This window comes from Emydura macquarii, unplaced genomic scaffold, assembly GCF_026122565.2.
Source record: "Emydura macquarii macquarii isolate MOO-44397 ecotype Brisbane River unplaced genomic scaffold, CSIRO-AGI_Emac_v2 contig_1451, whole genome shotgun sequence".
NCBI lineage: Eukaryota > Metazoa > Chordata > Testudines > Chelidae > Emydura > Emydura macquarii.
The window spans coordinates 24585415-24821127 of record NW_027131588.1 but is presented as its reverse complement, the minus strand read 5'-3'; the positions used below and the strand labels follow the sequence as shown (position 1 = coordinate 24821127).

At 43.2% G+C, this 235713-nt stretch overlaps 6 protein-coding genes across 14 annotated transcripts; 2 read left to right on the top strand and 4 right to left on the bottom strand.

The window, feature by feature from the left end:
* Nucleotides 1-27953: 27953 nt before the first annotated feature.
* GAK (cyclin G associated kinase) lies at nt 27954-120713 on the bottom strand. Of its 2 annotated transcripts, none has more exons than XM_067553405.1 (28): nt 120354-120713; nt 101426-101487; nt 98108-98167; nt 96639-96747; nt 95554-95696; nt 92733-92858; nt 91503-91592; nt 87773-87908; nt 86990-87102; nt 84811-84922; nt 82012-82135; nt 74089-74138; nt 73851-73999; nt 71622-71744; nt 68451-68584; nt 67001-67195; nt 66554-66671; nt 62008-62087; nt 61408-61601; nt 58807-58965; nt 57207-57698; nt 54646-54816; nt 46973-47110; nt 46347-46466; nt 40403-40633; nt 38456-38604; nt 36147-36323; nt 27954-34310 (listed from the first exon to the last, which is right to left on the bottom strand). In XM_067553405.1, exons 1-28 carry the CDS (start codon nt 120493-120495, stop codon nt 34209-34211), a joined length of 3999 nt encoding a protein of 1332 aa, XP_067409506.1. In that variant the 5' UTR covers nt 120496-120713; the 3' UTR covers nt 27954-34208. The 2 variants fall into 2 exon arrangements, with proteins under 2 accessions (XP_067409506.1, XP_067409505.1); XM_067553404.1 differs by having other exon boundaries at nt 96639-96753; nt 120354-120712.
* Nucleotides 120714-125220: 4507 nt separating this feature from the next.
* Nucleotides 125221-151944, bottom strand: LOC137156505 (S-adenosylmethionine synthase-like). Of its 3 annotated transcripts, none has more exons than XM_067553401.1 (12): nt 151116-151348; nt 150951-150986; nt 147366-147458; nt 143200-143277; nt 141143-141265; nt 140087-140199; nt 139333-139476; nt 137537-137755; nt 136055-136237; nt 133222-133355; nt 128183-128322; nt 125221-125829 (listed from the first exon to the last, which is right to left on the bottom strand). In XM_067553401.1, the coding sequence occupies exons 1-11, from the start codon at nt 151267-151269 to the stop codon at nt 128220-128222; spliced, it is 1380 nt and encodes a 459-aa protein (XP_067409502.1). In that variant the 5' UTR covers nt 151270-151348; the 3' UTR covers nt 125221-125829; nt 128183-128219. The 3 variants fall into 3 exon arrangements, with proteins under 3 accessions (XP_067409502.1, XP_067409504.1, XP_067409503.1); XM_067553403.1 differs by lacking the exon at nt 125221-125829 and adding an exon at nt 151866-151944 and having other exon boundaries at nt 127724-128322; nt 151116-151262; XM_067553402.1 differs by lacking the exons at nt 125221-125829; nt 147366-147458; nt 150951-150986; nt 151116-151348 and adding an exon at nt 146668-146736 and having other exon boundaries at nt 127724-128322.
* Nucleotides 143601-176418, top strand: TMEM175 (transmembrane protein 175). 4 transcript variants are annotated; one of them, XM_067553398.1, is made up of 11 exons: nt 143601-143680; nt 144044-144121; nt 156108-156146; nt 161409-161506; nt 162826-162877; nt 164612-164647; nt 165626-165709; nt 168575-168739; nt 171196-171274; nt 172999-173134; nt 173980-176418. In XM_067553398.1, exons 4-11 carry the CDS (start codon nt 161463-161465, stop codon nt 174641-174643), a joined length of 1260 nt encoding a protein of 419 aa, XP_067409499.1. In that variant the 5' UTR covers nt 143601-143680; nt 144044-144121; nt 156108-156146; nt 161409-161462; the 3' UTR covers nt 174644-176418. The 4 variants fall into 4 exon arrangements, with proteins under 4 accessions (XP_067409499.1, XP_067409498.1, XP_067409500.1 ...); XM_067553397.1 differs by lacking the exons at nt 143601-143680; nt 144044-144121 and adding an exon at nt 151957-152304; XM_067553399.1 differs by lacking the exons at nt 143601-143680; nt 144044-144121 and adding an exon at nt 153710-153932.
* A 564-nt stretch (nt 176419-176982) lies between these two features.
* On the bottom strand, nt 176983-188374 carry MYL5 (myosin light chain 5). 3 transcript variants are annotated; one of them, XM_067553394.1, is made up of 8 exons: nt 188325-188374; nt 187286-187468; nt 184975-185082; nt 183811-183886; nt 182271-182375; nt 180878-180956; nt 179236-179284; nt 176983-178850 (listed from the first exon to the last, which is right to left on the bottom strand). In XM_067553394.1, the coding sequence occupies exons 2-8, from the start codon at nt 187289-187291 to the stop codon at nt 178749-178751; spliced, it is 525 nt and encodes a 174-aa protein (XP_067409495.1). In that variant the 5' UTR covers nt 187292-187468; nt 188325-188374; the 3' UTR covers nt 176983-178748. The 3 variants fall into 3 exon arrangements, with proteins under 3 accessions (XP_067409495.1, XP_067409494.1, XP_067409496.1); XM_067553393.1 differs by lacking the exon at nt 188325-188374 and adding an exon at nt 187834-187903; XM_067553395.1 differs by lacking the exons at nt 187286-187468; nt 188325-188374 and adding an exon at nt 185408-185418.
* A 511-nt stretch (nt 188375-188885) lies between these two features.
* Nucleotides 188886-195368, top strand: ATP5ME (ATP synthase membrane subunit e). Its single transcript, XM_067553396.1, has 5 exons — nt 188886-188971; nt 189348-189453; nt 189964-190018; nt 192045-192143; nt 193958-195368. The coding sequence occupies exons 1-5, from the start codon at nt 188901-188903 to the stop codon at nt 193981-193983; spliced, it is 357 nt and encodes a 118-aa protein (XP_067409497.1). The 5' UTR covers nt 188886-188900; the 3' UTR covers nt 193984-195368.
* Nucleotides 195369-202834: 7466 nt separating this feature from the next.
* Nucleotides 202835-235406, bottom strand: PDE6B (phosphodiesterase 6B). The gene is made up of 22 exons (XM_067553475.1): nt 234987-235406; nt 232032-232184; nt 231197-231286; nt 228504-228644; nt 225436-225510; nt 225289-225353; nt 223604-223670; nt 223375-223422; nt 223044-223193; nt 220023-220166; nt 218794-218859; nt 217985-218131; nt 214995-215102; nt 213669-213778; nt 212749-212836; nt 211439-211539; nt 209985-210092; nt 207116-207179; nt 205867-205941; nt 205181-205264; nt 204094-204250; nt 202835-202963 (listed from the first exon to the last, which is right to left on the bottom strand). Exons 1-22 carry the CDS (start codon nt 235404-235406, stop codon nt 202905-202907), a joined length of 2520 nt encoding a protein of 839 aa, XP_067409576.1. The 3' UTR covers nt 202835-202904.
* Between the last annotated feature and the right edge of the window lie 307 nt (nt 235407-235713).

The following is a 235713-nucleotide window of genomic DNA, read 5'->3' as shown; positions in this document are numbered from 1 at the left end:
TTTGTAGTGACTGATGTGAAAGACGAGGCATAAGGGCTGTCCTTTTAAACCCCACTACAAAGAGGACAATATTAATCCCACAGGAAGCAGAAGAATTATACAATAGCTTTACCCACAAAGGGTGCATTTCCCCTCTCACCACACTTTCAGTTTCAGCTAATAAGGCGATTGGCCCTACATAAACCTAACAGATTTTGAAATTGACTGCTACAGAGATGATCAAAGCATGGAACGTCTCTAACAACCATTTGCAGAAGTGAGAGCCATTTGGTTTGTTTCCTGCAGGTTAAAGACTAATGGATGAAAGACGTAGCTCCTGACCTTGCTGTTAAAAGAAAGGAAAGCAAACCTGCAGACAAAACAAGTTGAAGGAACTACAAAGTGCAACAGGTAAATTCATTGTATAGTTGCAGCAGGACTCAAAACAACAAGGGAAAGGTAGCTTGAGAGCATCATCTTTGTCCCAATTTAGAAACAGTATGTTGTACTGAGGTATGAATATCAGTCTGTGGTCAAGAGGGTCCCTGTGTCAGAACAGCAGTGGTACTGCAGGTCCAGATGGAGATGCTTTGGTGGAACTGAAAGAATGATAAGACATGCTTGCACCACACCTGAGCCTCGCAAGTGCTTTTCAGGTCAGATGAGGTCAATGTTAGTCTTTCCACTGACTGTAATGGACTTCAGATAAAGCCCTTAGGACAACAGGATAAAAAAAAGGTGCCTACGGCTAGTTTTCGAGTCCACATCGAGGCACTTACATAAGTGTCCTGATTTTGAAGAGTGCTGAGTACACAGCAGCTCCCATCAATGACTAAAATAATTCCAGCCATGTAACCGTTGGGAGCGAAGCTGCACGGAAGAGCCGCCAAGAGCTTTAAGAACCAGCTCAGTCTCTGCAGAAGCAGCATAAGAAAGAACGACAGTCACTGAATGTTTTCTACAGTGTTGACTGGTCTTGCTCTGCCTTTGGCTGACTGGCAGTTTGCCCCAAACCTCTCCAGCTCCTTCCACTGTCTCTTAGCTTCACCCTCAATCCACAGCTGTCCCTCACCTTCCACCCCTCTTCTTCCCCTTACCGGCTCTGTCCTCTTTACCCCTCCCCCTTCTTTAGTTTTCCTGTTTAGTTAATTGCCTCCTAACCAACCCCCACAATGCAATAAAATCATGGAACATATTTGCCACCATCACAATGATTGCTCTTCTTGTATGTTATATCCCTTTCCCCAACCCTTTTTCTGTCTTGCTTATTTAGATTGCAAGTTTTTCATGGCAGGGACCATCTAGCACTCTGTGTCTGTACAGCGCCTAGCACCACGAGGCCCTATGTAGCACTATAATAAACTTGATAAAGATGCTGAAGTTAGAAATTTAAATAAATTCATTACTGAAATATAAATTTATCAAAACAACAGTCCCAGGTAATCATTCATAGCCAAGCATTTTCCCCTTCACACCTGCACCTTTCGCTAACGTCAACTATTCATTTAAGACTTCTAGTTTCTTTTGAAATTCACAAGGAGATGCAAGAACAGGTACTCAATAACCCTGACCTTGACTGTTATATTAGCCATCTGCTAAAAACAATAGCTAACTTTAGCTTAAAAGTATTAACACATTAAGACAAACTTATCTTGTCTTAGGTGCTGTTGATTTCTGGGACACCATAATTATGTAGTATTACTAAGGTATGAATGCGGGAAATTGATTTGTTTTTAGCATACAGATTTTTCTCTCAGGTCCTTTTTTTCCACTGTGTATAAATACAATGCTATACAATTTCTAGCATACATTTACTAGTCATAATTCACAGTCTCTTATTAAATCTATTTTTAGGTATTCAGCTTGGCAAACGGAATGAGACTAGCACACATTAAATATGCAAGTCGTTTACAGGATTCTTAATGAAAGTATGCACTTTGGGACTCCTATTTTACAGATAATAACCGCATCACAGCGAGGGAAAAGATGTACGCACACGTTAGAATCTGTCCTACTCTTTGTCAGTGATTGGAGCAGTGAGTCAGTGGTTCCCAAACTGTAGGTCTGCCACTCGAGGTGCGACATCACACTGCGTGAAGGACACCGTTTTATAGAGCACGTATTTCTGTTGGGGCTCTGCAGAGGCAGCGCATAGAGTCGCGGGAATCAATGTGTTTCAAAACGGGGTCATGCAGGCAGAAAGTCTGGGAACTGCAGCCCTACTCATTGCTGCACCGCTTCAGCAAAGGAGAACTTACATGGGGCAGTTAAAACAAAAATGTTTTTTGCAACAAAAGACAGTAATTTACCTCTATTCCAGCTCCCCAAGATGCTGCAAGAGCCAAGTCTGGGGAAGCACAGCATTAATATACTGAGCAAGTAAGTAGTACCTGAACCACACCCATTATAAAAGGCTTCCAAGGTCGACCCCTTTCCCATAATGCTTTGTTTAAAGGAGATTGACAGGAAAGCTTCTTTTCACTGCTTTTTCTGTAGCACAAGTTAGGCATTCCACTAACACTCAGTTTGTTGTCCAAGTAAGTAGAAATATTCTTGGGCTTTTTTCATTAAAAAAGCTATATACATGTATAGAAGCGATAATTTGTTTTCATGAATCATGGGAGTGGCTCTAAACTGTGGTAGTTTTAAAAATCACTTTTGTCCACTTTTGGGTTTTTGAGCTTTTAGGTAGAAGCTGCTCGTTGTGAAATGAATGTACAGATACTGTGTAAGGAGTTGTGTGTACACTGAAAACCGCTTAATCATATCAGAGCCGACAAATGGGTTTTCTGTCAGACCAGAGACATTTATTCACTTGTCTTTCTGTTAAAATGTACAGTAAGGATTGTCTCATTCACAGTAGGTGTCCCATCACCTGTTTAAGCTGAACGCTGGTGAATGATTGTAAGAATTTCAGAAAGGAACTAACAGTCCAAGAAACACAGCAGGGAAGAGAACCTCCTCTGGAGATACACTTCAAAGGTTTGCTGGACTATATTTGGGGAACAAAGAGGACATCCCATCATCCTGCACCTAGGAAGTAAATTGGCCGTGCATTGACATTCATGAAAATGTGATTGCAACCAGCCTTGGTAGAGATACTGCACAGGACTTTTAGATGAATTTACTTAGACAAGAGTGTAACTTCTTAGTGAAGTTTAGTCTCTAGGAAGCCTATTATGATTTTGTTTTATATGTAATCTTTTATTTCCATTATCCTTACTCACGATCTCTTTAATCTTTGATAATAAACTTAGCCGTGTTTTCACTAGAAATAGATCTCCACGCTGTGATATTAAGCAAGGTGCTGATCCTGACTGGAATCAGACAGGCTGGCATGTACACAGTTCCCTTGGGCACAGCAGACATGGTATTTCTGTGAGGGCTGGACACTCAAAGAGACTGGGCTGCATCTATTGTTACTGCAAGGCAAAGTCAGGGCTGAGCACTGCGCCGAGGAGAGCGCGTGGGTGGCTAATAGGCTGGTGGTGTCGGGGAGCAGATGCCCGATGAAGCACAATCAAGTCTCCCTCACACTGGCAGCAGGGGTAACAAAGTGACTCGTAGTCCTGGGTCATTCGAGAACTATCACACACTGAGTGTGTTCATACTTCAGCAACTTCTCACTGTGTCTGATTAAACTGACTTTCTTGGGCACAGAGCATAAGCATGTTTAGTCTGTTCTGGGTTTTTAAAAATCAGTTAATTGATTTTACATTAATATCTCCTTTTCCTAAATTAGTGTTGATGTCAGGGCATAGGATGTGAACCAGGAACTTTATTACATGTGATTCCAACGTGCTTATTTAGCATATAATGTGAAAATGTATCTGGAGTTTTGATTAGGTTGGTGTAGCTGGCATGAGGACGGCGTGAAGATCTCTTTGAAAGAGACAGATGGGTTGTCTCCAAATTGGGGCAGCGCACAGGGATGAGCCAGAGCAGTTTCCGGAATATTTTCAAGCTGATGCTGATGTGGTCCCAGTTTTTGATACTGCAAGCAAAGCTCAAATAATCAGTTTGTTGCCTGAGGGACGAGGCTAAGAGAGAGAATCTGCACTCCCTAGCATCTTCTCAGGCATGCAAACTGCTTTGTGGCTCCATCCCCTAGTCCTTGTTGTGGAAACCCACTGCATTGGTTTCTGTAGGGTACAACAGTTGCAGAAATCTCCCCCTTACATAGTTTCCATTGCTTTGCCACTTTCCTCACTCCGTGCAAGCACATCTATAACTCTGAAGATGTTACTGGACCCTAATGCACAAATTACTAAGTTTGAATTTGAATAATAATTCAAATTCAAGCCTCATAGACTGAACCATAAGAAATAGTATTCACATCACATCAGACCACGTAGCTAGATTACTGATCCAAGTAAATGCCAGCCCTTCAGGACAACCAAAGACACTGTGGGAATTGAAAACGACACAAAAAGAACAGGGGTTCAATGTTCTGAACTCTAGGGAGGCAATTACTGGGCAGTGAAGGATGCCGTCTAAAGCTGCAGCAATTTAATAAATTGCGAAGATGTGCTGAGCCCTTCCACAGATGCATCATCTGGAGCTGAAAGAATGAAATACAGCTGGATGTGCTAGTTACATTAGACATACTGGAGGGGGAACTGGCAGTGACAATGCCTCACACTTTCCACTAGAAAGGACTCTTGTGATCTTTTCTTAACACTTCCATTATTCGCAGCAGGCCTTTGCTCTTTGGCAAAGGGAAATACCTTAGATTATAGAAGTGTCTTTTTTCCCCCTCCCATGCAATTCCTTTCAGATACAGCTGAGGACAGCTCTACACAGTTCAACAAGCACAATAAGCTATCTGAGTAAAAGCACTTTTTGCCAGTATAAGTGCATTTCCATGAGGACTTTTGCAGGCTTACAGGTGTAGGGGTTCTGTCCCCTGACCCCTCAACATATTACGTTGGCAAAAACCCTAATCGAGACTCAGTGATACCATGCCCCTACTTCGCACTGCTCCAACATTTCCTTGTGTCCCGTCCCCCCACTGCTAACCCCCATATTCCCTAGCACTGCACCAACAAGTTATAACAACCAGAAAGAGTTATGAGCTGCTCGTGACTGCGGGGGCTGAGTATCAGAAACCCCCTGATCAAATGACCCAGTGGCTTTCTTTCCTTTGATCACACTCAGTCCTATTGTTCAGGAAACAGATGAAGAGCAGGCATCAGGATTACGCTGTCCTGACTGTTTATTAGAGTCTTTCATCTTTCTTCCATTTAATTAATGCTAATTTTCTTGACAATGCATCTAAAGTAAAATCAGTCTGCATGTGGATTTCAGAGGGCTTTAAAATATCACTGAAACTAGAACCTGTGGTCTCAAGGCAAAGCATCCAAAAGGAGCCCCTGCAGAATGCAAACAGAGCAATTCATGAACACAACCAGAGCCAGCGCTAGGCATAAGCAGACAAAGCAGCTGCTTGGGGGCCAGAGCAGCTCAGGGGGCCCCCTAATAATTATTAGTATGTGTTGGGGGTGGGGGGTATTCCTGCTTCGGGCGCCCAAGTGTCTTAGCCCTGGCACTGTGCACAACATACATTCTCTGAAAGCCGCCAAGAGTAAGACTTGAATTCCCTGGGTGAACCTGGGTGAAGCCCAGGTTCAGTGGCCACAGCATGTCACTCTGAACTACCCAGTTACCGCGATAGGAGACTGCCTCCAAACTCCATGGCATTGACAGAGCCGTACACTTGCTGCACGTGAGCATTTCACCCTCTGGCATGTCAGTTTAGCTCAAACCAAGCTGGAGTTCTACATTTAACTGTCAGTAACTTCTAAAATGTCGCTCCCCCAAAAGGGCCGGAGGTGCCATGTTAGCTGAGATCAGTCCTGAGCAGGCAAGATCAGTTTGGGAAGGATCAGAGCCATACTTTGAGCCCCAGATAGTCACAAAAAAAAGCTAAGAAATGGGTGATTGTGTAAATACACATTTTGGAGGTCTGTATTTTGGGAACCCCTTGCTCAAATGACCCTAAATTTGTGGCACCAACGCTACCCTGCAGCCCCAAGAGGCACAACAATTTTCAAAGCAATCAGAGTCAGCATATGAATTTCAGAGCATTTATAATTGGTCTTCCTTTTAAACAGTAAGCAAGCCTCAACCTGGAGTGGCTGCACTGCTATTTGGAATTCGTGAGCCTGTTACTGGAATACTGTGTTCAGTTCTGGTAGTCATGCTTCAAAAAGGATACAAAATTGGCTGGGGTTCAGAAAGGATTTACAAGAACGATTCACGATCTGGAGAACATGCCACACAGTGAAAGACTAAAGCAGCTCAGTTTAAGAGAAGGTTGAGGTAATTTGATCAGTCTACAACTATGCACGTGGGATAGAGATTTCTGATATTAAAGGGCTCTTTAATCTAATAGAAACATCTACAGAATCGGTAAATCTCACATCCGTACTTAACGACTTTCTGAACACCAAAGACCAGATTCAGACTGGAGGTTAAACCCTGGGAGTTTGTGTCTTCCAGCTTCTTGGCATTTAAATTACATCAAATTAGGCTGCCTCACATATACTTAAAGCCACTTAGCAACATGTGACTTACACCATTTCACCCATCACCTCTGAATTTTTGCCAGATGTGAACAAGAGCTCTTAAAAATGTCTACCACCAGTCCAACAATTGCACCAGCTTTTCATCAGTGGCAGTGGCAGACGTACATCATCCCTGGGGGAGCTCAAGGAGGCAAAATTCTTGATCTTGCTGGTGAAGATGAGCACATCAGCTGCTGCCTCCCTTCAGAAGTCACAGCCTGCTCCTTCGCTCCATCAGTCCCACTCAAGATACCAGTGCTGTGTGGGAAGGGCATTGCTGTTGTCCCATCCCTTCTGGGGTGCTATATACACCGCCAGGGGCCTAGGAAAGGGGAGGTCTCTGTATTCCCCTGAGCACATGGACATCTCTTCTGTGGGCTACTCATGGTGAGAGGGCAAGATCAGGGAGGACTGCTTGTGGTCCCCTCCACACTGCAATACAATTTTAAGGGCCAGGCTCAATCTGCCCCTTAGCGATATGCTTACTGCCAATAAATGCCCTATGCAGCCAGGAGACATGGCACCTCATCCCCAGGCCTGTAATTTACCAAGGAGGGGTTGGGAGGCTGTAAGAAATTATGGGGAGGCTCAGAAAACAAAACAAAACAAAAAACCCCACTAAATCGGATGGCTCCAGGGTTCCTGCTCTAGAAAATCTGGAAATAGCAAGAGCCATGTCCTGCATTTGTAAGACTTGCAAATATTTCAACATAAAAGGGTTATGCCATCAAAGAATCTCTTAAATTCTGCACGCAGGAAACTTCACCGTGGGGTAAGCATGCCAATCAGAGCAACACAAGCTCGCTGAAAATAACAGCGCTCCAAGTACTCTCACTTCCCATCCGATGCAGGGAGAAAGGGGCCTGGAATCCCAATGACGCACAGGCACAGCCTCTTTCTGTACACAGAAATAGGTAGCTCTTGCAAGCCACTCAAACGCAGTACAAGAGAGGGACGTATATCCATGAAATGCCTAGACGTCAAGGCCAGGAGGGAGCAGTTTGATTGGCAGTAGGCTGACCGCCTGCGTAACAGGACCTAGAATTTCACTCAGTGATTCCTACACTACACATCTTAGCTCCTGGCTGAACTGGGACACCGTTTTAGAAAGATATCCAATCTCCAGTTAAAGACTAAGCGATGGAGAATCTATTACACGCCAGTCTGTTACCATAGTTAATTACCTTCACACATTTCCAGTTCAAACTTCCTCCTTTTAAACTTTGAGCTGTTGGAGTTTATGTCGTTGCTGGCCTGAAGCGCTGCGTGGTATCAGATTAGATCAATTTATATAGCAAGGTTACTAGCAACCAGTAGTGAGCTCGTCTAAACCCTTACGCAACGTTTCCTTTGTAGATCTCAATGTGCTCTGCAAAGCCTAGTTACCCCCATTTTACAGACAGGGAATGTGAAACAGACACCGAACCCAAGAGCACTGAAGCAAGCTACACGGAAAATGCAAACCTCGGCTGGTTTTAAACCTGCTTCCTTTGGCACTGAAAGCCACGATGCCATCCCTGCGCCACAACACATAACCTGCTCATGTGACGCATGGAAGATATATGCCAAAAAGCTCTATAGGAAATGCCCTGCATGAATTTCTGGTTCTTTAGCCACTAGCCAATTAGAAGTAAGCCACGCAAACACAACAAATCCTGCATCTTGGCAGAGGGTTAGGCTAGAAGACCTTGCGATCCCTTCTAACCCTATGAGTCTATGCACCTCTCTTAGTAACATACATTTTATTTAAGGAGAGCATGGGTCTGGGCTCTCAGTATAGCCAAATGACCCAGACTGCCGCTGTCAGTTTGCAGAGCCCAATCCCCCAAGCTATAGGGTGCACAGTTTTATAATATTAGGAACAGTGCAATGTTGTGATTCCTGGAACACTGAGAGTGAGGAGAATAATTGTCCTCCTGGGAGTGAACTGCTCCAATTACCTGGGAGCACTTCCTGGAGCACGGGCTCAGATGACATCTCTCTGCGATAATAATAAAGAGAATTCATTTTGTAAATCAAGTTATCTGAAACATTTACTAGCACTCTCTAGCACTTCCGTGACAAGTTAACAGCAGCTCGTGTCATTTCTTACAGCTTGGTTCCTGTTAGCAGAGTGCTGTAACAGTGGTAACCAAATGACATTTATTAAAGCAACTTTCCCTTTGCTATTTTTCAAGAAATCAAAACATTGATCTCTGCTTTCTCTGAACCCACTCAAGATAAGAATCCAGACACCAGAAAGGCTAAGACAGTGAGAAGGGTTGACTCTGTTGTGGTAGCGTGACTATTTTACCATGCTGCATTAGATGGAAAATGGAGAAACAATGTTGGACATTTCAGTCTTGCCAAATCTTGCAGGGGAGCTGGGTTTTAAATCTGCAAAAAGATAAACTGTGGTTTCGTTCACTGAAATGACTGATCCCTTTGGCCACACTCTAATTACACCTATCCCACACTATTTATTACTTAAGGGGCAATGAGCATTATTCTCAGGTTTGCAAGCTAAGAAAAATTAATGTTCAAGAGGTTGCTAAATGAACGGAGCGTCTAGCCTCTTTCATTGCCCTGGCAAGCCATCTTGAGCAGCGGATTAACCCGGGGGTACTGCTGAGAGGAAAAGGTTGTTTCATGACGACATACTATAATACTCCAAAGTGGCAGAGTGAAGGTTGCACAAGAAGCCTTAAATTCTCATTTCCTAACTTTGCAGTGCTTGATCTAGCGACTTCAACTTTCTTTTCATGTAGCTTCTTGTAATATATATCGAGAGAGAAAGAGACCAGGTCATTCTACATATGATGTCCAAGTAGAACAGTATCGAATCCTGAGAATAACAGGTTCTGACGCTTGAATCCTTTCAAGTTGCGGATATGCTGTGTCTAGGTATATTTGTAAGCTGTTCAACTTTGTAATACAGCTACTTGATTTCTATAAATGCTCCCAAGCATAATTTATGCAATAAGATTTCAATGGCTCCTTCAATATCTGATACTCTAAGCACACAAATATATTAGCTATCAACACAAACAGCTGAGACATTAGATTTTTAAATTGCCACACGTCCACCAAGAATTCTTTATATAGCACAATTCAATAGTTCCTTGTTGATCTCATCTCCTGGCAATTTTTAAATTAGGACTGAATTTCCAGGTATGCACTAGTTCAAACAGGAATTATGTGGGGGGCGTTCTATGGCCTGTGTTATACACGAGGTCAAACTAGATGATCACAATGGTCCCTCCTGGTTTTAGAATCTCTGAATCTCCTCTCCTCTGTCACAAACAACCACCACCACTGCCCTGAAGGGGAAGAAAAAGGACCTTAGTAACATGCCTGGAACATCAGCAGATCTGGGCTTGGGTGGATTAAGGTGTGGGGAGCGAATTCCAACGTCAAGGGCTTTCGTAAAGCATGACCTCGGGTTTATAATGGATCTCCGGGTTGAGGGCTACGACTGACTTGAAATGCTGCAATGTGGCACGGACAGAGAACTAACTTCAGAACCGTTAATGAGATCAGACTAGATAACTGTCTGACATCATTAAATCCGAATATAGACAAAGCCTCAGGTAACCCTCTGCCAAGCCATTTAGGGAATATTAAAGCATAATTTTTCTTTCATGTTCTCATACTGCCTAGAAATACATAGAGAACCTTTCCACCTAACAGCTCTTCTTTCGGCCCCCTTGATGTTAACTCAACAAACTGCCTGTCCAATTAATATAAATATGATTAGCTAAGCTGACGATGACAAGTAAAAGTCTTTTCTCACAGCAAGGAAAACTCATGGGAGTCTGGGTTTTTTGCAGCCCGTTCTTGCCTACTCATCCACTGTATCAAGAAAAAAATTCAGCCCTTTTATTCCCACTGGCAACTGACTCACTCTGGAAATTGCTAGGTGAAGAAAGGGGTTGTTTGACACTTTGGGGGGTATTCACTTGATAATTTTCTAATATTTTTTGGCATCTTCCCATTTGGAATAACTAAATATGCGCATTAGTTTTGCTCACTGGAAGCTTCAGCGATGCATCCAATTCAGGCCCCTTACCAGGTACCACCCTAAGCTAGAGACATTTCAAACAAGATCTGATATTTTCTGGTGTGCTGTATAGGAAATAAAATGCCGTCACTAGTCTGAAGGGCTGCTATGAAGCCCATAGAGCCTTGGAGACTATTTAAGGCCTCTTTGTAAAATCATACAAAGCATTGGCGTGTTAATTAATTCACTAGTTGAGTTTAAAGGGAAACTGTCAGGTTAAACATACTTCTAAAAACCTCTTTCTGTAGCTGTCACTTCAATAATTCAAATTTTAAAAAATCTAAAAATCTCTTCACCCTCTATTTAGAAACTTCACTTTCGTTTTATCCAGCTAATTTACTTGTACCTTGTGCAACTTGGACGCTGGTGACCGACTAGTCAGTTGCATTTTCTGGTCCTCTGGTCACAGAACAATACTGTAGTATTTTCAGGTGCAACCACTGCTCAGCAAAACCCTGACCGAACACACCTCCACGGACATTTAACAAAACCATGGAAATCTTTTTCTGAATAGATTTTGTAATTTGTTCAAACCTAAATTTTGGACTTGTATTACCTGCCACTGGGTCAGACATTCCCTCCACTTCATGTGAAGAGGAGCAAAAAGGAGTAGGTTCTTCTGGGATGGCATCTAGGCTTGGCACACTGACCCCTCCCTCCCCACAGAAGAACCTATACAGGAACTAGCCTCACAAGTGAGGAGGAACAGGACTGGGGGGCACAGCTGCTCTGCAACAGTAACCAGTGTAATGTTCATTACTGGTTCCTATCCCTTCACTCCACCCCAGTGAAGCTGGAGAGAAAGGGTCTAGCGAATTCCCCAGTTGAACATCCAGCAAGTACAGGGCTCCACAATTCAATTCCCAAAGCACAGAAAAGGGACGTAACATAAAATCACAGGACTGGAAGGGACCTCGAGAGGTCATCTAGTCCAGTCCCCTGCACTCACGGCAGGACTAAGTATTATCTAGACCGTCCGAGTTGAGTACAGGCTGGGGGAGGGACCAGGCTGGGCAGAGAACCAGAGTCTGCATGAGAGGAGCAGCAGCAAGCGGGAGGCAGCAGCAGGCTGGCAGCTGACACTAGGCGGCTGAGAGCTGTGTAGAGATGCACTTGTGAGTGGCAGGGGCCAGCACCAAGATACAACGCAGCAGTCAGGAGGCTAGCGTGGGGGCGGGAGGGCCCATGAAGACATAGTTCGTTAACCTTATACCCGTTTTCTGGAGCGCCCCTAGGAGTGAGTTAAGACCGGTGGGGCTCAGTCTGAGCCGAGGGAGAGCAGAGTGGAGTGGGGAAGTGCTGATGTCTGAATGAGCCTGGACTTGGGGAGGCAGTCAGGGGCGAGTCTGAGGCTGGCATGCAGAAGTCGCTATGCCAGGGGGAGTGCGGCAGTTTTGCTCACACCAGTTGCCCAAAATATCCATTGCCCCCCAAAATTAAGTCCAATTTAAATGAGATTGTTAAAAAAAAAAAAAAAAAAAAAATGGATTTGCCTTGTGGTGTTTGATCTCTGACATTTGAAAACATGAACCTGTTCGTCACAACCACAAGGTCTAGAGCGTGAGGCCTGGAAGGCAGAGCCTGCGTCGCCAGAGGCTGGTGGATTCAGGGAGCTGATCCACAGCAGGCGCAGACAAGACTTTCTCACGCTCAGGTCGGGGGGCTGAGTGGGGGCGAGGTTCCCCACAACCCTGGGAAGGGTCACAGTTGCCAGGCTAGGACTGTTGGTTGCTAAGTGACGTGAGGCCTACGGCTCAGCTCTCTGCCTGTAACAGGGTAACTGTGAAGACCGCAGCTGAGCAATTCCAGAGGGTCAGGGCAAGGTCTAGGTCTAGGCATCGGCATGGGCGGGAAGAAGGCTGTTGACTTTGGGGACAAGCAGAAAAGTCGGATTTCCACGCACTGTTTATTTGCTGCAGACACATGAGCGTTGTGACATCAGGGGTCACTCAGCCACTCGTCACTCACTCTCTCCAGTTCATCTGCATACTTTAATCCCATTGGTTGCAGTCAGTCAGCAAGTGAAAACGCAGGTGACTTTCACAGAGGCCAAGGGCTCCGGACTGGAGGACCCAGGGCTAGTTCCAGTCAGGGGCGGACCCGGCGCAGGAGGAACGAGGCTGGAGATTGGCAACCTGGCTCCTTCCCTCCACACTATGCCTGGCTCGGGCGAAGCTGTGCACCCCTGCCCTGTCACAACTGCCTAGTGCCCATTCGGTGCTGCAGGGAGAGCGATTCCTCTGCCGTCGGCACCAGGTGGACACTGGCAAGCGGAGAGGTGACCACAGCAGGTGGCAGTGTCAGGGTGCGCCGAATGGCTGAGCGGCTCTGGTGTCACAATACTGGTGGTCCTCTGCCAGCAGCACCCAGCGGGCCCTGTCCAGGGGAAGCTGTGGTTGAAATGAAATGACTGAACCGACGGCGAGGAGGAGGAGGAGACACATGAACAATCACATGGAGGGTTAGCGGCCGTACCCTGTGAAATTGCTATGGGCTCAGGGATAAAGGCGGAGTGCCTGCCCTTCACGGCACCTGCCAGCGCAGCCTGCGCCCACACTTTTCTGGGGAAAGCGGGCATTTGTCCCAATCGCTCTTGCCAGTCTGATCAGTTGGCAGAACAAACAGGACCAATGCCCACTTTTGGCAGAGAAGTGGGTGAAGGGGAGCGTGCAGGAGGGAAGCGGCGATGCCAGCCCTGCACAGGTGGGGAGGCAGGGCTTGGACAAGCAATGACACCAGCCCCACGTGGGGGGAGGAGGTAGCTTGGGCGAGTGGCTCGGGCCAGCCCCACGAAGGGGTGGGGCCAGCCCCACGTGGTGTCCCGTTTTCTCTTTGGGAAATACGGTCACCAAACCAGGGGAGATGGACAACCACCCATGCAGCTGAAAGAATCAGGTGACAATTCAGTTTCCAGTCTTGGATGAGAGCATTTTACACATGCAGGGACAATATGGCCTTCAACAGTGTTAGAAAGTAATTCAATCTGCTACTGCTAGAAAAGCCTCTGAGCCGGACTGTTTTTCCACAGACGTTACTGCACTTTAAGCGTCATCTGCGCATAGACGATCTGCCGTCAGTTTATAAACCCTGTGCAGGGAACTGGGGAGTTAAACATGTCAAATATTTTTAATGACTGAAACCAATTAATTGAAATAAAACTCCAACTAAGTACTGTAGGATTTTTTTTTAAAACCCTCACACTGATTAATCAAAATTGTGCCAAGAAAGCTAAACGTGAAAGGAAACGCTAGCAAAACTCCAACAAGACGCTAACACAGCAAGTGACCACAGTCAAACAGCTTCAAGTGACATCTACTTGAGAGAAGAGAACATTACAAAGGTTCTGCTTAGCTCAGACAGTGAATTGAAATGTTAGCAAAATAAGCACCTCTTTAAATCAACCTTCAGATATTCCTATTTCCATACTCAATTAGCGTCACAAGAGCACTAAGAGTTGTCTGAAGTCCCCTTAATGTAATCATCCCTGGAGGTAAATTTCCTTTTGCGTCTGTGTACAAATTGCACTTACTGAATAGGTGATCATCTCACTCTGGGAGATGGGAGAATGCCTGTGCCTATTTGGCTCCATTAACATGTCTTTTTTCAAAAACATAACCCATCATTTTCTGCTCATCTTGTTGTATTTCCATTCCTGTGTCTGAAATTAGGACACATTTGGAAACACTAATTACTTCATGATCAGTCTAACAGCTGATTTAATCTCGCTGTATTTCTTATTCAGAGCAACAAAGCCCTTTCCCCGCCTCCCCGCCCAGATGCTAACATAGAAGTGCTGCATTTATCACATTTCACAGCACTGGAAACCTTCCTAGCAATAAAACTAGCAATACCGCTGCAACATTGTCTGACCAGTCTGTTAGCGAATTATCCTCTCTACTGCCAGAGAGCAGAAGCTGGTTCTGGAATGGAATGGAAAGGAAAGGAAAGGAAGGGGTGGATGATAATCAGCATGTGTTAAGGACAGAGATGAGACTGCACCAGCTGGATTTTGCAGACTGGCAAGGTACATCTACCCCAGAGAATCACATCATTGGTATCTGAACAAGGATTGCACTGGCAAAGTGTCAGCTCTGGCCTAGGCCGTAGGCATTAGCTAAAAACCGAGACACTCTCAGCTGGAACCCAGACCCGCTCATGTTAGTTTTGTTCAAGAGAGATATTGGTCTGATAAGAATGTATGTGGTGCTTAGACTATGAAATACTTGTAGGTTGTGCATGCATTAATCTCATTTGCAATGTCTGTATTCCACTGGTTCTCAAACTGGGGGGTTGCGACGTGGTTATGTGGGGGTCGTGAGCGGTGAGCCCTGACCCCGGCCAGGCGTGGGGCTGTGAGCCTCCCTGCTTTCTCCTGGTGGAGGAACATGTGGGGGAAAGCGGGCGAGCGGTGAAGGATTTTGCTCACCCCCCAACGTTCGTCCGAGCCGCACGAGGGGGCTGTGAGGGGGGAGTGAGGAACCGTGTCAGGGCTCCCTGCATCCAGGTCCCTGTCCCCACCTGGGCTATGCTGTGAGGCGAGCGACATGAGCTGCTGCTCTCGGCCCGCCCTTTATGCAACCCAGGTGAGGAAAGGGACTTGGACACAGGGAGCCTGACATTATTCTTCGCTCCCCCTCATCACCTCCTAGGGGTGCGCAGAGGAGAGTTTGAGGGGGGAGCGAGCAGCAATACCAGGCGCTCTGTGCATGCAGGTCAGTTTCCCCAGAGGGGCGCAGGAGGGGGGTGCAGGGGGCACAGTGCAGGGGTTAGGGACAACGAGGGAGCGCAAGGGGGCCAGGGGCCATGGGGGCCAGGGGTCGCACTCAGAGGCTTGCTGTGTGAAAGGGATCACCAGGACCAGAAGTCTGAGAACCACTGTCCCATGCTCCGCTCTGTGGGAAGGCAAACCTTTCTGCAACATCGCGGCCAAGTCAAGACTCCGGCTGACGAACCGAGAGGCTTTTCTGTGGGCCTTCAAGCTAGAGGTGCTGACCAGATGACTTCTAAGACCACACAGTCTGTCCCTTCCTAGCAGCCCAGTAAGCTACCAGCACTTAGCATGAGCTTTCTCAAAAGCCTGGGCTTCAACAGCATCCCAACCAGCCATATTTTGAGACAGGGACCGAGGTTGTGCCGTGACTCTGAGCAGCAAGCTAGAAACTGAGACAGCGGCTTCAGTTTAATGCCTTGAGATGATCTCTGAAAACTTGAGGTGCAAAGCCAGTAAGCTCTCACAGGCCACTGCTTTAAAAACTACAGCAGCAAACTAGAGATGCAGAGTCAGACACCACCGAGAAAGCTGTGCCTGGGCATTGGCGGAGAAGGTGAAGCGACATGAGAGGCCCATGTCTGAAAATCAGACTAGCCAGCTTAGAACAGCTCAGTCTGCAAAGTCAGAAGCTTGGTATCTCCAGAAATCAAGAGATGCTAAGCCAAGAACCACAAAGGCCTTAACAGACTAGTACATTAGAGGTGCTGAGCCAGTAACCGTAAAGTCTTCATCTTCTCATTTCAATATTCAAGTTTGTCCTTCCATTCAAGCCATGACTGAATCAGTTCTACTGACAGCAACAATTTCTGCCAGCGGGAGCGGAGGGATTAAAATAGCTGGAGCCCAAGATTTACATATTCACAGGGGCCTAAAAACCGTGCCATGATCATGCAAAAGCCCTGTAATTTGATTGGGTAATAGTGACTGTCACCAAATCAGAGGGCAAGGATAGGATACAGAGTGACCTAGACAAATTATAGAGGATTGGGCCAAAAGAAATCTGATGAGGTTCAACAAGGACAAGTGCAGAGTCCTGCACTTAGGATGGAAGAATCCCATGCACTGCTACAGACTGGGGACCAACAGGCTAGGCAGCAGTTCTGCAGAAAAGGACCTGCGGGTAACAGTGGATAAGAAGCTGGATATGAGTCAGCAGTGTGCCCTGGTTGCCAAGAAGGCTAATAGCATATTGGGCTGTATTAGTAGGAGCACGGCCAGCAGATCGAGGGAAGTGATTATTCCTCCCTGTTCAGCACTGGTGAGGCCACATCTGGAGTATTGTGTTCAGTTTTGGGCCCCCCACTACAGAAGAGATGTAGACAAATTGGAAAAAGTCCAGTGGAGGATAACAAAAATGATGAGGGGGCTGGAGCACAAGACTTATGAGGAGAGGCTGAGGGAACTAGGCTTCTTTACTCTGCGGAAGAGAAGAATGAGGGGGGATTTGATAGCAGCCTTCAACTACCTGAAAGGGGGTTCCAGGGAGGATGGAGCTAGGCTGTTCTCGGTGGTGGCAGAAGACAGAACTAGGAGCAACGGTCTCAAGTTGCAGTTGGGGAGGTCTAGGTTGGACATTAGGAAAAAGTTTTTCACTAGGAGGGTGGTGAAGCACTGGAATGGGTTACCTAGGGAGGTGGTGGAATCTACATCTTTAGAGGTTTTTAAGCTGAGGCTTGAGAAAGCCCTGGCTGGGATGATATAGCTGAGGTTAGTCCTGCTTTGAGCAGGGGGTTGGACTAGATGACTTCTTGAGGTCCCTTCCAACCCTCATCTTCTATGATTCATTGTCAGTAAGTGTTTTCAGCACTGGGCTAAAATTGTATTTTTATTAATACTTTTCCTGGTTTCATAAAATCTTTTGTCACTTCAAAACAAAAAATGCTTTGGTGTCAACAATGTCTGACTACTTGACTTTTATGCCCAGGTTTTTAGAGGTATTTAAGTGTTGTTGTCCTCAGCTCATTGATCTGATGGGATTTATGCTCTGAAGTGCCTAAATCACTTTTGAACATGAGATTAGGCCTCTAAAGCAGTTAAGCATTGCAATGCTGACCACAGGAACGCCTGAATACCTTTACAAATCTGGGCTTTAATACATGAACAAAGTTAGTGTGCACAGACAAAAAAATTTCATTCTAGGAACCTAAAGTGGGACTCCTAAATCTATGTGTAGGCCAGCCAAGGGTGAGATTTTCCACAGCACCTCAGTGATTCAGAATGTGTCCAGTCAGGGGTGTAATTCCCAGCTAGATGTAGCATGCACCTGCTAACTCGGATTGAGGTAGCAAGCCTGCGAAGAACAGAATTGTAGCTGCAGCAGCATGCGTAGGGGGAGGCCAGAACTGGCTCTACAGATACTAATAAGGCAAAAATCTCCAGCACCATGCACACACCAACACGGAATCGACATGAGCAAGCACTCAAAGAAGAACAATCAAATCTGATCCAACCTTCATTTGACCAAATTAAGTAACAATCAGTAGCTGACCTTTCCAAAGCATGTGCTTCAGACTCACCACATGGCTCAGAAGTTGTTATCGCCGTAGACACTCCAGCCTTCCTGCTCTTGTCACTGGTTGTGCTGCTGTCGTGTCTGTACATGCTTGAGAACATAATAAATACGTGTATTCTGAGAAGGGCCGGGGGAGATGTATTTGTATCACAATCCTTCGCCACAAGTATAAAAATAGAATTAAAATCCATCATCGCTCATAGCGACTTGTCTTTCCGGCTGGTTAAATGTTGCACACCCTTGACAATCATCTTGTAACACTATTTGCATAGTGTTGAAATCAAAATAACCCACATTCATTATCTGCCTCAGCCACAGCAGTTACATCACACTTGACATCAACAGAATTAGAACCTAAGACTACCTCATTTACGATGACCACATTACCTGATCATATTAATGATGCGAGAGAACTTCCAGCCATCCCTCTGGACAAATCTCTACGGGTTTGATTTTTAAGGCATTATTAATGACTTACGGTGAGAACTGCTTACGGTAGGCCAGATTCTCATCTCAGTTATGCCAGTGTATATCCAGAGTAACCCCTTCAAAGTCAATGGTGTCATTGAATATACCAGTTTTAACAGACAGGGGATTTCACCAAGTATTTTATCATTATATGGTGTTACTCGTGCTTCTTTTTCTAAAATATTTAATACGATGGATGGGCAAATCTTGGGACATTCCTAGCGGGAGTACAAGAAAACAGTAGAAACTAAACCTCTTATTCTTTTTGCAACTTACTATTTCAATGTTACCACTTTTCTTTTTCGTATCCACTTCCAATGCATCCTTAGCCTATTTTTTCCTCATTTCCTGCACGGCTTAGCCACAAAAAGCTACAGCTGGCTGACCAAAGAGACTGGCGCCCTGACCCTCCGGTGTCCCTGAGCGCCATCCGTTCTGCATTGTCTCAGAGCCTGGTCAGGCGGAGGGCCAAGTCAATTTCCAGCAGAATTCAGGACCACCTCAAGACTATTCTAATTTACAGCTGCTTACAGGGGCCGGTTATGCTGATTAGCGGCACTCAGACGCGTCCCCTATCACAGGGATTGTATACCTCTCTACCAGCCCCGGCTGAATTGTGGGATGAGCGGTGTGACAGCCTAAATGAGGGCTATGGAATGATTTATACAAGACAGTTACAAAGCTGGAGGGTTTGCCCCGCAGTGGCTGTGCCTTTCAGTAAGCTCAGTTTCATAATGCTTTTTAAAGGTAAATAATTTATCAAACAGGAGGGCACCTCTTTTTAGACTGTAAGGAACGTTGGCAGTAAAGAATGATGTTCCCTGAAAGGAGGAATAATTGAGAAGTATAAGCAGGGGGGCATAGAAAGGGATGATATAGAGTGATTACATGTCTACCAGGGATTTCCCCCAGCTGCTCTGTGCCATGGACAGAACCATACTTCCATCACCAGAGCTGCGTAAAGGAGTCTTATCGCAGGCCATGCTCCCTGTATATTTTTAGACCTACAACTGATGGAAAGAGTGAGCAAGAGTGGACAGCCAACTTCCAAAGGACATTTCCTACTCCTACGTTTCCCACTCGGACAAAAGCAGTGCAGAAAGCTGTGAAACGCCTTGAAGACTAACAAATAAAGAGCTGACCAGTAAGTTATTGTATTGCACGAGTACAGTAAAAGTTGTATTTGAAAGCAACCTGTCGTTCTGAGCAGCTCTGCAGAACACCACGGGGATGTGAAGGGAGGAAACCTCTCCTAGATCTGACCAGTCCCTTCTGACAAGACTGTCATGCTTTCAAAAGAACTGTGTGCACTGCCAGAATGCACTGTCCCTTTACTTCATCCCATTACAACGCGCTATGCACCCTTGAACCACTCTAAATAATTGCTCTCCTTCTTTAGGGTTACGTTCGTCAAATACTTGCAGATCTTCAATCCTATTCCCCGTAATCATGGTACTCATCATTTAGTCCCACACGGCGCGTCTCTCTGAGCTCAGTCTCTACATCGCCCTGTACTGTTTCTGTTGCTCTGCCCTCCCTTTCACCTGTTGAGGTGTCTCTGGTAGAGAGCTGCCCAGCGTGCTTTGTCTTCTCCTCCCTTTTCCTTTCACGTAAATGAGCGGACACTGAGGCAGTGTTGTGTGCGAAGATGAGACACAGGCATGACCACCAAAATGGCTCTGGCAACTATAGGGAACTTATACCTGGACTATTGCATTCAATTCCAGATGCGTTTGCACCAGAGAAATATAGACACATGAACAAGAGTGCAGAGAAGGGCAACAGAAAGGATCAGGGGAATGCAGATGCAGTACAAAATGTGGATAGCTGGGCTAAGTGATGAACAAGGGGGATATGATAAACATCACAGAGGGAGAAAAAGAATGTAGTTGTTCAAGGGGGCGTGACAGAGTAATGGGATTACATTTTAAAAGGAAAAAGTAGGTTCCACAAAGATATCTTCCTGCTGAGCAAGCGGTTCAATTGTTTAGTAAACTTGTAAGGAAAGCTGGCAGAAACCTCAATGCTTGACACTGTTACAATTATATAGGGTGTTTGCCAGTGCCTTTTTTCCTACATGGAACAATCCTGCATGGGCAAGGAGCTAAAGCTGCTTTTACTGGAAACTCCACATTGGGTCATTCGGAGGATGAGACACAAGTTAGGACATCCCGCTAGTGATATACTTTTAGTATAACGTGGTAGCCATGTCAAGCTGAGTTCACGCATGTGTGGCAAGCAAACAGAAAAAATGTCAGTGAAAGCAAGCCGCCCGATTGGGCAAGGACTCCCCCCTGCGATAACGGATAGGAATTTGTCCCTTCGAGCCAGGAGGTGGCAGTCTTAGCTAAGACATTTGTACAGTCCTTTTTGGCTATTATACGCCTTTGTATTCATGTAGTTTTATTCAAGGAATTCTCCAATTCCATTCTCTCTCTGACTGCACCTGTCTTCCCTTTGTGTCAGTACATGTAGATTGGTGGTTGGGAGGGGGAGTCAGTAGAACTTGAACCTTTCTCCAGTAGATGTTGTCTTTCAGCGTGTGCTGCGTGACAGTCTTTGAATCCTTCTATGTGCTCCCCCTTTTTCTGCTGCCTCAGTTTGTCTGCTTTGCCTTGCCTTGAGCGCCAGGGGTGACGGCCTCTCTCCTCCTCTTTCCTGCCCTTCCCTCGCTTTGTGTACTCCTAACAAGGGTCTTTGCACCTTCTGTCCCTGTAGGCACAGTCTCTGCAGCCTGATCTGCAAGGCGATCGTCCTCGCCTCCTCAGACCTACTCCGTGAGGCCAATTAATAATTAATAGGCCAGGGGCAGTTGAATAGCTGAGGCCCATCAAACAAAGTATATTTGTACATACAAAAAACTGAACACACAACAGGGTGCTATTAATCTTTTAAAATAAGTAAATTTCTCCTAGGCGGTGGAAATAAAGAGAACCAGAGCGAGCTGTGTGTGGGCCAGGCACACTTGCATGGTGCTCTCTCAGTGTGTGTGCGCCCGTTTGAATGGCCGACTGATTTGGGGTCAGAATTTAGCCTCCGGTATTGGCCATTTCTTTCTGCTTGGCTGGAGTACAGTCACGAAGGACGTTTGCAGCTTTCCCCATGTCTGCATTGGGCCTATTATTTTGAAATTCCACTGACGGGGATAGTCCTGTGGCCCTACCTCCCGGGCATCGGCCTATGGAGTGGAACTAGTGTGCAGGGAAGGTGGGTGTTGCACACCAGAACGAGGAGGTAGAAAGCCTCCCCGTGCTTCCCTCAGAGCAGTTCAGCTCTGCATCACATGCAGCCATGGCCTATGCAATAAAGGCTCAATAGAATCCAGCCGTTGCTAGGTAACGGTATTTTGCTCTGGGGGGCCGGGTGGGGGGGAGGCACATTATGTTGGTTTACAGAATGTAATGCTTCCCGTTCAGTGTATGCGCTGGAGAATTGGTGGGGCGTTCTCTGTCTCCAACAGTACGTCTCTGCAGCTGACACCACTCCCACTATCATACTCATGTACCTGAATTAAGCTCTGTTACTGAAGCAGGCACCTCTCCTTCACCTCTTGACTCCACACAGAACACGCAGGAAACGATGAAGTTGCTTCAGATGCTACCAGCCACAAGTTGATGCTTGTTCTTGCGCCCATTTTGCTGATAGGACTTGTGTTTTGAAGCCGAGAATGGTAAAGTTATTGTCATGGAAATTCTCCAAAAGGTAAGTGGAAACCAAGGTGATGGAAATGAAAGCACCAATGACAGTAGAAACTCGGGGTCAAATACTCCATTAGCAATTGCCAGGGAGGCCGTCAACATCACTTAGTGTTTCAGAAATTCATAATGAAATTGACAAGATCCCACTAACGCAGATTAGAAATGTCTTGAGAATCTGTCAGGGACTGAGCGGAAGAAAAGGCAGATGGAACCACTGAACTCAAATGGCACTAACCTAACAGAAGAGGAGCACGTTGCAAGACATCCAAATGTTACATTAATGAGCATCAAATACAGTGTGTGTGGTTGGTGTCTTATTTCTTTAGAAAACGGTGCATTACTGAATACTCATTGCAGACTATATTTTATTCAACACTCCAAGAACACCATATTCCAACTCTACCGTGGATTAATTATATAATTAGCTTAAAATATTGAATATTTTCTTCAGCTTGTTCAGTAAAGTAAATATCAACAAGCATGTTACATTGCTGACACCTTAAACATTGTAGAGGTCACAGAGAAAATTACTATGCTGACTCCATCAAGTTTGCTGTCACTTCAGATTTTTTACTCAAACTCTAAAATCTACCTGCTAATAAATATGCTTGAGAATAAGGGCACCCTCAGTCTATAAAGAGCTCTCCATCATCCGAACTGTGACAAGCACTTCTGCTGCCATCTCTCTGCAGGACGTGTGTGTTTTCAGTGCACCAGATGCTGCTGCCCACGTGCAGAGTAAGACATTACTCCACAAACGGTGCCCTTGATGTACGTTGGACTGCTTGTGGAGTGAGGGTGGCAGAATCAGTCCTGTCTTAGCTGGGGGCCCAAACATTGGTCCATAGTCTAAGGCCAGAAGGGAACATGATGATATTCTACTGACCTCTCTGCAGAACACATGCTAAAGAACCTCACCCCGTAACTTCCACATCCAGCTCACAACGTCTGTTTGAGCTATTGCATCTCTCCTAAGACGACCTTCCGAGTCGATTTAAAAACTACCAGAAGAGAGGGAGACCACAGCACAGCCCTAGTTAAGCTGTGGAATGTTGCATATCGTGTAAGCAATGATGAGCGTCCAGGACAGGAATGTGGCAGGAGAACTAAAAAGTTTGAACATAGCTGAGGTCAGCAGTTTGTTCTTGATGGATAATGGAAGGACTGACTGGCAAGTCTATGGTGTAGAGAACAACTTGTGGAACACTGTAAACGCCTTCTGTGGTGGGAAGCAGTTTGAGATTAGATGGTCCTCGTTTAAATAGATGGGTGCCAACCGGCTTGGTTCAAAACTGGGGGGAGGGTTGTTAAATGGATGTAAGAGGAGGGTTTTATGTTAAAGAATCTGAAATGCTCATAGCTAGAACGATAGAAGGAAGATGTTCCGGAAAAGATGAACTGTAAGAATAAAAGGTAGTATCTACTTAAGTGACCACAGACCAAGGCAATCAGTGTGTGGAAAGAACTTAGAAGTCATGCTAAAGGATGCTCCATACAGGCAGAACTGAAAGTTGATGCGAGGAGCATCACAATGAGACTATCTATGTCGCTGGGAACAAGATAGACGAATGAAGGAGAGGTTCAAGGGTGCTGCTTTAGTTTCAAAAGTATTTAACAGACTGCCCCAGTGAGATATGATCTGATAACAAAGGGAGTTATGGGGAAGATATATCAGGTAAGGAAACAAAGTTACAAAATGACAAATCATGGCAGTAATCTTTTACAAACCTCTACTCTCCAACTTCAGCGCTAGAGAAATTGGGGGAGAGAGTCGTCCAGGGAAGGAAATAACTGAGGATCAAACAATGGAGGTTGCCTAGCTGCAGCAGGAAGTTCTTCAAGGTGTGTTGTCCCCGTGCGTATGCTATACACGGGTGTGCATGCACATCGTGTGACTGAGTCCAGTATTTCTTGCCAGCGGCATTCATTGCTGTGTACACACCGTAGCTCTCCTTGTACTCCCAACCGAGGGCGTGAAAAGCAGTGCGCCAATGCCTCCCCCTCCCCACTCTCACCTTAATGCAATGAATCCGCAGCAGCCAGGATGGAGAGCAGTAGCAGAATACAAGAGAGGGACCACATCTCAATGAACCTCCAGTGGTAAGTTACCTCCATTTCTTCTGCCAGGGATGATCCCGACATGTATTTGACACATGGGAGGTTAACTAGCAATGGTCAAACAGGCCATTGGTGTGAGAACTCAGATGTGAGAGCTGACTGTAGACTGCCGTCTCCACAGCTGCTTGAACGCTAACCTTATGATTAAAGCCAAACAACTTTCACCTGAGTGTTTCTTATAATCAGTTCTTCTAAGGGGACAAGTGTCTCCCTTAGACATCAGCTGGACACACCAAACCCTGTACTAGCTCAAGAAATATTAAGGTGGATTAAATTCAGTTCTGATCTGTTCAACTTTCAGCGCTGTTCTACCCTGGGGAAAGTGACCAACGGTCAGCGAGACTCCTGTCCTAAGGGAAATGCAGGTAGCCCGCATACCCAGGCGTCAGTAAGAGCGGCAGTGCTGTACCAAGGAAGCAGGTGGCTTTTTCCACAAGATACGCGTTTGTCTCATCTCCGAAGGAATGCCTGCTTTTGCTGTCTGTCTTTGGAGCTTCAGAAATCTGATTTAGGGTCGCTTCCCAGGCCATAGAAAAGTGCAGCCGAGGTGTGTTTATACCATCCAAGCAGGTGGCCAAGGAGGTATTCATACCACACTTGGGGAAGCCCGTTTGTTATCAGGCTGATGCGGCCAAACCTTGTGGTCAGTTGTGCCAAATGTAAAGGTCTTGCTGGCAGGCACGTGAAAGGGTTTGCAAACCTAACACCCTGTCTAGCGTAACGGAGCGCGTTTGCATTCTCCAGCTGGCTAACGCTCCTGGGACGTTTCCCGAGCTCGATTCCCACACGTGCCCAGAGGAGTGATGTTACCCCAGGAGTTGGGAGTAGGGGACAGCCCCCTGTAGCACGCGCGCGCACGCACGCACGCACACACCCCGCCACCCCGATGGCAGAACCTCAGTGTGCTTTCTCCCCACGCGCTCCAATCCCCAGCACTTACCTTGTCTTCCCTTCAGCGCTTCAAGTGCCTCCCAGCCGGTCTCAGCCGCCGATTGCTGGCCGCAGCTGGGCCACGTCCCCACAGAATCCATCCTGTCGCCTCCCGCTTCCTCCGCCTGAAACCCAGCAGGCTGCCCGGCTTTCCACAAACTCCCCCCTCACCCCAGCCCGCCAGTTCTCCTCACGGATTCTAACCCCCTCCCGCCACGTCCCTCTCCCCACCTCCCCACCCCCGCTTGCTTTCTGCACAGCCCACTCCTCCCGTGGGGCCGCTTCTCTGCCCCCCACACCACACCACTCTGCTCTGACCTCCATCCCGCCCTTCACCACAGACAGCCCCCCTCCCCCAGCTCCCCACTCCCCCAGGACGCCCCTACGGCCGCCTCCCCTGGAATCCAGAGCTTGTCCTCCCCCCACAGCTCACTGCCCTTCCCCCAAAGCAGCCCCAACTCTGCCCTCCCCCAGGGCTGCTTCTGCCCCTCGCCCCCTCCGTCACTCTCCTCCCTCTCCCCGTAGCCCTCAGCACGGGGTGTCCCTGTCCCCAGGGGCTCCCCCCTTCCCTTGGACTCTGCCTCAGGCGGGGCAAGGGGCTGCTGATTTCAGGCCGGGCCCTGCTCCACAGGCCCTTGGAGCCGGGGCTGGCCTGGCGGGGAGCTGAGCTGAGCTGAGCAGGCAGGGCCGGGCCGGGCCGGGCCGGGCCCCAAGCAAGGCCGGGGCTGGGTGCTGGGCTGGCTGCTGCAGGAGCCACAGCTGCAGGAGCCAGGCAGAGCAGCCCCTGGAGACAGGCGGTTCCAAGAGGGCTTCCCACCCTGAGTGGTAACAGCTGGGGGAGGGGAGCAGCTGCAGACTCCACTCTGAGCCCCTTCATAGCCAGCCAAAACCTGAGGGGAGACCCCCGTCCCTTCCAGCCCACGCCCTACCAAGACACCAGGTCTCTGCTCCCTGCCTCGCACACCGGAGGTCAGGAAGCTGCCTGGGCACTCCCATTCTGCCCCAATCTTCACCCGTCGACTCAGGGAACTCATTCAGCCTGAGTGAAAGCATAACCACCAGTCTGGGGCTTGAATAATTACAACCCACATGAATGGGTGGCCACTTGCCTGCCGAATAACACAGAAGCATTTAAAGAGTCTTTGGAAATCAGTTTTGTGGGTGAAAAGTTAAGCTCACCACTCTTCTTTTAAAGAAAGAAATAGGCAGAAATTGCGTTTGCTTTGTTTTAATTGATCGTTGATTGAATCGTGTCACATTTCAAAGCCAAAACTTGGGCCACGCATCACCAGCCCATTCATTTTTTGTTTACAAAGTTTAATCTTAGACCATCTCCTTTAAAGACATATACACGGGTTGATTTTCATTTCACTAATAGGAAAATAACTGGATACATTGCATTTCCTGACAGAGATGCCAAAAATAAGATTCAAACATCCCTTCTGTCCTTCCACTCACCAAAAACAAAAACTCCCACAAAAAGTACAGTAGCAACTACATGAAATTACACAACGTATCTCTGAAGTATTTAAATCTTCCCAATTTAGAGGCTGTTCATTTCTAGAAGCCTACATTGCAAATATACAGTACATTCAACTAAGGAGAGGTTTCTAGAAGTGTTGACAATGCCTCTCAGTCCTATTTTGTAACACTTCATCAAAAAACTTCAATCAGAAAACGCATCCTTCATAGAACAGTTGCATTCATATTTTTGGAGTGTCTATTTTAAATGTGAGGCAGCATAACCACCAGCTTGGCAAACATATCCAAAGCAGAGGGCAAGGAAATTATGCAAGAGTCAAAGAAATTGGGACCATAGTCCATTTGTTATTCTGCTCCTTTAGCACACTGATTTCAATATGCTATGACAATCGCTAACTATTCTGAAAATACCTCTCCGGTAGTGAAAAGAATTCTGCACTGGGAGCCGTCTAAAGCTGTGGAAAGGTGGCACATTCTTGTGAGTTATTCTGAAGGCTGATTACCTTCAACTTCAATAGAAAATTGTCAGCTGAGCCAGAAAGAAAAGTGCAAGACCAAAAGGTTCGGGTTTTATTTTAACCTCGTTCACAATACCAGAGTATTCATGACACAGAAATCCTTGAAAAACTAAGTATAGTGCTAACAACAGTGCAGCACGTTTAGTCAATTAACCCAACTCTTCAGACCCTGCAACTATTTTTCATAGGCAGCAAATGAAACTCTGAGCTGTGACAACTTAGGCCTACATTGCCAGTGGCTGGGAAATTAAGAGCCTGCGCCGGAGGTGCCGAACCGTCACATTACCCAGTGAGTTGAGGAGAGTGGAGTCCTCAGCACCTCACAGGACAGGCCCCTATCTGAGCAAAATCTTAATGTCCAGAACACAACTTTGAGAGAACAAACTCTACACTTGGAGAGGGACTCACCCGGCTCCTGGGACAAAGGCAGCTCTTCTAGGAGAAGGTAAAAACCCCGCCTCCAGCTAGCTAGGGAAGACCACTTGCTGGTTCTGCTGATGGACGAAGAAGGGTGGACAGCGTCCCTGCTATTGCTATTCATGCTTACACCCTTCCTGGCCAGCGTGGCTTACGCTGGCAATTTCAGGTCCTGCCTACCTTCTTTGCTGGAGGACAAAGCACAAGGGCTGTTTCATCAGACTCTCTTTTGGCAGCCTACTTCCCTCCCCCACTAACACGACGGAGAAACGACATCTCGGTTCGTGATTCTCTCTGGCTATCGAGGGGGGATACCAAAATGCTCAATTCTCAATCGCTTCTATTCAACGAGTCCTCCAGCAAAAACAGGGAAGGCCAGGCTCGACTTGCCTGGTGTTCCTACAGTTAAAGAAAAAGCAAGCAGATTTCACCCCCTTCCCCCCCCCCCCCCACGCTTTCAGAATGACATGCCTTCCTTTTTAGGTCACCTTGAAAGTACACGGAATCATTCTTAACCACACCTTCACTGTCAGTTCTCCCTGGGGCCAGGTCCATAGCCACAGCTCAGGTGCCGTCCTACAGAGCAGACCAATTCCTCTTGTACAGTTCGTGATCCCAGAAACATAATTACTACAACGGTCCCTCACTTTCACATTTTATGTTCCCTCCCCTCACTGCCCTCCCACCCCTAAATAACGTCCCCGCAGCCAGGCCTTGGCTCTGGTTGTGACGGATTGCAGGCAGGCAGTGCTGCTCCAGAATCAGCTGGAGAGCAGAGACCATGTAAGTCTTCGCCCGATTCTGCATTTGATGATGATGGTGCCAGGCACGAACAACTCCACTGCAGGCAATGGAGTAACAGGGACCTTTCGCGCTGGTGGAAGTGACTTTGGAATCAGGCTGGCTGCTGACCTCGGCTCCTCCACAAGGGTCTATGCTACCTGCTCTCAAGTTTGCTCCTGCACTACAGTGCTGACTCTGGTCAGCTGTGTCAAGGATTAACTCCTCTGTGGCTGCCGTCATGAACAGATAATGCCCAAAGAAGGAGCTTTTCATTCACAGTAGGCCTGCAGGGACTGCCAACCCTGAGAACAAGGTATTCCAGTTCAGCATACCACCTCTGGTCTGGGACAGGTTGCACTGCGTGTGCACAGAAATACGGTGGCTAAGCAGACAAATACCACCTCTGCAAACATAGCAAGTGCAAAGTTCAAGACTCAATCGTTACTACATCAACACCTCTGCAACCTGTCTGAACTCCACCCATCTGTGATGGGTATCGCATTCAACTTCTCAGGGGACAACGGTTGGTTTCAAACTCTTAATATTGCATATTGTTGCCTTCAGATTTGCTTTAGACTCTAAAATGCTCTAAGTATTTGTGTGCAGTGCAGTTGTAGCCCTGTCGGTCCCAGGACATTAGAGACAAGGTGGGTGACGGAATATCTTTTATTGAACCAACCTGAAGAAGAGCTCTGTGTGCCTCAAAAACGTTTCTCACCAACAGAGGTTGGTCCAATAAAAGATCTTACCTTGCCCCCCTTGTATCTCTAAATATTTCCGATGACAAGACACCCCAGGCTGAGCTTCCAACAGAGCATATAAACTCAAGATGGGATGGGTACTTGTTTTAAAGACTGAACATGCTTGGGAATGAGATGCTGAGGAGGAAAGAGAGAGAACAATGCATCCAACACGGAGAAGTCCAGTGAGCGGAGCTATAGTTTGCTTTTAAATAAGCAGTTAACAAGTGAGAAGATAATCAGGCATCATCTCAGTATGTGTGAAGGCCAGCATGCAGCTGCCAGCAGGATTAGCTGGTAAAGTTCCTGGACCTGCTCTGTGCTTATTTATTGCTCACGTATTCCATTTTCCATCCCATCCTCTCTCCATTAAACGACCTTACAAGCTTTCTGGGGAAGAGGGCTGTTTTTCCTCTTGCTTTTCTAGTGCCTAGCATGTACTTGCTGCTATGTAAATAGAAGTAGCCATTGATCAGGGCTTAGCCAGGGACAAAAAGGGAGCAGGGCGACCTGGTTCTCTGCAACTGGTAAGCACTATATCTGCTCCCTAGTGCTAAGCGCTTGTAAACCGCACCAGCACATGCTCCAGCTCCTCCTTCACACATGAGCACCCACAACTTCCTCTGAAGCCAATGGAAACCGGGAACACCAAGAACCTCTGAAAAGCAAGGGCCTAGTGAGCTTCTTCTGCACGTTGAGTTTTTAACCAAGGTTAAATAATAACACGAGTAACAGGCTTTCCTAAGGTTCTGTGTGTTTAAAAGGGCAGTTCTTGCTAATTTAATCACCATTACTCCTAACACAGCTGTTCAATACCTGACTGACTGATTCTGCTGACGCCATTCTAGGTAAAAAAAGAAAAACAGCACTAAACTCTGCAGTTCCTCTAGACCTGTACACACCAGCCACTTACACACTTCATCCACACCGCGGCTGGCCGTAGGAAGAGACTAACCAAAATGGCTGCATCGTTTTCAGTTCAGACGTATTTCAGATGGGTACCTTTTGGCCTGTGGGTGCATCACACACAATTGTTACATCTAAGATTAATATAATCACAACATTCAACCAATAGAAAGAGCGTGTCCCAGTGAGCGGGAAAGGGTGTCCCAGCTGACTTTTCTTTCCTGGGTAATCATCATGTGCATGCTGGTCATCTGCGGGTCGGCTAGTTACAGAGCAAGGCCTCCCACCCTCTAACTGGTTGTTCGAGCTAGAAGTCCGTCTCGTCCCAACGCTTCTCCACTGCAGCTCATTCTGGCAGCCTGCCCAGCTCACTCCAGTCTGGTGGCTAGGGAAAGGCATTCATCACTTGTCTAGCCTTTAACTATTCAGTTGGTGGTACTTCCTCCGCTGTCTACAGCCTCAGTTCAGAGCACTTCACCTTTCTATAATTTCATCTCAACTTCTCCACAGAAGCCAGCAGGAGTTGGGCATGTGTTTCGTAGACTGCTCTCAAATATTTAAGTCACCCTCCACCACTGGTTCTCAATCTGTGATGGTCAGCTCAGCTCTTCCTTTCCTGGAAGCCGAGCATGTAAGTTCCTTGCAGTTTACTGGATGGAGGCATTTCTGCTGTAACACTGACAAACAGAGGCTGGGGTTTTCAAACGGGGGTGTCTAACACTGGGCAGCTGTGAAAGGGCTGGAGTGCTCATCATCCACAGGCACTATCCTTTGAAGATTAGGCCCCTTATTATTAGGTGCCTAACTTTAAGTACCCGTGTTTACATACTTTTGGCCAATTGCCATGGCTGTGCCGTGCTGACATTAAAGAAGATCCCATGGTAGGTTTTGTAACATTAAGCACTGGGGGGCTTCCTGTCTCCAGTCACGGTGGAGATCCACAGCCCTCTATACCAGGGGCTGTGGCATTTCAGCAATGATTTCTGAACCACCATGGGAACCTTGTTAGTTTCCTTCCTTCCCACTAATAGAGGATTTCCCATTATCCTGTACTCATCTTCATCTTAGCTCATGCCCTGTTCCGCATGCCTGTCATCTTGTAGACATTGAGAAGGGGGTAATTTGGGTGTGATTACACTTCAAAGAGCAACACCTGCAGTCAACTGTGCAATTCTGAAAGTCACGCTCAGATTTCCACTGCCTTTTATTGCTGTCTTGATACAAACTCACATCGGATTTGCAGCATTATTCCTTTCCACACGACTCCTGCTCACTGACTACATTTTATTTGCTTTTAATCTCCCGTGTTGAGTCAGACTAATTTGGTAGTGTGGATGTCAGTTAAGCACTATCTTTTCCAGATTAGTCATTTTAAATGAAGCCTAATGTATAGGGCCCTACATTTTCCCAGACATCTTTGCATGGTTCTCTACACTGCCTTCTCTTTCAAAACAAAGTGCTTCAGTTCAGGTTTCAGTTCACCAGACAGGATTCAGAGCCTAGGTTCAGGGTTTCTTTCAAATGTGTTGAGGGAACAGAATGAAGTTCTTTACTGAAACCCAGTGTCTACTATATACATTCTTGTATCCAGTAATAACAAACAATTCAGTCAAAGGCAATCAAGTGTCTCTAGCAAGACTTACTAATTACACATCCATACAGCATTGTCCATTCCCAAACACTTCACCCATCAATTAAATGGCGACAGCTGGGGTCCAAGAGGCTAACTCATTCCCTGCAGCACTCCACAACTGGTGAAGGGGCGGAACCCTACACTGTTTATTAGTCCTAACTCCTCTTCATAATTCATTACTTTACTAAGACTTCACAGTAACTGGCAGAATTGCTCTTTTCTTAAAAATCCACCACCACACTCCCCAGCTCTCCAGGACTTGAAAGGACACTACACTGGAAAGCTAGACACACGTTTCAAACTGACTTGAGCATCTGGTCCTGTACTTGTCCTGCCCTCTCCTCACGAAAGTCCGCCCAAGGACCCCTCACAGCGATGATACAAGAGTGAAACTGACTGCACATGAAGTGCTGTCAATTACATAAACTGAAAAAAAAAAGTTCTCTAATCCTTCAGCTGCAGTAACCTTAGTTGCGATACTTATAGCAAAGAAAAAAAGGCATGATTTTAAAATTGACAGCATCCCTTTAAAAAGGATTGGTCCCTGAATGCACTAGCCTGCATATTTAATTTGTTCTGAGCCGGCCCTATTTTTTGTGAAAGAAGCTGCATTTAAAACTACACTATTTCCTAATGGTCCAAACCCTTTTTTTCTTATACAACTTATATTGCTTTATATTAACTTGCCTCAGATAAGATTATAGGGGCTTTAACAAATCTAATACTTCAGAACTTCCAAGGGGACCCTAAATTTCATAAAATGGCCTTGTATACAGGAACCATGAAGGGCCGTAAACATGTAAAATGTAATCTTAGCCTCCATCAGAGCATAGGAGAGGATGGATATTTCTTTTGCTGACTGAATAATCAAATGAGATGAAGGCATACGCCCATATTTCGCATTTCAGATAAGAGTTCAATAACCTTCCCCTGACTTCTCCTCCACTCTTTCAAAATTCACAGTGACTGAATATATGCACACACATTACACACCGAGGTAACAGTTCAGCTGTCTTGTATCGGAGCGTGGTGGGAGCCTGTAACGTGTACTCAGCATTCAAATAATCTCTTCTCCAACCCAGTCACTGTGATGTCACCTTGGCAGTGGAAAGCCTCATTTCGTTCAAGTTGTGGGATAATCCGAATAGAAAAATTAGAAGATGCTCATAGCAAGACAGTTATCTTTGACTTCGCTGCAGCGCCTTTCTCAGTTCAGAATCCAAGCTGGGTGCAAAGGCGAAGTGATTAATACATATCTTTTAAGCAACTTGGGTGGCAAAGCTGCAGTACAGGAGACTACCACCAGAACTTAAACATCGCACTTTAACAAACATTTGCAAACTAGCCCCAGGAAATGGGATTTATGCTTTCGAGTTACACAATACTGTATAATATCATTGCTCGTTAGTATTCAATGAGCCAGATATTTGTACATGTTAATTTAGTTTGAGGTTAGTGCCGCGAGTTGTGTTCTCAAACTGGATTTTCAACTAGTCTCGCACTAGCCAACGCACTCACAGTGTACATCAGGAATATGATGCTCTAACTATCCATCCTGCTTTGTTTTTTGCATACACAGTTGTGTGCACGCACGCTTCTAAAAATCAAGTTCTCAGACATGCAACAACAGTATTCTTCACAGAAAATGCTTACAAGTGCGTAGCTAACGAAGTAACATTTACTCAGTTAAAACAGACAAATCAAAGCAGAGTAAACGGTTTTGTGCTCACATTTCAAGTTTCAGAATAAATGACTATCAACATTTTTTCTACTATGGTATTTATAAAGCCAATGGAAGGCACATTCTACTGGGGGGGAAATATAAATCAAAGCTGAAATTCATAGGGTTAGGAAAACAAACACTAATCATAGTGTTGCCCTCCAAAAGTTCATAATAAATAACAAAAAGTTAGAAGATGCAGTCCATATATTAAAGTCAAGATTTGTTTCCAGGTTCATGATATGTAAAAAAAATTTAAAAAAAGAATCAAGAACAACCCTGACTGACTTTCCCATAACTGGGAGCTATTTGGCTAAGCAACTCTCAATTCATTGTAAGGAACACAGGTATTGTCAGAAAATATTTTAATTATTTACAGAATGATTACCAGAATGATTACACAAAATACAGATGAAAATGTACACCTCTAATAGATTCAACAAAAAGATATGCTGAGCAAATTCACTGCTGATAATATAACTAAAGCACTTGGAATAAGGCGACGGCACCAAACATTAAAATCAAATCACAAGGACAAGTTGAGGTTGTGTGTTTTGTTTTGTTTTTTAAAGAAAAACCAAAAAAAATTAGTGGATTTGGAATGGCTCGCGCTTTTGATACCGTGACACCAAAAATCAGTGGACATCATTAAAGTTATTTATAATTCACCATATTTAAACCTGACTGGAAAGTTCTGTTCTCCGGCTAGGAGTCTGAAGCACTGAGCAGTTGTTTTCTGAGGGCATCTGTGTACGTTTTTTGTTATATATCTTACAAATAGATCACACGCTTCTGAGTGTATGATTTCAAACTGTGCTGAGATCATGCAAAAATCTTTCCTAAATCCTAGGGATAATAAATTGAGACTAACAATACTCCACTCCATTTTGCTGCAAATACATTTTGAAAATCCCATACAGATGATGTTTTAGAAAAGGGATTTTGACCCATGGTTTTCAAACTCTGACCATGCATCACTCAACTCCATGAAGATCATTTTGGCATACTGTTCATAAGGCTGTCCTGTAGCCTGTAAACAAACAGAGCATGTATTAGAAGTTTAGGAATGTGAAGAATTACAGCAGGGCTTGAGAGAAAAATGGATTTTATTAACAGTGAAAAAAATCACTCTGCCTCTTGTCTAGCTCCTTTCTGTGTCCCTTTATTTGTTAGATAGCACTGTAAGTGTGCGTGGCTTTTTACATCCAAATAGGCAATTCCCTTTTCCTCAAATCAATCCCCATATATACCAAAGTCATATTTTAAACAGCACTGTGGGATTATAATTTGCCTGCATCACTTTACATTTTTAGTCTAATCTGCTCTATGTAACTGAAGTTTCTATCAAAAATTTCTACCTTGTATTAAAGGAGTTGATAGACATGGTCTTCATTTTCAGCAAGTGGCTCTTTAAAAACAAAATCAAAACTGCAGCTCTTACATTAGGACCCCACAATGCAACTGAAGAGCTGTGGCCAAATGCTGTTAAATTCTTTTATGCTGGAGTCAGACTTTCCTAGCTGAACATCTCTTGACTATGAACTCTTCTAGACTTTTTAGCCTCAAACAAATACACCAAGTTATGCAGGAATTTCTGCTGTCTCAGCATGTAGCTCAATCCAAATTGATCTGGAGAGCCAGTGCGTACACAGCAATACCGCAAGTACACCAGCTGCCCAGTTTTGGCTCAGACAGCCTAAACACAGGGCTCTGTATATTCTGCAACTGCTGCAGGATTATGCTCCAGAATTGGAGTTTCGTTTTTAAAACAATTCCTTAACTCTAGCTTGTTAGAAAAGCATGAAAATTTGAAGCAAGTGCCACAGATGCAATGTTATCTTCCTACATCTGTACACAGCCACAAACAGCAGCTCTGAGAAGAGCTTTTAAAGGGGTTATTGCTGACACTGCAGATAATGTAGATACAATCACCATTTACACAGGGGCCACTGTGCTGACTGGGTTATTCTTTTTTGTATACCTTTTTAAAAATTGGAAGTGGCCACAATTCCCACCAGGACCTTTCAGCAGATTTTATATCCAGTTTGCTATGGCTTACATGGGACCTGGCCTCCACTGAAATCTCTGGAGGCCTCGGAAGTGGAGGACCCATTTAAGAAGTAGAGATTAAGCACAGATTCCACTGATCTGCGTTTTGGTTGGCAGATATCCAGAACCTAACAGAACTTTACTCCAGAAACTGGGCTTTCCTCAGACTGCTCCATGCGGGACCTAGATGTGCAGGAGTTCAGGTGAGGGAAGGGCTCAGCCAGAGCTGCTCTGACATCTCATTACTGCATTACAGAGGACGAGAGAGAATTGCGATCCTGTACCGCATGGGCTCATTGTGTGCCAACTTCAGAAGACAACACAACAAACGGAAGGAAGCGCATGTGGCTGGTCAAGCATGTACATAGCCAGATTCAGTAGTGAATGACGACATGAGTGGTGGTAAAAGTGCTTCTCAACCCTTGTATCTGAAGGGAAGAGAAAGTACTCCACACCTCCTTGGGCGAACATGTTCTGATGGGTAGACCAGACGAACCACTACTTTCCAGACCAGCCACTGGAGACCCTCTTCTCTCCTTTCCCTGGAGATCCTTATCTCTACGGTCTGATGCACCCACCTTGGAGTGCCAGACAATAACTGCACAGTGAAAAAGTGGTCTCAAAAATCCCACAACAACTAGCCTATTGTCCCTACCAATATTAAAACCCTTCTCTACTGAGCCTCGCAGTGCTTGCGCAGATGTGTCTGTTCAACAACAGGAAATGTAGCCGATTTTTCCTTTTATGATTGCAGAATTAATATGGGTAATAACAGTTTTGACAAATAGCCTTTCACATACCCAAGAAAACTACTTACCTTATCTGGATGAACGATAAGTACTGCCTTCCTATAATACTTCTTTACTTGTTCAGGGGTAACTAGGTCTGCCATGCCAACTGGCTTCCACTTGTTCTCACCTTCCCAAAGCACAGTGTGAAGAGTGGATATTAATGCTCTTACATTTCTCTCCTTCCCTTCAATCCAATCTAGAATCTGAAACAAAATTAGAAACATTCAAATTGAACGCAGTTGTCTTAAAGAGCGCTTCCTATCCGCTTGAAGATACCTTCCTGAAAACAAGACAATTGGACTTTGGGGTTGAAAAATGGAGCACTTTGCAAATATGATCTTACTCAGGCATCCAAATTCCTCAGAGTGGACATTATCCTTGGCCTTGGAGCTCCACAGTGATGCATCAGTTCTGCTAATGGAGGACCAGTGTGCTTACACATGGTTATTAATTTGGCTATTACATAGATATCAATCATTCCGAGAGAAATGAGTTACTAACAAGTTACGCGTAAAAAACTGTGTAAGAGACGACAAGAAGTGATCTGAAGAAAGCCACTCTGGCAGAATATTTCACTGCAGTCACACTAAATAATCCGATGATAATACAGGCTGTCTATTCTAACGCGAGAAATCTTGCTTTACGTACACATTTCTGATCATAAAGCTCTTCAGCTGTTTGGAGACTTGTGCACTCATATGGTTTGCTTGAGTGAACTCAAGTTTTCTGTACTAGATTTCCCCTTCAACTCTAATTGGCTAATAATGCACTTTTAGTTGGTTTTATATAATGATATTCAAGTCAGTAAATATAGACTCCTCATGTCAGTAATATGGGTGTCTCCACATCATAATCCTCTGCTAACACTGGTGATGGCAAGTAACATCTCTTTTTATTTTTTTTTAAGTAGTATTTTACATTAAAAAGAGCACTCAGCCCAACCCACGGACACCCGTTAAAATGTTCCACCAATAAATAACCTGACTTCCCCAGTTGCTCCCTGAGATTATTTCTATTAACACTGGTCAGAACTATGCACATTATCGTCACAATGTTTTACAGAACTAAATAATAAACGTTACCATTTCATGTTATCTGCAAGTAACATACCAGGAACAAATACAAAATCTGATCAAAATACATACGGGGGTGATACCACCCTGAAAACTGGAAGAGTCATTTTAAGTGAGTTTAATAGTTCATCTTCAAGAAGGTGATGGTTCAGTCGATTTGACGGAGGGACAGCGAACCACCATGAGGAGAAAATTGCCTCCTTAGGGCAGTCTCTCACGTAGTTTTTGTTGTCCACAAGACAAAACTTTATATTATCAGTCACATCCATCCTAACACCATCGCCCTGAACACTTTCACTGAAAGGGCACTAGTAAAACTGCACTTTATTGGACAAGAAGGTAATAAAACAAGACTCTAGCTGCCAGAGAGTGGACCTGACAGCAATGAAAACCTTTTCTCCCAGTTTGGCACAGACCAGCAATGCACCCTCCCATCTTCTCCTTAGTCATCAGGTGATTTGTGCTTGTCTAGCCAAGTTTGTAGCCAGACATGCTCTTGAATGAAATGGAAAACAAGGCACTTGTACTACTCCCTCTGGGAGAAAACCCTGCATTAGATGTAAAACTTCATTTCAGACACATTAGATTTTACTTGTTCGCAGCCAAGTTTGTTTTCAGCTAGGAGTTGGTAATTACATTCTTCAGAATCTTCCAGCGCTCTCACACTCTTCTCCCACCATATTTAATTTATCTGTCCATGAGATTTTACCTGCTGAGTTTTATCTAGTCATTTTCAAAGTCCCCAAATCCTTTTACAACCATTTCTTGTGAGACAGACATTGGATCTGTTCTAGAATTACCTTGTCCACCTTCTCTTCTGGATTAGGTGGCCTGTAACAGACTGCACCCATTGCATAAGTTACCCTTTCTTTTTGCTCCTTTTTAATTTTATCACACACTTTACAGAGGAGTTTTACCACCATCTGCACTTCAAAGTATGCCAATATGGAATAAACCCTCCCTCCTGAACAAGTTATTCTCTTCTGTATTGATATCCCAGTTGCCCCCTCTATCTTGGTTACGCTAATCAATTAGGATATATAGATTCATGTATTGACAGGAGTAGGTACCTCTGAGTTATTCCAGGCACTGGTAGAATCACACGTAAAATTTTGTTATAAAAATCTGCCATCTTTGTACCCTGTCAGTTTCTCTTTTATCCTTCACTGTACTGTCCCCCATTCTACCATCAATAGTTCTAAGTAACAGAATTATGTTTATATTTGAATCCAAACCACTGGTTTTATCATTAAATATCAAACCTTTAATTTCAAGGGGTCCATATCTTTAGACATTTCTTGCTTTCTCATCTCAGCAATTGTCTTTGTTCCTTTTTTGTCAGATTTAGCTGAAAAGCCTTGATTAGATAATAGATCCTCAAAGTCATTTTCTGAAACTTTTGGCTTTTGTCCTGTTAAAACAAAAAGAAAAGAAAAGAAAAAATAGAAGAAAAATGCTTCCTGGAACATTATTGTGACAGAGATACCCAGAGTGTGGTACATGTGTTATGTCTACGCGGCACATTCACAGAACGTAAGGTGCATGTAGTTACATGCTGCGGCAAAGAGCAGGCTGTGTCCACATGAGGCACACTACACAAAGCAGTGAAAGGCTCAGGATGGGAGTGGGAAGGACAGGGGGAAAGGCTCCAGCAGTGGGGAGCTGCCAGAGCCTTTCCCCGCTGCCTCCCCCCTGCCGGAGCCTTTCTCCACTGCTAAAGTTGTTCCCTGCAACAGAACATCAGACCCACAAACAAGGAAGTGAAGAAAGTGCCCACAAGTCTACGCACAGGGAACAGGATCACTATTAAGAATGGGCAGTGTTTCTGAGCCGCAGGAGAGTTATCCTTCTATCCATCTATTAAGAGCTGCCTGGTAACGAGCCGTGATATCAGCTACATCTCTCTGATGAAGAACAAATCTACTATTTCATCTGGATAATGCAAAAGCACCAACCAGCTCTTTGTGATTTCATGATTTCAAGACCTGCGCAGGTTTGGGACCTGGTCTTTCAGTATCTAGGATGTCCCCCAACTTTGCAGAGCCAAGACAATGACTCTATCAAACCTTTTGCTAAGAGCCCACCGAAGATCTAAGCACATCCCACAATAAAAGATGTAAAATTGGAGACGTTTGATTCTGGCCTCCATAGACAAAGGAGGAAGTCTTTCCCACTAATTTATTTAATGGAATCTGACAGTTTTGGTTCCCATGTCATGCTAACAAGGTGGGGGCGGTAATATCTTTCATTGGACCAACTTCTGTTGGTGAGTGAGACAAGCATTTGAGCTTACACAGATTCTTCAGGTCTGGGAAAGGTACTCAGAGCATCACAGCTAAACACAAGGTGGTACAAATTGTTTAGCATAAGAAAGTTAACACGTATTTCAAGGGGCCATTGAAGATAAAGTGGGGTATAGATTTTTTTTCTTCTTTCCCCCCCTCTATGACTGGAGATATGTTAACAAGCCACTTTATCTCAAATGGTCCCTTGAAATGTGTTAACTACTTATGCTAAACAATATACCATCTTGTAGACAAGCCCAGAGCGTCACAGCTAAATACATTTAATGAAGACACTACCTACGCCAATGGGAGGGGTTCTTCCATTGGCGCAGGTACTCCACCTCCCTGAGAGGTACTAGCTAGACTGATGGGAGAATTCTTCTGTTGACCTAGCACTGTCTATACCAGGGGTTAGGACAGTTTAACTGCATCACTCAGGGATGTGGATTTTTCCACACCGCTGCCCTGAGTGACGACGTTATACTGACCTAACTTCCTAGTGTAGACCTGAGCTCTGTGTACATTTCCCAGATCTGACGAGCTCCGTCTAAGCTGAAAAGCTCGTCTCTCCCAACAGCAGAAGCTGGTCCAATAAAAGATATGACCTTACTCACCTTGTCTCTTTAATACCCTGCGTCCAGTACGACTACAGCGACACAGCATACGTCATGCTAATACCTATCAGGAACTGCTGGCAGACAATGAGAGAGATCTGAGAAGTGGACCCTTACCCGAACACAACTGCTTAAATGCCACCCATGTTATTGCTATTAAATATGAGGCCAGTAACATGGTTAAAAGAACTTCTTCAGAATCTTTCAAAGCTTCTGTTTTCACAAAGCCCCAGAAACAAGCTCATAGATAGGACAAGGATTTCACATGCAACAAGCCATTATAATGACAGTTCCAGGAAACAGGACTTACCAAAGCCTGGAGCTCGGATACCTCTCTCTTCTCGCCCGCCAATAACACTGAAGTTCACAGTATAGTTGGGTTTAGTCTGTGTGCTGGATTTAGCTTGCTGTGGCTGAGTGTGGGACTGCCACGAAGTACCAGGAGTTTGTGGTCTCTTTGTCTGCCACTGATTCCCCCCTTTCTGGGATGGAGCTGACTTCTGACCAAATCCACCAGCTGAGAATCCACCACCGGAAGGACCTAGGCAAGAACAGTTTTTTATTTAATTGTCATAGAGTTTAATACATTTCAACTTCTTAATAAAGTCTCACCCAACTTCTGGTCTGGACACCTACCCAAGTCACTTCGTAAAAGACCCTTCCATTTAAAGGAAATGTAATGTAGAAAACATGGGTGTTTGAAAGTGAAACTCAATGAGAACCGTTTCAGCAGAGCTGGAGACAATACGCACTCTCAGTTATTCAACCTCAAACCTCAACCACTTCACTGTCTTCATGTGACAACTGCTCACCCTTGTCTGCTCAGTCACCACACAATGCACTTTCGTGGATATATTCAACACAGTAAAATACATAAAGGTTTCACTGCCAACTACTTTACATGTAAGTATTTACTAATTATTATGAGAAGGATGCTGGGAAACTACCCTCATACTCAAGAAAAAATAGTGTGTCCTGAAGGCACTCACATTAAAATCTACGCTTTCAAGAAGTCTTCATCTGATGGGGGAAATGGCTCTAAAGACTTAAAAAAAAAAAATTAGTAATGGACTGTATACAAATATAGGAGAAAAAAATGGAACCAGGCTGACAGCAGAGAAATGGCTTTAAGAACAACATTGAATTACAATATATACACAGACCCGCCACACTAAACTTATCTTGAATGGTAAGCTAGCATTATCTTCCTAATTAAATCACAGTCTACGTTTCTCTAGTACCTTCCAGCTCTGCCTGGGGAGTAGAAAATACCAGCCCTCTGCAGCTTCACCAGCTACAACAGAAGGCCTGATATCCACTTTGTTACACCAGCAGATACGCAGTATAAAGGAATCTGGCCCTCAGGCTTTACTTTCAGCACGCAGTGCTTTGTTTCAGTCAGCATGACAAGCCAGCGAATGATACTCCTAGCCACGCCTCCACTCAGACAGCCTTTATTTGACTTCTCTTTCCTTCCGACACATTTCTAGAAAGCAAGTTTCCTGGCAACGGGCATGTGGCCAACATAACACTGCCTGGCACAGGCCCATTCAGCTGAAAAGCAGCTTGGTCGTTGCATTTACATGCAGTATCATCATCTAGATTCAGACTGATAAAGAGAAGAGTCATGTTCTTTGGCGGGAAATTCCTTTTAAGCTCAGTTACACCTCCGTGAAACAGGTCTAAACCACTTCACATTGGAATAGCTGTCAACCAAGCATGGATGGGCCTTAGACATCCAAAGACAGGAAGGAACACCTTTTACTCCACATTTACCCCACACACCGCCTTTACAGAAAGTCACAGTTGGGATGTTCTGAGAAAAAAAAAATCAGAACGGAAGATCTATTTATTGGTCTTTTTACAGCTTTCTACAGGACACTTGAAAAATAAACATTTACATGCACATTTCCCTAAAAATGTTACACCAACGACAGAGCTGAAGCGTGGCAGCCGCACTGGTTTTCAGGTTTAACAAAGTTCAAGCTGGCCAGGTTCTTGACACGCTTCAGACCAACAGGCACATTCTCGTTTCAGTGTCACTAGTATCGACTGTTGTATGGTAGGCTAGTGCTGCCCAGCCAGGTGCGAAGCTAAGCCGACTTCTCATTCTAACAGTCCCTCCAAACCTGACACTTATAACGATCTGTGGACATTCTTATTCCTATCAACAGAAGGAACCTACTAATTTGAGGTCTTGGAATAAGACTCAAAATCCTGCACTTACTTTACAATCAATTCCAAGCCTGAGGATGACAAGAAGTTTAACTGACACTTGATTCTCGTCTTAGTTTTATTTCAGATGAGATCGTGACAACGTGTATTCCATTAGGAAGTGGCCACATTTCCCACTGAACATTAGCCAAACAAAACGCTACAGTCTCAAGCCAAGCCCCACTGAAGTCAACTGGAGTCTTTCCACAGGTTTCAACAGGTGCTGACTCGGCCCTACGATAACCAACTGCTATGCACCCCTCACAAAACCTTACCTGCACAGCGTCTTTTTCCAGGAGAGTAAAATATCAGGTGTTTTTGCATCTGTACCATCATGACTAGGAGGTGGAGGGGGTGAAGGGAGGAAATACTTTGTTGGGCAGCCTTACAAAAATGCCACAAGCAATTTATTTGAACAATTTTGCCAGCTGAGCTTTGCATTTACGTAACTGAAAAGCTTGCAAATAACGTAAAACGTGAACAGGACCTTGAAGGCGAGGTATTTGTGTTTATCATTTTTGTTTAAATGTGGCTAATTGTGCTGCCAGGACATGCCATCATTGACAATATTCATAGTAAAGGCAATAGGAAAACACCTTGTTGAGAGAAGCCGAATATGGCATGTGAACATGCAGAAAGCTGCTGGTGACAGCCATGCAAATTGCATCTATGGAGTCATTTGACCCCTCTGCTCTGGCTGTCTCAACGAATTACGAGCTTTCATTTCAAGAGCGCTGGACCAAGTTCTTGCCGACCCTCTCTCCCCACTAGCCCCGCTGTGGTGGACAGCGGTGGCTGGCCAGCTCTTGAAGTCTGATCCTGAAAGCTGTACTCTCAGAGTGCAAAGGTTTTTTCTATATTTGCATCTTGCTTCTGCACCTCTTCAGGTGATTGCCAATGAGAGGAAGATGACAGAGGGGAAGGGGGGACTGGATTTTTGTGGCTATGCTGAATGGACATTAGTAATGCTTGCTTTAGTTTGTATAATGAGGGCTAAGTGCTAGCCCTGATGATGTTTCTTTGGGATGTTCAGTGGTACAACGGGGCCATAACACTGGCCTAACCAGCTAGGCTGTGATTCCCCCCGGCATGGACGGAAATCCTCCAGTGATAAAGAGGTGGGTTGGGCTAGCTCATGGCGCCCCCTCTTCAGGCTGTAGGATACGCGGTATGGCCAAAGCACTTCTACGCCCTGTTGTGACGCCCGCATTGGACTGTGTCCTGGGGTGCCACACATCATGGTCTCACATACACCAGCGAGAAACTGGAGTAACTGCACTGCTGAAGTTGACAATGACATTGGTGTAAAATGTATGAGGGAGGACACAACCACGGCAGACTGAAGAGACAGAGCTGTTAAGATCCAGGTGTATATGAAGTTAACCATGTCATATTAGTTCGGCACACAGGTAACCTAATGGGAATGGTATGAAATGGAAACCAAAGCATTAGTTACGTCAAAACTATTGAGACTATTTGGCAAAAATAAGGCCTCCGTTGGCATGAAGTGAAGCAAAACAGCAGTGTGCTGGCACTTCCGCAGCATCTCGTCTCCCCCCCGGAGCTTTCACGCCTGGCATATCAACAATATTGTCTCACCGCCCTAGTATGCAAGTGCTTCAATCTCTCTGCTCCTTTCTGTGTCTGGTTGCGTAGGGCAACGTCAATGAACTGCCAGGCATACCAGACTGGCACAACTGCTCATTTTCCCACTGAAGCAGCATGCCAGGAGAAGCACCTTGAAATTATATAGGTAAAGGCTGTGGATACATCAGCTGAATCAGAGACTTCATTCCAAGCTGCTCCTGTTGCATTGCTGCTCCACTGGGGACCTGCACTTACCGACACGCAGCGCAAGGAGCAGGCTCCGATGTTGTGGCCTCTGTGCATGGCCTCCCCCCTGCACAATCTTGCACTTGCTATGGAGCAGAATGAACTGAAATCTGCTCTCAATTGCTACACAGACTGCGATTCCATTCACCCTCATTACCACAGTGGAGTTATAACACAGCAGCAGTCCCTTACACACGATCTATCGAAAAGCCTTTCCAAAGGACTGTCCTGGATGGACTGCTGCCAGCTCGTTTTCCATCACCAAAACTTCCGAAACATTTGCCACTTCCTGTTTCAGCATCTTTATCTCCCGTCACTCAGGCTCACAAGCTCAAGGCCATCGCCCCTTCCTCCCCCCGTACATCCAAGACGTCCCTAAATATCACTACATCTTCCATTTATTCCAGCTCAAACATGTCAAAAAAAAAATCAAACCATTCCTTTGCTGTGCAGTCACTGCCTCCTCTCTGACCTCGCTGACACCCACATCTTTCCCCTTGAGTCTGGCTACAACGCAGCTGAGGCGAACGTCCTAGCCAGATGACTCCATGCAGTTCCCCACCCTGAACCCCGCCAATGGCCCCCTTTTGCCTAGTGTATCACATTTCAGCTGGTCCTTTCCTTCCAAGCCCTGGTAAGTCTCAGATTTTCTTACCCACATCCCCTTCTGACTGTGACAAACAGGCCTGCCACACCACCCAATTTGTGTTCTTCTATTCCAGAACGCTTGTGCTTCCCATGCTGCTCCGTCTGCAAGGAACGCTCTCTTGGTCACTGTGCTAGTTCCCGCCCTTTCCCAAAGGCTGCTGTTTTCATAAAGCCCACAGACTAACTCCTTCCCAAATGCTTTCTCCATCCCATTATTTAATGGGGAGTAGAAATCTGAATGAGTTTTTAAAATCATTCTGAGATCACACCTCCTGCAAATCTCTCAGTGGATCTTGTCTCTTACACTGGCTCTTAGATTATAAACTTTGGGGTAGGGCCTATCTTTTTACCCGAGTCTTGTACAGTTGTGAAGATATGGCCAGTACATAAATACAAATTCCTAACCAAGTAGCTGGTTATTCATTTTTTCTTGATTGAATTTGCTGCAATATTGGCATGTGGCTATTGACAAAAGGAAGGCTAATTTCAAACAGTACCTATCAAGTCTGTAAATTGATGTGTGAATTTTCAGTGCTACGTTACAGAGAATGACATACATTGGGTGCAACTCAGGAAGTCAGACACTGAGAAGGCATGTGTATAAATACTGAAAAATTCTCGCCACTAAATAATGATTCATAAAATGATCAACGCTGCAATGAAACTAAGCGTAAAACTGATCATGCCTGGGTACTGAGAGACAGTTTAACAAGGAAGTTCTTGAAGTTCCTGTCCAGAGTCCAACCATACACCAGTGGAGAGGTAATTACAGCTGGCCATGTATCCTATCTCCTTTTTAAAGTTACCAATATAAAATAAAAAGCAGTTTAACATATCTACTAATGGCAAAAGCAGTTTCAGAAGTTCTGCATTTCACAGTTGCCCTGGACTACAAAAAATGATTAAGAGTCCAAGAAAAATAGGAATTGCCACCCTGGTTCAGACCAATAATCCCATCCCTGAGAGCTGACAGGACAACGTGTCCCAGGAAGGTGCAAGAAACCTCACAGTGGGCAATTACGGAAGAACCATTTTTCTGACCTCTTCAGTTAGAGGTTGAAGCATTCAAAGGTTTATATTGCTTCCAAGCTGCTTTTTCAAAACAATTCCTATGTAGTAACAGGAGAAGTTCTCATCCAGATAAAACATGTCTAATCTCTGTTTGAACCCTGCTAAGCTCTTGGTCTCAATGATAGCCTGTGAAACTCAGTCACCAATTAACTGTGCTGTCTAAGAAGTGTTCCTTTTCAGCAACGTTAAATTTACTGGAACAAAAAGAAAATCAAAGCCACTAGATGCATTCAGAAAGTCACAGAGCTCTGGACTGGGGCTCAGCAGACCTAGGTTTTTTCCTGGCTCTGCCACAAGCTTACTGGCTAACTTAGACAGGTCACATCACCTCTCTGTGCCTCAGTTTCCCCATTTGACAGATGGGGATGATGAGACTGCTCTTGAGCTCCTGTGTGAAGTGCTGAGAGCCCTACAGATGAAAAGCCCTGTGTCAGAGGTAAGGATGGTTATTAGTTGCTTTTTTCTTTTAAGAAAACATACAAGATTACCTGGAAGACCAGATCGAAGGTTAGCAAGGTCAGCAAAGGGGTCAAAGTTCTGAGATTTTGCTTGGCTGAAAGACAGACCTGAAGGCACACTTGTCTGGCTTCCTGTAGTAAGAGCTTGGCCTGCATAATAAAAACAAATAGGAAGTTATGTACAGGCACAGATGAAAGGTGAAAAAGATGGACGAAAATATCCACTTTTTTAAAAAAGTTATTAAAAAAAACTCTCCCCGATTTACGGCAAATGGTTATCAATATATTCTATGTAGATTCTTGTCTGAGGCCTCTGCCTGTAGCTTCTCTAATTTTCACAACCTTCCACACCCACCCAAAAGCATCTCCTCCAAAATTCTTGTTCAATGTTTACACCGTTCGCGTTTACCACCTCGACAGCTGTCAGTGTTTTGTTGCTATTTATGTATCTTTGAATTTGGAATAAATAAATAGTAGTAGAACCTTAGAACACAGGTGCTAGACGCAGAGTATTGTAATGTCACTATAACCAATGAACCGAGTGAGAGCTGCAGCTCGTAATTCAGTTGTTTCAGGTGGCTGGGATGACTGATATTTGCAGTGCATGCATCTTCTTTAGTAACAGAAATACACCGTATATTTTTGTTGCATAATACCTTCAAGTGCAGACTTCTCAGGCTGTTGTGATGCTATGTTGCTACTAGCTGGGGAATCTGCCCAAGAATCCCATCCGCCTAGCAGATCTGGGTGGCTTGCAGAGGAAGTCATTTTAGGTAGATCTGGTGCCAAATTTCCTAGAAAAGTATTACAAAATTGTCAGTAACAAACCCACCGTGGTTTTGGCAAGCGTACGAACAGGACTGCTAGCCAGACTCCCAGCTGGGTCATTATATTGCCTGTTTACATTCCCTACACAATACCAATTATTAAATTGCTTAGTGCTGCTACGTGTTCTGACATAGCTGCGGTGTTCCTAGAAGGGGTCTGCCATTGGGACAGACAGACAGATGTTTGAGACGTAGCTTTGATTTCCAATTTCAAACTTTGCTGAGCAGGCCAAAATAAAGGTACCTTCATTCACAGCTGCTGCTGTTAAATTCACAGTTTAGCTCTTCAGACTAAGGGACCACACAAGGCTAACTGCTTCAGTACCCTCCTCTGGTTTCTCACAATACAACAGGCAGTTCCAAATCAGCAGCACTTGAGTGACATGGGGCGCCTGTCCTAAACAGCCCAGGAACTGCGAAGCTGGACGGAGGGACACGTGAGCTCCCAAGGTGGGTTTATGTGGACTACAGGTAGTGTCCATGGAGCTCCATGCGGGTGCAAAGGTGTCCACCAGCTCAATACCTTAATGAACACAGGCAGCTGAAGAGCAGGGCACAGTGAGATGTCTCCTGCTCCACCTTGGGAAAAAATTTTAAGGACAATCGAATTTTTTTGCTTCCTGGAGAAAAGGTAGGGCGTGAACCTTCAGGCTCATCCCTCCATGCATGCAGCAAAAGAAGCGTTTGTCCTGATTCAAAATGGACAATGAAATGAGAACAAAGTCGGAGGGGACCATTGCATTAACTGCCATTACTCATGTCCCATCTAAAGTATTAACTCAGAGCTGCTTCCTTTCTTCTCTACCTAAGGGATTTGTGCTTTTCACGGAGGACATAAGTGACTCAGATACTGTATGCAGCATTTGGGGCCCTTTCGGAGTCAGAAGAGCTAGATAGATTGGTATTGATGAGCTAAATATTATTTAGCTCATCCTGTTAGCTTTGAGCACTCCCTCTAACAGGTTGCTGAGATTCTAACATGCAGGAATAACACACAATTTTGCAACGCATTTGTGCTCTGTTTTCTTGACTGCTAGGGCAATGGGTGACCAGAGATACAGAATGCAACGGAATAGTTCTTTGGTGAAGCTGGCATGTAGTTTAGTATCAACCCAGGACATCAACAGAACCAGGATAGGCCAGTAGGCACAGTGACCCAGTCATCACCACCCCGGAAAACATTATGATTTTTCCTCTTTTCTCAGCCTTTCAATCCCAAAGAGCCTCTCTTTTTGGAGGCTGAGAAAAGACAGCACCATCACCCAGTGTGTGTGTGGAACACTCTGAAAATCCGGTTTAAGAGAATACAATCTGAAGCTTCATATTTGCTAAGCGTTCTTTTCCTAGCCCCTTAATCTTCAATTTAAGTAAAAAACTTTAGTCTGTAGCATTGATTATTGCAAAGAAATCCTTTAAAATATGAATTATATGTAACCGATTCAGACATAGCTACCTCAGTCTGCAAAGACCCTGAACAACGACTGAGAAGTTAGCTGCCTTGTTCATCTAAATAGAATGTGGACTCTAAATCCTAATGAGGATACTTTAAAATGTCAGCACCAAAGTATTATACCATATATTAATCTTAGCTAGCTCACCACTGATCATTTTAGCAGAATCATCAAGCCAACATACTTCTCTGTTGCTGCATGTAATGGAAGGTATCTGGATAGAGGACCGCTAGTTTTTGACAAAGTTGACTGGAATCAGGGGCACTAAGGCATAATATAGCTCCTAAGTCAATAGCCATCCTTCCTCTGACGACATTAAAACTACTTGTTCAAACCTTTCCCTCCAACAGATTATTCCAAGTTGCAAACAGCAGCAGGAGAAGCTCAAGCCTACATTTCTTTAACGTCTAATTATGATCAACTGTTACAGCTCTTCCTTGGAATCTAATGAGGTCTGGTGATTATTTACTGCCCACGTAACATTACTCATTCCTTCATTATTGAATTATATGCACTCCTCATTGCTCCAACACAGAGTTCACCCCATCTCATTACTGTGGATTATTGTAATAAGCACTGACAATACCACTAATTCACTTTTTAATGAGTTAAAATGACTTCTGGATTCAAATGACCCTAGCTGCGCTTGTGTCTTGCTCTACACATCACTGGTAGTGCTGTGGATGTGATTTCTCTGCGTCTCTCGCTAAAGAAATTGCTCTCCTTTCCACTTCCATTTCAGCTCAGCATACACCAGTCTGTGCTTCTTTTCACTCAGTGGGTTTCTCCTCTTACCTTACAACACACTTAAATTAGCAGCACTATAATTATCTTCATATTCGCTACATTTCTGATTGAAATAAATGCATAAATCTGATCACAAGGGGCATAAAAGCCTGGAGATCTACTTCAGACACCATACTGAAGAGTTTTCCTTCCAGAGGTATATCAGAGGGATCCCTAACAGCAAATCACCTCCCTACTTCTGCTGGGTGTTACGCAGCGTGTGTGACACCAGTTTGCTGCCAAAGGAAGTATGACGACAAATGCTGAACAACTCTCTCACTAGTGCATCTCTGAAGAGAGACAATGGGCTAGACTAGAGAGCCCCTGCTGAAATACTAACCTTGAGCTTGCAATGGAGACAAAATGAGCAAAATACATGGATGTTTTAGTAACTTACTGATCAAAGAGATGCAAATCAATCATAGCTGACAACACGCACCAGCAGGCAACAGGCAGCAGTGGTCAAAACGCAAAGCAACCTGAAAACCGCAGGGTACAAAGCCAGTTGTATTATTCCACCTGTTGATCACTGTTACAATCCTGTGTGCTCCTAAGTTGTAAATGCAACTATTGTTTACTACTGGACTTGGTTGATCCCAAATCAATTCTACCCAAAATTAAGAGAGGAGGGTTGGAATTGTTCTCTCTCTAAGTGATACACAAGCTTGCAATTGTACAGTTCTACCCAAGAGATCCAACTGCCGGTTTCTGGGGGGTGGGAGGGAGCACCTGAAACCAGAGGGTATTTCTGTTAGAGAAGGGGGGATTTTGGAGCATACCAGATGGCTTTGCAGACTGCCATGCATCATGTAGACAAGCACCTTCCTTGCTGCCAGTCAGCCTTTAAGAAGCGCTGCAGTGACTGAGGTTTGGGAAAACACTACCCAGTCCTGGGGGGCAGAGCAGAGCCTCATTCATCACAAGCATCTCTCATTTCACCAAGATGCACTTAACTGGGCTGTCCTGTAACCATTACAAGAATATCTGCTGTCCATAACAGCCACACAAGAAGAACACGGAGATCCACAGGTGACTGGCTCATGAGACTGCAAGTCAGCCATCCACGGGGTAAAATAAAGCTCACTACAGGTACTGTACACTCAGCTTGTCTGTGGAACACCACACCACAGAGCTAAGCAACGTCAGCTCGACGGCTGATTTTCTGAATCCATTAGTTATGACATTTCACGCAAAATGAGTCATCATTAAACACAAATCAGAGCAACGCAAGTGGGGAAATTGCAGCAACAAGTTCAATTCATGCTCAGCCCAAGAGCCAGGGCACGGCTTTGATGGGGCAGGAACAGTGGAGACGCTTTCTGGGGCGGGAAGAGAACTGAACTGGAAGAGCTAAGGCAGTTCTACATGCCCATTTCTTTCCTCCCCTCTCCCTTCCTGCCTTCACTGTGTGGAGTTTGTAGCTCTCTTCCCACCCCATGGTGCAGGGTCGAGGGGACAAAAGGGGGGAATCACATGCTGCATGTGGCCCTGTTGTTTCCCCCACCTGTTGCCAACCAACAATTGGGGTGGTGCTAGGACCAGGTGATTGGCTCCTGTCGGTCAGTGGTGGTGGTGGCGGGGGGGTGTTATACACTTTGTGGACTCCCACGTTCAGCCACGCCCTTCCCACACTTAATCTAGCTGCTGGATCTCTGGTGGTGCCAGGAGCTTGGCTCACCATCAGTTTGGGGGTCTGCAAGGGATTTTTCCCATATGACAAAATCAGCACATTGCTGTGTGGGCTCTCTCACCTTCCACCTGGCATCCAGGAGGGCTGATGTGGGGAACGTAGGCTACAATTGCTGCAAGGCGGCTCCTGTCAGGTTAGAGGGCAGAAGTCCAACTGATGTCCCCATAGCCTGAGACCTGCCTCAATACACACTATTCCCTCTTCATTCCCACCTCAGCTCTGCAGAAAGCTGTATCACTCACTCACTTTTCCTGCTCCCTTTCTGCAGCCTCTGATCTCCTCTGAGCAGTTCACCTTGCAGGGTTAAGTACATCTTTGGCCAGATTTTCAAAGGAGCTCAACTCCCATTTACACACCTAAATGAAGCAGCCCCATTTTCAAGAGTGCTTATTATGCAGCATCTCCCACTGAAGAGGAAATTAATTTTCATCAACACATCCCAAGAGGCCTTTGCTTGCCTAAATATCCACGAGGAGCACAAACCCAGGGAGAGGAGTAAGTTGGAAAGGGATTTAATGCCCTTGCACCAAAAAAATGCCATGTCCGCTGTATCACAGCACTGAGGTTGTGTAACAGAAGCGACAGCAGAAAAACAAAGAAGATGGCAATTAAGCAGGACGCATAATACAGATAGAAGCATTCCTACTGGCAAAACGAATTCGAGAAAGGGCTTAGCAGCGGGACAACAAACAAAAGAAGGCAGGCTATTTTACAGCACCTACCAATACGCAAACAATTAAGGCCCACCTTCCATCTGTATTAGTGAAACTGCCATTAAGAAGCTCAAGCTACCACAGTTGGGTCAGTCGCTTACACTGCACTGCACTAACTGGATTCAAAGTAGTCTAGTACTACTCCAGCAAGTGTAAGAGGTTGTCCCAAAAAACATTTTCATAAAGCAAGCTCCTGGGAAGAAAATATGGCCTGGACATCAACTGCAGAAGAAAAAACAGAGCGGAGGAAGAGGTATTGCTATCCCCCTTACTCCTATCCACACTTTCCAAGCTCACACAACCATTTTTCTGGTTCCACACAATTATCCTACCTGCCGTTGTACTTGAGTACATGGCAAAGCTGAAGAAGTTGCATGGCTGACCTGGCACCGACCCACAGCACTTCCTCCAACGTTAAAGGAAACGAAACCCCCCCAGAGGATATTGTCCAACAGGCCTCATGGAGGCTGGCCTCTGCTGGTGAGCAGAAACTGCCTCTCTTCCACAGGGAGTATCAAGGTTGTAGAAAAACTGTGTGCACCTCACCTGAGGGAAGGGCCAATGCTATGTGCCATTTCAAATCCTCTGCAGGAGCTGCTCTTAGACAGTGAGAACTATTCTACTGCAGAAAGTGGAGAACGGTGTCCCTGAACTAGCATGGCACGTCACCTGACTCTGAACGGGTCCCTTCCCACTGAGCGCCTGTTTTGACATGTTAAATTAGGAGTGGGTATCACCCTAGAAAGCTTTTGAATACATTCTAGTATATACATTACAGTAATCTTATAATCACCACCAGGGCCCTGCTCTGCTTAGCGCTGTACAAAAAGCTTCGTTAGACCTGGGCCTGCCTCAAACTGCTTACAAGCTGAAGAGAAAATGCAGTAAGTGACTAACAAGGGGACAGTAATATGTGGTTACAAAGACTAACCAGTTGCACAACCTGATGGGTCCAAATCATACTTTAAAAAAATATTTTAAAGTGCCCTGGCAAATTATAGCCATCTGTGCTCCCTTAACATTTGCTCTCACCCCAGAAGAGAGGCCCACTACCTATTGTTGTCTTCCTTCATTTATTTCCCTCTTCTTTGTAGGCCTCTCCCCAATCTCCATTTACCTAACGTTATTAGCCCTTTATTTTAAAAAATGCAGACTGTCCCCACAACTCTAAGAGGATGAGTCCCTTTAAGGGATTAGCATCTCTGAAATTTCCAGTAAGTGGAGTTTTAGAGAAGTGTCCTTATGTCAGGATCTCTCATCATCCCTTGGGCAATTCGTTATGGAGATGTGGCTTGGCGTTGGTTTGTTCTAGGTAGGAAATGGAGCTTGAGGTCACTTTGTTTTTGCTCATTATGATTAGAAGTATGTGCACAGGTATTGCTTGTATTTGGAAATCTTTGAGATCTATGTCCTTTACAAAGGTAGCTAAGTACCATCATCTTCATTTGGCAGCTATAGAAACTGAAAAAAAGATTGTGAAGTTGTTACAGTAAATGACCCAGAATAGAACTAAGGTTTTTTAAATGGCAGGCCAGTGCCCTATCCAGGGACTACCTTCACAGAAAGATGTTCATATATGGATACGGACTGTACTGTAGTTTGTATATGCTCCGTAATTCAGACACACGTTTCTAATACAGATTTCACAATTTACAAGCAAGTATAATTGTTGTGGCAAATTTACTGCATGACAGTTATACCTTTGAATCACATCTTATTGAATATTACAAAATTTAAATTGAAAATCCACAAATTCTTTTTAGCTTTATTCCAGAAATTGAGAATTTAAAGGGTGACACAGCTTCAGATTTTAATTAACAAGGATTCTTAATTCTTGCAGCTTCAGGTTTTAATTAACAAGGATACACATTTATAAAATTTTACAGTCCAAATCAAGTAGCTTATTTCTGTTCAGCAAAGAAATGGTGTAGTAGTCTGCAAGTCCGCTGGATAGTATCTGAATTAACTGACAAATCTAAATTGATGATTGAATCTTTAAATGCTGTTGAGATACTTTAGATACACGGTACTGGAAAACTCCAATCGCTTTTGATGAGCATGTTGGTGTACTGCCATTGAATAGTTTGTATTACTAGGACTATTTGCATTTATCGAAAATTAATCATCTTATGTATTTATGATTATATTATTATTGACTTGGACATAATGGTCATTAAAGCAACTCTAAGCTCTCCCATTTACACTCTTTGCTGGAATTTTTTATGTAAATCGTTTCTAAAAGATGCGCATAGAGAAAAGATTTTTAACCTATGGCACCTGGAAGAAACCACTGAAACAACTCAGATTAGCGCCAAACATCATATAATGTAGCCTATAAATATATGTTAACAACATTACTTCAGTACAAGAGGTTCCAACTGGCTTCAGTTCTGAAATGTTTAAGAAAACTATATTCTTCTAACAGAGCCTTTCCAGAATCACTTGTGTTCTTCTATTTTCCCTTTTCAAGATGTTAAGAACCTCATTCAAACCTAGGTATGTAAATCACATTTACATTTAGGAATCTAGGTTATTTAATGAGATTGAAAACACAACGCTCCATGTAACCTCAGTTCTATCATTGTCATCTCCCAGAAGAAAATTAAACACAGGATTAGCAAAAGGTTAGCAATCTTGGCAACACTATTGTACCAAGACTTATTACAGTAACACTACACAGGAAATACCACCAGCTGGACATATGCATCTGCGCACCGGGAACATGGAGCTTATTAAAATAGCAGTCACAACAAGTGGATCTGTTAGACACTAATCAACCTTGACTAAGAGGAGAGAGTAACGAACTAAATGCAGGGAAAGCCACACAGAGTTACCAAAAAATCATGCCAAAAGCACACTTACCTAAATTTAAGAAGTCTGAGCTTGAAGAAGGAGGTGGTGCACTTTGTGTGGAAGGAAATATACTTGATGTAGATGTTGCATTTGGATTAAGAAAGTCTCCAAAGAGACCAGGACCAGACAGAGTCGGATTCTCAGATCCTGATGACATTGTGAATGGCTCAAATGGATCAGCTAAAGAAAGAGGCAGAAAAGAAAATGATCTTGATGGCAGGCATTACTGCAAATACAAACCCAGCAAAAACTTACGCCCGCTTGTGCAGGGGCAATAAGGGGAGGTCATGGGTGTCAACTGACGAAGCCTTTTGAAGAGTTGCTTCTTTCTGGCAGAGTCAACCATCTGTCCCTGCCCCCAGACATTAACACTTACATGCTATTACACAAGCAGGGGATTACAGCCAATCAGAGCCAGGGAAAACAATTATCCCTTCAAACATAAATCCTTACTGACACTGTATAAAAAGTCAGCCACAATGCTAGTTTTCTCCACCCAAGCCATTCCCTCAATCTTGAGTCATTCATTTCACATCAGCCCATGTTTATCCAAAGAGTCACACTAGTAAGAAGATCTAAAAAGAAATCAGTGACAAGAAAGGAATCCCAGACCCCCAGATAACAATCAGAACAAAGTGGCTGTTAAATTAAGAAGAACAAAACCGAACAGGCACGGTACCTGTCTGATGGGAAGGCATAATTACGTAAAGGTGGTAGACACACAAACAGTACCGATGTAAGAGCTAGAGAATGCAGCAGCAGAGTCCAGCAGGGAGCTACTTCAGTGACCACTGTCAAGGACAGAGCTAATTGGAACAGTATTTATACCTAGCAAGGGATGGCATGTGATGGCCAGCAGGAGGCCTGGCTCAAGCTCTACCATGTCACTGTTGCCCTCAAGGGTTAAAAATCCTCAAGAACTAAGGGACTTCTGCCAGTCTGGCTCCAGAAAGCTAGAATCCAGGAGTGACAAATCCTGTGATAATCTGTACAGAACATGACTATATTACGTATGACGTTGTAAAGTGGGTTATCCTGAACGGTGAATCCTCATGCAACTACAGACTTAAGAAGGTAACATGCAAGTTGGAAAAGCCAGCAGAGGCATCAGACATACTCACTCCTGTAACTCAGCAAAACTATTATATGACTGTGGCTGTCTTTGTAACGATGAACTGAGGTGCCTTTCTCTGTGCTTTCCCACGGTTCAGTTCAATAAAGGAGGGCACAGTCAAACTACACTGACTATATCATTTTTGGACTCCTGCCAAGGAGAGAAAACGCTAAAACTAAATAATCTGATTTATTCAAACAACTCGGCAATAATGAAGCAGTACATAAACATTTCGGGATCACACAAATTATCTAGCATGCAGCAATGTCGCATGTATTTCTATAGCTCAGCATCACGATTCAGCCTTCTGTCCAAATCGGATGGCTTTAGTGCCTTTAAATCAGCCCCTTCAAGCAATTCCCAAGCAACATGAGGTCACTGCACCATGGGTATTCTAGAATGAAACTGGCCGTGCTGAAACTGAAAAAATAGATTGGGTTGAAGGTTAATATGACATCACGCTTGAAGGAATTCTGCACTCTAGAACTAAAACTAGCTCTCGATCAGGAATGAACTGATGGATCCTAGCCCTCTTAATAAAGGAAAGCAGGACTTCTATTACACACATCAATGTGTGTTCTGAAGACCAGGTAGCTGGCAATGTTTTGCTTAACTGCATGTTCTCTTTCCACTTTAGTCTTAGGTAGCTGCAGGTGCTGAATTACGTGAGGATAAAGACCTAGCACTGGCCTAGTCCCGTCCACACGTTGTCAAAGAATTGGAGACTAATAACATCCTGTAGTTCTTTAATGTTGTGTTAGTAACACTTCCTGGAGCTCATGTTTTGTCACAGGGATACAGGACTGTATGCAAATTAAAGACTCTCATAATAAAGATTGAGTGGTCTTTCACCCAAAGCTGCAATCAGTCTCTGGAAAGCATGAGGAAGAAATGGATAATCATCCTTCCCAGTCTTGGCAACATAAGTTCTATGTACCTGGATCCAGAAAGGAAAATTAAAAAAAAAAAAAAAAAAAAAAGAAAAAAAAGCTTTTGCATGCAGGACAGCACAGTTTTGCTTTTGCATTAATATTTTTTTAAACAAAGTGAGATGAATTTGTGTAAAAAATACAAACTGAAGCTGTACGGCAAAGTCATGAAAACAGGGAAAAATACAACATTGCCAATGTCATGTTTTTGAGTAAAGGTGGCTTTTTCAACGAAGGCAACAGTTCCCTTATTGTAAACTTGAACCATGTGAAAAGCTGCTAAGTGATATGAAACAATTATTCTTACGTAAGAACAAGACAACATAAGTAGTAAAAAGCTTAAGTATTATGTGCCCGTCTCACAGATTCTGATGACATCCTGCAATAATATATCTTAAATATAGCTCAAAACCTGGTACTAACATAGTGTACAAACAGAAAAATAGTGAAGCAGCTAATAATTCTTGCCTCGTTCAATTGTTCACGCTAGATCACAATTCCTAAGTAGAGAGAATGGAGTTACATACCAGCAGAAGACAATGTTGCTGTTGGAGATGTACGCTGGTTACTGGCTGAAGGCTGAGGTTGATTGCTGAAAAAGAAGTCTGCCCCTTCTCCTAGGAGGTCCCCAGTAGACTCTTCTGAAATCTGTGACGTGCCACCCACAAATAAATTGTTCAATAAATCTGCATTGCTAGATGAACTCTTCATCTCTGAGGCAGGTGGATTCTGTTCTGGTGGGACATCGGCATTTAATCCTAATAAATCTACATGGTCTTCCAAGCGAGATTCTTGTGGTCGGACAGATGGAGTTTCAAAATTGGCTTCAAAAAATAGATCGCCACCTTCTTCTGGAGCAGTGGGTTTTTCTTTTTCTTCAACGATTTCTGCTCTACCTTCACTAGGAAATGTAGCAAATTCTTCATCTGACAGCTCACTTTCCTCCCTGTCATCAATCAGTCCAGGATGATTATCTTTGGACAAGGGGTCCTCTGCTCCAGTCTCTGGATCTTTTCCTTCTGCCGAATGAATAAAAACAGTTTTACCATTTTGTAACACCTTTAGGTTAACAGCATTCTCCTGCTCAACCAAGTTCAAGGGCCAAAATCTGAACTTAAAATTCCTTGCACAGAAAAGCTGAGGGGGCAGAGACAGAAAAGGAGGAGAAAGAGAAAAAAAAGCTTGTTTTGCTCTAGGTTTATCCTCTGGCCATTAGAGGCCATGACTGCTGCCATGAGCACTAGCTACAAATGCTCCCCTGCAATCCGCAGAAGCACATGCCCCTCTCTCCATAGGGAAAGTCTAGGGAGCAGAATGGCTCTACCTGCCAGGAGCATGTGACCGGAAATGCGACTAAGAAGCATATTTCTCCGCCACTCAACAGGTACAACTATTATCGCTGCACATTTAAAGCAGACCCTTTACACTGGAGCAGGAGATATGGTCCGATTTGGGGACGGGAGTGAGACACTGGGGAAGAGCCCTCAGTCTGACACTCCCTTTCAGCACACGGAGTAAATTATGGTTTAAAAGGCCTTGTATGTTACTGCTGCTCTAAATTAGTAGGGGCACTATCACCAAAGGCAGAACCGCAATTCTACCGCTTCGTCCAGGCGCAGCGCAGAGACAGAGGGTTCTTTGCGCACACAGATCAGGCAGGCCACATTTTCAGTCCATTCCTACTGAGTTCAGTTCAGACAGGAATTTCTTGGTCGCTCTAGCTGCTCTTCAACTTGCCCCAAGGAGTGCTGTGGGGTAACGACAGACCCTTCGAAGGAGCTCTCTGCAACCAACGTCCACAAGGGGTGGGGGGGCTACGGCCCTGCCTCAGTCCGAGTTGTGAGCAGCAATGCACGACTATTACCTTTACTTTATGCTGATTTGCAGATCCCAAATGAAGCTGACCAGTACCGTTTACAGACCTAAACAGCTCACTCATTTTTAAGTGGCTTTTACTTACAATCTGATGAGGCAAACACACAAAACTGAAACAATCACGATCTATCCCTTTGCTTCCACTAAGTAACAAGTGTCCACGCTGTAGCAATCCTTGGAAAGTGGGGACACCAGGTGGAGTGCTGCACAAGAGTTTAGTCCTTTTGATACATAATTAGTAACTTCATCTACCTTGCCAATCCAGAGTGTGGAAGAAGTTATTTGCATCACTGCTGCTGCTGCATGGGGAGTCCGGCTCAGTAGGCGCGCTTTCAGGAGATTGTTCTGATTTGGATACTTCAGCGTCATACTGTGCTGTTGAACCCGGCTGTCTAGGCAGCTCAGGTTTACCTGTCAGACGGAATTTCAAGCCAAAAACTTTAGATTTACACTTCTGACATCACAAAGTTTCAGACTGAGTCAACCCTAACATGCAGCACTTGGTATCTCACTAAAAAACATATCAAGGTGGCAGTCACGAAGTAACTCTTGGTTGCCTCTCACGAGCAGGTTGCTATTCTCTCTGTAGGAAAAAGCCCATATGGCTGGGAATTTACAATGGAGTATTAACCCTGGTTTCAGCCACACACAGAACAGCAATGAAATTAATTAAGGTATCAGACTTACTAGTCCAGAAGAGATTTGTGTCTTAACTAAGCTGACTATTCAAGTCAGTTTCCTTCAGTTTCAATTTCTGGTCCTTTACTGCATACCAGTAACACACCGAAGATATTAAAAAACAGAACAAGGCGGACAGGGTGGCTGTGGACAGCACTCAGCTATTTCAAACACAGGACATAGAAAGATCCCTCACTGTCCCTTCCTCCACAACATAACATCCAGAAAAGAACAAAATCAATGAAACTCACAGAAAGGCCTTAAAGTGTAAAGCAACAAGAGAGTATCACTGATATCGGATACAAAGCTGTCAACCACAACATGGAAGCAGGGATTGGTCACTTTCCTTACTCCGATGTCAGGTGCTGGTCTGCAGGGATAGTGTATAAAGTTTGGGAAGGTTGCCTTCTCAATGGCTCTGTAGTCTCATATAAAAACAAGAGCTCCATGCCAAATGAAAGAGCGGACATGCAACTGGGGAGAGTTTTAGCATGGGAATTACTTCACTTTGGAAAGAATGGGGTGCATACATGGGAGTAATCTGCATCATCAAATAACTCGGTGAACACCCCACATCAGCTCTGTGCGTGGTTGTCTCTAAGGGTGCATCTGCACATGGTGGAGTTGTAGTTTTCAGCTCAGGAGGACGTACATGTGGTAGCTATAACTGAGCAAGCGCACTAAAAATAGAGCTGCAGCAGTGGGATGGGCTGGCCACCCCAGTACAATCCTGCCCAGGACCCTAAGAATATTCTCAGGGCGGCTAGTCTGCCCCACAGCCTGCACCAGCATGACTACATTCTTATTTTTAATGCGCTAGCTTGATCACAACTACTGTATCTAAGCCTACCCAACGTGGCAATTACACCTCCCACTCAAGTGTGAACTAACTCCAGCAGTGTAGTGTCCGACTTACAGGAGTACTGCAACACCCTCTTTGTTTACAAACCAAAGGATTCGCTCACAAAAACCACAGTATGTGAGATAGTAAACATTAAGAGGATGCTGTCAACTCAGTTTTGATCCCAAGTTGAAGTGTGGTGGAAACCAATTTATGAAGACGTAAAGAAAAAATGTGTAACATTTTTTATCTTAAGTTTCAATTAAAATAAAAATATTCTCCCCGGCAGTTTTTGAAACCCAAACATTTCAGGACTAAGAATCTAAGTTAAATCAACTTCCAGGATTCTCTTTTTCTCAAGATGAGGCAAATTCAGAAAGTAAAGGAGCACAGTAACTAAGTGATTTTTTAAAAAGCTCTCCTACTTTCAATACCAAGACCTTAGATTAATGTACAACAAACAATGTTGTTTGCAATCTGAGTGTCCTCACTAGAATACAGTATAAAAGGGAGATTGCATTCAGGACAGAATGACAAAGCTCAATGCACAGTACAAGCCTGGCAGAAACATACACTTCTATAAACGTTATGAAAAGGGGAAAAGTGACTATGTTGCATCGAGAGAAAAGTGAGGAAAAAAAGCAAATACATTTAATTCTAAAAGATGAAGCAGAAAAACAAGTAGTAAGGTCTTGCTTATTCACAAACCCAGCAATGTTAGAGGATGTTAAAGAAAGGATGAAGAATGAAAAACGCAAGCTAACGAGCCTGGCCCCCCCACCCCAAAGCAAACACTGAGTATGGCAGTACTGGCAAGAGCTGCTAAACATATATCCAGGAGAAGGAAGTTGGACAAACAAGAGAAGAGGCAATGTTAAAAAAGTGAGCTCCTTCAAGAACAATGGATGCTCACTGATGCAGGGAAAGCCATAACTCGACTGGAAACATCCCAACAAACGTATTTTCAACTGTGGGTATGAAAAGCCACTTCTGGAGAATACTAGAATGTTTTGAACTGCACTGGTGAAAGTGTAAGCTCAGCTAATCAGCACAGGATGAGGGAATTCTCCCCAGGCTTTGGGAAAAGGTGAAAGTAGTGCCAATATAGATAAAAAACCTGGGCTAATTACAATCTAGTATTAGGGAAAAGCTCATATTCCTTTATAAGAGGAAAAGGTGTTGCATAGCTATTCACAAAAAATTAAGTTTTCCCTTTTAAATGTCTGTTTAAAAATGTACGTCTGAAAACTAAACAAAATGAGTCCTGAACTGGAACGCTTTAAAAGGATAGAAAACAGGCTAAAGTTTCTAATGCCTCTGAAGTTCAGCTTTACCAAATTTTGATAAAATCTCTTGTTGTTCCTCACGACTGGAGAAAAGGATCTTGGGATTCAGTCCCTTAATGTTCAAGTTATCCCATGGCGCTCGTTCACTACTGGGTCTGTCTCTGGACTCCACCTCCACCTCCAGGTTCACTTGAAATAAGTCAGGATATTTCTCTTGAATGTCACAAGCATCCAGATCATACCTGGAATATGTTGATGTAAAAAAAAAAAAAATCACAAATCAAAAAATTTTCAAGGCAAAATATTCAATCAGCCCATTAAACCCACTATCTTGGAATGCAGCAAGTGACTAGTACTTCTATGGAATTGGCGTGCAAAGCATAAAACCAATTGGATGTTAATTTTTTCCCTGTGTTAATCTTAAAGGGATGATTTATTATGAAAATATTTCAAGAAAACTCCTCATCAAGAGACACTAAGTCAAAGGAAGAGTAGCCATTCCAAGGCCAGGACTCATTTAGTTAAAAATGAAAGCTATCAATTTCCCACGCTAATAAAACACATTCTCTCCCCTAGATCTATTGATCTGGCAAGTAAAATAATTTGACAAAGTTTCCACAAGTTGTGTTCAGCAAAATATTCACATACTTAGCAAATTTCACTGTGGTGGCATTCCGGGGCACAAAACCTGTGTGAAATTGAATCTGGAACATCTTCATTGAAGCCATCTATAGGGAGAAGGAAACATAGGATAACTGTATAATTCTGTCTGCTCTCTCTCTCCCCCCACACACATTTTGATGGAAAGAGTTTTTGATATTAATGAAAGTATCTTTCAGTTCAGCTTCTGTACACACACAGTAGCTCCTTATAACATTTTTCTTCCAGTGGCTGAATTTGGACTTGCTTATTTGATTTTCAAGTAAGTTTGTAGTATCTTGGAAGAAACACCATCAGAAATAAAAACAGAAAGGATCTGATTCTAATCTCACTTATAACTGTGTAAGTTGGGAAAAGCTTCATCAAAAGCTAGTACAGCTTTCTCAAACTCAAGACAAGACATAATTCTGAAGTGTAGAACTCGGGATCTTTCAATAGTTTTTTCAGAATAAAAAACACTTACAGGATGCCATCTATAGCTTTGAGAGAGAACAGCTTAAACAGAACCACATGTATTAATCAAGCAAAAGATTGTCAGCATCTCAGTACTTCTGTTTACACAGAGTATGTCATGTGTATGCATGGACTTGTGTCTGCTTCCTGTGCAATATCCTGACTGTCAATCTCACACTGGCCAGCATAATAGGTTTTTTTAAAAAACTGATTCATGATACCATCTAACTTTTCCAACTCTTCCTTCTGCTGACAGACAAGATGATTTTCCCTTCTGTGAACACCAACGTGAGTAGCTTGGTTTTATTTACACACATACATCAGTCCTGCAGAGGAAGGTGAAAAACCTCGAGACACTCTGCCAATCTGACCTGGGAAAAATTCCTTCCTGACCCCAAATATGGCACTCAGTTAGACCCCAAGCATTTGGGTGAGACCCACCAGCTACACACCTGGGAAAGAATTCTCTGTAATAACTTAGAACCCTTCCCATCTAGGGTCCCATCTTTAGCCATTGGAGATACTTGCTACTAGCAGTCACAGATGGGCCATATGCCACTGTAGGCAACCTTATCACACCATCCCCACCATAAACTTATCACGTTGAGTCTTGAAATAAGTTTGGTTTTTTGCCTCCACTAACTCCTTGGAAGGCTGTTCCCGAATGTCACCCCTTTGATTGTCAGACACCTTTATCTAATTTCAAGCCTAAACTTATTGATGGCCAATTTTATATCCATGTGTTGTTGTTCCAGGATTAGCCTTTAACTTAAATAACTTCTCTCCTTCCCTGGTGTTTATGATTCTAATTAATAAAGAGCAATCATATATCCTTCAGCCTTCATCTGATTAGTTAAACAAGCCAAGCTCCTTAAGTTTCCTCTCGTAAGATAGGTTCTCCATTCCTCTGATCGTCCTCCCTTCTCTGCACCTGTTCCAGTTTGAATTCATCTTTCTTGAACAAGGGAGACAAGAACAGCATGTGGTATTCCAGATGAGGTCTCATCAATGCCTTGCATAATGGCAATAGCCTTCCTTACCTCTACTGGAAATATCTTGCCAGATGCATCCTAGTACTGCATTAGTCTTTTTCATGGCCGCATCACATTGGCGACTCAGTCTCCTGTGATCATCCAATACACCCAGGTCTTTCTTGTCCACCTCTATTGTTTCCAACTGTTAAGTCCCCATCTCATAGCAAAAATTCTTGTTAGTCCTTAAATGAATGACCTTGCATTATAGCTTTTTGCACTATAAAATTCCATCCCATTTCTATTACGCTGGTTTTCAAGATCATCCAAATCTTCTTGTAGGATATTCTGGGTCCGCTTCATATTGGCGATACCTCCCAACTTTGTGTCATCTGCAAATTTTGTTAGCACACTCCCACTTTTTGTACCAAGGTCATTAATGAAAATGTTAAAGAAGATTGGTCCCATGACCGATTCATGAGGAACTCCACTAGTAACCTCCCTCCAGTCCAACAGTTAACCTTTCTGTATGACCCGTTAAACTAGTTCTTTACCCACCTTTCAATTCTTGTATTAATCTCCATCTTCTCCAATTTAACTAATAATTTCTCATATGGAACTGTACCAAAAGCCTGACTGAAATACAGGTAGATAAAATTTACTGCATTTCCTTTGTCTAGAAAATTGGTTCTCTCTCTTTTGTAAAACTATGTTGTATTTTATCCTAATTACCATTTACCTCTATTTCCTTAACTACTTTCTCTTTCAAAGACCTTCTAAGACCCTGCATATAATTAAGGTCAAACTAACGGGCCTTAGTTTCCTTGGTCACTTTCTTTTTATTTTTTAAACATAGTTACTATATTTGCACTTCGCCAATCAGAGTACGACTCCCGAATTCATTAAAACCCTTACTACTGGGCTTGCAATTTCATGTGCCAATTTCTTGCTGATTCATCCCTTCCTTTCACTCCTTGTGGGCACTCTCTTAATAACCTGTTTGAGATGCTTGCTCATCCAGTTTGGTCTACACAAAACTTTTCTACACCTTTTTTAGACAACTCTATGAAGCCACCCTTCAGCCGTTCTGATTAAATATGGTCAAGATCAGGTCCTTTAATCACTCTGTGTTTGACTGCAAACATCACTTTCTCTAATGTCATCAGCCTGCTTTCTGCTGGGTTCTATTCTATTCTGACCTTCCAGTGCATCCATTCTGCAGCATGCCTCTTTTTTCTCTCTCCAATAATTTGATGGTCTCCTCTGCAATTCAATGCTTCTTCTTCATTCTCCTTTGTCCCAGTTCTCCAGCAACCTCTGTGACAGACTCCTGTAATGAAGTCCACTCTTTCCCTAGGGTAGCTGGTCATCCAATATAGAATATTTGTTGGAAATCACTACTATATGACTACTAGTGATCACTTCACCATCCCAACTGGTTCCTTGTTCCAAGTGGTGGTCCCAATCTGGATAAAGCAGGAGGGCTGGGCAATGGCCTGGAAAACCATTCCCGTAAACTCTCTCTACCTTTAACAGCAGCAGAAGTTGAGCTATTTGATTTAATTCAGTTGTTGAATGGGATTCAGATCTGCTACAATTAATATAAAGGACTTCGGAGACTTGACATCCAAATTTGCTGTGGCTCAACTTTGATTAGTAAGCATCAGTCCAGCCAGGGACTACCTTCTATCTTCTGTAAACTTATCATGTGGAAGGCTGTCATTAAGTATACCAATTCCTGATGTTCACCCATTCCCCTGAAAAAGCTATCTCGCATGCCAGACAGAGAGGCAAATCACAGCTAAACTTGGCCTTTATGGTACTATGAGGTCTCCTTTAGTATTACCTAGAAAAGATTTCCATGGAAACCTAGGAAATCTGAAGGAGGAATTTTACAGATCAAGTGAAGAATGCAGTAGAGAAACACAATAGTGAAAATTTTTTGAAAAACTAACTTCTACCGGCACTGAAGTATTTGCATTTTGAGATGATGAAATGTTTTATCCTTTATATTTGCATGCTAAAATATTCTTTTCAGAACCTCTGTGTCAAGAATTCTTTGAATTCTGTTTGTAAGCAATCCTGAATCTTATATATATTTTTTAATCTTTCACATATTTATGTCCTGACTTCACTATGGCTACAGCAAAGCAGAGAAAGCTAGAGCTTTTAGTAACTTGGGATGAGAGAGACTTCATATGCAAGCTTTGCTTTGATAGCCTGAAAAATGTTAGCACTTGAGTTGAAAGAAAAGTCATCACACGAAAACATTCTGTTGTCTGTTGCAGAGTGAAGGACAGTAAGGAGACCCTGCACTGAGGCAAACCACAGATGGAGGCAGGGCACTGCAATAGACAACTCCTAGTCTGCCTGGGATGGCAATCCCTGGACTTCCACTCGGCTGGTGGCTCAAAGATCTAGTCCAGTTCTGGTTTCTGCATTCTGGATTTAAACAAAAAAACCCTCATTTCCTCATACAAGTTAGCAAAGAGGTGTATTGTGAGGATGCACCACCATGACAATGGCAATGTATGATACACCAGCTCTCTTGTGGCAGGGAGAGGAGAGACGGTCAACCTTGGAATGTGAAATGTGCTGGGATGCATGCAGTCTAGTTTATGCAGCTGGACATGCCATGAAGAGAGTGAGGTTAGGCACTAAAAAGGGGGGAATGTGCCTATTTTTAGAGATGCTAAATAAACATGAAGTTCTGATTTTTGCCACTTCTAAGGTAAGGAACTTTGGCAGAACTGCATGGTGAAGCAAGGGGCAACAGCTCCAGGCATCAGACGTTGGGGATAATGACCAGTTGTGGAAACGTTTGCTTACCAGAAAACGCTGCAAAAGGAACAACTAATTGTACACTTCTTGTCAGCATGCTGACTAGAGGCTGCATATCATGACAGGGAAGGATGAGCTCCTAGCTACATGAAAACCTCAAAGTCTTTTCTCAACGAAAGATGAACGCATAGAAGGAGAACAATTAAACCACTTAAGTCAAACAGCTAACCAGCATCATACTGCAGAACACAGCAGTGATGGAGACCCTGGGGATTGTTCTGTATTATGAAGAATAAACCGTGTAAAGGTGCCACTATGTTTATTGTTACCTTGGCTTGGAGTCTGCCTCCTAATGTCGACCTGGCATGATAGATCACAATGAGAACATCACCTTGGACAGTAATGCCCAATGGGATTTCAGCCTTGCCATCCTCAGTTTTGAAGTCCCTGAAGAAAAAGCACATCTCATGTTAAGTTTCAAGGGAAACAACTACTTTGAAATTAATGTGTTTTTACCTGTTCTTTGTCTGTTACTCCAGGCCCCTCTATGCAACCTAGAATTCCACAACTTTTTTGCTATGGACCTAAGATGCTTTCTGAAATATCTAACATCTTTTTAGACTAATAGTTTTGGAAACATAAATGGCCAGAATCTGTATGAGAGGTGTATTTGCTGCCCTGGCGCAATCCTTCTGGCAGCAATGTCTTAGTATTAGAACAGCTCCAGAACGAGTTCAAACTTACACTGTCGGAAACCAGTTACAACCTGCACTTACTTCATTTTGTCATATTCCTGTGAGGTAGTGGTCACTCTTTCATCCCCAACATAAACTTCACAAAAAGGCCTACAGCCATTTCGCAGCTTGCTGAACAGAGGAACGGGTGTCATGATAATGGATTTGACAAGGATTGGCTTGCTGTGAGGAATAATGGGTTCTTCTGCCATCATGTCACACATGTACTCTATATACCTGTCCAAAAGGGAGGTATTAGTTCAGAAACAAACACAGCCTAGAAATGCATGATTCCAAGTGACCGTGTCACTGTAAGTATCCCATTCAACCATGCTGCGTGACACGGTTACTTACAAGCACAAGGGAGTACATTTAACAGCATATTAGGAAACTTAAGTCTGATTTAATCTATTTAAAATTCAACCTGGCATGGAAAGAATGAAAGTCTAAAACCATCTCAATGTCTATGTCTAAACACATTTCACGCATGGCCAGAGGGGAGTTCCTGAAGCTGCATCCATGCACCAATTCCCATACTGGTCTAACTCAGGCATCTATATGGCCCCCCGTCATCAAGCGCCTCAATCTTTAAAGTACTTCTCCTCCCAACACCCCAGTGGGGTGGAGAAGTGCTAACAACCCCATTGTACAGATGGGGACCTGAAGCACAGAGACCTATAGACCTGTGGAAGATCACACAGGAAGTCTTTGGTGGAGCAGAGAATTTAGTCCATGTCTGTCAAGCCCCAGACAAGCATTCTAACCTCCAGACTGTCCTTGAATTCATCCTTCTCAGAATGCACTGAGTATTCCAGTAGTGGGGCTTTTTAAAACTGAGCACATTTTAACCAAGCCATATCTAATTCAAGTATTTCTAAACAGTAGTGCACAGTAGTCAGTTGATCCTCTGCCATTTGCTAATCCACGCCCCTCCTTTTTCAGAAATCTCTCTGTTCTGAAAGGCAAAGATTTATTGGCAGATGCTCTAGTGAGGTCACTTGTTACTTAGATTTCAATATTTTTACAAAATCTAAATACACTGTGTGAAAAATTCAAGTTCAACTACAGTTGCCAAAAGAGAATACAATGCCTCAAAAAAGATATGCCTTTGTTCTTTTTAAAGTAGTATGTATCCTCTTATTCACTAAAAACGCAATGAACTGACTTCAAGTAAATACTTGTTATGCTTTTGGATTCTCCAAGTCTGAAGAATGTTCAGACAGCTGGAACTTACACCCCTATTGAACAAGCTGTACTTTTGGTATCTTCCACAGCTGAGGAGAGAGTATTTAGGGTTACACTTTTCATTCTTTGCTCCAACACACATTCAGTAACTTATTTGATTTTGCAAATGTCTTATTGCCCTACCAGGTTAATTCCTAAATAATCTACCTCATCCTACAAAGCAGTGGGCTAACATTTTTATTTTTTAACAGTACATGTTCATATGTAGATTTGCTTCAACAATGCTTTGAAAAGATAGATACTGTACCTTTTATGAGAAGGCCAAATGCCAGGTGGACAGCGTTTCATACTGAACATATAAACCGCAGCTTCCGCAGTAGTGAAGAGACGACAAAAACATAAAAAAGAGCAAACTACAACAGCAGATGCTGCTCTTCCATCCTACAAAAAATTGTGACCTAATGTTATTCAACCTAGTTAAAAATGTTATGGAAGTTACTGAAGAACATGCCTGTCTACACAAGAAGCCAAGCTTAAAGTTCACATCCTTTGTTTCAAGTTATGAAATAGGCATAATTTAAGTTGACAAAGGCTGGTTTTTGAACCACAGTTTAAATAATAAATAAAGCCTTAATGTTGTGGTATCAGTAGCAAATTTCTCTAACAATTCCAATTAAATGTTTTTACAGATGAAACACACAAGGTAAGCAGGAATTAACTGTGCTCATTTGGGATGATAATAATTACTGAATTGTTACCCACTTTAGCTTTATATTATCTCAGAGTTCTTAGTGTTCATTCTCTTAGCATCAGAACCCTAAGTTTTAAGCACATTGCTGCTGAGTGGGAGATCCATTTTAGGCATTTCTTCTACTGACAAACTAAGGGGCTTCTGTTTCAGCGCCAGTAAATCTTGAGGTACACCGGAATAACTGGTGAAGCCATGCAGTCAACCTCAGCTGCAATTCCTGCCTGGCAATAAATCTTTGGGAATTACTCATATATTTAGAGGAACACAAAAGGAAGTTTGAAACTTTAAAGAAAAATTCATGAGCAAAAATTTCATTTAGATAGGGCAGAACTCTCAGGAAACCCAACACGATTAAGCCCACATAAGAGAAAGAAATAATTAAGTGGTAAACAAGTCTCTCATGACAGAGCTTTGCAGTTCATAAAGAAGCTTGATAATTTACAGATTGGAAGCAGGAGAAATGTCAATATAGGAGGATGTGGAAAAGAAAAGCATGGACTTCCATTAATTTCTCCTGTCTTTGGCTATAGTAACAGAGCTAACAGTGCTTGGACCAGAACAGTCATTAGGGGAGCAATCCAATGCAGGAAAGTCTGAGAATGCTGAACTCCCCCACAGCCTCAAAAGCGAGTTAACAGATGATGGATAAATTAGTTCACAGCAGGAGTGCAGCCTCCTTAAAATAAAAGTCAGACCTGAACAACCAGGTACACCAGCAAAATATGCATTTCAGCAGCATAGGTCAAGTATAGCCCTCTGGTGAACTATGAAAACTGGAAGGCTTATTTCAGTGAAAGCACTGTACTTTTAACATCAAGTGCTACACGTGATTATCCATTCAGGGCAACCACCACGTTGTCTGTGTAAATCCCAAGACATTAAGTTTTACTGCATGTGAAACGTGTATAATTGTGCAGTGCAGCCCCTTGCTGGCAGCTACTTCATCCTGGGGGCCAGAATGACAGCTTCCGTGCCAGTTGTGCAGGAATGGTAGGGCCATCAGATGTATTGTTAGAGATCCCACAAGCCCTCTCAGTCCAGAAAAACCTCTGTTAAACGCAGCTTCAGTGTGGCAGAAAGCTTTACTTGAGGCCTCCGCATTGAAGACTGATCACGTCTAAGGTAGCAGGGTTTATATTATGAAATACAACGTTGCTGCTTCACTCAGTGAAGGTCTTGCAGAAATACAAGTGGGAAAAGAAAATGATAAATCCTTTACATTGACCCTTCACACTGTTTTCCAGCTCCTTGCATGCTGTTCCACCCCATGGGGAAATATCACAGAACTACCACCAGCATTTAGACACCGTCTAATTCTCTGGAGTTGGTTTTGCTCCTGAGTCACGTCTTCAGCATGAAAGACATTTTAGGCGTATGTGGTTACTTAGAAAATTTACTGTATCTTTTCATTAAAGCCACCAATTCAGAGACTTCTTTTGTTTTCTTGGTTTCTAAACAGAGGAATTTCTAGTAAGACAAATCGGAGATCGGCATACGCAGGTGGTGCTCATGTCTATTACAGTAGAAGAATTTATGCCAGTGCTACCGGAATGCCTGGCCTGCAGTCACTCAAGCTTTCATCATGTCATGTCTCAAACCGGACTGAACCCAGTGCGTTCATTAATGGGGGACTCTGCAGACTGTTGCAAGAAGTGGTGTTAATTCAGGAGACAGCGTTTCTTGAACCAGTCCCCCAGCATGGTATTTGGAGACACTACACTGGTGGAGGTACATCAGAGGTGTCAGCTGGATTCCTCAACAGGTGTGATCATTAAAAATATCATAACTTTTCTTGTAAGAGCTGGGCATTAACTGAAGTTGTCCTGGGAAAGTCCCAGCTTAGGTAAATAGTATAAAAATTCTTTTTTTGGCTTCAGTTAGACACGGTGTGCCTATTCTAGTCTTGATAGGCTCTTAGATCATGATCTCAGCACCACTCAGAGGAGTATCTTCTAGCAGCATATTAAGCAACATGAGTAATATCTGTCATGTGTTTGTTCTCTTATCAAGGGAAGTGTATACAGTACAGTGGTTTGTCTAACACACACACTCCCACACTGCTCACTTCTTGCTTTCAATTCTTGCATAGCATTATTTCCAGGTTTTGTAGCAGGGTGGCTGCCCTATAATAGTTGAAAACTGGTTTAGGATATTTCAAGATGAATTCTACATTATAGAACATAAGGCCATATGCAAACTTGCAGCAATCCTGGGCAATTTCCAGGGAAGTCTCTGAGTCAAATTCTGCAATAATGCAAATGTAGTTTATACAGCAGGTAGAAACTGATCACAAATGGGTGCAAGAAGAAAAAAAAAAAAATCTTACAGCAACCTGGCATTCACTGGTATGCAAATCATGTCCCTTATATGCCAAAGAGAATTGCAGATGCAGCTAACAAACTTTCCAGGCGAGGATGAAAACAGTACTTCTTCCACACAAATGCTATATCACCTTTGTGTCTCCTGTAAATTGCTTTTCCTGCTACACTCCCTTTTTGCTTCCTGTGCAAGTATTTAACTTTTCTTCTTCTTCTTAACCTGCTGCACACCAAGTTGGTGCAAGTAACACTACTTTACCACGTAGGCGCCATTTCTTTAAAAGAAGGTAGACTACTACAGACCTTGCTTAAATCAGTGTTACTCATAAACAAGAACTGATTGCTACTGATACTCAGTGACACTCAAAGCTGGACTAGACAAAACATTTCAGATGTACCTACTACTTACCAGGCAGTGAACAATGCAAACTTTTTTGTGATCTTGCTTTAGCCATAAATGCATGTTCTTGCAAATGCTGTAAAGGTTTTGAAGATTTGGTGCACGTCTTGCTGGCCAGCCACATTCAGAAACCTGGGTTGGGGAATGGGGTAAGAGGTAAGAAGATAAGAGTGATTACTATGACATTAACATAAGCCGTAACACCACCACAGTGGTACTTCTGTATGTAAATATTAAATCCAAGAATAAATTAAACAAAAGCAGTGTCAAATAAGATCTCAATTTGGATAATAGGCTCTTCACAAGATTGAGCCCAAAGAATCCTCAATCTTGAGTGCGGTCTCTGGGTGCTACAACAATACAAAGCAATAGGAACAACATGCAGAACTACCTACATCTGTTGTCATTCAAACAGCTACTCTTAGACAATGATGCAAAACAGAATCCATTCTAACACCTATCCATAAGCTCACAACTTCCTTAAACATTCATCTTTTGAGCTGAAGTCTAACTATATTTTTAAACGGTGACCATAAACGGGGCCAAAATCTGCGGGGCTTTGTGATGACCCCTCCCCCCTTTAACAAGCAGATGGGAGCCTAAACAAGATCAGCCTGAGCAACAGCATTTGACAAGTTCAGTTCCATAGTTACCTTCTGACCACAATGGAACAGAGCAAGGACCAGGTGACTCAGAGGATAAATGAACAATAAGGCCTGAAAACCTTCAGGAAGTCATTGGAGGATTTGGATTTGCCAATTTCCCCAGTGCCTTCACCCACGCCAAGGAAGCATGGGAGGTCACTGCATGGGCAGCAGACACTTTAAATGTGTCTGCTAAGGAAATGTATATCTTATTGGCAAACAGATTTTTCAGTCCAGCGAATGAGATTTCCATAGACTGCACCTGTGATGTTAACAGACAGCGAGGTTTTCTTTAGGAAAAGTGGTGCATTTGCAAGACCTTCCTAAATTTTTTTAGTGTTGGAGGCATATTGCTGATTAAGCTCTGACTTTCAGGATTTTTATTCCAAATTCATTATGGGTCATAAGTGGATAACTTGGCATTAACACTGTACACTCCAGAAACAATTACTCTAAGACCTTAATGATCTCTTCATTTTCCAGACAGCTTTAGGCAAATAAGCTGATTCAAACATTTTACCCTCCCATCTGAACCCCAATTCTGAGACTCCCATTTGGAGAAAGAGGGCATTCGCTTTTAGGTCTGAGGTGCTACCTCTTCTCCTTCTACCTGCGAGGAGGGGACTTGTGGTAGGAAGGGGTTAATGATAGGCCAGGCCAAAGGAAAGTAGACCAGTGGAACACAAAGTGCTGGGTAGAGAGATGATTGGTAGGGGGGGGAAGGGAACAGGGGAATATTATTTAACTCTTATATGGATGAAGAAGGGATATTAATAGAGAAATCTCACCTTACAGGGTAAGGTCCAAGGGGGGACCTGCCAGATTATCCAAGGGGTACATGGACTCCTGGCTGTATAAAGGTCAAACTGAAGCCTAAAGTGGATGGTACAAGAAGATCTGGAGACATCACTGGGCATGGCTCTGTTAGAGCCTAGGGGTATGTCAGCCTGAGACTTCACAGTTGAGCCAGTCCTGGGCTGCTTAAGAGACAGGACTGAAAGGAGGAGCAAAGAAGTGTCCCGACACTCTAGGGCCTACCTAGCTATCAATCTTCTCTCCGGTTATGGAACAGGACATGTCCTCACCCACCCCCTTCTAGGTCCCGCAGAACTGGACAGGAAGGGTTTAACAGATGAGGGCAGGCTGGGCTATGCTGCATTAATCATTTCAGGAAGCAGCAAGAAATAGGCATGGCTAGATCACTCACTAGAGCGAGGGCAACATTCGTGGGCTGGGTCCAAATGGGAGTCAAGGAGGAGGAAGAGAAAGGTGAGAAAAGGGAGGGAAGCCTCTGCAAACAGGTGGAACTTCATTTACTACAAACACACAGGACTGTTCTGGATGACTTGAGCTTTCTTCACCTTCTAGTACATGGACAAATCTCTCCTATCGGCGAGTCTGAATGGTGGTAAAAGCATGACAGAGCTAAGGTTGCCATTGGAAGTTTCAATTTTGTAATTGCTCATTTGTGATAAACATTGAATGGCAGAAAACGGTAATGCACTAGAACAAGTAATGGTAGGTCTACTCGATTTATTATGTTGGAAGACCAACTACGGGGAACAATAAATATTAAAAAAAACCACATACACACCCTATTATGAAATCTTGAAGGCCTGTAAGTTCTTGGAGATAGATTGTAAACAGCATAGTGTCCAGGGTGTTTAGAGTCTAAAAATAATCGCACATCTTCTATGTTATTTTTGATGGCAGATTCTACACCTTCTGCTGGAAAGGACATCACTGAAAACAGAACATCACCAATGTTTGAGGTACTAACTTTTACAGAAACACAATTAAAACGATGATTAAGGAAGAGGAAGCTATCATACCAGCAATTCTGGAAGTGATATATGATATATCCAAATCGCCCTTTGCATAACTGCAATAAAAAGACATCTACGTCAATATATACAAAAATGAATGTATGCAAATGCAAACAGAAATTTCTGAAGCGGTGATATCTTCTGTTAGCGAGCTCGTACAGAGACAATTTAATAAATAACACAGTAAGTTCTGTTTAAAGCAGACCAGCAGTGCATTTTTCAGGTAATGCAAATGGTGCAAGAGCAAATACATTTAACTAACAAAGGGAGCTGGTGTGAAATTAGATTAGATTTCCAAATGGAGACTTTTTTGTAAGACAGACAGCTCTTGCACTTACACAGAAGGGGGCTAACGAATCTTAACCAGTGCAGGTATGACACACGATGCATGACTGGAACAACTCACCTGCTTATCAACTTCCAACTATTCATACTTTTTTATCAGTATCTTCATATGTTAGGTACGTCTATGGACCTCATTACTATAGCATCCTCAATATTTCCAGTTTAGAGATAAGGAATTGGAGCACAGAGATTAAGTGACTTACCTAAGGACACACAGGAAGCATGTGGCAGAGGAAAGAATTATACCTATTCTCTCCCAGGTCTCTGACTAGCACCCATCCTTTCCCTTACGTACAGAGGCTCTTACTTACTTCCTAAGCAGTAATTAAATGTTTCCCCTTTTATGATTTATATTTTAATTCTATTTTGGAGACTAGCTAGTAGGTAAATTGAATATTTAAGATGAACTTCATTCCATGAAAAGTAGCCAGCATAAATTAAACAGAAGATAGATCATTCCTAAAAATGAAAGGAAGAAGTTCTATGTAGATACAGCATTTGGGCTGAAAAGCAGTTTTTGAAAAAGGCTTCTCAGGACACTAGTGGGTAAAGTACTGTATTGCACATGGATGGGCACAGGTAGCAAGTTGTTCAGCAATAAAGAGTATGGATGCAAGAAAACACTTCTGAGGTACAGAAAACTAGTTCAAACTACAACAGTTAGTAATTGGACCCAGCCAGGAATAGAAACCTGATCTCCTGACTTCATTACTCAGGTATTTCACCCCCAAGAACACCCTTCCTCTCAAAATAGTTTGGATGGAACAAGGCACACTGACAGATAAAAATGGCAATCTAATTTTCTAGAGGTAAATAACACAACGAAGGTACAGATCTAAGTGTATGCTACAGGCCAGTTAAAACAAACTCCTCTAGGCAACACTTGATTTACCATTTTACTTAATGTCTGCTCTAGATGATCAGGCAGTGTTCATTTGACCTTCAACATGGATCAATTGACCCATTTGCTGAAAGGCGACGTGTTCTAGCCATACCAATATTTATTCCTTTTTCTGATAGAAGTAGCCCACTTGTCAGCCTCCAGGCAGAGTGGGAAACCTAACAGGGAATGAAGAGGTGTGAATTCTTCTTTACCAGTGTAAATGTATTTAAACAAAACCAGAAGCTTTATTTAGATGCTTACCCTAGTAAGTTTACCTATACAAATGAAGGCTGCTTTTATCAATGGGCCTTGACAAACAGTGGCTGGATTTATATTTTACTTCGTATTCAACTGACTCGAAAAACGCTCTCAATGGTCAAACATCTAAAATTAACAACTAAAATTCACAAAACAAGTTGGTTAACATACTTGGTACTCACATAACTATGCTTAATTACCTTGGGCTGCTAATGGACTTAGGTGTGAAATGATGAAATGTGAACTAAGGAAAAAATGGTCAAAGGAAATCAGCACAAGGTATCAAGAAATCATAGCAAATGATTTCAATTGATGATGACACTGTATTCTTTCAATTCATGTGCTAAAACTTGAAAGCAGGCTTCCTTTTCCTTCACTAGTTCTTAAAGCAATGAATGTTACCAAGAATGCAGTTTACGTGGCAATTTATTTTCTCTAAGTAGTCAGGAAGGAACGTAGTCCTCAAATTCACACCAGTCCTGTATGACTTAGACTTGTTCCGTAAGGCAAAGGTTCTGATTTGAGCCAAGAAACAAAATATGACACTAGTAAAGAAATTAACCAGCAATAAAAAGACACCTAATCGTTGCCTCAATTCTTAGACTGTGAACTCTTTGGAGCAGGAATGGTGCCTCCCTTTTTAGTATGCAACTACTAGAAAAACAGGACCCAGGTCCTGCCTGGGGACTCTTATAACTAACTAACTCACACACTAACACACTCACACACGGATATTAGCTAGTTACACAGTTTTCCTTCTGGCAAATATGTAACCCACACTTGCTAGAGACCATGCAACAATTATTATTCTCAAAATATTACAACACACTTAAGATGAACAAACATTTGATCTACCACGTTTGCATCAATATCTACTTTACAAGAGGAGACTGAAGACTGCCAAGCATTTTAGAGTTCAAGCCATTTAAGATGTAAGAGATGAGTTGTCTAAGCAAGGTTTGAAGCTTACATGCGTTTTATAAGCATTAAGGGTTGTGAAAACTGTAAAATGTACCTAACCATCTGAAGTACTACATATGCATTAGTTATGCTCAGATTAATGCAACATAAAATAGGATTTGTTTTAATTAATCCTATTTTAAAAGTGTTAGAATTAAAATACTGACATGCAATAATCTTAAATAAAGCATAAAGACTAGCAAGGCAAAGCTGCAGATTTGAGGGTCACCATGAGCATGGTTGAAGTCACTAAGAACAGAAGATCTGGTTATGGAAGCAGCACAGGATGGAATAAAATCTTGTTCACTGCCACCTTGGATACTGGCTGAATGTCATCTGGGTACAGCCAACGGTATTTCAATCCACTGGTCCTTACCAGGCCAAAACCAAAGCAGGTTCCATACAAGCTTGTGAAGAGGTCAGAAGCAACCTTCTGAGCAAGACCTGTGCACAAACAACAGCTGTGTAGTAGGCGCATCCCACCAAACTCCCAAATCCAGTATGGTTACAGTCAATCACAGAAAGTATAAAAAACACAATACAATGGTGGAATGGGCTGGACCAAGAAGCTGGTGGGGTCAAATGTTCTCTATTAATGAAAATAAAAGCAGCAAAGTTCACCTTGCCCAGCTCAAGTCCCATTCCAGCCAACCCGACCCAGTCCATCGGAGTGGGACAACCCTCTGACGCAGCTCACCAGCTATCATCTTCTCCCACTAGGGAAGGAAAATTGACAGTTGAGGTGAAACCATCTACCAACAACAACTCCGGACACGTTTACAGAGCTCTACATTTCACCGACTTGTTTCAGCCAGTAGCACTGCAAGACATGAGCTAGCTCGGGACCAAGGATCATGATAGGCTGGAGTTAACGCTGATGTCAGAATGGTCCCACTGAAGAATGACTGACCAATCATTGGCTATCGACCAATGCCAATGCCCTACCAGTTGCTTTAGGTGTGGCCTACACAAGAGATTTCAATGAGCTTTAGCTATTCGGGAAGTTTGAAGAGTTTGTTTATTCTGTTAAAACCCTTACTTAGACTGTAAGCTCTAAGGGCAAAGACAATCTTTTTGTTTGTAAAATGCCTACCACAGTGGGGCCCTGATTCATGACTGGGGCCCACGGGTACTACTGCAACACACAAAATCATCAGAATGGGTAAAAAGTCTGAAAGAAGTGCTAAATGTCTTAGAGAACCCGTGTAAAATTATCTTCCGCTCCAACGGATTTACTTATTTCTCATAACATTCATTCTGTACTCAGGAAGTGCTGTGTGTTTGGAGAGGAGATACCATTCTTCAGACAAAGAGGATGAACTCCAGTTTAGAACGTGAAGATCAACCTTACCTAGGGAGTCACAACCAACACATCTATAATACCGCACTAAAACTTTGCTGAGAACTTGATAGAAATAAACATGGGCCCTGCCTAAACCAGACAATCACAGAAAGTTGGTGGGGATAGGAACTGGGTAGTAACCCTTGAAATAGTTTGAGAGCCCTCTAGAGGTGCTCACTGTGTTCCATATTTAGAAAACTGGCAGGCAGCAGTGCACATATGTAGTTAGGCCCTGCATATTACGTAGTTAATCAGATGTTATCTGGACTCCACTGGGCCCATGTAGTTCCTACAGACTACATCTGTGGTGTGAAAAGCAAAAGGACAAAAAAAGGACATAAAACAAAGAAAGTAGTAGTGGGGGGATGAGCATTAAAACGATGAAGATAATAGGAGGTGTACTGTAGGGTGAATGAGTCCTCTCTATTCAGATATATTTAAACTGAGTATAACAGAGGCAGAGGAGAGAGACAGGAATGGAGTTCAGGTGGGAGTGCATTGTGAAGGGGAGACTATGCCTGGTACAAAGCCAGAGGCACTCCAGGGACAGGAACGGCATGTAAAGAGGCACAAGGGTGAAGAGGGCAGGGAATACAAAGAGCAACAGGGTGACAAGAGCGGGCAGAGCACATGAGGACGGTAAGAGCAACAGAAGGGGAGATGTAGGCAGTGTCTTAAATAGGAACCAGAGCTTGAACTTTCTGTGCAGGAGAGCGGGAGCCCGTGGAGGTGGAGAGGGCGGGAGCGCCTCACCTCACTGAAAAAGGAGACAATTTTAGCTGCTGCATGTTACATGGCCTGGAGCTAGGCAAGTCAGGAAGTAAATATGAGAACCATGGGGTAGCCATCATTTTGCAGATTGGGAAATATGATGAAGGGGCAAATTTTAAGAGCTAGGACGTAACAAGATTTGAGGAAAGCCTCGATGTGAGGAGAGAAGGCAAGGGAAAAGTCACAAGCAGCTCCAAGACTGTGACATGAATGATGGGGAAGGAAAGGGCAGCTGTTGACCGTAACGGCAAAGGAAGGCTGTTGAAGGAGTAAGACAAGTGGTTCCGTTTTCACTGTTTAAGAAAATGACGGAAGAGCCATCAGGAAAAGAACAGGGAAGGCTAGAACCTGAAGGAAAGCAGCAGAAGATCTGAGAGTCATGTGACACCCCGGAAGGGTGTAAAGTCAGCGACAGGGATAAGAGGTGATAATGGACAGACACTTGGCGAGCACCAGAAAGGATCCAATGACAGTATTCATGAAGGAGCAGTTAGCAAGGCAGGGAGAGAATCGGGATATGGGAGACATGGCAGCCCACGTGAGTATGTCTCTAAAAAGGTGGTCAAATTCATCTAAGGCAACACAAATACTGAAAAGAATAAATATGGGAAAGTCTTTTAGATTGGGGCTCATTGGTTACTTGCCAGGATAGTAGAAATCAAATCAAAAGCATCAAGACGTTGAATATGGAAGTCAGTGCAATGGGAACAGACAGCTCTCTCAAGGAGTCAGGAAAGATTGCCAGAACCCCTCTTTTCCAATTTGGGTTCCCAACTCTCCTTTTGTCGTCCACCCTCATGCTCACAGAGCCATCATGGCTCAAAAAGGCTGCTTCTCTCCTAGCTATGTATGCCATGATCAATCCGGTTGGGGCTTCAGAATGAGAGCCATTCAACCACTCCTTCCCTGGCAGCAGCCATGCAGATGTTAAGCAGGAAGAAGACATTTCCACTCACCATTGAACAGGTGACTGATATAAATCCCTTTCCTTTCCTTGTGTGTGTCAGCACGACTGCCCTTTACAAACTGGTGAAGACAAATGCTGCCCTCTGTAACCCACGCTTTGATACACCACATCTTGGAAAATTTGCTACTCAGTTGCAATATCTTCATCACTAACAGCTTCAATTCTCCTCCTTCCACACACTGCTTTCCCCCAACTCAACACAGATTCCTCAGTAAGGAAAAAAAACGGCAATTCTGGTGCTTCAATTTCAGGCCATTTGAATTATTAAAGGAAATATTCAGAGGGAAAAAAACACACCAACAAAAATCACATGAAAACGACAGCTGCACGGATTCTCTTTAAAAAGAAAGAGAGAACTGGCCTTGGAGCTGAAGCCAGGCCTGGGATGTTTCAACTTGAATGCAGAATTTGAGAAAGTTGGGAGCATGAAAACACAACAGCTTGGGAAGTGGGCATCACGGAGGGACAAGCAGCATGAGTGTTTGGAGGATGTAAATACTAGCTGGTAGAGGAGTGTTGTAGAGTTATGTAGGGGAGTATCTTAAGAAGGGTAAGGACCCTCGGACTTGAACCCAGGTCTGCAGAGCCTGGCACAGCTGATATTCCCACCATGCCACTGGCAGCCCATGCAGAGCACAGCCAGGAAGTACCGTGGAGAGGAGGTGCTGCAAGTCTCTGATCCCAGGCTGACTCCAACCCTGACTCTTGCTTACAGACTTGTGACTCCTCCCACTCCTGCCCGCTGTGACCACGAGGCCAGATTCACTACGCCCTGGTCCCTTACAATAGGATAAAAATGAGCAACGGAAATGTAGGTTGCATACCAGGCAAGATTTCCAAACCCTAAAATCAATTAGACCATGGCTTCATACTTGGGGTTACTGAAACTAACAAAAACATTTACGATCCTGAAATAAGATTTTGCTCAGCCCACTGCATTTGCCAATGATTCGAAAGGTCTTTTCACCTCCTAGAATTATATGGAGTGTTAAAGAATCACTTCCTTAGTCAATCTAATGAATAATCTTGCTTTATCAGTAAATGACCTACTAGGTCGTTTCTATGATTTTATGACATGTTGGTCCAATAAAAGATATTAGCTCCATTACCTCTATCCTGTCTCCATCACTTGTAAGAGAGCAATTGCTGTGTGCAATAGAATATTTATTCTACTTCTGGCCTGCAGTACACAGTACAATGCAGATATAAACGTCAAGCACCCATGAAGAATCTCTCTAAAGTGAAAACATGCTTGGTAATACTGACTTAATCAGAGCAGACAGAACTGCTGTTTAAAGAGGAGATCCTGAGAAAGATAATCCAGCATTTCATTTGAGTTTTGTTTTATTCCTTTATAAAAAGTGAATAAAAGTAATTATTTTCTTAATCACAACATCTTTAAAATGTTAGATAATTGTGGAAAAAGGGAACACAGATGCAAAATACCCAAAGAAAATTAAGTCTAATGAAATCTCAAAAATAATTCACATGGGCTTGGACAAACACTTTTAACTGGGCTGAAAACTTACTGAAAGACTATAAACAATAGATAATAATGGACACCAGTGTTCCATGCCAAGGTGGGAAAGTTATCTAGAATGATACCTGCAGTGATCTCTTTTAGGCCTGGCCTTATTCAATCTTCCAATTAACTGGGCCAGAATAAGAAGAGAAACTGCTGGGAAATACTTTAATTCTTATGCTCCCACTGTTTTCAGCAGATTTGAATAGAGGTCTCTAACACATTTTTTAATATTAAATTTTAAATTTCATTGTCAAGTCACACGCAAACTATTTTGGGGCAAAGGCCACCTAACCGTGTCCTCTGAAAGGACAATTATGCATTTTAGTGCTCCTTTGAAATGTATACTGAACATTAAACTTTTTAACAACATGTTCTGTTGCTTGTATCTTCTTCACTGTACTCTCTCTCGGAGTCTCCACCCCACATTCTTCCCTCCCTCATATTCTCTTCCCATGTGTGAAAGTGAGAGAGAAAAAGAAAGAAAGGGAAGGGGCAGAGTCCTGGAGGCTCTTGCTACACGGAGGCTGGCTGCATAGAAAGTGCTAGAGCACGCAGCTGTGATTATCGATGGTGGGCAAAGCCGGCAGAGTGTCAGTCCAGGTGCCCTAGCTGAGGTGAATACGTCTCTATGCTGCAGGAAGCTGTTTTACAGTGACTCAGATTTATTCAATTTAAAATGCTCTTTTCCAATTCTAACTCCTCGGATACAGTTACCAGAGTGACTCTGACATTGCTTCACAGTCACAAAATTTTAGGTGGAATGTTAAGTACTGGCATGTCTGATCTCATAATTGCACCAGCAGGACACTTGTTGCTTCAATGGGACATTTCTGACCTTTCCTTTTAGAACGACCAAAACAGATGTTCTTCCTACTCACTTGGCTACAGATTGGATGACTTTTGAAGATGTATCCTTGATGTTTGTGAAAAATCTTTCTGTTCCACCTTTGAGAATATCAAAGAACCCTCCGTAAGACTGGTCACATTCTGCAACTGTCAGACCTAGAATTAAAAAGCAAAACTCATGTTACAATTTAAAATAAAACACAGAATTGAATGTAACTGTGCTCCAATTTCTCTTCACATGTCAAAAAATCAAACTGGACAGCCAGCAACCTAAGATATACAAAAACAGGACCAAACTTGCTACCGTGTCCAGACCCAGAATGAAGCTTTCAATTTCTGAAGGATAAAGCTGCACAACAATATTTTCCTAAGCTCCAGAAGACTGTAGTGGTAAACCAGAAGGGTTTACAGGTATTCGATTGATAAAACCTAACACAAACCATTTTGCATCGCTTTATGAAGAGCAGACTTCATTAAGTGCCTGCATCTATGCTTTTCTGTCATCTCACTGTTTATGGCCTTTCTATTTAGTGTCACCAGCCGGATATGCAGCATGCCACTGACAATCTTACTTGACTGTATATCTAGTACATTTTACATCTTATCTCGGAACATTACATTTCTTACCAGGAATACTAACATCTCCTCTTATCATCATCGGCTGGACAGCATTCTGTTTATATTACTACAGGGCTGGCCAAACTGCAGCTCAGGGTCTGCATGTGGCACTTTTACAATGCAAGTGTGGCCCGTTGGGCCCCCTACATCCCTCCTCCCATTCTCCACCCACCAGGCTGGGCTGGGGAGTTCAGGGCTTCTGCTCTGTAGTGAGGCTAGAGGCTTCGGCCCAGCAGGGAAGGGAATCTCAGGGTTTCAACCCCAGTGGGCATGTGTGCCGGGGCTTCAGCCCCATGGTGGGGTGATGGGGCTATAGGCTTCTGCCCTGCTGAAAGTACCTGCCGGGGGCTCAGGGCTTCTTCCCATGGGGCGTACCTGCCTGGGCTTCATCCCTACAAAGGGAAAGGGTGGGGGGAGGAAGACATGTCACTTCTGAAGATTGTTGTATGCAGCTCGGAGGGTCAGTAAATTTGGCCACCTCCCAATACATAAAATAGTGATTGACACACCTCTTTGACCCTACATGAACCAGATGGCCAGACAAGCATTTGAAAACGGAATCCTTTTATGAAGCAAGGTTCAACCCACAGAGAATGAAGTATGGACAGTATTACTGCAGTATTTTATTGGTAGTATAAATTTGCCTCATTTTAAAGTTTCCCCTTCAGGTACATTAATATTTGAACATATATAGTTTTCCCTCATGAACTGCATAGAAGACATGTATAAAGTAACTAAAATAAGGAGAAAAATCTGTATGCAGTAAAATTAACAACATTTTGCCAGAGTCTTTCATTTTAGGTGAAATATATCAAGTTCTTTGAAGGGTTTAGGCTCATGCAGTTATCAATTTAATATTTAGCCGTGAAATGACAGAGGAAGAAACTGCGATTTCAGTTAGCAAGGTTATATGTATCTGACAAAAAAGGGTGTTGTAGCTCTGCTGGTCCCAGGATATCAGAGACAAGGCAGTGACGTAAGCTTGAAAGCTTATCTTTCTCACCAACAGAAGTTGGTCCCATAAAAGTTATTATCTCACCCACCTTGCCTCTCAAAAAAGGTGTTCATTTGCCTCTTTTTCTTTACCAAAATATATGTTCAAATATTTCCAACTGACTAAACACCACTCTGGAATATCAACATTTAAACCAAGTTCTATCGTAATTTGAGAGAGAAGTATTTCATTTTCAAGTCAACTTTTTGGTCTTACTGTGTTAATTTATCTATCACACATTACAATAAAGCACTATACTGATAAAGTCACATCCACCTTATTTCAAAATGGGATAAATAAAATTCAAGAAACAGAAAACATCTAAAAATAATGTAAGCAAAGTTTCAAAAAGCAAACCTGTTTCAGTACCACGTTACAAAAAAATTGACACAGAATAGCTGCAAACTTTTTAAAACACGAAACACTTAATGCAATGTGGCTCTACTCTGACAAGTGACGACAATGTCTCAACTCATCTGCTCTGGGGATGAATTCAACATAGCTACTGACTTGAGCAACTTCGTGTGTGTCACAAGATTGGTCTTCGAGAAACCCAGAACCATTAACAGATTACTGTGAAGAGGTGAAGTTGAATCAAGGTAGGCTATTATCTGTTCTTAGTAGAATATATTTCTAAAGTAGAGGTTTCTATTGGGGTGTAGAGGGGGGTTGGAAAAGTAACATTTCTGTTCCTTAACCAATCTATTTTTATGTTCTTGTAGCATGTTCCAAAGGGTATATGTATCTTGCAAGTGTTGCTTTTTCCTTATTCACTGTTATTTTTATAAACGGATATTCATTGTGCAAAGAAGTCATTTTCATTGAATTGTTTTCTTCCACAGGTCAACAGTGCCGTTTGGGATCATTTATTACAGCTAGCAAACTGGCTCTTCTCTCTCTTCTTGGGAGAAGAATGTAGGGAGTACATTTTTACATCTGCATGTATAAACATGACGTCTATTCTGAAGATGGAATGAATCTATAAACGTGAAGTTCCTCACAAGAGTTATATAAGCTTGCCTAAAAATAATCATTTACTTAACCTAAGTGGTTTTCATAGAGCAATATACTTAATAGCAATATCACTCAAAAGACATTAACATTTCTACTAAATAAGTTCATTTAAAACTTCAAGCCAACTCAGAAGTTTTCACATCCCATAAAGATAACTAGTTTATATTCAGATTGCATCTGCAGGGATGCCTGTATCTGCACATACCTGCATTATACATATTGTTGAGCTGTCCTGCAGGCTTGGAACTCTGTGGCACCAAATTTGTAGACGTTCTAGGCATAGCATTGTTTCCATAGCCTCCGTTTTGCTCCAGGAGCTGCAGAGAGTCATATCCATCATGAGTAATTTTTTTTTTTTAAGAGTTTGTACATAAAAACTGCACTTTCAAAGGAAAGTTACAAAACGAAGTTGCCTGGTCCTCACTGCTTAGCCCTGAATGGCTGTTTAAACTATGAAAAGACAAAAAAGTTTCACTAATTTTGTTTCAGTGCATTAGGCACCAGGGGAGCAGGTGCAATATTCTTGAGTTTGGCTCTAAGTCCCGGTTTTTCTGGGTGCACCTATCACTTTTCCTACTGCTCAGGTACATGGTTACTGTTCAAAGTCAGTAGTAAAAACTGAGGTTGAACAGGGAAAAGTATCAGGAACTTGGTAGCCAAAGGTCAGCAAGAACTTTGCAGGAAAATCTCACAGCTGAACTGCTGAAGTACTGATACCATGAACTCAACATGTTAGCAATAAGGTGGCTGCCTTGCAAAGTGTGAATAAACCTATGCTTAATTTTTCTAAACCAGAGCTAAGCTTACTCATAAGGACTCCACCTTCTTCTACAACGGATGAAAGAGGAAAGGCTAAGAAAGATGCCCGGCTTTAGAAGAGTGATATGAAACCTTCACTCCAGAGCAAAGGAGAGGCAACAAATGACAGCACCATGACTTGGATCACTGGAGCAGAACCTTACTCTCATTGCTAGACAGTCTTTACAAGTGCACAGAAGCGTCCAGAGCTTTCTTCTCCCCCACTTCCCCTACAGCCAGGAACACTCCCCAGGAAAAAAGTGAGACCATGAAGTAAGAGGCAAAAAAGCAGCAAGAGTTATCTAGCAAGACAAGCTTCTGTATTCCACATTATATGTTCCAGTTAGATCACTGCACCTCAGTGAGGAACATGGTCAGAAGTGTGCCCTAGATGACCACTATAATAGTGAGTTTCAGGACTGACATGAAGGATAGTTTGAACTCCAGGAAATACAGCACTAGATTATAATGTTTGCAGACATGTGCCTAACGTCCAGGTTATGCTTGGAGGAGCCACTCACCTAGGCAGAAATAGAGGGGGACCACATGAATGCAAATATGGCCACAGACACCAAAGGAGACCGCTTAAAAATTTGAAGATGGAAAACATAATGTTGAAAACACACCGTTACCAAGGACAGAAATCTGAACCCACATACAGCTGCTACACTACACTATTTTGGATCCAACCCATAACTTGCCAAGTGTAAACTTGCAAACAGGAATAATTGTAGCTGGTAAAAAGATTTTTCTTGGGGAAGCTAACCCTAAAGCGTGGGAGACAGAAGAGGGCTTGCCAACCAAGAGTTAAGGACTATCAGCAGCCCCTACTGCAGAATCCTAGTCATATAGGATGAGCAGTGGCTTAGTTCAACGAGTGCAGTAAAATCAGTGCAAATGTCTGTGTGGACTCTTATTTCGGTTCTGCAAGTTTGAAGGTTTTGTTGGTTTTACAGACAGCAGCAGAAAGCACAACAGTTCGAAGGGCTAGTCTGCTTGCACAGTTGCATCAGTTTAACTGAAGGTAGGATTTTAAATAGATTTACTTAAATCTGTGCAAAATAGAACACACTTACGTCAATTAGAAATAGGTTTAAGAAACTGAAATAAGCAACCCTTAAAGCAAAGTAAGAGTCACACAAGTACTTGCATTAGTTTAACTGCACTGGTTTAACTACGCTGTTGTGAATTGTGTAGCCCTAAATTCACGGTCACATATTAGACGCCCCCACCACCACCTCTCAGATCACTTCCAATCATCTCTGGCACGTCAAACTGAAGGCCTACCTCCAGAAGGAATGCTATTGAGATGAAGAAGCTTCCAAGAGTTTGCCAATAAGCAGAAAAAAACCCCACTGCTGGTTTCTTTTCAACATAGTCGGATGAGATAGAGCACTGAGGCTGGGATTTTCAAAACACTGTAAGTGAGTTATGCACCCAAATCCCACTGAACGTCTATTAAATTAGGTACCTAAATCCCTTAATCTCATCTGAAGGTTTCACCTCAACCATTTTGACAGCTGTTTCAAAGTCACTATTGATTGAACGTGGGGAAAAAATGATTACTCTTTGTAGTACTCCCATACCTCTGTGATAGGAGATTTAGGATTCACATTCCTGGCAGCCGCAATCTCCTGCAGCTGATTCACAAGTTCAGTGATTGACAACCTCTCCTCTGGGTTCACCTTCAAAGTGGAACCTAAAAAAAGTAATTTAGACATTACAACAGACCTTTTGTGATTGCACACGTGTGCTTTATTCAGTGGGTTCAAGTGCAGCAAGATTATCCATAATAAAGCATGCAGAAAAACTAGAGACACAGTAAAGTCTGTGCCCAGGTATCTATGTAGTAAAAATAAGGATTTTAGTGCTGAGACAAGATGACACTTTTAAAGAAAATACCACAAGAGCATCAGAAACTTGAAGAAATGTTTAAAGGCAATTTAGAACCCACCCATATCATCAGAATTGTAACCACCAACTGTAGAACTCAACTGTGTATTTTGAGCTTTAGTAAAACAAAAAGTTTCTCAAGCAAATTCAAGGAATCAGAACCAAAATGCAAAGTATTTCCAGCCAAATTATCAAAACCCTAAGCACGACTAAGCATTGAAAAGCAGTGAAAACTGAAAGGTTTACTCTCAAAAATCTAGTTCTTAATTGAATATAGAAAAGTTTGACATCAATATGAAGAACTTTCAAATAGCTAAAAATAAACCAGTCACTGTCGTATGGTTTACAAAGCCCACCTACAATGGAACTGGAAATTCTGACTGTTTAATCCCACTGTGTCTAACATTTTTAATGGTAAAAGTTACAATGTGCACAAAGACGTCAGAATAAACAAACCACCAAGGCTGTAAACTTACGAATGAGCTCATGGAACACAGTGTAGCGGGTGTCATTCTGAGGAATGGAGTATTTCCCATTGACTATGCGAAGCTTAGCTCCATCTTCAAAGGGATGTTGTCTAAAGCACAGTAAGTACAGGATACAGCCCAAAGCCTACACAGAAATAAAAGCAAACATTACAGAAACGTTGGCAATTCAGGCACTGAAAACAACTTACAGTTGAATTTTAGATATGAAACTGATTAGATACTGAAACCACTGGCAAAGCTCCATTCTAAAATAAGTTTACTAAATTAAATATTTCAATTGCAAATTGCTTCATCATGGATCCCTACACTATTCACAGTGCTCCAGAGATCAGTTGCATAGCTCCCTTCTTTCTAAAATAATTAAACCCTTGAAGTTTAATTCTTTAGGATCAAAGATTACCGAAAAGCCTAGCCTACGCAGACTACGAGTTCGTTTCTAGCAGCATGCAGACTGCGGCAGTTATGATTAAAGGTCTGCTAGTTTCTTCAATGTCCAAGATTTTAAAATTCTCTCCAGGTTGAAGGATTTATATTAGAAGAAAATATAGATATATAGTATCAACACCTTTATGATATATGTACCAAAGTGGAGCACATTGGTTTTTACAGGAGGTGCTCCAAAGTGAGAGAAGTTCTATTATAAGCTATGGGACAAATCCTACATTCATAGCTTCTGTACAAATCACTCCTACTGAAAAGGATTTGGTTCTCTTTTTGTCCCCCTAATTCAAATTCATCCTGTTACATAGTACGTAACTGGGTAGGCTGTCTAAGCGCAAATCACTTTACTCAAATAGAATTCCATGTAAAGACCCATTTAATTCTTTATAAAAAATTAAAATGACTCCAGAAAAGAGAACTGAAACCTCAATAAAAGCACCATATACTGAGGCATGAGCTTGGGGGACTTAGTTCCCATGTTTATCCATAACTAAAGCAGATACCACACAATTTGCCCTGGGAAATAGCACATGTGCTTGAAGTCAGGATTGAATTCTAGTCTTGCAAGAATCCAAGAATAATGGCATGAGTCAAGGAGATCATTTCACTTAGTGTTTTCAGGTAAATTGGGATACTTCAATTAACATTAGGTGCAAAAAAACCCTAATATAAGTGGTGTTCCTACACCAAACCCGTGGGCCATCTAATCTAGAAAGAGGTTAGAAAAAAGTGTGACCCATAACAAATGCTTCAGACGACCACAAGATTTCCAGACTGCTTCTGGAATATTGTGCAAATCCCTCTGGAATAAATTTCTTCTGAACCCTTGTAAGGTCTGAAGCCTTCTTCTTTGGCTAAGCAGCAGCAGCCACATTAGCTAAGCAGCAGCCATGAGCTAAGAAGCAGAGTTATAACCTCATCTCCCATCTAAATTACATCAAAGCAAAGTAATATCGGGCTGTTAAGAAAACGTCCAGTCCTAACGGTACCCAGGTGGAATGTGATCAGTTGCAGCATATGGAATTCTGAAGTTACATGCTGTGTCCTGCGGGATGCTGAAGAGGGTGAACAGTACCACCCACATCCTGGAAAGTAGCACATCAGGCGGGACAATTACAGTGCCGGCATGCCAAAAGCCACACTGGCTCCCACAATTTCTAGGTGGATTTCAATGTGCTTGTTTTAAGCAGACATCCCTAAATGGTTTGAGATCTGGTTACCTGGGAGACCCCCTTCCCCCATTCCATGAAGCCATAGCTGAGATCAGGGAGAAAAAAAAAAAAAAAAAAAAAGAATCAAGCTAAAGAATTCTCAGAACAGCTGCTGGCAGTGATGGTCTTCTCTCAGCTCTGCAATTCACTCCCTTCTTTCTTCCATATTTGTTAGCCATCCAAACATGCTCCAAAGCCCATTTTTCCCCTCACAGGAATGTAGGGAAATCGGGGTCCACAGGCAGAGGTGCTGGACACTAAAAAGGATTTAATGGAGAAGGGCCTTCGATATGGTTAGGTAAGGCATTCAGTTTGAGGAAGGCTTTTACATGGAAAGTATAAGCACTGTACTGAGGATTTTTTAATTGTGTGCTTTAAATTTTGGAAGGTGCCTAAACTTGGGAAAAGGAGCCAGAGAAAAATGAATAAAATAAAGTAGAAACCAGAAGAACACTGATCACATTTTAGAGCCTGGTAACTGCTCAGAGGAATAACAGGAGTAATATCTAATGTACTCTTGCCCCACAAAAGTTTTTTGAGAAGCTTTGTGGTTAATAGGAGTTTAATTCTTGATTCACACTGAAGTTTAGACATTTTTTACATCCTGAGCCGCAGTACTACAAATACATCTAGACAGGATGGTGACAAGCATGGAGCTTTGGAGGACACTGAACTTTCTGGGGGAAAGTAAAGTACAACTGTTCATCCTGATCACAAACTAAACTAAACTAGTTATGCCTCTTGCAGTTGTGCTGCAGTCCATGCGCAACTCTGATTTCCCTGACCCCAGACCACAGACAAGGCAGATGAGCAGAATGGCAGGGCTAAATGAGCCCCACTAATCAGAACCTTTTAAAAACAAAAGGCATGTGACAACTGTTCTCTTGTTAAGTTGGAGAAGTCCGCCACCACACCGAATATGTGAGTTAGCCTAACACAAAGATTTCAATTGTCCAAGTCCTTTGGATAAATGGAGCTCTACCTTTCCTATTTTAGGCAAGTGGATGCAATTTTGGTCCAACTTGTATGGATTTGATTTGATACATGATTAAGGTGTTTAAGAACTGTATTACCCTGGGTTTACTTCACACCCTCTATTCCAAAAGTTCAAGATTAAGACTGACGACCACAGAGGCAGAACTAGAAGAAGCTCAAATGAGTTTTTAAAAATGTATTGTTTAAAAGGTTTAGCTGGAAGTTGAGGTTCCAATAGCACTGAGCAGCCACCACAAATTCATTCTAATGTTCAAGTGTCCATTCTGCTTTTGATATTCAAATTCATTTCTTTACACATCAAACAACTGTTTACCAATACTGGCACAGGTTTTAAAAGTTAAGTATGTGCATTCACAAAAATAGCCAATACTCTGAAAAATATAACGTGTAACATCACTGAAAAGAACGCAAAAGGTCTCATCACGGACACTGTTAACTGAAGATGCACTGGGAATATAAACATCTTCAAAAGCAATTGCAATCCTTTCAGTAAAGGATTATTTGCCGCTGCCCTTTGCCATCCCATTTAGTTGCAACAGAAAAATGTAATTTCCACAAAACAGTAGTTTAGAAGTCCTGAAGCTTAGCTTGTTCCGGCATTTCATCCTCTGCACTACCTGAGATCCAGGACTATGAATGAGCAAAGTCAGAGTTTTGTGTCTTGGCAACCTCAATCTAACCATGTAGTAGTGACCATGGGCTCCAAGAGAACCCTGTCTAGGCCTCCAGAGAAGCAGCAAAAGTTGTTGCAACGCAGAAACGTCACTCAAGGCAGTGAAAGAGCTGGGACAAAGTTAGAGGTCTATGCCTCAGGTCAGCCCAAATTAAGATTTAAAATTCACACCAATTAAGCTTATTTTGCCTGAAATGTATCAGATACAGACGGCTGAGCTTTTGTTTTAGTATCAAACAATGCAATCAATTCAGACTGCATCTTATATTATTATATTCTGATACAGCAGTGAGTGTGCACATAGTTTAAATACCACAAGTATAATGAAATACAGAAACTATTTAACTAGGACATCTAACACACATCATTACATACAATGAGAAATAGAAGTTCCTACCCATATATCCTGTTTTTCACCAATTGGAAAGTTTGAGTACAAGTCTATCATTTCTGGAGTCCTATACATTGGTGTTGTGTTTCTTGTAATCTGCAGAAACAAAGTAAAAGTTCATGAAGCAGAGACCTGAACAATGCTTTATGTTCAACCTCAGGAAACAGCTTTCCAGAAAACGTTCTGCTAAAAAGAACACAAGTAAAAGAGGCATCTCCTGACTTCAAAACTAGCTTGGGACATATTAGTCAAGGTGGAAGTTTTTGGTTCAAAAACATCAAAATACAGTTATAAGGGAAGCAATTCTACATAAAGCCTACAGGAATCACATTTTAGCTGTAATTAAAAAGTCATCCCGTCACACCACACAGCAAGCAAAACCAGATTACCTGCTCCCCACACGGGACAGTTCTTGTGAACCAGTGACACTGAGAAACTAGGAACAGTGATATCATGCCCTTAGGATGCATCTGGAGGAAGGACCCTGCTTTGTGCCTCTTTTCCTCTGCCCTATGTGAAAAGCTGGCCAACTGCATAGCACCATCCTCCCTTCCCAGAGAGCCAGCAGTCCGCTCTCCCTGAGGTCAGGGTCCCAAAAAGGGGAGGGGAACAGAAGCAAGCAGTCATCATTCTTCTAGTACTCAGGATCAAAACAAAGGAAGTTGATGCTATGAGAGGCTGTACACTCATTAACCAGTTCATGGATAATGTTCGAGTCTCATTATCGGCCTTCTCCATATATTTAGAACCATTTGAAAAATCATTTAGTTTGAAGTGGGTTTCTGCACACAAAAAGCTTATGCCCAAATAAATGTGTTCGTCTTTAAGGTGCCACAGAACTCACTCAAATCCCTTACGCCTCTCCCTTTTTTATTAAAAAGATCATTAAAAGCTACACTACAAATGGAGTCCAATTCTGATTCATGTTCACATTTTATTTCTCCACAACAGAGAGAAGCAGGCACTCCGTGGGCATTGATCACATTACACAGAACAGACACTTAGGAATGTCATTTAAGAACACAAGCTGTTTTGTCGTCATGGCAGACAGCACTTGAACAATGTAGCAGCAGCTGACTAGAAAAATAAAGCCTGGTAATCCATTTCACAACTGAATGGACCTCAATGGTCTTAGAACTGTCATAAATTAGGTAAATGTGGGGGTTAAGGCTAACAGAGCAGCAGTAATAGAATGAACCTAATTTCTTATAATTAATTGCACGTCAAGTTTCTCACCTCCTCTTCAACTATTGCTCTCTTTTGTGCAGACCAGCTGTAATCAGGATAATGTGCTATAGTTGTAGCACTGCCAAAATCACACAGCTTAATTGTCCCTTGGTTACTAATCAGCATGTTCTCCACCTGCAAACGGAGGTAGGTTAACAAATGGAAGAAGTTACACACATTTACGAAGGCTGTAGCTCATGCACACTTTTAAATCATGCCCAGGAAGTATACAAATATTCATCAAATAAAACGAATCCATGATTGGTATTTTACAGCACATGGTATCCCACTTTAGAGGGGACACTTACGACGCAGTAAGAATAAGTGACAGGCTTAAGGTCCAAGCCGGAAGCAAAACAGGGAGTAAGCCAGCTCTTCCCCTTACTTTAGCCAGTAGACAGCTTGCCCGGAATGACTAACTATTTTGTACATCTTTATTTCTAACTCAAATTCCACATCCTTCCAAACGCTGGTTTTGCATGATATTTTCCAGTGTTTTAAGTTTTAAAAGATATGCAAGAGGCCTTTTACAAACCGCCTTGCAAAATTAACATGTAGTTTAAAATCTGATTAGGAGCACCAGCTAACAGCTGAGGGCGGGAGGAGAGGAGGAGGGAATTCTCTCCAGGAAAATTCTGTGCTGAATGTGAGGCCTGCAAATAAAACAACACAAATTAATGTAAAATAAACAGCTCGCACTAAGTCTCCCACTGTGTCACATCTTCTCTGTTAGCCTTGGATTCTAACAGCCTTAGAGCACTGAATAGCTTTATCATTGTATCTTGCCCAGTGCTCAACACTGTTGGAAAATAGTAATGACATGACATTCCAGTCCCTTGATCCACCATCATAACTCACTTTTCTCTTTAGTAGCTCCTGTTCTGTTAGTACACTCTTTAGTGCTCTCCTGTATGCTCCAGGTCTGGCACAGTCGGCAGACCAACAATCAAACACAATCAGCATGCTCTAATATCATAAGCATCCCTTGGGAGGACCGTGCTTGCAACATGTGCATGCTTTCTTGTGCGCAGCTCTTAGCAAGAGTGGTCACTACCTTCCTTAGAATTTCAGTAGGTTGTTCAGATTCTAAGGGGCTCTCTACCCTGTGTCTTCCAAAACCAGCCTACAGGAAGCTAATTCTAAAGAAAAATGCCTCCCTATGCTACAAAATGACTTGTTTTGTTTCATATGGCAACTACGCAAGGGGACAAACTAATTCAGACCGTTTCAAGTATCAGAGCCACAGGACTATTTTCAAGACTCCCCATAATTAATTTGGAATTTAAACACAAACAAGTGGCATCAGTTCTCACAATGCTACATGCATGTAAATCACATTAACATTAGCCATTGTCAAAAGGATTCGGGGGAAAGGAAACGAAGGAGAACACACCAAACTAACAATAAAAAATATGAACTAACTGAAAGTCTGAAGTGGAGGTCACAAAGCTCAAAGCCCATTTTAAGTGGCATTATATCAAAGAATTTCGGAGACCCTAATACCTTTAAGCAAAAGAATTTCAAAAATTACGAATGTCTTGGGTGATACTGTGCCCAATCACCCATTTTCCCCCACACAAACAATACCAGAATCATTCACTTTAAGGCCAAATAAGGATGAGATATTTATATTTGTAAATGGTTATTAAAGGAAAAAGCACATTGTAGCTTAAACAATTGACAGAGACTGTTTTACGTCAGTTAAATTCACTCTTCTGAGAAAGGCAGCGCAAACACACCTTCCCGCATCATTTCAGTGCGGCTAGTGTCTATTGCAGCACAAAGATCAGGATCTTGTCCTGTATTTGCCTGTAAAAGCCCTCTCCCTCTGCAGCTACTGCAGTCTGAAACCAACTCGCTGCCTCTCTCCTGGTCACTTAGTCTCTGCCAGGGACATGTTTTCTTAACAGGCACTAGAATAGTAACAGAAGAAATCCATTATGTATTTTTGATTTAACTCAGTATAGCGGTCTATTCTAATAGCACCCTAAGCAGAATGGGGGGCCTGCTGTTCGAGGTGCTGAGCAGAGTAGAACATCAGTCACTGCCCTTGAACTAGTCTCAGAAAAAATTTCAAATTAAAAAAAAAGCTCATCCTTGACAACAGCACAGTTCCTTCCAACAGGATGGCACAGCTATCAGAACTCAAGACCTTCCATACCATTTGTAAAGGACTGACATAGGATGAAAGGTTCTAAAATAATCGATCAGGAAATAAATGGCCCACTTGATTAATATTAGTTCAGAAGTCAACGTGTTCAAAAACTAAGCACTATAACAAAATGTAAATTTTCGTGTGTCTTGAAACTACAGCCATTCCAACACTACACATTCACTGCAGCTGCTCGCTAGTGAAATACTGCTTCTCTTCTGAGCCTAACACACTAACATTATGCGCTGTTTCCTTCCACAGCTTTGTTAAAAAAAAATCTGCTTTGTTAAAAAAAAACAAAATGTTTGAGACTTCAAGTCAGTAGCATACTTACCCACAAATAGGAACTATTCTTCAGATTAAATGAAGAGTTGAACACACACTACATGGTTTCAGTCCGAGCTCTGAACGCTAGCTAACAGGATGTTCAACAAGTATTTCAACACTAAAAATATAGGTAAAGGATGCTGTTCTCAACAGTAAGCCAGGTAGTGATGCCCTTCATTCTCAGCCAGCATTCCCAACAAGAGGACTATGTACACATCGCCTCATTTGAAATGCTGCATATTCAAGTTTCTCAGTTTCATTAGTTCTACAGCATCAGCTTTGTAGTCCTGCCTCGAAGTCGCCTTTCACACTTCATTCACATGTTGCATTCACTTACATTCTATACTGTACCTTTAAATCTCTGTGAATAATAGGAGGTTTCTGTTTATGCATATGTTGCACTGCTCTGCAGGTCTGATAAAATATCTTCAAAACTGTATCACATGAGAGGGGCCCTTTGGATTCAACTTTCTTTAAGAATTCCACCAGTTGTCCTACAGGAGATAGGACCAATTCATATTAGCATTTGAAAACCTGCCATTAAGTATATCAGATAAGTCTAAATGTGACACAGATCTCTCCTTATGAAGAAGTATTTAATCCCCTGAATGTGACAAGAGATTTTATCAAAAACTATTTTGACAATAAAGAAAATCCAGGAAGATCTGAGACAAAGGACTAAGCACTAATAAGATGATGATATCATACTAAAAAAGACAGCTTGAAATACTCTTACTTTATATATTATCTTTAAAGCATTCACAGCTTCCATCCCATTAGGTCAAAGATGCTTGAAAGTACTGCCCCTCCATTTCATCAGACTACGCCAACAATAACCGCTGGACATTTTATTGCCCAATATTAGCGACCAGAGAACAGGAATCAATGGCTAAACTAGCCATAAATCATTTCAAAAGGGGCCTTTCACTATAGCTGCTGACTCTCCCTTCATCACAGATGCAGTATGTTCTTTTCTCTCTTCTCTACTCCTACCAGTCATGAATCAGAAACCACCCTTCCAGCTGAGAAAAACTGGACAACACCCTTAGCCTGGAAGCACTGCACCTAAACAAGCAACTAATGGAAGTCTGAATGCTGCCAGAAATTACCTTTAAACACCTTGGGTTAGGCTGTGTGGGATTTACAGACAATTACAAATTGCAGAAAGGAGGCTTGTTTAACATCGAAAGGAGAAGAGTTAGAGGGAATTCATGAGAAGATTATGAAGGGGACAGTAAAAACGGATCACCTCGCTCCTTCTCAGAATGGCCCATAAATATGGAAACACGTCAGTTAATAGCAGGTAAATTGTTAGCTGTTCTCCCTGTAGTAAAACCGCGCACATTTTCAGCTCAAGATCTGTGTTTGCATCTGGAAGAATATACTCTGTTCCTAAAACGAGGCACACCACTCATGAACAAAAACCTAAGTTTTACCTTTACAAAGCTCGGTGAGCAGCAGAAACTCGCCCTGCCCGGTATCAGACTCTTCTTTTCCAATTGACGCAGCAGAGCAGAACTGGACAATGTTAGGATGACCAGAAAGCTTTTTCTGGGGATTTGTTCAAGGAAAAACTTCAAGTATGTCAGAGGTTTTCTTCATCCTATCAGGCACAGCTAGCTCATTTACAAATCTAATTTGATGTGTTTAATATGCACAACAGAATTCTCATTTGCACAGAATTAGAACTAAAGACAAAGTCACCAAGAGTAAAAAAAACTAAATACGTGTTAATGCGGCTTTTGGAAAATGCAGACTCTGATCTAGGTACAGCTTGTTCTCTCTTGACAATGAGTGCAATGCAACCATACAGGCTCAGTAAAGACAGACAGACAATCTCCAGCAACTCGACTTGGTATCTATTGATATTCTGGCTGCGTGATCAAGGCTGGGCCACTGTGCCCTCCACACAGATCTTTACACTGGTGCTGATTGCCCTTCTCTGTTATGGTTTTCCTTTAACTAGGTAGAAGAAAGTCTCACACAAATAAAAGCCAAGAAGCTTAATTATAAGCAAGGTTATAAAAAAAGGAAAACCAAAATTTTATAGTATATAAAGCTTTACAAAACTTCCTCTTTTTAATTGAAAAGAGGTTCATGGCTCCCAGTTCAGAAGGAGAGAGAGAAGTAAGCCTAAGTGATCATAAGCCTGGTCTACATTGCAATGGAAGTCGACATAACGCCACCTACATCGACCCCCCAAAACATGCGTCTCCACTGGCACATAAGTTCTGTCGATTTAAAGCACGGTAAAAGTCGACCTAATAAAACCACCTCTGCAAATGGCATAGTGCTGAATTCGAATTCCATGGGTCGAATTTGTATCAGTATAGGCAAAGCGCAACGTAAATTGACACATTGGCCTCTGGATGTTTAAAATGCTCTGTTTAAAAATAACCCCAAACCTCTCTCTCTCTGTATGCTGTTGGACAGATACATGCTCAGCAATGGTAACATCATTCGAGACTGTCCAAAAGGGGGTAAACCAACTGTACAGTGTGCTCACTACTTTCCTCGTCAAAACGGGATTTAAGCATCACTCAGATACAGTCAATGCGAATTGACAAACACAGGCCCTCTGGAAGGTCACAGAATACACAGAAGCAGCACAATTCTGAGTCTAGGATTCAGACCTTCACTTTTGGGCATGAAAAATCCACATCACCAATACCAGACGTAATTTTGTAAGCTAATCAGGGACTCAAAGACTACAATAAATTCATTTCCTCAGAACTAAACAAAATAGCAGGAAACTTCTAACAATAAGTCAGGGGTTCAAATACTTTCAGTGTAAACATGGAACGTGAAGAAGAGAGGCTTTAGTGTAGACATTTACATCCTTCAGGATGTTTAACATCAATCATTTCTTTATTCTAAATATTGAAATTTGACCCAAAAAGGATACCATAAAACAAACTTCTTGAATGATGGCTCTGTTCTTCTCCTCTTCATTAGACAATAACCTCTGTATCAGAAAAAAGAATATTGAAAAAAGGTACAAGATTTAAGTATCATAAACTTATAAAAACACATACACAGGAAAAACTAGAGCAAACAAATGGTCAAGGCTCAAGATCACAGAGCAAGAGTTAAAGCTGGCTTGATCCCCAGATTGGACATCTTGCCACCACAACCCTCCTTCCCCCAGGTTTCTAGTCACCTGTCCTTCTGTTCATCTACACGCTCTCTCTCCAGGAGCAGAGCCTCTAGAATCATGCTTGTGCTACCACCACATGTAGCCATTCCTCATGCTCAAAGCCCGCTGTATTATGGAGCACACTGCAAGTTAGTACTGCAGCAGTCTTCTTTTTGTGGTTTTGCTATAGCCTATGAAGTTGTGCAGCTGATTGAAGGGAGTTTTTAATGGAATTAATACAACCATCACTATCAATATTCTTTCTTTTATGGATGTGGATATCAAATACTATATTGTCCCCCCACACTTCCAATTTGCTACTGATTCATGCATCAAAAAATGCAACTCCATTCTGGTGGCACAGGCAGGGGAGAAAGACTGGATATTTGAGTAGTTGTAGCTTTTGAGTGGCTGGAGTTTTCTGACAAAAGTGCCTGTCTCTCTGGTCTTTTAGGTATGTCTATATTGATGGTGGCACCATCAGCGCCGCTGGATTGATTCTGCCGCAGTGGAGACCTGCTCAATCGATCTGGAAGGCGACGCCGTTAATCCACCCACACAAAAAGAGTAACACTGCGTTGACGGGAGGGCATTTCCCATTGGCTCAACATTGTGGGGATGCCGCACTAGGCAGAAGTTAGGATGTCGACAGGAGATATGCAAGCTCCATAGATACACAAGCCACATTTCGCCAGCAGTGTAAACCAGGCCTAAGTCTGACACAAACAGGGGCAAAGCTGTTTAAAAGGGATGGGTAGATATCTTTTGCCCATGTTAACAAAATACATAGCTGAAATTTTGTCCATCCAGGCAGTGTAAGGTGCGAGGCATGTTCAGGGACTGTTAGCAGATTCAGTCAAAGGGCACTTGTATCTAACAAGGCAGATACCAGCTTTGGGTTTATTCAACCACTCAAGTCCAAATCTCTACTGCAGGACTCTCCTCCCAAGTAAGGAATGGCTTCTAAGGGGAAAACGGATTCCTGCTATCCCCGGTCTGATTTCAACGTTGAGGAGTACTTCATTCTCTAGAATCATGCGGCAATACTGAAGAGTGGTTTTAGGGTCGGGAAGAAATACCAGTGGATTAGCTGCCTCAGTGGACAGGGGTTTAAAAACCACTAGCCCAACACCTTGATCAATTATCTAGACTGCTCTTAAAGGTGAGAATTCAGACTAGCAGCTTCCTTTGTCACAGACCAACCAAAAAAACAGAGGAAGGGTGAAGTATAGCAGCACTAGTCACCCAGGGGTCCCACGACAGCTCACCAGCATGGCTCACAGAGAGTAAACGAAGACCACCAGGTATTTTAATATTTTCCTTACGTCTACAGTAACTGCTTCCCCCTCTTTTTCTAGCTGTTAGATCGCAGGCCCTATGCGTAATACCTCACATGCACACACAATGGTGCTCCCCATGCACAGCGCACAAGCACTGCAGCTGCTGTTAGGATTATACTTGTTTGGAGCAAGTCAAGTTACAAAGTGGTACTCAGCCCATCTCAGTTTGAGAACTGGGCAACCCTCACACAATCTGATATACCTGATACTGGTGGGGGGGTAGAGAGAGAGGAGGGGCTGGAAGCTATTTTTATTTGGAGACCATTGAACGTACAGGAGCCATGTCTGAAAAGATGTTAATTACAGTAAGGTCTTGGGAGGTTGTTAGAAGTGTGTGTCTTTGAAGAAAATTAAATAGGGCTCCCTACGTCATGTGGCCATAAGTCTTCCAAACCAAGTTTAACCGATGAGATGGTCACTGCTGACCAGCCAAAGGGTTAAAAAACACTCCGGATATACATCCACATGGGATGTGTATTTAACATCTGGTCTACAAGAGCCTTACAGCCCATTTCATCTACTGCTCTAATGAATTGACTACATCAAGGCTCAAAAATTCAAGATCCATACTCAACCCTTAAGAGCAGCCCTTTCTGGAGAGGGGATCCGTTTTCCAAGTGTTCATAGAGAAAGTCCATAATGGTTAAACACTCAGTATTACATTTTTTGGCAAACCAAACCATCTTTTTTTTTTTAAGTCCTATAAAAAGGTACCGAGGCACATGGGTCCTGCCATAATCAGGACAAGGGTCAGAGGTCAGAACTGGCTATGATCTTGGAGGCTCTACAGGTCTGTATAAAATATCATCCGTTAAGTATGCTGATAGAAATAATAAATAATAATATTCAAGAAGAAGGAGAACACAAGCAAAAAAGGGTACTAGTCTCTGTCAATCTTTGCCAAGTGTGAGGCCTAGGGTGATGGGCCTGAGGTGAAATCCCTGCAAGCTGCATGACAACTTTTTAAAGACACCACCACAGAGGCTCAATTTAAATGTATACCCCAAATTAAAAAACACAGTAAGAGGACCAAAAAAATGAAACCATGGCTAACCAAAGTAAAAGAAGCAGTTAGAGTCAAAAAGGCATCCTTTAAAAAGTGGAAGTTAAATCCTATTGAGGAAAATAGAAAGGAGCATAAACTCTGGCAAGTGAAGGGTAAACATATAATTAGGATGGCCAAAAAGAGAATGTGAACAACAGCTAGCCAAATATTCAAAATGTAACAACAAAACGTTTTTAAAAAATTGAAAAATCCTTACTTTGTTTTCCTGAGATAGCCTTGACTTTCACAACCTAACCTGAGTTCTTGTGGAGCAATAGTGACGGTGAAGGGAAGAAACCTCATTTAGAAGGTTTACTGGGTCTTAGCACCAATCTGTGCTACCACAGACTTCCTGTTGTGCACAAGTTTATAACACCATCAAATTCCAAGAATTCCGTTTAATAGCACGGGACTGGAAGAAAGTGCTCCGTAATCACACGGCAATTAAATACCATGAACACTTAAGCACTGGAATAGTATCACGATAAAGGCAGGTATTTTCTGTGTCCATTTGCACAGTAAAGGAAAGTGCGTATTTGAATCAGCCGGACGGGTACAGTGAGCAATGGAGAGAACCCTTCAGCTCTGGCATACAACAGCTCTGACTTGTTGGTGTGGATGCACACAGTCACAGTAGTATTGTGCTAATGCATTGAGTGAAGAGACACGTCAATCATTTAAAGTGATTTAAGCCCACGTTACCTTTAGAGCGTAATCTTTGCCACTTCCAAGATCTTGAGCTTCGTATACAAAAGCAAACCCACCTGGGAGATAAAGAAAGATAAAATGATAGATTTTATTAATGTCTCTACCAGGTAAACTGATTACTTAGCTTTGTTTTAACAACCATAAAAAGAAAAATTTCAATTAATATTAGAAGCTTCTCTAAATACAGTGAGTGTATTTGATTTTTCAATTCCAAATTAGCAATATTAATGGTATTCTTAATGTACTGGGAACTTTGAATGGACTTCTGCTAGGATTCAGAGGGATGAATTAGGGCTGATTGATTAGCATCTACAATTGCCCCTTGTGTTAGTGGGTCCCTCCTATATGGCAAAAATATGAGCGGGCCTGCAGTCATACTAAAGAGATCACAGAAACAGCATCCTTGACATGCTGTCCACTTTGGTAATTTTTTCTGGTGGTCCATTTCTGGCCTGGACAGAAAACGAACGTCTGCCAAAAGCCAAAGTCAAAGGTGGTGCAGTATGTGGGATGGAGCTCCCCCAAAAAAGTACCCAAAAAGTGAAGTGGCTAATGACGTTCATTGAAGTGAACCTTAAAAATGTTTTCCGCACATACCAACGTGTATCTTCTCTTGAGAAGAATTTTGCTCTTTACTACTGTAATTCATGGCCTAACAACGGCTCTCTGCCTTTCAGGGTTCTAAGCAATCCCTAATCCTCACTCCTTTTTGAGGGATCTAGGCCTGGACATTTAAGTTGCCTTGCCCACACTCTGGAGTAGTTCCCACCTCACATGCTTTTAATCCATTGTTTTTCTCATTTTCCTTCATCTCTTACTTGCAGGTTCCACTTTCTTCACCCGTTTCTCTTCACGGCTATGCTCCCCGACTTTGTGACTCATACAAGTTCACAGCTACTCTCACTGCTGACTTCCCCACTTCTCTTTTTCAAAGCATGTGGGAGTAACAGCAGGTCCCCCACTGCTCTCTGGCCTCTGCTAGCCTCTTTTGGTACTGTGCCCACCCCACTCACCATCTGAAAGAGCTAATACAGATATGGGGAGAGAAACAGCAGCTGTTGGAGTTCAGAGCCTCTCTATTTCACCATTGCTTCAGGCAGCACTGCAGTTATATACTGCAGACACCGCCATGCCCCAGTGGGAACTCTCACTTCACTATGGTAGGGCATGCCTCACAATCGCTGAACCATCAGCTAACCACTGCCATTTTAAGTTTGATCAAGCTTGTTCCAACTGTTCTGTATTCAGCACGCTCTTCACCTAGCAAATCATTTATGGATCACGTCTGCCTCCGGCAGGGAGGAAGGACGCAATACCTGGTTATTTACATACCTTCGGCTAAGCCTCTTTCCACTTGCAGAAGGGCTATCACAGTAGCCCGCTTAGGAGACAGAAGTGAAGGGAATGCGTTTGGACTCCATATCCAAAGGGAGACGAGACAGGAGTGAACCCCAAACTGGGGAGTTTCTCTGTTTACTTTGTTACACCCACCACATTTGACAGAACGTCTTGACAGGGAAGATTCAGTCAGTTTACAGATTTGTTACTTTTCACACATCTTATTTGATTTAGTTTAGGTCTTGAAATCTAGGTTTCAAACACCGACAAGGCTAAATGTAACACATTTTCAAGGTTATTCTGACTAATTCACCTCATAACCCCATGCTTATTTTACACGGTTTCAATCTCGCTTCAAAGGGAATCTCAGTGATATTTTAAGTACATAGAATAGATGATGAATTGTGTATTTGGGTTTTCTTTAGTTACATTTTGTTAACATATATACACAAACTCCAAACATCAGAAAGTGTAGTCATTTGAAAACACATATGACCTTCTAGCATCAGTTTCCATGCTAAAAATCATTATGTTTTTTGAAGTAACAAAACATTTATGCATTTTCATGAACTAAGTGGGGCAAGTTTGTTACTAATTGTTATTAAAGATAAACAGTTTGCACCCCCAACTTCCTACTTGGTAACAAGTCATAAAATTGGGTTAGAGCTCGAGACACAAACAAAGCCTCCTAATTAACGGGAAGTAATACAGGAGTGAGTCATGGGTCAGCCCACTGTCCTTATTTATTAGCTACTACTTATAACTTAATCGGATATTCAGCTGTCTAAATGTATACACCAATAGCAAGCTATTTGTATGATTCTGATCCATTTTGAAAGAAATTTCAATTTCTTTCTTCTGTGGATATGCATGACAGTCAAAACTACAGATGATGGATTTATTTGGCTGCAGTTTTTCTTTTACTTTTGAAGTATCTGCCTTGTAAGATTACAGTAAACCTAGGAAGAAGGGATAACCAAATGAGAAGATGGTGGGAAGCAAATACGCCTCTAACAGGTTCTCACCATATCTGTTGCTGTGTGGGAGATAGCGATCATGCACTAAACAATGATATTCTCAGAGATTTATAGCTGAGAGAAGCGAAGGAAAGAAGAGATCTCACATGTCATAAGACTAACATTTCATAAGTTGGTGACCAGAAAGGGAGGATGGAGCAGGTCAAAGGAAGAGAGCAATGCAGGAGAGAAAAGGAACTGACCTACTACCATGTTTGCCTAAGGAAACAAGATGCCAATATCTACAGCCCAGCTCCACATGCTGGAGCAACTGCTCGGGGTATGAGGAACACCGCCCAAGCAAAGCAAGTGGATGAATGCACACATTTGTTTCATGAGCAATCTAATCAGCTACATAGCAGAGAGCTACTTCTCAGAATCCTCTTCTAGGATAGTGCGTGCTCACTACCTCCCACACAGCAACAGAAAAGCAGCAAGAGACTCCCACAGAGAATCCACTCATCTTGTTTTCCCAACAGTGCCAACAACAGGAAGAGTGAAATTACAAGAACTCCTTCACTCTCCCTCTGCTGTTGGCATTCTTAGGGAACCACTATAGACAGGGAAAGCACAGGCAAAATCCTGGGGGCACAGGGTGGAAGGAAAGGAATGAAAAGATGAGCAGAGGGATTAGGGAACAAGTCAGAGAGCACGCAAGAGAGAAACACTGGAGAGCACAAACTAACTAGTAGGGCACAGAAGATCTCTCAGCTGAGAGAATATAAAAACAAAAGGTGACAGACAATGTTATCAATAAAGGAGCTTATTCACACCCCACTATGTGCACTTGAACTGGCTCTTTCACCAGGTATAGATTCCAAGTTAGAAAGCGAATTGCAAGCTTTCAGCACTAACACATCAGACTCAAGTGTATCAGACAGACTCCACTTCCTCTAAATACCAAAAGGGAAAAGGGTGACAGCAGAACCCCAAGGAAGTGACCAGTTTGTTCTCTGCCAGTTTTCCTGTTTTCCCATGTACGATGCCTTGCTTTCTAAAGCCAGGTTCTGTATCCTCTGTGTCTGCAGAGTGTTCCATGAGTAGAGCTCAGAGGCACGGATAATAAATAGCAAAAACCACCACCAGTAACTTAAATCCTTAATAAGGAAGAAGAATTCAATTCAAACTTCAATTGCAGAACTACTAACTGTGGTATGTAACCTATCATTTAAATCAGCTTCTCTAACAGATGACCGGAGGATAGCTAATGTGACACCAAGTTTTAAAAAAGGTTTGAGAGGCAATCCCAGCAATCACAGGCCGGTAAGCCTAACTTCAGTACCAGGCAAATTGGTTGACACTATAGTAAAGAAAAGAATTATCAGACCAACAGATGAATACGCTTTGTTTGGGAAGAAGCAACAGGGTTTTTGTAAAGAGAAATGAGCAATCTACTAGAATTCTTTGAGGGGCTCAACAAGCATGTGGACAAGGGTGATCAAGTGCATCTACTGTACTTAGATTTTCAGAAAGTCTTTGACAAGGTCCCTTAAGCAAAGTAGTGAACAGTCATGGGATAAGAGGGAAGGTCCTCTCGTGGATCAGTAACTGGTTAAAAGATAGGAAACAAAGGGTAGGAATAAATGGTCAGTTTTCAGAATGGAGAGAGGTATATAGTGGTGTCCCCCAACGGTCTGTACGGGGACCAGTGCTGTTCAACATATCCATAAATTATTTGGAAAAAGGGGTAAACAGGGAGGTGGCAAAATTTGATGAGTGGGCAGGAAGAAAGAGCCCTGTTCCCACCATCATCTTCAGAGGATATGAAGTATTAACTGGGACCATTTACTCTCTTCCTGCATGGGTAATGGAACAAGACATGAGAAATTACAGCAAGCCCGATGGTTTTGCTGACCTGTTGGTGAGACACAGTTGGTGCCAGCTGGCAAAGGGCTCACAGTTCTGTAAAAGCTACTCTGAACAGGCCTGACAAGCTCACTACATCTAGTGTAGTTTCATACTATTTATCCATAAAGAGTATCATGTGAGGTCTCTAATAAAAGCTTATTTGTGCTGATCCTCACAATCATTGTGTGATGCATGTACGAATGAGATTTAAGGAGTTGTGTATACGTATTGAAAGAGGTTTAAAATGTGTCCAAGGCAGAGTTGACCAGAAAGCCTTCACCAGACAAAGGACGTTGATTCACCGGTCTCTCTTGGCTGTGTAGATTAAGCAGTGTAAGTCAACGCAACGGGACCCACAATGATATATGGAGTCAACAGGAACGGAGCACACAGGAAGAAACAAGCCATGAAGGGTTAACCTGGCTGTGTGCAAAGGCAAGGAACTTGAGGGCAGCAGGACAAGAGGGGACAGAGGAGGTATAAACAGAAGGCAATACAGCGCTTTTTGCATTCACGAGAGAGGGACCCTAGCCAAGCTGGTTGGAAATACCAGGCGATTGCTTTAGGTGAGAAGCTACTTCAGACAAGGGAAGTTTAGACTCTAGGAAGAACATTGGTTATGTATAACACACACAGTACATTCTTGTTTCCATTAGCCTTACTCATTAACTCTTAAATCTTATGTGGCAGGGTACCTCATTCACCTTGTCGGCTTCAGCATTTCTCTCTTGGACCATGGGGGACTTGCAGTAAGTCAGTCTGCTGCCGGAGCACTTCTTTCCTTCTCTGATTGTATTTTTCCTTATTTACATGGTGAGCCTCAGACTAGGCCTAAGAAGTTCTCTTGAGCAAAACAAAAGAACTCCAAACTCACAATGCAAACAGAAATAGCTTCTTGACCTCAAGAGGTCATCTAGTTCAGTCCCCTGCACTTATGGCAGGCCTAAGTATTATCTAGACCATCCCTGACAGGTGTTTGTCTAACCTGCTCTCAAAAATCTCCAATGATGGAGATTCCACAACCTCCCTAGGCAATTTATTCCAGTGCCTAACTACACTGACAGTAAGGAAGGTTTTCATAATGTCCAACCTAAGTTACTCTTGCTGCAATGTAAGCCCATTGCTTTCTGTCCTATCCTCAGAAGTTAAGGAGAACAATCTTTCCTCCCTCCTTCTTGTAACAACCTTTTATATACTTGAAAACTGTTATCATGCCCCCCTCAGTCTTCTCTTCTCCAGACTAAACAAACCCAATTTTTTTTAGTCTTCCCTCATAGGTCATGTTTTCTAGACCTTTCATCATTTTTGTTGCTCTTCTCTGGGCTTTCTCCAATTTGTCCACATCTTTCCAGAAATGTAGCACCCAGAACAAGACACAATTCTCCAGTTGAAGTCTTATCAGTGCAGAGGAGAGTAGAAGAATTACTTCTCGTGTCTTGCTTAAGACACTCGTGCTAATACATCCCAGAGTGATGTTTGGTTTTTTTGCAATAGTATTACACTGTTGACTCATATTTAGTTTGTGATCCATTATGACCCCTAGATCCCTTTTTGCAGTACTCCTTCCTAGGCAGTCATTTCTCATTTTCTGTGTGTGCAACTGATTGTTCCTTTTTAAGTGGAGTACTTTGCATTTGTCCTATTGAATTTCATCCTATTTACTTGAGACCATTTCTCCAGTTTGTCCAGATCATTTTAAATTTTAACCCTATCTCCCAAAGCACTTGCAGCCTTTCCCAGCTTGGTACCATCCACAAACTTTATAAGTGTACTCGCTATGCCATTATCTAAATCACTGATGAGGATATTGAACCGAACAGGACCCAGAACTGATCCCTGTAGGACCCCACTCGATATGCTCTTTCAACTTGACTATGAATCACTGATAACTACTCTCTGGGAATGGTTTTCCAACCAGTTATGCATCTACCTTATTGTAGCTCCATCTAAATTGTATTTCCCTAGTTTGTTTATGAGATGGTCATGCGAGACAGTAACAAAAGCCTTGCTAAAGTCAAGATATACCACATCTACCGCTTCCCCCATCCATAAGGATAGTCACACTGTCAAAGAACGCTCTTAGGCTGGTTTGACATGATTCGTTCATGCAGTAGCCATATAGGAGAATACGTTAATTCTGTCCTTGAAGCAAAGTTCATTACTGCTTGCAAACAAATCTACATTTCTGGTCCAGCTCAGTTATGTGAAATACTATTTTTGGTAATCTTTATGTTTTAATACTGCTCAAAATTGTTATACTCCCTGGAAACCTGCCCTGTTTGGAGAAGTGGGAACACAATCTACACTAGCTGAGTGAACTCTTATTGGAACAATTAGAACTATGTTTTTGCACTCTTTTGCCTTTTAAGACACCTAGAGACATTCAGCATGAAGAGTTACGTTCTTCAGTCAGCACATGACCAGACTCCCAGCACGTAAAAAAAAAAAAAAAAAAGCTACTGAAAACTTGGTTTTCTGAAAGGCACTACAAGTGCACGTGGTAGGCCAGCTGTATAGCTTTTCTTAAAGAGCAGCCGAGCTGTGTGCATTTGAAGGTATACGACACATGGGGTGTAATCTGGCATTGGAATGGTCTGTGATATCATAAAATGCTAAATCGAAGAGGGAATGACTAAGAGTACAGATTGCAGAAACCACCACTGAGAAAGTTAATCCTGCCAAGACTGAAGTAGAAAGGGGTTGGAGGAATAAGCTTGACAATTTCATTTGATCATGATTACCAAAAAATGTGTGACGGCAGAGATAAGACCCCACAAATTGAGCTGTTACATAGGACAGAACACAGATTTCAAGTGTTCTATGCACATCAACGAGCAGTTTTTAAATCCTTGGTCATATCCCAGTGGCAGAGAAGGAAGTTTACCTTCCAGTTTGCAAATAATCCTGTAAAACTTGCTCAAAATTAATTCAGACATCAAATTAACAGCTATTGCATTCTAAAAAAAGCACTGCGTTGTTAGAGAAAAAAAAGAGCCTCCCTCTCCAGGGAAAGCTTAATATCAGCTAGCACTCACAATATCACTGCAAGGTCATCAGTACTGCCAATCTCTTAGAAGCATGCATCTGAAACTACAGCTGAGAAAGCAACAAGCAGCTTCAAGGAACTGGAAGGGGTTATAACCAAACACATTTTATGAGCCCATCCTCACTTAACGGCTGTGACTCTGCTGCTATTAAACCAGAAGTCTAACACTGTAGTATACTCGTCACAGGTATGTCTGCTTTGTGTTCAGTTTTCAAATAAAATAAAGCCAGATCACTCTAAACACAATCACATGAATTAATAGTGAATACATTAGCTGGGAGTCAGAGGTGACCAGAGTACACAACTAGTCACCTTGACACTGCCAGAAAGACTCAGAATGTTGTAGTTTCACCATGACGACTGGGGGACCACCACTTGTCATGGCTGGAGGATGTCTCAGGTATGACCCCTCTGTGGTCTGTGAGTACATCCTCTCAGGTCTTAGGCTCTATGCCTCCCTTGAGATAAGTGAAGAACCCCACCATTCTCTCATTCTTGAGCCGAGCCGAGCCAAGCCCAGCTGAGTTCAGTGTTTCCCTTTGGGAGTCATCAGTGGAGAATACAGGTGATCTTGGCTTGAAATCAGGTGATCTTGGCTTGAAAAAACTGTCAGTGTTGTTTAATCTTAACATCAGAAACGAACTTGACACATTCAAACTGGGTTTAAACAGAGACTTGGAGTGGCTCTCTCACTACCGAAGGTAAATTACTTTGCTCACCCATTCTCACCTCCTACTCAATGGTTGTCATTAGGTCTTAAGTACCGGACTCCACCTCCCTCATTGTTCTCAATGCACCTAGATATCTGTAAGATGCCTCTGTGTTACCTATTTTCTGTATTACTGCATCTGAAGAAGAGAGCTGAAGTCTCTCGAAAGCTTATGCCTGCAAATATTAAATTTGTTAGTCTTTAAAGTGCCATAGAACTCTCGTGGTTTTTATCAGAAACAAAGCTTAACATAAGGGAAAAAGTATATTTATATAGACAATAAATGGTCTGTAGACCACCAGTCATGACCATCTTACCTAAGTCCTCGGTAGGCCTATTTTACCCGACACTCCCAACCAATGGAATATGGGTGTCACTCTGTTCCCCAAGAGTCTCTGCCTCAGTCTCCCTGTTGGTCAGGGACTCCCTTTTTAAAACTAGCCAAAGGTTTTAGTTGTCTCCTGTACCTGCTGAACCTGGTTACACCAAGTCCAGTGGCTCAGCTCCGTACCCAAATGTACTCTGCATGCCTCTTATCCTTTTAAGTGTTTGCCAGGAGACGTGAATAGCAGGATCCCACACCCCCACTGAGCGTATCTTATGACAAACCCGCTAGTGAATTAACAATGTAGTCATATAGTAACCACCACAATACCTGATCAAGATACAGCATTCATGAGTTACAGGTCACCCCATGTCCCTCACACCACTGCAAAGAAATTTATTTTGCAACTTGTTCAATATTTGCTAACAACCCTAAAGCAAGAATAAAGCATCAGAGGAGGACAATTCAGACTAGGTATATGAGCATTAGTTTTGAATAAGTTGGAACTCGCTTGAAAATGGTGATTTGTAAATATGCATAAAACTTGAACCTTAAAAGTTAAGTTCCATTTACTTGATCAAGGCATACATATTTTAATTTTTTTAATGGAAATTAAAGTGATATCTGTAGAGGTATGGCAAGAATTATTTTTAAACCCAAAGTCTTGGTTTGAATGACAAGCTTTAAATTAAATACATTTTTGGAAGTTTCCCCTGAAAAGCAATGGTTTAGAACAAGAGCAGAACGGTTTTGCAAGAACCAAAATTTCAAGTTGTCTAAATGTTTCGCGACACCGAGCATTATATTTTGCCATCCCTGACTTTATTTTAATTTAGCTTTTCATACGGAACTAGTACACGTTCTGTTCATCACAAAAAAATGGTAATCTACTGCAGTGAGATTTCACATTACTACTATCGATTGATGGAGAAGCGTAGACACCATTGGGAGTTTGAGTGTATTTTGAAGTGCTGGGGGGCACTGGAGCTGTGCATTAGCAAGGTTCTTAAGCACTGGCTCTTAAATTTTTGTACTGTAGCCCACTTGAGAGCTGCTCCAATAGAGCAACTCCTCTCTCTACATCCCAATCCTAATATCCCACTTCACTGAAGCAAATATAGTGAAGGCCCCTTCTCTGAAGCAGCCCATTAGACCTAAATTATGCATTAAGGGTTCACAATTTATGCAGCAGTTTTACAATATTATTCTCAGGGGCAAAATAATTATTAAAACAATGTTGAGAATACATGAGTAAATTAAGAGCCGAAGTCTTTACAAGAACATTGTCGTTATAAAAAACCTCAAGCATTAGAAACCGAAAATTCAGACTTGGGAACTGAACTTCCAAGAAACCCAAACTTTGTAGAAAAGCCACATCAGGGCTGGTGACATTGTAAATTTGGAAGCATCACTACTAGTAGTCTGGTACCATGACAGTCCCACTGAATCATTGCGTTTTATCTTTCATGAAGTTTCATGAGTTTTTAAAAGGCTACTTCAGTGGTGGGCTAAGCTTAAATTTAGAAACTACGTACTTGTACAGACATGTACAGTACCGATTGTAAGTAGATTTTCCCACCACAGTAAGCTTTGCTCTTTTCAATTCAGGAGTATGATTTAATTATCTGGGGCTAAAAGGTCTATTTATACCTGTTCTCTGTTCATCAATGTTGTGTAACTGGTACCACATGAAGTCCCATGAAAGAATGGAGAAGGATGCCATTTAACTCATCGGGAATTTCAAACTGTAGGTCTCTCTATAGACAGTGTGGGACTGTAAAGGCCACTCAAGTTCTATATCTGATTAGAAGGGAGGAAGCATTTTGCGGAGGGTATCACGGACTAAATGAAACTTAAGGATGGAACGATTGTGAGACAATGTATTTTACTTCTTGCCTGCAAATGTACTGGTAAAGAACTCTGCCATTTAGCAGCTGGAAGAAAGGAGACAAGGACATACGAGTACCTGGAGAACCACTAGGTTATGGGATATGGGTTGAGTTTAGTTGGAAGGAGGAAATCGGAGCTCTGAGATGACAGGCTTACATTTTGCGGACAGCTTTCTCCCCACTGAATAAATGATGAATGAGGATTAACTAAGAGGGAGTGGTCAATCCCTGGGGGAGTAAGGTTCATGGATAGGCTTTCGTTTTACAACCTAACTGCCCACAGAAAGATGCGTACTGCAGGGCACGTTAACTCAAGCCCCCAGTACTACATTAGTAATATAGTAATTGTATTAAGTTACTATCTCAGCACCTGTTCGCGCCATACACCAGACACACCAATATAATCAGAACTGGGGGCCTAAAGTTAGGCTCTTAAGTCTGTAATTGCGCAACTGCCAGATTTTCAAGAGTGATGAATACCGAACACCTCCCACAGACCTCAATGGGACTCCAGAGAATCACAATCTGAAGGTCAATGCGACAGTGACCACACCAAATCTCAACTTTCTTGACCTCCCTTTTTGCTGAAAAGCACGACATTTGTTAGCATGCATTTCTTTTTACGTTAGAAGAATGCTCTAAGTACAGAAATGTTAGGTCTCATGACAAATCGCCCCCAGCCCGCCCCCCCTGAGGCACTGGATAAACACATTTTTTAAACAAAGTTGGCAATTGAAGAATCCTGTTTATAAACTGTTCTCTAGAATAGTACTAATCCTTTCAGATTTTATGAAGGCAGGGCATGAGATTCCACTACTATAAAAATGCCTTTATTCTTTGTTACCCTCCCACTCTTTCAGTATGGGATTGTTACTAAGAAAAGAACCACAGGACCCACAGATTTCCTGTTTCCCCTCACGCTGATGAGCTCTGTCCAGATATATTTATATTTCCCTGTCTTGGTTTCTGCTCCATGCCTCTACATTCTCCACCTAACAGTATTTCAAAGACCAGGGCTCTCACATATTTCCTTTGGCTACCCACATACTGGAGCCAGAAAAGCAAAGCAAGTAATGGAGTTTCACGGGATTAAGCCTCTAGACCAGAGCAGTCAGGTACCCAAAGATCATATGTGATTGTTACAAAAAAAGCTGTCAACATGCCCTTTACTATTAGCATGGTCATCACAAAGCTCAATCTCAATAAAACTGTCCCCAAAACAAAACCATGTTAAAGGAAAAATCTAGATCGTAAACTATCTGGCAAAAGACCATAGTCCCAGGCTGACCATTTATGATGAGCATTTGTTCGGTATGTTTGTGGATCTGGAGGGGACTTAGACCTTCTGGATAACATTACTCCTTTCACCAGTTACAAACACATGAGCAGTACAGAGCAGTGTTTCTCAACCTTTTAAGTAGCAAGTACCCCCTATATTCTGAAAATTGTAATAAGTACCCAACACTCAATTTTCCACTCTGAGAAATACAATCTTTTTCCCTTTACCGCTGGATGACTGTATTTCTCGTAAAGCAGGAGAGTTCTGAGTTCTGCAGTGCTGTGTGGCTGTGGCAGATCACAAAACCCCTGCTGTTTCTCCCCTCCTTCCTCCTCCCCTTCTTCCATACAGGAGCAAAGGCCAACGCCAGCCAATCACCATGGCCTGATGGCAGGGTCACCTGGTGTTCACACACAGGAGGGAACTTGTGAGGTCTGAGCAGACACTAGCGGCCCACCAGAGTGGAGAGCAGTGCTTCCCACGGCTGTCCGAGGGGGGTGCGGGCCTGGGGCAAATCACACTGTGTGGGCCCCTCTTAAGATTTTTATACTGGTAAAATCTGGGGCTGTCATAGTTGCTCAGCTAGAGCAGTGAAATTGACAAGTAAACCTGCGGAAGAGCCGGCTCCAGGACTGGGCAAGCCGCTGGGCTCTCCGCCTGGCTTTCTGGGCATCAGGCTTTGAGCCGGGGAGGGAAGCTGCCACCTGGGCAAGTTGTAGGCGGCTGCCCCCTGGCTGCCAGCCCGAGAGGTGGGCGACAGCCATCTGCTGTGAGCTGGGGCAGAGGAGGCTTCCGTGCAGGCTGGGACCCGTGGATGTGGACAGACCACAGGCAGCTGCTGCCCATCTTCAAGCCAGGGTGCAGGAGGCTGTCTCTCGGCTCACAGCCGGGGCACGGGTGGCAGCCACCCAGCTGCGAGCACAAGGCACAGGAGGTTGCTACTGGGCTACCACCTGGGAGCTGGGAGCAGATGGGACATGGGCAGCTGCTGCCTGGTGTTCCAAAAAGCCAGCGGCTGCCGCTCAGCATCTTAGGACTGGGACGGCTGCCGTCTACCTCCCAGTTGGGAGCTGGGACCAGGCGGGAAGTGGGTGGCTGCCGCCAGCCTTCCCCATAAGTCAGCAGCTACCGCCCGCCTTCCCTTCACTGGGTTTTTTGCCATGTACCCCCTGCCTCTGTCTCGTGTACCCCTGGGGGTATGCGTACCACAGGCTGAGAAACTATGGTATAGACTAAGAGCAGGCAATGAAAAGAGGTATGCAAGATGTTAACAGATGGCGTAAGACTATTCAACACAAAGTACCCAGCATCTTTGCAGCCATAAAAGCATTTTCCCTCTGAGACGAACATCCACAGAATTCATGGAAGGTCAGATAGCAAGCTGAGTCTGCACTGAAAATGCTGTTGTTCCATTTTATACAGAAGCTTTAAATATTTAAGTCTGTACATCCAAGATTTTTTTTTTTTTTTTAAATTCAACAGTGGAACCAATTTTAACCTGAACATTCCAAACGCATTAATGGAAGAAATGCTCAATCAGCCATTTGCCTATGGTGGAAAACAGTTTTAATAAAACAGTAATTCAAAAAATCATTTAAAATATTATTTGTATTATTGTAGCACCTTGAAGGTCAAGTCATAGACCAGGACCCAATTGTGCTAGGTGCTGTACAAACATATCTGACTCAAAAGGGGTTTATATGTAGCCTTTTCACTTAAAGCAGGGCTCGACAAATTTGTTTGGGAGCTAGGAGCCAGCCCAAAAATTAAGGAGCCAGACAATGTGGGCCCAGCAGCGGGGCGCCCTGGCCGGAGCGCAGCAGCCGCTCTTCCCTCCCCTCCCGGCCCCGCCCCTTCCCCCCGCCCCTCTCCCACAATGTGGGCTCAGTGGCGGGGCACCCTGGCTGGAGCGCGGCAAGCGCTGCGCTCCCCCCTTCCAGCCCTGCCACACGGGCGCAGTGGCGCCCTGGCCAGAACGCAGCAGCCGCTCCCCCGGAAGAAATACTAGGCGCCAGACTTAAATGTCTAGGTGCCATGGCGATCTGGCGCCCAGGGTTTGTCGAGCCCTGACTTAAAGCAGTTCATTACATATTCCACTGGTTCAAGGCAAGGTTAATACCCAGGAATAGTTTTCAAGTAACTTATTCAAAATCTTACCTACCAGCAACAAAACATTTTCAAGCAGACCACCCCAGCAGCTTCAGACTGCATTTAAACACATAATAAACCCACCAACTGTTATTTTTCTCGATATAAAAGAATACTTGTTACGGGTATTTTACTTAGCAATCGAACAAAGTAAGAATCGGCAAAAACCTCAACAGAAGAGCATTTATCCAGTTCTTTCAACTCTAAAGAACAGCCTGAAAACTGAGTTTTTAGCTCACATTGAAGGCTCATCTTACTTACTCTGTTGCTAGTGTGTTCTGGTATATTTCCAATTTTTATTTTGTCAACACAAGACGTGAAATCATTTATGAACAGTTTTAATTTTTGTGCTGTTTTACTGACAGAGAGGCAAGTCAAAAAAAAAAAAAAAAGAGTAATAATAATGAGACCACTTCCAGAGGGGGAGCTGTGTTAGTCTGTATGCAGCAAAAAAACGAGAGTTCTGTAGCACCTTAAAGACTAACAAATTTCTGCAGGCATAAGCTTTAATGGTCCTGAAACGTGTCTAGCTCAGTAGAATCCATGTCACTGAAGTGGTCAGCTTCAGGATCTGATCCATCAGCTAAGGAATGGCTACAGAAGCCATATACTCAGATCTCATATTTATGCTCAAAATCATCATTTGAAGTCAACCATCCAACTGACAAAGTGGAAAAGATTGGGCCCAATCCTTCAAGGATTCCCAGCCCTTTCTACAAGATACTGAGTTGCTCTCAATTCCTATTTAATGCAACAGAAGGAACCATAAACTCTAACAAAAAGGTACCTAATCTTATTGCCATTGAATAAAATTAACCTGGTGATGGGGGACTTAAAAATCAAATGCAGGCAGGGTGCACTTACAGTTTAGGAGTCTCTATGGGAATAGTACAAGACAAGATGACACTTTCTTTTAACCAAGTCAGGAACATTATTTGTGAAGTATTGACGAGATGACTAATGAACCACAGTGATGTTAGTTCTTACCAGGAGGCCTCTTGAACACAATCTCAGAGCTGAGATCAATCCTGCTCTAGGCAATGGAACAGAAGATAACATTCAAAGGACAGAAAATAATCCCTGATTTAAGTATGGTAACAGCAGGAGGAGGAAAATGCTTACAAACATCAAAGCATTGACAAGAGAGTATATTCCAGCAACAATACTTTACGCAGCAGAAATCTGTGCATTCTGCAAAGAAAGGGCTAATGTCTTACAGGATGTTTTGGCAGCTAGTTGGCTCCTGGACAACTTTTAGAAAAGACCAAATAAGAGTTTCCTAAAATAATTTTGGAATTAAGAGTGACTCAGAGGCAGACCTTTTTCTGAAGCCCACTTAAGGCAGGTCTAGACTTAAAACACTTATTCAACTGTGCCACTGCAACACTTCAGTGAAAACACTACCATGCTGACGGGGGAGCTTCCCCGCATTAGGGTCAGCTTAGTTAATAGTTAATCCACCTTCGCAAGAGGCGGTAGCTATGTTGACAGGAGAAACCCTTCCATTGACAGAGCACCATCTACACTGGGGGTTGAGTTGGTGTAACACCTTGGGGTGTCGATTTTTCACACCTTTGATGGGCGTAGTAATACTACTGTAAAGTTTATAGTATAGTATAGTATAGCTGGGTTTTCAGCCACTAGTGCAGCTCCACCAATGCAAGTACCGGGGGCGTGCAGTGCTTCAGCTACATTGGTAGAAAATTTCCAGCCAGCATAGACATGGTCTTAGAGCCAAGTTTAACTAAGATGCAATAACGTACAGCAAAATTAAAGCAAGAGCAAATTACTGACATTCAAATACATTCACTCTTTGAAACGGTCATGATAAAAAGCTTGTGGCCTTGTTTACACTATACAGATAAATTGATCCACGTTACAGCCACCTCATTAATTACTGCAGTGGCTGATGTCCACACTCCCCTCCAGTGATGTGTGTCCTCACCAGGGAGCGCTTCCACCAGCGTAAGAGGGGCAGTGTGGGGAACTGAGAGCTGAGTCTCTCAGCTCCACTGGCAGCCCATCTGCCCTCCCCGACTCCCAGCGGGCTGCCCCCCCACTGCCAGCCAGAAGCTGGCCGGGGCTTCTCAGCCGGATCCTGTCGCTCAGCTCTCTGGGACAGAGAGGGGCAGCTGGGCTCCAGTGGAGCCATGACATTGACAAGAATGACAGCCAACAGCCGACTTAAGGAACACAGTGTCTACACTGACTCTGAGTCTCCCTAACTACACCGACATAAGCCCTACACCTCTCGTTGAGGTAGTTTTATTATGTTGGCACAGCCGGGGAGTTACATCGGCGGGAGGAGCATTTCAGTCTGCACACCTCCACTGTTTTGCTGACAAAAGCTGATTTTTGACGACAACACACCATACTGTAGTCCAGCCCTTATACATCTAAGCAAAGGTAAAACAAAGCAGCAGGTCTTCTAAATGATCTAACTGGCATTATGTCCCTGACACATATCACATCCTTGGCAAAGTGTGAGCTCCCGTAAGCTTTGTTTATTAAACATGAAGTCACTCTTGCTGAACTGAGAAAGCGCTCAACAGTAGAGATTTCTCATGCAAGTGTCTTTCTTCCTTTAATTCTCCTGTATTGTTCTCTGCAAACTGATGAGTTTCTCCCCAATTTAAATTGTACACATCAGCCAACACAACTTGGCAGTTTGACGTTCAGTAAGCCCTCACAGATCATCATATTTATGTGCTCATTGACAAATAATAATGACAACACTGCTTAAAAAGAAGTGGCAAAGATGTATTTGATGGTGAGTTGGAGCTTACATTTTAGCCCTGTTTTCAGATGCTCATCATTACCTGAAAAACTGTTCTTTTCCATTATATTTTCCATGTTTGGGCTAAGGCCAAAAGTGATTTAAAAATCAAAATTTCAGTAATAAGGAGGGGGAGAAGGACAACTTCCAGCTATAGGAAATTACACTACATACAGTTGCACACACAACCAAAACAGTCAACTTGGAAAACCGAAACTTTCTACTATAAAGATCCATGACAAGTATAATAGTGCAAACCTCTAACTATGAAAAAGGTCACAGCCTCAAATGGGGCTACCGGGCACTACTGCCAATACATACTAGCAGCAGCAGCAACCTGCATAAACTGACCAAGCAGATTTAAAAACACATGATGGAGTCACAAAACAGGGAAGCATTTTACTCTTTTCTTCAAACAGAAAACATGGAAGTTTATATAATGTTAACTTTACAATTTGTATTCTTCAGAACTTTCATGAGAAATCTTAACTCCTCTGCACTACACATACAAAACGTTATAGTGTTAAATGTAATATTTTATATAAAAAAGGTACATTGCAGTCAGATATGCACAAAAAATTGACTTCAATGAAAACTGCACAAATATATGCAAGAGCAATGATGGGTCTTTGTAGACAAGTTAATTCCTAGAATCAAATCACATCTCCTGCCTTGAATGTTGAAAATCAACTACATTAGTCTACTTTTTTGCATTGAACAGCTTAACAAGCAATAAGATATAGAACAGTCTAGCTACAGCCGTTACTACATGCTGCAATTTTTGTCACATGTGTAAGTAGTATGAATATTTCTTTTCATTCCTGATTAGTCCACTCGAGTTAATACATATTTTAGAATACTTCTACTGTGTAAAAAAGAAGTTAAGATACAGATGAGATACAGGGTAGCTAGAACAGGGTGCACCAAAAGCAACACACTCATTTTTCAAGGTCAGGGGCTCAAATGTTTTCATACTGTGAACTACTACTTTACATATATTCCTCCTATTAGATCCTTTTCTCTCAAGATCTTGCAGATCACCTCTCATCCCATTTCAAATTACATAATATCCCTGCCACCACAACAAATACTTTTATAGAAATGAAATGTAAGAGAAGCACTTAACATATTTTAGCAATCATATGGAAGTAAACGGAGCCAGCATCTTATGACCAGATAATTCTTCAGACCACTAGCAATCAGTTAACGGCCCATACCAGGGCTTCAGATCAGAAAACAAGATACCTCCACACTTATACCCTCAGATTTGTGGGACTGGGGTAATCCCCACCCCTGCTGATGTGGGGCTAGGGAAGAGAAAGTATTCATGGCAATTTGCCAAAGGCAAAACTTGGAAACTGAGCTAGCCTTTATGCTGGGTTAGGCAGGAACTAGAGGCAGGAGACAGCAGAGCAGGAGGGGGTGAAAGATATGTTATTGGTGAGGGCGAGTCATGGCTCCATCACCTTCCATGTACTTGTTAATGGTTTCAGCCAGGTCTCCAGTCAGGCGGCATACAGAGAATCACTTGGGCCTGGTCTACACTAGAGAGCTTTGTCGACAAAAGCGGAGTGCTGGTGTACCAACTACAGTCACCTCCCCGCAGGACAATCTGCCCTGTTTTCTGGACAAAATAAAACCACCTGGACGAGAGGCGTCGGGCTTTTCTCGAGAGAACTAGGGTGATGCGGTGTCCGTGTAGACACTCAGCTGGCCTGGAGCAGTGGAGGGACTGTCATAGTTGTCAATGTCACTGACCCCCAGAGCAGTGAAATTGATAAGTAAGGGGCTTGCCTGGTCCCACAATCTGCCAGGGCCCCAGACAAGGACGGCTATCACTGGGCTCCCAGCTGCGAGCCCAGGCGTGGGAGCTGCTGCCCGGCTCGTGGGGCATGGGAGGCTCCCACAGGCCCCAAACCATGGGCCCGGGAGGGTGCCGCCGCTGCCACGAGCCCTGCATGGGGGCTCCGAGCTGGGGTGCTGGCAGCTGCCGCCCGGCTGGCACCCCAGGACGACGCCGTGGGCGGCTGCCGCCCGGCTCCGTGCCACCCGGCTGCTACCGGGACCAGGCAGGAGGCGGGGGCTGCAGCCGGCTCGGGCTGTGACGGGGAGGGGCGATGTCCCCGCACGACTGTCCGGCCGGGACCTGGAGGTGAGGCGGGCACAGCCCCCAGGACACAGGCCGCTCGCCGAAGCAGAGCAGTGTGGACAGCAGCCACCGCTACACACAGGGCGACTGAACGCCGGGCTGGGGGGAGGGGGAGATGTGCAGCGCCTGGCACTTGGGGCCGCGCCGGCCGGGGGTGCGGCGCCCGGCCCCGATCCCCGCCCACTGCCGTCGTGCAGAGCTGGAGCGGGGCGGGCAGGCTCGCAGCCCGTGGCCCGGACCCGTTGGCGGCAGGCGGCGGCTGGGAACCCCCGCACCGAGCGCCCCTCCCCCAACCGCGCCGGGCCCCCTCAGCCGGGAGCCGCCCGCTCCTCCCCGCGACCCCCGGCCGGGCCGGGTGGGGAGAGGAGGGGAGAGGAGGGGAGGGAAGGCCCCGCTCACCTTCGGCGATGACCCGCTTGACGCGCAGCTTCAGGTCGCCCAGCTCCACCGTCTGCCCCACGAAGTCCTGCTGGTCGCGGCTGGCGGCCCCCAGCGAGCCGGGCCCCGCCAGGAAGTCCCAGGCCGACTGCAGCAGCGACATGGCGCCGCCCGCCTCACGGGGCACCCGGCCGGCTCCGGCTCCGGCTCCGGCTCCCGCCCGCTCCGCCGCACGACAGCACCCGGCCCCGCTCCGCTCCCCCGACCGCCGGCCGGCCACCGTACCCCGCCCGTCCGCCTGCCGGCCCGGGCCGCTTCCGCGAATGCTGCGTCACGGATGACCTCACCGCACCGCTTCCATTGTGGCGGCCGGGCCGCGGCCGCCCTAGCCACGCCCCTTAGCCGGAGCCCCACCCACTACCGGCCAGGCTCCGCCCCCCGGCCGGGCCCGAAGGTGTCTCGCGGCAGGTGGCGGGGGCCGGGGTTTGGGTTTGTCCTGCCGGCCCCTGTTCCCGGTCATGTGATCCCGTCACCTGGCGACGCGCCCATCGGGGGGGGGTGGAGGGACGTGTACCCCAGGGAGTGGGGGCGGGGCGGTGTGTTTATGGACCCACGCTCGGAGAGGGGGGAACGCGCATGGGGGGGCCCAAGCCAGCTGGGACCCATGGGAGGGGGGGGCACACACTGGGGGGGTGGGGCGGGACCCCACGCTGGGGGGGGGAACCCGGGTCCGGGAGGGGTGTGCGCGCACCGGGTGTGTTAGTGGGGGACCCAGGTTGGGGAAGGTGCGCGCACTGGGAGTGTGTTTGTGGGGGAGCCACACCAGCGAGGGGTGTGTGAACACTGGGTGAATGTGCGGGGGACCCCCTCATCTGCGGGGGACCCATTCACAGGGGAAACCCCCCCACACACCTGAAGGGGAGGGGGAATAAGCTCCCCTGGCAGGGCACACTCACATGGAGTTGTGTGTGGCAGAACCCCCTCACTGGGGGGCACTCACCTGGAGGTATGTGTGGGGGGGACCTGTCACCTGGGGGGCACTCACCTGGAGGTGTGGGGGAGGGGAACCTGTCACCTGGGGGGCACTCACCTGGAGGTGTGGGGGAGGGGAACCTGTCACCTGGAGGGCACTCACCTGGAGGTGTGGGGGAGGGGAACCTGTCACCTGGGGGGCACTCACCTGGAGGTGGGGGAGGGGAACCTGTCACCTGGGGTGCATTCACCTGGAGGTGTGTGGGGGAGGGGAACCTGTCACCTGGGGGGCACTCACCTGGAGGGAGCGTGGACTTGCGGGTGGGGATTCACACTGGATGTGTGGGTGGGACTCTGTCACCTCAGGGCGGGAGGGGAGAGAACACATTGGGAGCTGTAGGAGAACCAGAATTTCTATCTGTGACGCTGGCAGACCAGATGCCAGCTCGTGCCCAGGCCTTACTGAACAATGATAGATGCATAGCTGGAAACCAGTCTGGCTTAGCTGTATGTTAGTATAGTTACAGTAGATATTAGAGTGTTTAGAACGTGTTTCGACTGTATAGAATGCTTGTAGGATGCTGAATGTATTAATCCTCCTTATATCTGTCTCCCATGGTATACGGTAATGTTTAAATGTTTGCTGTCTAACTATAAAAACATTTGCTAAGACTAAATCCTGCACAGTCAGGGGAGAAGTATGACCAAGTGTGAAATGCTAGTTTACCACAAGAGGTGTTACCATCTCCCCAACAAATGAACGTCTACAAACACCAGACAAGCCCTTGTGGACAAAAGCCTTAGATCGCTTCGCCTGCGCCCCTGCAGAGGGTAGGTGCTGAAGCCCTCATCCCATCACAGCTTAAACACTTGGGGAAGGGAATAAAAATGCCTGTTAAAAAGAACACAAGCAAGAGTGTGGTTGACTTGGGTTAGCCCGTAAGAACATAAAAACTTGCTGCTTATAAGCTTCTGTTACCTTTTGAACTAAAGATTGTACCTCACCTGTGTGTGTGTATGGTTACCTGCTTTAACCTTGTGAATAACTCACTTTTTCCTAGTTAGTAATCCTTTGGTTAGTTTGTGACAGGATTCTCTTTGGTTTGAGATCAAAGAACAGTTGACTGGGGGTAAGTGACTTGTCCTTTGGGACTGGGACTAATGTGAACAGTGATGTGATTTGTGGTGTAAGCAACCATCTATCACAGACTGGAATGCCCAAGCGGACTGTCAGACTGCATGGTAAGACTGTTACAGTGCTTTAGGAGTTCACACTTGTTCCTGGGTTGGTGAAATCTAAGTTTAGAACACAACAGTTGGAGGTTTTTGCCCTGTTTGGGGACAGTCTGCCCTGAGGCTGGCACTCATGGTCATGAGCCACTCTAGACAGTGTGACACCATCCCACAGAAAAGTTTGCATTTCCAAACAAAAACAAAAAAGTGTTGGTCCCAATTGGAATGCAAAGTCAGGTTTGTGAAATCTTCCACAGGAGGAACATTTTTAAAAATTCCAATGCAGGCAGGGAGCCACGTCGGGCAGCAAACAAGGCAGACTGACCAGCTGGTTTTCCATCAAATGTTTTGATGGAAGTGATGTGTTGCCCAGCACTTCTCAAGTGTATCAAATCAGTATTTTCTGACAGAAAACACTCCCAGCGGGATATTTTCAAGTAACTCTAGCGCCAGTCACCTTGTGAAGCAGGCAGTAAAGAGAGGGTTTGGGTGAGGCGCTCAAAGGGCCACAGTCCCCCAGAAACCTAAATCATGTAGCCCGTGACTTAGCAGTACTGTGAAGTGCTGCCCCTCAGGAGAATGCATTGCCGGATGGAGTAGAGAGAATGGTGCAGGAGACGGGTGTAGAATCAGGCTGCAGTATCTGCCAGTGGATGGGTAGGAGGAAAAGGCCTGGTGACAGAGATGGCGTGGGAGGAAGTTGTATGCAAAATAGCAGCAGGAAGCAGGCATGCTTCACATTGCTCAGCTGTGACATAACTCAGCAACAATTACCTTGTTTACTCCTTATCTCTGGCTATGTATTAGCTCTGTTCAAACCTACTGCGTGCTGCAGCACTACGGTAGGAATACCTGGGTCCCTCTTCATGTCAATGCACACAAGATTGCCGTATTTTCTCCAACCCTGTGCATTGAGTCCCACATCTCATGCCTCCCAGCAGGAGGGAGAATGGCCTCACCACCTCTCCATGCCCTCTGCTTGCCCAGGGCAGAAAGTCAGAACTTGGCAGTGTCTGCTTGGTACCCTCAAGTGCCCTTGCATCACATCAATCTGGTAAATATTATGATGATCATATTAGTTATTACTATAATCAGTTTAGAAGATTGACCTGACTTAGGCAGAAAAGCCAACTCCTGGGCATCTATACAACTGCAAATAGCAAGCCCTATTTGCTAAATGTGACAGCTGAGATACAGTATCACCATTCATTGACAACTCTCCACAAAAATGAGCTGACTTGCAATCTACCATTCTGGAGCGACAATTAGCCAGAATTTCCTTTAGAGAGCCCTGAGCAACTCATACAACAGCCCTGTCCATGTCAATGCCAACAGCCACACCCTGTGAAGGGAAATGTGAGGGATTCCCAGAGCAGTCCAAATTACTGCAGAAGATTTCCCCTTTAAAGGTTGAGGTAGTGGTGAAATGTTATCCAAGGGATTATTAGCAAGCAAGTGCAAGCTTAACTTTATATATACTTAAGATATGTAGTTTAGACTTCCCACATAATTGATTTCAAAAGGATACCATATTGATTTGTTTAACAATGCAAATGTGAAAATAGTAAGAGGTAGTTCTCAGCATGAACTAGCTGTGAAATATTCACTTTTACCTCATTTCTCAGCGTAGAATTAAAGTTACTGCTACAACAGTGGCATGCATGTCGGCAGCACAGGTTGTGAACCCAGCTGAAAACACATTTCAAAAGTACAGTTCAGAAGGAAGACAAACCTGTCCCTGGGGGTTGGATTTCTTTTGTTGTTCTTCTGACTCAGGTTAGAAGCATGAGTCACCAGAGCAAACAGAACAGGTTCTGTTTTTAGTCTTTTTAATCTTAGTATCCTGGTTCTACACATAGAAAGCCTCTCTCCCTTTGGAGGCCAGACAGGTCCTTTATTCCCAGAACAGATTTGACAACAAGAACTTACTCTGCTTGGTTGACGCTTTCGCTTCAGTCATTTTCTCCCTCACCCAGCCAAACCAAATTAGAAAAGAAATTGTGCCCTTCTGCTTCCAGGGCCTCCCACTACCCAGCAAGAAGCATGAGGTTTTGAAAGCACCAACCTCAATCCCCTGGCTGGAATACCTGATTTTTAGCTTTACTGCTTATTCCTGTATGTATCCCACTATTTCACATATAGCGAGATGTTTTTATTGTAAAGAGATGGGTTTTTAACCATAGAATTTTCTCCTAGTACTTGCCAGAGAACACCTTCCCACAGGGTGAAGTCCCCCCAAAAACGCCCAGGCTATAATTTGCTCCTAGTATAATTTGTGATGACAGTTTAGTATTTTTTATACATAAGGAGTTAAAAGCAGTTATGTTTATTGTATGTGGTTTTATATAAAAAGTATTTCTTTTCAGAAAATGCCTGTTTTGATAGAGGCCCAAGTATATAACATGGTAGCTGCTCAGTTTTGCTACAGTAAGTCAGCACCCTGTTAAACCTTTTTCCCACTGGTCCCTGTGTAGATAATTGGAATATTATAGGTAGTGTTCTGTGTTTTCAGTTTTTATTTGTGAATTAAAAAAAATCTGGGAATTCTTCAGTGTTTATTTTCCAAACTTTAAAACTGGAATGAAATCTGGTTAAAAAAAAATTAAAATTGGGAAAAATCAGGGGCAGAAAAAGAAAAACAAAAAAAACCCTTTTGTAATATACATATTTTAATACAGTATAATTGAAACTTTTTTTATAATGTACAAAGTTATAGTTTTTCTCTCTCACGGCTAGTAGTTTTTCCAGAAATTCTACTTTGCATATGCTTGCATAATTTTTTTCAAAGTATCCTCACTCATGTCAAGCCTCTTGCTGTCTTGGAGATAGTCCAACTTTGAAAATATGCGCTCTGCATCAACAGACCTGAGGGTTCACTCAGAACTTGCTGTGCCACTTGGCTGAAGTTAGGAAGTGTTAGAAGAGTTAGCTTGCCCAATAGGGAGTGAGATGCCCTCCCCTGGGAGCCCTGGATGTGGGGAGAAGTCATTTTTGGGTAGTTGGGAGCCAGCCACAGAAAGGGCAGGACTGGCTGTGTAGGAAGCAAGAAGAACCCAGCCCATCCATCCAAACCCACAAGGAGATTGGCACTAAAAGGAGGTAATCGGTGGATAGGGTGCATTACGTATCTTTTTATGTGGAGGGTTGACTGTTTAAATTCAGTGCCACGCTAAACAGATGCAAAGAAATAGACGGAGCCAATCATTGCATGATATTAACGTTGTTTGATTTTCCGACCTCCCCTGTCTGTGTGCCCTGTGCTTTATACTGTGGAACGGCTTCAGTCTCAGAGCTGCAAGACACAATTGCATAAAGCTTTAGTGTTTAACCAAAGTAAGTACCTGAGTGGATTGATAAATGGGTGTAAATAAGAAAAAACTGAACTCCTTTAATAAAAAAAACCCTGGTAATTTATCAGTGAAAATCTGTAAAAACTGAAACCCTGGAACACTAATTATAGGCAGTGCCAATAGCACCTCCTATAGCTAAAGCTGCTCAAAACTTTCCAGTATAAGGTCCTGTTTCAGTTGCTTGTAATGTAGCCAAAACTTTAGCCAGGTATGCTGAAGATTTATACACCAGGTGTCTTCTTCAGGCCAAAGATTTGGGGGGTCAAGTTTCCACTACACTGGTTGAGCCATTTTCACAAAGCAAGGTCAGGAAAATTATGCCATTTTGCCTGTGTTAAGAAGATTCTTAAAATGGTTTTGCAGAGAAGCTCTAACACCTATAGACTTTGCAACAGAGGCTTGAAATTTGACAAGCAGAGGCTGTGACAGAATGCTGGGAATTAGTACCTACTGAAATCCTGGGAGCAGGCGGGCGCAAGCCCACCTGCATCAGAAGGCCCCTCCTCCAACCTAAGGGGAGAAGTCACTAAACCCAGGGTTCAAATAAAATCAGGGGATAAATGACAAAGCAGGATCAGGAGTGAGGATTACAGGGTCAAAAGCAGGGAGGCAGAAGGAGACACCAAGCAGAGAACCCTGGACAGCACCCATTGCTCCTCGAAAGCATCCTGGGAGCCAATGGATGTGGCCCAGAAGAACTCTGCCCAGATAAGTGGTCCGGGGAGGAGCATAAATAGGTCCCAGAGTTGCAGAGCAGCTCCCCATCCAGCATACTCCTCATATGGTGGATGGCCACCTTGGCCAATGCCAGGAAGAGGCTGATGAGGCGGTTTTGTGACTTTGTTGGGCCACAGATAAGGTTACATAAATCAGAAGGTGTGGGGGAAAGTGCAGCTAGAACCTAAGGAGAAGGATCTGCAACCTGGTGAAGTGGCTCCTTGTGTGTATTAGAAGGCAGACCCAAGAAGAGCACGTTGCACTTGGAGTGGAAGGTGGTGAGGTTTGCAGTGGTTGCTTGTTACTAGGGGAGTTCACTCCACAGTCTCAGATCAGCCCTGCCATGTCTTCCTCCTTCTTTTGAGTTGCAATATTGCTTAATTCTTGGCTAAATTTCCCTCCATTAATCAAAATGGCTACAAAACTACCATGGACAATAGTCTTTATTAGTTTAGAACAGGGAGATCATTTGCTCCTCTGAGAGAGGAAGAATGTTCCTTCACATGTACTAGCCTCTTGTTCCCATAGTAATCCTTGAAGAAAAATTAAACAATGTTCCATCTTATATTAATTTGGATTTATGTTTTCAGCCACTTGAGTCTACAAAACATTTCTACAACAGGAAAATGTTTACACTTCCGAACTGTAAAGCGATTCAGTTGGAAGTTTACACGCAGCCAAGTGAAAATGTAGACCAGGCATGGAAAGTTTCAGGGAAATGAAGATGGGGGGCACTGTCCACACAGCTAGTTAGTGTGCAGCATCTGGGGTGTGAATGGACAGCACACTAGCCTGTCATGCACTAACTGGCCATGCGGACCTTGCTATCGCCCACTAAAAGTTCCAGTGGGAGTACAGCAAACTGCACCACAGGAACTGTTAGTGTGTGGTAGCTGGGTCCACGTGGCCAGTGGGAGTGCAGCAGGTTAGTGTGCTGTCCACTCAGGGGATGTCTACACTTATGGGGCTGCACGGATCAATGCAGCGGGATCGACTGAGTGGGCTGTGGAGGCCTGCTCTATTGATCCCAGAAGTGCTCTCCAGTCAACACTGTAAATCCACCCCCTCCACCTCCCTCCCTCCCTCCCGGAAAAAAAAAAAAAGAGTAAGGATGTGTTGACCAGAGGGCGTCTCCTGTCAACCACCAGCGTCAGAGTACACCAGGCTTCACATTCCAACTTGCCATGCACTAACTAGCAGTGACAGCAAACCCTGGGTGTTTACATTGAAACGCACACCATGTGTCACAAACGTGTACATATAAAGCTTTGACTCTCATTAAAGAAAACAAGTAAATGAAGACATATACAGGTTATTATATGCATCATCCCATAGGAGATGAGTATTGTCACTAACTCATTTGGATCACTCCAACAGCGACTAAAGGTTTGAAGTCACCTGAGTCCTTGCTGAAGAAATAAATGAAGAGACACTAGGTTTCACATACATCTATTTGAATTGTAAAGTCAGCATAAAAGATACATTGCTTATAACTGGCAGTACCTAGTTCAGTTATAGAATGTCATTGATTGGGTTTTTAAAATATTCTTTTCCCCTCAGACGGTTTAGAGGCCATACCTGCTCATTAAAAAGATTCTCCATTACTTGGAAAAGTTTAATACACAAGCTTCTTTGGTATTTCCCATGTAAATTCTTCTCTTCCAAAGTGCCCATAGCATGCAGTCTGTTGATATATTGGTCTCTTCAAATCTAATTCCCTGCATAAAAAGAAACAGAAGTATTTTTTGAAGTCTACTACCACAAGAGACGATGCAAGTATATTATTGCATCAAATTCTCTGATGCCCTCTTTATACAAACATGGGAAATGATTTTATCTGACAGTACAAACTATAACCTCCCCTCTCTGAAATCATCCAAATTTACCAAGGGAACAGCAGCCACAGAACAGATTCAAGGTCTATTTACAGCACCTGGAAACCAAGGGCAGAGTGTCTGAAAAATCTAACTATCAGAGGCAGGATCAGTATGCAGCTAGTAGAAGAAACATACATAAATACCGAACAAGTGTAGAAACATTCACTACTTGGTGTCAGCTAAGAGCATAAAGTATGTATCAGCTACCAGGAGGTTATAATTTGTATCACCTAGCTCAGCCATAATGTACACAAAATGCACCTATGGACTTGAAATGTTTTCTGCTATATCTGTGCAAGCCTGTGAAAGGGTGCTTTGTTCATTTTAAATGTAATATAGGGTATGTTCAAATGTAGCCATAACAGAAAAATAGATCATAGCCTCACGTAGGAAACATCCAGAAAAAGACCGATGAAGGACAGTACTTCCATACTAAGGCTAAACACCAAATACCAATTTTCACAAAGAATATGGATTCTATCAGATGAATATTTTCCAAGACAGCTAGTCTTTGTCCACATTAGGGACTAGACCCGATAACAGCCATCAGTGGATAGATGCCTGCATAGCTGCACTGGTGCAAGATGTTACTGTAGGGCAGATCTACTCTACCACTTAAGTCAATCTACCTTACGTCGCTCACGGGTGTGAAAAAGACAACCCCCCGGAACGATGAAAGTTACAGCGACCTAAGCGCTGTCCACACCGGCGCTGTGTCGGCAGGAGACATTCTCCTACCAACATAGCTTCCTCCTCTCACAGAGGAGGAGTAATTACACCAAGGGGAGAGCACTCTCCTGTCCGCATACAGCATCTTTACCAGATGCGCTACAGTGGCACGGCTGCGCTATGTAGCGCTTCTAGTGTAGACCTGCCCGTACATGGGCAAAGCAGCTTTTTGCATTGGTGGAGCTTAACCTGCTTGCAACCAGGTTAAATTGCACTAATACAAGTCCAGGGTAATGAAGGGTTTACCCTGCCTACACTTGGGGTTCGCAGCTACTGTAGTGGTTAGCCTCTGATATCTGATGTCACAAGTCCCTACTTGTGTCTCAACATCAGCCAATGTCTGAATCAATATGGGCCCTTACTGCATTTCATTCTAATGGAAGTTTCATTGAAGGCGGCTCACTGGACTTGTTGTACTCCATTTGAAACGGTTTATGTTTAACATAAGAGATTGTTTACTCTACTGTTCTTAAGCTAATTTTATCTCAAGCACCTTATTGGCCTGGCTGTTGCCTAACTCTTTCATAACTAAGGTAAAATGGAACAAGTCCCTCCAGGATATCTGTAGATCTTCAAGCTGGAAAGAGGTTATGTGGTCCAGAGCTTGCAGGACTCAATATCAGGATCACATAACATACCAGTACTTGTATCTGGACAAGACTATTTTAAAACACGATGTAAGGGCCTAATCCAAAGCCTGCTGAAATCAGTGGAAAAAATTCCTATTGACATCAATGACCTTTGCATCAGGCCCTAATTTAGAAGATGCTTAAAATTTGACAGGCCAAGTAAATGAGGCTGCAAGACTGTCACAAGGTGGGGTTCCTTCAGCATGGATTCTTCACTGCAAACACTCCTGGATAGGTTCAATACCACGTGCGTTATTTACGATGTGCTATACAAGTGCTTGTCCCACACAACATAAGGCTTTTACCTTCTCCCCAGACACAGGGTGAGAGAGAGAGAGAGAGATCATCTCATTAGTACGGTTCTCACAACAACATTTTTGGTGGTCTCAGAGTGACCACCAACTCTTGCTGGTGGCCGCTCTGACAATTTTTCCTAAAATACTTCATGCTTAACTTTAGGAAAAATAAATATGCATGTCCAAGCACCAACCCGTCTCTCTGTCCCTGCCTCCCATGGCCCTTCAGCGAGAGGCCGCCCCGGGGAAGGTGGATCAGGAACTCACCGGCCGGCTGCAGAATCCCTGGCTTCCTGTGCCGGGCAGGACCGGGGGAGATGCTCAGGAGAGTGCCCTGGTGACCAAATGGTGCAGCCACCTCCACTAAAAAGAGCCGCCTCCGGCCCCGTGCACACGGGCCCCACCTGTCTCCACAGGCGCTGCCCAGAGCCCCCAAGCAGGCTGTGCAGAGCAGGGCGCTGATCCCTGTTGGTGGTGCCAGCGCATACACTAAGGAGATGCATCTCGCTGCCTTAGGTCACAGCTATTCAGGAGCAACATCTGGGCGCTGCAGGGAGGGGTGCTGCTTTCCAGAAGAGCAGACTGAGAGGAGGTGGGGGGCTTGCTCGGAGAAGGGGGCCATTATTCAAGCTGTTTGGGGGGTGGCTGAACTTTTAAATTGTGTCCCCCACTATCAAATATATACAATTTGGAGGGGGAACCCCCCCCATGCCTCTCCAATCTCCGCCCATGCTTTTGAGGCTGTCACGGCCACACAAAAATCCACTGGTGGCCACGGTGGCTGCATTTGAAAAATGCTTCCAGCCTTCCCCTCCTCCCCAGTCTCTTTTAACTATCCCCAGCTGATGAGTTGAATCACTTTACATAGACTCCAAAGTTTTGGCTCCTAGTCGACTGGGACAGATTGCCTGTGGTGCTCAAACGAGTGAAAATGGTTTGTGAGAAAGTGATATGTATTGAACCATGTTGTGTTGTCACCTTTGTCCCTCCTCTCTCTCTCCCCTTTTGTTTAAGACCATTACTTGTCTCTTGCTTTGCATGGCAAGGGCAGTATGTTGGGTGCTTGAAAAATAGAGAATTCATTCTGCATACTGATCTGCATCTGGGTGTTAGTGAAGAAACCAAAAAAAAAAATAAATAAATAAAAATAAAAATCACTGAAACCGAGAGAGTCGGGGTGTTATAATAAAATAATAATAATAACAATGCAAAAAGAAATCATTGAAGTCATCAGCTTATCAACAGCCAGAGTGAAAATGGCAAATATGAATTTAAATTGGACTAGCAGAGTGAGTCCTGTCTATGAAGACTGGTCACTACACAGGAAGGATGTTACTTTCCAGAGTGTGCAATAAAGTTGTCAGCCTAGGTCTAGTGTCTATTTTCAGAAAAAACTATCAAATGCTGTCCTCTGAAAAGTACTCTGGAAGTGATGATCTTTCGCAACAGATATGCTCCCTCTGTGCATGCAGAGTTAACAGCGGATTGAAAAGCAGTGCAAAATTTAAAATACTGGCAGAAAGGTTCTCCACATTTTGACTTTATAACTTGGAAAGAGCACGTCAGAAAAATGTCACCTGCTTATTTACGGTACAGAAATAACTCACTATTTCTGTCATGTGTCAAGGTTTTCCTATGAAAACTCCACAATACTATTTATATTCCCCTTCAGACTAGCACCACATTACGGATGCTGGATTGAAGCTGGACATGAGCAATTACAGCAATGGTTTCAAAATTCTGAAAGGGATTCTTAAGTTTATCTTAGCACTTTACACAGAGAAGGAGTTCAAAACTGAACACTAGGAGTAGAGAGGCCACTCCTCATAACAATTCATGCAAGGAGTCAGATGAATCAGCGACCCAAGATTGCACCCTGCTCTGTGCAAGGTGGCAAGGGCTGGTCAGGGTGCACCTCCCCCTTCCTTTTCTACTCCTCCCCACAGGTGAGGGTCCAAGCACAAGCAGTCCTTATGCACCCCTGAGTGCAAGCCTGCATTGGGCTAGTGTCACTACCACGCCTTGGTGGGAACAGTGTAAAAACATGAACAGAACAGCAGTGATGGCCACACGGCTTTTTCCCCCACTACTGCTGTTGATTGGGTGACACTTTCAATAGTTTTTATAGTTTCAGCCACACATGGATTTTGGCTTAGGGCTTCAAGGTACTTCTACACAATGTTGTGGTTGTTTCCCTGTGTTTCTTAGGAGAGCATATAACAAACATGGGTAGGGGTCTAACCAAACTGCGGCCGTGAAAATTGCTTCACGGCCTGTGAAATCTGGTCTCCAGCTGCCCACCTCTGAAGGCAGAGCGGAGCGCGGCAGCTGCTGGCCGGGTGCGCAGCTCTGAAAGCAGCGCTGCGGAGAGCAGCAGAGCACACGTAAGGGTGGCAATACCATACCATGCCACCCGAACTTCTGTGCTGCTGCAGGCAACGGCGCTGCCTTCAGAGCTGGGTGCCCAGCCAGCAGCCGCCACCCAGCTCCAGGCAGTGCCGCTATCAGCAGCAGAACAGAAGTAAAAGTGGCAATACTGCGACCCCCCTACAATAGGCTTGAGACTCCTTTTGAGGTTGGGGCCCCCATTTGAGAAAGGCTGCGGAGAAAGCGCACATTTTTCGTGGGTTGGTCATGGCATAAATAGCAGAGTTATCCGTGGAATTTGCTATTTATGCCGTGACCAACCCATGAAAAAGGTGTGATTTCTCCACGATTTAAGCAGAACCCTAGCTATAAGCATGTGTAAGTTAAGATGTGTGGCCACATCCAGAACCAAACTGCATTATCATCTTGTTACAAGCTTGGTAAACATGTAGTATAGACAAGTTCTACAGGTAGGATGTTTTAAGCCATTCTACAGGGATGATCCAACTCAAGGACTGGTTTTAAGCCTCTGAGTGGAGCAGTTTGGGTGGGGGAGGACAGAACACAAAGATGGCACTAATGGGTATTTTATTGATAATAGACTGTTTCAGAGTCAAGAGGGATTACAGGAACCAAACACTTCAATTTTAAATTGCTCAACTGTTTATTATACACATCGATTGTTCCCTCTAGTATAAGTTCTCCAATGGGAGACAAACCTTATAATGGCTCCAAGGCGTAGATCAAAGTTTTTCTGCACAACTTCAAGCAGCTCTTCTTCAGATCTACCTGAAGTGCCATAGTGGAACACTGAAATGGCAAGCGGATGGCTCAGACCAATAGCATATGAGAGCTGTAAGATACACATATAAAACCAGGTTAGAAGGCTTGAATCCCGGCGACCGGGGCATGGCCTGGCCTCTGGAAGTCCCCACAAGGACTTGCCTTATCTCTAACTACTCTTAACAATACTTAACAACTACTTAACTAACTAAAACTAACTTAGAATATCAAACAAGTTCAAACAAGGGGAATAGTACTTGCTGAGAGCAAGGCTAGTTCCAGCAACCGTCACAGGTGGAAAGAAAGAACTGAGGGGCGTAGCGCTGGTGGCACCTCATATACCGCGGCATGTGCGCGGGCCTCCAGGGGGCGCCAGAGCTGGCCCTACGGGATCTGCTAAGAGGAAAAAAGTTCCGGGAACCGTGCACAGAGGCGTGCACTCACCTACAGTGGAATGGACATGAGCAAGCACTCGAAGAAGAACCTGGAATTTCTGCTAGCATGAGCCTTCTGTCATGCCAGGTGTCTGTAATGCACCTGCTGCTGCTACTGTGCCTAGAATGATGGGATTGTTGTCACAGGGAGAGCAGTAGTTGGGAGTACTTTGTCTCTGTACATTGCTATGGTTTTCCACAAAAGTCGGTTAGAATGGAAATAATTTCCAGAGTAGAGCCAGTTCAGCAGGCAGAGACTCCTCAGCAGAGGATGGCAGCATCTTACTACAACACTCAACTGCTCCATGACATTGGTGACACCCATTTCAGTGTTTCTTGATTGTTTTCCTCCTCGGATTGACTGTTTGCACCAACTACCCACTATTTCACAAGAGCTTAGCTGCTAGCTGCACTTCTGTGGTCTTCTCCATCCTTCTCTCCCTGTCCCCATCCCTTACCTCGTCTCTTATAACTGCTGTCTCCCTAGTTTTCTATTTACTAACCCTCTTGCCTCTCCTTCTGCCTCACTGAGGGTGGTATTTTCCAACGCATGTAGCATTGGCCTCCTACACTCGCACGGAAGGCAAGAGCGGTAGGCTAATACTGCCTGCTTTTGAAAATCGCACTCAGAACGTGTATCGTTAAAATAATTACAGACACTTCAACAAATCATGGAACAAGATGTTAGCCAACCATCACTTTGTGGCATTCTTTTCCCTCTCTCCCCTCTTTACCCGTCTTGTCTATTTAGATTTTAAGCTCTGCAGGGCAGGGACCATCACGTTTGCATAATATCTAGCACAATAGGGCCCTATTCCTAACTGGGACCTCTAGGTGCTGTGTCATTAGTCATCATCACCAGACTATTCCAGGAACCAAAGGTGCTAGGAAACCTGAGCTCAAGTGTTTAACTGTGGAGCAGCTCTGCCCTCCAGTGTATATAAGGATTTACTGCGCTGAATGAAAGCCGATACACAGCAGCCACCCAGAACAACTGTGGATATTTGCTGGTATTGCATGCTGCCTAGACAATCATCATGTTTTGTGTTTGTTTTGGGCCCAGGCATGGCCTTATATAGTAATATCTGTATACGGTTCAGGCAACTCAACAGAGCACCACCCAAAAGTTACAGGCCTCCAGCATTCATGCATAAGAAAGGGAAATGGAATTTAATGTGGCTGTACAGGAATGAAGCAAGGCATGCAATACGAGAAGGTGCAGGGAACAAGACCGAGCTCTGGCCTCTAAGTGCATACATTTTTCTCTGCACTCATTCAACTCATTGTGATGGTTTTGTGCCCTTAATATAGTAATGCTGTGCTACTGCAGCAACAGCATTCGATTGGATAAAGAACACTTTAGAAGTGAGGATTGCAAAGTGAAGCCTTTACAAGTTAGGAAATGCCAGGATGAGCATGTGTGGTGGGGGGGGAGCTGTGTTCTCTAGTAGTCAGACCCTTTGTCCCTGTGCCCCCCACATGCTGACTGTCCCCCTTTTCTTCAGCTCCTGTTCCAGACCTATTTTTCTACTATGTCGACCCCCATCCCACAGCTTCTGTTGCTTTCAACCTTCCTGTTCTCCCTCTGCTTCTCCTCCTTTTGCACTGTAATCAGGCTGCCTCCTCCAAGCTTCCTCGATGGCAGCAGGGGGCATTAAAAACACGGAAAGAGGGGTCTCCATGCTCAATTCCAGTGCTTGCTGCCACAGTGGTCTCCAGCAGCCAAGAAAAGCCACTGCAAGCTAAATCCTGCTGAGCTTCTATGGCCCTGGAATGGAGCATGCTCAGGCACTGGGGATGGCACATGACAGTCCAGTCAGCATGCGGGAGCAATGTGGGGATAGAGCGTGCTCAGTGCAAATGGAATTCTCACAAAGTTTTGCTGCCAGCCTCTAACATCCCCCCTGAGGATGTGCACAACTGTGATTTTTCAGAGGCTTTGTAACTTGTCCACATTTCACAGGGGCCACAAGAGGAACACGGACACCAGGGTGTCCACCACCAAATTTCAAGTCCTTGCTCCAAATCGTTGAGGTGCTAGCGTTTCTCAGTAAAGCCAAGCATTTAAAACAGGCGAAACAATATTCTTCTTCACCCTCATTCTTGGCAAAAACTGAACCATTATTTGCCAAAACTTGCCAAAAAAATTTCTGTCTGAAATCTACACCCAGCATGAAAATCTTCAACCCACGTGGTTTAACTCTGGCAAACGTATACTTAGCTGAACATATGGTGTCATAATTCAAAGTGTTAGGCAACCGTAAGTATAGAGATTGCTAAGAGAACCACCTGTCGTGTTTAGTAGGGTATGATGCCCTTGCTTTTGTCCTCTTACCTGGATCAGTACTCTTTTACAGAGACCAGCTTTCACTAGGGATTTTGCAACCCAGCGAGCTGCATATGCTGCTGAGCGGTCAGCTTTGGAAGGATCTTTCCCAGAGAAAGCACCTCCTCCATGGGCTCCCCAGCCTCCGTAAGTATCAACAATGATCTTTCTGCCAGTCAGCCCCGCATCACTCTGTAGGGCAAACAATTACATATTGACTTGACAAACCAAAGCTCTATGTTTCAATTAGTTCCAACACTACTATGGATTAATTGCTTGCATTTGTGTCAGAAGCAAAATAAGCCCAATCAATGGGTTGCGATGCATCTCTTTACAGGCAGTTATTTGATGTAGCCTACATGGGTAAGGTGGGATTTTATGTGAGATGTACCACAGTTTGTACTGTAATAACTTTAAAAGACTGATATGAACACGGCCCATTTTTGAAAGATACAATAAAACTTATTCCCCCTTTGTCATTTGCACCATCCAGCACGGATCATCATTTTCGAACTGCTGGCCACCACGCACGTCTAGTGCCACCTTTTGAGATTATTCACCCTTTCAAGGGGAAAGAGGAGATAAAATTCAACTTCACTAAATAATGCAACAAGCTAGTCGGGATCAGCCTTTAGTTATCTCGGGCACTATGTGCAGAATTGACTAGATTGTACCTGTCGGCACTGCACCACTCCACACAGGTCCTCTGACTGCCAGGTGCAATGCCATCCACTTTAACTCCCCTTTAAGAGGTGCACATAGCTCTCAGCTCTGTAGCAAGATGCCTGGAGAAAAGGGGGATGGAACAATGGCATTATTTACTTCCCAACCCCTGGGGAAATGTTATCACTACGGGGAGGATCTCTGTGGCAGCCCTGTACTCTCTTGATTCTGGCCATTTGTTACACCACTTGTATAAGGTAGGGAGGAGGTTTTTTATTTCCTTCTTCCTACTGTGCTCCCATGTAAGGGCCAACCACGAGTAACAGAAACACTGAACAAACTCCAGGTTCTGATGTACAGTGGGGATTTACACTGTGTCTCAGTCTTAAATTGCATAGCCACCTGTATAGCACTAACCAGGCAAGTTACTCTAAAAGTGCTAAGCATTACAGGTATTATGAAATCAACACAACTGCTTCAAGTCAAGAATTTTAGCAAGCAATTTAAGAGCAAGTTTGTTTAATATACTGTTCATCTTTCTGTAATTATTGAAGTATATTTTGTCAGTGATAAAGATTCAAGAATCTCTACATATCCATTCTTGATTGACCAAACAATTCTGGGATCACCTTGGATGCTAGCTTCCTCACATCCTCCTGATGACTAAGTATAAGCAGAAGTGACCAAGTTTTCTTTAAGAATGTCGATGAGACTGGTATTGTTTCACTAAAACAGTATATCGAAAGGTTTTGAGGGGGAACATTCAGGAAGAACATTGCAGAATGTAGTTTTAGTCTATTTATATTATAAATTCTTCAAAGTATTTACCTTAGGGCCACCTTGTATAAACACTTCACTGGGAAGGAGATGATAGATTGTGTTCTCATCTAGATATTTGGCTGGAATAACTTCTTTGACAACTTTTTCCATTAGTTCTTTCCGCATTTGTTGCAGAGGCATATCAGGGGCATGATGTACAGAGATCACCAATGTATGTACACGGATGGGCTCCACTGCTCCATTGTTTTCCTTGTATTCCATTGTGACCTGAAAATCAGCCATGGAAATTCAAATCCAATATCCCCTGGGCCAGGAGGGGCACCAAATCCAAATGTGCAATAAAAACAATTTCATATTTCCCTCCAATAGCAGAAGGAATAGATTTTGGTGAAATCTGATTAGAAAAAGGACTGGATGCTAGGTTATTATTGCTGATGCTGAGAAATGATTGATAGAAATACAGACCTCAAAGAGGCCAAAAATAACCACTATCTAATTAAAATAAAGAAGGACCACTACAGACGCTGATACTCATCTCTAGTTGGCTGCACAGAAGCAAAGTAATTATAATGAAATAGCAAGAGCCTGAGATCCTGGCCAACAAGCACTAAGATCATTCATAGCTGGACCACGTTATAGTGTGAAGGGAAATGCATTTAAAATACTGATGCTCCAGTTATGGTTAAGCGACTCATTGAAAGAAGTTTATTCTGAACATCAAACTGCAGTAGGTTCTGTACACCAGCATTTCACATGGAAGTCAAAAAGAGTTGGAGGTACTTAGTACCTATTGGAATTTGGCCTACATCTCTCTCCACTTGGCCTTATTTCCACTGTTTCTCCCTACTTACAGCTTGCAGCTTCTAATCTTGGTGATACATGGCAGTGATCAGTGGACCCGAATCAAATTTAGGGGTGGATGCTAGAGTTTGTGGCTATTTACTCCTGCCTTGTGACAGTAGAATAAGGCATTAGTGAAACCCTGACCTAAATCATGTGACTGGCTCAGGAAATAATGATGAGACTCTTATCAGCATTCCTTTGTCATCTATTACCCAGATCCTTCCCTTCCCTTCTACTTTCATGTATATGAGTGCCTATAGGCCGACACTTTCTCATAAAGTGAAAGAAACCTCCCCAAACAAACAGTTTCTGGATTGATTCAAGTGCTAAAAAGGTCATGTATCCGTATGACAACAATTCGTCCCCAGTAATACCCCAAAGTGCAGCAGTACAATGCAACTTAACTCACCCCACGGAACCAGTGAAATTAAGCCTAAACTGCCCTCTTCTCCAACAATTCCCTACACTTCCAATCCCCGCCCCCCATTCAGTTCTCCTCCACCTCGTGAGAGCAAATGGACATTAACTGCCTTACTTGGAAGAAAGTGTCACTCCAACCACTCAGTTAGGAAACCCACTCATGACCATACTAGAAGGGTAAGGGGATGGCTAACCAGATATGCAGCCTGTTACTCCTAGATCACTGCTTCACCTATAGCCTGGGGCAGCACTGACTAAAAGATCTGAGGGCCTGTGAGAAGTGAGTGGGTTGTCCCAGTCCAGTTGCCTCAGAAAATCATGTTAGAGTTCAGGGAGACAAAGATGTTCCTCTCACTCCTTGGCAGGACAGTGTGGGCCAGGCCATATGTGCAGTGGCTCTGAAAATGTCATTTCCTGGCCTGTCAAGTCCACTCCATTCAAGCAGACAGAATTCATGCCACCGTCATACCAGCAGTTACTTCATTTCCTGAAGAACCTGAATTCGGGTCTGAAATCAATTGTGCAAATTAAAGGGCACAGCTCTTTTAAAATCTGATTTATAATCCATGCTATTTACTAACCTGTGTTTTCCCATCAGGTCTCACCCAGGGTAATGTTCCGTTCCTCTCCATGGCTTTTATCTTTGCATTAAGTTTGTGTGCAAGTAGGATTGTTAGGGGCATGCATTCCTCAGTTTCATCAGTGGCATAACCAAACATCAAGCCCTGCATTGAGGCAATAGAAAAATCAAACAATATTACAAGGCCCTTATTTCCATTTTTTGTTCCTGGGCAGAGGCATCAGTGACATGGAGTCTGGGTGTCCTGTAGCACTTGCTTACAGCATTGCCTGGTTCGCAAGAACCAACTCCATCTCAAGAATCCACTCTAATCAGAGAGCAAGACAAAGAGCTAACTCCTCTTGTTTGCACAGCTCCCTCTCCCAAAACTACCTCTGCACAACCATCCATAACCCAGAACATGACAGCAGGTCTTTTTAAGAGTCAAAATTTGCTCACAAGAAGAACTTGAAAAACTAACACAGCGCCATTTGGGGACACCTACCATAACAAAAAGTTTAATTGGAGCTTTAGCCTTTAGAGACATTCGATATATGCAGGGAGCACATGTTGAAACCAAAGCCTGTCACATTTTCTTAGCTTCGTTATTAATCATGTATAGAATGTTTAGTTCAAACCCAAATGCTTTAGTGGTCTACCACATATCCTGTATAGTCTTTTTTTTTTTAAACAAAGGGTAAGATCCAGTGCAAATTAACTGGCTTTGCAATGTATATTGGACTGGACTCTAAATGCTTAAAAAAAAGGCACATTACCTGGTCCCCAGCTCCAATGTCATCTTCACTCTTACCATGGGAGACAGCATGTTTGATTTCTTTGCACTGTTGTTCTAGAGCTACCAGCACTGTACAAGTCTTATAGTCTAATCCTGGGGAAGAGACGTAGAAGAGAATGATGCCACAATATTCTTCCTCTATTTGTCTGCAGAAATAAGTTAGCTATAAAAGCTTCACTTCATGGATAGTTCAAGAGAAGGTTGGCTGACGAGTTGAGGTATTTGGGTTACAAATACGAAGTGTGGGAATTAACCTATGCCAACAGCATGGCTGTGTCTCCCTCCAGTGCTAGGCCATGTATAAATATTTACACACTGCAGTCCCCAAGCTATTCTGGTCATTTAAGCCAACTAGCAGAAGCTCAGGCTTTTCATGAGGTGTCAGATTCAACCCCACAGGTCACACAACCAGGGATATTGTCCTTATTCTGTTATGGGTGGACAAATGCCAATGCCTAAAATCTTTTAAGTAGGAAAGTTTGAAGAGTGTGTGAAAGGGACCTGGACTTTTCTTCACGCTCTCCTGTAACACAAACACTAAAGGGCACTTGATGAAACTAGACAGAAGTATATTTGTGACAAATAAAGGGAAATGCTGATGTAGAAGAGTCACATATGGGATTCAGGCTGTAGCAACGACATTAGTAGGAATATTGAAGAATTCCCTTGTGCATGAACGTCAAGTCTCAAACTTTCCTCAAACCCAAATACAAGGAAGATCAGTTCTCATCTTTTTATAATAAGCCATTTGCCTGCAGGCAAGTCAGATTCCATGCCTAGCCATGCTGACATTTGTGCAGGCTCCAATTCCACTACTTCAGTGGGCACAGAGAGTGTTCAGCAATTCTAACAACCGATTCCTTAGTGACAGATCAACTCAAGGCCCTACCATTACACATCCATATTTATATTATCTTTTTTCCTCCTGCAGGATCAGATTCATCCGTGATACTATTTCACTGAAGACAGTCACGAAGGAATTTGACTGCATGTAATCAGAATTGACGATGAATCAAGAAGCAAGCACATAACTCACCTTTTGAAGAGTCATCATAGCCTATCCTCTTAAGGGTCTCTCGCACAATGTGCTGGTAATCCACTACAGCTTTGGAAGTGATCTCTCCACACAGCAAGATCATCCCAGTTTTGGCCACACATTCTGTAAAAGTTTAAGTAACATTACAGTAAAATTAAAGTTCTGGCTATGTATATACATTTTTTGAAAGAGTATTTGGTCCTAGAAGCAACCGGGGGGTACAGTTTGACTGGACAGAACACGTTATGGAATTGCTTCAGTAAAAAAGTCTTAAGCTTGGCCTAATTTTTAAACCTGTCTTGATACAAAGTAGTTGTCAAAGGGGAATCAAGCAAAGGGGGGTGTTTCTGGTGGGGTTCTGCATGCATCTCTTCTAGCTTGTGGCTATTCAACTGTTGAATCAATGATCTGGAAGTACATATACGACCGCTGCTGATAAAATGTGCAGCTGACACAAAGATTGACCAAGTGGTAAATAATGAGGCCAGGGCAATCATACAGAGTGATCAGGATTGCTTGGTAAGCCGGGCCCATTCAAACATAATTTGTTTTAATACAGACAAATGCAAGGGTGTATCTCTAGGAAGGAGGAAGGCAGGCCACACCTATAGAAGGGGGGCTGTATCTCGGACAGCCGTGACTTTGAAAAGAAACCAGGAACAAGCAGCTCAGCGGGAAGCTATGACAAAAGGAGCTAGTGCAATGGCATAAACAGGGGAGTGCTCTGCTGGGAGGTGATTCTACCTCTGCATACAGCATTGTGAGACCAACCTGAGAATACTCCATCCATTCCTGGTGGATATTGCAAAACTGGAGAGGGGCAGAGAAGCCACAAATTGAACTGAGGGCTGGAGAAAATTCTTCTCATCAGAAATAAGATTGAGATGGGACCTGATTATAGTATATAAGTACCTTCATGGGGAGAAGATAACAGGCACTAAAGGGTTCTTTAATCTAGCAAAGAGATGTGTAACAAGAACCAGTAACTGAAATCTGAAGCCAGACAAATTCAAATTAGAAACAAGGCACAGTGTTTAACAGAGAGTGTGATTAACCATAGGAACAAACTGCCAACGGAAGTGGTGGATTCTCCATCGTGTGATGTCTTCAAAACAAGACTGGTATGTTTCTGGAAGATGTGCTTTAGTCAGGCATAAGTCTTTGTAAGGATAATTGGGTGAAATATAATGGCTCATGATATTCAGGTCAGACTAGATGATCTAATGGTCCTTCTGGCCTTAAATTCTATGACTATGTGAAGGATCTCAAAGCAATATATGTACACAAGTTAATCTTAATATCCCTGATTCTTGTATCAGCTTTTCCATTATTTTCCCCAGGATTGATGTCAGGGTAATCAGCCTGTGATTACTTGGGACATTCCTTTTGCCCTTTTCGAATACTGGCACATTTGCACTCTTCTAGTCTTCTAGAATTTCCTTGGTATTCCAAGATTTATTAAAAATGTATGCCATCAGGCTAGAGATCGCCTCAGCCAACTCTTTTAGGACTTGTAGGTGCAAGTTATTTGAGCCTGCTGATTTTAAAATATTTATCACCAGCAGATGTTGGCTAATGTCATTGTTGGTTACTAATAGACTGGAAAGTACTTCATCATCCTCATGTGATGCAATTATAACATCGTGCTTCTTTCCAAATATAAAACAGAAATATTTATTGAACACTTTTGCCCCATATACTTAAACACTTTATTGTCCTTAGTGCTGCCAGCCCTGGATTTTTTTCTGGTGTCTTTAGCTTCCCTTATCGAATTTCTACACTTCATAACTTCTCTTTTATAACCACTGTTATTTCAACTTTCTCCATTTGTTATATTTTCCTTTTTTTTTTTTTTTTTTATTATAACTACTGCTTTCACTTAGCACTGAAGCAGGTTGGGCTTTCAGCCAAAGTTGTCCTCTTTCTTGATTGTGGACTTGTGGCTTTTTGGCCTCTAACAAACAAAACCTTGAATAAAAAGCTATACAGATGCAGAGTATTATTTATTTTACTTTTTTTTTTAATTTATTTTTTCTTAATCAGCAAACAGTACTTACCACAAGCAACCTTAGCATCTGGATCAACTCTGATATGGGCATCAAGAACGGCATCGCTGATCTGATCACACATTTTATCTAGACAAAAAGTAATATATTATTTAGTTGGTTCCTGTAACAAACATTTCTAAAAATGTAACACACACATGATCTCCAGAAGTATGCCAAGTACTAAGGTAGACACCATAAGGAAGGAGATGCACAAACAGAATTTCCTTCCCAAAGGAAATGAGCGTTCTATTTTTTTAAGTACCTGCCTAGATGCAAGTTTGGCAACTAAAAATACAGAAATGGATCTATGCCTTTAATTTGTCCTCCCCTGCAAGTCCACAAGAGCAGACACATCCCTGCCATTTCTCAGTATCCTAAGCTCCCAAATTATGAGTCACCATGAGGTGGGGAAAAGCCCTTCTGTTAAAATGGTCTGAAGACTTAGTTTCAGGGAAAGACAAGTTGCAAAACTCCACAACCACTGCAAAAGGTATTGAATCAAATGGTAGCTAAGCTCTGGGGCAAGGACTGTTTTTTACTTTGTACAGCGTCTAGTACCCTGGGATATCCAATACTGGTTGAAGATTCTAGGCATTATCACTCTACAAACAACCTGGACAAAAGGGTGAGCTGTAACTAGGTCAGAACTAGAGAAAAACATTAAGGAAAAACGCCACACTAGGTAATCTATAAAAATGTAATTTAACAGAGCAGCATACTGAGCATATGGAAAGACAGATTAGATCCAAAATCTGTACTGTGTGTCAGCTAAAAGACCTGATCCAATTAAGTTTGTTGGAAATTTTATTTTCAAACTTCCATTTAATGTGAAAAACAATTCCTCTCTTTTCAGATCTCCTCTAAGGCAAGCAAACATGGAAACTGAAGAGAAGATCAACAGGCTGTAATGTGATTAGAAGCAGGTGTGGAGGTAAGCAGGACTTAAAATTATTTTCTTCCTGTTTCCATCTGCAAACAGGGCACAAATTTAAGGAAATTAATTTCAACCAGAGGGCTTACATGTCACTAATATTTGGAGGAAAGCTAACAACTATGCACAGCAACAGTGTTTACTTCCTGTGACAGTAAAGCAGTGACTTAAGATTCAAAGGAGGAGCTCAACCTGTACAGAGACTTAAAGCCAGAAGGCATATGGAAAGAATACTGTGCAAACAATCAAGTATGTATTTATGCTGCAAAAATCTCAGTTTGACCTTTTACTGTTAACCTCTGGATTTATCTGAATTGCTAGAAACATAAAGCAATATTTTAAAAGTATTTAGATGCCTAAACATGCAGATGGATGTGTAGTGGGGTTTCTCCAAAGCAGCTAGGCACCAATCTTTATTGATTTCAAGGGAAATTAGGCACCTAAATGCATCTGAAAAATCCCATTAGGCACCTACCTGCATCTTTAGGCATCTAAATGCCTTTCAAAATCTGGGCCTTTGTACTTATCACCATTACTCCCACATTCAAATTCAAATTCAGTTCAGACCCAAACCAAAAGGAAAAGCACCAAGAATTTGTATGCCACATAAATAGAGTGAAGTTTGGTGTATAATTTTTATGTCAGCGCTCACAAGCTTGTCATGCTGGGGCACATGAGAAACAAGCACATTTCAGTTCAGTCCAGTGAACAATAACTCTGTGGTTCAGGGTTCACATGCTGTAGCTGCAACAGCAAAGTGAATTTCAGTGCTACTGTATTTTGATCTTTTGATGTTTGCTTTCCATGAATTATCTTGTGCTAAAGCTTTAACAATGCAAATATTCATGAAAATCAAGTAAGTGTGATTGATTATTGATCAAAAGCTAATTATTTTCCTTTGATAGTTAGTTGTAAATCTTGCAATTTGTTATTTCCTGCAAGGAAATGCATTAGCATGGATGTCTGCACCTGATCAGAGTCCTGCTGAGACTCCACGCTAGTGTACGTACTTTCAGGACCAGAACCTTTGTCAGTTACATAAGTCAACCAGTCAGGGTGAGCTGGAGCTAATCACTAAGAAATTAAGGAATACTTGACCTAGTTTGAAAATTTTGTAATCTGACATCAATGTGAAAGTGAAATTCACTCAGTGAATTATTTGCCTCTAATCTGAAAAAATGAAAGAATGCTTTCTAGCTAGCAGCAGACTTTGTTCTTTCAGTATATTAGATATCCTAAGATGCATTCTACATTGCAATGGAATGAAACAAGACAGATAGCTAGGCCACCTACTCTTGGTGCCTCATGTTCCCCTCTCTTTATGCTGGTGGAGGAGCCAAGAGAAGAAGCAGAACACAACTTTCTCCCCCCTAGAGGTCCTCCTAAGCCATGCTGTGCAGTTGTCTTCCTGGCTGGCATGTATTACACACTAAAAGCATCTGCCACATAAAGGTACCGTCCTCCCGTGGTTTCCAGGGCTCCCTTCTCCAGGCGACAACCCTGCGCATGTCTGTTTTTTGATTCCCTCCCCCATCCCACCCCACAATATCCACTCCCACTCGCTCCCGCATTGTTTCTTGCATTTTCATCCCACTGCCACCCCTAAAAACCTTAGATCTTGCAAATCCCACAAGAGAGGCAGATTCTCCCATGCTATTAAAAAAAAAAAAAGATTGGTTAATATATTATATATATGAAAGGAATTCAGACACAATTTTTACCCCTAAAAATGCTTAAGCCATATTAAAAATACTTATATGTTTATATATATGTTTATAATGTATACAAATGTTTATAATAGACATCAAATCTCTTTCTGTCCCTTGCTTAAATTTAAGTATTAAAACCTTTCTTTTAAAAAATAGATTTAGTGTTTTCCTGCAGATTTACTGGGTTTTTTTGCCCATCCAATCCCAGCTCCCACTAGTATGGCAGCAAGTCCCCAATCCCACTGCAAGGCTCTGCTCCAGGCTGCCATCCAAGGAAAGGGGCAAGGGACTGCCAGGCCTCCTTCCTTCTTGTGCACAGCAAGTGAGGGAAAGGAAGAGTGAAGGAGCGAGCAATGGTGGAGAAGAGGTGATAATGAAAGGAGGTCTGCAGTGAGTGAGCAACGAAAGCAAGTCAGAAAGGCAATGAGTGACCAAAGAAGTCCATAATATGAGGGAGAAGAGAGGCGGCTGCACTAGCGAGTTCTACACTTGAAGTCTGGCAGACATTTGCTCAGCACAGCCCCCAATGAACACAGCTGTCTTAAAGGCATGCTGTGTGCAGAGCCTGAGTAAACAGAGCCCTGCAAGATTGGGAGTGACACTGGGCAGGGGGCAGACCTCAGATCTACCTATCTAATATCGAGTTAACTCTGAATGTTACTTTACCCTGAGGTTTATGTAGTGAAATAAAAGCCTGACATTCTGCTAGAAAAGGAAGTGGACACTGTTCATGGTGTTATTGCAGCCTTCGCTTTGAGTTTTCTCATGTGAGCGTTCAAAAACAGAACGCTGCTTTACTGCCAATCTAACGGACCAAGTCTCTTGTTAAAGACTCACTTCCTCTGAAAGCACTAGGAGCCAGCCTCTGTCCCATTAATGAGCTGAGCTCACTTAACAAGGCTTCAAATGAATCTGTAGAAAAAAAAAGCTGTGTGAAAAGCAGTTGAACTTCAGGAACAAGTACTGTGTCAACTCGTTGCCCTTCTATTCGAGCCCAGCGAGGAGGTTATGTTTAGCCTATATGGCTCAAGGCAAGTACAAACTTGTCTTAAGGAGATCAACATGAGGCATACTGTCAGAGTGTCTGAAATACAGACCCAATGGGCATCCTGGCTCATCACCAGTGCACTGAATAATTCAGAAGTCCAGGTGCACTGGGCACACACTGAAGTTATCGCTATCCTGCGTAATGCTGTGACAATGAAAATACACAGGACGAAACCTACACCCAGTACATTCAGTAACTTCTAGTCTTTTAAGAATGCCACATATAAAATGCTTTTTCCCTTGTAAATCTTGAAATTTAGATTCAATTCAATTTTGATCAAGCCTATATTAATTATACTGAACGCTAAAGAGAAAAAAGCTAAACTTTTCTCAACTGAGAAAATAAGTTGTTTTGAGTGACTATACTCTGTAGCTGGTTCTTGTTTTTCTCCACTTGGTCAGAAGACAAAACCAGAGCAAGTTGCAGAACATGTTTTTCCAAGCATCTAGCTGATAAAAGGAAAGACTAGATAGACATTTTTACTTACCAGAATGTCCTTCTGCAACAGACTCTGAGGTAAAGAGAAATCTCTTCTCTTTTTTGAAGTGTTGCTCGACATGCTTCAGTATCTTTAGAGAATCTGCAGGCAAGGGAAAACCGCAAGAAACTTGATTTCAGAGGAAGTACAGAGAGAAGGCTGTGGGGAAAAGGTTAACTTCTCTATGCAAACTGCTGACGTAAGGGTTTCTGGGTGTTCATGACTCAGAAGTTCAGTAGATTTAGGTTGCTCCTAGTGGAAGTCACAGAACACTGCTTCTGACAATATGGGTGGGATTTTCAAAAGCCTTTTGTATTTGGTGCAGTCTTCTCCCCCAACCTTCAGTGGGAACTTTAGCAATAATTTCAATGGGAACAGAGTGAGGCCAATGCTGGGTGCTTTTCCACATCCCTTCCTCAACTTTAGATCCTATTCTTTCCTCTAACATGGGCACAAGTGATATTAAGTGAAACATTTGGAGATTGTAAGGAAGCAGCATGGAGATATTTTTGTCATGTAAGCAGAAGGGAAACTAAGACTTTTCCCCTTACGCAGAACAGGATCTAAATGCTGTATTTTGCTCCAGTGATGAATTTTATAGAACAATATTCTGTATCTGTGGGAGGAAAAAATACCTTTTAAAATTATAAACACAGTTTTATTCTTTTTCTAATAATCTGCAGGTGGTAAGTGATGCCCCTCTACTCAGCATTGTATTTGAGTCACTGGCTGAGTGAGAAATGGGATAATTAAAAGGGGACAATACACTAAGCTATTTCGGGGTCCCTGGGAAAGACAACCGGCAACCCCTCAACAATGAGACTAAAAGCTATGCTCTACCTCAGAAGTTCTTAAACCTGTTGATGTTTAGGCCACATCTGAAGATGTGTCTCATGCATCACCCCTCCCATTCTGATCATGCAGACCATTCCTTCCTCCTTGCAATCCTACAATACCTCTACAGCAATATCAGCAATTGTTTATATGGAAAAATACTATCTGGCAAGCATAGCATTAAAGATAATTAAAGTAACTGAATAAGCTCAGGCCTTTTTGAAATTGTTACTGTACTTTGGCTAATTTCACTGTGTATATTGCAGTAACATCCTCAGGCCCCAAGCAGGGATGAAGGCCCCATTGTGCTAGGTGTGGTGCACATGGAATAAGAGTGAGTCCCTGCCCTGAAGATGGGATATAAGATTTTCAAGAATTACGAGTGACTTTTGGTGCCCCCATTTTTGGATGCTCTACCTGAGACACTTCAAAGGGGCCTGTTTCAGACAGCAGGTGCTCACTGTCAAACACAAGCCTCTAAGGTGTCCTAAGTAGAGCACCCAAAAACGGGGGTACCAAAAATTACTGGTCACTTCTGAAAACCTTCATCTACATTGTTGGAGATATCGGGTGGGTTCAAACAAACAAGGAGAAATACTGAAATGATTGCTGCTTATAATACTAAAATATCACAGCACACCAGTTGCCTAGTCATTGTTAAATGTTTCATACACATCACTGCAGAGCTGACTTGAGGAATTTCAGCTTCCCTCTCCCATTAGTTCTGTCTCAGGCTAGGTCTTCATTGCAGTTAACTCTGGTTAGCTACACTTCAGCTACTACACTATCTGCTTCTAATATCGCAAGTAAGAGCAGAACACCACGTGAGCTGCACACAGTGATAGGATTAGCAGATCGCTAGTTCTGCTAACTCAACCTGTAGCCTACATCTCCTGATGGACCAGCCAATCCAAGTGAAAAGTACCATCACACTTGAGTTGGGAGAGCAGCCCTTAAATTGTAACTCAGGTTAACTCTGAAGTGAAAACAACCTTTCTGCCGGAAGCCACATCCCTTTGAGCAGTAGTACACCAGCAAGCGGTTCACAGGCCACCAGCATCAGTTTGGCAGTTTCCATCTGCCCTATCTAAGTTGCTGAAGAGAAAAATCTTTCAGTGCCCTGTGCTGAAGGAGTCCAGTGCTCAGCCCTGTGAGAAACATCTGTAGAGCAGTGATTGCTCACAGGGGTATGTGAGCTAGAGCAATGAAAGGACTTTAAACCAACATAAATGAATTTTATAGAGCCTTTCTGAAAATTATTAACTCAGTTAATTTATTGCCTTACTGTATTTTTTAAAGGTTCATTATTGCAAAGTATAAATAAGAGGGGGAAGGCAATGATGCAAACTAAAACTATCCAGGCACTATTTTGTGAAAAGTTCGTTCTTTTGTGGTTCACTTTTCTCTCTCACTAAGTGTGGGCTGACACTTACTCTTCCTCCACACAGAACTCAGTGACATCCCTGAAGTTTTGAGCAAGGAAGGAATAGAGGATCGGTATTCTGAGAAGTTGAAAAATTCGAGAGAGTATAGAAAACCCACAAAAATGATTTCAGGCCTGGAGAAAATGCCTGATAGAGAGAGACAGAGGGTATGCCTACCTCCACTTAGACACCCACGGCTGGCCCGTGCCAGCTGGCTGGGGCTAAGGAGCTGTTTAGTTGTGGAGCAGACATTTGAGCTTGGACTACAGCCCGAGTTCTAGGACCCTCCCCCCTCGCAGGGTCCTACAGCCTGGACTCCAGCCCACGACCAAATGTCTACACTGCAATTAAACAGCCCCTTAGCCTGAGCTCGAGTCAGCTGGCACAGGCCAGCCACGGGTTTTCAATTGCAGTGTAGACATACCTACCCTTCAGGAGCTCAATTTGTTTAGCTTATCATAAAGACTGAGTTGATTTAATTACAGTATGTAAGTGTCTTCACAGGGAGAACATTCCAGGTGCTAAAAGGCTCTGATCTAGTGGAAAAAGGTATAACAAGAACCAGTGGCTGAAAGCTGGAGCCAAACAAATTCAGATCAGAAATTAGACACAAATTTTTAACAGTGAGGGTAATTAACCATTGGAACAACCAGTCAACAGAAGTGGTGGAGTCTTCATTTCTGAAGGTCTTCAAATCAAGACTGGATGCCTTTCTGGAAGATAACGGTCTAGTCACACACAAGTTATTTATCAATACAGGTGTAAATGGCTGAAAATCCATGGCCCGTGATATATAGGAGTTTTTATAGCATTTTGGGGGAAGAGGAGGCCTCAGAAAGAAAATGGTAGAGAACCCCTGCCTTAGAGAACTGAATAAACTCCCAGCCACATCCCTCTGGGTTCTGTTCTAGGCAACAGGCAGTGCTTATAACCTGTCCCCTTTCCAACAGGCATTGTGTGCTCTGTCACATGACCTCTAGAACTAGAACTAGAGCTCTCAGTGCACATGGCCCTAAAGGACTGAACTCGGAGCAGGGTTATGCTGGCCTAGGATTGCCCTAAAAGGGTCTGTGTACCTAGGACTATTAATAGTTCCAGAGGGGTAGCTGACTTGATCATGGTGCATCTATTCAGTATTTTGTATTCTTGAATTTTAGAGACTTCTGACATGCTTCATATGCTCCGAGACTAGGCCTTCCAAAATCTCCTACAAGTTCAGGAATATCTATAGTACGCATCCAACGACAGAATTCCTTTTGACTTCTCTACTTCGGTTAACTGGGGTGATGTGGAAAACTGATAGTTGCTCACTAATCAGAAGTGATGGGTAATTTACCTGAAAAGTGTCTTCCTGGACTGCAAGAAAAGGCATCTACAAGAAAAAGTAATCCCAAAGTTTGACATTTGTTTTCATTCTAAAGCCACGTTTAATTACGTTAAATTGTAACAGTGGCTACCAGAAGTGTGTGTTGCCCCACTCCTTGCTGTTCCTCCTCCTCACCTTGAGATGAGCGATGTGCTAGCCTGCAGCTTTCTGTACCCTTTGTCCTCCGGCTAACAATGCCATCTTCTCTCCTTACAGATTTGTGCTTGTCCTTCCTCCATCTCTTCCCACAGGAGCACTGTGCTCTTTTATACCTGTGACAAGCTGACATTGTGACCAAGGGGAAATTTTCATGGTTGATGAGGGAGATTGTGTTCCATGCCCCGGAGTGAGGTTTTTTCCAACCTTTCCCCGGTGACGACTATAACAACCCCTGGTGTCTCCCCCACTTAAATCACAAAGGAAGTCGAGTAACTTATAACACATGACTTATGAGGAGAGGCTGAGGGAACTAGGCTGGTTTAGTGTGCAGAAGAGAAGAGTGAGGGGGGATTTGATAGCAGCCTTTAACTACCTGAAAGGGGGTTCCAGGGAGGATGGAGCTAGGCTGTTCTCAGTGGTGGCAGATGACAGAACAAGGAGCAACGGTCTCAAGTTGCAGTGGGGGAGGTCTAGGTTGGATATTAGGAAACACTTTGTCCCTAGGCGGGTGTGAAGCACTGGAATGGGTTACCTAGGGAGGTGGGGGAATCTCCATCCTCAGAGGTTTTTAAGGCCCGGCTTGACACAGCCCTGGCTGGGATGGTTTGGGTGGGGCTGGTCCTGGTCCTGGTCCTGCTTTGGGCGGGGGTGGGACTCGACACCTGCTGAGGGCCCTTCCCGCCCTCATCTGCGGCTGAAGGGCCGCTACACGACAGCGGAGTTTACCGCCGCCAGTGCCGGCCGGGCTGCTTGTTCTCTCCGCGCCGGATCCAGTCACCGCCCCGGGAACTGCCGGTGGCGCCCAGCGCCGGGTCCCGCAGCCGGAGTGACTCCGGAGCGGAAGGTTTCGCAGCAGCGGCTGGGCGGGGTCGGGACGGAGGCGGCGGCCTGGGCTGGAGGCCCGGCCCTGTCAGGACGGCGCGGCCACTCCCGTGAGAGGCAGGGCCGGGCCGTGCCGTGCCGTGCCGCGCCGCCCCCGGGCAGGGGCCGGGCTCGTGTCGCTCCCCTCGCTCCGCCCGGTGCCCGCATGTCCGCGCCGCTGCGGCCCCCGGCCGAGGGGGAGGCGGCCGCGGGCCCCCCGCGCCCCGCGCAGCACAGCAGCCAGGCCTCGCACCGGCTGCTGGCCTACAGCGACGCGCTGCTCTCCATCATCGCCACCGTCATGGTGAGTGAGGGAGTGAGTGGGGGAGTGGGGGCGGGTCCCGCGCCTCCCCCCCCCGAGTGTCTCCCCCGGGCCCTTCACACCCCCCCCGAGTGACACCCCCGCCCCGCCCCCTCTGCCCTCTCTCCGGGGGTGTCTCTGCCCCGCCCCCATCTGCCCCCCAGCACCTGCTCCCCTTTGCCCCCACCCCTGCAGAGCCCCCCCGTCCCCACCCCCTGGCTCCCCTTTGGGCCCTGTCTCCTGGCACCCTCCCGCTGATCTGCCCTCACCCCTGGGACCTGCTCCCCGTGTCACTGCCCCCCTCCTGCTCTTAGCGGGCCCCCCTCCCCTCCACCTCCAGCCCCCCATCCCTGCTCTCCTGCACCTCCCACAGGCGCCCCATGCTTCTGTGGGGAGCAGCGGTTTTGGAGCACACCTGTTTTGGAGGGTGTCCTGGTTTAAGCCACTGCCCGGGCGTGGGTTTAGAGTAGAAAGATGCCCAAAGCCCTTCAGGGTGCACTATTTTCATTGCGTTAGCCTCTGGGGGGATTGGAGCCCCATTGTGCGGAGTGCCGTACAGCTAGACAGGTAGCCATGGTCTCTGCCCCGAAGTGATTACATTCTACGGCAGCCGGAGTGAGGGAGAGACACCAGCATGTCAGCAAGCTACAGATTCATGTACAATACAATTATCTTCAGCAGCCCCAAGTTTACTCATCGTTGGGTGGTCCATGCTCCCTTGGTTAGTTCAGCTTCTTTTAAAAAATCCCCGCAGGGACTGCTTGGGAAGGTACCACAGTGCTAAGGGAGGCTGGACACACTGGATTATGTCTGTACTGAACTTGGAAGATAAAAGTTCCATGTATGTGCAAAGTGTTATTTATCCTGGTATAGTGCATAGAGATCCAGTGCTGGGGGGGCGGAAGCAGGGAAAGTTACATTAGAATTAATTCTGCATATACAATTGTATGCTGTAAAGGCATGGAGGTCTTAGAGAAAAGGAAGTTATTGATCAGAAACTTATGCAGGTTACATGTATATACAGAGGAGTACATTCGCATCTGGATTTACTTCTGACTCCTAGTAAGGTTACTGGGGCAGTCTAGAGGAAAGACCAAATAGTCAATTTCACTTAGCTTAAAAACTATTGCTCCCATTTTTTAACATGCTGGTTAATTATCATTAGTAGCCTTACATTTTTCCTTCCAATCCATTCTCGGTGCCTGCTGGTCTGGCTTCTGTCCCGCAAAGTTCTTGCAAAAGTTGAACAATCTCTTAGCCAAGTCTCAGGTTCTTCACTTCCTCTCTGAGCACTGCACTGTGTTTGACAGACACATTTAATCACATCCTCTCCCTTGACACCTTTTCTTTCCAGAACTTTGGCAATGTGGTCCTCTTATGGGGTTCCTATCCTATTTTCACCAGCACCACATTTCTAAAGTTTCAATGTTCTTCTTGTCAGAAGCCTTAACTTCCCATGATTCACATTCATAAATCAATATGGAAAAGAAAGGCTTTTCATCAGTCACACCTTCGTGCATTCCAAGATGCCACAGCTTTTCCACATTTTCTTAAGGGAGGCCATAAACTAGTGAGCCATCCCTAGTCTGATTTTTCTAGAACAGCCTCCTTGGTTATATATGTGATCCCAGGTAATTAAATTAATCTACTGCCTCTACAGCTTGCCCATTAATTGTGATGTTCAGTTGCATCCTATTTTTGGTAATCATGTCAACCTACATGAATTTTGTTTTCATTGCATTCAAGAATAGTTCATATTCCTCACTAACTGTTTTTATAGACTCCAAAATTTGTTGTATTGCATCAGTGGTTGTAGCAGAGAGTGTTGTCACCTTCATATTTGAGGTTGGTTAAGAGGTGTCTGCCAAGGCAAATCCCAGCTCCTTCCACTTTGTCAAATACAAAGTTTCTCATGTAATAAATTCTACATGTTAAAGAGGCTTGGAGACAAAAATACATGCTTGTCTCAATGGAAAACCACTTTTTCTGGTTTACTGCACTGTGGTCTGTTAGTGGTGGTAGAAACTGTAGATCCCCATGTTTGCAAGTGTCTTCCAAAGACTGTCATGTTCGACAGTATCGAATGCTTTTATGTTGTCCTGCATTCTTTATAGTGGCTCTGGTGAGGCACTGAGTTTGGCATAGTAGTTTTTCCACCTGTATTTAATATCATCACCCTGAGTGAGGACTCTACTATCATGATCTTTTACTATGTTTGACTGCAGGGAAAATCTTTTGGTAAGACATCTGACCACTGTAAACATATCTTTTGTATTATTACTCTTTTTATAATTCTCATGTTCCATACATTTTGCCCTTATATATTCCTTCTTGTCTCGTCTAGTTTGCCTTTGAATCTGTCTGCTCAGTTCCTTGTATTTTCTCCTATGTTCTTTAATTTCCAAACTCTTCTCTTTTACTCTGTGTTGTTTTTTCCCCAGCTCAAACACCACCTTTGTTAACAATGTCGTTCAATGTTGACTTTTCGGAATGTGTGCTTTGGTGGTTTTGAGCATAATAGTTTTCGTTTTATTCCGGAGTTCGTTGGAGTTGTTCTCCTCTTCCATTTGTGCCAATGCCTCAAAACCATTCTGGACAGATGTTGGATAATTTTTCTTGATTCTAGTCAAGTCCAAATGCAGTGGATCCGTTGAACATCATATCTTTTTTAGTTTTAATTTTATATTTGAGCTAACAATTGACGGTCTGACCTGCAGACTGGAAAGTCTGTCCATTGGAGACTCGATCTCTGGCATCCCTTTATCATTACAGAGTCAATTGGGTTCTTTGTCACACCATAAAGTGACCTCCATGTAGATAAACATCTAGGACATAGAGCAAAGATGGTGTTTGTAATGACCAGGTGATTAGAGCAACAGAATTCAACTAAACACCTTCTTTTCTCATTTTGTGAACCCAGACTGTTGTTTTCCATTACTTCTTTATGAGAATGCTAGTTAGGCACCATTATAATACAAATAACTTTCAACTTTATGTATTATTGACTTTCTGTTAGAGATGGAAAGCGACACATCAGGTCAGTTCATGGTGTTGCAGTATAAATACCAGCGTTGGAATTATTAAGTACCAGTAGTGACAAGCATTTGGATTTGAAGTGCTGTGGTGTTCATTTTTAATGATTTAAAAATATGTTTGTATTAATGCAAAATGTTTACATTTCATTGGAAGTAGATTGGTTAAAATAATGACAATATCTAGGCACCACCCAGAATATTTTATAGCCCCTAAATGTGTTAGACATCCTATCCATTTCAAGCCTTACCGCTTTTAGTGACATATATAATTAGAGCCCTGCAGATCACTGATGGATGCAGATCCATATTTTATATCTAGAGCCCTGTAAATCTGCAGTTATCTGCTTTATATCCATGGATATCTGCATTCGCAGATGTGGGTACCCGCAGACCATATTTGCGGATCGTGGATCGGATGCAGATACAAAGTTTGTGTCTGTGCAGGGCTCTCTATATAATACTTCATTGAAACCTGAAGTACTGGAATTAAATCCAGCAACTTAAAAAGTTATACAAATGTTTTTCATACCAACAAATTGAAGTAATAGTTGCTTTATGAAGATGAGTGAGCTTTATCTCTTCTTTACGGGAAAGAAATATGTATTCCATTAGCAGTTAACAATTGGCTCATCTTGCAAGTCATTATATCATTTCATATACACATCCTCCATCCATCATTTTAAATATTTTTGGTATGATGAAGCTCACTTTCTAGTAGAGTAGAGTGAGAAGCTATGTACTCCATCCAATAATGGGATTTTTTTATTTCAGATTTTGCCTGTGGCCCACACCAAGATACATGCAGATCAGGTACTGTATATAGAGTATTTTGTTACATGTTTGTTCTATCTGTCTGCATGTTAGGATGACATTGCAATTTTACTTCCAGTTTCAGCTATGGTTCCATTTAAGAAATTACAAAACCTTAAATAAAAATGAAACCAACCATTCATTCTCTAAAGGGTGAACTAACTATTGAACTGGAGCTGAAGGGACTGAAGTACTAAAGACTTGGTTCATTAGAAAAAACATGATTGCTCTATAGATTAGTATATTTCAAGGCCAAAAGGAAACATTAGATTATCTAGTCTCACCTCCTGTATAACACAGGCCATAGAATTTCACTTTGTTACCCCTGTATTGAGCCCAGTAACTTGTCAGACTAAAATATCTGCCAGAAAGGCTTCCAGTCTTGGTTTGAAGACATCAAGAGATGGAGAATCCGCCTGTATAACAGAAATTGGAAGATATTTTAGAAGATACTTATTTTCTCCAAAAATATTAATCAGTTTAATGGTTAATGTAATCAAAATAATTTCAAAAGAAATAAGAGGAGCTAAAGAAAATACAATACTAAGGTGATGAATTCAGTTAAATATATACCAAAGACACGTGGTTTAAAAAAAAAAAAAGGAATCAAAGACATTCAGTATTAGACTATTTAGGTAGCACGCGTGAAGGTTCATAGAAATGTCTTTATTTCTATGCTCTTTAGTTGAGGATAGAAACATCCACCTAAGCCACTTTGGGTAGCATATCCTCTTATTTTATGAGTGAAGCTGTAGCTCTTTCATACAAGTATTTATTTCCAGGCACACTACTCGGTGCCAGGAGTAGTCTTGCTGAAGTCAATGGGGCTTCTCACAGCACTAAGCCTTAAAATCCAGTAGTAAGTGCTTGGGGGACTGAACCTTGGTGTAGTTCAAAATAGGGTACCAAATTAGCGTTTTGCATTGTTTTTCCTATACAGAGTAGGTAGGGGAGTATTGCCCATGATTCAAATGTAAAAGCTTTCCCTAGTAAAATTACTTCACAGGTACCCTCCATTGGGCTAGACTAGGAGGGTTTGTGTTTCCAAAGGAAAAACAACTTGAGTTCTGTAGCACTTTAAAGACTAACAATTTTAATTTTAGTAGGCATAAGCTTTCGTGAGCCTCAGCTCACTTCCTCAGATGCAGTCGGTAGAAATGATACAGCAAAATAGGAAACATAGAAAATATATAGAAGGCAACATTTACATATCCAAGGGCATAGATAACAATGGGGAAGCCGGGTACTTGAGGCTTGATGACAACCATTGAGTAGGAGGTGAGAATGAGTCATCAGAGCAAATTACTTCTTGTAATGAGATAGCCATTCCAAATCCCTGTTTAAAGCCAGTTTGAATGTGTCAAGTTTGCAGATAATTTGTAATTTAGCAGTTTCTCTTTCAAGTCTGTTTTTGAAGTTTTTTTGGAGAAGTACAGCAACTTTCAGGTCAGCGACAGAGTGCCCTGGGAGATTGAAATGTTCTCTGACTGGTTTATGGATGTTGTTATTTTTTATGTCTGATTTGTGTCCATTAATCCTTTTGCGTCACGATAGTCCAGTTTGGCCAATGTACATGGCAGAGGGGCATTGCTGGCACATGATGGCATGTATAACATTAGTTAGTGGATGTGCAGGTGAATGAGCCCCTTATGGTGTGATTGATGTGGTTAGGACCAGTGATGCTGTCACTAGAGTCAATGTGTGGGCAAAGTTGGCAACGGGGTTTGTTGCAGGGAAAGGTTCCTGGATTGGATTTTTTGTAGGGTGTATGGTTGCTGGTGAGTATTTGCTTCAAGTTGGGGGGCTGTCTGTAAGCCAGGATGTATACAGTCTGTATACAGACTAACACGGCTACCACTCTGGAATGTTTCCAAAGGAGTGCTCCTCTGTGTTTTGCTAACAGAGACATCTGTAAAAACAACGCCCCCTCCTTGGATTATTCCTATTAATATCAGTGTGACCAGCTGCATGAGCAGAGTTACGTATTTGCATGAATGTTGGTAGGATAAGGTGCATTTAATTGCAGAATATCTAAGGACTACAGTAGACAAATAGTCTAGGCACACATCTTTTTGTAATACTTATATGATGGAATAATTCCTATCCAATAGGCTTATACTTTTCATCATACTATATCTATTTATGTAATATCTCCAATATTGGTTGTACAGAATTGGCAGTTAAGGTTCCCCTTCATACAAATCTGCTTTGGGGATGAAACAAGTTATGATAGCAAAACAAGTTGTGTTTTACATTTATTAAGTGATATCTTGAGTTAGACTTTTCCTTAGCCTGCGATTAGTTCAGTGCAAGCAGACCTTGTGTCTGCATGGAGCTTTCAGACAAGAAACAAGTTCTCTGAGGTAAAATAATGCAAGTAGATTGATACCGAACCATTGAATGCCTAGTAAGAAAAAAACTTAATTAAATTTACATTTAAATAATTCTTGATGTAAAGATGATTTTTCAGATAAGAGATTCATTCTACAGTCATACATTCATTAAGAAGATCTGCAAAACGTATTTGCTGTAAAGAAAAGGTTAACTATGTTCTTTCCATATTAGCTAAGATAATTTAATAGAAGGGATTCTGACACTGACGTCACAGGTGAAGCGCAGTGGCTGTCACTGAGTTTGGTTCTGTATCAGTTCAACTCAGTGGTAGGGTTGCCCTTGAAGTCCATATGTTCAGGAACAGGCCCATAACTTACAAACAGGACAAGGCCATTGACGGGAAAGCACATCACACGGCAACTAACATGTCAAAGAGTATTTTGTTTGCTTGAGGGGCTGGGGATGAATTAGTAAGGTTAAGTATAGAATTCGCTGCTTAGAAGAAAGGGAGAGATTACAGGTGTATGTTCATCCAAAGGAATGGTTAAAGACGTTACGTTATTTAAGATAATGGTAATGCAGAGTAATTGAATAGGGTAGCTACTAATGCAGAAAAAATTGACTCAAGCTTAATTGATAGAGACAGTTGTCAAAGTGTCTGGAAAAGGAAACACGGCAGTTGTACAGCCTTAAAATTCCCAAGGGAAAAAGTCTCCTCCCCTCCCCCTAGGAGGGTACTATCCTTCAGGACAGGAAGAATTTTAAGGTGCCAGGTTTGCGGAAGAATCAGCTGTAGCTCAAAGGGGTCAAATTCCTCCCTTTCACTGTTATAAATATCAAGAAACTATTAAGTCAGTGGAGCTCTGCCAGATACACAGAATTGTAACTAAGAGCAGTATTTGGCTGCAAGTGTAAATAGAAGGAAACCAAGTTTTTGGTTTTTGGGGAAGTAGATATATAACTATTAAATCAGTTCTTGGACTTTGAATACTAAGGTTGAAGTTGTTCATTAACATTTCCTTGGTTTAGAAAATGATTTGTCCTTATACCAGCTGGTCTGGTCTTCCGTCTCCTGTATGGAACAGTGAGCAAATGAGGCATATCCATCCAGGTTACAACGACATACTTAGCATTTTATTGTATTTAGATTAGAGAGCTCAAAACTGAACCCTAATGAAAACAGACCTTCTGTGTAGATCGGTGAAGTGCCCGCATCCTCAAACTTTTATGGCAAAGAACCACATTTTAATAACGGTTATTTTATGACACTTCCTCTCCCACTCAGACACACTGCATTCCTCAGGCAACTGCAGCAAATTACTTCTGTTGAAGATACATTGCATAATTTCCTAGTATTGATTTCCTGCTGCTAACATACATGAAACCAGTTAAAATAAGGGAGAGGAGCTATCTGTAGGCCCAAAGCGTGATTCTGTTATATTGATACGTGACCAGCAAGTGCAGGGGTCCACATTTGACAGTTTGGGGCCCTCTGACCTCTTGCATCCCTACCTCATCTTCCTTCACATGCTGGAATCAAGTAATTGAAAGCAAATACGTCTGAGGCTTCTGAGTAATACCTGCCCCAAATTGCAGCTTTGGGACCCCTCAGAAATGCAGTGTCATGTCGCAGTGACCAGAGGCATCATGGTCTAGTGAATCAGATGTTAGGCTGGAAGTCAAGAGACTTGGAACCTATTCTCAGTTCTCTTACTGCCCTTGGGCAAGTTACTACACCTCTGCGCCTGTTTCCTTTCCTACACTTCGTCTTGTCTACTTAGACTGTGACTCTGCTACGGACTGTCTGACTACGTTTCCATACGGTGCCTAGCATACGGGCGCCGTAAGGATTTCTGAAATATTTATGGCACTATGTCAGGTTGAAGGCCTGCATTAATCCTGCACCAAGTTAAGAATTTGGAGAATGTAAGGATCAACCCATTTCTTTTCACAGTGTCAAAGACATCATGATGATAGACGAACAAAGTGAGTGACAAGTCGTTGCTGTGCAGAGCTTGTGTTCCAAGTTAGACATAAAGGAAAGGGGGGCAGTAAAAATGCAGAGGGAGAGGGTATAGCAAACAAAGGTTATAACAGCAGAGAGATGCTTATCATTATGTATCCATCCTATTTGTTATTTTTCAGGGTTTTAAAAAAAGTTAATACTATAAATTAAGATATGGTAGCAATATGCAGAACGCAGCTAGGGTAGATGTCAGTAAAACAAACCACTCCTACAGCTCTTAACAGTTTCACAGCACTCGGAAACTGTAATCTAAGTAATCTCAATACCCTAATGATATCTCCAATTCAACTAACAAATATCTATTTAATCAAATCAGTGCAGGCTCATCCCAGCACAGATAATAATACCAAGCTCATGTACATCACTTTTCGTTTGTAGAACTCAAAGTGCTTTATGAGGATAAATATCATCGTCCCCCTTTCATTGATGTGGAAATGGGGGCACAGAGAGGTGTAGTAACTTATCAAGGATACACAGAAGGCCAGCTTGTTTAATAGTTATGCTTCTTTTAACTGTGAACACAAGTGATTGTCTTGCCCCTTAAAAGTGAGCAGTACAAAAAATCTACACATTTGTTTAGCAATGGTTCCTATTTTTATTTGGTATACCACGGTCTGGCACTTTTTATGCAGTCATCTAGGTAATTGGAGGAGATATTCCAAAATGCTTACAAGTGTCTGGTAAGCTAATTACTCTGTTTTTTGGTACTGTAAATTAGAAAATGGGAGTTCTTGGAAGAAATCTATACTTCAGCACGCAAGACCGCCTAAAAAATGTATTCTGCTTTGTGAAGCTACCCCTTGTTTACAGATATTGCTAGCAATTTCAGAGTGTAACATTCCTCATGTCTATATTTTGCAATGATGTGCTTTTTCTATTAATAATACTGTATTTTTTTTCAGAAACTAGGTGAAAGTATTCAACAACTTCTACTAACGAAAATTGCAGTCTACCTGATGACTTTTTTAATAGTAACAGTGGCTTGGGCAGCACATGTAAGGTATGAAAAGGGGAACTTCTTTTTCTGGTACAAAAGTAGCTAATTTCTTCTAGGTAGTTAAAGCAAGATTAATTTGGTGGAAGTGACCAGAGACACTATGTACCCACTATGTACCCATGTAATATTTCACACCAGGACTTGCAATGTTCTTGTCCATCTGGGCAAATAAAAGCTCATACAGATTCTTTAATTAAATTGCATTCTGTGGCGTTAATGGGTCTAGGTAACACCTCTCTTCCAGCAGACTTCATTAAGACACGTAGATGGACATGGCTTGTTGAGGAAGAGTTAACATGGCTTTTGTAAAGGGACATCATGCCTCACCAGTCTATTCGAATTCTTTCGGGGGGCCAACAAAGGTGGACAGTGGTGATCCAGTGGATATACTGTACTTAGACTTTCAGAAAGCCTTTGACAAGGTCCCTCACTTTTAAGCAAAGTAAGCAGTCCTGGGGTAAGAGGGAAGGTTCTCTCATGGATCAGGAACTGGGTAAAAGACAGAAAACGAAGGGTAGGAATAAATGGTCAGTTTTCAGAATGGAGAGAGGTAAATAGTGCTGTCCCCCAGGGGTTTGTACTGAGACCAGTGTTGTTCAACATATTCAGAAATGATCTAGAAAAAGGAGTAAATTGTGAGGTGGCAAAATCTGCAGATAATACAAAATTACTCAAAATAGCTAAGTCCAAAGCAGACTGTGAAGAGTTAAAAAGGGATCTGACAAAACTGCATGACTGGGCAACAAAATGGCAGATGAAATTTAATGTTGATAAATGAGAAGTAATGCACATGGGAAAACATAATCCCAATTATACATACAAAACGATGGGTCTAAGTTAGCTGTTACCACTCAAGAAAGGGATCTTGGCGTCATTGTGGATAGTTCTCTGTAGCCATCTACTCAATGTGCAGCAGTAGTCTATAAAGCTACAAGAATGTTAGGAACCATTAGGAAAGGGATAGATAATAAGATGGAAAATATTATAATGCCTCTACATAAATTCATGGTACACCCACACTTTGAATATTGCATGCAGTTCTGGTCATCCCATCTCCAAAAAGATGTATTAGAACTGGAAAAGGTACAGAAAAGGGCAACAAAAAGGATTAGGGGCACAAGAAGAGATTTAAAAGACTGGGACTTCTCATCTTGCAAAGGAGATGACTTGTTTTTCAGTCCGACACACATTAATTGCTAGCTGCCCGGGCTGCTTATCATGTACATTGATGAACAGTGGAAAAGTGTTTACAATATAATGTCATCAATGCATAGTTTTACTAGGTTTGTTGGTTCATGGCTTTTTTTGCTTTGTTTTTGCAGGCTGTTTCAGGTGATAGAACTTATAGATGATGTCCTTGCCCTTCTAAATTTGGTAAGTGTCTATCAATCATAGTTGGTATTGAACCTGCAAATGCAAGATTGAGATACGTAAAAGTCACTGATATAACAAAAAGTGTAGCTCTGTTTGTGTCCAGATACTGTCAACAAAGGAGCTGCCTTTTTAATCTGAGTAGTCTAAATTAGCCAAGCAGTGAAGACAGACAGACAATTGTGCAGCTTAATTTTCCTTTTCAGTAAGGGAAACTGAATTGTTGTCCCAGAGGAAGAAAAGTTCAGTAGCAAATCAGGCTGGAGTGCAGCAGAGGTAATGAACGAGGGGGATCCTGAAGGAAGGTCTGTATGCTAGGTGAACTCCGCTCTCTGGATAGAAGAAATGAGCCCAAGTGCAGAAGTCAGGATTTCACCTTGTCCAATGACTTGGTGAGAGTGGGTTTGGATCACAGATTATGGCTTGGAGCCTATTTCTGTTTAGTTTTTTCCAAAACTCATATTTAAAATCGGAATATTTGAAGTACAGAGTTAGTGGTGTGGTTTTTTTAAAGCTGTCTACTGAGTAACCAGTTGGGTCCTTGAACCACATTAATCAGCTTTACATTATCCTAAACCTTACTTTTAGTTTAAAAAAATTACTTTAAAAGTTATTGGTTTACTTGTTAACATGTTTGGAGAGCTTTCTTTAATGAATAACACTGTAATAGCTGTATTGTTGTTATTGTGGGGATGCTGCTCTCTACTGGAGTAGTGGTGAATTTATCCTGGGTGTCTCAATCACTTTATTCTGTTGTTTTAAGCCCCTTCAGTTGACACTCTGCACTGTCACAAAATTTAACGAAATAGAAATTTTGAAATGATTCTGCTTTCAACAAACTGAATTTAAGTACCATAAGATAATGGTACAGTCAGTGAAATGTTGGGGAATTGGTTAAGTCTTTAAGACATTTAATCCTCTTCTAACATAGCTTTTAAGACAATACATCTTCATGTGGTTGAGGTTCTCTTTTTTAGCTCTATTTTTTTTGTACGTGAAATGTTGGGGATCAGATAGATGTATATTTTCAACCAGCTCAAATTAGAGATGTTTGATACACTTGGGGGAAATACCAGATTTTTACCATTACTACTTTAAAGGGGCCTAAGACATGAAATAAGACACACAAACTAAATATGGATCTGCTCTAAAACAAAATATACCTCTGCGTAAAACTAGAGTAGTGATAACAGACCTTCTGATACTGCTAACATAAGCCTGGCGTTGAAGTGTCAGGCCAAAAGTTCAGCTCTGTTTGAGCCCTCTGAGTGAGGGCAGGTCTGCACTTTACGTGCTGCAGTGGCACTGCTGTAGAACGTCGGTGAAAACGCTATGATGCCAGTGGGAGCGCTTTTCCTGTCAGCGTAGATAATTCACCTCCACAAGAGGCAGTAGCTATGTCGCTGGGAAAGGCCCTCCCATCAACATAGCGCTGTCTACACTGAAGTTAGGTCAGTGTCACTGCGTTGATTAGGGGGTGCGGATTTTTCATACCCCTGAGCAACATAGTTATACTAATGTAAGTTTTTAGTGTAGACCTGGCCTGAGAAAACACTTAAATCTGCTGCATAGTTATCCATTCCCTGCAAGGTTCAGGTAGCAATTTCAAGAACAAACTCCTTTTCTTGACGCAGTGCCTGCATTAGACTATTAGAATTACTTTAATCCCTAGCAGTGATGGACTCCCTGGATTTAGTCAAGCTTGAGTTTCAAACATCCTTTTTTTCCTCCTCCTAGGCATGTATGATGCTCATCACTTTCTTGCCATACTCCGTAAGTAAGCTGTCCACTTTCATTCATGTTTAACATGGCTGCTTTAATTTTAAGAAATACCTTACCAAAGCATTCACAAACCCATTATGATGCCTGAACTCCACTGCAACGTATAAATATTAGTTTTCTGATAACCCTAAAAACTGAATGCATTAAACCACATTTAGGGCTTCTGTTTTTCGGAGTTTATTAAATTCCATTTTGGGGGTTTAATTTTAATAATTTTTTATTTTAATGTAGATGTCCAAAATCGGAGTGTACTGTAGTGTGTGTGTGTGTGTGTGTGTGTATTCTATACACTACTCATTACTATAGTATATACTATACTGAATAATCTCTTTGTAGCATTCCACAGTGAACTGTAACGTAGTACTGTTTCAAACAAAAAGTATTGGATCATGTAATTAAAGACTATGTTATAATGGATACGCACAAGGGGACTAAATTAAGGTTGCACAGGCAAGCTTATTTCTGGCATTTCCCAGCATTGGAGAGCTGGACTCTGCAATCTCTCCATCCTTCTAATGTATTGTTTGTAACACCATCTATATACCGCAGGCTCTGCCTGAAGCAGCTGACATGGTGGTCATGGTGAGGACCATAGCCACTGAGTCCCTAGTTCTGCAGTGAGTATGGTGCAGGGATCTGCTCAGACAGAGTTTATTGCAGGAGCCCAAAGCTGGTCTGAAGGAGTTCAGGGTTATTTAGTTACTTTGGGGCCATCTCTAGCATTTAAAAATTCCTGCAGCATCAAATTTATGAACACCATAGTCATTGTGGAAGCCACGTATTGCATGAGTTGGGCATATTTGTAGCTGAAAGGTAAAGTCAGTGGAGTTATGCCAAGGAGGAATTTGTCTTGTTTGGATTGTTCAAGTTTTAAGGTTAAATGAAAGTAGAACTCGTACATTCCTAGCTTTGTTGCTCTCTTATTACATCTTGAAGAACTTATTTAACCTATTTACATTTTCCTTGTAGTTTTCCTTAATGGCCTCCTTCCCAGGTGTACCTGTTGGTATTTTCATGTTTAGCACCTGTGCTGTTGTCATCGGCCTTATCCAGGTATGGGTATCACTCATTTACTTTTTCCATTCAGTATTAGAGACTAGATTGTATTAGATTGAAGTATAATTAGATTTATTAGTAGTAGATCCAAAACATTAGGTAAGCTTAATATAAAATGTTGTGATATTGCTATTATTAATGTATTGTTTTTGTGATCGTGCAAGAACGGTAATTCAGACAACCGCCACATCACATGGTGACTGTTTTCATTATCCCGAGTCAAGCTGGTTATCTTGTAGTATGAAAAAATTAATGCACTTGAAGTACCAGTGAAGACACCGATGCAACCAAATCAGAAAGTTCAAAACCCATTGAATCATGATATATTTTTTCTAAAAAAAGAACTCAAAAAGTAAGAAAAGTAGCAATTGATGGACTATTATGATGTTGATTTTTTTTTTCCGTGCTGGAGTTCTGTATGGCTGCTCAATATTTAGTTCAGTGAGCTTTTTAATACAGGTACACTGTCTCTACCTTATTTTTAACTATTAAGTATAAGGGAACGGCAAATCTTAATGAAATAGTTTCCTTTATCTATGGGATTGAAAATTACACTGATCATAGGACCACGACTTCATATATTAAGTCCAGGATTAGACAGGACTGTATTGAGGCAGTGCTTGCAAGAGACAAGTGACAGATTTAAGTCACAATATTTTATGAACCATCAGGGCTAGAAATAAGCTCTCTGTGCACTTGGAAGTATGGGAACTCCAGTAAAATATTTACATTCTAGCCCTGGCAGGTTTCAAGAGTGGACTTTGAAATTGTAACAAGCACTGTGCTATATCTTTCCATTTGAACCCCAATATAATTTTACTTGCCTTCTGTTGAACTGGGAGAGCTTGAACTAAGTGCTTTATGTTGGCTGAAAGTTTTAAACTCCAGATTTTAAATGATGTAGAAAACATTATCCGCCTTGTAAAAACTCCTGGGGTGTTTGAGCCGAGGATTTGCTTTCTGAAGGGAAAATGGAACCACAAAGTTATTGAAATCTTTGCAGACTTTTTGTAATGTTTACTCTGTAAAGCCTTTCCATAGTCACACAAATCTTAGTGTGCTAAATTCAAACCAGAGTTTACATCTGCTTCTACTTCTCATGACTCTGGTGAGTCAAGTCCAGTGGGTGAGACTGCAATGATGCAAGGCAACCATTACCTCCTATTCACTGGTAGTGTCGAGATGGAGCCAGCACGCCTGAAAAGTGAGCAGTCCTTGCCAGAGAGTGGGTGTGGCTAGAAAATGCACTGATTAGTGTCTTCCCTCTACTTCTGGGGCTCCTAGTGACGTACTGCTGGAAATCAAATCAGTCCTCACCAGGCAAAAACACCAAGGGTGAAAAGCTGGCAGTACCACCCTCCCTCAGAATGAGTTTCCCCTGGAGAGTTAGGCAACTTACGAGCACAGGGAGATGTAATTTACACATCCTATCATCTACCTGGATGAATGTAGTCCAGCATGTCGTACATCTGCAATGGCTCCCTCTCAGCAAGGCCTGAGAGTCAGTTCTGTGCTGCTAGATTGGCAGGCATTTCTGACATCTGTCCCAGCCTCTGAATTTATATTGCACCAAGGAGCCTCGCTCATGGAACAGGACCCCATTGTGCTAGGCGCAGTACAAATACCGAACAAAAAATGTCATCGGGCGGGTGGTGGTGGTGGAGAATACAAAATCTCTGCTTACCTAAGTATTTTTGCTCCTTGATTGTGGAAAGAGAAATTGCTTCTGACAACAGCAGGGTAGGGGTAAGCCTCTCAGATCCTGCTAAGAGAAGAAACTACAGTTGAGGTTAATTTTTTTCTTTAACTATTGGGGTTCTATAGAGTTCATGTTCAGTAACAAAAATGGTAGGCGCCAGAATAATGTGCTGTATATAGAGCTGCTCATCCAAGGATCATAAGGAACTTGACCGACCTCATTGGCGTTTTGCAAGGCTAAGCCAGTGAACATATGTAATCCTCACTTTACAGTTAGGGAAGCTGAAACAGAGGTTCAGTGACTTGCCTGATGTCACACAACAAGTCTGTGGCAGAGGCTGGAAAAAAACCAATTTTCTGCCTCTCAGTCCCTCTCAAACCACTAGCCCTCTCCCTGTTTTAGTAAGTGCAATAGCTCACAGCCTGCCCTGGCTAGGAGCCGGGTAAAATGTTTTCTGGTCCTGAAAGCATTTCTAAGCACGTGCTCTTGCAGTAATGATCAGAAGAAAAAACTTGGATTCCTGACTTCACCCAACATTTCCGGGCTCCGTCGGCAGGAAGGGCATGAGAAGCAGTTGGCACAGCTGGGCCAGCCTGTTCATTTTCACGGTTGGTTTGTTTGCAAAACCAGATGTTTTCTTCAGGAATTGCAAATCCATTGCTGGGTGCTGTCTTGCCATTTGCACAAGCCAACAGCTTTACATTAATAAAAACCATTAAATTCTTCCCTGTGGATAAAATTGTAAATTTTTATTTATCCACATGGGGCAGAAACACCATTGGAAGAACGGTGCCGCTTTCTTACTGAGGAGGGCTGGCCTTGTTTTTTTGCTGGGGGAGTGGCCAGTGAGATGTTCACACGTGTGTGCATCCATGCTCTAGTGCACTGGCTTCAGCAGAGCTGGAGCACGTCTGTCTACCCGGGCGGGGAGCCCTCTCTCAGCTGCAGTGCAGAGGTCTCCTGAGTGTTACGCAGTGTCAGAGCCGGTGAGACTCCCCTCTTCATTCTTGTCAGACAAGCCCTTTCCAGGAGAGCGGAGAGCAGTGTTTAGCCCGCTCTAGGACTTGCTGCATTAGGGGTTTTCTTTTGCTTGGGTCCCAATTTAGAATTACAGCTTTGACTTGTCTAAATATCCAGTGCCAACAATGTGCTCCTCTCTGCAGGCAGTGATAGTAGTCTATGGCTTCTATCATCCCTACTTGCTGAATCACCAGATCCAGGCGGCTGAACACCAGGCCGTCTACAAATATCGTATCTTACAGATCATTCTGAGAGGACCAGTCTTCTGCCTTTTAGCAGCCGTCTTCTCCTTTTTCTTTATCCCAGTGGTAAGTTCTTTAAACGACCGTCATTCTAAAAAGGTGAAGTAGCTGAAAGTGTGACCTGACAGTCTTCGTTACTCACAGTCAGTTTTATAGCTGATAAAGTGTCCTACTGATCAGAACGCACAGCTTACAACCACATTGTGTAATTCAGCACCTTAAGCCCCATCACTGAGCAGATTTAAAACACGTTTGCACAAAGCTCTAGATAGTGTAACATGGGGGGACACTGTCACGCGCTGACGAGTGACTAGGGCCGTGGCTCTCATCCCTTCCCGTAACATTACAGCTGAAAAACGTTGCCTCACGACTCCCATGTAGGTCACAATCCCCTCGGTCTGACTGAAACCCCCAGGTTGAGAACCCACAAACGAGGTGATCTCGTCTTTCCCGTATCTAATTTCTGTCATTCTGTGCCACACAATTTCCAGAACACTAATTTGTTTCTCAGTTACCTGCCATCACGTGGCTTAGTCAGAACCACTGTTGTGCAATGAAGGCTTTTAGATCACAGGAGCAGTATGATACTGGGGCATGGGCATCACCCATCTGCACTGGCAGGTTGGGAAAAATGCTGTGCTGCTACCCATGTCTAGTTGTTTTAGCGTCTCACGTCTGGACACTCTCTTGTAATGTCCCTTCAGAGGAGATCTTTCAGGCTAACAGTAACTCTAAAGCAGCAGCTTGCTGATCATAAACAGATGGAACAAGATTCATGGAGGTAAAATCAACATCAAATTACATAAGAAACAGGCTGAAAAGCCTGATAAATGTAGTGCCAGTCATTAACTGCAGTGCAGGCACAAGAACAGGAAGAATAAGTAGATCAGTCAGCATCTAATTATCAGACTTGCCATCCCAAAACAAATTCCTCTGGCAGAATCCTAGGCACTTAAAGCCAGCTCCTATTCCATCTTCACTAAATGGAAACCAGTGACTTGCACCAGCTCTCAGCTTTCACACACACAGTCACTTTATAGAGCTGCTCTTGAGATTCCTGCTTCTGCCTGTGCCAGTGGCTAGCACACGTCCTGTGCTCTTTTAGGCACTCTTTGGAGGACTGAAATAATACATGGATACATTTACCCTAAGGACTGGAAATGTTAGGGCTCAGAAGCAGTTAATTTTTTTAAAACAAAATTGTGCAGACAAGTATTCTGTGTTAGGAAAGTGTCCTCTTTGGTTAAACTTGTGCAGAGGTATTCCATTCTAAATTTAAATCAAAATTCAAGTGTGATGAATTTTTTCCTCAGCAAAACTTTACAAGACTTTTTAACACATCTGCTTTGATGCAGTTGATTGACTACTCTAAAGCAGAGGCTCTCAAACTGGGAGGGCTCCTGGGGGGTGCAGAATGTATTCTGGGGGGAAGAGGGCATGAGAAGTTTTAGGGAGGGAAAAACATACTGCACACATTTTACTCACAGCAAAGAATAACTAGCAAAGCTGATTTCATCAGACATATCACGTCCGCAGATGGTGCTGTGCATTTGACTCTGTATGACTCAGATGGTGCTGTGGATTTTGACGGATTTCTGTTAAGCTTGCGTAGCATTATACAAAGTCGTTGCCATCTGTACGTTAATCCATTTGCTACAACATGGTGTGCACGTTGAATTGTAAGCATCAACCGCAATCACAGTTGGGCTTTTCCAGTTATTGCAATGAATCATTGGCTCTGTCTGACTCAGTGCCTGACTGTTTTTAATATTTAGTGAGAGTCACGTGGATTTTTTAAATCCGTATCTGTACTTGTATGGCAACTACTACAGACACAAAGAAGGGGGGCGTGATGAAATGCATTTGAGAACCACGGCTCTAAAGGAGCCAATAGAATTTCATGTAACTGACCTATTAGAACTATAATGGACAAAGTCAGCATAATGCAAAGCATTATCTCCGTTGATGTGGTACCTGAGCTATTGCAGACTCTGAATAGCAAATGACAAGTAGCAGAGGGACCCAGGGGCTCCCAACTTTACTAAATTCCATGCAAATGATGACAACATTTTTGTGTCCTAGGCTTAGCAAAATATTTATTTTCCTTTCAGTCTCAGTACCTCCCAGTTACAGATATTGAACTTGCTAGGGGAAGTGGGGGAGGCAAATATCACGGTGTGCTCATAATATTCAAGTTGAAGATCAGTCTTGAGAAACTCCATGTGAGCTACTGAGGTAGTGTTAATGTATTTGTTGGATAAATGTTAGTGTAGTGATTGTGCAGCTGGTGTGAGGTCAGTCGCTGTCCTAAAATCCTGCCACAGTCAGGGTATTTCAATGTTGCAATATCCTGCAACATAAAGTTGTGTGTTAAAGCAACGTGCTCATGGAGGATAAAAAGAATAGTGAGTGTTTAACTTAGAACAAGATTCACACACACACTTAAACATATAATATTTATGTATATGTGTATTTATCTTATAATAACTGAAAATTAAAACTCTTTTCATTCCTTTCTATAGTCTTATGTTCTGCTTGGCTTTGTTATCTTTTTTCCGCACATCACTCAGTTAATTATTTGGTGTAAAAACAAGACTATTGGTAAGTAACAATATCCATAAGAACTGCATTTAATTTTAGATACTTGACAATATAGCAAAGTTGATATATTAAAATACGATGCGTTTCACAATACCTTTTGTGTCAGAAATTTGAAAGATCTACGGTGCAGGAGAATCCACAGCAATTTTGTTTGTATTTCTAGTTCCATTGTTACTAATTGGGACGCACCAATAAACTTTTAGTCCTCTCCTTCCATTCTACCTCTTTGTGGGAACCTTTTTCCAGGCTTTACCTAATTGAATGCTGTAGCTATAGAACACACATACGTCAAGATTCTCCTCTGACCCCTTTGGAAAGAAGCATAGTAATTGAACAGTCTCAGCAGTGAGATCTCTGTCTGATCACTGGCTCTGGCCCCAGTAGTAGTATCTTCACCCTCCCCAAATTCATATTTAAAACATATCACAGTATCTGTTGTATGTAGAACAGCCGCAAGCAAAGTATTCCAGGGGGCAGTGTTAGCTACTTGGAGAGGAGATAGACAAGTACTGTATCATTATTATCCAGGTTTAGTATGGTAGTGCCTGAGGACCATCCCAGAATGGGGCCCTATTGCGCTAGGCACTGAACAAACATAGGGTGCCTATGGTCCCTTCCCCAAAGAGTCTACAGTGGAGAGAGACCAGACAGACGCCTGTGGGGAAGGGGTATAACACACAAGCGAAGGCAGCTAGTGGCTGAGGGAAAGAGACAGCGAGGGAAGGGAAGGCGAGCGGATTGGAACACAGGATTGCCATACAGGCTGAGATAGTTGTTTCATAAAGGCTGGTGTTTTGCCTCTGCCAGTTGCCAGCACCTAACGCTGCAGAGGAAGCTAATAGTTTTCCAAATAGTGCACTGTGAGTGGGGTGAGGGCAGAGATTTTTTTTTTTTGCCTTCAGCAATACTTTAATGCCCTGAAGAATGAGATTTGTGTACCCTGATTCTAAACATGCCCCTCTGTCGTCCTCTCAGCTTCCCCCACCCCTTCCTTTCTCTGTTCCCCTCTCAGAGCTGGCCCTGAACAACTCCCTCTTGAGCAAAATGAGACATAATTCTGCAGTAGAAGCAGATTCTTGGTCTTGAAAGGGACAGTAAAGGGATGAGATGTTGATGTTTGACTTGTGTATTTTTCAAATATGTGTTTTCCTTTCATTCCTGGAAATGCCTGATTACTTCTATAAATCTGGAAGAATTTTTGGATCTAGATAGCTCTTCTCTATTTAGTGCACCTGGGACTAAATACTTAACTGACCATTTAATTTGGAGTAGCACTAGAGCTCTATCTTCCAAAGACAGAGAAAGAGCTAATAAAAATGACTAACGGAAGTCCTCCACTCAGACCAGAGCCCCAAGATCCGTTAGAGATTCTTGACCTGTAACAGGGTTTCTGTCTTGTGACTTATCAAAATACTAAGCTAAAACACTAACACCGAGTCATTGTTCACCTCGTACCAACAGCGGGTGAGGTGCTTCAAAGACGAGTCCCTGACCTGAAGGCCTTCTGATTTAAAGAGGCAACATACATCTCAGGAAAGGGATGGCTGCAGTGCGATTGAACTGTCAGGTTGAGCAATGCCTTGTTACTTCCACACGTTTGACATTTGAAGAGTTTGGGGGATCAGAGGCCTCAGACGAGACTGCTGAAAATCTGGTTTAATGCTGCTTGTTTCATGTTTTGATTTGATTGGAACACAAACTAACTCATGAATTACGGTTGGCAGGTTCAAGAGCGGAGGAGCCTCACAGCTTAGAGTCCTTCACCTTCTACCTCAATGAACCTTTGAGCAAGGAACGCGTGGAGGCATTCAGTGACGGCGTGTATGCTATTGTAGCAACCCTGCTCATTTTGGATATATGGTAAGGCTTTGTACTGACCGAGACGCCCTGAATTGTTGGGTATACATTTAATAGCAATAATTAACATGGCGCTTTCATCAGGAGATCTCAAAAACTTCACAGGCTTGAATGTATTTATCCTCTCGGTCCCCCTGTGAAGCAGCGCAGGGCTATTAACCCCATTGTATGGATGGGAATGAAGCACAGAGAAGCTCATGACTTGCCCAGAGTCACACAAGGCGTCTGTGGTGAAGCAGAGAATTGAACCTGGGTCTTCCAAGTCCTCATGTGGCTGTGTGTGGGCATACGGTTTTAGGTATTGAACGAGAAGGGAATTACTTTATTTTGACTGATGAAAACAACCGCGTCAATCCTCTTATCCCAGGTACCCTCATGTAAATAAATCATACAAAGAACTCTCCTCGCCTCGCCATGTCAGGATCAGTAAACCCCACCCCTCTTTAGTGCAGTTATACCAGCCTTCACGGTACTCCAGTCTCAGAAGTTTGCAAAAACTGATCTTGCCACATATTCAGAAAGTCAGACGCTGGCTCCGTCAGGCGAAGCGCTAGGAAGCTGGATTCTGTTCTGGTTATCATATCACCAACAGAAATGATAATTAAGTTCAGCTGGAGACCTTTGTTATTGATTATACTTGAACTAGGAAGCATTCAGATCCTAGGATGAATCTGCAGACAAGTCCCTGGTAAGAATTGCTTTTTGACTTGTAAACTGAGGGAATGAACCTGGAAGCCTATGATGCTATTCAGAGTTGCTCTTCAGAGTTAACTACCTGATTCCTGTTCTCCGGTTGTATCCTTACACCCGTAATGTGCACACTGAAATAGTAACTTTTTTCTCAACAGTGAGGACAATGTCCCTGACTCCAAAGAAGTTAAAGACAAATTCCACGACAGCGTTATGGAAGCTTTAAGTCAATATGGACGAAACTTCCTTGCCTACTTTGCCTCCTTCGTAACAACTGGTCTTCTCTGGTTTGTCCACCACTCACTATTCCTTCACATAACAAAAGCAACTCGATTTATGGGACTGCTCAACACATTTTCATTGGCTTTCATTGGCGGGCTTCCTCTCGCTTATCAGCTGACCAGTGAATTTGAAAAGAAGTCTCACAATGAAATAGAAGCCATTCAGGTCAGCTGTGTTATCGCTTTCTTTGCCAGCATCTTTCAGTTTGCTATATGGATCACAGCTCTGTTCCATGAAAGGGAAACCTTGCATCCTTTGGCTAGGTATGGTGGCAAGGAACATGCCTTTATGTTTGCTAAGCTTGCTCTCTACCCTTGTGTCAGCCTTGGGGCCTTCTTTCTAACGTGCTTGTTAAGTGAATTCAGCACGGCGATTTTTCACATCATGCAGATTGTAGTCCCATTTGCTTTCCTTGCCCTGCGCATCCTTGTCAGGATGTCTTTGGCAATTATAAAGTCAATATTGTCCGTCTCCAGACGGAAGAATGTACTGTTAGATGAAGAGGAAACATGTTTGTCTCCTGCTGAGACACTCTCGTAGATTTCCATGCAGCACATGTGACATTGTAACACTATTTCTCATTCTAACTTGTGTTCTAACGTATTAGATGACTTTGGTCTATACTAAAGTCTATGTTGGCCGTAACTGGAGCATCTTTAATTTTTAGCTAAAGAAACTCATGTCCCTTTCTTTAGAAATATAAGTATTTCTTTCCTTGGGTGAATGGAGGAGCCAAAGAACAGCTTGAGCTCCCTCCCTAACAGCTACCCATGAGGAAAAAATGCTGTTTGAAGCGTTACTTCAGTGATAATACACTAGAAAAGCATCAGAAGCAGCATTAATCTGTTGCTTCGATGTATGTTGTGAAAGTCCGTAGCATGGCAACCACCAGCAGAATGGTTGGGGTTTGGTTGTGCTGCTTTTGAAGGTGGAGGGCAGGGGTGGAAGTTGTGAAGGAGACTCCCTCGCAGCATCCAGGTGGGGGAATCCACAAGAAAACCTGTGCTCTACCCATATGGATCGCAAGCCTTCCTTTGTTTTCATAGTGACATTCTTGGCCTTCCACAAAGTTACCAATCCTGTGGCTGCACTTTTGCAGAAGTTTTTTGGATTGCTCTGCTGAGCATGTGTTCAGGCTGGAGGGGCATGTGTGTCACATATGCAATATTTCCAGACTACCCTAACACAAACACATTACGTCAGTAATGTTGTTGTTTTAAAAAAAAATGTCTTAACACGACAGGATTCGTGTAAATAGTTATCATTGCTGAGTGTGACCCCGCCATATTCACTTCCTTCCCGGAAGAAATGCTAACATTTCTCTTTAGCTTTGTCTTCAGGTCTGAAACAAAGCTGCCAGCCAAAGATGAAAGGAATCGTTTCTGCACTTCTCTCCATTAGCCCCCATGGGAAACTCCTTGACAACAATCTGCAGCTGGAAACATGATTTAGGGGACACTGGGGGCATGAGGCTGTTCTTCTTAACCCAATTCCTAGGTATGTGAGAGTTGGCCCTTTCCCTATCGAGAGGCTGCCCAGGGAGTTAATATGGTTACTCCCATAGTCTGCACAGCCCTAGGAGAGAGAGAAGGGAACTGACCCAGCAGGCAGAGTTGCAGTGCCTAGGTGGAAGGAAACTCCTTTCTGTTACTTCCCCATTATCTTCTGTATGTGGAGCTGTTGCTTTTGGGCCATGTGCAGCAGGTATACCTTTCCCCTGAAGAGGTCTGCACTGCTGGGATACACAGTCATCCAGGTCTTGGTTACCCACAACAGGCTATATATTTCTCTTGGATAGAGTCATTCGCTTGCATTGTGAAATGTCTGTGCCTGATACTTCTGCCCTATTTAAAACTGAGGGATCATGTTTCCTCTTTAAAAAACACTATAGCAAATAATAAGTAGAATAAATCTTATTGAAAACCTCTTTAAAGTTAGTCCAGTTTAAATAGCCCTGCTTTTAGTGCAGTGCATTTTAGTACCAAAATGTAGCAGTTGGTATTATGCACCTTATACTGAAGGGTTATGTGTGTCTTGGGGAATATCAGGTTGTTGGGGATTTTTACTTGGGTTTTTTTGTACCTGGTTTATGGTGAATGGCTTACAGTGGGGTTGTGTATTATGTTGCATATTGCTGGTCAGTCTGAGATCTGAAAAAAGCATTTTTAGTTCTGTTTGGTCTCCTTGGTTTTAATGCTGCTATGCAATTGACATGTTTGTATTTATAATAATTTCAGATCAGTTAAAAATCAAAGCATCTAACGTATTTCTGTTGTTCAGATTAAATCAAAACCTGATGTTTACAATTAAAACGACATATTGGGAATCTGTCTTTTTATTTTCTTGAAAAATATTATTGTTCGATCTTTAACATCTTTGGACTGGAGTCTTAATTCATTTCTTGGGATAAATCTACTTAGAACACTAACCTGTTTTGGCCAGAGACTGAGTTTGTAGGGTGCTTTTTATTTTCCTTTAACCATTCTTTTCTCCCTTCAGCCAAGTATCTCTAATCGCCAGTGATGTTAAATAAATTGGAGCCATGTACTCCAAGATGTTTGTGAGCTCATGGATTTAAGAAGTCTACTTATGCATCAGAGGGAGAGTTTAGTCTAAGAGGATGAGGAAGTAGGGCATACAAACCTGCTCTAATGTAGAAAATATTTGTGTTCAGTAAAGCTTTTATGCCAACACTATAAAGGAGGTCATAAAATACTTTGAATTATCACTAAATTTGAAGAAATCCTGACTCTCTTGTGAGGCTAGATTTATTAGTCTAAAGACAAAATGGTTTAGACTCAGATTTATAAACTTAAAAGCCAGAAGGGACCATCTTGATCATCTAGTCTGATCTCCTGCACATTGCAGGCCCACTCCTGTTACAGACCCATAATCTCTGGCTGAGTTACTGAAGATTAGTATGAAAAATAAGCAATTGCGCTCCCATGCAGCATGTCATACAAACAGTTTTTGTTCCTGTTCTGGGAGAGCAGTGAATTACAGTAACTTAGATAAACTCAATATTGTACATAATCATGTTAATTAAATCACACCTTTCTTTTGAACCTCAACTATATTGAAAAAGTGCTGGCTAGCAAGAGTACATTCATAGAGAACATTTTTCGATTTATAACCTAACCCAGTTTACAATACTGAATTCAAATTAGCCATTCAAGTATGGCTCAACTTAATTTTCCAAAACCCTACATTTTGAGTACAAACTTGACCTGACAGTTCCTTTAAGAGGGAAGACAGTTGGCTTTAGATTAGTCTGACACATCTTTTTGTAAGTTCTGGTGAAACAAGCTGCATTTTAGAATGAACAGCAACATGATTCCTAAGCAGATGGGATAGTTTAAATTTCATCTCTTTACAGCAGGTTTCTACCCAAAATCAGTAAGGACTAGAGCTCTTTCCTTTTGAAACTCTTAACTCTTTTTTTATAAATTGTTGCTTTTGCTCTACTGAAAATTGACAACTCAGAATTAAAGTAGTACCAAAGAATGTTGTCCATTTCTCATCCATATAAAAAGAAGTAGTTATTTCTTGGAAGTGAAAATGTTTACAAGCAGGATTTCGTCTTCATTTCCAGTGCAATTAAAATCTGTGGCTTTGGCAGTACTGACTGCTCCAAAGAACATCGTTTGCCCCTGCAGTAGAATGGTCAGCCTGCAGCAAGCAATGGTAATGTGTGACTGACCACTGCAAATGTTCTCTCGCTCCTGGGTAGTGCAGACATCCCACAATGAGGGCCAGTTTTATAATTACTTACCACAGTGTTCAAAGAGGCAGATGCCATTAATAGCTACAGGTTCATAGATTCTTGGAAAATGCAAATAATATGTCTACAATATCTTTCTCTCTTTTATTTTGCCTGACATAACTTTGAAATGAAATGAAATGCCTCTGCAGTGGGCTAAGGAGAATGGAGTTAGCTCAAAAACAAAACTCTTAGGAAAAAACATGGTAAAAGATGTTGTTTTCATTAGGGATGCTTCAAGGTAATGGAATTGGGACATAGCTATTTTTAATTGCATGAGCAATGGGTAACTGAGTCATCACTACAGCTGGGTAAAGAGAACTAGTATATAAATTTCAATTTCCAACAGTATTGCAAGTTGTCTAAGTATCTTAAGATTTTTTCCCATTTTACTTGAAAGTTCTTGCCAAATAATTTCTGCAGCTAATTCTTAGTTTGTAATGTGTCCAGGAGCAGTTGGTTGTGAATATTCAAAACTCAGATGTAAGTTTTGAATAGCCATACCGGTTCAAGTGGGCATTGTTTAGTTACCTGATTAGATGGAATCAGATTTCCAGTGAAAATACTCATGTCTATGAATTCAGAATTTACATTTCACAGATTTGCTTAATGTGCAAACTCACTGATTGGAGTAAACTCATTTAATAGAATGTTTGCAAAAAGCAGTCAAGTTTAGTTTAAAACAAGTTTTGCAGCAGTCACCCACTCCTAGTAAACATAAACTTTAATCAACAGATGAGATTGTGTCTTCTAAATTCACTACTGTCCCAATATGAGAAACTTTTTAACCCTTGGGGTGGGGAAACTGAATGTGCAGATTCCATAGTTCGGTTTTATTTATTAACTCATTGTGAGAAGTTAGTGCAACTAACAAGTGTGTCCTCTTTATTCTTCCTTTTCTTCTCCATGTGTGATAGTGTAGCAAAAAGACTTGTAATCCAAGTTTCCTGCTGCATCAATAGGGGAACTCTGGAACATCTGTTCTATCTGCATAACATTAAAAGAAAAGAAGAATGTTGTTTTTTTCCAAAACTGTGTTTTAGAAATTTCCAACTTAAAACTCCAGCATGGACACAAGTATCTGCAGCCACCTACTCATCCTTATTTCTGACTTATTTTGAAAAACTAATAGAGAGCATTTAACATCTTGAAACAGATGATGCTCTGTTAGCTAGTAATTCAGTTGGCCTCTGCAATGTGAATGTTATAAAGCTGGATTAATGGTAATTCTTAAAGCCTCAGACTAAAAGGATTTCAAAACACTCATTCCCTTATCCAAAAGAGGTTATTTTAAACCTATCTAACAGAATAGCATTGCTGCCTTTCTAGGAAGCAATTGTCATTACATACCAACATACAGTAGCATACAAACCTCTTCAGCAGTGAATTTGTCAGCCTGTGTCATCATCATGCGTTTTAAGCTAGTTAAAACAGACACAGAGAGAAGATTAGTTAGATGACTCTAAGTTTACCTAGTTTCAGAGTAAGGATAGCACAATCAAAGTTGCGGACAATGAAATAATTCTATAATACTTGATTTTCCAACCTTGTTTTTGGAATATTTTGTTACAGAAAAAAACTCTGCTACCATTCTAATTACTGCATAGTTAAATTGTTTACCCTTAGACAGCTGGCTAGTTCCCAACTTGATAACACCTGCAAATTGTTCAGTTGTGGTTTAGCTCAGTAAGTGCCGCGGGGAAGGGCAGTCGAGTCCTTTGAGCAGAAAGCTGAGTAAGACTTTTGCCTAGAAGAAGTCCTAACATTCCACATCTGCTGTTCTCTATTCATTTCTTAGGTTTGGAGAGAGGTCCCAATCTACATAAAAAGCTGTAGTGCTTTAACTAAAGGTGCCAGTGAATACCAAGTTAATTAAAACAGTGCAACTTTGTGTGGTTTAAACCTGGCTAATATTGGTTTAGCTTGTGCCTGATATAAACACTTAAGCATGTAGCTATAGCAATATGTATTGGGCTCGCACCAATTTAACTAGGTATACAGATCTAGTTAAACTGGTGCAAAACAGTGTGCAGCCAAGCCCTAGCAGGGGTAAGGCAGGACCACCTGTATGCTGGAGCAAGAAGAAAACTTGTCTGGCAGGAAACCAGATGGAGGAAAGTAGCCCTAGAAGAGTCAAGTTACTGCTCTTTACAGAATTGAGAAAGACGTAAAGGCAGATACGGATCCGGTGTTGGGAAGGTCTTATAAGGTGTGCTAGAGGGAGGGGAGACTGAGGAGTTCACAAGTCTCAAGTTAATACACCACAAAGCCCCACTCTCAATTAAAAAAAAGAGTTACAGGGAAGAATAATGAGCAGGTAAAAGTATATATACAAATCATATGCAGGGCTTAGGCACCCACTGGGTTTTACTTCCAAATTATGTTTTCATATTGAGCCTCTGTGCTAATAAAGGGAATGTATATAGCCTCTCATTGGAACTACAGCATTAGTGAAAAACACTAATCTGCAAATGTTCCAGATGCTTCTTATGCAAACAACTTAGATATGCAGGCTAATATTTAAAAAACAAAAAACCTCTCAGGCATGCTCCCTAGAGAGAAGGGAAAGTACACTTGCCATGCTTTATCTCTGCAGGAAAACTATTCTAATAGTTTTATTAGCACTGAATATGCAACAGTTTAATTCAGTGTGATCCACACGTGCAAATGTATGGAACACAGAGAATTTTCTGACAAATCTCTCAAAATATAAGGTTTTTCAATAGTATCTGGCTTGATTAGTGGGGAAGAGCACCAATAATTATCTTCTTGGGCATTATTACAAAGTCACTAATTTGCCCTGGTCTTGCCTTCTGTTCCTGTACTTCATTAATTTAATATGTAGTAATTTGAAAATTATAAACCTAGTGAGCTGAATAAATGAAGGAATAAATCTGCTAATTTATCAGCTAATATTGAAGATAATCCAAAATACTTAAATCTCAACTGCCTAGCATAATGTGACAGTCATGATTCTTGATAGGCTTGATAATTAAACATAGAAGTAAACTTACTAGTCTTTGTGAATGTGTCCTTTACCATCTGGATCAAACATTTTGAATGCATTTAATATAACCTCTTCGCCATCAGTACCTGCAGAAAATAACAGATGCCAGTGTGCTCAGCTGGTAACACACTTCCCACTGTTTGGAATCTTTCCCAAGAACAGTTCTCAGGCCCAGTAGTAGAATGGCTCTGTGCTACTAGAGGTGCTGTCTGTACACGTACGAGTATTTGAAAGCTACAGAGAAGTGTGCTTGAGAAGAAAAGAATGAGAACACATTTGGATTCTGTTGGAATAAATGGGGCTGACTGAGCAATTTTAAGGAGTGAAAATGTTAGACTGTTTTTTTTTAAATGAGAAGGGGAGACTGTCTCTCCTGAATAGCAGGTGTGTATACATCCTTTTTATGAGCCATCAAATGGAGGTCTCCTTTTATTTGTGATGGCTGCTCAGATGTGAATTTTAATCTGTGATCCTTCAAGAAATGACATGTTTACCGGTCAATATGACTTCACTGAATTAGCAAGCTCTGTAATATCAAGCTGTAATGTAATTGCTACTGCATTTGCATATAGTCAGGGCACAATATATTAAATTATTATTTTATAAGACAGTCTGATATCCTAAGAAATATTAGCAAATTTTATTGTGTAAATTAATAATAAAAAGAATAAAAATTAGAGTTGCATAGCCAAGATTTAAAAAAAAAAGATTAGGTAGCTAAAAATAGCCTCAAGTCCATCATTAGTTGTCTAAATAATTGGTCAGATATTTCAAAAGTGCTGAGAACCCAGCTGCTGTTACGTTTATGTACAGGTGTTGTATTTGTGTAAATTGGTGTGTGTGTGTGTGGCCTGACAGGCTTTATGAAATCCCCATAGTACAGAGGTGGATGGCTATAGTAGCAGAGTGACAGCCAAGCCAACAATGGGGATAGATGGGTCTGCTCTGGAGAGAGTGCTGCATGGCAGAACAGGCTAGGGAGGAGTTAGATCCATCCCTACAGGCATTACAAATTTCATAGAGATTTGTCTGCAAGCAGCTATTAAATCTTAAACCCTTAAAGAATGACTAGGCCAAAGCTGGAGCTCATGTTAGAACACTGTCTCTAGTAGACATCGGCTGGACCATGCCAATGTTAATTACTCATTTCATTTTCAAATACATGTCATAATTTTCATGGAGTAAGTACTTACTCTTGCTATGTGCCCAGTCATTTTAACACCTACTGACTTCTCTGATGCATATGAGCTTTGACTATCGTTCAGAATTACCAGCCTTAACAATGTTCTACCAGATGTGAAGTAGAAGTAAATGATTAAAGCCTTTTCAAAAAAGAATTGGACAAGGTTCAGACTAAGGAACTTCTGAATAATAACCTATATAGACAGGGTTAAACTTACCAAGTAACTTTGCTCCAAACAGGTTCAAAAACATTGTGAAATTAATGGGTCCAGAGGCTTCCTTGAGCATGGATTCTAGCTCATCATCTTTTACATTTGTTTTGCCTAAATTAAAGGAAAAGGTCTTTCAGTGTACAAATATCCATACTAATTAGAGTTATAATAGACAAAGCACCTATCTTTGGTTGTAGGCACCTTTACCAACATGTAATGGCTGTATAATTGCCCTCTAAAATACTTCAGCTATTTCAAGATAGCTTTCCACTTATTTTCCCTATCTTGCTTTGTAACTGTCTACAATTCTTTAAATAGAAGCCCCTCTTTAAATGATTTGTTGTATCATAGCACTTCTACTGCTCTACAAAGTCAGTCTTGGCCAAATGTAGGAATTTCTTTGTAGTGGGTGGGAGATGGAGTTCAATGGCTGAAATTGGCTTCAGAAAAAAAGTTCTGCAAAAATCTGTCAAAAATAGATGATAAAGCTGTATGGCTGTACAAATCACTCCTTCCAATTATAGGATAATTATGGGAAAATGTATACTTGGAAGTATCACTGAGGGAGATATGACCACCCACCAGGCCTGTAGGTGTAGGAAAACCAGCAGGGGCTCAAAGGGAGAGTATGCAGAATGGATTGGTTTTAGGTGATGCATGCTTTCAAGTTTCACAAGACTTTCCTCTTTACAGCAGATGGCTCTTTAATCTAGCAGAGAAAGGCAAACAACCAATGGACGGAAGCTAGACAGATTTAGAAGATGCATTTTTTTTTGTCAGTGGAAGTAATTAACCATTGGAACAACGTAGGTAGTGATACAGTGGATTCTCCATCACTTGCAGTCTTCCAATCAAAACTGGTTAGCTTTCTAGAAGAGATGCTATAGCTCAACCAGAAGTGATGGGCTTTAATGCAGAAATCACTGCGTGAGGTTCTGTAGCCTGTGTTCTGCAAAACCATATGATCATAGCTGTCCCTCCTGGCTGTAAAATATATTCATTTACTCTTTTCTAAAAGGGGTTTTCTAACGCTGGGTGAGTGGAGCTCAAATATTGTGGAAAATGTGAGGGTTAAAATATTTTAACACTTTAAAAAGAAACCTTCAATTTTCTGCACTAATGGTGTGACACTATCATAATTGTGATATAGTGTTTGGAGAAATTACTGTAGAATACTGTACTGTAAAAAAACGATGCATCATTTGCATCACATTGCTGCCCTACTATTTACTGTCAACAAGATCTCATATTTCGATAGATATTAGGTCTGGATCTGGACTTTAAAGCCCCTAAAATTCAGGACTGTTTGAGTTCGGGGGGCTGATTTGGCCTAAAACAGAAAGAAATAAACTGAGACATTGAAATTCAGTTTCCAATCCCACCTGCTTCCAAAGTTAAAAGATGTTGGATCTCTGGTTATGTTCTGTCTGTAATATTAGGTCTACATTTACAGTGTTAAAAAATCCACCACTTGGCACTCACAACTACCATTTTAAAGTGAGTAAGTTTACATTAGAAAAGTATAATCTCTGTTCTATGTACTTACCCAAAGAGGCATAGATGTCTTTCAAGTCTTCTTTATCTATGAATCCATCTCTGTTCTGATCAATTAAGGTGAAAGCCTAGATGACAGAATGAATATACAGAAGATATAGTCATGTTTTTATCAGTTGTAGCTTTAGAAAAGCTTCATGTATATCTGTGCTCAATAAGAGTTTAAACTGAGAGAGGACTGCATTTCCATATTATTTTTTACAATAAATACACATTCTTTAGTAAAAAGTCATATGAAAAATGTGTATGCCCAGCCTGGTAAGCTTTTACTTGTCATATTTCAGTTTTTCATTTCATTACTTACTAAAAAGTGTTGGATTGTTTTTGTCTCTTAATCATACTTTAAACTGCAAACCCCTCTCTTCCAATAAGTGTAAAGGGGGTATGAATTATTTTTCATTACAACTCTTCTACGAGGGTGATGAATGTTTTCCAGAACATTATTACTCAACTTTGAATTGCTGGAGAGCCACTTTGTCATTGAACCAGAAGACAGTCACACTGATGTTCAGACATTGTGTTGTGATTGTTGTTGCATCTCAGCATCGTTGTATAGAAATACAACAATGTGACACCAACATGATACATTCTGAGTGTGTTCATGGTTATATTGTGGCTATGACTATTTAACACTCTTTCTCTTCCTTAACTTTCCCTTGTTGCTGGCAGTGAGGAGGTGCGTGCTACACCTGTTTCTTGGCTCTGCTGCCTTTCCCCCACTCCATATTCGCTTGCTGAACATTACGTGAGCATCAGACATCAAGGAAAGTCCTCTGTGGCTGAGCTGTGCTCTAGCTGTTCCAGTGGAGATAATAAGACAGAAAGCAAAACTACTCCCAACCAAGAGCTAAGTGCAGTGTAGAAGCCATAGGTTAAGTATCACTGTACACCATATGAACGGTTGCTTTGGCAGACAAAGACAGAGCATATCCTCATATTAGGTGGAGAGGAGTTTGTACCAAAGGCACAGATCAGAATCCATAACACCCTGTTTAAGACTCCAGCGCAGTTCATGAACGAGCTGGCTATAACCCCATTTCTGAACATGTACAACCTTTGAGAAGTTCAGGTCCCAACTCTGTACCTGTGACCTGTCCCTAATTAAATGTAACCAACTATAATATATATATATATATGGCCTCCTATATTGTCTTACTTCCTTAAATTCTTGGATCTGTGTCTGCTCAAAGTTGGAGAAGACATTAGAGGACGCTCTCTGAGCACGTTTGGCACCACCTTCCTTCTTTTTGGTTTTTCTGCTAGCCTGAAAAGAGATGAAAGAATAACTTTGACCTAAAGTGGGAAAGAATAAACATTATTTTCTCCATTGTTCCTCTGAAATACACACTCCAATTCATACATGAAGATCAGCAAAATGTAAGTTAAAATGCTTTTTTTCTTTGCTTTCTTGTCTCAACCTCTGGGTGATGAAGATGTGACTCTTAAATATTCATACTTTAGATTTATTTCAGAATTACAGCAAACACAATGCATTCCCTTAAACCATAGTCCTTTTCCTAGGAGTGTCATGCAAATAAATGCCCTGGTCTCTCACCAGAACCATCGTTTCCCACAAGGGTTGAACTTACCATCTTTACTGGAGACAGCTGCTGTGCCTGGCTGTCTTTGGGAATCTTACTTTATAAAGTGCCTCTCCTAGGGAGGGGCGGGGCTCATGTTTGTAGCTAGCACGTCCCAAAGGAGATGTCAAACTTCTTAAAAACTTCTGGCTCACAAGACCTGCTCCATACATGGACAGACTTCCAACATATCCCCTGCTCTCTAGTGGCTAAACAACTGTTGCTTATACTTGAAACCTCCTGAAGTAATCTGCTGTCTAGATTACTGGTGATGAGCTAAAATACTGAGGTAGCACATTGTGATATTACTATAAATAACACTACATAGCAGCTGTACACAGTAATAGTAAAATTTCTCTGGATTCTCCTAAATGTATGTCTCTTAACTGCAGAGATGTGAAGTTTAAAAGACTTTCAAAATAATTATTTTGGAAAAATTTTACCTTTTTCCTCCTCCTGATCTATTGCCTTTCTTATCTTTTGAATGGTTTCTTTACAGACACAGCAAGTTGTTGTGGGTGCTATCAGAAACAAATAATCATGTCATACCATACACCTTCAATGATGGCTTTTATTTCTGAAGGTGAACTTTATTGGGGTTTGAGTTCTGACTTTTTGATGGGGAAGTTTCCTGCAAACTAAGCCTTCCCTCCTCCGAAAATACATACAGACTTCTCAACACAGCAGCACACAGTGCTCACATATGCCTGCAAGAGCTTGTTCCACTTACTCCAACCATATTTTTGAAGGGGCAGCTCCCACTTCTCTCATTATATAACTAACATATTGGTACATAAAAATACATACAAACTGTACATATACAACACACAAATATACAAGACACTCAAAATTATTACTAAATGTAAACTATAAACTCATTTCTAGAACTAGGTGCTCAAAATATAGAATAAAAAATGCTCTGACAATTTCAGTCACACCTACGTGAGAGGTTAGTGCTGTTTTGTGAAACAACTTTAAAGTGCGAAATAAAAGAATCATGACTGCAACGGAACTGAGCCTTTCATAAAAGATAAATGCAATTCACATTTCCAAGTTCTTTGAGTGAACTCAGCCTAGTGTGAAATTACCTGTAAAATATCAATTAAATGAATGAATTTTCATTTTATATTATCATTAGTGAGCATTCACAATATGCTCTGGAAATCAAAATAACATGTCAACTCTATGCATGGGGGAAATAATTAAATTACTGGTTAGAGAGTTATCAATGTCTTCTCACTACAATGGGAGTTTTGGAGTGCATTTTTATATATAACTTGACGTTTGCCTAATTTTGCCAGTAACTTTATTTTTACTGGAAAATATTGATATTTACTGGGGAATGGGGGTGGGAAAGAATAGTGCTCTGTTCTCAAGAAATCAGTACTAGCTACATAGATCTGACTATTAAACATTTTGTCAGTAGGCTTTAAAAGCAGTTCTGTGAAACTCAGTATTTCTAATGTTCTGAGAGGAGTGAATCAAGCCCCTGGCTCTGTGGCAGTGCAGTTCCACTGTTCCAGAGAGGGGGATGGATTCTAAGGGGGATGGATCTTGTGTGTGGAATTGAGTCACCTAGAGGGTTCATGAGCATGATCACTCAGGGTGGGAGGTGAGTGGGTAGTGGGGCAACAGGATTGGTTTGTGTGTATACTCCACTCCTTTTGACTAGAGTGGGGCTGAAGAAGCCTCCCTTGAGCAGGTCTGCAGATTTGTAACAGGGACAAGCTCCTCTTTTCCCCACATGACTTACATTACCCCCTACACACACACAAATAGGTTGCAGATTTCAATTATGCAAAACTGTGATTTGAAGCCTCCATTTTAAACTCATATTAGTTTAAATAAACATAAGTAAAAAGTTTAGAGAAAACAACCTGAACTTACAGCCATGATGTGGAAAACACGAGCTCACAAAGGGAAAGTTAGGTGTGATATGGTTAACTTGTGCTGTATTGAAGATGGGAACTCTAATAGGCAGGACTCCAATAAAGCCTCACAACAAAGGATTAATTCATTCTTATTCACAATCCATTGCACAGAAGATATTAAAATGATTCTAGCAGTAGCCTGAAAAAGGCAAACAAAAAGGCATAAAGAGGATTTTAAAACACAATTCCAGCATGGATTAGAACCTCTTGAAACAGTATGGAATGAAGTTGTAGAAATACATTTATAATTGTAGGTTTTTGTATAATTTTTATATAGCTATCTGAACATTTTCTTAGAAATCACAGGGTAAAGCTTTTTTAAATGCAAATATAAACTGTTCAAAGTAACTTATTGAGACATTTTGCTTGTATCTGTTCTTAAATAACATAATTGGTATGAAATTGTGCAAAGAACTATGTAATTAGTCTATCTTTCTCTCAAGCTATTCTAAGAATGCAGTGAGATGATTTTAAAGAGGCCTATATTTAAAAATAGTTTCTTACATTGGATCAGCAGGAAGCATGGAATGGCAAAATCTAAAGATAACACAGTAGTCCTTAAACTAGGGCCCACAGAGAATATCAGAATACAGCATAATTAGCAAACGTTGTGCTTGCAGCTGTGTCTGCTACTAAGCGATGAGAAGAGGGCGACTGTGTCTTTCACAGATAATGTGGAGCGGTAGACCAAGACACGCACAAAAGTTTCTAATATAGTATGCTTTCTTAAAATATACACCAGCCGTCCACCAAGTTAGACTTCAATCCTGCAATGGTATTTGTATTCTTGAGGAATCCCATTAACATGATATCCCATACAGGCAGACGGGTCAGTATTAGCAGATCACAGTGCAGAACTCGGCACCAAAGGGAAACACTTGTAAACAGGCTGTTTGTCACTGAAATAAAAATGGCTGTAGATGGATTTCACACAGTACTTCTTTAAGTGGGAGACAATACATCACAAAAAGGGATTATGGGTTATTAGGAAATACCTTTGCACTAGGAGGGTGGTGAAGCACTGGAATGGGTTACCTGGGGAGGTGGGGGAATCTCCATCCTGAGAGGTTTTTAAGGGCTGGATTGACCAAGCCCTGGCTGGGATGGTTTAGTCGGGGTTGGTCCTGCTCTGAGCAGGGGGTGGGACTAGACACCTCCTGAGGTCCCTTCCAGCCCTCATCCTCTAGGAGTGTGTTTCAGTTTCATTCTTTTCTGATTTTCTCTCCTCTACAGCTCCAGATTGCCTGGCATTGGGAATGGAGCTTAACTGCCTCAGCCTGTCGTCACCCCTCTGGCAGCTCGCACGAGGAGAGCTGCTGCAGGAAAAGGTTTGAATATTAAATAAAAGAGGTCACCCAGAATGTCTTCCTTCCCCGCGGAGTAACAGCAGTGTGGAGTGTGGCGGTTAATACAAGCAAAGGAATAAAAACCACCAGCTGCTGCTGCTGCTCCTATGAGACCGCCCCACCCCCGCGCAGCAGTGTGAGTTCTCCGCTGTGTTGGGGTGCACGTCTGGCGAGCTGGTGACTGTACGTGACACCACACCACACCACACCTCGTGTGTGTCTGTGATGAACGCCGGCAGGGAGCGGGGCTGTGACGGGGCAGGCTGCGCCTCAGGCCGCTGTCAGGGCTGTGTCAGGTGTGCAGGGGCAGGGGCTGGGGTGCGTGTGGCAGGCGCGCCTGGGTGGGGGGGTGTCAGTCAATCAGTCTGTCGGTCGGTCGGGGAGCCCTGGCGGCGGGCGGCACCTGTACGGCAGGGGCAGCCTCGTGCCGCCAACGTCCGTGTGTGCCCGCCACACGCGCGGGCTAGTAACGGCTCCGCCGGCCCGCGCGCCGCTCGCAGCCCCGCCTCACGGCACGGGGAGCGACACGTGACGCGACGCCTCGGCCACGGCCGGGCCCAGCGCGAGGGGGCGGATCCCGGTTCCCGCCCCGCCCCGCCGTGAGGCGCTGGGGGCGGGGCTCTCCCCGCGCACGCACGCGCACGCCCTCCTCCCCTTCCCATCATGCTACAGGGGGCGGCGGTCTGTTTCCTGTTGCGTCATTTCCGGCTGGCTCCGCTGCGGGCTCGTCGCCGAGATGGTTGGACTACCCCCGGTGCCGGTGTCGCCGCTCATCAAGGTACCGGGCGGGGACGGGACGCTGGGAGGCGAGCCCGGCCCGGCCCCGGGAGCACGCTGCGGCGGAGGCGGGCGGGCCGGTGGCCGGCCGGGCGGGAAGGTGACCCCGCGGGAGGTCAGAGCGGGGCCCGGCGGGGGAAGGTCCCGGCCGCAGCGGGGGGTGCCGGCCCCGCGGCCGCGGCTTGCGCGTGTCTCTGAGCCTCCTCCCCGCTGCGGAGGCCGCGGGCTCGGCGGCGCTAGGACCGTTTAAACGGGGGGAACGGGCCTCGACCTGGGCGCCGCCTCCGCGCTGCCGGTGTGGCGCGTCAGGGGCAGGCCGGGCGCTGCCGGGGCGGGGCTGGGCCGGGTCCGAACCGGGCTGGGCCGGCCGGAGAAACCCCCCTGGGCCGGTGCCTGGCTCCCCGAGCCGCCGGCTGGCGTGTAGCTGGGGAGCCCCTGGCGCGTTTGTGCGGGTGCCCGGAAACAAGCCTCCCTCCCCCTGCGCAAAGTAAAGCGTCTGCTTCCCTCGCAGTTCACCAGGTACTCGGCGCTGCTGGTGGGGATGATCTACGGGAAGAAGCGATACGGTAAGTGCCGGCACGGCATTCACAGCTGCTCAGCTCAGCTCCCTGCCCGCTGCTGCCTGAGACCCTGCGGGCTGTGCTGGGCTGTGCTGTGCTGTGCGCGGAGGGAGGGCTGGCTAGGTGATGGGGTGACTCTCTTTTGACCGACACGTCGGTTCCTAGTGTCATGAGCAGAATCAGACGTGAGTCTGTGTTTTGTTTCTGCGCAGTGGTGTGATAACTGTGTTGGTCCCAGGGCAGACAAGGTGGGCGAGGTGATATCTTTTACTGGACCAACTTCTGTTGGGGAAAGAGACACGCTTCTGAGCTAGGCAGAGCTCTTCTTCAGTGACCTGAAGTTGGTCCAGTAAAAGAGATCTTCATCCACCTTTTCTTGTTAGCATGAGTATAAAAACACCACTATGTAAGCAGTGCATTACCGTTATTTTTATTACTATATAAACCCTGAAATTACATGTGTTGTCAGTAGGAAGCTTCTTAGTTTTCACTGATGCTTGTGTATTTGGTTTATATTTGCTGAATCCAGTCAGAGGTTTAGGCATATTTAAATGTTTGTTGGTAATTTGTCTACTTGCTTTACTATTCAAGACATCAAGCTGAGCATACATGAGGATATAGAAAAAATTAAGCTTTTAATTATATATTTTTCATGGCACCATGAAATTGGTGAGCCAGTTGCCTGGCAGGAACATAAAATTCCTGGTAGTGTTAAATCTAGGGTCAGAGGCTTGCATTAGCTGAACACAGACACCTAGGTTTATGCACTGTTACGGTACTCTATGTTGATTTGAGTTAGTGATGTACACTGTTGAAGAGTGAACAAACTGTCTGAAGGTCAGACAGTAGTTTGAGTTTTTGAAAGTCATATCAATCTGCTTTAACAAAAAGCAATAAGGTTTTGTCTACATGCTGATTTAACTAAATGGGTTTTTAAAAAATGGATGTTAAAGCTGTTCAGCTTCCTGGGAAGGGCACAATTACACAGGCATGAAAGTAGGTGTATGGATATAGCTTGTTTTGGTAAAAACATTTTTGTAGTACTGTAGCTCCTAGTAACAAGCTCCAATGACTGGAAGTTGAAGCTAGGCAAACACAGAACAGAAGATGGTCCCTAACCCAAGGAGCTTTCAATTTAAGTATAAAACAAGCATCAGCAGATGAATCTACATACAGGCAGGGGAGTAACACAGCAGCAGTCTGACTGTTGTCAAGATTCTTGTAGATATGGCAAAGGAGAGGCTTGAGGAGGAATATGAGGTAGCTTTACAGATTTTTTTTCAGGAAGCTTCTCCCAAGCATGAATGGCAACATAAGAGAATAGCACAAAGGTACTTGTTTGAAAACTTAACAAATGGGCAAGGAAGGCTGTCATTGCTGGCTGATCAGAGATAGGCATTTCAATTACCTATGAAAAATTGTCTGGAATAGGGGATCGAACCACTTTAACCAAATCAGTTTTTTAATCTTAGTTAAGTCACTGTTTAACAAAACAAACTGTAGAGAGGAGCCATAAGTCCTCAACAGCACTGGTTTCTAAGCCTTTGTGTGCTTTAAGTGTTGAGGTTTTATAGCTGCCACAGAATAAACTCCTAGTGAATATATGCTGCAATGATTTAAAGAGTTAATGCCATTTTACACCTGCGTAGTATGTCTACACAAGATTTTGCACTGCTGCATTTACACTAGTGCAAAAAAGTTCACAAGGTCAAAGTCCTTCAGTCTTAGGATGAGGATTCTGCATTAAATGCCAAGGGTAGAACTGAAATATTGCTTCTGAGCTCTTGTTAATTAGCTTGCAGAAAGAGTTTGCATTTGTAGAAGAAATATATTTCTTCACTGAATTGAAGATGCACAACTCTAAAATGTTTATCAATAATTAACTTAAAACTGGATCTAATTATATGCAAGTCTTCCAAGTCCTGCTGGCAGAGATTTTCCTTTCTTCCCACTGAGCAGGTAGTTTCTAAAAGTCTTGTGTAGGTGGTTTAGAGAAAAGGTTCTTGATACATAACATTTTATTCAATGACAGACTACCTAAAGCCTGTTGCTGAAGAGGAAAGGAGAATAGAAACCGAAGAGAGAAAGAAGCGTGAAGAATTGGAACGAATTGCAAAAGAACTGGCAGAAGGTATTTTAAAAAATTATTAGCAGACCCATAGAAGTATGGGCACATAGAAGAACACTCTTTCAAGTGTGTGCTTTTTAAAAAAAAAATTAAATGGACACTGTCAAGTGGTTTAGATGAACATGGATGAAAATATTTTCAAGTATGGCTTTTCATTGAAATGTCTTTATTTAAACTACTACCAGCATGGATGAAAATAGGCATTGTTGTGTTAGTGCATGATTACTAGAAAATAAAACTACAGTAGAACCTCAAAGATACGAACACCAGCGTTATGTACTGACTGGTCAACTAAGCACCCTGTGAAACCGGACGTACTATAAGCAGTCAGGCAGCAGCGGAAGGTGGGGGGAAAATAAAAAGCAAGCAAATACTGTGCAGAGCAGAAACAGTCCAGGGTCTGTGCTGTTCCTGTAAGCCAAGGGTGCTGTTTCACCCCCCTCCCACTCCACCCCAGTTGGAGGGGGAAGCTGTTTTTTTACACACACACCCCACCCCTGGGAAAGAAAGCTGTCACAGCCTGAGCAGCTCAGGCTTGCAAGAAACTGAAGGTTGCAGCCAAAGCCTGGCCAGGAGCTGAAGTGGGAGTTAGCTGCGCTCTGGAGGAGTTTTAAAGGCCCACCATCTGTGCATCGATGCAGCCCAAGCTTTGCCTGTGGCTACACTCCTGGATCCTGCCAGCACCTCTGGGAGGGCAAGGGAGGGAGGGGCGCTGGCAGCCGGCTGGCACCAGTCCCCTGCCACGTGCTGCCTCTGGAGCGTGGCAAGCAGTGCACTGAGCACAGTGAGCCCTGGGGAGAGGCGGCTGAGGCTTGTAGTGCCAATACAGCTACACAAATGTATAATTACCTTGCTCCCTACTAAATGGCAAAACTTTCTCATAGGCCTCAGTAAAAGTAGAGTTGAGCCCCATGACTTGTAAAAACGAAATGTAGTTGAACCCGATATATAACCATAAACATGCAAGCTTGTATCTCTAGTTCTATCAGTTACTAGAGGAGGACACCTTTTTATCTTCATTCTTTGTTTTCCTTAAATGTGATTCTTCCCTTATTTGTCTTTATCCCTCTTGTGCAAGACTTCAACGATGCAGATGGAGTTGATTTTAATGGGCTTGTATGGAATTTTAGGTACACAAAGCCTAAACTTGGTTTAAGTGTGTTCCTAGGAGCACTAAAAGCTTCAGGGAGACTGAAGATAAATCTTGAAAGCTCCAATATATTAATAGTACAGAGGTTACCACACTTTTTTCTTAGGGTAGGATCCTTCATTTTCATAAAATATATAATGGATTACATAATTGAGAATGGGAAGATAGGTAAACTACTTGGCTTCCCATTAACAATTGCATAACATTCCTGTGGTAAGTAGAGCAATTACTTGAATTTAATACTTAATATTACTTTTCCATATATTATTAGCTTCACAGAATGCAGGTTAGCTAGTAGAAGTGAAGAGAGTCAGCAGTATGTGGCCCAGTTAGCTATGTACAGAGCACGGTTTGGGAATGTTTGTATTTGGTATATGTCCCAGTTTATATTTTGAAGTGGGGACCCAACTTATGCCATTAGATGGGATCTAAGAATCAACTTTGGAAACATTGCATCACTGAAACCTTAAAACGAAAGAGCTGTGGAATGAGTACAGGGAAAATGTCAAATCATTTGCTAGATGCTGGTCAGGGAGAACAGGCAATTTTCAAAGATGAATTTTTTTAAAGAGGTCATCTTTTTCTTCATTGAGGCTTTGATGTATTTAAGATCTGTTTGCATTGTAGAGCAGTGAGCTAACCTGACTCTTTTCTTCTTCCCTTTCAGCCAGTGAAGAGTCTATACTGAAATGAAAAAATTGCATTGGACCTCATTTTCATCTTCAGCAAAATTTGAAGTCTTGATTTAGCTATGTTAAATTCATTTAAGCACTATATATACTGTCCATCAATAAATACTTGTGAACGGTATTTATTAATTCATTGATTTTTGCATATACTATGCAAAGTACAACTAAGAGGTATTCATATAATGTAGGAGGAAGCAGATGTTCCCTTATGTATCTGGTAACGAATCAGTGACATCCCTTATGCTAAAATGACCCCAATGTGTAAAAAAGGAAAGTTGCTAATTGTGGCTCTAACCTGATGGGTGAAAGCCAGTCTAATGGTGGTTAACATAATTGCTGGAGCATAAACCTACAAATCCTGTATTTAGCAATTTATTCAAATTCAGAACTGCATTTCCTGTGTCAAACATCAAATTGGAATGCCTGTTGGGAATAATAGCTCTCATTTATATTACTGAGTGATGGGTGTTTATAAAACAGTTCTGAAAATGAATTTTTCTAATCGAAGTAAATCAAAAGCTACGATATTGTAATAGGCATACCTTAAGTCTAACTCAGGCAATGTTGGATCTGTATCTTGTTATGGACTGAACAGTATCAACTTGAGGTCTTGTATTCAGTTTCTTGTTACTCCTAATTTTTTCTAATGGTGGACTGAACTTAACACCTGTAAACGCCCAATGGATTAAACATTTAGCCGAGTGTATAAAGTGTTCAATATTTATGAGATCACTACATTTTTTAGTACAACCATATCAGGATTTGAACCGACTTAGGCTATCAATTTATTTACCTCTCTTAAAGCAAACATCTGATGTTAAACACTTCTCATGTCAAAAGTTCACCCATAGAGAGATGGGGAGGCTGGAGGAGGGAGGGGGAAACAGCTTAAAAGCACTTGCCATTCATACCTTCAAATCAATTGACATTTAATGCTAATTTACTTTATCCTTTCCGAAAATGATATACTTCCAGTGCAGCTGTGAACTCTGGAGTGGGATCACCTTAATTACTTCAATTTAAAGTCTCTGTTTTGGATAGCCTACGCTCCATTGTTTCTGTAAGAACAACCATATAAGGAAATTCAAACACAGCTCTGGGAAATGTCAAAGTGAATGTTCTGTTTGGCGCTTCAGCTGTCTGCAGATATGTTAACGAGTCTGCTAATCACCCACTTATTCTTGCAAATCCCCGCTTTCTTCGCTGCAAATTGTGGCTAATGTGCTGAGAATAAGGCAACTGAGTAAAATTTAACTAAACTTTTGCTGTTAGCTCCCCACCTTTTTTGCTGTACTGTTGGTCTTCTGCAGAGAGGCATCATGTTGTTTAGATAACCACTGTAAATGTAGATGAATTCCCTTGTTTTTCAATAAATATACATTGAATATATTTAGGCCCCAGTGTGGTTTGAACAATCCTGTGCTTGTTGAACACAATTTAATAGCAAACTGAAGCAGAAATAATAGTATGAGCTCCAGTGAAACCCAATGCATTTAAGTCAGAGCTGTGCTCAGACCACCTTATCTCAAGACCTAGCTCTGTGCCTTTCCCTATGGGGACAGGATGTGTTTAAGTTTCCTCTCTTACATCAAGTTAGGGGGAAGAGGGATTTCTGTACCCCATTCCCATTCTGTGGCAGAAGGCAATACCACTGTGTGTGCATTGAGATGGGGCAGAAAGTTAGTGACAGAGTAGGGGAGGATTTATGGGGGAAACCAAGGTGAGGGGAGAGATTGGAAGCATATGAATTCTAAGGGGTGGAAAAGGGTTACCACAAAATAAAAATGGGTAGGTGAAAATAAAGGAAAAAATATACAGGGCCTGTAAGTTTTAAATAATGGTGCTTAATGTATACCAATTTATATGTATTGTGAGTGTGTATGTGCTAGCCAGCATGTGGTAGTCAACACGAAGGCTGTTCTGTAAATACTAAAATAATGGTTGAAGTGCTCTTTTTTGGTCTCATGCTGACTTTTAATTCTTCCATCATAAAACCAGATGATATTAGGCATGAAATAAGTGTTCTGATTGGAGTTAAGTGGGTGAATAGATTGAAATGAAAGAGAATTGAAATGTAATTACCTCGTGGGTCAGCAACATTACAGTGGATCACAATAAGGATGACGACGTCTTTCCCTTGCTGTTATATCTGTGGTGCTGGGGGTGGGCAGAGGTGGTGTAGTGAAAGAGAGGCTGGAAGGGATTTGCCTAGAATGAGCAGTGTATAAAGCATGTTCATTTGTGTGTATATATAGTTTAGTTTTATTATCTGTTCATACTGTTAATGAAATAGAACATAATGTACCATTTCCTGAAACGTCAGACACACGGCAGCGTCTGCTCATGAATACTAACATGCATGTGGATAAACGTGTTTTAAACTCTGCATGGTTGGGGCCAAGAGCCTTTAATTTTACTTTGGGCTCTTTAACCTCTTCCGGCCCTCTCCCCTCCCGCCCCATCCTCTTGTCAGGCTCTTCTCATCTTTCCTTAGAAACGCTGGTCAGTTGGACGCTAATGTTCCAGGCCCAATCTGCCACAGAGCGTATTTCAAGGCGCAGATTTTTGTAAATTGTTTTTTGTAACTAGAAATTTTAAAATCGAGCACACTGTAACTAAGATTTCAGAACATGGGCTTCAGAACTCAATCATCAAGAACTGAACTTTGTATTTTGGAGCTCCGAATTTAGAACTAAAAGTCCTGAAACTTTAAATTCCAAAATCTGACTTTGACACTTGTTTCAAATATTGAGTTTTGAAATGTGTTTGAACACATGGCTGATGATGTGCTCTGTAACTAATCTCTGATTCTGTAACTCAGTTTCCAGATGTGAACAGGTGGCGCTCAGATTTTTAAACTAGGCTTCCAAAATCCAACTTTGGAACTTGAATTTCAGGGCTCCAATATGTACAAATGTTCTGAAACTCTGCTTCTACAAGTCAGATTTTGAGATCTGGCTTTCAGAAATCTGACTTGGAAGCTAAATTCTGAATTAGATTTTGAGGGCTTGGATTCTGCGACCAAGGTTTTGAAGTCTTTACACCTCAAGTTTTTGAACTCTAATATTGGAACTCTGATTTTGGAGGTAGTTTTGGAACTCGAATACTGGAAAATGATTTTGGAACTTGGGTTCTGAGTACTAAAACCTCAGTTCTGAAATTTGAAACTTAGTTTTGAAAATTCAAAACCAATTCTGGAGACTCTTCAGAAGGGAGGCGCAATGTTGAAACTGTCTTCAGATCCTGAGTTTGCAACTTGCATTTCAGAATGTGGATTTCCAGCTCAGCTTTCAGAATTCATATTTCAGGAGTAGAGTTTTGACACTCAGGTTCTGGAATCTATACTTCGGTATTTTGTTTCCGGGGTTGCTTCTGGCACTTATGCAGATTTCAGAAAGCAGTGTTTGGAGTGCATTTTTTTCTGGAATGATTTCAGAACAACTAATTTCTGAGCTCAAGATTCAGAATTTCAGTTTTGGGATGTAGATTTTTTTTATCTGATCTTAAAGCTCAGATTTCAGAACTGTTTTGGAACTTTTAGTTAGGAAATAGTATTCAGGTCTCTTTCAGAGCACACAACTCTTGCAGCTAGGTTTTCACTACATTTATTTTTTTGTCTTCAGCAGGTGGAACAGCCTCATTGAGAGAGACTGTTAATGTCTTAAAATCATTGTAAAGAAAGGTCTGAAAGCAAGGAAAGGGAAAATGGCTGAATACATTCTTATTGTACATGAAGCAGAAAAACAAGAAACATTGCCGCACCACATTTGGGAGTGCAATATAATTCAGTAGCATGAACAAGTTTTACTATCCAGATTGTTGTACTATGATCCTGCAGTAAAATCATTTGAGCTAAAGAAAGGAGGTGATATCAGTATTATGAAGTCTGAATTTATACCATAGGTATAATTATTTCTAAACCTTCCCTAGTAGATTAGCCCCCAACACTTGTCTAGTGATGATTATGCTATCTTCATTGGCTGTTGGTTCCATAACACAATCACTTAGATCAAATTTCTCATCCTATATTTAACCTATTGTGACAGGGTCAGACTAGATGGCTATGGGAGAGGGCTAGAAGGCCAATATATCAGCCCCAGGCTTTTCCCCTGGTAGCTGAGCATGGATTACTCCAGGTTAATTAACACACCTGGAGCCAATCAAGGCCCTGCTCAGGACATGTTAAAAGCCTCCCTTCCAGAGAAAGGGTGTGGCCGGAGTTGTGGGAGTGAGTTGAGTTGAGTTACATTGTGTGTGTGTGTGTGTGTGTGTGTGTGTGTGAGAGAGAGAGAGAGAGAGAGAGAGAGAGAGAGAGCGTGAGCAGGTAAAGGCACTGTCAGAAACCAGGAGGGTTGAGGAGAAGGAGCAGAACGCTGGCAGCAGAGAACCCTGCAGGTACAAAGCCTGGGGGAGGGAAAACCCTGCCCGAAGAGGGCAGAGAACCTCTGCAGGCCTGAGGGAAAAGACCCTGCCCGAAGAGGGCAGAGAACCTGTCCAGGCCTGAGGGAAAAGACCCTGCCAGAAGGGGAACTGGACATTTGGTTTGGCACTCCCACACCCAGTGGGGTTGTCAGGGGGTCAAGAGCCTCCCCTGGCAAGGAGGCCAGGCAGGGCCCCTGTCTGAGCCGTGTCCAGACATTAAGCCACTGCACGAGGCTGCTACTTGTAGGGTCCCTGGGTTGGGGCCTGGAGTCGAGGGGGGGACTGGGCCCCCTCCCCCACCCCATACCGGCCATTAACTGGAGGGGCAAGGGCCTCTGAAAACCAGAGACAGGATCGGGACCAGCAGGGAGCAGCCATCTTAGAGAGGCTGTGTTACCCTCTGGGGGGGGAGAGCACGAAGGGGTGAAGCCGTTCCCTGACCTGCCGCTTGCTGGAAGCACTGGACCCACAGAGGTAGAGCAGAGCTTTGTCACGCTGTGTACACGTCCAGGTGTTAATCTAGTGCTCTGCCGTTCACTGGGTGTAGCTGATCCCTTTTAAACTATGCTTTTTGTGTATTTGTATCTGTTGCTACACCTGACTGTGTTCTTTATCTGTGATTGGTCTTGGCCTAAGTCATAAACTGGATAGGAAAGGAGTTCAGGGTCTCAGCAGGACCATATGGACTCTGGAACAGATCTTTTCGGTAGTGAGTCCTGTCAATGACCTATTAAAACCAGAGCCAGATTTAAGCGCTATTGTAAAATTATTTGAGCAATCCAAGGAAGTGGAGAGAGACTGAAGGATTTCCTTTAACATTTTAGTATTTCCAATACTTAACATAAGTAAGTACTACACTACATCACAGGTCAATAAAGCTGTTACCATTTCTACATATTAGAAACAATGTTAGCTACAAAGTCTTTTCAAACTCTCACATTCAATTAAAAAAAAACTCTTTAATTATTCCCAAGACACCAAAATGAGTCTGAAACTGTTCAAAGGTAAGCTTTATTCTAGGAGGAGTATTACATGTGAAGTTGACCTATTCATAACTACAGTTTATTTACTCATTGCTTTTCAGGATGTGTCCTAATGCAAGTTTTTAAGACAGCTACCTTTGAAGTAAAAATTGCTATTGTGTACCTATGAAATGCTGCTTAGTAATTTTTGCTTAACCAAATAGTACGCATGTTTGGCATTTTTATCCAAGAAAATATTGATTAATGATTGTTCAAAGCCCTAATCGCCTCAGTTCTTCATATAATACACAGTGGTTTAGATGACACTTAGAGGTGTTTGATACTGTGTTTTTTAAATGTCACCACAAAGTTCCAGGCAAAGGAAACGCAGCACTTCTTGATGGTCTAGAATTGCAGCAGCACCTGTCCAGCTGAGTCACTCGCTGCTTTCCCTTCGAAGTGTAGTTTTATCATGCACTCAAGACTTAACTCAAAGCATATTAAAGACAATAGAAAGATTTGAATTGGACTTCAGGGGGTTTTGGAGCAGACATCTTAAATTATTCCTAAGGAGTATTTCTAATTAACTGAAGTCGGTTTATTTCTTCTTAGTAATTTTACACAGCATGTGCTCTGTGCTTGTATTGCAGTAAATAAGAGGGTGAGTTTGACAGAATTTCAGTTTTGACTATCTGGCCTTCCCTTTGCAGGTTTAAATTAGATATACATTACATTTTGTGCATGGAACATTGTTCACACACTTCCCTGATGTATCTGCCTCTTGCCCCTTGTGATCACAAGTATGTGTTTTGTATGTCACAGTTGAAAATGAATCTGCTGGGTTTGTATTGCAGAACCAGCCAACAGCCCCAGGCCTGGAGCAGGGCTAAAGCTTGTTGAAAATGTTCTATCGGAACAGCTTTCCCATCAGAAAATGCTGATTTGATAGAATCAAAACATTCTGCTGCCTGGATCCCTGGTGGCCTACCATCCAGGCAGTTTATGGGGCTGTCCAACGCCCCTGGAGCATCAGAGCCTGGGAAGCCCCTGAAATAGTGTTCTCCCAAAATGGGCTTGAGAATTTTCTCCTGTGAAGAATTTTGAATAGTTGACTCATCCCAATTCAGGATGAATTTTTTTTAAAATTTGAAACTTTTCATGGGAGAAATTCTGTTTTCTGGCCAGTTCTAGCCAAGATCCCATTCTGTGAGGCACTGTAAAAACGAAAGACAGCCTCTGCCCCAACAAGCTTACAATCAAATTAGTTTGTTGAAGTTGTCAGTGTAATTGCTGTTCCTTTAATAGCTTCCACCAAATGCATGCCAAAATCAGTAGTGCCATTATGTTTCAAAAAAGTTGAGGCTAAACTATTTTGTATTCAGAAAGAAGGTAGTAAATGAAGTGTAATAGCGCTGCTTGTAAGGGGCTTCTCCATTACAAAGCTTCCAGGAACCCACTTATCTACAATTTTGAAACTTAGTAAGTTCATGGGCTCTTACTTATTGGAAAAATCCCCAGATCAAATTACTTTTCTCCTTCAGAGGCTACCAAAACTGTCACTCAAAAGGCTCTGAGCCCAGTAACTAGTTTTTGAAGCTGTAGCATTTGAATCTGATACTCATTCATTGTGAGGCCTCCCACTTTGAAGTGATTATGGTAATTGGTTCGCTTGATCATAGCCAAGAAAACTGTCAAGGCAAGTGAGTGTGTCCAAGTATTGATAGCGATAGCCGTGTTTCTTCTGAACGGTCGTCTGCTCCCAGCAAGTACTTAAGGGTCTGACTGCAGCCAGTCTCCTCCTCCACTGGTATAAAGCAGGCATAACAGATGTTCAGTGAGAATCAGATATTATGGATCCACTGCTCCTTTCACTTCAGTTAGGAGTAACTCTAGAAGTAAGTGAGTCACACAAGTGTGGAAGCACAGGAGGTGACGGGTATCAAGGTGCTATGTTTATTTTTTTTACAAAAGCAAACCGAACATGACTTAACTCTAGTAAACCTCTCAGAAAACAGTGACTTGTATGAACAAAGGTGTGTGTGAGGGGGGGGGGGAGGGGGTGACCTTGAATAAGAGGAGAGGAGAGAAAGAGATGATCTCCCTACATCCTTCCCCCCCATCATTTCCTTGGCCCGGGGCTGTGTTCTTGTAACTGTGGTATCACAGACCAATCTGAAGCCACATTTTAACTGAATTAGAGAAACAAAATCTGTCAGCACTTCAGAGGCGTTGGGGAATGCAGGGATATCCCAAAGGAACAAAGTGGCTAAGGTAATATCTGGTATTAACCAACTTCTAGATAGTCTCTCGCCCACCTTGTGTGTCTAATATCCTGGAACGGACCCTGCAAGCAGCAATGGGGGTAGGCCAGCACCAGAAAGAGGTCTGGTTGTAGCACATACCCCAAGCTTCATCATGTTCTTGTTTTCTATCATTTTGATCAAAATTGGCGGATCTTTTGGTCCTGCAAGTTACATTAAGAGTATTTTAACGTAGTTTGTATGTAATGTTGCTTTGGCACCCTTGTGCCTCGCTAGTGACGTACACTTCAATTATACGCCCACAGGCCGTTTCCCCAGGATCCCTGCCTCATTCAGTGCACAAAACTGATCATGCTCAGGGAATGAGCAGCTTTTCAATATTTTGTTTTATCATCATCATGCAAAGTGTGGTCTAGCATTCACTGCACGCTATTCAAACCCTGCTACAGAATTCTTCTCTTCCTCATGGCGCCGGTCGAGTTGCAGTTATTTAGACCAGATCTGAATTTGGCCCAGTTTCTTAGAAAGAAAGTTTACTGATACCTGAGAATGAAAGGTGATTTAACAGATCTATTGTTCACATTGTTTCTTCTGCTTTAATTCATCAACACTGTTCTAGACAAAAGCCCATGTTCTGAACTCAGCTTGCGGGGCATCAGTCTGACTTCTGGGGAATAACCCCACAACTGGACCAGCATCACTGAGATCAGAATCTCAGCACAAGTATTTGGATAAAGGTGATCTTTCTCACTATGAGATGAATGGATCTGACTGTCAGGCTTTAGGCTTTCCTTTTACATATTGCTGGCTTGTCCACATGGTCCTGTAAGATACATTTAAGCAGTTAGTTCTGCCTCAGTTTACCCACTATGCAACTTCTGGTTTCACACTGGGTAAAATCACAGTTGAATTGGGCACAATGTCTGTTCAGCATCTGGCCCTCTAAACATATGCAGGGGATTTTAGGACAGGGGAGTTCAAACCTCAGCACAACTGCTACAGCCATTAGTCATGGAAGTAGATTCACAGGGCCAAATTTTGGGCTCAGGGACTTCAGTGGCATTGTATGGAGTGAGAGAGGGCAGAATTTGGCTCACTGTCTTTACAAAGAGCGCTTATGTAGGTCAGGTAAACAAAACTTGGCCCCCCCATGGCTAGGTGACAAGCCCACTTTAGGTAATAAAAGGACTAAATCCAGAATTTATATTTGTACACCGTCACTTTTTTCTTTTACAAGATCTTTCCCAGGGTTGGTAGTTCATACGCCAGCAGAAATAGGTTTAAATAATACAGCAGGTTCGAGATGTGGTAGTTGTTCCTCCATTGCAAGTTGTCACAGCTGCTGTATGAGAGGAAACAAGTAATTAGAGATACATTCGCAGCTGCTACAAACCCTCTGTAATTTGAAATCCTCTCGTCTTTAACTGAGTCATTGTACTTTTTAACCTTTCTAAGGGCTCTCGGTGATGAGTCTGGTATAATTCCTAGATTTTATGATGTGCTCAGAGCAGTTTACTACACAAAATGATGTGTACCCAAAATGCTTCAGGATAAGGATTTCCCTGACTGCCTTTCTCAAGAGGTCAGTGCATTGTCTGAGGTGGAGACAATCTCAGACTTGCATGGTTTTATCAACCACAAAAAATTATTAAGAATAAAGGACTCTGTCCAGTTGCCATTGACTTCAATGGGAATTGACCTGGGCTAGGGAAAAAACAGATTAAAACAAAATAATCTGCATGCATAGACTCATAGAAATGTAGGGCTGGAAGGGACCTGAAGAAGTCATTAAATCCAGCCTCCTGTGCTGTGTTAGGACCCAGTAAACCTAGACCATCCCTGGCAGGTGTTTGTCCAACTCGCTTTTGAAAGCTTCCCAGGATGGGGACTCCACAGCCTTCCTTGGAAGCCATAATAACTAGTCTTTGGCTAGAAAGGTACACTGGGGAGTAACTGCAGTACTTCATCTTATTCCTAGTGAGTGCATGGTCTTTGCCTTGTCCGGTTAGGCAGCATGTTAGACGCAGCCTCTGTATTCTCAAGCATGTGTCTTTCATCCCTCACAGACCAGTTACCCCACAGAGCTGAGGCACTGCTGATAACAGGTGTAGCTGAGCTGCCTGGGTAGACGAGGATCAGCAGCATTCAGCACCGTTTCCCCCATTGTGTGTTTAGGCACATAGCCTTTCTGGAGGCAGGTGTCAATTGTATGTTCTGAAGCCATTCACTGTTATGACATTGGCCCTTGACAGTCTGAGTCGGGCCCCAGACACTTTGAGTCATGGACCCAACTCCGACTGAGGATTCCCCCTACAGCCAGCCCTTTGCTTTCACTACTGGACCAAATTTACAAATGTGGGAAGCATTGGGAGTCTGCAGAAGTTGATTTACACGGGGGTAAATCTTGCTGGGTAGGGGAGAGATCCAGAGGAGTAGGTCCTGAGGTATAAATATTGAAGTATTTCTGACCTTGCTTTGCCGCCATTTTCTCCTCCTCTTTTTTCTTCTCTTCTTCCAGTGCTTTCATTTTTGCATCATACTCATCAGCAAGAGCCTTCCATTCCTTTCTGTTGTTCAGCAATCTCTCGTACATCGGCTGAATTTCCTCGTGGAAACGTGAAAACTCCTGCATCATGGGCACCCGTGAAACAATACAACAGTGACTTAGCCAAGTGCCGCCCACCCAAAAGATCTGTGCCACAGGGCGCATGCCCCGCTACCAGCTCAGGCAGGGAAAGGGTTAATTCCTGAGCAGGGTGCCAGCTGCAGGTCTTGCCATTTATTCCTAACCTTTGTCTCCTGTCTCTTTATGGATCTGTGACAGGACCTTCTCTCTTATCTCATGAGGGACCTTGCCAAAGGCTTTCTGAAAGTCCTTGTACACTAGATCCACTGGATCACCACATGCTCGTCAACACCCTCAGAGAATTCTGACAGGCGGGTGAGGCGTAACTTCCCTTTTACGAAAGCTGGGTTGACTCTAACGACATCTTGGCTTTAATCTCCTGGGCCCAGTGCAGCCTGTGACCAGAGATGCAAAGATGGCTTTATACAATTGACCAGTCCCGGGTTGTCCAGTGCCGTGAGGCTGCTCTGCGTTACCTCAGCTGCCCACGGATCACAGATTATGGCAGCCCTACAGCACCGGCTGCCCTTTGAGCTGGGGTCAAGGCCTGCTTTGCACTGCGGAGTGGTGTAAAACTGCTTTGCAGGGCAGAGGATGTGATCCCATGTATCAGAACATAAGCTGTATTAAATAAACAGATAACTAGTGGTGTATGTACAGTTACATCCATTGCGTGGTGGTACTGTAAGGGTGGGAGGGTTCCTGTTACAGCATAGACTTGCCTCAGTTTCCCAGTTTATTGCATGCAATGTTTGAGGTCAGGGGAAAGATGAGCCTGGGTCTAGTTGGTGAATGTTCTAGAAGTTGGTCAAGGCTCCTTCAGAGAGAAGTTTGCTTATACACTTTTTACTAGACTAAGTAGTTTGCAGAAACGTCATTGTTACTGCATGAGGAAGAGTCAGTTCATTCTTCACGGCGCAGCTCACGTACCTTGTAGACGAATGTGCACACAAAGTCAATGAAACCGACTTGAAGCTTCGGAAGCTCAGCAGCCTTTTTCCTGTCCATCATAGGCTGGAAGAGAAGATGATTCCTTTAGAGAACACTCAAAGGCCACATCTGGTTCCCCTTTAGAACCATTCCATCTTGAGCAGTGTCACAAATCAGCCTACGATTTCTGCGTATCCTCCTCAAAAGCTTTTCTTTTCAAACCTCTCCCTTCTCCCACACAAACAATGCGATTGTGGGGTAGGGACTGTCATCATTAGCAAGTTTCAGTCTCTCTTCTCCACTTCTGTCCCTAGACCCTGAGTTTTCTATTATGCCCCTCACCATAATGGCAGATACAAGGGTCTTTGTATTCTTGATAAATGCTAAAGGGATCCTAAAGGTTCTTCAGTTAACTAAACAGAAACATTTTATTTTTTAAGAAAGCACGTTCATTAGCAAAGCTAGTTTTTGGAACCCATGAATTGTATTTGGAGCTTATCCTAAATTATGGGTGCCCTGCATGTCACAGATCTCAGCTGTCATGTCTACTACAGGGCTTGTTTTCTGGCTCAGGGCCTCCCGTCTTGCCGAAGCATCCAGCCCTGTTTGTGTATTGCTGTCATTGAAAAGGTTTGTTAGAAGGGAAAGAACAAAACCGAGCTGTCCGCGGCTCGCTTGCTACTTACAATAGGCTGTTGCTGAAGTACACTTATTTCCAAGTCTCCCTGTTCCCAGAATTCAGCTGCTACTAGAAGAGCTACCTACACTGGAAAAAGAGCTGCTGTCAGTGTTGGCATTTCAATCTGAAACAGTTCGTGTCTCCATCAACTAGCGAGGTCCAGTCCCTGCTCCGTTACTCTGCAGGCTTGTTGGTCGAATCACAGACTACGGCCAAGTGATCCTCCTAGCATCCGGCATTCGATTCTCTACTCCGTGTGTCCACATGACGAGTTGCTGCCACACAGTAACGTCGCATGTGGACACTGCAATGGCGCTGTAGCCGTGTCTACACAGCACGCTATCGCGGGGCATGTGGTAGCACTGTGGATGCAACCTTGGCTTGCCGCTCAGTGGTTTGCACTGCAGACAAGCCCTCAGTGACCGAATTCACAGCAGGGTCACACCATTGACATCAGAGGAATTACCACAGTGTTACGAAGTGGAGAATCCAACTCCGTGACTGGCAGCAGACCCATCAACCCATTGCTCCTTCAGCTCGATGTCCAGCTCACCCCATGCCCCGCAGCAGGACTCATGAATCCCCCCCCCACACACACACACCCAGAAAGTTGTAGAATACGAATGTTGGGGTTTGTTGTAAGGTTTTGTGCAGTTGGGGTTTATTTTTTTTAAACTTTCTGCAACTATGCGGACTTGACGCTTTTTAAAGTGAAAGTTTCTTGAGATTCTCAGCCACATGATCCCAGGAGCTGGGGTTTTAAGGGAAACAGCAAATATTATGAGCCTTGCAATAAAGTCAGAGTAGGCAACGCAGTTTTCCCTACTGCCCCTCTGTGTGGTATTAACCAGGTTCTAGTGATCGATGGCACTGGGTGCAGTCTCTAGATATATTTGCTTTTACACGTATTTACCTGTGTCAGCACAGCGACTGTTACGGTGACAGTCCAATATTAAGCCCAGATAATTGTCCAGCTGTATATAAGTGTCTTAAACTTAAACTCCATAAAAACCCTCTAAGGAAACACTGGGAGAGAAGTGGTGGTGCTGGCAAATCCTAATGCCTCATCTCTTACGTCATTGTTAATAAAAGAACTTGAAGCTTAAAGTTCTTGGCTTGTCAATCTAAAAATATCCTTTCTCCCAGCATTACTGGCAACTTGGCCAGGATGAATAAGGAGAAGCGCCGTAATGCAGGTGTCAGACAACAGACTGTGTTTCAAAACATTGGAGTACACTGTGCATTGGGCGTCTGACCTTACTCTGCACTTCCCAGGGTTTGGCGATCGCAGATAAGTCACAAGCAGTCATCATCATGGCCCTGGAGAACAGAACCAGAGGAGGAGTTAGTTTCTACTCTAAAGCCCTTATTCACGCTCCCACTTGATCCAGGGTCTATACTGTAATTCAGCAGTGCTACACTCCGCCACTTCTCCCTCCCTCTCCCCACTCAAGCATTAAAGCTGAAGGAGAACCAGAGTAAGACATTTTGTAAACCCAGGATGGACAGTATGCAGTGGTATCTTGAGTTAAAACTAGTGCATCTGGGTGTCTTGCCTGTCACCAGCACAGGTTTGTGATTACTGTACCTTCCTTTGATCAGATTGGTTTGCTTTTCAGGTGTTATTGCTATATTAATTCCCACAAATCTCATGCAATTTCTTAGCAAAGATTTAATAGCAGAGAGCGCTGTGAGGTTTTGTATGTATAGTTGGGATTATGTTTTCCAATGTATGTTACTTTGCATTTATCAACACTAAATTCATCTGCCAATTTTTTGTCCAGTCACCCAGTGTTGTGAGATCCCTTTCTAACTCCTCACAGTCATCTTTGAATTTAACTATCTTTGCCACCTCACTGTTTACCCCTTTTTTTCCAGATCATTTATGAATATGTTGAACAGCCCTGGTCCCAGTACAGATCCATAGGGGACCAATGCTATTTACTTCCCTCCATTGTGAAAACTGAGCATTTATTCCCACCCTTAGCTTCCTGCTTTTTTAACCAGTTACTGAGTACACTAGATTTGACCCGTTCACATATCCATTGCAGATTACCAAATTACAAGTATCCCAGTGGTTGGTGCATATTAAGGTTCTACCACAATAATAAGAAAATAGAAAATAATGTTGTGCAAATAATTGTGGTAATAACTTTCTCATCTAGTCCTGCTGTCTTACCGCCAAATGAGCCCCCAATGGCTACCTTAGCCTGCACTCTAGGAGGTGCATAGGGATCGTATCAGAATACAGCTCTGATTGTTTCTATGGCTCACCGCTCCAAAGCGATATGCCCCGCGGCATTAGTTGTAGTCAGTCATGGTTCAGTTACGTGCCTGCTCCCAGAGAATACAGTCACCTGCCTTAAGAATGGGGCCCAGATTTTAAAAGGTGTTTCGGTGTTGCTGTGCTCAATATTGCAACACGTAACTGATTTAGGCATCTAAATATCCCCTTTTCAAAAGGGATTTAGGTATTTTGGTTCCTGAGTCCCTTAGACTGTCAATTGGATCTTTGCCCCAAAGTGGCTAAATCCATTAGACGTTCACACTAGAAATCAAAATAAAAACTTACACCTTTAAAAACCTGGGACTGGGGCTTCAAGAAAAACACCAACATTGCAAGACTTGTGCTAAAAATATGAAGGCTGGCAACACTGATTTAGGATGACTTCGTGTTTCCTTTTTCTTTTCTTTTTTTTTTTTGTTGCAACCAGTAAATGTATTGGTTATTTATTTATTTAAGCCTTATTTAATAAAGGCTTAGATTTGTTCGACATTGCTGTGGCCAGTCAGACGAGTTGATACACAGAGAGCCGTCTCAATCGGACCCAAAATGCTATTCAGACAACAACCCACTCAATTGTGGTTTGTTTCCAGCTATTGAGATGGTAGCTCCTAAGTCTTAACTCCAGATTCTGACGGCTCCCTCGGCACCAGCCTCAGAGAAAGTCTTGGCATCTAAATGATCTGTACAAATGAAGCGTGAAGGAAAGAGGAAGCCAGAGAGCTGTCTGCTGAAAGCATGTTCTGAACATGACCTGTTACAGAACAGAGAGTGTTCTGAGTCTTATGCTGCGGCTTTGATGGTGCAGAGGGAAGTTTCCTTCTCCACAGCATGCATGCAATGCCGATGAGTGGGGTTGTTCCAGGTAGCAAGCAGCCTGATGAATCTGAGCTGTCTTCACTGTGAAGCATTCAGAGAAGCTTTCTGGCGACTTTGCAAGAGTAGGTTACTCTGGATATGCCTACACTGCAAGTGCTACAGTGGCACAGCTGCTGTGATGTAGACGCTTACTGCAGTAATGGAAGGGGTTTTTCCATCGCTGTAGGAATTCCACCGCCTTCAGAGGTGGTAGCTAGGTTGATGGAAGAAGTGGCGTCTACCACAGGGCTTAGGTCAGCTTCATTACGTCTCTGAGGTGTGGAGTTTTCATATTTCTGAGTGGTGTCGCTATGTTGACCTAAGTTTTAGGTGCAGACCAGGCTTCAGATTCAGACTGGACAGCTCTCTGTTTTCAAACGCTTTCTTATCCTTGATCTCATCGATAGGGAGACTTTGGCCTCCCTCCCCGTCTACGCCAAAGGAGACTTCCTGGAGCTCTTCATGAGCAGGCGTTCTGGTTCTGTCTGGGGTTTGCATTCACTTCGGTTTCTGTCACTTGATGTCTGCTCCTTAAAACCCAGAGGGTTCTGTTAATCTGGAAAGTTGCCATAAATACATCACAGCACAACAAGCAATTTAAATTAGAAATGTGGATACTTGCAATTAGAATTTGAATGTAAAGTTTTCTTGACACTTACCTAGATGTAACTTCACCCTATTCACACGCTTAAAAATATTCTGCTATATTTCCATGTAATTCTTTGCTACAGAGGATGTTAAAAAGATATTTGGCTTTTGTTTTAATATCTGTTTATATGACTACCCTTCAAGAATAACCCAGAATACAAAGCCACTGTACTTTGGCTCCGAGATTCATTAATAACTAAAATGTTAGCTTAATGTCCCTCATAGGAAAACACCGCATGCTAGGCTAAGCTATCCAATTTGTTCTTAACAGACACTTAAATGGTGGCATATTGTCTTTTTATCATCTGCCTATCGAGAGGTTTTTATTTACTCACATGACAATCTCTTTTCTTGTGGTCTCCAGAGACAAATATTCAGTCCATGCATTTTGACTGTCATATGTCTCAGACTCATCAACAATCTTCTGAAACATCGTCCTCTTTCTTAAAACAAAACAAAACAAAATAAAACAAAGATATAGGGAACTAAATGCATTCAATGTGGAGTTAACAGATCTCATTTTGATTTCCCATGGAAACATTGCACATGAACAATCTCTCATTCCAACAATTGCTGCCTGGGCTTGAAGCCAGCCAAGTACCCACCACAACGATATATCGTTATTTGAATCTTGTAAATAGGCAGAACATTTTAAATAATTTAGAAGTACTTAAATGTTTTAAAAACTGGTTTTGGTCAGGTTGAGGCTGTGTAAATACAATTTGAAAAGTTGTGCTATTGCAACTTTAGATTAGAATTGTATACTGAACTAAATAATAAACACTGTTTATTGTACAGATGCCATCCTGCCAGAACTGCCATAGACAAAAGCCAGAGTAGTGATCTCATCCCACAGCTGCTCCAGCAGTTACATAATTTCACTGAGACTATTTATGTGCCTAAAGTTCATCATTTACAGGTGTGTTTGCAGCAGCAGCTGAAGTTTTATCTATTTATTTATTTGAACTGTTTATTTAGGAGGTTTTAACAAGTTTACCAGTCCTTGCCATGTAAATATCAGAAACAAAACCATCATTACAACAGTATTTTCTCTGTGGTATAAAATCTTCACTTTTAAACATAATTGCTTTAGTGCACATTGTGACGTTGCACTTTCAGTACTCTGCAGTTATTGTCAACATTCTTCTACATTTTCAAAACAGGAGCCTACAGATACACCCATATTTAGGCAATTAAGGATAGTATTTTTCAGAACACTTGCATGACTTAGGAGTCCATGTCTCTGATTTCAAACCGCAAACCCTGATGGACGAGGCTAGCCCAGTCATGACATGCAGAAATTAATTATAGTGGAAGGTTAGTTGAAAATCCAGCACTTTTTGCTTATCAGTTTGTTGTATGAGGCCATTTGCTTATCAATGTGCTGTTCGAGGCTATGCTATTCTCAAATGGATGTTAACAAGATCCAGGACTGTTCTCTGGGATTGATCAGTACTTTTAGTGTAAAATGTCTTAGTATCAAATCTAAAGTGTCATCGTATTAATAAGGAAACTAACTAAAGAAATAAGGAAAAACAAAATCACCATGGTAGCAATTTGAAACTAACAAATCACTTAGTAAACAATATGTATTTAATCAAAATCTGTGTTTTAAAATAATTTAAAATTAAGTAATATTTGACAGCATGCAGATGGTCTCCTGAAGACACAGCCTCTGTTACTAGGAGTTCTGCCCACAGAGAGCCTGGAGAATCAGTTGTGGTATTTTAGACCGATATGAAGTACCAGCTATTTTCAATATTCTTGCTGAAATACACGACTCACTTACTTGAAGTAAAGTGCCAAGTCAGTTGCTATGATAGCAATTTCCATCAAATGATTCACATGTTCAAACTGTCTCCTGTTGAGATTCTGATAAATATTCAGGGACTAAAGGAAAACAAAGTTTTATTCAGATTTTTGTGAACTTTAGTACACACTTCTGGACACCACATGGATTGCTTCTCTCAGAATCTGGGCATTGAGTTGTTGTGTAATATCCTCAGCTACACTCCAAGGCTCAATCCAAGACCCGCTGAAGTCTGCGGAAAGACTCCCATTGACTTAACTGGGCATTGGATGGAGCCCAATACCTTGAAATAGTTATTCAGCATATAATTGGACTCCCATTGGCTTTAGTCAATGGGTGTTGTGGGTTCTGAGTCCTCTTACTTTAGAAACTTGTAAGCTTTGGTCCCAGTTCTCTCCATCTGAGGTTCTCCCAGCACTTTACAAAAATATGTGTAGTTTGCCTCACAACTGTCTAGTCAGGTAGGCCAGTGTTGTTTCAGTTCTACAGATGAAGGGGCAACAGAAGTGCAGAAGTTAAGTGACTTGCCAAAGATTTAACAGGGCATCTGTGACAGAGCCAGGGAGAGATCCATTGACTATTCATCTGTAACTGAGTATGCTCATTCTATATATAAAAATACTTTTCGCTCAAATGATGATAGTAGAATGAGCATACACAATTACAGACGAATAGGCAGACCAGAGATGTGCCTTTGACTGTCACTAGCTAGAGGATTGAAAGTATGCATTACAGAGGGAAGTATTTAGAGGCTTCTGATACTTGGAAATGTCAGATAAAACAGGGGTGTTGTAGATTCTACTTTACAGGATTAGAGCTGCGTGAACCACAAGTCATCCGGTTTCAGTTTCATCACTGACATGGACTACATTCAGGGAAGAGGCTCAGAGATCTCGAGAGCAATCTTGGGCTGATTTGTTTAGCTTTTTGTAGGTGCATCTCAAGCCCCATTGAGGCAGGCACTGTACGAACACGCAAAACAGTTCTTGCACCAGAGTTTTGCAGGGAAAGCAGGTGAACTTTTTAGTTCTGTATGATTTCACCACTGAGCCAAGAGAAACTCTGCCATTTTAACCAAACCAAACCTTTAACTTTGGAGTTGGTTCATGTCTCAAGTGAACCGGTGGAATGAATGCAAGTCCTGAGAGATCTGAACCAAAGCAAAATGCTGGAACAAACCCCTACAAAGTGAAACTGCAGAGTTTTTTTTTAACTATTCTAGTGGACAGGACCTAAAGCAAATCAAAGCAAATCACCAAACTCCTCCATTAATGATGTGCATTACAAACCTCTTCTGAAAGCAAGAACTTTCCAAATTCCAAGTGGTGTCTCTCTAAAATTGATGAACCATGAAGTTTTGCTAAAGCGTGTTGAGATCTAATTGTGTAAATTAAAAATTCAACAGTTAGTACAACCCAAGGGAGTTTTACAAAGTGTCTTATTTAATATGTAGGTTTATCACACTTTATAGCTGGGTTTAACTTAGTGGATAAAGGGTTAATAGACAACATTTTAAATAAACAACTTATCAGCTGAATTCAACAGATCAAAAGATTCTTATGATGGCTTTTAACACCTTTGACTGCAGTACTTATAACCAGCTAACACCAACTCATGTCTAGCATGCTTATATCTTTGAAGCATTTATTAACCCTTCATTGTAATATGCAACCAGGCTTATTCTGCTGTAGGGACTTAACATACCTTATGGATTTAAAATAACAGGGAAAGCAGTAACCCTTGCCCACTTCCCTAGGTTTTTATAGAACATCTGTGAAATCCTATTGCAAATCCTACCCACGGCTAAGAAACCCACCCTGTGCCAGCAGGGGTAAGTGTGACCAGGTCACGCTTGGCTTCTCCTATGGAGCTCACGCTTTGGTGCTCATGCATACCATTTGCCTCATCCCCCCCCTCCACCCCGGTATCTCTCTGGCATAATGTCCCATCTTACAAAATTAACTGCTACTTCGGCCAAACCCCCATTTGCTACAGTAGCCTGCCCCGCAGCAGACTGGCAGCGCCAGTCTAAGGTGCTACAGAGACCTAAAAGGAAAACTAATTGCAGGAGTGGCTTGCAGAAGAGCGGGGCATTGTTCCTAGCTTTAGACAATGGGAACAGGGTTTGGTATGAATTCAGTTAGGTGCCCCTCTACCTCTATACGCACACAACGAACGGAATCATTTAAAGCAAAAGAAGGGTGCCTACTTCATCTGATAGAGGTTGTTGGTTCCCCTGTGATCAATATCATGACACAAAGCTGCAGTTACCATAGCAAGGGCTTCAAGGTCTGTGTAGTAACGCTTCAATTTGCCAGTCTAGGGGGAGAGAATCCCATGCTTTTGTTAGTATTTCCAATAGAACAGAAATCAGAGTGCGTCTGCTAGATCAGTGTTTCTCAACGACCAGTCCATGGACTAGCACGGATCCCTGAGATCTCTCTGACACAGTAGAGGAAGCTGGTCCCTGGTATCAAAAAGGTTGAGAAACACTGTGCTAGGTGAGTAGGAATCTATTACACTAAACACAATTCAGAACTAAGCGTGGAATTTGAGACACTACAGACAAGACACACTCTAGAATTAGCAGAAAAGAAGGGGGGAAAACATTTCAAGATCAGGGAATGTGTGTATCTCTGTTACACATATGAGATACCCTTATGTGCAGGCTGTCCTGGGTTACTGATCACCGTAGCATCAGAATGCCTTCCTGACCTTAATTAACATATCCTCACACATGGAGTCAGGGACAACTAGCCCCCAAAGGGGATCTGAGACTGGTTGGGCACAGGTCTGTTTTGAGCCGGGCATGGAGCCCAGTTGCCCCAGGGGGAGTTCAGGGAGGCATTTTGCAGAATTCCTCTTGCAGCTTCCCGGTACTCCCGAAAGAGAGCTGGCTCTGCTACATCATAGGAGCAGCACGCACCATGCCTGGGCGGGGTGGGTGCGGTGCACAGAGGGCTTGGGGCCTTGGTCTCTCTTCCTCCCTAGTCTCTTTGGGGTGGCTATTCCTCTAGGAGCCACCCACTGGGAGTGGTCTCTATGCTCAGGTAACACAGCGACTGGAGTTGTGGCAGTCCCCTGTGTGGAGGAGGAGGAGAAGTGGAAGGCAGCTTGTTTTCTCCTCCACTTAGGGCAGCTCCAGTTGGGCTGTTCTTGGTCGTAAAATGATGTGAACTCCTTGAAGGGAAGGGTTCTGCTCTACACAGCTGTTCTTGGGGCTGACCTGGGGGTCTGCAGTCCTAGCTGAAATCTCGGCTGTTAGAGCTAAAGGACGGAGTTCATCAGCTAGAAGGAATACCAGGGTCATCCATTTACATGGACCAGTCACTGGAGTGGGACTGACTCACTTCCCTTGTGTGAATTACTCTGGTTGAACTTTTGTATTATTAACCAGACTTTTTTTCCAAAAAGGACTTGGCAGGTACTTGTAAGAAAACGCCTGAGATTGCCACTCACTACGTAAGAGTCCCTGTAAATAAAACTATGCTTTGGCGTTAAGAGGGAAAACGCAGTTGTCATACGTAAGATATACCATTAAAAGCGTGAACATGGTCTGCGCCACGTTGAAGCCATGCCGCCAGTTGTGGTAAGTAATCTTCCTGTAACCCTTGCTGACCGAATACATGAATCTTACCAGCACCTGTACAAGTTGGAGAACAGTGAGCAGAATGTTAACAGATTTGCAATGCAAGCTACGTGATCAAATGTCCCGATTTTATAGGGACAGTCCAGATAATCAGGGCTTTGTTTTATATAGGCACCTGTTACCCCTAATCCCCGTCTCGATATTTCACATTTGCTATCTGGTCATCCTAATGGAAGCAGACTGGTTTATGGTGTTTGGGAGTGTATGAGAACGCAGAATTGGTGAAAATAGCTCTTGAAGACAAAGTAATCGGCTATAAATCAATATTACTGAGTTACTTTTATTCTCTTGTAGCCTGTAACAGAATAAGTTGTCATTGAGAATTAGGGAAGAGCCTCAAGGTTTTTTTATTATTATTATTATTTAAAAAGACACTTCAACAAACTGTGCTTATTTTCCTTGAGACCCCTGGAGGAAAAAAAAAGGAATCCAGGGTTTCCAGAGTAGTACAAAACTAGGATAATATAGCTTCACATAAGAATTACGGGGAAAGGTGGTGGGGAAATGTATCAGTTACTTCGAAGCTAAAAACAAACGGTAGCCTTTCTTGTGAAACGTTAAGGAGGGGGAGGTTCCCTCTCAATCTTCTAGCAAAGCATGTTGGAAGGGGAGGAGTCTGGGGCCCTTTACAATGTAAGTGCTCTGCTTTATTAATTAGGGCTAGGGAGAAAGCTGCTTGAACGATGTATGGAAAGAACGAGGGGAAATAAGTCTCTGAGGAAGACATCAGATTAGGTTTGGCGGTGCTTTGCTATTTGAGAGAATCTAATTGTATAATAGAAAAGGTTTGGGTGCTCTATTACTTCAGTACTTTGGCGTTGGTTTCTATGTGTAGTCTAGTGTTTAATGATGATGATTATTGTTTCTTGATTCCACCCCTTAGCTCCATTTCTGTTCTCATTTATCCTACCATTTCAGTGTTGTGATGAACAACCCAGCTGCTTATTTCGAAAGATGCGTCTGGTTCCATAGCAAGGGGGGAATTAAGACTGACAAAAGCAACTGTCTAACCTAGTGATTGTGATCTAATGCACTGAGAAATAAACTATTTTATTTATTTATTTTCTCTCTCTAGACCCCATATTTTATAGCCATAGCATCTCGTTTATAAAGTGAAAGAACCATGTATAATTGTTATTAACTCTCTTTCCTTGTGAGGTGTGATTGAACAGTAATGTCAAGAGTTAAGATGGTCAAACAATGCAGTAGATGCTTTAGAGAGCTCATCTGTGTCTTGTAGTGCAAAGTAATATGTTAAGGACTGGCATAACTTCTGTTCAGAACTAGTCTTTTTCTATTTTCCAGGCCCCATCTCAAAGGCATGGGAGGTGAATTGTGCATGTGGGTAATAAAAAGGCACTCAATGATTCTTGTAGTAGCTCAGAGCAAATTACCTCTGAAAACTTGGCCAGTATAGCTGCTGGTTTTTGCCCAAGCAAGAAACCTCCTTTTTAGTAGCAAGTTGTAATGTAAATAACCAAGATCAGATGAGTGGTCCTTCCTGTCTGGTTTCCCGTTTGTGACAGTGACTGGAAGTATTTGATCTGGTGAAAGTCCAAGAAACCTGAAGTGGGTATTCCAAGACCAAAGGGCTCACAAGGAGAGTTTCTTCCCACTCCCCTCAGTCAGAGGTTAGCTAATACCCAGGACAAAGATTTACATCTCTTCTACACTTCAGGGATGCTATTAGTAAAGCTTTGCTTTGTAACTGGATGTTCTTGTTACCAAAGCAACCTTGCAAGTTTGTCTGAGCCTCGTTAAGCACGGATTTCTGTGGGGTGATGAGCACCGCCTGTGTGATAGTAAGCATCCTCATTGAAGTCAATGGGTGGGGGTGAGATGGGGAAGTGCTCTCAGACTTGAGTTCAGAGACCGTGTAAACCTTGGTGCCTGCCAGGCAGTCACTGCCCTGTTCTGTTTTTCAGGAAGTGCTGAATCTAAAATCTCTGGCATTAAGCTATCAGCCAGAACGTTAACGGTGAGAACACCCATTGTCTCACTTAGCGCTATGTGGTGCTCAGGGGCTGATTCCCCCTGGCCTGGCACATTCTGTGGTCACTTGCCCTGGGTAAAATTGTACCAAATCATTCATGTCAATTAGTGGTTGCCATTTGCACAGGTGTAAATGACTGCCCAAGGTGCTGCAGGGCAGAGGAGAATCTCTGGCCTTTCCTTTGCATTTGCTTGAATTTGCAGTACAGGTTGCAGCCGGTTTCTACTAGATGGCAATACACGTCCCTGGCCATGCTACCATACCATTTTGTTAGCACTGCAGCTTCTGGCATTGACCTCCCCTTGGCAAAGCCAGGTAATTCTAGAGATGTACTCTGTAGTGCCTGCAAAGTACTCTTGTGAGGCAGTGCCTTTCAGCCCCTTCCTTAAACTTAGCACAGTGAGAGGGAAAAGCAGGGTGATTCCATCTTTACAATACCTGCCCCAGGGGCTGTGTAGCAGAACCCTCACTGGAAATCGACCAGCAGGGTTCTCTCCCATGGAGCAGGGGTGCCCAACCTTATCACACAGGAGGGCCACATAAACCTCAGCACAACCTTGTGTGGGCCAAACAGATTCAACCTATTTTAATATGGTTTAAAGTCCCCTGTACTGATTTATGTTTTAAGTTCAGCTTGTTGAGTATGTATTTAGATGGAAACAACCTATGGAGAGTGTTGTCTATTTACACACTTGTGTAAACTAAAATGATGTCAACACAATGACAACATGCTAATGAATCAGCTGTTGGTATATTGTGCTGAAGCAGGCCGCGGGCCTTAGGAAATGCTCTGATTTGGCCGTAGGATGGCCACCCCGGGTCTAGAGGGACCTGATAGGCCTGGATTTCCCCAGACAACCTCTCCCCAAAACCTGACACCTACCTCGGATGGGATCTGGAATTTTTTTACCACCCCAAGTTCGTAGTACATCTGAATGCCACACTTCACAAGCTCAAGTTCGGTGCACTTGAAATCGGAGAAGTGGAACTCGTAGATCTCAGACTGAACGGGATCTGGCAGTTCCTCTCGCTGAAAAAGAAACAGACTGGCTTGTTTCTGCACCGTGTGCACCGTCCCAAAGAAAGTCACCAACGGGTCTTTACAAACTCACTGCCAGGTTATGGCCGCTGCAGACATTCCTTCTTAAATGGATGCTCTTGGAGTGAGCTGAAACGTGCTTTTCAGGTGACAACACCTGTAAAAAGGCTGGGGTGGGAAGTGCTGCTTCAAACGACAGTCCGTTTGGGTCACTCTGTTGGGATCTAGCAGAAAAGATCTGCCTCTCCACGTGGGTTTCATATGCCAGTCGCGGAGTCAAAACTGGCTCCAGTGGACTTGGACTGGTGAAAGAGGCCAGGGTGGCCCTCGGTCTGCATGGGCTCTGCGTAGCGACGTGAGTGGAGGATCCAGGCAGCTGAGCTGGTTCTCAGAACGGTGTGTGCTGCAGGGGCTCAGCTGTGCTGGCTAGGAAATGCCTTGTGCATCCTGTCCCCAGCAGCTCTGGAAGGCCTGTCACCTACTGATACTATCCTAGATTACGCCACAGGCCTGCATGGCCGGGAGGGAGTCTGTGGTGCTCAGATACTACGCTGAGGGGTGTCAGTCTAAGAACTTGAATAGCTCCCTCCCACTTCTGCCAAGCACATTCTGATTTGCCTGTACGGTCAGGTCCACAGTGCAGGGGCACTTACCAGTAGTTTTGTCAATTCCTCTTCTTCGCATTCCACTGGCTCTTTCCCCAGCCTCTCTCGCGTTGGCTACAGAGATCACGTACATGTTAATTTTAGTAGCGACTCCACAATCAGCTCTGACGCTGCAGACGTTTGAGGGAGCATCCTGTGAGCCCAGAGTACTAATCTAGCTTCCAAACGTGCCTTCTCTTCCGGACCTTGCTTGCATTTCTGATCTGCCGGGGCAGTTCTAACTTAGAAAGTGACCCTACCATGCCAGGGGCAGGTTCCCTTATGCAGCGCATCTCTCTGATCTCAATATATAACGTGCTCCATTGTCAAGTGGAAAACCGGTTTGTCCTCCAAGCTCACTCTGGGGACTGACACTCAAGCTGGGTGCTCTGTCTCCAGCATCATCACTAAGAGAAGAGGGTCCTGAAGGCTAAACTAAACCCTCCGCGATGCCTGTCCACCACTCCTGCCATCAGACTGTGCTCTTGGTGAAATCTGTGGATTTCAGCTATGGCTCACGGAGCTGCACAGAGAATCGTGAGGACTTGAGTTGTCCCACAGAGCTGCTCACACCTGATAATCCCCAAGCAGGAAAGAACCCACCCTCACTCTTGGAGCCCAGCATGAGTTTGCAGGGCGAGCAGTTAGCCTGGCACTGAAATAAGTTTTTAATACTAAGCACTGACCATTTGCTTTTCCTTGGCTAACGTCTCGCCACCCTGCCCGACCATAGTGCTGCATGCCGATTGTCCATCTGGCAGCTGCCCTCCCACCCCAGAGGTGACTGCACCTCAAGGGGGAAGTGTACTTGTATGTATGAAGCTTGTTTAAAAGTAATTGCAGAAGTTCTTCAGCAATGCAATTCTTTCTGGTCAGCTCTGGCTCAGCTGAAGCGTTACCACCCTCAAGGCACATATCAAGACCTATCTCTGTGGGCAGACCTTAGGTAAGTGGAGCTCTGGAAGCTCCCATGAAGTAGCTATGTGGATCTGTCCCTATTGAAGGTACCACTGCTCTGACAAGGGTCGGGCAGGAGGGAATATGGCCCCTTTGCTAGGAAGCTGATGGGCCATTGTGTAATGGAATCTCACTCTGTGGTGATGGGTGCCTTAGAAATGCATGTAGTAAAATAAAACACCTTGGAACAAAACATGCTACATAAATGCAAGTGCTTCCAGATGCAGTTACTATTTAAGTCTGCGAGAGTCAGACTCTGATTATAAACTGAAAAGCAGTACCAGGATTTCCTGAATTGCATCCTTATCACACTTCACGTGGTACAGCACCATGTCCTGAGCGATGTCCTTGCGATTCTCCAGCTTATTTATCTTATCATAAGTATCAGTGTTGAGGACAGACCAGCCCAGGAACTGGGTCAAGGACTTGGGGGGGAAAAACAAAAAAAACAGTGAAATATCTGAACCCTCCTTCCCTAAGCACATAAAAATATCTCATTGATTGCTGCTGGTTTATTTCTAGGGAAAACATACTCAGTCTAACAATCTTACGTGTGTATTGCCAAAAGTTTTATAGATGGATGTGAACAAAATATCCAACCTCCAAGAGCTTATAGCTTACTCTAAACAAACTTGCAAAACACGTCACTCTGGCTTAGAGTATGTGGCCCAAAACCTTGAAATAGCTAGTGTGTCAGGTGGTTTTAGTCCAGGATTGGAAACTGAGAGTTGAAATACTGCAGTTAAATGCATTGGCATTTCAAGTTGCTCTCTGACAAATGAGTATCTTTCCACTTGTTGAAGTAGTAACAAAGGGTCTATTCTTGCAAACTCGGACTAAAACTGCTTGCATGAGTGAATAGTACCCTGGTCGCCTTTGTGTGTAGTCATGTGAGTAATGATTACTTGTGAGTAAGGGTTACAGGATCAAGCTTAAAACTTTAATAGCAACATTCATGTTGTCTCCTTAACGCTCCAAGATTAATCATTCAGCAGAGGTGCTGGGACACAGACTTGAAGACCGAACAGGTTGTTTAACAGTCATGTCTAGACTTTACTGGAGAAGAGGGGAATACTGAGCATATTATAAACACAAACTATTCTTTAACCCCTCTCCGGCCACCCTAAGTCCAGGATAAACACCATTAGCGTCAAACACTGAAAATCTTTAGCCAGGGTCTTTGAATACTAACCTGATCCTGAATAAGAAATAAGTAACGTGCTATTTAGTATATTCAGATTTTATTGTAACATCGCCTTAATAAAAAAAGAATTGAAAAGGTTCTTTAATGCCCTCCAAGAGTCAAACCTTGTGACACGTTACACAGCAGGAAGAGCTGCATTTGCACCTGATTGCAATGTAACTGGTTGTGCACTTAGATTCAACAAGCACAGCTGTCCCAAGGCAGCGGTGGGTGTGGTTAGAGTCTCTGTCTGGCTGGGATGATTTAGTTGGGATTGGTTCTACTCTGAGCAGGGGGTTGGACTAGATACCTCCTGAGGTGCCATCTAACCCTTGTCTTCTGTGGTTCTATAGTCAGGTAGTTGATTTCTTACTTGTCATGTTGGCTGAGCAGGGAGCGTCCCAGAGCCCGGGCTCCAGCCCGAGCCCCAACGTCTACACTGCAGTTTTATAGCTCTGCAGGGCAAACCCACGTCACCCAACACAGGCCAGCTGCCCTCGTTTTATTACTGGGTAGACGTACCCCAAGTGACCCAAAGACTTTTGCCTGCAGCTGTTCAATGGCTCATGTGAAATGAATTGGTTCTGTCTACTCCTTAGTCAACCTAACACTTAAGTCTTTCAAGAATAAATCTCCCTGTCATTAAACAGCCAGGAGTTGGCTATACATCAAAGAATAAAGCTAGCAGCATGATCCACCCCCCCCAGGAACAGTGAAGTTATAACTTCTGTAGGTCGATGCAGTTACTGACCTCAGGGGCGTTATGGCTGCTCATGCTAGCTGTGAATTTGGCCTATTTTATGAAGTCACGTTAGAGGTGCCCCCGAGCCCCCTTCGACACAAGTACCACATTTTAGCTTTAAATATCAAGTGTGATGCAAGTCTTTGTCAGGCTTCTCTTTCGTTTCAGCCATTGTAAGAGCGCCTGAGCCAGACTTGGGTGTGAAGCATATGTTCCTACAATAGTGTCGGTGTCAGTGTTCTCTGTTTCAGGGCCTCTTCTGCAGGTCGTGTAAATGATCAGGATGGCCTAGATGGTGCTAATGCAGGGATCTCACTAGTTCTGTTTGATTGTACAGGAGCTAGATCTTGAAAATGCTTGTCAGATCCTAGAATCCTAGAAGATGAGGGTTGGAAGGGACCTCAGGAGATCATGTAGTCCAACCTCCTCCTCAAAGCAGGACCAACCCCAACCAAACCATCCCAGCCAGGGCTTTGTCAAGCCGCACCTTATAAACCTCTAAGGATGGAGATTCCCCCACCTCCCTAGGTAACCCATTCCAGTGCTTCACCATCCTCCTAGTGAAAAATGTTTCCTAATATCCAACCTAGACCTCCCCCACTGCAACTTGAGACCATTGCTCCTAGTTCTGTCTTCTACCACCACTGAGAACAGCCTAGCTCCATCCTCCCTGGAACCCCCTTTCAGGTAGTTAAAGGCTGCTATCAAATCCCCCCCCACACACACACACACTCTTCTCTTCTGCAGACTAAACAAGCCTAGTTCCCTCAGCCTCTCCTCATAAGTCTTGTGCTCCAGCCCCCTCATCATTTTTGTTGTCCTCTGCTGGACTCTCTCCAATTTGTCCACATCCTTCCTGTAGTGGGGGGCCCAAAACTGGACACAATACTCCAAAGTGTCCTCACCAATGCCAAATAGAGGGGAATAATCACTTCCCTCGATCTGCTGGCAATGCTCCTACTAATGCAGCCCAATATGCTATTAGCCTTCTTGGCAACCAGGGCACACTGCTGACTCACATCCAGCTTCTTGTCCACTGTAAAACCCAGGTCCTTTCCTGCAGAACTGCTGCCTAGCCCGTCGGTCCCCAGTCTGTAGCAGTGCATGGGATTCTTCTGTACAATTATTTGTACACTTCTCTTCAGGAGCTGGGCCTGTCACCACTAAATCACAAATTGCCTCGATCTCTCTAAGAATTAATTTCTTAAACCTAGAGCTACTAGGTTACACCTACACAACCAAAGAAAATATTTGTGGCTGCAAAACACTGGAGACCACATGTCCTGCTGTACACGCTTTCAGCAGAGTATTATTGGGTCTTAGGCAAAGTTCCCATTTAATACCTAAGCTACTTTCAGAGATGGTAAGCACTTGTACCTCCATGAGAGTCTCATCCTGTTCATCAAATGGCTTCCCATCTTTTCTGTTGTAAAATGTGGCAACACCAACAATTTCTTCTCTTTTGTTTACTATTGGCATAGATAATACATTTTTGATAGTCCATCCCGAGTCATCTACAGGACCTTCCTTGAAGCAACAGCAAGCAAAGAGATGTTGAATATATAAAATGTATTTGCTAAATGCATCAGTGCTTGCCTAAAGTGAACTCAGTACTGCAACAAGTTACAGGAATTTGTACATATAACATTTAATCTACATTACAAAAAAAAGGCAAAGTCGTTAACAGCTATGACAGCTTTTACAGTACCTGAAATTTAAACATCTCATCTGCTACAGCATTCATAATGTTGCAGATCTAGAAAATGATAAAAATATTTCATCTTACAATTGGGTTGCATAAAGGGAAATAGCTTCCTTTGAAAATACTCAGTTTTAGGTCTAGTTAAAGCAGCTAAATTGATCAGTCTTCAATAGTTGAAAGTAAACATTAATTTGACTTTCTGAAACTCTTAACAAAGCTCGAGTCAAATACTTACAAAGCCACTTTCAGCTACATACGTTGGGAGTCCAGTAGCCAGTGCCCAATGATCTGCTGTGGGGTTTCTGAATGAAACAAGAGTGTGTGTATAATATATATTTCCCATCTTTTTAAATTTGTATATTTACCTGGAGATTTTTGTAGAGCTGGAACATATCTGGTTAATCCTGCAGCATTTAGTTACACGGCTAATCCTTAGTCAAGCAGGTAATCCTGTTGATGTCAAAGGATCTACTTGCATGAGCAAAGATTACTCACATGAATAAAAATTCATAGGATCAGGCTCTCATTATCAACAGATGGGGCAATAGATGGGTTAGAGTATTCAAAGGGTTTAATATTGCATGGACTATTCCAGTCAGTTCCCAGTTTTTCATCCTGAGTGTAATAAAGTGTAACTAGATATGAAATGGGACTGGGAGTGTATTCAATGGTTCTAAATTTCAATATGCAAAAAAAAAAAAAAAAAGCTGAAGGAAAATGTGACAGGCCTAATCTTGCAGATCTTCGTGGAAGACCTACATCATGTCCCGAGGAGTTTACCATTAAAATGAAACCAATACAAAGTAATGGATGACCAAAAGGTAGTCAAAACTGACAGCACTCGATTTTTTAAAAGTAGGCTAGGTGACATACTCCCTGCTGTACCCAGGCGCACAAGCGCTGTCTGCTCTGAATAAGGTGGGATGTGAGGGCGGCTAGCTTGAAGAACTGAGAGGGCATGGGCATGCCGTGTGTAGAGGACAGCATGGAGGAGGGAAGAGACCAAAGTGGAAGAAGGAGCCCCAGGGCTGATAAGTTACAAGTGCAGGCATCGCAAAGGGTGGAGTGCAGTCGATGGGGGCAGACCTAAGGGGGAAATGGGAACGGTGAAAGGGAAAACAAACGTTGGGTTTGAGGTGGCTGGCGATGGGTTCAGAGAAGGGACTGACATGGGCAGACTGGGAGGAGAGGCACTTCTTGGCAGTAATAATTTGGAGGGTGAGGAAAGCTGGAACAGGGCAATCTAGAGAAAGAGGCTGTTACGGCGTCAAGTTAAGAGATGACAAAGAGCAGCATGAAAGATCTCATGGCACGAGCAGGGAATGGCTTCTAGAAAGGAAAAAGCAAGAGAAATGACTGAGCCTGGATGTAGAGCACAGGGAAGAAGAGGAGTCGAAGTTGGCTTTGAGACTGAGCCAGTGTGGCGGGGTAGACCGAGGACCTGGAAGTGAATGAGAAAAGCAGGAGAGAGGACGTTTGAGTGGGAAGATTAGCAGAGTAGCTAGTTACCTTGTTACCCAGGGCAGCTTGAAATGTCAGGCCATCCAGACAGAGCCGTCGGAGGGACAGCTGGTGACGCAGGAGTGAGCAGAAAGGGACAGGAATGGAAAGGCAGACTGGTGTACCTACAGAAGTGGTGACTTTACCTGTGAGCAGGTGCTGGCACAGTGGGAAAGGGGACTGACTTATTGGCTTGTTACATTCTAATCGGAATTCCTGATCAATAGAAACAACCACCAAACACTGTCTAACCCTACAATCCCATGCTCCATTGTTCCTTGAAAAGTGACCCTGTGCAGTTCATTAGCCCACAGAGCAGCCAGCCTTCACTTTCAGCTACAGATCCTGTCAGCCTGTGCTATACCAAGGCACCAGAAGTGAAATAGCTCTAAACATGGTGCTAAAGCTTAGCTTACTCACGGGATAACTTTAATATCTTCCTTTCCGTGTAGGATATAATCAACGACTTTGTAAAAGACTATTTCCTACGAAGAAAAAAATCCATGGTTCAAGTTCTTGGTGAGAGTAAACAATCAGAGAGGGAGAGGGGTCTGGTCATCCACTTACTCTGCCATCCGGAGTCCGAGGCCCTGAATAAGGGGGAACTTCCCCCATTAGAACTGGCCACAAGTCGAAAAATTCCTGTTTAAAAAAAACCAAACCACTTTTAATTTTAATATGTATAAATAAGTGTATCGATGGTCGGACACAAAAACAGGCGGGGTTCTACTTCTGCTGTTCTCATTTGCCATGCACCTCCAAAGTGCCCTCTGAATTAAACCAAAACCTATGTTAAACTCATTCATGTTGCTAAGTCAAGCACCCCAATGTGAGGAAATGCCAGAATTAAGGGAACCTGTACATACGCATCACAGTCCAAGATGTGATTAGAGGCGGGCTTGTTTCCCTCTCTGTCAGTGCATGGGAAGCTGGTGCTCACCTAATGAACAATTATTCCACATTGTGTGTTCTCGTCATTGTTCAGTGTGTGGCCCCAGGCCTCACCTACTGAATCCTACACAGACCCTGTTCTGAAAACAGAATTATTAATTTCCTCACAGGCTTTTCTATGGTTCTCCTCACAATAGGATCTGAGTGCTTCACAGACAGTCATGCATTTATTTTCACAACACTCCTGTGTGCTGAGGGGGAATATTATCCCCACATTAGAGATGGGGGAACTGAGGCACAGAGGAAAGCCGGAAGTGCCCACTAATTTGGATGCCCAGCTGGAGATGCTAGTATCTGATTTTTTCCAGAGTCCTTAGTACTATGTAGCGTGTCATATGTTCATAGCACAGCTCCCCGTGACTGCAGTTGCAGCTGAGAGTGCTCAGCCCTTCTGCAAATCTGATACGAGGGCCCCAAGTCATGCACCCCGAAAATGAGCAACACACACTGAGTGACCACCTGTGAAAAACCTGATGTCAGGCAGCTGCCGCCCATCGTGCAGGAATTCCATAGCAGAGGCAGGAACAGAATCCAATTTCCCAGAGAAGTGTTCTGCTGAAGTAACCATCCTTTGTCTTCCTGCCATCCCCTGCCTCATTCACTACACACCTTCCGAATTCTGCAACAAGCGAGGCAGGGTCCTACAGACAGCAGCCTCGTTCAACTCACAGCCTGGATTCACCCCCAAAGCAGAGCCATCCTGTGCACTGGACGAGGAAGGAGTCACTTGGAAATAAGTTTGTGATCACGTAATTAAAGAGTGTATCATCGTGCACATTCACAAGGGGAGTGAATTCAAGTGGCACAGGCCACCTTCATTCTGGCACTTTCAATCTTTGGAATGCTTGGCTTTGTAACCTTACTGTTATTTTAATGTCATTTGTGTACTTGCCTCAGTTTTTAAACCGCAAACTGAACAAACAAACTTCATTCTGGGGCATCATGTTGCTATTGAACCACTTCAGAGTCAAGGTTGGACTCTTTAAATCCACTGCACAGACCCCTGGCACTTCAGCAAATGGAGTAAGTGAGAGGGGATGACAACATACTAGTGCTGTGTGAACCAGCACTAGAGGGGGATGAGACCCTTTGTCTCAGGGTTTCAGAGAGATTTGCTGACAGCAGAGGAATAGTGAGACTGAGGGATCTTGGGTTCCATTTCAGGCTCTGTAGAGAGTGTTGCCTAGTGGTTGGACCCTTCTGCCCCATGCCCTTCAACCTCTTTGTCCTGTCTCCTTGTCCTAGTCGCCGCTCCCCCTGATTTATAGTCCCTTCCCCAATGCCCAGTGACAGTTTCTGACCCCCCCCACATTAGGTTCTTAGGGGGCTAGATGGGCAGTTTTTGCATTATACTTTCCATTTAGCTAATCATGATCCAGAACTGATGTGTATTTTCAGTGTGTGATGTAATGCACTCCTGTATTCACACCCAACACACGCGTGTAATCATTTTTGTACAAAATATACCTCGTAAGGTATCATTTGAAAACTAATAACTTGCTGGTCAGTAATATTATGGTAGAATGCGTGCAGCAACATGATCTGTAAAGTTACGGATCCCCCCGAATTATGATGGTGGCACATGTTCAAACCCATGTAGGCCTGTTTAGGCAGAACTGGTTGAGCAGGTCTTACACAAAGCACAAGTTGATGCCTCTAGCCAGGTGTCATCACAGTGGATGGGCCATCACCTGTCAAGTGGCCATTCTTAGGCAAGGGAGGGGGCAGGAACAAACAGATCTGCATCCTGGCAAAAAGCATAAAACCTCTTCCCCACTAGACTCCATATCTCCTTGCTCTCAGCTGGAAAGAACTTTATCTAGGGAGCAGTCTCAGGAAAATGCATTTCAAAGGGTGACTGGACTATAAAAGTGATGGGCAAAAACACTCCAAGTTCTCTCTCCCTCCCCATCTCTCCTTTGCCTAAGGCGACAAGAGAAACAGTTGTTGGGCGTTAGGAGTAGACCCTGGTCTGCGAGTTTGGTCAGCAATATTACTGGAAACGTGTGATAAGGGACTTCACTTTGAAGCAAGCTTAGAAAGCGTTTTATCTGTATGTTTCCTGTAACATTTCTGATGTAAATGCCGCATGACTTCTACTCACTTAAAATCTCTCTCTGTGTAGTTAAAGACACTTGCTTTTTTCTGTCACTGAAACTAATCCAATGTAGTGAAACGTTTTGTGTAACTCCATTTAAAGGGGCAAACTGTTGTATCTTGATCCCCTGGGAGGGGCAACAGACCTAATCTAGCTGGACTGTCCAGGAGAGGCTGGACTGTGCTAAACACACGTTTCGGGGGGGAAATCCAGGATTGGGAGCGTGTTGGGTCATGTGCAAGTGACGACCAGGACGGCTGGAAGCCAGAGTGAGTGGTGTGTGTTGACAGGCTGCTGGGGTCAGAGCAGCCGGACCACGGCTGTCACTATACACAGACACTCGGGGGGTGTCGCGCATGCCAGCAGGCTGTTTGTGAGCAACCCGAGTTGGGAGCTACAGCAGCAAACATTGAGAGACTCCCCAGGTTGCAGGGCAGGGTGACACTGCCCCCCACTGGTCTGGATTTCACCCCGGAATGTCAGACACTGTTAAGACAAAACTTAATCCCAGACATTGCCCAGTTCACGTTTAGCAGCCACCTACAGACCCTGGCTGCGTTACCACGCCATAGACAGGAATGCTCACCTTCTGTTTGGTCCTATCCAGCAGGCCCACTGAATATCTCTCGCAGTTCAAATACGCTCTCACTGTGTAAAAAGCTTTGTGGAACTGCCTCTCAATGTCCGTCAGCTCCTCAAATACCTTATTAGCTGACCACAACAGCACCTGAAGAATAAAACCGAGCCTGTAGACAGCTCCTTCTGGAACGCTAACTAGACTCGGGACAATATGTAAATAATATTTAGATCCCACAGATTCCTAGACATGCAGGGGTCCAGTATTCTAGAGTCCGCTAACTCTGCTTCTTGCAGCTCCATTATCAGGGTGTGAGTTTTTTTCTCTGACTTGACTGGGAGCAGAGTTAGGCCAACATTAAGCCCTTTGCCCAGAGTATCACACCCACGTTAGAACTGTGTCATGTAACATTGAATAGTCCTAAATAAAGAAATTACCCACTCTTTTAAAATTCACTTAGGAGTGGTAAATGTCTGTTCTGTAAGCAACTTGAAATAAAATATTACATTCCAAAAACGATATATTAAACTAACATTAAGGTTGCAACGTCTTCCGTTAAAAGCTGGGAGTGCTAGAGTTGATATTGCCGGCACGTCCTTCATTTGGCCCCTTTGTGCACATGCATTATGATGCAGTCATAGTAGTGTGGTGAACTTTTCCCCACAAGACTGCTGCCTCTGTCAGTGCGCAGGATGGGACAGAATGGCTCTGGGCACAAACCAGGCCTGTGTAATGAGGATGACTGTGGTCTGTAGGACCGCTGACTCATTTGCAGGGGTGCTGGAACTATGGGTGCTGCCACACCCCCTGGCTTGAAGTAGTAATAACAAACACCAAACACACGGTTTCCATCATCAGCACCCCCACTGTAAAAATTGTTCCACCCCCGCTGCTCTTTTGTGGCAGAAGCTGAAAGGGAGAAAACGGAAGGTCTCATGGTTAATGCAGTTGAATGCTACCCTGGAGAGCTGTGTTCTCTTCCTTGCCCCAGAATTTCTGTAAAGGCTGGGTAAACGCTATATTAGCATTCTCATTTTTTGAATGCTGTAAGACATCTGGGGTTAAATTGGTAGAGATGCTGAGTGCTCAGAACTGCAACTGAAATGAACTGGAGTTGTGCTTTCAACTTGAAGCACTATAGAAATGCTAAATACTCTGAAATCAGGCTCAAGGTTTCTCAAATTGGGAACCCAAAATCACTGGACATCTTTGACAATTTGAAGCTTCAGTTCTGTTCCGTAGTTTCCCATCTGAAAATGGGGATAATCCCACCTAATCTCTCATCAGAGTTAGGAAGATAGATTGATCAATGTTTGTGAAGCCCTGAACTATTATGATGAGAGCACCATAGAAACTCCCAGGAGGAAATTAAATATTTATTCAATGCAAGGTTTGGATGCTGTGTGGTAAATTAAGGTCTGAAGCCGCACTCGTAATGAGGAAGTTTTAAAAATAAAAATAATGAAAAAAATAATAGCCACCCACTCAGTGAATGAGATGGAAGTCCTATGGCGGAAAATGTGTCAGCGTGTAATTAAAGACAATATCATAATGCAGATGCACAAGGAAGCCAAATTAGGCATGGGCAATGTTAATTCTAGCATTTTCAAATTTTTGAGTTGATTTCTTTGCAACCTTAAAGTTCTTCTAGGTTAGGACGTTACATCCCCAAAATAACTCTTATTCAGAAACAAAAACCCGTGTTCCGTCAGGTGATCCCCAACTTGGGTCATCCGTAGAGTTCGGAGCTCGAGATTCATAGCACAGACTTCTACCACTTGCCCTAAGGCATAACTAGTAGCAATAGTAAGCTGTTTTTCCTCTGTTAACCGGTTTCAGAAGGGTGGAGGGGAAGGGAAAACTCCCCACCCAGTCTTGAGGTGGGGCTGACTTTGTCTATCGTAACGTAGCTATTTGCTGACAGTAGAGGAGTGTAGAGACTCATGATTCCTGGGTTCAGCTGAAGGTTTTGAAAGGCACTAGATGTTCCCCTCTGCCCCCTCTATCCTTGCCCCTCTCTCTTTTCCCCAGTGATACAGCTAAACCTCCCCCGTTAATGCATATTAGTTAATCATTAATGGAATAACTTAGCATTGTTACTAAGGCTATGTCTACACTGACGGTGGCAAAGTCGCCGCCATCGGATCGACTTTTCTGGATCGACTGAGCGGTCAGCGAAGACCTGCTCAGTCGATCAGGAAGTCGACGCTGTTAAACCACCCCCGCAAGTGGCGCAGTGCAGTGAAGATGGCGCACAGAAGAGAAGCACAGAAGTCGACGGCAGTTATGCAAGTTCTTTGTGTACTTTGCGTAACTCCCGTCGACAGCCGCCAAATCGCCACAGTAAGTGTAGACCAAGCCTAAGTAATTCAGTTTCTTAGTAACGATGTGTAATTAGCATGTTTGTTTAATTGAATTAAAGAGCAAGTGATGCTCATGCTGTGTGATCTCATCGATAAGAATTATTAAAAGAATGGACAAATGGTTCTACCACGCAGATAAACGAATCACTGATCCTGCCCTGAGCTGCGCACTCACGGACACATGGAGCCTAGTCAGCTGAAGAGGATGGCTAAGCTGGGGCCTTTCTCCCTGTTTCTCCAGTCAATGAGGTAATTGAAGCAGCCTGGCTGATGGCACTGGAGAAATAGCTCTGAATCTAGACAATGAAACAGTTACTGGGATCTGCCTCTTTATCTTACCTGGCCTCTTCGGGTTTCACAGTTGTGAAGGTAACTCAAATGATAAATTTTCAGGTTTAAGGAGGCAAAATTCAGATACTTCAGGAAAAGCTGAAATGGAAAACAGTCAGTGTTGAGTTGAACCAAACAGTGGCCCTGTGGGTCCTGGATTTCATAGCACCAGTGCAGCTACATTAGTCTGTCTCTCAGACTCACCCCAGCCAACCAGTGTAAACGCTTTGCTTTGCACGGTTCTAAGTTGAGGCTTGTATCAGTGTGCCTTGCCCTGGTGATTTACTGAGGGAAGCAGCACCAACGTAAGCCCATTTTACAACACAGCAGTGTCTACAGTAGTGGTTTTCAAGCTTTTTTCATTTGTAGACCCCTCATATATTTCAAATGGTGGTGCAGACCCCTTTAGAAATTCAGCCTGTGGTCCATGGACCCCTATCACTGAAGTCAGACTGAAAACTGACTGAAAAGAATACAACTATAAATGTTGCATGTGGTATTTGACACAGCTTGAGTAAGGGCGTTACACTGTGGTCTGGTATGGTAATGACACTACTTCTGGGTTTTGACATGTAGGTGGGGGTATTCACGTACTTCTGATTGATCAGAGGAACGGAATGCCTTTTCTGGGATCTGAAACTTTATTTTTTATAGTCACCTTTCACGGATCCTTAGACACGGTCTGCAGACCACAGGTTGAAAACCACTGGTCTAGAGTCAGGGAATTGGCACCCCTGTAGCTACACTATGCAGGCAATCCGAACCTAGATGAGCCTATATTATGTGCTTAGTGAGATACATGCATGACAGAGACTGACCTACACTGGATCTCTTGGATACTTACACTTTCGTCAGAGCTGGTGAAGAATGGGCCTTGCATCTTATTAATGGCCATGATCACAGCAACTAGATCTTTGCCATTTGTGATGGCAGTTGCAAGGATGTTCTTTGTAGTGTATTGGGTGAGTTCATCAACAAATCTGCTGAAGTGGGTGCACTATTTTAAAGAAAGAAAGAAAAACCACAGTCCAAAACGTGAGCAGTCTTAAAGCCAGAAAACCTCCTTGGTGCAGCTTTGTTTTAGTATATTTTGAGGCGTAGGGAACAGCGCCAAGTTAACCAGAATAGAGGTGGTTGAACATGCATTGAGAGTTTATTAAAGACCAGTGTTTATTTTCCTGCAGTTGTCAGATAACTGATTTTTGAATGATCTCACAAGTGAGAGAGATTGTGGTAGTGTTTCCTATTTGAATGAATAAGGAGCCGGGAAATTCTCTCCAGACAAGCTCACAAATTGCAATCACAGTAGGTTCATTTTGACTCTAGTGTGACTCTCCTTCTGCCTGAGCCCCCCCCCGCCTCCAAGCTGCTGGGCACCCCCAACTCCCCTGTGGCTGTCATTTGGACAACCTCCCTTCACCTATGTGTGGCCCACTTGCTCCGCGGAGCAGACGGGTTAAGGGGTGCTACTCCCGGCTCCCTGGGTGCGTGCAGGCAGGGGGGGAACCAGCTGAGGTGCAGCACGAAAAGCCAAGCTGCGGAGGGGGCAGTGCTGCTATCTATAACACAGCCATAAATTACTTTCCCTGAGGAGGGGAAAGAGAATTGTGTGCTGGGCCCTTGTCGATGTGGGGCCAGACTGTGCGCCAAGGAAAGGATTCACGTCGACAGCCCAGGGTCACCAGAGCACTCTGCCACCCCCTACAAATGCCAGCCCCACTTCCGCCTCTGGAACGTGCGGGCTGGGGCATGTGCAGGGAGTGGATAGCGCAGAGCCGGCTCTCTGCCACCCAGCAACTCCGCTGAGGGGAATCCCCAGCTGCCCTGAGCAGGCAGCCATCAGCCCCCTTGGCACTGCTCCAGCAGCAGGGCCCGGTAATCGCTAGGTTAATGCCAGTGTCTCCCAGTGTCTAAAGCAGTGACATGCCGCCTAAGGCTCGCGCGCCGCAAGCGGCTCTTCAGTGCGGCTCTTCACAGCACATGATATTAAAACACGGTGAGACTGAATCATTAACCGACCTAAGTTATTGACCAGGCAGGATGCCTTTCCTATGTTGTTAACCAACTGTAGTTGATGAAATCATACTTGGTCAGTGATTTTGCTGTGAGAATACACACACACACACAATATTTCCCTGGTCACGCTGTTTAAACATGGATATATAGTACTATAGTAAATGAAACCGTGAACTCACGCTACTCTTTGGGGTAACGTTGATCGCTAATTTGGTTCCTGAACCATTCAAGTCTGAGTATCACTGCTCTAAAATCAAACTGGCTTCTGGACAAAGAACGGGGCTGGCACGATGGGTTGCGGGGGGTGGGGGTGGGGAGAGATATGGAAGAACATTATGAGGAGCTGATCGATGAGATAGTCTTTTGCCAATTTGTCCCCTCCCCCAGTCCAGACAATTCTTTTGAGTCCTCCTTTGCTACCAGGCATACAGATGGCATTCCTGCCTGTTGTGTCTACTTCCGTGGCTGACCCATAGCTCTCTCCAGCCCTGTCAGATGAGCACGTCTGCAATGCCCTGTAGTTGGGACTGAGCGCAGGAGCCCTGATGCCCAGATCGCTTCGGTATGCTGCCGTCTGCACTGTGAGCAGCAGTGGCCCACACAAACGTTCTACCTGCCTAGATCAGCCCCAGGCCGGCCTGCCACACAATGCTCTTCACCCTCCGTGACGAGGGTCTACCCTGAGCGCACACATCGGGTACAAGGAATGACATCAGTTCAGGTGAAACGTGCAGCAGCTGGAGATGGAGCTTTGTCAGAGGGCTCCCTGCTCTGAAACAGCCCTTCGCAAAAATAGAGGGTGATGGCAAATGTGACTGTTACAATATTACTTTCCTCTGATTTGCCCTCACCACAATAAGTGATTACAAAACAAAGCCAGCACTTAACATGCTACCTGCAAGACAGGAAAATTTTGCTAAGGCATTTGGATACCACAGTGATGCGCTTCGGCTGAATGGATAGACAGATGGCTTAGTCGTTACAAGAGAACTGTAGATGAAATAATCCCAGCTATCATATCTGGGTCACATGGATTTTAGATTATAACTCAGATTAGACTGCTTCAGTTCTGATTCACATGCTTCAACTAATATAAGGTATATAATGGTCATATATGAATATGTAAGGCTATAAAAATAAAACTCCTTGGCTACCAGTCCATTAAGAATAGTGGGATGTGTGGACAAGGTGTATATCTCATTGCTTCTGATGGGAGTTCACGTATCTGTGCTAAACATGGCTTGTATCCTGGGCTCACAAAAATATCCTTCTTCAGGAAAAGCTGCAGCCTGCACCAAATGGTAGAAACTTGAAACAGAAAAAATTCCTGTGGTGGGAGAATATTTCTGGACTCTAAGAGCTTCCAGTTTCTGTGCAAATGCCTTAGGGTGTAGTTGGAGCAGGACATAATGCCGCGAGTGTCTGACTCACTGGCTACGCTTGAACGACCTTTTTTTTTTTAAACTAGACGAGGTTTGCATTTTGAGCCAATATAAAATGTGACACAAGACACTGTTCTCCCAGAGCACTAACAGTCTGACATCACTCAGTTATTAGTGAAATATTTCACACACTAATGTAAATCAGAAAGTTTTTTTTTTTTAAAGTAACCATGACAACCATGTCTTTGGTTTCCAGCCATACAATTGGTGCAGTAATGAGACTTCTGCAGCAGTGATTTCTCTTACGCCTGTTCATCATTTTCTTTAACTCTACAACCATTAATACAAAATCTAGTTCTTATGAATCTTCCATGAAAGGAGCAAACCAAAGGAAAACCTACCTCATTGACATCCCTGATGTTCATTGTTCTCTTGGTTTGAGCAACATGCCCCACAACACCCAGGTCCAAAGGATAGACAATTTCACAGTCGGGGGCCACCAAACATTCCTCCAGCGTGCTGTCTTTATGGATGTTGAAAAGCCGGGTAGCCAGCTCTGGAGTGCCATTTCTTTGCCTATACATAAAAAGGCTGCAGCGGTCTGCATGAATGAGAGAGCTGATTCTTCTCAAAGTCTTGAAAACAACCTTCTCCATGTTAATGCTTTCCTGCATGTCTTGGATCAATTCAAAAAGTATCTCACTCTCCTCTGAAGTCTGAATGCTCAGTGGCTCTGGTCTCAATTTCTTATCGAAGTATTGCTTGGCAAAAGCAGGGTTACCATCGAGAAACTTCTCCACATCGTCTTCCCCAATACTCATTGTGAACCGCTTAGCTGCCCCAATCTTGTGATATGTTATCCCAGGAATACTGTCTGTCCAGAAAGTGTTCTTCCTTCTGGTATGGTCCCTAAACACGGAGAACTAATGCTCTACAACGCTGCCCCTGGGATGGCCAGGGGTTGAGGACACTTCAGAGTGAATGTCATTAGGAAAGTTATTCCTTAATAGTGTTGAAGGTGAGTCCGTGGGAGGACAGGTCTTAAGCAAACAGATTAAATGACCCATACTAAAGCCGCAAGTCAGTTTTTCCCCTTTACCTTACATGAAAACCTAACTGTGTTTTTAG

What these genes read in the sequence shown, in the direction of transcription:
- GAK (XM_067553404.1), bottom strand. Translation starts at nt 120,495, where the DNA reads ATGTCGCTGCTGCAGTCGGCCTGGGACTTCCTGGCGGGGCCCGGCTCG. An exon ending in GCTCACCGAGCTTTGTAAAG is followed by an intron (nt 95,697 to 96,638) that starts GTAAAACTTAGG and finishes TATCTCCTGTAG; the next exon opens with GACAACTGGTGGAATTCTTA. An exon ending in TGAGAAGTCTGCACTTGAAG is followed by an intron (nt 46,467 to 46,972) that starts GTATTATGCAAC and finishes TTTATTATGCAG; the next exon opens with GCCAAGCTCTTACTACAGGA.
- LOC137156505 (XM_067553401.1), bottom strand. Translation starts at nt 151,269, where the DNA reads ATGTCAGCTTGTCACAGGTATAAAAGAGCACAGTGCTCCTGTGGGAAG. An exon ending in AGCACATCGCTCATCTCAAG is followed by an intron (nt 150,987 to 151,115) that starts GTGAGGAGGAGG and finishes TTTTTCTTGTAG; the next exon opens with ATGCCTTTTCTTGCAGTCCA. An exon ending in AGATGCTAAGGTTGCTTGTG is followed by an intron (nt 141,266 to 143,199) that starts GTAAGTACTGTT and finishes AAACTTTTACAG; the next exon opens with AATGTGTGGCCAAAACTGGG.
- TMEM175 (XM_067553397.1), top strand. Translation starts at nt 152,167, where the DNA reads ATGTCCGCGCCGCTGCGGCCCCCGGCCGAGGGGGAGGCGGCCGCGGGC. An exon ending in TCCTTGCCCTTCTAAATTTG is followed by an intron (nt 162,878 to 164,611) that starts GTAAGTGTCTAT and finishes TCCTCCTCCTAG; the next exon opens with GCATGTATGATGCTCATCAC. An exon ending in TTGTCATCGGCCTTATCCAG is followed by an intron (nt 165,710 to 168,574) that starts GTATGGGTATCA and finishes TCCTCTCTGCAG; the next exon opens with GCAGTGATAGTAGTCTATGG.
- MYL5 (XM_067553394.1), bottom strand. An exon ending in GTTTGGAGCAAAGTTACTTG is followed by an intron (nt 180,957 to 182,270) that starts GTAAGTTTAACC and finishes TATTTTCTGCAG; the next exon opens with GTACTGATGGCGAAGAGGTT. An exon ending in GGACACATTCACAAAGACTA is followed by an intron (nt 179,285 to 180,877) that starts GTAAGTTTACTT and finishes TGTTTTAACTAG; the next exon opens with CTTAAAACGCATGATGATGA.
- ATP5ME (XM_067553396.1), top strand. Translation starts at nt 188,901, where the DNA reads ATGAACGCCGGCAGGGAGCGGGGCTGTGACGGGGCAGGCTGCGCCTCA. An exon ending in CGCTGTCAGGGCTGTGTCAG is followed by an intron (nt 188,972 to 189,347) that starts GTGTGCAGGGGC and finishes ATCATGCTACAG; the next exon opens with GGGGCGGCGGTCTGTTTCCT. An exon ending in CTACGGGAAGAAGCGATACG is followed by an intron (nt 190,019 to 192,044) that starts GTAAGTGCCGGC and finishes ATTCAATGACAG; the next exon opens with ACTACCTAAAGCCTGTTGCT.
- PDE6B (XM_067553475.1), bottom strand. Translation starts at nt 235,406, where the DNA reads ATGAGTATTGGGGAAGACGATGTGGAGAAGTTTCTCGATGGTAACCCT. An exon ending in AGTTCTTGCTTTCAGAAGAG is followed by an intron (nt 211,540 to 212,748) that starts GTTTGTAATGCA and finishes GTTTTCCTTTAG; the next exon opens with TCCCTGAATATTTATCAGAA. An exon ending in TACTTCAGCAACAGCCTATT is followed by an intron (nt 205,265 to 205,866) that starts GTAAGTAGCAAG and finishes CTTCTCTTCCAG; the next exon opens with CCTATGATGGACAGGAAAAA.